At 34.2% G+C, this 250,380-nt stretch overlaps 1 protein-coding gene across 1 annotated transcript; it reads left to right on the plus strand.

The window, feature by feature from the left end:
* Window positions 1–47,273: 47,273 nt before the first annotated feature.
* On the plus strand, window positions 47,274–234,072 carry LOC128996328 (uncharacterized). The gene is made up of 25 exons (XM_054421586.1): window positions 47,274–47,323; window positions 112,037–112,154; window positions 112,393–112,660; window positions 115,843–116,076; window positions 119,197–119,298; window positions 120,057–120,139; window positions 120,538–120,633; window positions 120,775–120,878; window positions 135,984–136,048; window positions 138,165–138,324; window positions 143,654–143,793; window positions 144,414–144,618; window positions 155,349–155,516; window positions 158,026–158,304; window positions 158,870–159,118; window positions 159,333–159,508; window positions 160,049–160,189; window positions 161,816–163,793; window positions 167,139–167,348; window positions 167,774–167,921; window positions 204,600–204,825; window positions 205,236–205,365; window positions 206,248–206,368; window positions 217,192–217,389; window positions 232,106–234,072. Exons 2-25 carry the CDS (start codon window positions 112,112–112,114, stop codon window positions 232,468–232,470), a joined length of 5,889 nt encoding a protein of 1,962 aa, XP_054277561.1. The 5' UTR covers window positions 47,274–47,323; window positions 112,037–112,111; the 3' UTR covers window positions 232,471–234,072.
* The last annotated feature ends 16,308 nt before the right edge of the window (window positions 234,073–250,380 follow it).

The following is a 250,380-nucleotide window of genomic DNA, read 5'->3' on the forward strand; positions in this document are numbered from 1 at the left end:
CAAGAAATGTTAGTTGATGAGGTCCAATATATTGTTCCGCATGATAACCTGCTCAGGTATGATTTCATTACATATCCACACACTCTGAAATCATATATCTCAGCTATTATTGCCCCTGGATTGTTCTGTGGAATCAGCTTTCATCAGTTGCAATGGTCTAAAAGCAAGCCAAAAACACGAACCATTAATTACTGTAATATACAATAGTAATTTTTTCGGAAACTTTAGGTGTGCGTTATGAGGTTTTATTATTTTAAAATCTGTGTCTTGTTTCTTATGTTCTACAGATGGTATGGGAAAATATAGAGTAGGTGTTTGTATTCCTTGAATTATGGCAAGACCTTAAATTATTTTAGCACAGAAATATCTAAGCTAAGTTAAGTGTGGGCTCTTATAAAATTTACTTATCTAAAGGTGAAGACCAAATATGTTAAAAGGTAGTGGCGTTTATGTTTTTGAAATTAAGGTCAAGTTCTCAAATATCCTAGCAAAGTAAATCGTATTCTTGTTTTTAGTAGCTTAACTCATGCATTGGCTATCTGTAAATAATTAGGTTCAGAACATTTAAGGGGTGAGTATTCTGAAGGAAAATAGTCGTTTGTCCCTGTTTACTGAATGATAAATCCTAAATGGCCATTTTTATATATCCCATTATTGTTTAGTATGCTGGCATGTATTTCCAAAGAATTGTGACACTGCGCGTTCGTTTCACAAGAAATGGCAGTCTAATGGCGAACTCATGTCTCTGTTCACCCTAGTGTCACCTCATGTTTAATATTATACATGCCACTCACTCCTTCATTTATGTTACAACAATGGATTCCTAAAGATATAAATCGGTATGCACTATGCAGTGCGTTTATAAAAGACAACCAACAAATTATGAAATAATCATTATGATTGAAATTGTTATTTTTGTAAATAATATTGCTTTGTTATTTAATTGTTAATAATACTGTTTTAAAATAAACAGAAATGGGCTGGAGTAACTGTTTGAAGCATATTCATAAGATTTTTAACTATATTTTAATAATAAAAGAAGTAATCATTATTAAAAATTGAATGCTATAAAACAATGCATTACCGATCGTGCGTATATCTTCATAATACTTGATTCTAGGTAGGAAAATAATTCCAAAACTAAAATCACTGTAATTTACTAACGAATATTCAAGACTTTTTGTAACAACAAAATTTACCATCACCTTCCGTGAATATCAAGTAACGAAAATGATGGTTATATTAGGCCATCATATTTCATTTAGTTTACAATTTATTTTCTTTTTCAGTTCATTTGAAGGTTTATAATTCAATCCCAACACGATGGTCTTTTTTCTTTGAACTAGATCCTGCAAACTGTCTAATGCTAGCTTTTCATACCTTGTTACAAAATGAAATTTATTGTATAAGATACCTATATAGACTAAACGTGTGATGTTAAGATAATATTATAATATTATCTTAATATTATACTTATATTAAGTATAATTATATACTTAAGTATACTTATATTATATAATTGGCTATATCCAATTTAACCTTTACTGTTATGCATAGTAAGCTACACAACATTGCCATTAACAGTTACACGAGTACTTAGGTTTGCTGCTACAGGAAGACTAATAAAGTGTGTTTAAGTAGAATATTAATAGCTTAGTGAAAAATAAATAAATTTAACAAGTTTGATTAAAGTATATCCATAAACAAACAAACTACAACAGTTTGTAATATTCTCCATTAACATAACATAGGAATTTCAAATCAATATTTTTTTTATTTCTTCGTAATCAATAAGCGTAAAAAAACCTTTAACATAGGCTTGGTACTAAATTATTCGTTTTTAAGCTCTTCAACAACAAGAGACACTAGAGAGAAACTTGGAAATTGCGTGTTTTGAGGGTCAAAAATGAAAACCCCAATTTTTACCTCATAAAACCCCCAACAAAACCCTGTTCCCTTTGTCCGATCATTCTACATCATGAACTCATTCAAATTATTCCCGCATTACACCTTCAAGCCAAATCGGACAAAAATTACTTGAGTTATCGTGCGTTATCACTGACAGATAATAACATATTTAAGAAATTGTTGATGGAATTTATCAGGGCGGGATCAAATCAAATCAATCTTTATTTTCACAAGGAATGATTCAGAATTTCAATATATAAATACATAAATTATCACGGGCTTCTGCCTGTGCGTGATAAGAGTTCACACTGGCTGCGTAGTGGTTATCTTGATAGTAGTATCTCAAAAATACCCACGCCGCAGCAAACTTAGAGACTAAGCGAATTTCCATTTGCCTGATTTGACTTTCAATTAAATCAATTTAAATAAAATGAGGTTTAACGAGTACCTTCGTAGGTTTGCTGCTGCAGGGAGGCTTATGAAGTGTGTATTTTTTAGTAAAATATTAGTAGCTCAGTATAAAATAAATATATTTGACAAATTTGTTCAAAATATATCCATATCAAGCAAACAACAACCTTTTTCAATATTCTTCTTAAGAATAACATGGGCATATTGAATTTACACGTTTTGGAATTTTCTCCGTAACCAATGATTGTACAAAACACTTCGATTTACAATATTATTGGGTTTTTAAAGCTCTTTAAAATGGTCTAGAGGGAAATTGAGAAATTTAGTTTTTGAGGGTCCAAAATTAGAAAACCCAATTTTTACCCCATAAAACCCCTGTAACCCCTGTCCAATCATACTGGTTCGCGAACACATTCAAATTTATCCCGCCTTACACTTTCAATCCATATTTCATAAAAATCTGAGAAAAATCGCTCAAGTTATCGCGTTCACGGACACATATATAAATGTATATTATATATATAGAGATTCATATATAAATCAATACATAAATAACATTTTGAACGGATAGTGTTTTTGGCCTCTGGCGACATCAAAATTAAAAAGTAAATCGGTCCCGAGCCTAGGTCTTACCGTACCACCTATAGTAATAGTAATAGACCTTACTAATATAATGCTTGCTTATAATAGCACGTACTTAATACAGTAAAAACATAAACACATTCAAACTTCTTAGTCCATTATAAAGTCAATGCATCTTTTAGGCAGGGTAGGTGGGATTTGGGATTTGGGCAGTTATGAGGTAGATTCAGTTTCTTTTGTCACCCAATCTGTAAATGTTAATATTTTGTTGAGACAAAATAGTATGTTTCGTACCTAGGACCAAAAATGAGGTTTTGCCGGCTCGAGATAGTTCTTAAGTTCGAGACGAAGTCGAGACAGCTGGCGAAATGACAAAAGACGATGACAGCTGGCATGGCCAGCAAAACGTAACTTTCAGCCTTTAATTAACGTATGTAAAACAGCTAATAACATCATAGTGTGGTGAAAAGTTATTTACTCAGTCCTGTACAGCTGTATCATATGTGTAATACTGATTATTGCAATGTTTGTTTTATAAAGTTGTTGTGTAAACTAACTACTAGTATATTAAAATGGTTCTTCTAACAGCAGTTTATATTTCTGTTATTCTTCTCTTCTATAAAATCAGTTATTAGAACATGTTAGCATAGTGATACGATTAAGAGACATTTTGCAATACAAGAAAAGTAACATTATTTGATAAGGCGAATTCATACGGGGAATGGGGAAAACATGTAGGCCTACTTTAAAAATTAATTCATTTCATAACAACATGAAAATCGTGGGTAGGCCTACAGTAGTTTAATTATCGAGGGTTTTTGAATTTGCACAATGAACTTAATTGAGTTTACAGTAAGATCAGGCAGTAAAAGCGGAGTGTTATATGGGTTTTAAAGTTTGTAAAAGTAAAAAAGTTAATTATTCGAGTTATAAAAATTAAAATTTTGTTCAAAATAAAATTATCACCAGGGTCAAGAGGTTGGTTTTGTTCATTATTATTTTTTTATATCCAGGGTATTTTTCTAATACATATACTATTTACCGGTACTACGGCATTAAAGATAATTTCACGATAGATTCTTATCGATATTACTTTATTTAGTAGACTAAACATCTCATGTAGACAAACAAATAATAAGTACATAAATAAATCATATCACGGACACTACTGTATATATTCCAGGAAATGGAGAATGTCAATCTATTAAATTATTTTTAACCGTTATAAAGCAGTGGTCGATTTACGCACCACGAGGCATTCGTATAATAGGGGCACCTACAACATTGTTCGCATTGGAGACAAAAGTAAAGGCATAAATAAATTGATTTAATGTAAAGAAGCTGCAAACCACCATAACGTATATATTCAGTATTTTAACGTATGTTTTCACTGGCTTCATATATCTGTAGTCTGACATACATAGATTGCCAACCATCGTCGTGTCAGCTCAAATGCAACCAGTCATGGTGATCGACTTCTTTTGTGTCACAAATCTCCAGCCATAAGACTGCGAGGCGTCATGAGAATGGCGTCTTTTTTTCTTAAATCCATTCTGTCATTATTGACATGAGTTTCAAAACGAAACAAAGAAATAATTATGAGACAGTTAGGGAAATTAGGCTATCAAAGTAAGTCAAAGTCGCTATCAAAGTCATGTAAGGCATGTATTACAATAATTGTAGAAATTAGCTTATGACAATTTTATTTTTAACCCTGACATTGGTTATTTGATTTAATGTACAAGTGCTTAAATTGCCAATAAGTTTTAATGTTGTTTTAAAGTTTATCTTAGTCTGGTATTTAAACTCAGCCTTTTTATTCAAAGTCGGTTGTTCTTTGAACGAAAGATGTCGTACTCTCAACCATCAGATCCCACAATATATTTTGCCATTAGAATGTATAGTTTATTTTTCTGTTAATATGTGGACCGGCTTATGGTGGACACAGTTTACAGAATTTCCTGGATGTGCAACTGGAAAAAAAGTGTAAGCCTAATAAAGTAAGTTAAAGCAACGACGAAGTAGAAATAGTCATACGAGTGGAATAGTTATTTGTGCAACTAGTGAGCAAAGTGAGCAATTGACTCACTCGAGAGAAATACTTACTCACGAGCCGTAGGCGAGTGAGGAATGGTTTCTCAAGTGAGGCAATTGCACTTTGCACTCGAGTTGCACATTATATTTTTCCTACAGTCACCATAAAACAAATAAATTGGTAAAGAAACGTAATATATTTTTACGCAGAAGTGAACTTTTAATATGATATTGAATGTGAAGTGACAAATACAACAGTACAACAGCTGACCAGCTGATTTACAGCCAGTGCTGCCAACGTATTTCGCGCGCATAAGACCTTGTCTGCATGTTACGCGCTCACTATTTCGTGCCTTCACGTTGCAAATCTGGAGTGAGACAATGTTAACATTGTCTCACTGATGGCACTTGAGAATTGGCCACTTTGCTTTCTCAAATCAGTGAGAGAACATATACATTTTCAGGCAACTGTAGGAAAAATACTTTACTTAAAATAATTTACCTATAACATCTTTTTTTTATAATACTACCTAACTATCCACTACTCATAGCATCTAAGAGAGGTTTTTTTTGTTTATAACCTTGCCACTGATTGTGGTATAACTCATTGTCCGAATCACTCACTATTTGTATAATCAATTTACTTGACCTTAACAGTTGATAAGTTGACGTTCAAAGCATTACAGTTTTCCTTTTTTTCTCAATTATTGATCCTAATTGGTGTAAACTTGTACACAAAACAAGTAACAAAACAATGCTGTTAAGTAGGTAAACAATAATTTAAAGTGAATCATTTCAATTCTAAGAGCTGAATTTAAAAAAGGTAGTTTAAAAATCGTTCCAGGTTAAAAATATTACTAACATCACTTGAAAATTGCTGCATCTTATATACGCTCTATTTCATTCAGCTAACAGTGTTTTGATTTATCAAATTAAAACTATGATTATTTATTTTATGAGAAACCGTATCAATTATAGGTTGATGTGATCAACATGTGTGCAATTTACAGATTAATACAGTAAGAAAAGCCCACTAGGACGAATAAAAAACTATAAATAAGTGGTGGGGGGGGGGGGGGTTAAGTGGGGTGTTTAGCACTAGGAAAGTTTATCTACAAATTAGGAAACACAATTCAATCTCCTAAGATTTTTATACAGTTATACAGTTAAACATTAATTCTGGTACTGTAATGGATCATCTGATATATCTTAATATATTGTCAAAAGTGTTAATTCCCACTATCATAGAAGCAATATTACTTGCTACTTTGATATATTTGACTCACTCCACCTCGTACTGGGGAGTCACACAGGTCGTGTTTGGAAAAGTTTCTCTGTTTTTGACAGTTCTCAAGTCAATTTAGCCAAGTTTACTAACAGGGTTATTGCTGTCTCTTTGTTTAGGTAGAATCCAGGGAAAATTAAACGGTTTGTTACGATTAATTTTGTAGCTAAAAAATATGTAGTATAAACAAGATGGAGTAATTTTTTTTACAGCCGAGAAACGGAAGTTATTTGTCCTGACTAATTTAGATTTTTTTTAAGCTTTAACACTATTTGTTTGTGTGATATGGTCTTAAAGATGTTCTTGGTATGGACAGTTATACAAGTTTTAATGGGAATTTTATTGCGAGTTGAAGTGAACTAATACTTATTTTATAACGCATTAATGTATCTGATTACTGTTTTAATTGCGATTTGTTAATTGCGAATAAATAAATTTGCATCATAATAACTGTTTTCATAAATAGTACAGGTAAAAACAAAAACACTCCATATAAACAACAAAATTTGTACATTCATGCAATTTCACCCGTGAGTTACTAATAATATGAGAAATAAAGATCCGATGAGTCCCCAAAATTTTGGGTGTCCTAAGGCCCTTTTCGGGGCCCTTTTTGGTCCGAAGGGCCCTTGTTCGTGAATAATTTTGTTTTTACGTTTAAGGTCGAGTGAGGTGTGGTTTTCGATGGCTTTAGTTATTTTAAATCGATTGGGACTAGTTTTAAGTGTATTAAACCACTCTATACAGGGTTTTTCGAAATGTTATTACCTTTTACGATATTTAAACATTTATTCATAAAGTAATAAAATTAGTTACCTCCATGCTCTATATAAAAGGGGATTATTGAAAATAGCTGTAATTCTTTACTATATAAGAGGGAAGGATCACAAGGAGTAAGAGAAAAAATTAAATACCCCCGTCACAGCAAACCTGCAGACTAAGCGAATTTGCCCGATTTTCAATTAACTAAAATAGCATTGAGTTTAATGAATACTTAGGTTTGCTGCTACAAGGAGGCTAATAAAGTGTGTTTATAGTAAAATATTAATAGCCTAGTGTAAAACAAATAAATTTGACAAGTTTTATCAAGACATATCTATAAACAAACAAACAAAATCATTTTCCACTATTCTCCTTAAGAATAACATGGAATTTTCAATTTACAATTTTTGAATTTTATTTGTAACTAATACACTTACAAAACGCGTTAATATACTAAATTATTTGTTTTCTTTAAGCTCTTGAAATGCTCTAGAGAAAAATTGGGAAACTTTGTGTTTTGAGGGTCAAAGATTACAAATTTATACCACATAAAACCCTGTTCCAAGGACCGATTTTTCCGGTTTCGTTAAAATTGAACCAAAATTACTCGAGTTATCATGTTTACGGACACGTATATAACATGGATATATTATATTATATATATATATATATATGTTTATAAACCCTTTATGTAATATTTTGAGTTATCTCGCAACCTTGTAAACAGCAGTCCTCTAAGGGTGCTTTAGGCTTCTGGGGGCATCGAAATGAAAACGTAAATCGGTTTCGGGTCTATGTTTTACCATAAGACCTTCGGTAATAGCTTATTTCCTATATGGGAAGTTCGCTAAAAGGGGATAGATTAAGTTTTACACTATAACATACATAATAACATAGGTTACTACGCAAAAATTTCAACTTTTAAGGTGATGTGAATAATCTTTTAATGTGTTTTTCATGCAAATCTATTAAGACTAATTTAAAATTGTTATGTATTTTTCTTAGGTAGTTATTTAAGTTTTTTTTTTTTTTTTTTTACATTTATTAAAAATTAAAACAATTGTATTTGTATAAAACCTTACATTACATATTAAAATGAAGTACTAAAGCTATTTTTCTACAATTTCCGTAGTATCTCTTTTTACAATTTCATCATCACAATAATTATTCTCAGACGACTCATTAACAATTTTATTATTCTTAGCAACTTGTCCATCTTTACTGATTTTGTCCAAGTTGGTGCTCAAGCAGGATTCCCCTTTATAAACCTTGCATATTGCAGAACAGGCAACACCAATCTTAAAGCACAAACAATGTGATTTGGTACAAAAACACCTTTCATACATAATGACGTTTGCAGCTTGTATCTTAATTTCCTCACAATTATTTTCAATCAATACAAGTACGGTTGTCTTTCGTGGTTATGACGACCAGGACAGCACTAAGACATCAGAGCAGCATTGTCGGTACAAGCATTTTTGTCCTGAACAATGGGAACGAGGTTTATAGGGTAAAAATTGGGTTTTCTCATTTACTTCACCCTCAAAACACAAAGTTCCCCAATTTTTCTCTAGAACATTTTAAATAGCTTAAAAACAAATAATTTAGTATATTAACGTGTTTTTGTATGGTTATTAGTTACGGATAAAATACTAAATTTGTAAATTTAAAATTCCCATGTTATTCTTATGTAGAATAGTGTAAAATGATTTTGTTTCCTTGATCAAGCTTACTTGTCAAATTTATTTCTTTTATACTAGGCTATTAATATTTTAATATAGACACACTTTAATAGCCTCCTTGTAGCAGCAAACCTAGGTAATCATTAAACGCAATGCTATTTTAGATTTAATTGAAAATCAAGTAAGTAAAACCGAATTTCGCTTAGTCTGCAGGATTGCTGTGACGGGGGTATTTAATATTTTCTCTTACTCCTTGTGATCCTTTCACCTTACGTAGTAAAAAATTACAATTATTTTCAATAATCCCCTTTTATGTAGAGCATGGAGGTAACTAATTTTATTACTCTATGAATAAATGTTTAAATATCGTAAAAAGTAATAACATTTCTAAACACCCTGTATGGAGTGGTTTAATACACTTAAAACTAGTCCCAATCGATTTAAAATAACTAAAACCATCGAAAACCACACCTCACTCGACCTTAAACGTAAAAACAAAATTATTCAGGAACAAGGGCCCTTCGGACCAAAAAGGGCCCCGAAAAGGGCCTTAGGACACCCAAAATTTTGGGGACTCATCGGATCTTCATTTCTCATATTATTAGTAACTCACAGGTGAAATTTCATGAATGTACAAATTTTGTTGTTTATAAAACCCTATTTTACCTGTACTAAAAGACGTACTTCCTATTTGGCAGAAAGTAATTAAAAAATAGCTGCCATTTTGAAACAGTTAAAACGTTTTTATTCATATTTTAAAAGAATATAGTGGCAAGAAAGATATTTTTGTAGAATTTCAATGCTGTTGTTCAGAAACCGTAAAGGGGATATGGATTATTTTGTGAAAAACACATACGTCCAGTAATACGCTAAACGAAACGAGATAGGACCTGACAATATAATTTTTTTTTTAATTTTAGATCAAGTTTTTTCTTATTTTGAGCCAAGTAATCACTACGTAAATACTATCCGGTGTCATTATGACGTAAGATCACTGTTAGTAGCTAATACAACCAGTCGTTTCATTGCTGGTTACCCAATTAGTGCAACTATTTATGTACACAGTAGAACCGATTTTCTTAAATAAGCTCTGATAATGTACGACATGTAAAGAATTCTATTATGAAACATTACAGCAGTAGTTTATTTTACCCACTAGTTTTGTATGTTATTTCAGGTCAAGATGTTTAATGGCTAACATAATGCAAAATATCACAAATTATTCATTAAATGAAAAACATAAACATAACTGTAAACAATCCTACTTTGACAGTTCTCATTGCGAATCACAGTTTTTTGTTGCTGCTAAGTTCAAATTAGCTTTTTTCATAAATGCAAAAAATATATACTGCTGCACCCTGTTGGTAATTCTTATAACTTTTTAATGCTTTTAAATAAAATCATAGAACCAATTTTTTTAGTTGAAACAGCTGACTAAATTCTTTAATTCCCTTTAAATATGAATACTCATAAGGTTAACATGGGGAATTACAGAGCCACTGGGGCGGAGCCCGAAAGGATTTTTGAGATAAGAATATGCCTATATGTTAATCGGGAACGTTAGCTAACATTATGCAAAATTTCTGCCAAATCCGACCAGTAGTTAATGCGTGATTGAACTTCAAACAAACAAACACACAAACTTTCACATTTATAATATTAGTAAGATATATCTATATCTATACTAATATATAAAAATGAGATGGTGTGTGTTTGTGTGTGTGTGTCTGTCTCAGCGGACACATAACAAAATAGAAGCGCTACTCGGTGCGCAGGAGCGTGGCAGTCTTACTAGCCGGCGAAACGGACAAAGATGGCGGCACTAGCCTACCTGTCGGGAAAATAAATATGTGCACTCGAGTTTGAGCCTAAATATCTAGGAGATGAATAATCCAATTTTGTTGAAACAAAAATTAAATATAAGCTGGTTTAAATACATTTTACGTGGTAGCAATAAAAAAAATCCGTTTACCAGAAAAAATTATATTGTTGAAAGATCCTAAAAGTACCAGTTTTTAAGAAACTCTGCACTAACACTGAAGTTTAAAATTTAATTGTAAACAAACCACTGAGCCAATCGGCCTGCCAGTTGCGGGAGAAATTTTTGTTTACAAATATATATCTGTTTAAAAAAACACCTTTGTTCGCATTATTAATCTGTCATATTGGTGTTATTTCTTGTGTCACGACAAACACGATGATATTTTGAACGAAATTTTTAGCGTCTAATTATGTAAGCATACGTTTTAAAAATAAACATCAGCATAAAAACTATTGTGAGTAAAAATTTTTAAATGCATGGAACTGTTAACAATAAATCTACCAATAAGCCATACAAATTTCAGAAAGATTGGCTCAGTGGTTTGTTTACAATTAAGTTTTAAACTTCAGTGTTAGTGCAGAGTTTCTTAAAAACCGGTACTTTTAGGATCTTTCAACAATATAACTTTTTCTGGTAAACGGTTTTTTTATTGCTATCACGTAAAATGTATTTAAACCAGCTTATATTTAATTTTTGTTTCAACAAAATTGGATAATTAATCTCAAGAGATATTTAGGCTCAAACTCAAGCACATATTTATTTCCCCGACAGTAGTCCCGGCGTGTGCAGCGCGCTAGTCGTCTGCTATGCTTGATGAGAATAGTGTAGATATAAAGTTAATGATATTAGTGTAAAGGAAAACAATGTAATTAAGGACTTGACGAACAAAGTACTTGGACAATGTGTAGGAGTAAATTTGTTTTCAAATAGTACATATTTCTCAGGATATGAAACAATATGGATAAAAATCATTTTTGTTTAGTACCTAATTAAAATTATTGCTAAAAAATATTTCAATGTTAGAGTTCGCTACTACTGTAAAATAAGTAACGAAAGTTTTCAGAAAAATAAAATCAGGTGACATCTCAATAAAACTGTAATTTTTCTGGGACAATAAATTGAGTGTAATTTTACAAATATATTTGGGAAGTTTAATTCAACTTACAGAATTATCTTTAGTTTATCTTGGATGATATTGAAAGCTAATTAGTCCTTAAAAAGTTGTGCTAATCGGTTGAAAATTCTTCATAGACAATATATTTGAAAATGTCTTTAATATATACAATATTACAGTACAACAGTACTGTATAAATAAAACATTAAAACACTGCACGCTAAAGTCAGACGACGGCCCGGCGGCAAGATTTTTAGTGGTTAACATTTTGAACACACCCGGAAAAATAGATTTTTTCTTAAAATAGGTCTTTGCGTTATTCGTCATTGCTCCGAATTTAAATCCAATACCGTTATCAAATAAAAATTGGTTTTTGAAAAACAAAATAGTGGCTGTTTTGAATTTGGAATATTTTTAATTGATATTTTAGTTTGCCTGCGGTCTAGAAAAAAAAAATTAAACGACCGGTTGAGAGTTTGGAGAAACTCTGTTATATGGTGCAACAACCATTCAAAATTTAGACAGTATATTAATTTTACAAAAGAGAGCCATACGTATCATGTTAAACTTAGGAGATAACCAATCGGCAAAACAGTATTTTGCTAAATTAAATATCTTTACAGTGTATGGATTATATATTTATAAAACTATAATTAATCTAAAAAGTGAAATGAATACACATAGACTTCCAAAATTGGGAATGACACATAATTATAATACTCGGCATCGGAACTACCCAGCCATCCAGAGGCATAGTTTAGAGTTTTATAATAAAAAACCCACTGCTGCAGGTACTAGGTTTTTTATGCTCTGCCTAAAGATTTAATGGAAATTAATAATATTAAGACATTTAAAAAGAAATTGAAAATATTTATATTAAGCAAATGTTACTACTCATTTAGTGAGCATTTTGATAATATTTTATAGAATTAATTGTATTTATTGACGCCATTCTGCATTTATATTTGTAAAATGTAAATCTTGAATAAAGTGTATCTGAATCTGAATCTGAATTTATTAATAGTTACATTGTTGACTCACGAAAAAGTAAATAAATATGAAAGATGGTAAGAGCGGTGATCGATTCCGATTAGGCAGTCCAATTATCATAACAACTTATAGTAGAATGACGTCATTCGTTGAGTCAAAGGTTAAATTGTAAATATACATTATATTACAAGTGGTATTAGTCGTTATTTTATTTGCCTTCATTAAATGTTTAATTTATCTACTCGTTTAATGCTTATCAAGAAGTTACTTAATTCACGTAATAGTTAACACTTATCAAACTACCTAGTACGATATGTTAGTTGCGCTGATACTCATACAACTGAATGCATGCTGGTAATGCATTTTGATGTATGATGAAATACTGCAACTGTGGTTTAGTTTTTAAAAAGTAATTAAATGTTGACTTAAAGGTTTAGTCATTTAAAAACTTGTCTATGCAGGGTTTTATTGGTTTTAATACCAGAAAGCACAAGGACGATTTTGCTGTTTTAGCGAATTTCCCATATAGGGAATAAGCTATTATCGTAGTACTCATGGTAAGACCTGGACCCGGGACCGATTTCCTTTTTCATTTTGAGGTCCCTAGAGGCCAAAAACATCATCCGTTCAAATTCATATACAGGGTGAGTTTTAAATGAATCCCCCCCTACTTTTTCTACATTTCGATAAAAACTCCGGACCACGTCAGATCATTGTAGAGTAGTAAGTACTTCATTTTGACTAGGTACAAACTTTTGGCCGCAATCTTGGATCCGCCATATTGGATACAAAGTTTTTTTCTTCAAATGTAGAGGTAGGGTTGTGACCCATCATTTCAAACGCTGATATTTTTTACGCTGAATACGATGCTACAATCCGTTTTTTTAAAAACCTTGATCCATTCTAAAGTGATTAGAACTTTGTATAACTTTATTTTTAGCCTATTTAAACATTGTGGATTTACAAACTAAGACCGTAATCGCAAAATTGTGCTAGATAAAGAGATGTAGACATCACCAGTCATTGTCAACCTATTTTAACTTGGTTATGACGGGTGTATTTTATCGGCTGTCATCTTGAATCCGCCATTTTGAAATGAGATAGATCATTTATAATATGAAGGTGGTGTTGTGACCCATCATTTTGAATTATTTTTTCTGCTGAACTAACGCCGCAATCAGTTTATTGTTATCAAGCTTTCTTGATGAACTATTACAATTATTTTACTTAAAATGTCAATATTTCAAAAACAAAAATACATACCTCTTAACCAAATGGAAATAGGTTGACAATGACTGGTGGTGTATTATACTTATCTTTATCTAGCACTATTTTGCGATTATGGTCTTAGTTTGTACCAGAATAAAATTCATTATAGTCTTCGTGCGAAGACGCATAGGTTCTAATTATCGCAAAAACTCACAAAATGTTGCACTACACTACTCGTAAAGATTGCCAATTTTTAAAATAGGATTACTTCTTTTGTTTCTTTGCAATTCACCAATATTCCTGGATTAAATCAGGTCCTGTACGAAGTAAGGCCGAATACGAAATATACTTATGAAGTGTTTATAGCTTCGTTTTTAGCCTATTTTTAAAATAGTTATTTTTTAAGATAGTGTCCTATTATTTCATTTCAAGTATTACGATCAAAACTTCGGTTTTTTAGCTATGAAGGTTTGCTTGATGGTGGAAACGCTTCATCACTGCAATTTATCTCTCGAGAAGAGATAGAAATATAGACATTCCATCATACTGACATCCTTTACGCTGAAATTCAATTTGTAGCATCTGTTTCACTTTATTTCTCTTCCACTTATTATAGTCATAATTTACTCTCATCGGCACGTTATATAAACCAGCATTTGGCCTCGATGGTATTGATATAAACAAATCATCTATAACATCAGAGAATTTCTTTATAATTTGATCCTCCGATCAAAATAAGTTATTCATTTGAATTTCAATTGATGATAATGGACTTGAAGACTTATATCTGTCTGATGAGTAATAAAGATATACAGGCTTCTTATTGTAACCATGTGGTCTTTTTAATTCGTAAATATTGAATTTTTACATTCAATCAATCAATATGTGAGTGTCTTCTGACCTCACAAAAAAAAAAAAATAATAAAAATAAAAATACTTGCATGGTTGCACGATTCCACGGCCAAAGACTTGTCTGAGAACTTATCACGACTTCAGAATCAAAGAAAAAACACCGTTGGGAACAAAATGTACAAACAAAATTGTCCTCAGCTTTTCTGAAAATTAAAACTTATCCCTGGATAAGAAGGCTGATAAGAAGAGGGAAAGCCAGTAACGACGTAAATATCAAATATCCGCCGAGTGGAGGGCAGATCAGTCTCGAAGACATCGGAGGAAAAATGAAAAACAGAGAGGAAAAAGAATCTTGAACTCAAAAAGATCAATCAGTCATGGAGGAAGCTGAAGAGGAACAGCATCCAAGAAGCTTTCGGGTGCGTTGAATTGAGTAGGGACAGTGACTTAGTAGGAATGTCTTGCCGGTCAAGATCCCGTTATTACTCTCAAAATCTCAAGTTCACCTATAATCATTTCAAACCAACTAGAAGCCCGACTGCAAGAAGATAACCCGAAGAGGACATCCCAACTACAATATGATTGACCGCTCCGAAATCAACCCTGCGTCGACGCGTGAACATCCCCGAAGATACGTCCGGACAAAGAGGAACAACCCTGATAGATCTTCGTGTCGTAGGCCAAACCGCAGTTGTCTCTGTAAGTTTGCATATTTTGTACTTAATTTACACAACTATTTTATGGAAAAGAATCCTCTTTAAAGGTATTCAATTACTCAAATAATAAATATATTACAAACCAATGAAATAGTAAACAGTCAAATATTATTGAATTAAAAAAGAAAGGAACTAAATCCTAATAAGTAATAACGAAAGACAAATATGAGATAAAATAAAGTCGAATGAAAGAAGTTCATCAAAATAAATATGATTTGTATGGTACTTACGCAAAAACAAATTTTTCTGAATTTGATATATGTTTATAAAATAATAAATGAAGAGATAGATATTATTAAACACTAGCATACCTGTTGCTCAAAATCGAGCAAGTGTCACATACTGTTAGTAGTTATTTTAAAACTTATAATAGTGTTAATTATTTTTGATGAGTTTAAAATACTCAACTAAAAAGCTTATAAAACTAATGGAAATCCTCACGCTGTTAATAATAGGTCGTTGTATTGAAAATTTCTTGTAAATCTTCTACCATTTTTCTGAAGATTAAACTATTTTTCAGTGTTTTCCACACACATTTTTTTTTTATTTGTGTGGGTATGTTTCCTGACTCACCCGTAACCGCATAAAGTTGTCTATGTGTATATTTGCCATTGATGATGTACCTGGTTGGTACCACCATTGTGGCCGGTATAACTACAAATTTCAGTAATTTTTTTTTTTAATAGCGAAAAAAAGTTCACTTTATTTAAAGTACTAGTTAATATCCTACATTATTGGTCTGTTACAATTGTATTGGTTCCAATTGAAATTCTGTTGGTTGGTTGCTATAATAACGTCAATTTGTATGTGTTGTTAGCCTAGTGGTTAGCATCTCGGACTTCGGTGCGGGAGGGGCAGGTTCAATTCCCGGCACATCCACAAAACTTAAATGGGTTTGGACCGCTTTCCCTTAAAAAAAGTTTTTGAAATTACCTCATTACAAAAATGCCACTGGCGTAGATACGAGCAAAAAAAATTTACATTCAGCTGAGAAAATGCAGAGTTAATAGGCCTGATGTTGTTCAGTTTTTTTGTTTTTGTTTTCCTTAATTGTAAATAATTGGATTCTTCGTAATGAAAGCTTTAATCAAGGTATCTTTTTTTGTCCCATCATTCCCCTAAATTAACATGCCTTTTAGAAACGCCGATTTGCTTGACGCATCAATATTATTTAGACTTAGAGGGCTTTCCTCTGCAATGATCACAAAGTAAGTCCAAGTTTCCTACTAAAAATAGTAGTACTTTAGCAAAGATTCTCGTTCACCGTTTGTATGAATCAATGTTGTGATATTTATTGTATTGGAAATTATGATATCATGTTATTTAAAAAAACATTATCTCAATTTTTCTACTAGGTGGTGTTCTATGACCTTTATATGATTCCATAATTTGCAAATCCGATCTTTCATTGATTGCTAAATAAATACAGTACTGTATCAATTATTTTTTTTATTTGGTGAAATATCCCTCCCAGACCCAAAACGTTTTCTGCTATTAAAATATGTTATTTGAGTTCTTTAAGTTGCTTGATGGCAAAATAAAAAAAAATAATTTTTTTTTTTTACATTTGCCATAGAACGACGACAAAAATGGACACCGGGGGTTAATGCCTTCGAAAATAAATATATGTTTTTCTTTATAAGCCTACCATCTTATGGAGCTATTTGTGGTTAAAAACAAATAAAAAAAAACTTCTTATCAGTCCATATTTTAAATATATTATACCCCACAATGGACAATAGACCTATTACCTACTGCAGAGTGCAGATACCCCTCATTTAGACATATCAATACCTTATTCAGACACAACACTACTTCCTATGAAACAGTATTAATAAACGTAACGAGCACACTTTCTATAATATTGAGACTTAAAAAAATACATAAGTAATTTGATTTTCATGGCACTAGTGCCGATAATAACTCTTAAGTTGAAGACATAAGCTTAGAACTTGATTCGTCCAAATCCCATCGAAATTAATTGTAATTAACTGCGAGTCCATCCTACTCTTGGGAATCAAGTGTTTGGTTAGTACTGTTTTTATTCCTAACAACGGGTTAAAATGTTTTTATTTGTTTTTTTATTTGTTTTTTCACTCTGGTTATAAGTAGTTACACACCACTTTTCATTGTATACTTGTATTTACCTTACCTTACCTTCGTGGCCACTGAGACCTTGAGAGTTTTTGGCCTTGTCAAATTAATGTCAGCCCACATTTTCTTCAGCAACCTGCCTCTATTAATGTAAACCACAGTCAGGAAATCTTTTATTATGCCTACGTAGTCTTTCCCCCTCATCCTGGGCTTCCAAGTGGTCGTCTACCTTGCGGTACTCAGTGGATTACAATTTTAACGATTAAAGTATCTTTACACTACCCTACACCGATACTACTCTCGATTTTTTAGTTGCCATCGACACTACCTCGGTGTTTATATTTTTTTTCTTAGCTCTCTATTTTGTATCCTCTGATCTTCGTTATCAAGTAACTGATCAATATACATTTCTCGGCACTGTATTTTCAAACAAAATGAGTTGTTTTGGATTCACTGGCTTATACTCACCGATCTGAACTATTCAGTAGTACTCAAATGATTATGGTATGGTAAAAAATTAATTTTAATTTCTACTGAAAAATGTTTGACTCAAAAGTTATTCTTGAGTTCAATATTGCTCAATTTATAGGTGTAAGATTTAATTTTAAAAACCTTTTAGTACACCGACAGACAACACGTAAACCACTTATAATCCAACGATAGTTTGCCGAAACAAAACTAATTCCGAGCTTCAGATTAAACCTTTATTATACTTATTATACACAAGTTAGGTTAACAACTAAACATGATTACAAACAACATTTTAGGATATAGTTCAAAATGGCATAGTTCCTGAAAACAAAAATCCTTTAAGGTTGTAAAAACTAGAAAACAAGCTGTTAGATAAACTAAATTACATAGCACTGAAACAAACTAAAAATGTTAGCGTTGGCTGCTAGAATCTTTCATAGTAAAAATGAATTTTTTTACAGACAACGGTAATTGCAATCATAGCTTCGATAACCCCTTCCTCTCAAAATCATCCTTCTTTCATCAGAAGAATTATGGATATAAGTGTCGCGTTTTATTTGGAATCTTTAAACAAAGACTCCGCATGATTTACTATACAGTATACATAACATTTTAATGTTAGACAATTTAACATGACGTATAACTTTGATCGTGGTTAATCAATATACATGAAAGCGCATCTTGTGTTTTACCCAGATTCCTTACGGTGTTTGTTTTGTTTTATATTTTTCAAAAGTTTTATTTTAGTTGAGTATTTCCTTGAAAAGATATCTCTTACCCAAAGGTTTATTTAATTTGTTGCTTGTTTATTTGTATGTTTATATACGTCTTCGCCATGTTTAATGTTTTTGTAAGGGAAAGACCCAACCCCTTTCTTAAGGAATAAGATACACCAACTGTAATGTTAATTAATCAACAATATGTCAAATGATTTTTAGCCGTGTAGCTAAGCTTGTGAATGTGTATTACGTACAAATATCATATAATCCCGGTAGCAATTGATATGTTTTATATGTTTTTATCAGCAAAACAATGGCAAATGTATACTATTTTGAAGTAGTGAATCTCGAATTACTGTATTTCACGTAAAAAGTACACGTTTTCTTACAGTTGAATAGATAAGAAAGTGCATTAGCCTATACCGTTCCTTTACAAAGTCATCCCTGTGCTTGCCCAAAGGCATGATACATCAACTGCCTTGCCAATAAATCAACGGCGTTTATCTTCCTACGGCTCTTTTATACACAATAGCCGCAAGTCAATATTCATTGAAGCATTCTTTGCATAGTTCTTACGTTACGTTTTTACAGCATTTTTAAATCTATGAAGATGTTAAACTGGACACCAGCCTCGACCGCACACAAAACTGGAAACGCACTACCCATGTGCCGGGCGGGTGTCCAGACCACATGTTTACCAAAGGTACAAATAAAAGTGTGGATTTGGCGTGGAAGAAAAAAACATATTAAAGTCCAAAAACAATCATGTGAGAGATATCACAAATGCTTACAATTCAAGTTCCATTAAACAGCTTAAAAGTAGAAAAAACTTGACAGATAATTTAAAAATACTGATCAAATAAATTTCAGTAGTTATACGTTGGGTATACTGAAAAATGAAATATAAAATAATTTAATGGTTTCCACCCGGAGGCCTCTGGCAAAAGGCAGGCTACAAATGAAATAAACTTCTGGCTTAAAACAAACTAACAATAAATAGAACATATAAAAGGTAACAAGGGCTGGAAATAAATTCTGAAATTGTTAACAGTTTATGCGCAGTCACTCATCACAATTTAACATTAAATTGTGTATGTGGGATAATATTTGGAACCCAATTTAGAACTGATAACACATCTAGTCAATTTGTCAATAATGTCAGGCCGTTTCCCTGATTGTTGGAAAGAAGCTTTGGTATTTCCCTTGCCCAAAGCAAAGCAGCCTGTACACATTTCTCATTTCAGGCCCATATCAAATCTTTCAGCACTATCAAAACTGGTTGAAAAGTGGTGGCTAGCCAACTTAAGCCTTTTATTGAAAATATATTGCATGATAACCAGTCAGGCTTTAGGAGAGGCTTCAGCACTACATCGGCTTTGCTGAACGTTATAGATCAGCTGTACATAGCTAAAGATAATAAGCTCAATAGTGCCATGGGAACATTAGACTTTGCCCAAGCTTTTGACTCTGTTGACTTCGAGCTACTAAGAGCCAAATTAAAGTATTTGACCAAACAGTTTGACCAAACAGCCCAAAATTGGTTTCAATCTTACCTTGAAAACCGAATGCAGGTAACCAAGGTGGATGAAGTTACCTCTAAAACCCTTCGAAAGACATGTGGAGTGCCTCAAGTAAGTGTGCTTGGTCCTCTTTTGTTTATCCTGTATACTGCTGACATGAATGAAAAATTGTCTCACTGTTCACTCTTTTCTTATGCCAATGATTCACAGCTACTCTTCTCATTCAAATTTTCAGAGGGTTTGCAGGCAGAACAGGCAATAAATGCTGATTTGACAAATATTTATCAGTGGTCAAAAAATAATTGTCTTAGGTTAAATACTGAGAAGTGTTCAGTAATACATTTCAGCAATTGCTTGAGAAACACTCTTTTAAGCCACCGAAATAATGTAAATATACTGTTGGAAAATGATTTATTGAAGGTTACTGAGGCTGTTAAAGTTCTTGGGCTTACGATTGATACAGAATAAACATTTTCAAAGCAAGTAAAAACAATCGTACAACGGGGTTTCTCTTTACTCAGAGTGTTAAATAGATTTAGGCACGTATTAGCTGAGAATGTAAAATTACAAATGGTTAGATCTCTGGTAATGCCAATAATAAATTATGCTTTTCCTGCCTTTGGGTTTTCTTTGTCAGCAGAAAATTTTAATATCTTGGATCGCTTGCAAAATAATGCTCTAAGATTTGTGCTCTAAGATATGATATAAAAAATTTGATCACATATCACATATCCGAAAGAAAAGTGAAATGTTACCAGTGCAGGTTGTTTGCGTTCTTGAAACTGTTGCCATAGTACATAAAGTGGTCAAAAACAACAGACCCTCCTACCTCAAAGATAAACTAACCACTCGAAAAGAAGTACGAGATAGGTGCACAAGACAGGATAGCTTACTGCATTTGCCTCGTGTAAACTTTGAATGTAGTAAGAAGGGGTTTTGTTTTTTCGGCCCTCAGGAATACAATTCCTTACCTGAAAGAATAAAAAAAAATTTGTTATAAGGCTTTCAGACAAGAAACGAAAAACTCTATTTGTAAATATAGGTTAGTTGTATTAGTTTTAATTAAATTGTGTGTTCTCTTTTATTATTGTATTGAAGACTGTGTACTTGACTTGAGTTATTTTGAAAAACAGTGTATTTTTGTACTGAAAACCGCTTCAAATAAAAGACGTTTCTATTCTATTCTATTCTATTCACAAGTGGTAGGTAGGTGGTAGGTGTTCCTGTCATTGGCGTAGGTTTGTGACGCAGTCTGGTATTGCCGGTTCGTCGGCGGTTCATCCTGGGGCAGCCGAGGTCAGCCGCAGGTCGAGTCACAGGAACGACTTGTCCAGAAGCAGGATAAGGCTTCGACCCTGTAACCACAGTAGTCCTAAAGTTTGTCCAACTGATAACCTTTTTTTGTGGGTTATCGCCCACAAAAGTTCTGGTAGGAGTTGATTTAAAAGTTTTTTCTTTGAAAAAAGTGATTAGTTTTTTTAAAGACATCTTTGTTAAGTTTAATTTGCTTTTTTATCAGTTCCAAAGTTCTTTGTTCCTATAAAACAGGGCCCGTGAGAAAAAAACCAGTTTCAGGTCAACGACTGGTGCGCAGGTGATGATGGAGGAGGTCGACGCGTACAAAACTTTACGCCAAGGTTTTGAGGGACACTAAAACATTCCACTTGGCTACCTAGTAAAATCAGCCTTTAAATATCACAATAGCTTGTTTTAGCCATTTGCTGAACTCAGTACACACTCAAGCCCTATTCCTCACTAAGTCTGTGTTGGCCTAGGCCTAACTTCCAAAACCTTTACAAAACAACTTCTCATAGTCACATTTACTGACAGAAATGGTTCAAATTTGGAAAGCCCTTAACAAAGTACTTTATTTGTGAAGCTTTTTGGCACTTGCACAGCTTCGAAATAGGCTACTGACAAATTAAATTACAAATGTTATTACCAGTAAACCAGTTTGAAAGGTTGTCAAGGGCAAAATTTGATAGCCTCCTCATGATTAAAAAGTCTGATGAGTTAAAAATGTGTTCAGAAAGCAGAAACAAACATGAAAAATGCAGGGACATGCCTGTAAAAACGGTCGGATTTCTAAACTCTGCCAAAAGTTTACAGCCTCTCAAAAGGGACGGGCAAAAGGGACACAAACTAACTAAATTAGACAAATAACAACCTGCCAGGCTTTGTAAACATTTAATCAAGGGACTTGCCCAAAATTGCCTTCTGCAACCAGCTTAACCAACACTTAACCTAAACTCATAAAACTCTGTGACCTGGTGCAGGGCAAAGATAAACACATGAAACATCACTTGTAGCAACAATCTTGCTAATAAGCAAGCTTAGGCTACTCAAAAATTAATAAAATGAGCTTGTCTGCTTCCATCCATGGACATCAAAAGCCTGACACCACACAGCCGACAAAATAACAAACGAACTGACAACTTACATACTATTTAAAAACATGGTACTATTTAAAAAGATGGTGATGTGAGAGTGGCGAGCATCGACCCGGCTCAATGTAGTATACGCAAAATTGTGTACACGCCTTAGGCTAATGAAATCTCTTTCCAGTTGTTAACAATTTTCTGAACGTTAAGTTTAAAGAATACCTTACGATGGAAGATGTTCTTAAATCTCAAATTGCAATTCCAAAATCCAATTCGTTTCACGTCAAATTGACAAAATAGTGCCCATGGCTTGAGGAGATAGTTCTTTTTATGATATCAATTCTGATTCAATTATATTATTAATGGGATACAGTTGGCCTACAATTTGTGGTCATTAGTTAAGGCATTTTACGTTTTAGAATTTAGAATTATGTGGATAGGATAGGTATTATATTGTATATTTTAGTATCATAAAAGTTAGTCATTCTCCATGTGTATCCGTCTTTTCAATGATCTTCCCAATGCAATCAAGGGCGAAAATGATTTAATAAAATTTAAGCATGGTTTGTAGATTGAAACATTCTGATAGATTGATAAATTTATTGATAGAATAAGTAGTATGGATTGATTGCAGTGTATTGCATGTTTGCATATAATGTCAAAATTACTGTTTTTTATACAGCACATTAGCTTCGAATAATTTCGTTTCGTTTACTCATGACCGTGTTGATACTAAACTCTTCGATAGAACATGGGTGGTGGCTTAATGTTTTATATAGATACTTTAATACTTTTCGATGAAATGGTGACCATACAAATAAACCAAGGTGGTATTTTAAGCCAAGTATGAATGGAGATGAGTGTAGGATGAGTGGCGCGATCTTGTAGTCTTGTTAGTGACTAAGGCCGACATTTTCTTACAATTAGAGAAGTAGCCAATGCATACTTGTACAAATACAATGTAACGGAATTCACAGAACCAGTACAAACCGTCGTTAGTAACTCAAAGGCTCTTCTCTGGCCGTCTTCCAACTAACTGGGTACCAGACATTTACACAATTTCCATTTGCACACAAACATAGTATTAAAGAATCGTGCCTATTAATCCTATAAACTATTAACTCATTAAACCATTAACCTATTAACATATTAACCCATTAACCACTAACCCATTAGCCAATAAGCTCCTAAAGCCTATTAAGGCCTGCGTTAAATTTCTAAAGGTTTAAATTCACGTAGGAAAAAGTCCTGTGGTCTGATTTGTACCATTTCAGATTTTTACATTTCCATGTTTGGTTCCTATGACTATTCTAAATTTGGTGCAGATCGCTTCAGCCGTTCAGTGGGAGTATTTGTAAAAACAGAAGCAGGAGTGTGTCGAAATGGTGGCATACTATATGAAATGAAGTACTAAAGAGGATTTAAATCGGTAATTTACTCGTATTAGAACAGAAACCGGTATGGATCATAAACATGAACAAATGACGGAACTGGCCCGATGTTAGTGTTACTAATACACATTGTTACTATCGTTAAATAGTGTTTACCTTTGGGCCAGTAACATCATTTGTTTATGATTATGATCCATACCAGGTCTGTTCTAGTATTCCTGGGTAATTTAAAATACACAGGCCACGAACTATTGATACGTAAACAACCTAAAGATTAGAAACCAAGATGGCGGACATCTAGCATCACCTGCAAAGAGCTCCCATATCTAAAGTGTAGTTTAGTGGTAAAAAACAACAAAATTACTAATTAAACAACACATATTCAAACAACAACTCATCAAGATTTTAAGACAATCAAGATTTTAAGTGACCCTCAAGAAAATCTCATGAAAAGCCAATATGACTAACTGAACATGACTGTAAGTTATTAATACAAGTTTAATACCAAAAATAACATTTACCTCAAAAATTCATAGAGCAGATGGTTATCTTGTAAACATTGCATAGTTTAAAAGTTTCAATTTTACATATAAGTGCCCAAATTCTTTTAATTAAACTCTGCAAGTATATCAAACTGACAACCAAGCAGTGACGTCACAGCCAACTCACAGCTTTACACATTCATCACTTCCAACACGACACCTGCTGCCTGGGAGTGTTTGAACTGAGAGTTGCTGACTGGACGCTCAGCAAACTGACCACAGACACTGCCACTTCTAACAGTGTCTACAACCTACTACCAACCAGTAATATAGTGCAACACTGTATTCTTCATTACCCTACACAAACTTTGACAACAGAAATTTATTTATTTATTTATTTAAATAGTTCTAATCCTGACATAAAGAACCAGCCAAACTTTTCAAAACTAATATAATTTTTAACCTGAACCTCAAGATTCCTGACATAAAGAACCAGCCAAACCTTTCAAAACTGATACAATTTTTAACCCGAACCTCAAGATTCATGACATAAAGAACCAGCCAAACTTTTCAAAACTGATATAATTTTTAACCTGAACCTCAAGATTTCTGACCTAAAGAACCAGCCAAACTTTTCAAAACTGTTATAATTTTTAACCTAAACCTCAAGATTCCTGACATAAAGAACCATTCCAACTTTTCAAAACTGATACAATTTTACACCTGAACTTGAAGACCCCTGACATAAAGAACCAGCCAAACTTTTCAAAACTGATATAATTTTTAACCTGAACCTCAAGACTCCCGACATAAAGAACCAGCCAAATTTTTCAAAACTGATATAATTTTACACCTGAACTTCAAGACCCCTGACATAAAGAACCAGCCAAACTTTTCAAAACTGATATAATTTTACACCTGAACTATGTCGAAGAACAAAACAAAAGTTTCAAAATATCCCTGTGGTGAATGCAACATCGGTGTAAAATACTCCAGTATAAAATGTACTGGTCCCTGCAACTCCTGGTTTCATGGTGGGTGTGTCAATATCACAGAAAAACAATTAAAAAACCTTTCTAAAGAAGATATTTTCCTATGGAGGTGTAACAATTGTAGTGATCTTTCCCTCACCTCTGGAAAGCCAGCGTTACAACTAAAAGAAGACCAAACTCCCACACCCCCAAATCAAATATCCTCTGAAAGTCAGGGTAACAAAATGGGCGAAGTAGAAAATAAAATTCTAGAACCAGAAAACTCAGAAGATCCCGATTTAGAAACTTCTCTAACACTTGCAGCAGAAGTTGGAAACGCACTTCTAGCACAAAATAGCAAACTAAGAGAAGAAGTACTCAACCTGACTCAACAAAACTCGAGTCTGGCCCAGAAACTAACAAACATACAAACCATCGACATCATGAACTACCACGCTCAAATTGAACAACTAGAAGATGAGAAAAATTCTATTCTAATTAGAAACAACAACCTAACCGAAACAATAACTGAACTAGAACACCAATTGGAAAAGGGAGTAAGCCTAAGAAACACTCTCACAAAAACATTTGAAGATTATGACAAAGACAGGGAAGAAACTTTTAATAGCTTCATCACAAAAATAAAGGACATGGAGAATGAAATTAAATGCCTTAGGCAAAAAAATACCTGCAGCAGAATAAACACCGGAGAAGAATCTACAAAATCATTCAGAGAGACAAGCGCACAGACAACCACTACAGAGGTGAAGGACCTCACAGTCACTAAATTAATTCATGTTTCAATCAATTATCAAAATTATAATGTCATGAAATTTTGATAATTGATTGAAACTCACAAACAAATCCACAGTTTCAGACAAAAAAAAGGCAAAAGCATCAAACACAGAAACACTAATTCTACTTGAACTAAAGGCCCTAAAAGAACAACAGAATAATATGGAGTCAAAAATGAAGAAATTAGAAGATAAAATAACAGTAGAAGATTCCCAGCACCTAATAACTGAGAAAAAGGAGACTCCTTGCAAGCCAATTAACACACCAAGACGAGTTTCATATAATAAAAACAAATTAGCAACTACTAAGAAAACCCATTTCAGTGTTTCCTTGCAAATAGCAAAAAGCAAGTTGAGGAAAGAAGCACCAGAACACCAAAGTCAACCACAACAAACACAAAATCAAAATATTAAAGAACCCAAGGCCATCAAAATCCCAAAAGGAGTTTGCTCTACTTTCAAGGGCACTATATCTCCACCAAACAAATCAACTAAACCAAAGAACACAGGGAAACCCCCGATCACCGCCAAGCTTCTTAAGCCGGGAGAGACCATTGAAGACTTCTTTTGGAAAAATATAGACCTATATAAAAAGAATATTCTGTCACACACCAAGCAACTAAACATGACCGAGATGGACTGCCTCTCTTCTCAAGGAGAACAGAAACATGAGCAGCTGCAGGAACCCAATTCAAGTCAACAACCCAATCACTCTACAGTGTCCCATACTATAACCCTTTTTTTAGAAACAAACAGCCTGAAAAAAGCAAAAGAAAAATCTGCAAATCTCCAAATAATTCTTGTGTAGCAATAATGCACCAAAATATTAGAGGACTTGCTACAAAGACGAACAGACTACACCATATTCTCAATGACACAAAACCAAGCATTCTAGTCTTGACTGAACACGGACTGAAAAAAACAGAGCTAGAAGCTACAAAAATTCCCGGCTACTCTTTAATTACCCACTTTAGTATAGAATAACATAAACTTGGAGGTGTTGCAATATATTCCAAGGAATCCCTTGCTGATACAGTATCAGCTATTAAACATATCAAACACATGCCAGGAGTTAATTTTCGAAGCAGCAATGATTCGCATGCAGACAACAAAGAAAAAGTATATCTACATTCTGGAAATCTATAGACCACCAATCGAAAATGCAAGAATTGCCCTTGACCTCCTATCAGACACGCTGGAACTACAAGAAGTACACAAGAAAAACCTCATACTCATCGGTGACATAAATATCGACAGGCTCACCCATGATTCCAAAAACACCATGCTGGAAGAAGAGTTAACCACACAAAACATCTGGAGATTTCCTCTAGAGGCCACCAGAATAACCCATGACACAGCCACTTCAATAGACTGTATATGCTCAAACATACCATATGCGTATATTACTGGACAAGTTGTGCATACTGGTCTATCTGGTCGCAACTGTGCCTGCTGAAAACACACCAAGAAGACACTTCCCAAAGATTTGTAATGAAAAGAAGCCTAAACAACACAAACCTAAACAATCTAAAGGCTCACCTCCATCTACAAAATTGGGAACATGTTTACTCTTCACCGAACCTTGAAACCTCCTACAACAAATATTCATAATATTCTTCAAACGGCACTGGATTATACATGCCCATTAAAGAAAACTAAAATGAGTACAAACAAAAAACATATGAAGTACTACGATCCTGAAGCAAAATACCTTAAAGATAACTTTTTGAAAGCTCTGCAAAAGTTTGAGTTAACGAACAGAAATGAAGACGAATTAGAAATGATTAATAGAAAAAGGATATACGACATGAAACTAAGAAACCTAAAAATGTCCTCAACAGCTAGCTTCATAGAACAAGCTGACAACAAACCAAAAGCACTATGGCAAATTATAAACAAGGAAAGGAAAGGAAAATGTGAAGAGAAAACCCTTACAGAATTAGAAATAAATGGCAAACTCACAAACGACACAAAAGAAATGGCCGAACACTTCAACACATTCTTCTCAAACATAGCAGAAAATACCCTTGACCAAAACAGAGCAATCGTTATAGACCCTGAAACAGTGCTGAATGGAGAGGAACCAGTCTGCCCAATACACCTTACCCTAACATCCTATAAAGAAGTTAAAACTATAATAAACTCCCTAAAAGCCAAGACATCAAGTGGAATAGATGAGTTTTCCTCTAAGATGATAAATCACTGCTCTCAAGAACTCATCTCTCCTCTGGTTTATCTTACAAATAAATCATTTAAAGAAGGCAAATTCCCATCCACCATAAAAGTCAGTAAAATATACCCCAAACATAAAAAAGGACCAACTGAAAATGCTCAAAACTACAGACCCATCTCTCTCATCTCCAGTTTCTCTAAAATCATAAAAAAAATTGCTCTGGCTAGATTAATGGCACATCTTAATCATAACAAACTCTTAACTGACAGACAACATGGCTTTCGGAAGAATAAATCTACATCCTCAGCTATAACAGCACTAATTGAGTACGTCATAGACCAGATAGAAAACGAACAATACATTTCCGCCATCTTCCTTGATTACAGTAAGGCTTTTGACTGCCTGGGCCACGACCTGATATGCAAGAAACTAGAAAGACTCGGTATAAGAAACTCTGCGCTAGAATGGTTCAAAAGCTACCTAACGGGACGTTCACAAGTCGTGGAACTGAAAAACTCATCAAATGAAGTCACAGAAAGTTTCAAATCTTCAAAAAGCAAGCTGACGAGAGGAGTTCCACAAGGCTCTGTATTAGGCCCGATTCTATTCATCTTATTGACTAATGACTTCCCCAAACAAATTGAGAGTGAAAATGCTGTTGCAATCATGTATGCAGATGACACAACCATTTTGATCAAGGACAACACAGCCCAAAACCTTTACCTTAATTCAAAATCGATCCTAAATAAAGCTATCCTCTACTCAAAGAACAATGACTTAGCAATAAACCCCACAAAAACTACAACTCTGAATTTCAGTAAGAAAAAAGACATAGTCCCTCAATTAGAGGATGTAACAATAGAAAACCACACAAAATTTCTCGGTGTTATCCTTGAGAACAAACTAACATGGAAAGAGCACATCAACCATTTAAGCAAAAAATCAGTACTGGAATATATGTTGTCAGAAGAATAAACTACATAGGCGGACTCTCCGTGGCCAAAACAGCTTACTTCGCACTGGTAGAGTCGCATCTTAGATATGGCTTGACAGTGTGGGGAGGAACTTCAACAAAAAATATGAATCGAATTCTTGTCCTTCAAAAGAAAGCCATAAGAGCCCTCGCCAACCTTGTCCCACCACAGACTTGCAGACTAGCATTCGCAAACCTAGGAATCCTCACAGTGGTGTCTCTCTACATACTTGAATCTATAAAGTATGTGAATGAAATAAACCCCCCAAAGAAACCGAGACCTGCACCACTACAACACCCGTCATGGCTCCAAATTTGCACTACCAGTTCACCGAACAACTCTTTGGGAGAAAAAACCTTCCTACACCGGCTGCAAGCTGAGGAACCATCTACCTGACTACCTGAGAGACCTGACTGGCAACAAGCTACACCAGGAGTTGAAGAAGTGGCTAATCGCAAGACCCTTCTACTCAATAAAGGAATTTTATGAAAATTAACATGTACAATTTACTATTGTATTGACACTATTGTAATTCTTGACGAATTAACAATAAAGAATATTGTATTGTATTGTATTGTATTTTATTGTAAAGCGTAAATATTTCATGATGGTTTGCTCAAAAAATGTTTCACTCAATGTGTTAAAATTTTCATAGCATAAACTAACATTTTGGAACTCAGACAGAAAACACAAAACTTATACAGTAAGCCATCTATAAAAATTGAATATGACTATAAGTAATAAGGTTCAAGACCAACGATAACTAAGTTGTAAATATAGATGCGTTGGTACGTAAAAATGATTCTCTTTACCATTGGTTCTAAGGAAAAGTACTAGTACCAAAAACCAACGTTTACAGTTAGTTAAGAACTATATTACTTCCAACTAATAAAATGTGTTAATCAAGTCACGATGTTTTTAATCTCCCTTCGTTTTTTATTTCCTCACAGAATGTTATCGGAAATGTATGTTTAGATTAAAAATATTCTAATCTAACTATGTCCAAGTGTTAGTTTTAGTATATTACGAGCTATTGCATAGGTACGCGAGGTTTGCTGCTACAGAGAGGGGTATAAAGTATTTATATATATATATACTAGCAGAGTACCCGTCCTTCGTACGGGGTTGGAATATAAGTATAAAATGCTTATTGCAGTTATACTTAAGCTTTGCGATTGCAATGGGTGGAGGACACAGTTTGATAAAATTTGCTTTTTTAAATTTACAGTATTCTATAGTATTACACATCTACCATAGCCATAATGTTCTACCATTTCACCAAACAATAGAGAAAAATAAATTATCAATTCGCAAAATATCACAAATTATTCATGAAATGAAAAACATAAACATAACTGTAAACAATCCTACTTTGACAGTTCTCATTGCGAATCACAGTTTTTTGTTGCTGCTTAGTTCAAATTAGCTGTTTTCATAAATGCAAAAAAAAATATAGTGCTGCACCCTGTTGGTAAATCTTATAACTTTTTAATGCTTTTCCATATCATAGAACCAACTTTTTTAGTTGAAACAGCTGACTAAATTCTTTAATTCCCTTTAAATATGAATACTTATAAGGTTAACATGGGGAATTACAGAGCCACTGGGGCGGAGCCCGAAAGGATTTTTGAGATAAGAATATGCCTATATGTTAATCGGGAATGTAAGCTATCATCATGCCAAATTTCAGCCCAATCCGTCCAGTGGTTTATGCGTGATTGAACTTCAAACAAACAAACAAACAAACAAACACACAAACTTTCACATTTATAATATTAGTAAGATATACCATAGCTTAGTTAACAATAAGTAAATTTGCCAAGTTTTATCAAAATACATATATAATTATACAAGCAAACTAGAAAAGTGTATGTATTCTCCTTAAAAATAACACTGAAATTTTTAATTTACAAGTTTTTTTAACTATTAAAAAACGTACAAAAACACCTAAATGTACTAAATTTTTAGTATTTTTAATATCTTAAAAAGATTTTAGAGAGAAATTGGGAAATTTTGTGTTTCAAGGGTCAAAAATGAGAAACCCTAATTTTCTCATAAAATCCCCTCATAAAATCCCGTTCCTATGGTCCGATCACGCTGGTTCGCAAACAAAATTTGATTTAATCAAATAAACGTAGATTTACACCTTTGTGCCAATTTTCATCAAAATCAAATCATTTTCGCTCGAGATATCGTGCTAACGATGAGTAGCCTATATACGCACATATACTGTATACATATGCATGTTTGGATGGTGCTTTCGGCCTTTGGGGACATCAAAAAGGAAAAGTAAATCGGTCCCGGGTCCAGGTCTTACTATAAGACCTAGGGTAATAGCTTATATATAGGAAATTTGCTAATATTGCAGTTATTTTGTTAGTAAAAATAAAAGAAGATGATTATAAGATAAACAAAATATCTATATATTAATTACGTAAGCCGATTCTTTGCGTCAAAATTGTGGACAACTGGGAAGTCGTAGAACGACGGGAGAGGGCTCAAATTAAAGGTCTCGATCCCGTGACGGCGGGTAAAATAGCGAAATTCCCAAAATTTTAACACAAAATTAGATATAACGTAAAATTGTCTCCATCAGAATAGCATTAGAAGCCATTTGCTGCTGATTTCTGCTTACTTCAATACAACTGGTCATGATTTATCACCAAGCCGGTACGCAATAATCCCCTAGTTATGTCAGTATTAAATCCGTCCTGGTAATACAGTATCAAGATTTGCGATTTCTTCTGAAAAAGACAAGAATATAATAAATTAATTTAAACTTGACTCGAGTGGCCTTGATCAGTAAGATTGTAAAGCATGTTTCGGCTACAGAATTAGTTTATATTGATATCAATATGTTATTCTTTTAAACCAGAGCCCTAAAATTATTACATTTTCCACTATCTTTAATAGTTTATAATTTTGATCAATTTGTCTTATAAACAACATTTTATGATTTTAAAAATACATTTTTTAAATAGTGCGTAAAATGTTGATCAGACTAAAAATCGCCAATCCATGCATTATGGTTCATTAAAGTCATAAAAATATAAAACGTCTAGGTCTAATCCAATATGAATTTACGGGTTCCGTAGTGATTATATTATATAATTTATTGTCCTATAACCAATAACAAACTTAAAATACCATACTACAAAAAAAGTTTAATTTCAGTTACTTCCTTTATATTAAAAGTGTGTTAAGATCTAGGGTGTTAGTAAACAATTAAGAACAACTGGTCTAGTGGTAGATCGCGGGGCTTAGCGTAGCTGAGGTCTTGGGTTCAAATCCCACCGATCACCAATGTATTTTATTCATGTAATACCACAACCTGTTGAACTAGCCGAAGTAATGCGTAAGACAGTTCCGGGCTAGAACATAGCTTCCTAGGATGTGAGAAAAACTCGAATAACTATGTTAAAAAAAAACACAGCTGTGTTTTATATTTGTATTTGTCAGACTGCATGTTCAGCGTGTTTTAGCACTCTGTAGTCCTCCTATGTCTAGATTTGCTTTTTATTCCTTGATTTGTTGCAATTCTTTAAACAATCTACATATTCAGTGACCTCAATTAGTACCATGATTAATTAATTGTAGACTTAGTTAGTCATAGCATATGTTTAAATAGTTTAATTGAATTGAAGAATAGTTTAAATTGGGAAAGAAAATATCAACACGATTACCTAAAATACTTTTGGAACATAAACGTTCCAAAGAAACTTTAGTAGAATAAACCAATTATTAAGGAACAAAATATCTCATTGGTGACCTAAATGATCTGAAATTAGTATTGCTATCGTATCTTCCAAGTAATATATGGATGGTTTGGTTACCAAGCGGGTATCAGATCAGTTCTATGTGGTTTGTTTTTTATTAGTTACAATTTTAAGAAATCCATAGTTTTCGGTTTTACCAAACATTAATTATTCCACATTGATTATATCTTTAGTAGGAGCTGTTAAATCATTTAGTTAGATTATATAGTAAATTAATATCGATTGATTTTCTTTTACAAATTTGATGGTGTAACAAATAGTTATAAATGTTTCTATTATATTTAATTTCAATAAATTAATGTTATAGAATAACAATAACGTATATGTATATTGTATTATATAGTTTAGTACAATGTTGCACTTGATGATTTATAACGGTTTATCCTGAATTGTAAAAAATCGGTGTGAAGCGTTGATTATTTTATTATTTTCAATAAATAATCGTAATTGAATTAAATTAATACAAACAATGCAACAATTTGCGAGTAGCGTTGGTTAGGAACCTACATAATTAGGTATGTAACAACTGCAAGAAGCAACTCCTATTGTAAAGAGGTTTATTCAAAATCAAAGCCAGACTATAAATAAATATTACAGATAAACATTTATAATTATTTTACTTTATAATGATTATTTATAATTATTTTATAACACCTTAGAAATGAACAATAAAAATTAAAACTATAGCAAACTAATACAAAGGAACTCCGGGCGGACGCTCTTTGACGTCTTTGATTAAAACTTTACGGCCAAAATAATACCAGTAGAGAGCGAAAGTGAGGAACTGCGTTCCTACTTGCAGCCTACTTAGCCTCAGAAACATGCAGTTTTGTTATATTTTAAATGTCTCATACCTACTGCATAGCATTTAATGATGACAATTCTCAAAATAATATACGAACGGAGTTCAGTTTAAAACCTGGCTTTAAATTCAAATTAACCATTATTGGAAAACAATACAAGCTGATGATATCTTGGTTTATTATTCTGACTACTAAATTATAAAATTTCAAAACAGAATTAATTATTGATGTTCAATAGAAAATGAAGTAATAGGGATCAGTAGGAGTGACTACCGCATCTACCAGATGTTGCCAAATGTGGAATGTGGTATCATACAAAGCTGTTCAGTCAATTTGGAATAAACTCATAAACTCAGAAAAGGTAGAAGGATGAATAATTCTACTTCTTAATTGGTTCTATTGAAATCGTTACTGGAATTTTCTGTTGGGACTGCATGAAATATTTCTATAAACTACTATGTGGCTGTGTAACAAAGAGATTAAAATATATAAAGCCATTTTAGGCGTCCTTTATAAAGTAAACCAAACAAATGAATTTTTCCTGTGTGAGTAAGAGCAAATAATGTGTGTTTATTCACACCAATAATATGATTGTTTGTGATTCATAATGAATACAAAACGTAGATTTGCTTAGCTTGCAACGCTAATTTACGAAAAATGGCCCGATTTAAAAGCAGATTTGACTGTAAAACTATTTTTCTGAGCATAAGTTACTCAAAGATCATTGATCACCTCCTATTTTGGATACTATTCAAGCAAGGACTACAATCAGAAGAATTCTATACTGGGGACTCAGTGACAACGTTTGAAAAATATTCCGTCAGTGCTAGAAATGTCATCCCCTATTATTTATTTTGACATTAGGTTGGGATTATGACCACTATACGGGTGTCCCGGAACTCTCTACCAATATTTTAGGGCATTGCTCCTGGGTAAGAAACATACCTAAATATAATATTTAAATTGTACGGAAGACCTTAGTTACTCACACATCCACCATTTTGTTTTTTTCAGTTATTAATTTTTTCTAAAGAATGGTTAAACATACGAAATGGAAACTTAGCACAGGCATTTATGTCAACTAGATAAAGCTAAAACAAATTATGACGATTTTTAAATTCATAAATCAAAATAGCGGCTATTTGAAATTTTTGTAAAATCAACGGTTTTTGAGATATTTAAGAAACAAAATAAAAAAAAAACGATTTTTCAAATTCATGAAACAAAATGGCGGCTATTTACAATTTTTGTAAACTCGACGGTTTTTGAGTTATTTAAGAAACAAAATTTTAAATACCCGCCATTTTGTTTTATGAGTTTGAAAAATCGTCATCGTTTTTTGGTAGCTTTGACTGGTTCTCATAAATGTTAGTGTAAGGTTTCCATTTCGTATGTTTAACCATTATTTGGAAAAAAATTAATAACTGAAAAGAACAAAATCGCGGCTGTGTGAGTACTAAGGACTTCCAGACAATTTAAATTTGATATTTAGGTATGTTTCTTACCTAGGAGCAATGCCCTAAAATATTGGTAGAGAGTTCCGGGACACCCTGTATATATAAAAATATATAAAAAAATATCGGTTTTTCTTTCTGAGTTTGTTCGGCTCGACCGATTTTCCTCATTCTGGTCTTAAATTAAAGGTATGCACGAACAGATTTGCCATCAAGCATAGGCATTCATTTATCCGATATATATTTTGAGTTATGCACAAAAGTAGCTTCCCCCTGTACATTTCTTATGGGAGTTAAATTTGTTTTTTCAAGTTCGTTTGGCTCTTCAACCCCACATATTTTCATTATTTGGTCTTAAATTAAAAGTAAGCTTGCAAAGATTCGTCATCAATCATCATAATTCGTTTTTGTACTTGACCAAAACACATAAATTAGATTTGTTTTATTCTCACTTCAATCAAAGATGAAACTTGTTTCGCTAGTTCTATTTACATTATCCTATATATTTTGTTCTAAGAACTTCCCGTGAAACACCAGCTTTCATTTGAGAAATTGATTATTTAAGATCGAACGTAGCTGATGCTTTCTGCTATATTTTACTAATGAGCAAAACTAATTTTGACTAATTTTAGAACTTTTCTTCAATCGAAGAGACGTGACGTTTTATTTATTTTTTAATATGTTGTGGTCATAAAAATATTCCTAGAAATAAAAGCTTCCATTTGGGACATTGATAATTTAATCGGTTAAGTTCAGTAACTCAGAAGTTTGATTCAAGGATATTAGAGTTACATGTTTATAGCTTAAAATATGGCCTCTGTTTTTGAAGAAGAAAATATAGTAGTCCTAATCGACAAATGAGTTTATCAATTAGTTGGTACGAACCAAAGTGTCAATTATAACAGTCAATTATAACAGGACTTCTATATTTTCTTCTTCAAAAACATAGGCCATATTTTAAGCTATGAACATATACCTCTGATGTCCTTGAATCAAACTTATATTTTTGCTTTGGGGGAAAAAACAAGTATCTTTTAAAACGCGACATGCTTTTTATACCACGATTATAAATTCGAATTCACGGATTTTCATGATTTTTGTGATGAAAGAAAGATAATGTTGAAAACTAGCGAATGGTGTCGAAGCCATAATTTTTCTTTGAGGTTTCAGGTAAAAAAAAAAAAAATACTACGTATAAGGATGGGAAGAATTTATCCTAACATTATTCTAATGAAACTTTAGATCATGCTATTAAAATTACTGTAAAGTAAAAGTGGTAATATCTTAAAGCTATTTTTTTCTTTACTCTTTTTTCTCCAAACCTAAATACAGTACACGCAAATGCTCAAAATTTTACATTGAACACGGCGCATTAGGTTGAAAAATAAAATATTCACAGCTTGTACGTTAGTACCAAAAATAATTATTTAACCCTAGCTATCCCTGAACAGTTATTACAGCAATATTGCACTGTGGTTAAGTGGAAAAAACAACACTAAATGAGAAATAATTCTTTATCGACAACTTTTTCTTTAAAATTGAGGAAATATTTTTTCCTCGTATACCTGGTCACGATTATTGGTATTTTCTTGTAAGATGGCATTTATTGGAAAACTTTCACTTTATAGCCTCCCACTCAACCACATTTCACCAGGTATGTTGTATCCACACATGCTTGTCCCATCCAACTCATCAGAGGCTTTTACATCAAACTACAATATAGAAACTTAATTCTTATGTTCACATTTTATTCATATGTATTTTAATTTATGTTTTATTGAAAAGCATACTCCTATATATAGTATGAACCCCATTAACTAACCCTGGTCAAATCTAGCGGTTCAATAAAAGGATTATATTTCCATTATACAGTATACAGGGTGGTAAAAAAGTCCCAGGACAGTTAAATATTTTAAAAAATAATGTAGATAGAGCCACAATACTTGGTACAAAGTTACAGGGCATAAAACTCTATTTTGTCACATATTCAGTGATCCAATAACTCTTCAGGGGGACGGCCCACAAGGAGTCGGAAGAAAATCTTAAATGGAAGCATAGGTCAATATGCACATCAAATTTAAGGTCTTTTTTAGTAAAATACAATGCCGCGAACCGCACTTCAAAAGGTTGATCCTGCGCAAAATGGCAGATGTTCAAAGATTTCTTGAATCCGCCATTTTGAATCTTTGAACGACTGCCATTTTTTACTCAGGCATTTTTTTAGCTTGAATTTACGGCATCGTAATCTACAAGTGAAGACCTTTAATTTGATATGCATATCGACCTATTTTTATGTTAACAATTTTCTTCCGATTCCTAGGGCTGTTGTGCCCCCTGAGGAGAAAGCGTATAATAGCAATGTAAATTAAATGAATCTTTGAACAACTGTCATTTTGCGCAGGATCAACCTTTTGAAGTGTGGTTTGCGGCATTGTATTCTACTAAAAAAGACCTTTAATTTGATGTGCATTTGGTGTTTAATTTGATTTGACCTATGCTTCCATTTAAGACTTTCTTCCGACTCCTTGTGGACCGTCCCCCTGAAGAGTTATTGGATCACTGAATATGTGTTAAAATAGAGTTTTATGCCCTGAAACTTTGTACTAAGTATTTTAGCTCTATCTGCATTATTTTTTAAAATATTTAACTGTCCTGGGACTTTTTTACCACTCTGTATAATATTATATCGCCAAAACCATTAATTTGAATAAGTTAAAAGCTAAATATTATTTAATAACTAACATGGAACTAGTGCTATTACCTTGAATGACGCTAACGTTCATATACGAATTTCAAATCAGGAATTATCTTTACTGAAGATTTCCCTTCTAAACAATATGAATGAGTAGCAACGAAAATGTGTAGTTAATTGTAAATATGGTCGATAAATAAATACATGAAAAATATGAAAACATGTTTTCCTAGCTAACAAATGTTTTGCAAGAGCATAATTGATGTCAAATCGAAATTACCAATAGAACACAAACAAAAACGTTCAATGAGTTCGTTCCGTTTTAACTAATGACAAAACAGTTATATGCATCGATTTGGCGGAGTTCTTTGTAACGATGATTTGTGATCTGTGTACGATTCTGCCTTATTTTATGGACTAAATCGTGTACGATACCTATGTAGCTTTTAGATTTAACCGAATTGAAATTTAATTAATTCTGAAATAAATCAACTTATCGAGGACTTTCCCATCCGTGTCCAACATAAACAGAGATGTATGTAAGAGGATTACAGGTCTGGGTCTTCCTTTCCCTTTTCCAAAAGCCCAAGCCTAGCTGTTTTCCAGCAAGAGGAAAACCCCCCTCGGGTAGGCAGGTATTGTACGTTTCAAAAGAATAAGGAGATTTATTGATAAAACCATCTTGAGGGCCTCACCTGGGACCCTACCATGATATAACATTTGCATCCTACTCCTTAAGACCAAACAGCAGGCACGTCGTCTACCCTTTCTAACTCCCTCAGTAGGTGCAGCGTGAGCCTGGCAAAGGGACTTCACTATCTTGTCCATAGAAGTTTCGTCCATGACGGAAGGTGTGAAGAGCGGGGTTAGATTTTTGGGTTACAAGATTGGAACTAAAGCCCGAAGGATCAGTTTCGACATCGTCCCTTAACTTCTCACAGAAACTATGTGTTTCGTAAAACTTTAGCTCGGGTCTAAACGAATCATTTTAGGCCCTAGTGATGAAATATACCATGATTATACATGCAAAGCAAACCTCCACTATCTTACACCTACCGTCTCGAGATCAGTTTTTAGGTTCGAGACGAAGTCGAGAACTTTAAATGATAGAGAGACGCAAAACCATTTTTCCCCGTGGTAAGAACGTTATTTTTCACCACACTATACCCTATGGACCACTATTAAACGCAATCATAATTCACACTAACTGACAACACAACTACAACTTTAAGGTTATGAGAAATCAGCAAAAAACACGACAAATAGTTGCCTAAGCAGCCGTGACATTAAAACAAGTGTATTGTAATGCATGTGGATACTGCTTGTGTATTTAATATACACTAATTTTTCAATAAGAAAATACCTGGTTTCCGGCCCTAGGGATGTAAAAAACCTTCTCGGCCCCCAATTGACTATCACGGTTGGCATGGACACTGGGCAGAAATACGTAGCTTTCGGCCTCCAATAAACGTTTGCAAAACTCCTAAAAACATCGTATTGCGGTGAAAATACTGTTTTGTCGTATGTAAACATATAGGTTGTATTATTTGATCATGCTATTTTATTTTTTCCTTTATTTCTTTCCTAGCTGTCAAATTTATAGTAAAAATGTACATAATATGTAACCACAGGCGCACGAGGTGAAAAAGTATTGAGTCAAGTTTTCCGTACCGTATAAAATATACGGTATAATATACTGGTATATAAATTATACCGTATAAACTGATAAGCTGGACGGAAAATGTCCATGGATGAGAATTCGGTAGACTGTAAGTTAACACGATTTTTAAATTTGTCTTTAGTTACCTAAGTCTGTACAAGAATGATACAAATTATTCATTATTAAGTATTAAAAGTAATTTAAAAGTATTTAGTACATTATAAAGGCTATTCTACTGAAATGGAACCACATGCATCCCCTACGTCGTTAACAAAATGATGTATGTACAAAAAGTAAGTACCTAAAAAAACATGTGAAAGTGTTTCTTGTAATAGCTATTTTATATATGTTTTACAACAACTCATTTTTGTTGTAAATTTGTACGCATTATAATATAACAGGCATTAGTATTATCCTAAAGATATATTTTTTCTCTTACAAATTAGAACCGACTACCACTTTGATTGATTATTTTATTTACTTATAATAGTTTTTATGAGGAAGTACCTGGTCAGTTAATTTGCCATTGATAGGACATCTTTGGTTTAGTTAAACATTATAATAGGTTTACCTAAAAAAGAGGAAAGGGTTTTTATTGAATTTTATAAATGAAGAACAAATCAGCTAGAGGTCCAACACAAAAACGTCTGAACAATTCAATGGTTTGTTTTGCTTTAGCTAATGACAGTTCAGTTGCATGTGTTGATGACATGCATGGGAACATTACACTGAAATTTATCTGTAAACAATGGATCATAAACTAGTGTGACTTACAAAATAATTAATGAAATATGAGACTGATTTCGTTGTATGATATGTTAACTTAAAAAAGTTATTCATATAAAAGGGGGTTTCAACACAAGGTTTTAAAACATTAAAATTACTAAATAGAGTGAATTTTACATAAACACTACTTCAGTGCAATTTATAAATGCAATTTCTTTTGTATACGTACATAACATATCCTATAACATTTTCTTGTCCCAGTCACATCATTTTGGTACAAAATAATGTATCTTCTTAGATAAACCCAGGCTATTATTAAAACTAGACTAGTCATATCTGTTGTTTAAAGAATTTAGTTAGTTGCGTAATTTTCGCAAGATATGCCACGGTTGACTGATTTTACAACAGGCTTGTTTTGTCTTTATTATAGTTAACATACATTAGAGCTTCATTTTGTGTACGGGTAAAACCATTTTAAAATTTGCAAATATTAAATATTTGTATTGTTGTTAGCTATACTAAACGAACAAGTCAAATTGTAATTTAAAAAGGCGTATTCAAATATAAACCTTTCAACAGATATGCATGAGAAATATATAACATACATTTACTGTATCTCTCTATTTAAGTTTCTCATTTTCATATACGATTAACTAATACCATTAACTATATACCATTTGGGATCAATGGTTAACATCTAAATTTTTTTCATGAGTCAAGCATAGTTGTAGCAATTCCTAATTTAATATTTTTTTGTTGTACTTTGACGTCGGAAATAAAATAAAAATATATTAATGGATAGTACTATAAAAATAAAATATTAATTGCAAATTAAAAACATTTATTTTGAATCTTGAAACAGTTGAGGAAGGTGCCTTATAATTTAAGCATGTGTTTGGGAAGCAATGAAATACCGCACCATTTTACCACGTAGCCAGAGTAATGAGTATACATGCAAGAGTATGAACATCTGTCTTACACCTCTCCATGTCGGTGTTATTGATGACGGTGTTGTTATACAAATCAGAACTTTGCATTCTATCTGTTTGATTTGTAATAACTAAATGAAAACTACCTATTTGAAATAATTTGACTAAGACGATAATAATAATAATGATAATACTGTAAATGAATAATTTCAATAATAATATATCGTTAGAGCGCGGGGTTTCGGTGTCTGAGGTCCCGGGTTAAAAACCTGCCAAATCACCAATTGATTTTATCTAAGTGATAATGCCGCAATCCCTAGGTCTAGCCTGAAGTAATTGGAAAAACAATCCCAGGCTCGTGCCTAACGTCCCAAGGAATAAACAATTTTGGGCTCGTGCCTAACGTCCCAGGAAACAAACAATCCCGGGTTCGTGCCTAGCGTCCCAGGAAAAACAATCCCGGGTTCGTGCCTAGCGTTCCAGGAAAAAAACAATCCCGGGTTCGTGCCTAGCGTTCCAGGAAAAAAACAATCCCGGGTTCGTGCCTAGCGTCCCAAGAAAAACAATCCCGGGTTCGTGCCTAGCGTTCCAGGAAAAAAACAATCCCGGGCTCGTGCCTAACGTCCCAGGAAACAAACAATCCCGGGCTCGTGCCTAACGTCCCAGGAAAAAACAATCCCGGGCTCGTGCCTAACGACCCAGGAAACAAACAATCCCGGGCTCGTGCCTAACGTCCCAGGAAACAAACAATCCCGGGCTCGTGCCTAGCGTTCCAGGGAAAAAATCAAACCCATGCTCGTGCCTAGCGTCATAGGAAAAAACAATCCCGGGCTCGTGCCTAACGTCACAGGAAAAACAATCCTGGGCTCGTGTCTAGCGTCCTAGGAAAAAACAATCCCGGGTTCGTGCCTATCGTCCTAGGAAAAAGAACACGTTTATCCGTAATGAAGAAACATGCGTGCCGTTTAATACATAAGATTAAAATAATAGCATTAAAAGTGTGCTAATTCTAATATCTAGACGGCATTCGAATAACATGTCACTATTCAGAATATATTTTGATGAATACTGGGGATACAATTGCAAGATAGTACAAATTTATTCATCTTCACTCTCGAATATGCTTAGTGCTGACTGTATCTTTCATCTAATTAAAGGTACTGCAGTCGGAGATTAGTTAATTACGTAACGAAAGGCGGGCAAACTGATATAACCTACGCTGTAACATTTACGAGTCCCCCATGGGCACTGCTACCACCTGCTAATACACTGTAATTTGTGTAATTAACTTAGTAGCTTTGATCTTGTTTGTTAAAATCCACGCCAATCATAAGTTGTGCTGATAATCTTTGGTTAAATTTATGAACATTTGAAGTTAATTTCAATGTTGTTGAATAAACTAATATTCTTTAAGGGCATTTCATAAAATTATAATATTATATCTGTGTGGTTGCAGTTACGTACTGGATTGAAAAAATGTCATTATTCCTGCCACACTAAGGTAAATTGGATAGTTAAGAGTATTGAAAAATAACTTAATCATTTATCAGCATGTTTAATCATTAATTATTATAAAATAGAAAATTATAAAACTCATAATAAAAATACAATCCATATTGTTTAGTTCAGACCGTTCAGACTAAAGCTCAGTGTAAGGTAGTGTTAAGGGTGTTAGAATAACGAATTACTAATAATTATATATAAAGATGTGTCATATTATATAAACAGATAAAACAATTAGTGCGGTAATTAATTCACTACCAACTAATCAATTATATCAAACAGATAGTATAAAACTGTATTATTCCGTTTCATGCATTATTAAATGTAACATTCTTTCATCAGAGCTCTGTTTCAACAAAATGAGTGATCCGTTTAGGTTTCTTCATCGAGTATTCGATTTTTTACTGCACTTAGTATTATTATTTCAATTGATAATATAGAACGATCGACTATATATATATACCTTCCTTATACCTTACATCATTTTCACAGTAAATATTGTTACAATGAGATGAGTGCTAACATTTTCCACTTCCTAAGTCCAACTGAAACACATCCACAAGATTTCTTACCTTTTCCCAAAATTCAATTAAAGTCTGGTCGTTATTCACTTAACTACGTCTTTAATCTTCTCAAGACAGTTATACAGCCACCGATCTTTCCACTTAAATTAACTAGTTTACACAGTTCACAAGATTTCTCAACTATTACAATGTTTCGGTAAATCGTAGTCCTTTATCAGTTTAATATTTTTGTATTACTAATACTCTGAATAATATTAAACATTTTCAAATCGTATAAAGTCCACACGAGGTTATTTAATGTATAACTGTTAAATGTGAAATTTCGGAAAATATAACGTTATAGTTCTTTATTAAAAGAGTAAAAGATTAAATCAACCGTTATAGTAGTTTACGCAACGATTGCGTAAAGATAGTCAACGAGACGAGTAGAAAACTAACTCGTTACGCGAGTTGTGTACACTACTTTACCTACGACAGTGTTTTAATTACTGAAATTCACTACTCATAACTTCTAAGAGAGGTTATGTTTTCGTTTATAACCTCCCATTGTCACTGACAGTGATGCAACGAAACATTGTACCAAACAATAATTGCTCCACTCAACAATTAAATTGGCCTGAACAGCTGATTAGTTGAAGTTCGAATCATTACAATTTTACTTCTTCTCTCTCAATCCTTGAACTTCATTGGTCCGTTATCCGTTTCGTTATGAGAAAAACTATGCTGTTATGAAAGTAAGCAATGCTGTTATGAAAAACTGTTTCATTCTAAGAACTGTACTGAAACAGCTACTTTAAAAAACGGTCGTAGGTAAAATTGTTAACAGTTTATTTAAATTATGCCTTTAACGATACAATAGTATTCATAAAGGCATACTATTGTATTAATTCTTCTGATTGAAAATAGATTTAATGCCAGTAAACAGAGCACATGTATGTTTGCTTTGGTAATTACGATTACCTCAATATTAAAACGTAACATTAATAAACTGACGTATTATATCTGCCTAAATTTATTTAGCATGTTTTCAAATACAGCTAATATAGTCGCTTTTTCCCTTGGCATTGTTTATAAGACATTCTACTAGATTTAATAGTAATGTTCGTAGTACTGAAAGTCACCAATCGCTATTTACAACAAGGGAATAAATAGTATTCGCCGCACATGCAGCCATAACATTGACCGAGTAACACATTTCTCTATCAATAGCCTGCACCAATGTAACTTTACTTAATTACATATTTCTTGGTATCTAAGTGAAGTCACCCACTAGCTAGCTGACTTGTGCCTAGTCTAGTCACTGTTGGTGATAAGAGGCACCTGGGGATGAGTGGGACTGACAGTCGTGGCTAAATATAACCCTTTCTCTCAACATGCACAGTTCGTTGGTTCATTGTTGAGTGGAACAGCTGACTAACCGCGTGAGTAAGTTTTGTGGATTAGGGAATTGAACATTTTGTGTTTTGTTATGTTTATGGAAAACATTACACTCCTACTATGTTTAATAAATAGATTTTATGTACTAGAGCTTGACAATTATATATAATGGGTTTACGATGATTATGCATAAGCAGAGGGTATAATTTAATACTTAGAAATGTCAATATCGTCGGTTTGATAATGGACCCGGCTGTTCTTAATCATTAGGATTTTATTGATTGATCCCAGCTACGCAAAAGCTAGGTGTACTGAGCCACAAGTTAACAAAATGGATCAACGATAAAGTAAAAACAACGGTTAGTTATAGCCTATGATCAAACAACTGTAGTATTCCTTTCCCCTTACAAACAATTTAAAATACACGTTTACTGTACAATTTTGCAACATGATACGTATCGACACTAAGAAATGCCTTGTACGGAAACCCCTAAACGTTGTGTCCGTTACTTATTGTATGTTTACTGGCAATAATTATAAATTAGATAACTTTTAGTTTTTGGTGAATCTACACAGTACCTTAGCAGAATGTTTTTGGACTATCAAGTTTATTTTACTTGTCACCATATTTTCCTTATTTATTTTACTTAGTTCATATTTTACCATATTTATTGGATTTGAACAGCACAGTCAGAGAGATATAATGCATTCTACCAGAATCGGTGCAACAGTTTGGTTCAATAAGCTCACTGGACTAAACTCTGCCTTTGAAGAGCGAATCATTGTTGTCGTGGAGCCAATGAGACTAAAACACTGCTGCATCTAGTATTAGCTAACTTGCCGCATTGACATACAACCGATCTTACATGATTTAAACTTAAATGTCTTGGTCATCAGTGGTCACGGTGTAGTACCACCGGGACAGCTTCCCTGCGCTGGTTTGTGTACCTTACCTATTTTTAAATAATAGTAAATTATGTTTTGGGTATCTTATCAGATGTACTTACTCGGTTAATAATAGTTCTTAAACTTACATGATTGCAGAGCACTTCAAGGGAGGTTTTAGTTTTTACCTATCGATAATAGAATTGTTCTCAGTTTTTAAATATGCTGTCTTAATTTAAATATAATGATAATTTGAATTATTTTCTTCTTATTAATAGAGAAGGAATAATTCATATAATATGTGATTATTAATTATGAAAATGTCAACACAGATCTTAATATTTAGTTTTGTAAGAGAAGCTTTCCCATAGACAGGCAATAAATTTAATGTAAAATTAACAATGTATACGTTATGAATGTTAATGAAACGTTTATGCGTATTTGTAATTCTAAAATTATTGTTAATGATTTGTATAAGATAACAACCAACTTTAACGATCGTGGAATTATTATTACGTAATGTGTGTACAGGGATTAGTTTTATTTGTCAGGAAACAAAAATCTTCAAATTCAGCTTCAAAGTATAATATACAACAAGAACTTTTACTTATCTCTTATATAAATGGGAATGTTGCCACGTTTTAAACAATTTAAATGAATAGAAAGTGATTCGTAACCCATTTGATAAATACACAATTAACTTAAAATATTCTAACATTATCGTCTGAAGTATTATTTTAACCTACAATGGGTGATAAACCATTTCATTTAGCTTATCGTAAAATCACAACGGCAAAAAAGAAATACACTTACATACGTTTTTAAAATCCTAGCTATGTTTTTTTGGTACTTACGTATTATACGGAGGCCACATATTTTACAGCGCGCTGCAGTGGTTATGTTAGGTTGGGTTATCATAAATATATTTTTTTTATCAAATTAAACTATCTTAACCTAACCTAACCAACCAAACTTGCTGATGGTGAAAAAATCGCATGAAGGTTTACTAATCGAATTGAATCTGTAGGTTAGGTGGCCTCCGTTTAATACGTAAGTACCGTTTTTTTTATGAGGCACATGAAACAATTCCTAATAATTTTAACATCCACAACAATCCTGGTTAGTTGCATGTCTTATTTCTTTTCAAAGGTTTATACATGTAATTTAGTTATTCAAAACGTTTGGTAAAAGTAGGTTTTGTAATGATAAAAATAGACCATTTTTACAATCCTAACTGCAGTGCTCTCCAAATAATACTTTTTGAGCAGACAATAATCAAGAATCACTAGGTTGCAATATAGTTACAATGCCGGCAAAGACGATTTTATTTATTCAGACCATCAATAAAAATCACATAACATCAAAGTTACAAGGGTTTATTGTTTATTACTCCCTAAAACCGTAAAAGTTAAGTAGTTTATTTTATTTTTCTTACCCTAATTCAGTAGAGTTAGGGCTATTGTATTCTAGTACAGTAGTGACGTGGATAATATTACCTGAATTTAAATACAAACAAACATTATTCCGTATTTTAACCTAGTCAGGGACATACATGAGCTGATGTATGATTGAATGTTAACTTTTTTTCATAGTATTGTTGTGTTTCAGGAATAAAGTCACACGTGAGAGATCTATCAGATGCCAAACTGATAGATTGGTGAGTGATTTGACATATTGCCCAATCATTCTTTGCCTAAAACTGATGTTGAATCATTTTAACTGCATATTTATTTTATTAATAATTCATCATTTTACTTTGTAAGTTGATTCTAGTAAACTTCAATAGAGTAAGAACAAATTTCACTTAAAAAAAAAACTTTCAGGGTGTATACAAAATCCCTAAAAAGATGTTGAGTATTAGTTATTTAGGTATAAACAATAAAACTATTATATAAGCATATAGGTAAAAATACCTGGTCTTCTGTCTAATTTTAGATTTTTTTTATATCGATACACTTTAAGCCCCTTAAGACTTTCATTTTGTACATAAGTTGTGACGGGACCAATTAATTGTTGTACAAATTAGATTTCTGAATTCTACCAATTTAAAGTGACGACAGTTTTAAACTTGTAATCTTAAATATCTATAAAGAAATGGAAGATTTTATGTCCCTGGAAGAAATGAAAGAAATTGTATATTAAACCTATTTTGATATCATCAATAAAAGGCTATTTTTTTCTGTATGTACTTTCATTTTTATCTTTTGAATCCATCAAATATCTTTACAACTTGTATTTTATTTACAGGTAATCAAACTTGAAAGACTGTAGTTAAAATAACTCTAACCTAAAAATATTACAAAAGGGCTAAATTCTACACAACCAGGTTTTGACCATTATTTGTCAATAAACTGTTCAAATTAGCGTTATAATATTTACAAAATTAACGACTCGAGTATTATCTCAACCAAAAAATTGAGTGATTCCAGAAGATTCGCTGATGACGCCTACTGCAGCGTAAAATGTTAAAAATATTCCTTCAAGGCCCTTCTTAACCTGCAAATTTGGTTGGAGTCAAATCAACTTTGGTAACCTCGTACTAAAACATACAACAGTAAAACCCGTTGCATGATTTTATACAACAAATTATAACGAGATGAAATAACCAAAAAAATGTAAAGAATTGAAATTTTGAATTTAGGACCAAATACAATGGAAGCTTATTTTTCTTTTCACGAAACTTGTCTAGTACATAACACCATTGCTAAAGATAACCTTTTTCTACAGTTTTCATTGAAAGTGGCATTTTGCAAGGGTAAGTTGTTAAAACAGCTGATTTATCAACATGTTACTTAGCTCACGTTCTATAGAAACTAGAGGACGTCCAGTGGTCGAAATCTTGACCAAAATTAAATATGTAATGAACGGATTTCTCTTAAATAAAACATGTGATTGAAATTTCTCCCATTTCTTTTGATTTTTGTTCATAATACATTGCTATTTTGTCACCAGCAAATTGGTAACCAATGAGGCTCATGTAAATTTTTAAAATTTAAAATTAGTTTTTTTGTGCCTACTTTTGAGCCTATTTTGATTTATAAAGGGATTCTGCACATCTACAGGAATATATCTTTCTAAAAGTATGCGTAGATTTTCCCTGCGATTCGAACGAGATGAGAAAAAATAGGTGTTGAAGAAACTTGCTTGTCTATTAATATGTCGATATGTTTGTTCAATTTCTATCCAAAGTAAGAAACGGTGGTCAGCAAATTTAAAACTAGTTTTCCGTACTGCGAATTCCAACTGAAACACCAAATTTACACAGTCTATCGTAATTTAATAATAATAAACAGCAAATATGCATTATTTACATTGAACTGATTCTTACGTGGAACCTTTTCTAAATAAAATAAACATATGTTTTGGTTTAGTAACGAACAAATTATTAGTTCATAAAGATAATTAACAGTATATAGTCAGTGACATTATAAACTGACCATTTGAAACTATTATAATATAGTAGTATCACAGAAAATTAATTTTAGAAAGAAATCTATTTTCTACAATTTTAGGGCGTATTTGATAATAAGTGACGTTTTCTATAGGAAATAAGTGACAGTCACTAATGTTAATAGTCAATAGTCAATGTTAATATAAAACCTTGTCATAAAAGATGAGTGAGACAGGCTATCTACCGATCTCCTTAGTCCCCTCCAAATATATATGGCTTGCCATAAGCAGACAATGTGCAGGTATTTGTAGCCCGTTCCTTTCAAAGCCACCAGCAATAATCAAAAAGGGGCGTTGAAATGATGAATATAGGGTGGCGTTACAAAGAATGCACCGGTATGATGAAGGAGCATGATGAGTTATATTCTTGTGACGCGTCAAGTGTTGTTCTGACGTTTTGTTCTTAAGAAAATAAGGTGATAACTATAAAATATTAACAAGAATAAGTTGGGAGATCTAAGGCGGGGTTATGGTTGCGTATCGAGACCCGTAAAACTATCCGATGGTTTCCTAACCACTTGATCAGCAACCACAATGATTTTTTTGCAAACTTCTTGTATTTTTACATTTACGTACGCGTGAACGATTGTCAGGGACAATCAACTGATATGACTTTGGATCTCCTTAGTCCTATGTTAAAGAAACATCGCAGTTGATAAAACATAGGAGGGCGAGTTACAAGGAACCATAACGTAGCGTTATAATCTATGATGAACAGTATAGAAACCATATCGATTGATTGTTCAACAGATTGGCTACCACTTAACCTGGGCAATACTAACATTATCAGCTTTACAGCGATGTTTTGCTCAGTTGCGGAGTTTCTAGACAATTTCTTCCATAAATGTCAAACACTTTGTGATGGAAGTCCCAGATGAACGGGAAGCTGGTGAGACACGTGTCACAGCTAAATTTATAACGCTCCGTTGTTGCACATCTCTAATGCTGTAAGACTCGCACGAACCACAACACAACATCTAGTCTGTTTTGTCTTATTGCTTTAGAATCGAAAAGAATCAAGAATATAAATAACTAGATCATTTAGATCTAGATTTTGAAGGTATTGCAAATTTATTTGTTTTCTTATTCTAGCCTAATTGTACTGTAACATTGTTAACCAAATTTTACTTTAACCCTACATTGTAACGATTTTGTAATTTTGTTTAAAAGTTAAAATGTAAAAAAAAATTTAGGGGTCAATATAATCTAAATAAATATTTGAAATGTCAGTTACAGTTGTAGGGTTTAATCATGCTTGTTGTTTAAAATCAGATTGTTTGAGACAGGAAAATTCACATAATGTAATGATGGACAAAAGCTGGTCTGTGATTGGTTACTTTCAAACAATCAGAGAAGATATTCTTGTTATGTATAAATATAACGGTTCCCTGCTCTAGGCCTCAGTTGGTGGAAAGAATTTGTTAAAGTAACGTGTGATTTATTGTAAGGTTTTAATTCTTAGAAATGTGTTCCCAGGATGATCTGTTATGTACCTAAAAATTAATATTATAGCTTTAGTTCATTAATTTCAAAATCATAAATTGAAATATGGTAGGTTTTAAAGTAAAAAATTAATAAAACATGCTTGTTTAAACAATCAATGATTCGATTGTCTCATTTCTTTTTTTTAGGGTTCAAGTTTCATGGGAGAAAAGTAACAAATATTGAAATGAACTTTTATTTTAAACTAAGAAAGGAATTGTTGACCGTTATAAAGAAAGTATGTACGAAGAAAATAATAAAATTTAGTTTGTGTTTCAAAAGTTACTTTTAATAAGACCCAGTAGCCAATAGTTTAATAAAGCTTTTTCTAAATCAAAATGTGCCTCAATAATTATAAAAGTTTAAAATTGACTCTAAATGAGGTTACAACATCTAATGAAACATTCTATATTTAACCTTAATGTATACGTATAAAATATATAGAGGCATAATGGTTGAAACATTAAACCCTTTGTATGTAAATGTATAATCATAATAATGATTTACAGTTTTATTACAAGTATATAATAAAGTAAAATGTGTTAGTGGTGTTAATGAAAAAATAATTAATGCAGACCTGCACAATTTATAGGTAAAACGTAGGCTATCCGTTTGAATATGTTTAAGTAGTAGGATGATGTGTATAAGGACTTTAACATCTATATACTTGAATTACCTTGAAGCATTACATTTTATCATGGTATGCAGAATACCGTAAGATTGTGATTATTTAGGTCACTACGGTATGTAAAAGTTGTATGCTGATTTAAGGCGAGTTGGAATCTTACAGTTAGTTAAAATTGTGATCATTGTATCTACATTCGGTTGGTGCACCGTTAATTTAATGCTGGATTAACATAGGTTGAATTGCCATCATTTTAATGTTTTTATATAGCTAGCTACTTTCCTATTTATTCATCAGTGTATAAAATCATTCAACATACAGTAGCACTAGTTCTTAAAACACCAGTATTGGAGTATGAAATAGCACTGTGGCTTTACAAACATGGTAACCGCACTCTCATGTAATATAAATTAGTTTTACGTCAGTTATCACGGCCATGGTGCAATATGTTTCCAAAGCTGTCCAGCCACAAACATTGTTGTCGGTAACACTAATATAATTTGTATTTTAAATCCTGCATTATAACAAATCAATAGTAGAATAATATTTGCAAAATTACATATAATTTACAGCCTCTTCGAATGTGACTTAGCCGGAAACTCAATAGCTCCATTTCTTGGAATAACTTTACGTACATTCTTCATCACTGTTATTTAAAACTCCAGGTAGATTTTTTGCGGATGTTTACTCATATTGTTTTAAATGTTATAATTTATATAATAAGGAAATAGAACGAAATTGTATTGCAAAATAAGATTAGCTAGGTGACGGTGAAGTAGGTAGATTAGTTCGTCAGTTCAGTCACAGAAAACGTACTAGTACGTTTTCTGTGGTTCAGTTTAGTTATATTGGTCCTTCGATTTTTAAAATCTTTGATGATTCGCCAACACCAACTGTTAAAAGCAACTAATTGTACAAGTTCATAAAAATATTCGATTCTAATAGTTTAATATATTGTCTTTTTTTCCATTGGAGTTTTTCAGTGATGATTCTTTCATGTTGTCAATCAATAGCATGCCAATAAATGAGTTGTAAATGTTACCATCCGAAATATGTGGAAGTATCTGCTATTAGGCAATCCATAAAATTATGGATGTAATGTGTGATGTAATACACGCCATACTAAACATAAACTTAAATAACAGTTCCTTAACTGTCCCATAGTTTCTATCTACTTGATTCCGACTAATTGGGTTTGTTTTCAAAATTACTTCCATTTTCCCTGATACACAGTCAAACTCTTTTATGCGCCAAAATTAACCAAGGTCTCTCTGACTTGCGAAGCTGTGCACATTAGCCGGTTGTGAAGATCCTGCTCATTGGAGATGAGTATACCCAACAGAAAATGAGCTGGCAGGCCAACTATATAAATAATATCTAATTGTAAATTAATTATATTTAAATAATTACATTAGTTTTATGATTACACAGGTTTGCTGTTACAGGGAGGCTAATTAAGCGTGCTTTTAGTATGGGCCTAATAAATGCCTACCTTAGTATAAAATTTATAAATTTACCGAGTTTGATCAAAATATATCAATAAACAAGCAAACTACAACAGTTTACAATATCCTTCATAAGAATAACGTGGAAATTTTAAATTTACAACTTTTTTGATTTTTTGTAACCAATAAGCGCACAAAAAATGTAGCATACCAAACTATTTTCTTTTTAAGCTCTTATAAGTTATCCGGAGAGAAATTGGGAAATCTTATGATGGCCAAAGATGAGAAAACCCAGTTTTTACCTCGTAAAACCCCGTTCCCATGGTCCGATCATGCTGGGTCACGAACTTATTCAAGTTTATCCCAATATCTAGGAACCACAGCATTGCCACCAATACAAGTTGAGTATTTAGTTTTGAGCTAATCTTGCATATTGCTTGAATGTAGCATAGAACTTACCATGTAAAATATATAAAGTTTTCTCAAAAAAGAAAAACCAATAGTAATTTAAAATGTTATCACATAACATACGTTCATATAGTTGTTAATCCTAACAATGCCTTGATTATCTTATGAATAATTTCACAAGGATTCTAATTACGGTAAAACCCATTCAAACTTTAATTTTAATTCGCCTTTTGTCATACTATTAATTACTTGTGATGTTATTTTATAGGGAATTCAATTTTAGTCATTCTGTGTTTAAATAAAATACTCGTAAATTGAAGAATTAAATAAACGGAATCAGCAATCTGAGACAATACTTTCTCCCATTAGCTTGTCAACAACCTTAATCATGGACAAGCGATGAGAGTAACTATGATAGGTGAAATCACAAAAGTTGCAGTAAGTTTTGAACAGCAGTTTTTACTGGAATGGGACGTTGCACTATTTTGTTTAGAATTATAAGGACCATAATAGCCAAACTTTTATCAGAACCAAGTTTTTTTGTCAAAAAATCTATTTTTTTCGTTTTTTCATTGGTTTTTATGGGAAAATAACATAAGCTACAATAACTTTTGAATCGTAATTTTTACAGTAACGGGAGCTCAGCCATTTTGTTCAGAATGTAAAGGGATAAATTTCTATCAAAACCGATCAGGCCTTTTCCGGGAAAACTAGATTTTTTCGTAATTTTATGGGTTTTTATAGGAAGATCGCCATTAAAATCCAAATTACAAAAAAATTGAAAAAACACCCGGAGCAACAACCCGGTTCATGTAACAATTTTAGCATGTATTAATACGGAAGCACCGATTATAATAAAACATTGTATTTTATGGTTCTAATGATTGGTGTAAGCAAATTGTAAATATATACAAATATATATATAACAAATATATATACAAATTGGTATAAGCCCCGTTGTAATTTTCTCTATTAAATATCATAGTTAATCTTACTCCCACTGCTTACTCCGCTTAAATGATATGGGATTTGACAAGGTAATAGGTGAAAGTAATAATGGTAATAATGTGTCAAATTCCTGATATAATTTATTTCCCTTATATTTATTTGTTTGATACATACAGTATATTATTTAACCCAAAATTTGTTCCACCATGTATATTCCAAGAAAAATTTTAATTAGGAGCTCAATGCCTTCCAAATTTAAGAAATACGCTAGGGTCCTGTGATAATTATTCAATCATCAGTAGATGGGGACGCCCATGCCACCTTGGTGCGTATTTTAACCCAAATATGAATGAAGAATGAGTGTATAACGGAGTGAGATGGTCTGTGTGGCTTTGTTACGGACTGAGATCAACTGATTAATTATCCAGGCTAAACATTTTTCCTTTTATTTCAATACAAATAAATATAATTGTGTTATTTTAATGTGGTAGTGTTTTCATTTCACACAAATGTTTGTGCCAAGGAGTACTCTTAAATGGTTCCCATTGGACAATCTACATTCATTACAATAACACCCGAAATATATTTGACTTAATTTATTAAACGCAACCAGTGAACGTTGATGTGCTATGTTTATGGATAGAATATTTGGTCTATGCGTCCGTTTGTGTCAGAAAACTTTCTTCAAGGTGAAGCAGTTATTTAAATTACAGCTTCTTTTGCTTGCCCGCCTGTTAAGTTTTCTTTAATTAATGTTTGTAAATATGAATTCAATTTTAAAATGCTTATAAACTGTTTTTATGATTGTGTGTGTAATATTTAAATAGTGTTGAGAAAGATATCAAGCTTACAAACTTCTGAATTCATAAAATAAAATCTTTAAATAGCCACCACAAAACTACAATAAATCGTATTCATGTTTTTGACTATACTTTACTGAAACCTTTGTATTTGAAAGCGACTAATGTCAGAGCAGAGCGTTGAATCATATGAGGCTAAAAGAGATGCTACATCTAAAAACATGCCTTTGTGAACGAAACGTTTTAATTTTATTTTCCTCAATTGTATGAGTTTCTCAAAAATGGAAACTTTTCAGAAATTTATGAGTATTAAAAATGAAAATATTTAATCACTATAGGATCCTCTACAAGTGGTTTCTAGTAAAAGAACAAACATAAAACACGAAACTCTGAAGAACTCTTAGAAGTTCTACTTTTATCACTTTAACTTTGGTCTGGTCCTGAAGTTCTAATTTATTTGCTTCTTAAAGAATAAAATATAGCCGTAAATAACTTCTTAAAATACATAGCCGTACTTACATATTTGATTTCTTTTAGCAACCCTAAAGTAAGATGTTGTGTTAATCAAGTATACAAGAATGTAGTTAGTTATGTAACTTAAAAAAAAACATGATACTAACATTATTATAGGTTTACTGGCATTAATGTGAAAAAATTGCAGTTTGTCATTCATAATGGTATGCTTCAGTTTTGAAAATGTATGTTAAAATTGATAATAATTATTTGTCAAGCTATTAAATTCAGAATTTAGTATAAGACTAATAATGTTGCTATTAAAGGTTCAAGAATATTGTTTTAAACTTACAAATCTAAGCAATATTATACGCATTTTTTATTCTAGCTGCTGTACCCGTGATTGGCAACCGGAAGAGGACGCGAAAGAGAATAATTTGTTCTTTACACCTGTTGAATAAAATAGTTAAACCTCCTACATTTAACCTCATTAAAGCATCTCCAGAGTGTTTATAATATTACAATATAGATAGATAGACACTATTTACAATATTTGAGAGGTAGAATAAAATTGTTTATAGTGAAAATATTGTGTAAATTGGAGAAGGTGTCGTATATGTTTAATGTTATAAAGAAACTGTGAAGATGCCTTAATGAGGTAAAATGCACATTAGTTATTAGGACAAAAACATCAAGAACAAAACGCAACAACCAAATACAAATACCCCCACCGCAGCAAACCTGCAGACTAAGCGAATTGTCTGATTACATTTTTACTAAAATATTTCCTTAAATGAGACATATTTATTCCCAATTTAAATAACATTAGATTTAACGAGTGCTTAGTTTTGCTGCTACGGGGAATGTAAAAAGTGTTTTTGGACCATACGTCAATAGTATAGGATGAAATAAATAAATTTGCCAAATTTTAGCGAATTTCCCATATAGGGAATAAGCTATTACCGTAGTCATGGTAAGACCTGGACTCGGGACTGATTTTACTTTTCATTTTGAGGTCCCTAGAGGATAAAAACAACATCCGTTAAAATTCATATATATTTATTTAGCCGGTATTTCCTCTATTCTAGGGGCTCTATATCTTATATATATCTATTATATATATATATCTATTATATATATATCTAATATATATCTATTATTTATATATCTAACATGTTTATAGATATATATTGATAAAATTTGGCAAATTTATTAATTTCATCTTATAATATTGACGTATGGTCAAAAAACACTTTTTACCTTCCCCGTAGCAGCAAACCTAAGCACTCGTCAAATCGAATCTATATAAATAATGTTATGTTATTTAAATAGGGAATAAATATGTTTTATTTATGGAAATATTTTAGTAAAAATGTAATCAGACAAGTTGAAATTCGCTTAGTCTGCAGGTTTGCTGCGGCAAGGGTATTTTATCAATATATACCCATAGACAAGTAAACTTAATAATAACATGGGAATTTTATATTACACTATTTTTTGAATTTTCTCCGTAACCGTTAGGCATGTAACAGCGCTTTAATATACTAAATGATTTATTTTTTAAGCTCTACAAAACGGTTTAAAACGATACTGGAAATTTGTTTTGTTTTTATGGTCAAAAATGGGAAAACCCCATGTTTACACGATAAAGCCCCCCGTAAACCCCCGTTCCCATGGTCCGATTATGCTGGTTCGCGAACTCGTTCGAATAAACGTAGGTTTACACGTTTGTACTAAATTTCATCAAAATCGGATTATTTTTGCTCGTGTTATCGCGCTAACTGATACACACACACATATATATATACAGGGTGACAAAAAAGTCTGGAAACGGCTTAATATCTTTTTAACTGAATCTGTTAAAAAGTTCAAACCTTTCACATCAACTTATATGTATGAAAACTAGTTTGTCCAAGCAGTGCCATTTTTTTACTTTCATCAGGGTCATATACCTACCTCCTCATATAGCTCCTCATATATCTACCTCCTCACATACCTCCTCATATACCTACCCATGAGGAGTAGGTACATAATCTTTAATGTAAGCATAGGTTGATATGCAAATCATTTTCAAGGGTTAGTCAAGTCGAGTTCATTGTCGGAAACCGCGTCTCAAAAGGTTCATCCGTTACAAAATGGGGACTGTCCAAATTTCTTGTGGAAAATACATGCGCAGGCCTTAGTATTGGTAAATACTCATAGTCAACATTAGCTTGAGAGCTGAAATTGTATTTTAAAGTCAACAAGCTCATAGACTAATATTATTGAATCTGCAAAACAAATTTAACCGGGCTTCAGCTTTCCTGGCTAATGTTGACTATGAGTATTCAAATAAATCGCTGGTATTTATTTGATAAACAAAAGGCAACTATATGCAGCTAATTTTATGAAATCCTCTTTGTTTTAATTTGATATTAGTAGTGTAGCAAAACTCAAAAATTAAATTTATCAAAATGTAATACAGGTCATGTGAAGTGCACACTATGCGAAGATAAAATGAAAGTATTTAACATACATCTGGGGACTCAATCGTAGCCCATAGACGAAACACGGTTCGAACAGAATTTAGATTTTTCAATAGAGGATACAACGGGTGGACTTAAATGCAAATATATTAATAGTTGCAATAGCGAAAGCCAATGATAGAAGAGCAGCCTATTTCTTTGGGTATGGGTATGTTGCTAGACCAGTGGTTAGCGTCTCGGACTTACGCGCGGTAGGGACGGGTTCAATTCCCGGCACATCCACAAACCTTTAATGGGTTTGGACCACTAAACCATAAAAGCCTTGAGTTGACTTAATTATAAAAATTCCACTGGCGGCGTAGACACAAACAATAAAAAAATAAGTAGTAGCCACCTTTGAATAAAAATACTGTGGTTGTAATAAAAACTATCATTACTAATTCCGTATACTGATGAGGAATCTAATAATTGTATACAAATTATTTATATTGAATTTCTTAAAAATGTGCATGTATCTAATTTCGGAAAACAGAATGGTCTGTATTTTAAAGCCTAATTCAAACATTTGTTAGGCACTAAAATCTTTTACAAAATATCAAGATAGTTCAAAAGATGTACACTTTTGTGTAAATCATATATATTCTTATTAAAAAATATATCAATAAGACTAGGCCTATTGTCATAACCTTAACACTCTGGAAACTTGGATGCAAAGCCTAGGTTAATACAGAAACAGTTATGGAATATTACTTAATTCCATGATCATTGAATAATCTAGAGTGAATGAACCAATCTTACACATCCTGTCATGGAGTCTAATCAATATTTACTTTTGAAAACCGTGTCAGTTCACACCATGGGGCTAAGCCCTGAAAGTTATCGCGAAATTGATAGTGTATAAACCTACTAAATGAAATTCTACATTTATGTAACAAGTTTAGTAGCCCAGCAGTTTCCATCAGTTTCCGAGTTTGTCACTGCCAAATATATGTACAAACAAATATACAAACAGTACAGTGTGATTTTTTAAACTCATGCTAAATAAACCATAATGAAATTGGATTTTGTATACATTTCAGACCCAAAATTTTTGAAACAATTAATTGTTATCTTAAAAACAATTGTAATGTCTGAAAAAAATATGTCAAAGTGGTATAGTAACAAGGCTAATTCATTGGCAAATTATACCTCAATTGTACAATATAAAGTCAGATGAACTGGCTGTACCTGGGTCACTCTGTTGCTGTCTGTATCAGTATATGACCGTTTGTCGTCATACACATGCATTGAGGTTTAGCGCGACGTACTATGCCTGATGTTGTGTGACGTCATCAGTACAGAGGTCAGATGAACTGGATGTATATGTGTCACTCTGTTGCTGTCTGTATCAGTATATGACCGTTTGTCGTCATACACATGCATTGAGGTTTAGCGCGACGTACTATGCCTGATGTTGTGTGACGTCATCAGTACAGAGGTCAGATGAACTGGATGTATATGTGTCACTCTGTTGCTGTCTGTATCAGTATATGACCGTTTTTCGTCATACACATGCATTGAGGTTTAGCGCGACGTACTATGCCTGATGTTGTGTGACGTCATCAGTACAGAGGTCAGATGAACTGGCTGTATCTGTATATGACCGTGTGTTGTCATACACATGCATTGAGGTTTAGCGCGACGTACTATGCCTACCGTTGTGTTTCGTCATCAGTACAGAGGTCAGGTGTACTGGCTGTATCTGTATATGACCGTGTGTTGTCATACACATGCATTGAGGTTTAGCGCGACGTACTATGCCTACCGTTGTGTTTCGTCATCAGTACAGAGGTCAGGTGTACTGGCTGTATCTGTATATGACCGTGTGTTGTCATACACATGCATTGAGGTTTAGCGCGACGTACTATGCCTACCGTTGTGTTTCGTCATCAGTACAGAGGTCAGGTGTACTGGCTGTATCTGTATATGACCGTGTGTTGTCATACACATGCATTGAGGTTTAGCGCGACGTACTATGCCTACCGTTGTGTGTCGTCATCAGAACAGAGGTCAGGTGAACTGGCTGTATCTGTATATGACCGTGTGTTGTCATACACATGCATTGAGGTTTAGCGCGACGTACTATGCCTACCGTTGTGTGTCGTCATCAGTACAGAGGTCAGGTGAACTGGCTGTATCTGTATATGACCGTGTGTTGTCATACACATGCATTGAGGTTTAGCGCGACGTACTATGCCTACCGTTGTGTTTCGTCATCAGTACAGAGGTCAGGTGTACTGGCTGTATCTGTATATGACCGTGTGTTGTCATACACATGCATTGAGGTTTAGCGCGACGTACTATGCCTACCGTTGTGTTTCGTCATCAGTACAGAGGTCAGGTGTACTGGCTGTATCTGTATATGACCGTGTGTTGTCATACACATGCATTGAGGTTTAGCGCGACGTACTATGCCTACCGTTGTGTGTCGTCATCAGTACAGAGGTCAGGTGAACTGGCTGTATCTGTGTCAGTCTGCGTCGCGCCGTCTATGTCGCCACCCGCGTCATAACCTATTGTGTTTATGTTGTCTTTCTATGTGAGTTCAGCTTACAAAGTGTGTTGTTTTCACTGCTTTGCTATATGGTTATCTTATTAAACGATTACACAACTACATAACCTATTTTTTCATTGTATTTTTATGTGACATTTCAATACATATATTTCTGAATATTTTAACTTTAAGACTCATACAATACAGGATAATATACTAGTGTATCATCACCAGCTCTTGTTGTAATTATATTCAGGTAAGACAATAAATATATTATGTATATTTACCTTAACACTGTGACTAAATTTGACAACGCCAACTATCAATTACTCAGATAAACTATTCGTGTGACCTAATCGTCTAATATGAGCTATTTAGACCATAGCCAAACTGTCAACAGATTCCGTCAAATATGATCTCACGTTTTTGTGTTTTTCGTACTGGTCATTCCACAATACAGAATTTTAGTATGTTTCTGTATGAAGATATTAGCGTTAATATTAAATTAATTTACTATAACACATATAAACATCTAAATGTCTCTGAGATACTATTTTTTATAAACATGAGTAAATGTTATTTTTATCACATTTAGAACGTGTTCTTGCTTCTGCTAGATACTGTTTGACGTTAGATTCCATTGCTGTTTTATTTTGTGTAATAGTATCGGTATTAGTAATACCTTAGTAATATGTACTTATTCGTCCAAATATTAATGAATAGACAAATATAAGTATTCAGTGTTCTCGTAAAATCAGTAAGACTTAAAATGCCTATTTAATCTAAACACTGTGAGATTTTACAAACTGCAATTTGTTGGATAGAAAACAAATAATTCTTACTGGTCTTTCCACAATACAGAATTTTAGTATGTTTCTGTATGAAGATATAAGCGTTAGTATTAAATTAATTTTACTATAATAATAAATGTTAACTATGTGCTACTTCCCAACTCAATTAAACTCACTTCTGTACATTAATTTATTGTATTACGCATTAAAAATGTATATCACCAATTCGTTGGATCCTTTTCCGATTTTCCGTAAAAGTTTGCTTGTATAGTTTTGATTCGACGTGCCGGATTTTCCACGAAGAGGTTGATATTAGAGTTAGTTTAACCACAAGCTTGAACTCTATAGCTACAAGAAATACCAACGTAAAAATCCCCAGTCTTCAGTAACCCTGCAAAGTAAACGAATTCCCATTTACCTGACTGGATTTTCACTAACATATTCCCCTAAAATGGACAGAATTGTCTTCTATTTAAATAAAATTACTTTTAAAGAGTTGTAGGTTTTCTGTTACAGGAATGGTAATAAAAGGAAATTTAATTAAAATGCCAGTAGCTTATGGAATAAGCAAATTTGCCAAATTTGATCAACAAATGTCCCAAAAAGGTAAACTATCATAATTTATTTACCCGGCATCAAAATGTCGTTGAGAGTTTTAAATTTTCAGTTTTTCACAAAAACTTGAGTGTACATTATATGTTGTAGGTGTACATTATTAGTTTTTTAAGCTCTACTTAATAATTAAGAAAAATTGCAAAATCTATTTTACTGCCAGTCGAGTAGGCCTACCTTTCGTATCGGACACACTCACGCAGTCACGCGCGCCATTTATTAGAATGGATTGTGTTTTTGGTCTTTGGGGACGTTAAAACTGAAACTAAATTATATCAGGTCTAGATCTTACCATGATATTAATTAGATCGTGGAGACATCACCCAACTTCGTAGAGACGTAATAATACGCCACTCGCAATGCTGCAAATTTGATGATGGTTGGAACAAACGTCATCCCGAGAAAGTCTTAAATTACATTGTCTTGAAGATCGAAAATATATTTTCCCTGGATATTTCCCTAATTTTAAGACCCGTTCATCCCTACACATATGACAATTAGTTTACTTTAAAACATTACTCCATGAACGTAACACATCCTAACTATGTGCTGATGATGCTAACCAGTATGACGCTCCAAGAGCTTGATAAACAAGTCCATTAATAGTCAGGTTCGACATATTATCCGTTTAAAATATTATATAATATCTCGGATTATTTTTGTAACACTTCTTAAACTAACTGTATGGATTGTTTATTTTTGAAATTGTATAGAATGACCTGATTTATATCCGCTCCTTTAGCCATATTTTTTACTTCATCGCTTTATCAAAAATACGTTGCGTCGATCGTAGGTACACTTTGCATGGATCTAGATGTGAATTTCCTTTAGTCGTAAACCGGGTTGAATAAAACTGTATAGTTAGTCTGCATATTTGCTGATAACATGATTTTATCTTTTTCCAAAACTAGTCTGGCTGTAACTAATAAGCTAAAACACAATTGTTTCACCTGCAAGAATCAACGTAGCCTTACTCGATTACACAATTATCCATCCGCAGGTACAACACACGTCCAGACAGGAGCTGATCAAGTTGACCTCGTTGCTATGCGAGATGCCCTCTGCTTTAAATTGGTGTTTAATGTCTTTTAGCAGTTCTGTTGTGGAACAACGTAGTTGTTATGAGCTTAGAAGAATAACAGTATTTGTTTGATGGAATTGTTTCATTGTAAGTTGGCTGAGTCTGTTTTTACAGATTTTACTATCATCATTATCTTTTGTATAAACGTTTTTAATTAGGACCGAAGGATGTAGATGTTAAAATCATAATGTCAGACGTTTAATGAGAACAAGCGATACGTTCAATTCTTAGTCAACAAATGTTTTCTTGATGACCTTGAAATTCATAGCTAAAAGATATGGTTAATAATCCATCGTAGTAACACGCTATCTACATTAAGTAATTTTGAAACCAATATTCATATTATTAAAAGCTGTGATAGGTTAAGTAGTAGAGTTAACTTGCTTTATGAATATTAAAGTATACATGTGGAATCAATAAATAGTACGTCAATAAATGTGAGGGTTACTCAATTACTGTCGTAGACCTACGATAATATGGATAATGATGATTGCATTTTGTAAAATATAATGTATAGCCTTACTATATTCTGTATTTGACTCTATTGTCCACAAAAATCTGTGAAATCAATTTTAGTTACTAACAGTCTGGTCATTAAGGTTTTATAAATATTTTGTAGGGTGAGTAGATTTAGCCTACAGATGGTATAAAATACACTCACACTTTCTTACTATTGTACAATACGGAAATTTGAAGCCTAAGATAACAATTTAATAAGTATGTCTACCTCATTAATATGAGTATATAAGTGTAAAAGGTGTTAGTGTTAACATAACACATAGTTATTTATGATTTTGTTTATTGTTCATTAAAAAGCGTTTGTTGCGGGAATACAAAACAAACTATTGATGACAGTGTAATTTTAATTTTAAATTAGTCCATTGTGAATCCCCAATGCTTTGTAGATTTCATTTTAATTTATCTATAGGTTTTGTTACGTTTGTCAGAACAGTTAATAAGTATATACATAATACATATTTTACAAACCTAGAACAATGCATAATCATGAAACCCCGCCGCAGCAAACCTGCAGACTTGACGAATTTCCACTTGCCTGTTCGGATTTCCGTATATTAATTCCTACGATAGGAACAAAAAGCCCAAAAAGACTTATTTTACTTATTTTTCACGGTTGTTTTATTTATTTACTAGCTACATGAGTTTCCTTTATATTGCTTTTACAATCGAAATAAACTATACCGAGCCATGGCTCGACCCCCCTGTGCTAACCATTAAACGTACAATTCGTGTCTGCGGCAACATGCAGAATTCTTTATTTTTTCAGATTTACAAAATGGTTTGTAAAGAAACTATGATAATTTATACTTTGAGAGTCAAAATAAATCTTTGCCCCATACAACCCGTTCCCACAGTTCAATCATGTTTGTTCAAGTACTCGTCCGAAAAAAATAGCTTCACACGTTTGTACCGAATTATATTAAAAGATGGATCATGTTTACGAATTTGAACGGGTGGTTTTTGGCCTCTGGGGACACCAACACGAAAAATTAAAGTGGTGTCGGGTCTAGGTATTACCATGAAACCTACGATACTAGCGTATTCCTCTTATGGGATTTTCAATATAAACAAGCAGCAGGGATCCCAAGGGGCAGTAGAGGGGGGGGGGGGTGTTAAAGGGTTTCGCAATTGAATTAGTAGCTCAAGGGGAAAAACATTGAATTTCAAATTATATGAATGTTAGTAATGGAAGCTACAATTATAATTTACCTAAATTGTGTTCCAACAAATGAGAAAGTTGAGACAGCCTGTACTAGTTTTGACAAGTGGTAATTGTTTGCCACGTGCGATTTCTGCATTGCTGGTCTAGCAACAACGGTGCAAACTGTATTGGGAAACCGACTCTCCAATGGCCGCATTGTCATAGAGAAGCCAACCATTGACTGGCCGCTCTCTGTCCCTCTGTTTCTCTTTAAACGTAAACCACTCAAAATATTTTAAGGTTACTATACTGTTTTTACAGTGAATAATACTAGTAATATTTTATCCGAATAATACAACGCGAATAAACAATGCTAGGAGATAACTTGTAATTCACAAACTGATACTTTAACTAGACTCTTAGCCGTTAGAATATTTAAAACTCATTATTTAAAGTTAAATGATCAGTAGTACTAGTTAACAGATTTATTTTTCATGTTCTTCTATTATGTACAAACTACTTCTGTCTAATGAGTACAATAAAAATATGTTTTGACCCAAAAAAAATTAGCACAACCGGGGAATTTGGTACAGATGTTGGGTGTACCTTCCTTTGGAACATACTAAAAGTCCCCTAAAATTGAAGCTGTGCTATGGCTGCCATGTTGGAAAATGGCGGCATATTTCTGTATTTTTCGCTATGGTGACTTTATTATTAGAGATACAGGAAAAAGCTAAGAATATAAAATGTAGGCCATCTAAAGATACACATTTTTTGTATTTACCATCTTTCTCTAAACCCAACGGTTTTTGAGTTATTTGCTATTAAGTATATTTAGTTTTTTCTATTTATAAAAAATAAGTGAAACACATGGTAATTGAATTTACCCATATTAGTTTTAGACGGCTTAAATAATCGTGAATACAATTCAACCATCCATTGTATCATAGTAGTAAATGTTAAACTGATCTGGTATTATTTCTTCGGATTGCAAACATAATTTTGTTTTGTGTAGGATGTATTGTTTTTTTTTTTTTTTTTTTTTTTTTGTAACCTCGACGTCTAGTGCCATCCACTAAGTTTAAGAATGTAATATAGAGTTTTACGCCATTGAGCTTCGTAACGTGAAGAGTGTTCTAAAAAGTATATATACTGTCTGTTCTATATGTTGTATTCTATGAGATGTTATAAATGAGTTGCTGTGAATGTTAAAGATATGAGATTTTATTTAGGTGCCGCTGGAGACTAATAAGCCATTTATAATATACATTTTTAGGTCCAATATTGACAAATTTAACTGAAAATCATTGGACTACAACATTTTTCAAATTTTGTTTTTAAATCTTTAGCAACAACGTTAAGACGCAAGTATAGTAAATATTGAAAATTTATAGCAAGCTTTTAAGTCATTTACCAGGGTTATAATGACAGTTAGTTAATCTCCTTTACTTCCATCATAGTCGATTAACTTGTTCGGTTGCTTTGAAGACATCAGTTTTAAGGAATACCTTACCTTGGAATTTGATCTCGTTTTATTATACTTAGACTTTAGAACTAATCGAAACAAAGGTATTAAGACTTCATGTAACATCAGGCAAAATATTTCTATTTCACCTCTATATTCAATAAATATTGAAATGTGTAATTCACATATTTTTTTCATTTTTGGTAATGTAAAATAAAACGCAACTATACTTATTCAGGTTCCATAAAAAATCGGGAGCAGAGTTTTATTTTTAAACACTTGGAGATAATGCAACAAAGGTTTATAAAGGTACCTACTACCTATGTCTAACAATACATTTGTTAAACAAAATATATGTTTATGTACTGGGTTTCCCCCATTGGAAATAAAATTAAATTACACGTTACCCATAGTTCTGTCATACAACCAGACGTAGTACAATGCTCGAGTATATAAGGGTAAACATTAATTAATTACAAGGATGTACAGATTAATAAACAGCTAGGTCTAAGCAATATGTCGGCCTTAGTCAGTAGCAAGACTAGAAATCGCGCCACTCATCCTACACTGATCTCCATTCATACTCGGCTTAAAGTACCTACATTAGTATGGTCACTATATCAGAATAGAGTATAAAGTATAGAGTATAAAGGGGCTTTCATGTTGATTTATATATTTATAGTGGATTAAAATGTTGATCGATATGATTTAATACACTTACCGAAATGTTTGCAACATTATGTTATGTTATTTGTACAAATTACTAAACATATTGTCGCCAGTACCAAATACTGAAATTAAAGGCAAATATTTACAACCCTGTGTCGTGTCTTTCATTGTTTTGACGGAGCTCATTAATATAAATCTGCACTAAGATGTACAATTTGACGACACGTATTGTATTAATTGTATTGTTTTGATATTGATGATTGAAACAAATTGGCTAATATACCTTCTAAAAATCATGTCTATTACGTCTTTAAAAAATGTTTAACTCTACTATTTTGACTTTTTTCACTACGGAGCGTTTAGTAAAAGGTTTTACCATTATGCAGCGATCAGCGACTAAGTGACATATGTGAAAAGTGAACAATACGCATCTGTCGAGCGTGTTCAGTAATCGCTACACGTCAATGTCATGTTCAACCGAGCATATCACTCTCGACGTGAGAATATATGTGGCACATTGAATCCGCATAGAATCCACGACATCGTTCTGTATCTTACACGTACAGTGTATTATATATCCTGAAATTATTTCTACAACATGACTATGTAGGTTTTTTTGGCTCTCGTTGATCAAGATTCAGTGATTGTTTTGGAAATCATTGTATTTTTAGCGAGTTTTCCATATAGGGAATAAACTATTACCGAAGTACTCATGGCAAGTCCTGGACCCTGGAACGATTTACTTCTTCGTTTTGAGGTCCCTAGAGGCCAAAAACACCATCCGTTCAAATTCATAAATATATATATTCCGTTAGCACGATAACTCGAGCAAAAATGATCCGATTTTGATATAAAAAATTTTAAACGTGAAAACCTACATTCATTCGAACGAGTTCGCGAACCAGCATGATCGGATTATGGGAACGGGGGTTTATTGGGGTTTTATGGGGTAAAAGTTGTATTTTTTTCAATTTTAGACCCGAAAACATAACATTTAACAATTTCTTTCCGAACCGTATTGTAGAGCTTTAAAATAAAATTGATTTAGTATATTTAACCGTTACTATGCGCCTAATGGCTATGAAGATTATTAAAAGAAAATTTTAAATTTAAAATCCCCATCTTATTCTAATGGAGAGTAAGCAAACTGTGTGCTTATTTACGAACATATTTTGATTAAATTTGGAATATGCATTTCTTTCTTACTTAACTATTATTATTTAACAAAACAACAAACACATTTAACCTCCCTTTGGCAGCAAACCTAAGTACTCATTAAACTAATTATATTTAAATAGGGAAAATGTGATATTTTTAAAGAGACATTCTAGTGTAAATCCAATCAGGAAAATAGTAATTCGCCTAGTCTGCGGCGAGGGTATTATTTGTGTTAGTTAGTGAATACTTATTGAGTTTGTTCTTGTTGAATTTCCCTATTATTTGGCTATAGTCAGTATTTTCTGTTATCGTAAGATCTTCAGTCGGGGTCAGGTCAGAGCCGGTATAGTCTGTGATAACCAGGACAGTCTATCCCGAGCCGATAAAGATCGAAGTAGCTTGTGAATTAGACTAGGTCTTGGAAAGCAATTGTTTCTCAAATCTCTAACGAGTATATAAAATTTAAAGTATAAATGTGGCTAAGGTACTTTAGGAAACTTACAGTACATTTCATCCAACGGTCTCCACACCTTCTTAAGCTTACGTATATTCATGTTAACATGCGTTTTGTTGCGTATTAATATTATTTGATTTTTAATTGTTGTATACTAAGATAAGAGCTTAGTATCATACCGCTATGTCACTATTTTCTTGTATTTTACTATCATATTTATATTATGTTAGGTAAGTATTATATCATTTTCGAGCGGAGCGAGCGAAGCTCTTATACGTCGACTCTTATACATTTCGTAATACGCAAACTCCTCCTAGACGGCTGAAGCAATCGTTTTCAAATTTTGCATGGTGATAAAGACCATATCGGTGAGTGCCAACATCTATATGGCGTCAAACAAATCTCTTAGGAATCCGCCCCACGGGCCCTCAAAGTTTCAATGTAATCCTTATGGAAGCAGTATTTGACACATAAAGGCATGAGATCAGCTGGTGACTTTTGAATGACGTAGATCAAGAAATAGCTGATAGCATTATTCCACAGATATTAGAACAGAAACGGTATGGTTCATAAATAATATAATCCAATGACGACACTAGCCTGAATCGTATACTAATAGTCTTGACGTCTTGTTTGGACGTTTATTGACAGTTCCATTTTAAATAATAAAAACAAACATGTTTGCTTTGAGTCCATTCAAGTAAATTAACAGCTGAAGTTGTGTTTGAAGGCTTGTTCTAGACTTACTTAGGAAAACCTTATGTAATATTTTTAGTAACACCTATATTTGCGATGAATTGGTTTCTGAATTAGTATACGATTTTTTAAAAAAATTGGGGTTTCTTTTACGAGTTTGTTTGGCTCTTCTACTCGACCGATTTTCATTATTGAGGTCTAAAATTTAAGGGATGCGCGCACAGTTTTCACATTAAACATTGGCGCATATACATATATACATACATATATATATATATATACATATAAAATAAGATAAGATATATATACATATATATATATATATATCTACAGTCCCACGCGGCTTATACCTAAACGAAATTCGCTCTCCATATATTTCTTATGGGAGTTCAATTTGGTTTATCTTTTCCGGGTTCGTTTGCCTCTTCTACCCAACAGATTTTCATGATTGAGGTCTAAAATTGAAGGCATGCACGCACAGAGTTCTCATCAAGCATCGGCATATATTTATCTACAGTTCCACTCGGCTTATACGTAAACGAAATTTGCTCCCCATGTTATTTTTATGGGAGTTAAATTTTGTTTTTCTATTCCGAGTTCGTTTTATATAAGGTACTAAGTCCAATATAAACTTAATTATAAATCAAGCTAAAACTATAAACATTAAAATCTACTCAATATTTCAATATTTTTTAGAATTATTCATATATTGCATTGTGTGAAGTTTGGAATTTTATGGTGGTTGTACACATCCACCATAACCATAATGTTCTACCACTTCACATAAACAATAGAAAAAAAATTATCAACAATTCGCAAAATATCACAAATTATTCATGAAATTAAAAACATTAACATAACTGTAAACAATCCTACTATGACAGTTCTCATTGCGTATCCCAGTTTTTTGTTGTTGATTAGTTCAAATTATCTGTTTTCATAAATGCAAAAAAAATATACTGCTGCGTCCTGTTGGTAAATCTTATAACTTTTTAATGCTTTTCCATATCATAGAACCAACTTTTTAGTTGAAACAGCTGACTAAATTCTTTAATTCCCTTTAAATATGAATACTCATAAGGTTAACATGGGGAACTACAGAGCCACTGGGGCGGAGCCCGAAATGATTTTTGAGATAAGAATATGCCTTTATGTTAATCGGGAATATGAGCTATCATCATGCCAAATTTCAGCCCAATCCGTAGTTAATGCGTGACTGAACCTCAAAAAAACAAACACACAAGCTTTCACATTTATAATATTAGTAAGATTTTCCTTCCACCATGGTGTATTATACTTATTTCAACGCTGCGGAGCAGCATGGTCCCTCTAGTTAGTATAATACACTATGAATCTTGTGGGGTTTTTATGAACAGAACCACGTTTTTAATGCGAACAAAGTTGATGTGTTTACATGGTAATACATACAGCTTTGAAAATAATAGTGTCTTATTTGATATTTTTTATGTGATTGGCTTACTTCAGAAAAACTGAATTTTTAATTTTAGCTATTATAAAAAAATTATGAATTAGTTTAAATGAATAAAAATCATACAAGTTAACAAAATTTACATATCATCCATACGCTGGTTTCCTTAAATAATTGTGGATTACATATGGTGTGTTTGAATTCGACTACGTAGCAAATAGCTCGATCTTGTCAAGATCAAAAAGGACCACTAAGAAGCAAAACAATTTTAGCCTAAAGTCGACGGCTTAATCTTCGTCTTCGACCACCTTGATCATACAAATTATTAACGTGAAACACATGGGTTATGGTTTAAACGCTTGAATCAATGCAAATGTGAATGTTAATCTAACTTCTGTAACGATGATATATTTTATGGTTTCACTTATATACTCACCATCACACAAAGCTCTCTTATGCAGTTAGTAGTAGCCAAAATGGTAGAATCCGAAACTGTAAAGGGTTTATGCTAAAACTGTACCACCCTTTTTTAGAATAAGTAGAAGTCTAACCCTGAGGGTTCAAAATTTAAATGTAAACTAATGAACCTGTGCGGCTCAATGCCCCGCAAAATTACATATGAATTTAGAAAACAAATTCATCGTGTTATATCAAGGTTAAAAATTAAATACAGTAATAATAAATCCTTAGAAGATAAGCAGTCCAGCCATTTCAGCAGTTCTAGTTGTATGTGTATTTTATTTAGTAAATTAATAGGTGTTCCAGTATGTTATAGAGCTGTTATTTTTAAAGATTTTTAAAATCCCATTTAACAAAACTTTTTATCTTATCAAACCAATAGGCCTGTGTAGCGTATTTTGAGGGTCATAAAAATGCTGCTTGAAGAAAACACTTTTAAAAATAAACACCAAAAAACAATATTTTAACCACAACAGCACTTCCATGAATACTACGATTTTAGTCTTGAAGCTACCTTCAGGAAGATTACCCTCGTCAAAATTTCCCATAATGAATATGTGTAGCCTATTAAAAGATGTAGCCTTACTTAAAACAACATATAATATAGTTGTTTATGACTGAAATTGGTCTGGGTAAGAACAGTGCTGATCTTTCATTAAAGTGCTTAAGTTACTTGGCTTGGTTCTTTCATAACTGCAAACTCAAAATTCTCCCACAAGTAAAAAAGAATCAAGTTATTGGTTGTGTAACCTATTTTTGTGTAACAGCATTATTCACATGAAGTAGATGATTTGTTTGGTTTGTCGATCAGCTGTATGTTTTAAATGAATTAATAAGGTCAAAGGTTTGTGATTTTAAATACATAAATTATTTTAGTAAAGTTTTCTAAATCGTGGTAACTTAATCTCAACTAAATTTAATAAAATAAAGTAGTAAGATCCATTATGAGTAAACTTTAAGGTATACACTCCTTGATTGAAATGTAGTATACATTAACAGTCATAATACACAGCAATTATTATGTAGTAGACTTTGACTATGTTCAAGTAACAAACATATGTTTCTGTAAATAAAAATTATCTCCTGTGTTATCCTTATATAGAAATACGAAACTCTAAAGGGCGCCAGGGCCTCACCCTCTAATTATTTCCCTAAAAAAAAGGTTTCCTGCACAACTTCACGTTACGCTCTTTCCAATGATACCAAAAACATGTCAATCGGTTCAGTAATTTCGGAGGAGTAATTGTCACAAACAACCTGCTTGCGTATTAAATAAGCAAATAGAATAGATAGATAAATGCAGGTCTCCGAAAATGCCTAATATTACATCCCTGTGTTTTTTACCCCCCTTTATTACAAAACAACGTGTACCTAATCTACACCAATATGTATCTTCGCACAATAATGTTCTCTTCACTTAAAATTGATGGTAAAAATTATTATGAAGCTCAATGGTGAAGGTTAATAACAATTAATAACAGTATGTATGGAACCCTGATGACTTCGCTCAATTTTGTGGATGCCTCTGCGAACGCCACCTAGTTTATTAGTTTCTTGATGTAGGTCTGTAGTAAACAGTCTCACAAAAATATAATTAACAGTTCATCTCAACCATATTGATAACTAAAACTAACTAAAAAAACGTATTCCCAATAGCAATAAAACTCTGATGTGTAATAGCAAGGATAACATTGTGATTTATTAAGTCTTATTTAATTGATCCTAGAATTGTATTGCCTTGGTTAAACCAAATACGTGCAAGCGTATGGTTGTAAGCATTGTTTCTAATATTGTAATTGTTTAACTTATTATATAAATTATTCAAGATGGGGACGCAACTCTGTGCGTATTTTAACCCAAATATGAGTGAATGATGAGTGTAGGACGAGTGGCGCGATCTTGTACAGTAGTCTAGTTAGTGACTATGAGGCCGACATTATTTCTTAAGCTGGGGTTTCCTAGGCACGGATGCGGAGAGCTGAGAAGAGATTAATGGTGTTTCGCTCCGCTTCTAGGAACAGTAACATTAAATTACGGTACCTAAGACAAGTGGAGTCCGCTCTCCGCGTTCCTCTCTCCGCTCTCCACTTCCGCGCCTAGGAAAACCCGGCTTTAGACACAGATGTAAATTATAACGACACAGCTAATGGCAGCTAAGAGACCTACGGTTCATAGTGGAATCCGAACCACATTCTTGCCTTGGTATTAACGAATTGGTCTAATTATCAGGATAATACTTAGGAAAGACGTAGTACTCACTAATACGGACGTTAATCCAAACCAGGGAGTATCGCATCCACACTGCATCGCTATAAATATCCATAATTCTTGACCTTGAAGTAGTAGGATTTCAGGACGACGCCACCGACCCAGTCTACAAGAATGTTTGTTTATTATTAGCGAATTTCCCTATAGGGAAGCAGATATTACTGTAGGTGGCATGGTAAGACTAAGGCCCGGGACCGATTTACTTTTTCATTTTGATGTCCCCAGAGGCCAAAAACACCATTCGTTCAAATTTTTATATATGTACATATATATGTGTGTGTCCGTGAACACGATAACTTGAGTAACTTTTGTCCGATTTTGATGAAATTTGGTTTGAAGGTGCAAGGTGGGATAAACTTGAATGAGTTCGCGAACCAGCATGATCGGACCATGGGAACGGGGTTTTATGGGGGGTTTAATGGGGTAAAAATTGGTTTTTCTAATTGTTGACCCTTAAAACATAACATTTCCCAATTTCTCTCTAGACCTTCTTAAAGAGCTTAAAAAAACAAATAATTCAGTATATCTAAGTGTTTTTGTACGAGTATTGGTTACGGAGAAAACTTAAAAAATTGTAAAATTTTAAAATTCTCATGTTATTCTTATGGGGAATATTGTAAAATGTTGTAGTTTGCTTGTTTATGGATATATTTTGATCAAACTTGGAAAATTTATTGATTTTATACTAAACTATAATTATTTTACTTAAAACACTTTATTAGTTTCCTTGTAGCAGCAAACCTAGGTACACGTTAAACCTAATGTTATATAAAGAGATTAATGCAGGCAAATGGAAATTCGCTTAGACGGCAGGTTTGCTGCGGCGGGGGTATTTAAACACTTTCCCATTTTCGTTAATCTCATATTTGTATACTGTGCGGACAAGCTTAATATCTATAAGGCAGAAAATTAAGGTAACTTCAACTGTATAAGAGGACTTTTGAGGGGGCTTCAAAATCTCTGCTCGAGACAGAAATTCTACGCTCTTTGAAAAGTTACGTTGTTAATTCTAGATAGAAGTTTTAAAACCCCCACTTCTTTACTGTTTTACTTGAAGTTTTAGACTTTTCCACATTCGTGAAAATACAATTTAATTTAGGAAGATGTGAAATTTAAATATAACTGATTCATACAGTCCCGTTAATAATAGTGACAAGATTACTAGTATTGTGCTGGATGTTGGATTTGATATTGATTACAAGTATTGGGCTGGATATTGGATTTTATACTGATTACTAGTATTGGGCTGGATATTGGATTTTATATTGATTACTAGTATTGGGCTGGATATTGGATTTTGTACTGATTACTGGTATTGGGCTGGATATTGGATTTTATATTGATTACTAGTATTGGGCTGGATATTGGATTTTGTACTGATTACTGGTATTGGGCTGGATATTGGATTTTATATTGATTACTAGTATTGGGCTGGATATTGGATTTTGTACTGATTACTGGTATTGGGCTGGATATTGGATTTTATATTGATTACAAGTATTGGGCTGGATATTGGATTTTATACTGATTACTAGTATTGGGCTGGATATTGGATTTGATATTGATTACAAGTATTGGGCTGGATATTGGATGATATACTAATTAGTAATTAGTATTTGGTATTGGGGTCGATTTTGGAAGTTATTTTAGGTAACCAAGAGAACGCCGATTTTGAATCTGTTTTACGACTATGAGTCCTAAACTCGATTATTCATATGAATAATCCTTTCCGAGCTCTGCAAGGTGGGGTGGTTTTAATATTTACCAAAGAACTAGATTTGTCTTTGTAGGGGCAGAATTGATGTACAGCATCTGTAAATTATTTGATATTGTTTATACAATTTAAAAGGTGTTATTTGGCTACATATATTATATACAGGTTGTCCACAAAGTCTTGGTCTGATAAGGAAATCCCATAGTATGAAAACGAGTGATATTATGATAAAGATTTATTTACAGATATAACCGGCAACTTCTTAAGATTTTATAACCATGAACAAACGTAACACAACTCTACGTGTGCGCCTCCAGTGGCCTGCAGATATTCTAGACGTCTTTTTAGTTTGTTCCAGGTTTTAGTCAGCATATCCTGGGTTACACACGCCACAGAATTTCTGAATCTCTCCAGAAGTGTGTGTAAATTAGGAACCAGAGAAGAATAGGCAGTATCGAGTGTCCTAGACAAATCCCCACAAAAAGAAATCCATGAGCGTTACATTGGGGAAACGAGGTGGCCATTTACGGGGAAGTGAAGTTTTTAAAAATTCTTCACACATTAAGCCCAATGTGGTGGAACACCCTCTTGCTGGAAAATATCAAAAGTTGCAGTTCTTATAATTGAGAGACTACATACAACTCCAACATAGCCAAGTAAACTAACCCATTCAAATTTTCTACAGCAAAGAAAAATTGTTCAATCATTTCATCATGCATTACACTGCACCAAAGATTTAGTTTTGGACTGTCCCTTTCATTTTCAATCACGATCCTGGGATTTTGATTACCCCAAGTTCTACAATTAATGTGCCTGTTAAACTTCCCACTGAAATTTAAGGGCGTCAAACTGCTACAGGGGATTGGGTTTCGTGAAATAATAAAAAACACTGAGATTTATCTTGTAAACTCACTATTTCTGATTTGTTATTGTATTGAATCATAACCGTATTGTTGTCAATCATCTGTGTTTAGGTGTTACCAATTTCATTGAATAAAACTTTATGAAATTCCCTTCAAAACAAGACATACAAGTTCAGTGTTGCTCTAATTGTTTTCGTACAGTAAAGCTATTAAATCAGACCAAATAAGACTTTATGGACAAGCGGAATATTAAATATAGTTTGAAGCTGCTTTATACGCTTTACAGTCACTAGCTGTTGCAGAGGACTGTATTACTTTTGCGACATTGACTGTTGAGGAAAATCGACAAACAATGAAACTCCGTACTGGTCTCGAATTGTCGCTAACAAGGCTCATTAGGAATGATTATATTGCAGGTGCCATTGTGCCTGGCAGTGTCATAGTTAGTTATCGGAATCAGCAATGATTATATTGCAGGTGCCATTGTGACTGGCAGTGTCATAGTTAATTATCGGAATCAGCAATGATTATATTGCAGGTGCCATTGTGACTGGCAGTGTCATAGTTAGTTATCGGAATCAGCAATGATTATATTGCAGGTGCCATTGTGACTGTCAGTGTCATAGTTAGTTATCGGAATCAGCAATGATTATATTGCAGGTGCCATTGTGACTGGCAGTGTCATAGTAATTTATCGGAATCAGCAATGATTATATTGCAGGTGCCATTGTGACTGACAGTGTCATAGTTAGTTATCGGAATCAGCAATGATTATATTGCAGGTGTCATTATGACTGGCAGTGTCATAGTAATTTATCGGAATCAGCAATGATTATATTGCAGGTGCCATTGTGACTAGCAGTGTCATAGTAAGTTATAGGAATCAGCAATGATTATATTGCAGGTGCCATTGTGACTGGCAGTGTCATAGTAATTTATTGGAATCAGCAATGATTATATTGCAGGTGCCATTGTGACAAGCAGTGTCATAGTAAGCTTTTGGAATCAGCAATGATTATATTGCAGGTGCCATTGTGCCTGGCAGTGTCATAGATAGTTATCGGAATCAGCAATGATTATATTGCAGGTGCCATTGTGACTGGCAGTGTCATAGTAATTTATCGGAATCAGCAATGATTATATTGCAGGTGCCATTGTGACTGACAGTGTCATAGTTAGTTATCGGAATCAGCAATGATTATATTGCAGGTGTCATTGTGACTGGCAGTGTCATAGTAATTTATCGGAATCAGCAATGATTATATTGCAGGTGCCATTGTGACTAGCAGTGTCATAGTAAGTTATAGGAATCAGCAATGATTATATTGCAGGTGCCATTGTGACTGGCAGTGTCATAGTAATTTATTGGAATCAGCAATGATTATATTGCAGGTGCCATTGTGACAAGCAGTGTCATAGTAAGCTTTTGGAATCAGCAATGATTATATTGCAGGTGCCATTGTGACTGGCAGTGTCATAGATAGTTATCGGAATCAGCAATGATTATATTGCAGGTGCCATTGTGACTGGCAGTGTCATAGTAATTTATTGGAATCAGCAATGATTATATTGCAGGTGCCATTGTGACTAGCAGTGTCATAGTAAGTTTTTGGAATCAGCAATGATTATATTGCAGGTGTCATTGTGACTGGCAGTGTCATAATAATTTATCGGAATCAGCAATGATTATATTGCAGGTGCCATTGTGACTAGCAGTGTCATAGTAAGTTATCGGAATCAGCAATGATTATATTGCAGGTGCCATTGTGATTGGCAGTGTCATCGTAATTTATCGGAATCAGTAATGATTATATTGCAGGTGCCATTGTGACTGTCAGTGTCATAGTAAGTTATCGGAATCAGCAATGATTATATTGCAGGTGCCATTGTGACTGGCAGTGTCATAGATAGTTATCGGAATCAGCAATGATTATATTGCAGGTGCCATTGTGACTGGCAGTGTCATAGTAAGTTATCGGAATCAAAACACGAGTTTTTTCCAATCGAACCTTTAATATCTTTATTCCAAACCTAAAACATTTGTTTTAATCAAGAGACGGTAGGTTGGTAATTTTTATGTTACATTCTGGATGTTAAGCAAAGTAAAGGAATTACTTGAAAAAAAGTTATCTATCATCCTTTAATATTTATGCGCACAAGAAAACTAAAAACATTGAAGCAAAGAGATAATGTAATTGTGTAGGTTAGGTCCTACGTTCTAACGGGCTCTGTAAACAAAATGCCAAAGTAAAATATAGTTGTAAAACTATTACTGATCTAAGCTCATCGGTAGGCTACAATAGTCATATAGGTGGCTGATGACTAGGCAGCTATGTGACCTTCAGTCGTGCTACGGGTCAATGGACGACCAGCTGGAAACTACTCATTATTATGTTCTCACTTTAAACACATACTGTACGAGCTGCTATACCCGTGCTTCATATCGGGGGGAATACGCGATAAAGAATAATACTGTTCTTTATATCTGTTGTATAAAATAGTTACACATCTATTATTTACTTTTCCAGGACAGTGATCCTATACTCTAATACGAGCTAATGCCTGTTAGTCTGTCTATATGTCTGTCTGTAAGTCCGTCTGGAATATACATCTAGCAATCCAACAGAAAGATTTTGACTATTTTTTTTATAAGAACGTGATTGACGACAGCCACTTCCCCAAGAAAATTCTTATTTTCCTGTATAGCGATAAAACTCGTTTGAAAATTAAAAAATGTAACATTGGCATTACGCGTTGCCAAGTAACTATGTTAGTTAAACAAAATAACAAGGAAAAAGTAAACAAAAGACTTGTCACATGTGTTTATAGCAAGAATTTCACAGTATACTTGCAAATTACAAAATATAGATTTACAAAGGGAAATACATTAGTTGTGAGTGTAACTATTTAGCAAAGATTACACTGAAAATAACTAGAGATGACTGAAGATATACGGGAATATCGTCTAAGCTGGATAACAAATATATTTTCCTACAGTTACCTAACAATGTACATGTTCTCTCACTGATTTGAGAAAGCAAAGTGGCCAATTCGCTCATCAGTGAGACAATATTAACATTGTCTCACTCTAATTACTTTGTCTCACTCCAGATTTTCAACGTGAAGGCACGAAATAGTGAGCGCGTAACATGCAGGCAACGCCGTATGCGCGCGAAATACGTTGGCAGCACTGGCTGTAAATCAGCTGGTCAGCTGTTGTACTGTTGTATTTGTCACTTCACATTAAATGTTATATTAAAAGTTCACTTCTGTGTAAAAATAGGTTATGTTTCTTCACCAATTTATTTGTTTTATGGTAACTGTAGGAAAAGTATAATGTGCAACTCGAGTTCAAAGTACAATTGCCTCACTCGAGTGAGTCAATTGCTCACTTTTCTCACTAGTTGCTCAAATAACTATTACATTTTGGGGTATTTATTTCAAGACTGTTATATCGTTTGCGGGAAGGTCCGGCAATAACATGAATAACTTATCAGTTGTGACTTTGATACATGGAGACGCAGATAGCGTCCTGAGTAAACGTCCCACGTGACAAGTCTACATTATCAGGTGAAAACATTCTACCTACATTCTCAACAAACATTTCACGATTTTCCCATGGGTTCCTTAAATTAACCTCAAACCAACGCATAACCATGGCCAACCCCCACTGCCATTGATTATATTTGTGTGATATGTTTTCTAAGTTTAATGGTCTACGCTCCGATTTGATGTCAAGTTTCTCAGTTGATTCTTATGTTATTGACAAGAACATGGCAGAATGAAGTTTTATAGAACTAACATGATAAGTTCTAATACTTTTCATTTCTTTTAATGGAATTAAACCAAAGTTTTTCTATGGATTAATTAACTCATAATAGACTACTCGACCGCCTACTATGACTTGTTTACAGCTCTGCGACAGCTGGTTAATACAGCGCTTACATGATGTAGGCACAATAAACCTGAGTCACAATAGGAAGGTTTCCCTGTTAGATACGGTTAACCGACAAGTGAAGAGCTAAATCTAGGACATTGTTGTAATAATAATTGTCGTTGCAACTAAAATAATTTTGTGCTGTGCGTGTTCTGTAATGAATCATCAACTATAAATACGTAGGTCAACCATATTGAATGGAGTTGCTGTAGGTCACGAGTGTGATAGCTTAGCTACTATTGGAATATATGTTCTTAACAATTCACATTTTACAATTCTAGTAAAAGACCTGACGGCTGACACAAAACGTATTTTTTGTACTTATATTTTTAATCGACTAAGTTTGCCGGCCGAAAAATCCAAAATACCCTTAACTTGTTATCAGTTGTTGACACAGAAGGAACTACTGTATAGCTAACAAAAACAAATCAAGTAGTTTCTAGATATAACTTATAATTTACATTTGTTGAATCGAAACGAGATAACATCTAAGCCCACAAAAGGCACATTTAAATAGATACCCAATAAAACATATAAAAATAAATATTTAGGGGTCGATTTGCTACACACAAAAATCCAACAAATTCTGTGTCATGAAATTTTGATATTTGATTGAAACATTAATTAATTTAGTGACTAAAATAGATTGAAGAAAACTAGTTAAAGAATTGGAACAAGTGGACTGTATTTTGTTGTGTTTACATGAAAGGAATCACTTACTGTTTTTCTTAATTCTTCTTGAAATGGAATACAATATAATATTATAATGAATTTTCTTGAATTTGACACTTTCTTCCTACATCTTCTCAGTTCATTCTCATTTTGTCTTCATTTGTTTATCTTCATTCACACAGTCACATGTTTTGTTTTTAAATTTTAATTGTTGGACATCTAGTAGTTAAACTGCTTGCATTTATAGTGTTGCCAATTTTAATAATGAAATATTATTTTTAGATACAATGTGAATATAATTTGATAAAATATGATAATTAGTAAATATTGAAATGAATTGTAATTTAAACTAATAATAATAAATTGTAAACCTAAACATTGGTTAGTGAATTTTGATTGAGTTAATAATTTAAATATGAATGAAATAAAGAAAACTGATAAATACTTAACATCTCGGCCCCCTTGAACTATTTAGTTCAACAATACATGGTAACAAATTAAACTCAAAAACAGAACTAAAATCAATGTAACTATTCAGTTACAAAAACTGAGAATTAAAAAAAAATCAATAAATAAATGTTAAATAAAACTAAAGAAAAAAGATAAAGGGTTTTGAAGCTTACTTAACTTAATCTACTGGAAGAGGGGAAAGCTTCACTATAGGGCGAGTTATAAGTCCTGATCTTGTGTTAACTTCAGCAACTCTGACTATATAGTCTTTGCCTGGGAAGACTTTGGTGATGTGGCAGGAATAAATGAGAATCTGTTGATCTTGAGGAACAGAGGACTATATGTCCAGAAGATTCATAATCTTGCATGAATTCATTGTAGCTTTGTAGTGCAGTAGAAATAGTGTTTGAGGTGGAACTAATTGCAACATAAATTATTCCAGTTAGAAATGGTAGGTAATACACTTATAAAAAACATACTAAAAATATACATTTGTACTGCTACGCAAAATACGGTTTTTTGGCCACCATTTAAAAAAGTGTAAAATTTTAAATTATTGTTAAAAAATCTGGCTTGGTATCAAATTATAGAACATTCCATGCTGGAAAAGAATATAATGGTTGAATTTAAAATATACTGTTAACAGTGATGCACTATGGGCGAAAAAAGGTGCGTTTAAAAACGTGGCATTTGAGAAGTTTTTTTTATTTATATGTTATTTTATACTTTCAAAATTTGTTTTTTTTTCATTTTTGACCCTTAAAACGTAACATTTCCCAATTTCTCTCTAGACCTTTTTAAAGAGCTTAAAAAAATAGTTAAGTATATCAAAGGGTTTTTGTACGATTATTGGTAACGGGGAAAATTCAAAAAATTGGAAATTTAAAATCCCCATGTTATTCTTATGGAGAATATGGTAAAAAGTTGTAGTTTCCTTGTTTATGGATATATTTTGAAAAAACTTTGCAGATTTATCTATTTTATACTAAACAATTAATATTTTACTAAAAACACATTTAATTAGTTTCCTTGTAGCGGCAAACCTTGGTACTCGTTTCGTTAAAACTAATGTTATTTATTTAATAGACTAGCAACAGAGCCCATTGTGGTTAAATACAACGGTATCTAGTAAAATAATGGTTATGAAATCCATACACCACTTTGCTCACTAATATTTGGTACAGATTAAGCTCATGACATTAGAATCACACACTTAACATAAGAAACACATTTAAAACACAAATGCAAATTGTTAACGACAATATTTTTAATCAAAGAAAATTCAATTAAATAACAATATAAAAATAAGCTGTTAAATTATTAACTCATTTTTCGTATGATTAGATTATGCATACTGGTAAATCAATTATTGTCATCTCTAAAAATAATTGGTTTTTCTTTTCCGAGTCGGGTTAGCTCTTCTACCAGACCGATTTTCATAATTTTGGCCTTAAGCCGGGTTTACACTATGTAGCTAAACCTGCTACATAGCAGATTTGTGTAACATCTAGCAATGTTAAATAACATTTGCTAGAAGTAGAAAAAGTAACTTTACAAAAGTGCTATATAACACTGCTATATGTAGCATATCCTGCTATATATAGTTAAAATTGTGCTATCCATCGGGAGTCGGTAAATATCAAAAGAAATACGTGCTACATCTAACATTGCCATATGTAGCAATGATAGGCCTATACATATATTTTTCGTCTAGCATCTGCTATATGTAGCATTTAGTGCACACAGTTCACAGTTGTAGCCTCCTGGGTGCGAACGGTTTTGCTCAGCGATCTTTGTTTACAATAGAAGGACTGGAAACGGAAAGTGACAGTGCCTAGGATCGGGATTATATTATAAACTTAATTGAACTGTTCCGTGGACAACCGGCGTTGTGATCATACGTAAAACGTTTTTAAAGTTACCGTCGCCTTATTTAGCGTTTTAATTATGGATTGTCAGCGTATTAGTCATCATTAATGTCCCGTAATAAATCTGCTACACTGTACTTATTTCTCGAAGCAAGAAGCGGTCAAACCTAAAACTTGCTAAAATCTTCGCTCCCGTCTGTCTCTCTCTCTCTCTCTCTGACTTCCAAGATCACCACGATAGCTGCCACGAACAATGTCTCTTCAGCGCACATTTCGATACGGAATGCGAATGAGGTTGTGCTACATATAACATATATCACGAGCATTAGAATCACTAAAATTGTTTGTAAATTTTTCATAAAGCAAAAGTTATAAAGCAATGTTATATAGCAAAAGTTATATAGCAGGTTTTGCTACATAGTATAAATCCGGCTTTAAACTTAAGCTATGGACGCACCATAGATTTGCTATTAAGCATCAGCACTCATTTTGACGCATATTTTGAGTTATGCACAAACTGCCTCCCTGTACATTACTTACGGGAGTTAAATTTGTTTTTTTTCGAGTTCGTTTGGCTCTTCTACCGGACCGATTTTCATAATTTTGGTCTCAAAGCTATGCAAGCACATATTTGTTATCATTCATCTATCAAATATATTACCCTACGAAAACAATTAAACTGGATTTTTTCAATTTTTACTTCAATTAAAAATGTATTCCAGCAGTTACATTATCCTATATGTTTTTATCTAAAAATCTTCAGTGAAATACCAGATTCCATTGGAATTATTGATTATTGAAATCGGGCGTACCTACAGCACACTGCTAAACCATAAACGACCCAAATTGTTTAAAAATGGAGTTATCTATCATCGATTTATAGTTAAAAAGATCTTGCTTGCAACCTCAACAGTACCTAGGCTAATTGTCGACGTTGGCGGGTTTCACCTAGCAAATCTTAAATAATCAAACTAAAATTATTTGAAAATCTACACACATTGCTTTCCAATGACCCATTAGTTAATAAAATCGGTCCAGTAGAACTCTAGATTTAGTTGTACAACAATTTTTAAAACTGAATTACTAGATTTAATTGAAAATCAATTAAGACAAATGGAAATTGGTTTAGTCTGCAGGTTTGCTGTGGCGGGGGTATTTTGTACTACGATCGTATTTCTAAATAGTGCTTATAACCACTATTATAACATTTTTCAGCATTAAATTTCCTATAATTTGATACCCAACAAGTTATTTTTACGAATATTAAAATTTTGACACTTTTTTCAAGATGGCGGCCAAAAAACGTATTTTGCGCCACAATACGGATGTATATTTTTAGTATGTTGATTAGAAGCATACTACCTACCATTCACAGCAAAAATCATTTCTGTTGCAATTAGTTCCACCTTAAGCTATATTTTCGATTATTTCTACTGTACTATTGCTTGAGTTTGACACTTCGGTTGAGACGATTTTCCAAAGATCTAAAAATACTATAAGCTGACTTGGACGAATCTCCTAGAACTGTAGATTTCTTCTTCAATGGTAGTCGAACTTGATATTTCCCATCGGGAAGACGAGAGTGTGTTTTTATAAAGTGATCATTGCACTTTACATCATCAGGAGAAAGCTTTGAAGCTGTTGGTACTACTTCTGATACCCAGAAATTTTGCACAGCACTATGTAAATCAAAATCTGAAATTGTGAGGAGATTCACTGTTGTGTTGGTACTAGTGCGCGTATTGTCAAACTGGACAGGAGCATGGCCTAATAAAACATAACCAAAGATGGTGTTAAGAGCAGTAGGCATATTATGCCCCAAGTGTGTGTGCTCACCACAGAGGGTATAAGCGAATAGGTCTGCACCAAGTAGCATATCTACAGGAGCAGGTACATCGAAAGGCGGATCAGCGAGGATTAGATTGTGCATTCGTTTCTTTACGTCTTTTGAAATATGACATCTGGGCATGTTGCTGGTTATTTTGTCTAGTATAATTACTGGATGGTGTTTAGCAATGAGTTGACCACTTAGAGAACTTATATTTAACTGACCTAAAGCTTTTGATTGAACAAAGGTTGAAGAAATGCCAATGATATTTCTTTTTTCTGAGGACTTGCAGGTAAGACCCAAATTATGTGCACAGTTTTCAGTAATAAATGTTTGCTGTGCAGCACTGTCCAATATAGCTCTCACAACTATTGTTTTACCATTTGCACTTAATTTTACCAAAGCAGTACCTAGAAGTACAACATTATCATTGTCTTGTGCTAAACCAACAAGAGCTGATGTTGATTCATTTGAAGATTTTTCAACTGTAGTCCTTCCAATATTTGTTGGCTCTTTAGATTGATGTTGAAACTGGTTTATGAATGAAGATTTTCTTTTATCCACATGATAAGGATAAGATTTAGGATTTGTTGTGTTAGGATTGTCTTGCTTTGATGATTCTAGATGTAATAAAGTGTGATGGCGACGCTTACATATTCTACAAGATCCAGATGAAGCACAGTTTCTGACTGTATGATTGTTACTCAAACAGTTGTTACATAGTGATTTGTTTTTAACAGCTGTCAATCGTTTGTCAGGAGTAAGTTTAACAAATTCATCACACTTGTAAATAGTATGACCACTTTTATTACAATGTACACAAGTCTGCTGATCCATATTTGTGGAAAAAAGAACAGTTTTAGTCTGTGAAGTTGTCAACTGTGAGTTATGGGATTGATTTGACTTAGGATTGAATTTTGAGTAACAGTGCATTCCTTTTCAATAAAACCGAGAAGTTCTTTAATTGTAGGTGGTGTTTGTAAGTCTGTTCGGCTATGCTCAAATTTCTTCCTAAAGTCATAATCAAATTTACGTAGAAGATTAATCGTTAATATAAGACTTTCAGCACAGATGTCATGATTTAAGGCACAAAGGGCATTAGCATTTTCTTGAAACGTTGACACAAAGGTTCGGAGTTGCTTAACAGAACAACCGTGCATTGAGGGAAGATCTAAAATGTTGTTGACATGTAGGGTAATTAGCAACCTTGAATTATTGTAACGTTGATGGAGTTGCTCCCAAGCAATGTGATAGTTGGCTGTGGTAACTGGTAACCCCTTGATTAGATTTAGAGGTTCACCACTGAGACATGACAATAAATAGGTGAATTTTTCTACATCGGTAATGTTTAAGTTCTTATGTATGGAATTTTCAAATAAGTTACAAAAGGAAATCCATTTTTCGGGTTGACCAGAAAAGGTACCAAGACCAATTCGAGGGAGACGAAGACCAGAAGTGGCTATTTCAGAAGTAGTGTTACTTGTTTGGGATTGTTCTAAATTGGGTTTATTGACCGGAGCAAGTACAGTACATACACTGTGAATTCTCAAAAATAAATCATTGATTTCATCTTGCAATTGGATGACTTGATCATCATCGATGTCTTCAGATATGGGGTCTGAATTAAAAAGTCTAGTTATGGTAGATTCAAACTCGGTATTTTTCCTAGTGGCGGTTTCTTTAATAGCCCTAATTTTTTCAATTTGAACTTCGGTTAATTCTTCGGAACCAATTACTTGAAGCGCATTAACTTGAGATTCCAGCTGAGTTAAACGAGCTTTTGTGAGTTTGGCTTGTTTGGTAAATGTAGAATACCTGATTGAAGACATAGTGTACGTTGAGAATAAAGAATATCTTTGTGTAGTTGTTTGTAAAAACTCAAGTAGCCTAGCCTAACTTACTTTAAAATGAAAACAAGTAGACCTATACTGACATGAATTAAAGTTAGTTATTCTTCAGTGGAATAGGATAACAATGAGAAGGTAGGCCTATCAGTTTAAGTAACATAAACATGAACAAAGGTAGCCTAATAGAAAAAAAACAAGGAAAGAATACTTTGAAGTAATGAATTACAAACAGAATGAACACAATAGCCTAAACTACCTATAATGAGGTCAAAAAATTGTTAACAATAAAATAAATCCAAGCAGTTAGTATAGCCTACCAATAGAATCAATTAAACTAGACCTAAACTTAATATTGTAATAATGACAAGTATTTAATTTAGCCTAGCCTATTTGTCTATTTAAAGAGGATGCAAGCAGTTTATTTTTGTTTGTACAATATTGGTTCAGTTGAGAATATGTGCATACTGGCACTATTTAGTTGAAAATGTGCATTACTGGCACTGTTTAGTTGAACATGTGCATACTGGCACTGTTAATGTCAATGTTTGTTTTCACAATGGAAATTACACAGTTCATAAGATAGGCTATTGACTTCAATTAGTTCATGCAGCATGCAACAGGGGCACATTCACAAATTGGGATGTAGGCTATTGAATTGCAAACATTTAAAATGTTGAAAATTAGACTATAGGTCTTTTTAAAGATATTGCTTGAATGTTCTTAGAAACACTTTTAAACACAAGTTAAATCCATGGACCAGAAACAAGATCTGGCTGTTGAAGGACCAATTTTTAATGTCATGAAATTTTGATAATTGATTGAAACATTAATTAATTTAGTGACTAAAATAGATTGAAAAAAATAGTTAAAGAATTGGAACAAGTGGACTGTATTTTGTTGTGTTTACATGAAAGGAATCACTTACTGTTTTTCTTAATTCTTCTTGAAATGGAATACAATATAATATTATAATGAATTTTCTTGAATTTGACACTTTCTTCCTACATCTTCTCAGTTCATTCTCATTTTGTCTTCATTTGTTTATCTTCATTCACACAGTCACATGTTTTGTTTTTAAATTTTAATTGTTGGACATCTAGTAGTTAAACTGCTTGCATTTACAGTGTTGCCAATTTTAATAATGAAATATTATTTTTAGATACAATGTGAATATAATTTGATAACATATGATAATTAGTAAATATTGAAATGAATTGTAATTTAAACTAATAATAATAAATTGTAAACCTAAACATTGGTTAGTGAATTTTGATTGAGTTAATAATTTAAATTTGAATGAAATAAAGAAAACTGATAAATACCTAACATCCTGTTAATAATAAAGACTAGTGTACCTGTTGCACGAGTTCGAGCAATTGCGAAGCATTACATGCGACTCAAAGATTGTGGAAATACTCACGATCTACACAACAGTTAGATATAATCAAAATCTTTTGTAAATATATTATCTTTTTTCAAAAAGCTGGTCTTGTTTTTTAGTGTTTTAGTGTAAAAAAACATTATTTCTATTTATTTTACTTGGTCGTGTTCTATGACTTTTTCTATGTTTCCATTGTTTGCAAATCGGTTATTTCAATGATTGCTTAAGAAATGTAGCACAGTGTTAATTCAGTTTTATTTTAGCCTATATCAAATTGTCCAGGATTTCTCGCTCTTTTCCATTGTAATAATTACACCAACCTATGTTTCGTCTACAGATGCAATATGCCAAAGAATATCACCTACGTACAATCTCCAAGAAGTGGTAAAAAAAGGCAGAAACCAACCCATACAATAGATACCTATAAGTTAACTCCAGAAGAAATAATTTTAAAGTTACTGTGATATAAGGATTTTCCACTGATTTGGTAATAGAACACCAAATACAATTACTTTAAATACGAATCACATCCATTTTTATCCATTTTTGGTTTAAGTTGGGTTATATATTGCAAAACATGACACGATGCAGAAGAAAATCAATTTTAAAATCAGAAAAATCCATTGCAAATACTGTACTTCATTTTGACAAATTCAATAAATCACAATTTAAATATTAACAGCTGTTGCATTAAAGAGTAGTGTAGAATAATGCATATGGTCGTAATGTAAACAAATCTGAAGAGACAACTTTAAAGGCTTCTGGGGCAGAGCCCCAAGGGAATTTATCTCTTTCCTTTTGGTGGCTCATCTACAGACCAAGACCTTTCTTTAGAAACCCCTACCAAATTTCTACGCCTGAGCCGTTCTCTCAAATTAGCTGTGACAAAAATCCCATTTTCCTCCATAAGAATAACATGGGATGGGAATTTAAACGCCACGGGGGCAGAGCCCCAAGGGAATTCACCATGTTTCTCTTTTCATGGCTAATCTACAGACCAAGACCTTTCTTTAGACACCTCTACCGAGTTTCTACGCCCAGCCGTTCTCTCAAAATAGCTGTGACAAAGAAAAACTGTTTCAAATTAATATACAGGGTGAGTTTTAATTGTCCCCCTCCCCAACTTTTTTCTACATTTTTTCAAATATCAATCCCAGACCACTTCCAAACATTGTTGGGTAGTAAGTACTTCATTTTGACAAGGTGTTCATTTCCGGCCGCCATCTTGGATCCGCCATATTGGATGCAAAATTTTTTTTTCAAATGTAAAGGTGAGGTTGTGTGTGACCCATTATTTCGAACTACATTTTTACCCTAATTACAATGCCGCAAACCGTTTTTAAAAATCTTGATTCATTCTAAAGTTACGAGGGCTTTTTAAAACTTTATTTTTAGCCCATTTTAACATTGTGCATTTACAAACTAAGACCATAATCCCAAAATAGTGCTAGATAATGATAAGTATACACTACCAGTAATTGTCCACCTATTTTCACTTGGTTATGACTGATGTATTTTTTCGGCCGCCATCTTGGATCCGCCATTTTGAAATGTGATAAATTATTTTAAATATGAAGGGGGTGTTGTGACCCATCATTTCGAACTACTTTTTTAAGTTGAACTTAATTCCATAATCCGTTTTTCATTTTCATTTTTTGATTTTGAAATATTGACATTTTTAACAAAAAAATTTCAATATTTCATAAATAAAACTTGATAACAAAAAATGGATTGCGGCATTGAGTTTAGCTTAAAAAAGTAGTTCAAAATGATGGGTCACAACACCCCGTTCATATTTAAAATAATTTATCACATTTCAAAATGGCGGATCCAAGATGGCGGCCGAAAAAAATACATCAGTCATAATCAAGTGAAAATAGGTGGACAATTACTGGTAGTGTATACTTATCATTATCTAGCACTATTTTGGGATTATGGTCTTAGTTTGTAAATGCACAATGTTAAAATGGGCTAAAAATAATGTTTTAAAAAGCCCTCGTAACTTTAGAATGAACCAAGATTTTTGAAAATGGTTTGCGGCATTGTAATCAGGGTAAAAATGTAGTTCGAAATAATGGGTCACAACCCCACCTTTACATTTGAAAAAAAAAATTTGCATCCAATATGGCGGATCCAAGATGGCGGCCGGAAATGATTACCTTGTCAAAATGAAGTACTTACTACCCAACAATGTGTGGAAGTGGTCTGGGATTGATATTTGAAAAAATGTAGAAAAAAGTTGGGGGGGGGAACAATTAAAACTCACCCTGTATAGATATATAGATTCCTATAAAATTTACAGTTTATTTAATACATACAACAGCTGTAATATTTTTTTTTTATTAATACCTTAGAGTCAGCTCCAGTTTCCGATATTAATAGTAATACCAAGCCAATGCTTAAAGTATGGCGATGCAGATACCAATGTGAGCTGTTGCTGTGCTGACACGGGTCAACACCTCCCCTCACCCCCCCCCCCACCATCACCTCTTCATGCAAACGTGCGTCAGCGGCGAGCGCTCAGCTGCGTCAGCAAGTTACTTTCAATTAAAACTTGCCTAAGTTCTGCACATGTTGATCCACTTTGAGCATGAAGTAGTAGGTCGCTACTGTGCTAGATGAGGTAGGTCAGAATCAACTACATCATAAATTCATCCATTGATGATTTTAAATTAAGCTCAATTAAACATCGATATGAAATATCATTCTTTGATGAACATGTCAGAAACATTGTCACATTCTCGTTGTTTTATTTAAAAGCCCCTTTTAGTAATCGACTTAAAATATGTTCTGGCTTTGTCTGGTGGTTATTGTGACCTGATCTTGGAAGGAAATCTATACATAATCAACAAAAAATTTTCCGATGAGCATTTCGTATTTGAAGTGTAAAGAAGTTAGGTAATGATGATTTAGAATAATATAAGGTTTTTGTAATACTATATCACTCAAATTCTATGACTCCTAATTATTACCAGTATTATGATTAAACATAAAACAACACATATCAGAATTCATACAACTGAGCAATCGTATGATCGTTTGAATGTTTTTGAATATTATGAAGTTAAATAAAAACTAAATGCTTGGATCAGACTATAATCGTATGTTAGAGCCGTTGTAATTTAAACTGTAAAACTGTATGTATAATCGTATAGATACAGCCTGGTAAACAGGAATGTAGTAGAATAAGTGTTAAAAATTTACTGATATTAGCGGAAATATTTCAGGTAATAGCTTGATCTCAAAATAGTTGCTGCAAATTTAAGAACATTGAGAATCGGAACTCCACTAGTGGGTTTCAATTTCTAACGTTGCCCTCTTCAATGCTTTTACCTCCATGTAATTCCGGAAGATTCAATTGGTTTAAAACACATACGTGCATGATAAAGTATTTACTGTTTACAAGCTCTCATTTTAAGTTTAAATACCCCCGCCGCAGCAAACCTGCCGACTAAGCGAATTTCCATTTCTTTGAATTGATTTTTAATCAAATCTATTTAAATAACATTATGTTTAACGAGTACCTAGGTTCGCTGCTTCAGTGAGGATAATAAAATGTGGTTTTTAGTAAAATATTATTAGCTTAGAATAAAATAAATATATTTGCCAAGTTTGATCAAAATATATCCATAAACAAGCAAACTACAAGATTTTACAATATTTTCTCATAAGAATAACATAGGAATTTTAAATTTACAATTTGTTGAATTTTCTCCGTTAGAAAGAACCGTACAAAAACTCTTTGGTATACTAAATTATTTGTTTTTTAAGTTCTTTAAAAACTTCCAGAGAAAATTTTGTATTTTGAGGGTCAAAAATGAGAAAACGCATTTTTAACCACATAAAACCCCGTTCCCATGGTAAGATCATGCTGGTTCGTGAAATCATTCAATTTTATCCAGACTTACACCTTTAAACCAAATTTCAGCAAAATCGGAAAACAAATTACTCGAGTTATCGCGTCCACGGACGTATCTATATTAAGGATATACACACATAACAATTTTTACGAATGGTGTTTTTGACCTCTGGGGACATAAAAATGAAAAAGTAAATCGGTCCCGGGCCTAGGTCTTATCGTGCCACCTACGGTAATAGCTATTTCCATTATAGGAAAATTCGCTATCAGAAAATTATACATGCCAATCTTGTTGACATGAAAGTAAAGCTAAAGGTATAAAGTCTGAATATCAATCCATTGTGTGTGTCTTTAGGTTATTTTCCCTCCAATTATTCAATAACTGGACCATATGTTGTAATTTTAGTAATACAACGTCAACCGACTAACATAATTATAATTATTAGTGATACATTCAACCCAACCACGGTTTAACATATTAATGGTTAACTTCGGTGATCCATTTCATTTATTTTTTCTAGCTACCTACTTAAAATAATGTATATTAACAACAAGTAAGATGAATATTGAGCCCGTCTGTAGCTCCTGTATTGCAATTTGAGATAATGAATGAAAGTTTTTGAACCATATAGGTACCTAACCAGATAAGTGACCTTATCTTACGGTGTCAAAAGCTTAATATCGTGTAAATCTAAAAAAGCAAGGAACTGCTACAAAATAACAATTATGGAATCGCAGACGGTACCTTGTTGGCCACCGCAGTGATAAAAATAAAATGTAATAGTCTTCTGAGAACTCATCAATTATTGATGGAAAAGGTTGCTACAAAATATATAAAACATACAATTGTTGATTCAATTTAAGTCCAATGTTGACCTTTACCATAATTATTACTTTTATGAGTTTTAATGTAATACACAATAAAAATCCAGCTGCAGCAAATCTGCAGACTAAGCGGATTTTAATTTGTCTGAAACATTTTTAAAACAAAACGTTTTTAAACGCACTAAAAAGTATAAAATAATTTATAAATTTGTGGAGTGTATAAATACTTGTAAGATTTAAAACGAAAAACGTGGGGTGCATGCAATAGATAATTTACAATTACCTTCACCTTTGAACTAATGTATATTATTATCAATCTTTTTTCCATATATTAGTTTCTCCATATATCAGATTTTCTCCATATATTAGTTTAGTCGAAAAACGACGCTTCAATGTACAAAAGTGATTGTTTCTTTGAGCTCCACACGATAGCCGTAATTGAAATAAGAGATATCCATGTTTTATGGATATTTGAATATACCTGAAAAATTGTGTGAGACAGATTTTATTGACAAACCAAGCGTTTAGAGCGTTGGAAGAACTTTGTTGGAATCATGTGGGAGAACTTCACAATCATGAAAACCCACAATCATGTGGGAATAATGATTATGTTAGTTGAAATAAGACAAGTTTTTTTTACACATAGAAAATGCGTTAAACATTTCCTGTGTACACATTGATATAAAATACATATATTGAAAATTTTTCACGAATAGTTTAATTGACATCAGGAAACATCAAAATTAAAAAGTAAATAGGTCCTAACATGCCATAGTTACTTCCCTACATGAAATTTCACCAAACCTAAAACCTTGAAATAAATATTGCGAAGAGCTATCACTATCTTCCATTTACAATCAACTTGCTAAGATAAAGGGAATTTTATAAAAATGTTCAGACAAATAAGGAGGAACATAAGACAGAAGTATCATTCAACCTACTATTAGCAGATGTTTCTTTTGTCTGGATTGTTTCCACCCGGACTGGCAGAAAGAATGCATCATATCACTACATGCCCGGATTCTTTGAAGTCCGTTCATTGTAAAAATATCTGAACAAATAAAATGCAAAGTTCTATTGAAATACCTTTTCAAAAAGAATTGTCATTTAAAGTACATTAGATTAAATAATTATCATGAACGTCTTCTTTTTATACTTCCAAACATATCCTACTATTACATTTTGTCTAAAGACATATCTATAATCTATGATTTACATATATATATATATATAAAACACAGTACGGGTTTTCTTAAATGATTTTACGATTGAACCGTCATTTAAAGCTTATTATCAAGCAAAGTGGCGAAAAGAAAAGAAAATATTTATTTGTGTGACCAGTGTGCAAAGTGGCACTTTGTGCTCGTGTTATACAAAAATAAATAAATAATTTATTGTCTTGAACAATATACATTGTATCGACAGTACACTTGATTAATTATTAACTTGAGTTTAGTACTGAATTAAATTCTTAATCATTTTGTTTTCAAATTTTGATGTATTTTTTATTGAAGTCCTCAATAGAATTGATCGGATCTTCAGTAAGAAATTTTGTTAATTTTGTTTGTATTCTTTTAATTTTAAGTTTTGAATATTAGTTGGTACTTTGTTAAATAATTACCTTCCATTTTAATAAAGATATTTTCATGAAACTTTGTTTTGTGGAAAGTAGGAAAAAATATTTGTAATTTTCTCAAATCAAAATTAAAATCTTCTCACATAATTCATCATTTTTCCAGAATTTCTCAAAATTGTTCTTAAAAATTAGTAACGTTTCGTAAACATACATTGAGTAAAAAGCCATAAACTGGTAATTTTTTAATAATTGTTTACAGGATTGGCGTGGATTTGATTTAATAATAATTCTTAGTGCAGCCTTTTGTAATTTAAATATTTTATGTTATTCATTGAGACCCTTGGTTGGAATATATAATTGATAAAATAGAAAAATTACCTTATCCAACCACAGTTGCTGGTATAACAACTAGTTTCGTTCCTTAGAACATCGTCAGGTCATTGTATGCAACCACATCATCAATGTATTAATACATTGTGGCATTTCAAAAGGTTCTTTAAAACACTATCAGAATCACAATAGTAAAAACTAGTCATGTGGATCAAATTATTAAAATTTAATAAAAAGATATAAAACTGGTTAAAACTGTAAAAGCTGGCCAGCACTGTCTTATCACTGTCACTGACTAAATAAAACTGACTGAATCATGAGGTGTCTTCATCTTCATCTCTCCAGTGCCACCTGTATTTCAGTTAGTTTTGTTCTTCTTATTTGATACTTCTTTGATTTGTAGCTTTGTCAATATATGTATCAAATATAATATTTGACTGGAAGGAAGTCTGATAATTTAAAATGTTGAATGGGTCGAGTTTTATAGCTTTGTAGATGGTGAATTCTTCTTTAACATCAAGCTTAAAACTTCTTGGTAATACTTCAACTATGTCCATGTTCTTATCAATAGATGTGTAGTTGTGTGATTCTGATATTAAATGTTCGGCATAACTGGATAGCTGATGTTGTGATCTTTTAGGTATATGTTCTTTAAATCTTTGTTTGAAAGATCTTTTAGTTTGGCCGATGTAGTACTTTTGACAGTCCTTACAGTTAATTCTATAAATGCCTGATTTTTCATAGTTGTTTGTGGCAACAGGTTTGGCGTGGATAAACTTTTGGAGTGTATTGTTTACGGAATGTGCGACAGTCGAATAGAAGTTTGAAGAATACATCAGACCTCATCAACAAACTCAAGGACATGAACATCAGAGACACTCAAATAATGGTATTTTTCGACATACAAAATTTGTACACCAACATACCAATAGACGAGACCATAACAATCATTCATAACAATTTGAAACAACAAAATAAATTAAACATAAAAGAGATGGATGAAATCACGGATCTTCTGCACGTACTCGCCCTGGCACACGTATCGTACACTAACATGGACAGATAAGAGTTGGTTTTCTATGAGGATTGTTTCTCGTACTTAAAAATTCATTCTTAAATTTTACTGCAATTATTTCAGTTAGGGCCTACAATTATATATATATATATATATATATATATATATATATATATATATATTTGTGTGTGTGTGTGTGTGTGTGTGTGTGTGTGTGTGTGTGTGTATATGTAGTCTAATTTCCGCTTTGTGTGTATATTAAGAAGATGAACAAAATCTTATTAGATTTATTATGGTAACATATTATTTTACCTTCTTACTCAACACGGTTTTAATCTACCTATATTTATCAAAAATTAGAAAGTACTGTATGATATGATTGATTCCAAATATTTTTCAATTCAAGATCATTTGAATTATCTACTTATTTGCAAATAAAGTTATTTTACCAAGCAAACTAAACTATATAAATAACTCTAAATGATGTGTAGAAAGAGTTTATATGCGATTACAAACGTGAAGGTCTTTTGGGAATTGCCGGATTTCCTCCTCCTCTATTAAAGTTCTTTCCAAGTTGATTCAAGTGTGATTCCTGACAACTAATTTATCCTTCTTGTATGCTTTCTCAACCTTTGACATTCATGACCTCATTACGGTACTTACATTGTTGTCTTGTATATTCGTATATCGTTTGATTTTTAAAGTATTAGAATATTGTACAAGAGTCGTAAAACGTTATTCTGTTCTGGTCTTTAATGTCTTTCAAGTATTTATATTGGATAATGTATCTATAACAAATCACTGATTAAGAAGTAAAAATGAATGAAACAATGGCTAAGAGAATCATTATACAAATACATTTTGAACAGTAGGTGATTCCGTATGATGTGAGCAGTTTATTTCATTATTGGCTCGATGTGTATTCTATAAACAATGTTGTCTCAAGGCACACACAGCGAGGTAGGCAAGTAATGTAACCTGATGGGTTTAAGCCCGTCCCTATAGACAGTCTGGTTACAGAGACATTGCCTTACCGTGTCATTAGTCTTGTCAAGGGTTGTCCTAACACCTCTTGTGCCGTTAATGGACGATAATTATATTGCCTCAGTCTCAAACATCCGACCGATTCGTCATAGCCATTACAGTTGTTTAAAACACACCAACAGATTACTATCTATTCAAGAGTAAAAGTTTTAATGTAAATTCTCTAATTATTTAAAGATCACACATAATTTAACACTACACTTTGAGGTTCTGCTTCGTGTTATGGTGATATAAAATAACTATGATAGCGGGCCTCAAGCGTTATAATACATCAGGAGCCTCTGAGTTACTTACGTTTATCGCAATTTGTGTTTAGTCTTTGGTTTCACTTACCAATATTACACAGTAGAACGTGACCGGACAAAAATTTATTTTACGCCACACTACATTATTTTGACGAACTTCCCACGCAAGGATTTAGTCCAGAAAACAGCTGTTTGCCGCCAGCTTATTCAAATGGGGTTTCATTGCGTACTACTGTTCTGCAATGAGTTTTACCGGACACCAATCAGCTGATTATACTGTATTTATATGGCAGTGAGTGGTTATAAACATAAAACATAACCTCTCTTGGAGGTTATGACTAGTGATTTTTAGTCCTTTAGTTGGTGGAAATATATAAGGATTTGTACGGATTAAGTAGTATGGCGTAAACTATCGTACGTAACTCGTCCAAAATGTGTGTACCGGACTCGTATGGTAATCCCGTACTCGACTTCGTCTCGCACGGGAACGACCACACTCGTCCGGTAAACACTTATTTTCAGGACTAGTAACGTAATATACTATTACGCCACACTACATTATTTTGACGAACTTCCCACGCAAGGATTTAGTCCAGAAAAGAGCTGTTTGCCGCCAGCTTATTCAAATGGGGTTTCATTGCGTACTACTGTACTGCAATGAGTTTTACCGGACACCAATCAGCTGATTATACTGTATTTAGATGGCAGTGAGTGGTTATAAACAAAAACATATTATGACTAGTGATTTTTAGACCTTAAGTTGGTGGAAATATATAAGGATTTGTACGGATTTAGTAGTATGGCGTAAACTATCGTACGTAACTCGTCCAAAATGTGTGTACCGGACTCGTATGGTAATCCCGTACTCGACTTCGTCTCGCACGGGAACGACCACACTCGTCCGGTAAATACTTATTTTCAGGACTAGTAACGTAACATACTATTACAGCTTTTGCAGCTTTTTTTTCTCTAGTCACTAGTGAATACAGGCCGATTACGGGGTAGGTTACTTGTCTCTAGTCACTAGTGAATACAGGCCGAATACGAGGTAGGTTACTTGCCTCTAGTCACTAGGGAATACAGGCCGACTACGGGGTAGTTTACTTGCCTCTAGTCACTAGTGAATACAGGCCGATTACGGGGTAGGTTACTTGCCTCTAGTCACTAGTGAATACAGGCCGATTACGGGGTAGTTTACTTGCCTCTAGTCACTAGTGAATACAGGCCGATTACGGGGTAGGTAACTTGTCTCTAGTCACTAGTAAATACAGGCTGACTACGGGGTAGGTTACTTGTCTCTAGACACTAGTGAATACAGGCTGACTACGGGGTAGGTTACTTGCCTCTAGTCACTAGTGAATACAGGCCGATTACGGGGTAGGTAACTTGTCTCTAGTCACTAGTGAATACAGGCTGACTACGGGGTAGGTTACTTGCCTCTAGTCACTAGTGAATACAGGCCGACTACGGGGTAGGTTACTTGCCCCTAGTCACTAGTGAATACAGGCCGATTACGGGGTAGGTAACTTGCCTTTAGTCACTAGTGAATACAGGCCGATTACGGGGTAGGTTACTTGCCTCTAGTCACTAGTCAATACAGGCCGATTACGGGGTAGGTTACTTGCCTCTAGTCACTAGGGAATACAGGCAGACTACGGGGTAGGTTACTTGTCTCTAGTCACTAGTGAATACAGGCCGATTACGGGGTAGGTTACTTGTCTCTAGTCACTAGTGAATACAGGCCGATTACGGGGTAGGTTACTTGTCTCTAGTCACTAGTGAATACAGGCCGAATACGAGGTAGGTTACTTGCCTCTAGTCACTAGGGAATACAGGCCGATTACGGGGTAGATTACTTGCCTCTAGTCACTAGTGAATACAGGCCGATTACAGGGTAGGTTACTTGCCTCTAGTCACTAGTGTATACAGGCCGATTACGGGGTAGGTTACTTGCCTCTAGTCACTAGGGAATAAAGGCCGATTACGGGGTAGGTTACTTGCCTCTAGTCACTAGGGAATACAGGCCGATTACGGGGTAGATTACTTGCCTCTAGTCACTAGGGAATACAGGCCGATTACGGGGTAGGTTACTTGCCTCTAGTCACTAGTGAATACAGGCCGATTACGGGGTAGATTACTTGCCTCTAGTCACTAGTGAATACAGACCGATTACGGGGTAGGTTACTTGCCTCTAGTCACTAGTGAATACAGGCCGATTACGGGGTAGGTTATCTCCTCTAGTCACTAGTGAATACAGGCCGACTACGGGGTAGGTAACTTGCCTCTAGTCACTACCCAGATAGCAATTTTTTCCTGATTCAGTATTAAATCAAGGTTAAACTTTCAAAGATGCAAGCCTGAATTAATCTTAAAATATCAAGCCATCAAGCCTAATTCAGGGCTAATTCAAGGGTCCTACTGAACACTTGTGAAACCTGAATCAACCCTGAAAATTTTAGGTTGATTCAAGGTAAACGTTTCTGGCAGTAATGCATAATCAAGGCTGAATTGAGGTTGAATTAAGGTATAAGTATGTTTAAATTAAGGTAAAATCATGGTCAATTCAGGACTCATAACCTGAAAATTTAAGGTTAATTCAAGGTAAAGATTTTTGGCTGAAATCAAAATATATTGTTGAATTCGGGTTAAATAAAAGCATAATCATGATCAACTCAGTACATACAGTAACAAGTGATTGACTGACAAGGAATTTTACTTGACTTACGGCATTCTTACGGTCTTAAAGTAGTCCAATATTTTAATGTCCTAGTGGATAGCCTAGCTGTTTTGTCTTTGTGAACTCAAGAACTTTAATGATGCCTACTAAGCGCGGGGACAGCTATCTATTAGGACATCAAAATATTGGTTGCTTTATGGCAGTAAGTTAAGCCTTAAAATATTAAACGCAAGGTACATTACCTTAAGCTTTAATCTACGCAGAAAAATTTGGGTGGATACATAATTTGACCTTATAATCTATATTATAATACAGTTACCACTCACTCACTCATTGATCACTATTCCTCAAAAACTACCATGCATATGTACTCAGAACTTGGTGGCATGGAGGTTTCACTTAACCTCCATAATAGGTTTCACTTAATATGTACAAGAAGTAGCTTTGAGAGATTCCATCAGGGCTCTGGCTCACTGGCTTTAAAATTACAATGTTAACATATTTTTCTTTTGACAGAACTTTCGTTTAATTGTATTAGCTACCAAACCGCTGGTAGGAAAATTCTAAGCAAAACCAATGCAAAACAACTGTTTGTAGCAAAGAAATTTTTTCAATTCTGTTGTGAAGCCCAAGGGGAGGGGCAGCTAGAAACCTATAAATGATGCTATAACACTTTATTTAAATGTTGTATAGGATAACTGAGTTAGGTTAAAAATAATAAGCCTATTCTGCCAAGCTTGTGAGTGAAGGGTGAGAGCATTTAATTTTTAATAAGGCCTCATCAAATTACACCAGACCCTGCTTTAGAAAAGACATCTCAGTGATCAACAAAAAGTTCAAAACAGTTCTTCAAACATAGCCAAAATATCGCTATTTGTGGGGGTATAAATAAAATGTAGCAAGTGACATTGGTTATAGTAAATTTATTTTATGAAAATATAAAGTATAAAACAAACTTGAAAATTAGAACATGATTTAAATTAAGTGACATTTTACTTATACATTATTTACTGTCGCATAACCTCAGCCTGATGTTCCTATTCTGTGCACCAATAACTCCTCTTTTCCTGCAACAAAAAAAAATCATAAAGTATCGACTAAGGGAGTATGTTTTATCTAATTTTTTTTAAATTTTTTCTGTACATGTAATCTGCTTGAGTTAAAAATTTCAGCATGGTTTTCCAGTTCACTAAGTAATTTTTTACTTGAATTGTTTTGACTGTGATTAAAGCTGAAACTGTGAGCAAACATTTATTAATATAGTTATTTGTGTGACAAAACGGCACGGAGACGGCTGGACACTAAATCAAGTAAATAGGGGGCCCGGGATCGCTGAGCCCAGGGGCCCATGATGGCTCTCTCCGGCCCTGATTATCATTGACATTATCAATAGTCTAAAAAATTGGGGAGCGAGCAGGTCTAGTGGTTAGAGCGCGGTCATTCCAGTTCCTGGGGTCCAGGGTTCAAATCCCGCCAAATCACCAATGGATTTTAACTAAGTGATAATGCCGTAACCCCTAGGTCTAGCCTGAAGTAATGTGAAAAACAATCCCGGGCTCCAGCCTAGCGTACGGGGACAAAAAGTCTAAAAAATTGTTGAAACACACAGCTAAATGTAGGTACATGTCAGCTACAGAGCTGCAAATTGTGTCATTCTGTTCACAAATGATACCAGCAAGTGGCGAGGAGCCTTGCTGCAGCGTACTTAAGCGAATTATGGATTTATACGCAGAAACTGGCTCTTACTTGAAAAACCACCCTTGTATGTTCCTTATACTAATAAACCAAATTAACAAACCCGAGACTTGTTATTAGAATTCTAAAACCCGTTCTTGCAACAGTTTAAACGAGTAGGTAGTTTTATCGAATTGGCCAGGGTAGAGTACTCGTCTGTCCTACAGTTATTCTAAAAGTTAGGCAAAATTTGCAATAATATTTTAACAAAGGCGAGGATGATATTGCTCTCCTCCTGGGCGTCTGCAGGATCTTTTGAGCGCTTCTAGAGCTCTGAACCTTAGATTAAATTAAAATAATTAATCAGTCAAAACCGTGAATCCTTCTCAGCACCCCGGGGAAGAAATTTGAGCGTGGCTGGTACTAGGGGTAGGCTGCTCAGTAAATACAATCTTATTCGCCCCTCATAATTTACGTCACATGCTTTTTACACTTTGGATCTTAGAAAAAATGTAAGTTAATGGGATATTTTAAGTAGGCTACCTATTGAGTTTTTCCATGCACGAAAACACTAAGAATGCTCTAGTTTTTAACCTTGGTGAACCCGTCATCGGCCACTGATGCCATGTCTTGTCATCACGGCCTGTGTCGAACTACAGGGAGTGTCGAACTATCGAGGTTCTACTGTAACAACAAAAGTAAACCTTATGAAATAAACAGTTCTATAACTAATATGCTCTACAAACCTTTTAGGTACTGGCCCTAAATTTGGCTTGTCACAGCCATGCACGGATGCAGTTTTTTTTTACTTTCAATTCAGTGGCTTCAGCCAACAGTCTCTTGGCTACAACTGAAACAGTTTAAGTGAAACGCCTCATAATAGATAACAATAACAAAAGAATTTGTTATGCAAATCTATATAAAGCTCAAATACCACTGACTCATTCATTCACTCACTCATCACGAAATCTCAGAAACCATAAGACCTAGGAACCTGAATCTTGGCAGGCATCATCCTTTTGGGTAGTAGACGATCACTAAGAAAGGATTTTACCCTCCGACCTCTGGGCTCCGCCCCAGTGGCTCTGGAGTTTCCCATGTTAACCTTATGAGAAATGGAATTAATGAATCTTAACAGCTGTTTCAATTAAACAAGTTGGTTCTGTTCTATGATGTTTAATAGCATTAAAGTTACAAGGATTACCAACAGGGTGCAGCACTATTATTTCTTTTACATTTATGACAACAGCTAATTTGCAACCAAAAGGTGAGTGAGCGTAGCGAACGAACTTCAACCTGGAGGCGAGTTAGCGTAGCGAACGAGCTAACCTGAAGGCAAGTGAGCGCAGCGAACGAGCTCTAACCTAAAGGTGAGTGAGCGTAGCGAACGAGCTCCAATCTAAAGGTGAGTGAGCGTAGCGAACAAACTTCAACCAGGACGTGATTGAGCCATGCGAACGAGATCATCTTGAAAATTAAGAAGTTAAACGGGGCAAAGCCCGCGGGTTACAGCTAGTATTGGAAGAAAAATACAAAACAATCAGCTTTTAGAGAGAATATGCCATGTATTTGTATTTAACAAACTAGCTTTGACAATCTCACTTCTGTAGTAAAGTACAGAATAGACATAATTGGTCAGTGTGTGTTTTCAGGGGTGTACAGTGGGATTTACCAAATGAATCAAGTACAAAAAATTTAGTTTAGACTCGTTCAATGGTCTTGCCTCTCTGTTCAACCTGAAATTCTGGCTAAATTAAGCAAGATGGAAAAAGAAGTAAACCATAAGTCTGGCATTAATTTTTTTTTAAACAACTTTCTTCCAAGTGAATTTTTGTTTGACCAACAAACGAAAGTTTTAGTAAGTTTAACCTACTAACTTTCTTACTCTAAGGTTTTAATAATATTAAGTTATGATTTAGGCTATTAATATTTTTTGTTTTAAATTACAAATCATCAATAAAATTTAAAAACTATAGGCCTACAAATGGTAAGGTTTATTTAAAGCAGAAAATTTCAGAATTTTTCCAAAATTGTTAATACCGGTACCGTAAGTTAAATTGCAGCACACAGACCAAGTTATTCATAATAATGTCTAAATTACAGTTCTAAATTCTGCAAATTTCGATGCAAAGCAAGATGGCAACTCATCTTGTAACGTTTGTTCAAACGGCAAGCCACTTGTTTTAAATCTGTGTTCGCTGAAGCTAATTAGTTAATTTGAAAAATAACACAGCAGCCTAGGTAACCTTGTTACAATAACTTTACAACTTACAGCATGGGCAATATACATCTTTAGTACCGGTAACTTAAATAGGCACAAGTTACCAGGATATGATTTAAAGTTAACAGCTACATAAAACCAAAATGGCAGGTCTCCAGTCAAGTGACATTTTGTAGAAGGTTGTTTTAAATTAGTTCACTACGGTAGCCTACCTTTACTTAGTTTAATCAATGGGTATGGCGTACAAAACTTAAAATCTTTGAGAGATGCTAATCTTAACCCATCTAAACGTTTGCCGAAAAACCCTAGCATCAGGACATAGGACTAGGATAAGCCCTTAGACCTAGGCTACAGTACCAAGTCTATAACTTAAGACATAGGCCTAAGCTAAATTAAAATATTTTTCTATAGGCCTAGGTCTATTTATCCAATCCATCGAAAATAATTTCTTCATTCTTAAATGAAACTTCATAACTTCGGCCTATGATAACTTAAGACAATCTACGCTGATAAAAAACTGCATCATTAAGTTACATATTGGCTTGTGTGTTCATAATATTGTAGCCCACCGGATTTGGCAAAAATAAGTAACTAGGTCTTGAACAATTCCAGATACAATATTCCAACGGATCACAATACTTTCTAGGCCAACTATAAAACAATTCACCAGTCATGAGGCCTAGGGCAAGCACAGGCCTAGAATTATTCTGGATCCTAGTCCAAATTTGGCAGTTTATTGTTGTAAGATAATTTTCAGAGCATTTGTAACTTGAGGTTCTAATGTCAGTATGATTAGCATTCTAACACACATATCTTATCATAAGAATGGAAAAAATATTATGAATACAATGAAAAGATTAGCTGACTCACCTTTATGTTTCGTTGGCTCACAAGCACTTTTGTTGCAGTTAGTCTTCTAAAATCGAACACTATGGAATTAACTATGAACAAAGAAATTGAAAATTGACAAAAACTAACTTCAATATGAATACTTTATGTCTAAAAACTCTGATATAGTAATAACGCGAGAAACAAACGTCGCACTCGCAAAAAGACAAACTGACAAGACACACAAAGACAAAGACAAAGAGGTTAGGATTGTTTAGGGGTGGATCCCGATCCAGTGGTGGATCCTGGCGTCTGGCTGGCGTCACTTGGTCGAACTGCATCATGGGAATTCGCGCTGTTGTTTTGTTGACTCTGTTTCAGGGCGGAATCTATGAACTCAAAAAGGGCAGTATTTTGTTGTCCTTGAATCCAGCCACAATGTTCCTAATATTTGCAACCTTGAATTGTGAATGCAAATTGTAGGGAAAAGTTTACCTTGAATCAAGGGTCCTTGCTATCTGGGTAGTGAATACAGGCTGATTACAAGGTAGGTAACTTGCCTTTAGTCACTACTGAATACAGGCCGATTACGGGGTAGGTTACTTGCCTCTAGTCACTAGTCAATACAGGCCGATTACGGGGTAGGTTACTTGCCTCTAGTCACTAGTCAATACAGGCCGATTACGGGGTAGGTTACTTGCCTCTAGTCACTAGGGAAAGAGGCAGACTACGGGGTAGGTTACTTGTCTCTAGTCACTAGTGAATACAGGCCGATTACGGGGTAGGTTACTTGCCTCTAGTCACTAGTGAATACAGGCCGATTAAGGGGTAGGTTACTTGTCTCTAGTCACTAGTGAACACAGGCCGATTACGGGGTAGGTTACTTGTCTCTAGTCACTAGTGAATACAGGCCGAATACGAGGTAGGTTACTTGCTTCTAGTCACTAGGGAATACAGGCCGATTACGGGGTAGGTAACTTGCCTCTAGTCACTAGTGAATACAGGCCGATTACGGGGTAGGTTACTTGCCTCTAGTCACTAGTGAATACAGGCCGATTACGGGGTAGGTTACTTGTCTCTAGTCACTAGTGAATACAGGCCGATTACGGGGTAGGTTACTTGCCTCTAGTCACTAGTGAATACAGGCCGATTACGGGGTAGGTTACTTGCCTCTAGTCACTAGTGAATACAGGCCGATTACGGGGTAGATTACTTGCCTCTAGTCACTAGTGAATACAGGCCGATTACGGGGTAGGTTACTTGCCTCTAGTCACTAGTGAATACAGGCCGATTACGGGGTAGGTTACTTGTCTCTAGTCACTAGTGAATACAGGCCGATTACGGGGTAGGTTACTTGCCTCTAGTCACTAGTGAATACAGGCCGATTACGGGGTAGGTTACTTGCCTCTAGTCACCAGTGAATACAGGCCGATTACGGGGTAGGTTACTTGCCTCTAGTCACTAGTGTATTATTTTCAAGTCACGGGAGGCAGGTAGCTTTGCTTTCAACTGGCTTCTTGTAAACGCGGCTTTAAAGGTTGCCGAATACCTACGTATACAGCAACTATTTAACTGCAGTTCGAAGTATGATCTGTTAATGGTGAAAGTGAGTAATCCTGGCTAAGTGAGGAACTTTCTTACTGTTTGCAAACAGACTGTTATTTTTTATACACAACCTGTACATTTTCAACAATAATATAATGCACTAAATCTACCCCTAAATAATAAGACAGTGTATAACATTTAGGTTGCAGTACCATCTTAAAGTCATTTGTTACACCTACATCGTTATCTACACTAAATATGAGTTAAAAGCTCAAAATTATCGGTAAGAAGATAAGACTTATTATGAAGTCAATTTTTACGCTATTTTTTTATAAATATATAAATATAGTAGTCGTAAATTTTGTGGCTGATAAATTAAAGAAATAAAATTATCTACATTTAACCGTTCAATTTTTGGATTTGTTAAATACCCTTAATTAGATCGGTACATTTATAGCTCACGTAATGTTTTTGTTTTTGAAGGAATCATAGTCCAGTCGAATCTAAAAACTATTTTGTGTACATATTCTAAAATATTAAGCTTTTACTTTACTAAGAACACATTTACAATTTCCATCGCAGTTTTAATGGAGATGCCCACAGCACTTTTTAATCGATTGCTTCCAATTAAAAGTTGGGAGGATTTGGTTGTGTGGATTCGCAATCATTAAGTAGCAAGCCGTTCCTTCACGCTTTGATATGTTACTATTCTCGTTACAGAAGTTCATCCTAAATGTTACTTTATTGCATAACGTTTGTATGTCCAATGGTGGTAATTCCGGATTGACGCAATAGTGTAAGATAGTAGAAGATCTGTTGAGTTCAGTAATGCCCTTAGGTGTAGCCATATAACATATTATTAATATGATTTAGAGGTGGCTTATCAATTTGTACACCACAGTCATTTGTGTAACTAGTGAACGAAGTGGCAATTTGCTGCACACGAGAGAAATGTTTACGTGCGAGTCGTAGGCGAGTGTGTAAGTTTCTCGAGTGCAGGAAAAGCCGTTTGCACTCTCGTTACACATTATATTTTTCCTACAGTTACCGGTACTATAAATCGTATAAATAATTAGTCCTTAAAGCACTGTACAGCACGTTTTTAGGTTAGGTTAAATCCAAGCCTTGAACAAATTGGAAATGCTGCACCAGCTGGTCGTAGTTGTAGTATCTGTGTTGTCAACTTATTTTCAAGCGTACATGGATTACGTGCATTATAAAAGCTCGCTGTTTGTGTTAATTGGTTGGGATACTGGTGTGCGCCAAAGTAAGGCTTTCTGTACTATAATCTGTACAAGGAAGTCCACTAAGTCGGGTAACAACGAAAGGTGTAGGAAAGGGTATTTACGAAATAAAGAAGCATATATTTGGATAGCTAAAAATGAATTGCCTGTCAATTTAATGAAGCATGCCAAAAGACGTATCAGAAGACAGGCTTATTTTTTACTATAAATAATTTATAAAATTAATTTAACGACAATTTAAATAAACTTTATTGAATCCAGACTCCACCTGTTAAGTTTAAGTATTAAACATAGACACAGCTGGTTTCTTTGTTAGACGAGAGCCTTCTGGCTGCAAGGTTCCATTTCAAATCAGGCTAAACACCAATGACTTATGACCCAGCTTTAGAACCAATAATTTTGGCAAAAACTAACCTCATTAAATACATCTTGTAGCTAAAACATTCTTTTTACACGCACATTCACTTAAACATTATTTCATGTCTCATGCAAAAAAAACACTAAAATCATGCCAGTTTCACGTTTGAAGAAAATACATGGATAGTTATGCAAGATTAGTTTACTAAAACAGAACTCAACTTAGCCTATTTATTAGGGGAAGAAATGGTGTATAACTTAACTCTTCAAGTAAAAATTCCTCTGGTGTCAACAACAAGAAAAAATAAGAAAAAATCAATCCATTGGTATGTTCACCAATGTTATTACTTTTAACAATATTTAATAATTCGACAAATGTTTAAGCGTCACTAACCTATAAATGTTGAGAATCAACAGCAGAATGCTAAGCATGTTATCAGCCAGATTGTGCGTGAGTATTGATCGCCGATACTGCTGCTAATAACAACGTAGATAACATACCAGAGGGATTTGTCAGATACTCCAGTCCAAACAGAGGCTTATGAAACACGTGGTCAAAGCAAAATAACATATAGAACCAAACCTATAACTCATGTACATACCTTCCTCATTAAAATGTTATTTTATATTTTGTCATGTTGCATATGCCAAATAAAAAATACTAATTTGGCATAGTTTGGTTCTCAAGTCAAGGGTTCTAGCTAATGGTAATAACTAAACACTAATAACAAGGCTGTCTTATGGAATTTTTAATTAAGTATTTATTTTGATTCTGGAATATTTTTAACTACATAATGATAAAATTTGCAGTTGAGTTCTTTCAACGTTACAAATTATTACTTTGTTTGAATTATTAAAGGTATTTCCACTGAAGAATATTTCATTTGAAAATATTCAGTATTTGATATGTATAAAATACGAATACAGTTCGGTCATAGATGGTTATTAGTTTATCCACAACGATAAAAGATTGTTGTGGTCGACGCAATGTGTCACTAGATTACTTAAAACGTAGCTTTCATAAAAAATCTGAATGTATATTTACTGTAATATAAAATAAATATAAGCTTTATTGGGAACGGTGTAACGTCAGACTAGTATAGAACAAATCGCTTAAACACCAGAGTACAATGGTTAACACATCGAAACTTTTAAGTGGTCCTTTTATGGTTAACGTCGAACAAAAATTTCCTCTCGGATAGTATTAAGAGAAGCTTTTGAAATTACTATAAGGACAAGGGTGAATCTTAGTCCTAACTGTATTGAATTAAAACTACTATAATATAATTTATTTGCATTAAATCATTATATCTTATTGCTCCTCCATTGACAATGGCCAGCATACTCAGAATTTACATACAAATATTGATGCCAGTTAGACATAATAAATGTGTTTTTCAGATGATAACAACGTTCGCCATTACGCCGTGTGTTTATACTTTCGTAATCAATTTTTCAGAAAATTTTTCTACAGTAAACTATTACTGTAGGTGGCACGGGCAGCTAAGAGCCGGGACCAATTTACTTTTTCCATTTTGATGTCCCCAGAGGTTAAATTATATTCATCATTTAAACACATATTCGTTTAAATGTTTATGTATATACTATGGTTGCTTTGAGAACAGTAAAAGCCAGTTGAGCGGAGCGATCATGTTTCATTATTTTTCATGAAATTAGAAATTAAAACAACGCCTGTTTCTGAAATAGACATATTTAATAGTTTAAATCATCAATTCATCACAGATATAAGTACTATATTTTCTTACGGTTTGTGCATCTTATATATTAAACACATTTCGTATGTTTAACATTCAGTCTCAAAGCATTGTCAGGAATTGTTGTTCATTGGTGGAATTGATTTCTTATTTTTATCTTCTTATTGCTCTGAGTTAAATTTAAAAATCTTTTTTTTTGTTGTGTGATAATTTTAACTTATCACGGACTTGTAATTTTCTAAGCAACCCTGAACATAACTTTGTACATAATTAGTTTTCCCAATACAATATGAAATCATGCATAAAAATGTGAAACGAACTTTAATAAAAAAAGAGCTTCTTTAGATAAGTACGTTATTTCAGCCAAAGTCCTTATCAAAAAATATTATCCTAAATAATGAATATTATTTATTTAAAATTCTTAAAAAAGGTATTCTAGACATTTTTTCATAGAGTTAGCCGTTTTTGAGTTAATTACGTTATACAAATTCAAACGGCCGCCATTTTTAAATTTACAATCGGATTATCTTAATTATTTTTTATATAGTAGGTCTTGTGTATGTTTACATGTTTAGCGAATTTCATAATCATCTAATGAAAAATTTCACAGATGAAAATATTTTTGTATAAAAAACGAAATGGCGGATATCTGGGTTAATATGAATTTTCGGACATACCTTCACATAAACTTTTTTCTTCCTTTTAGTATGAGGATTTCCCAAAGTCCTGAAACGTTTTTTTATGGACACCCTGTATATATCCCGGACAAACAAACTTCATCTTTATCCTTTGATTATTTTCTAAAACCAGCCATAGAGGTAACTTCACGTCATACAACTGTTATTGATAAACGCTACAATAACTGTCAAATGCTAAGAAATCTACAAACAAAATAGAATAAACCTTCAACATTTCTTTTAAAAAAGAAGCAGTTTTCCATTTAATCTTAAATTGTTGATAATATAGTCAGTGTGGTTATTCCATGTCATGTTGCATAATAATAAATCTCATCAGCACAATAACCTTTACATTTGAAGAAATGTAAACAAAGTAGAATAATTTAGTTAACAACGTGAACAACGCGAGTAAAATAGTTGATTTAGACGTTCTAAAACTTGACAAAAAAGTCTCAATCATAGACAACGTTTCCCTGGCTTTAATATAGTTTTCGCTACACTACTGTGAAATGACCTGTTTTCGTTAGATGTTTATCACCTGCAAAAATTCATCACTATGCATAATTGTTTACTACGGAAAAATCATGTTTACTATGCGAAAGTAATGTTTTCTATCTTTTTGGATTTTGCCGACGTAAACAAAGATTTGTTATTGTTTTTTCAACTGTTTCAATTTTCAAAAACCAAAACTGTACAACCAAAGTAAATATTTAAATTTAAGGCATATCCAAAAATATTATTAGTTTTATAATGTTCCTCTGTAACAAAGAAATATATTAAGCCTAATTTAAGTAGAAACAAAATTTCTTTTGAGCATAGCGAACATACATGTACTAGACCTTTTAAAGTGCTCGATAAATCTCACACATTGTCTTAAATATGCAATGACTCACTATCTACCCTTGTTATGAAATATACTAATACAGTACATTACACAGTTTACTGGCAAATAAGTTATCTAATAAACGTCAATATTGCGTAATGATATATCACGATCACCTGTATTGAAGAAAACATAAATAAGCTGTGTATGGATTCTAATGCTTGTACGTTGTATCTAATTTTATGTTGTTATTTTTCCCGCCGTCACGGGATCAAGACTTTTAATTTGAGCCCTCTCTTGCCGTTATACGACTCCCCAGACGCCTACACTTATCTCTCTATCTAATCTTACTTGTTAGTTAAAGCAGCTTATATAAATAATTTGTAGCTCCTAATTCCATGCGATCAATTTTATATTATACTAGTGGTCGTCCAGTGGACGAAAACTCGACCAGAAACATGTAATGCACACGTATTGACTATTGTATACTGAAGTAGACATCCCATTTATATGGACCAGTTGTCACCATTTTTTAATCATATGGTTGTGTTAGCCAGTTACCGAATGCGTGTCTTAAATTCCATTGTCTGCATTATTTTTTGTTGCTGATAACGTTGATGGGTCATAACAGTTGCTATAGCTCGTAATAACTCATTCCATAAGTTTGACTTGGTAAAAAACATCGTGAATTCGACAGAAATTAGTCATTTAGATCAGCGCAATCTGTTGGTGGCTTACATCAACTACGACGAATATAATTCAAAAAACCGGTGACAACTTTAACATGGGGATGGAATGTAAAGGTACAGACTTCTCTATTTTCACCCCACGCTGTAAATAAAACATGTGATTGTAATTTCTTCCATTTGTTTTGATTATCTGTTTATATTTTGTTGTTATTTCGTTGCCAACATGGCAACCCATAAAGCCCGTGTTAATTTTTTTTTATTTCAAATCAATTTTTTGTACTTGTATTTGAGCCTATTTTAATTTTTAAAGGGATTCTGCACTTCTTCAGGAAAATATCTTTCTAACGGTAAGCGTAGATTTTCCCTACGATGCACACGAGCTGAGAAAAAAGGTTTTAAAGAAACATGCATGCCTATTAATATATAGATTTCTCATGTTAATAAAATAATTTAGACGTCCTCAGCACACTAAATTCAGAAGGTTATTGGATGATGATATAAGAAAGTTGGCATTGAAGTCGATCCAAGAGACCTTCGCTCCTCTCATTAGTTAAATAAATGTACAGGGTGTCTTGCAACCATAAGAACAAACTTTGTCACGTCATTCAGCATGTAGAAAAAACAAAACAAAAAAATATAACATGAGTCCTATTTCATTCCGTTTTCAATCTCACTGTCTGTATGTGTTTTTTACTCTGACATTTATATCTCCTTGAAGGTTTGAGCTACAGCTTCGAAACACTGCAATAATGTTTTTTTTTTATTAGTCACTCTTTTTGTACAAAATATTTTTGTAACACGTTTTAAACCGTTAGAAAATGGCGGCTATTTTAAATTTTGACGCCAAATTCCATAAACACCGTTAATTTTACAAATTAATTGCAAAATATTTTAATTTTAGCACGATTTATTATGCATATTTCAACGGTATCTTATAACCTTATTTCTGAATGTTTAAAAGTGAGAGAGATTTCTCGTGATTGTTTCATCAATTCAAATGCAAGTAACCTAAGATCCGGTGCAATCAAAGCTGCATGTTTGGACGTGAGAGAGAGGTTTGATGATTATTTGGAGTTGGACAATTTTTTAATTAGGTATTGTATTTATGTTTCCAGGTAAACTAAGATATTACTTGCAATGAGAGCTGCACGTGTAGCTATGAGGGTGCGTGAGCGAGTCGTCTCGTGACCATGTCCACAATATTTTTTCTCATGGCGTGGATAATGACTCAAGGTATGTTTTGATGTGTAATTATACTACTTATAAAATATGTTAATTTGCGTTATAGTATACAATTTTTCTGGGTGTAATTTAAAAAGTAACAAGGAACCAACCGGGAAACAGTTGAAGTCCAACTACGCCTTTTGATAGAAGTAGCATAACCTCTAAACGATACACAGAGTCAATATTTGTGACTATAATAGCAGTCTGAAGCCAAGATACAGATCGTTGACACGTCCCTTGTCTCCAGGTACTCAGAAAGGCGAAGGTGTGGAGGAATGTGGCGGGGTGTTGACGGCGGAGCGCGGAGTGATTCAGACTCCAAACTTCCCTCACAAGTTCTACGTGCCTCTGCACTGCCGCTGGGTAATAGACGCTTCACAACACGCTACCACCGAGGACTACTCTATAGTTGTGTACTTCACTCAACTGTTCGTATCCTCTGGGCTGACCTTCACCGAGTTTGACTATTACGAAGCTGACTCTACCTTCCAGCTCGGCGGCAGACTAATTCACAAGTAAGTTGTAGCCTAAATTAGGTTAATTAGTTAATTGGTTTGTCATAAGCCACGAGAAACTAATCTTGAACTATAAATACCCCAGTGACAGCAAACATTCAGAAAAAGCGAATTCCCATTTTCGTAATTAGATTTTCATTCAAATATTCCCATAATAAATTATTCCCTATTTAAATGACGTTACATTTCAATAAATTAAGGATTGTTGGAATTTTCTCTCCCCATGAAACCCTAATCCCGTTGCCCTATGAAGCTTGGTTGCTAACTAATTATAATAAATGTAAGTTTTTCCCTTTGTCCAGAATTTAAAAAATATGGAAAATAGAGTAATGGGGTTGATATAAATTTGAAGGTATGTCTTTTTGGCCTCTGGGCACATCAAAACGAGAAAACAAATCGGTCCCGGTCCATAAGACCTCGGGAATAGCTTTTCCCCTGTATGGAATATTCGCTAGAAGAGGGTTTATTTACGATTTATGATCCAACAATAGTGGTTTAAATACTTGATATGTGCCAATTGTGTAAGAACTACGTCAAAAAACGTAGCTGTTTCGGGTTTTATACCATAAAAATCACTTCAAACTTAATCATTAAGAAGAGATTTGAGATTTGACGTAAAGATTTGTTCTCACCAAACATATGATGACGACTATGAAAGCCTCAACATGGTCTATCAAACAACAAGGCTTGTGTTTATACTATTTAAGAATTATTACGTATGTGAGCTTTGTTTTACGTAGGCCCTAGCTAATTGAAAGTTTAAAAATGCCATCAGAACCTGTATATATATATATCAATATTTGTAATGTTTGCTGTAAATAATAGACCATAGTACCATTTTTTAAATTATGTTTTATGACTTTTAAATGTCTTAAAATAATTTACATTATACTACACAAAAACAGGTACTTTTCCATTCTTATTGAAAAGCTGGAAAGGTGCCCTTTCCCTGCATACACACGGAAAAGTAACGTACTGTACTTTTACCGGGCACTTAGTAATTTGATGAAATAAACAGCTAACTGCAACGGCCTATTTTTTTTTCTGTTATGCTCTAAATAAATTGTGTTTTGAGTTTAAAATGTACTAAATTTTCTGTGTAGCATAATGTAAAGTATCTTACGTTATTCGCCCGGTAAGCTTTACAGTACTCGCTCGAAAATCCCGCAATCGGCTACAAGTCACGTGGAAACAGTCGTGCTCGCACGGGTAAAACACCACTTTACCGAGCTAGGAACGTAATATAATATTTAAAAATGGGTACCATGGTTTATTTGTACTTTTAATATTAACTAGAGCTCGCTCCGTGGTCAAAAGCTCGTCCAAAAGTATCTATTGTGCAAACTTCTCTATTTTCACCTCACGCTGTAAATGAAACATGTGATTAGAATATTTCTTCCATTTGTTTTGATTTTCTGTTTATATTTTTTAGTTATTTCGTCACCAACATGGCAACCCATAAGGGCCATGTATTTTTTTAAATTTTATATTCATTTGTTGTCCTTATTTTTTGCCTAATTTAATTAGTTTATAAAAGGATTCTGCAGATCTACAAGCAAATATCTTTCGAACAGTATGCGTAGATTTTCTCTGCGATGAACAAACGCTGAGAAAAAAGTTTTCAATAAACATGTTTGTCTATTAATAGGCTATATAGAGTTAGTCCCATGTCATATCTCCATTGGAAAAGTCGATATTCCATCTTTGACCCAATTTACATAAATATTCTTAAAATACAAATACAACCTGCACATATAGGTCCGATAACCTTTCTTTTAGTACAACCCACGTGTAAATCGGTCCAGTAGTATGGTCAGACTGGATGTTGTATATTAAAAATTTGGCCCTATGTTAAATCGCCATAATTAAAATTGAATTCCAATTTTTGACCCAATTAACATAAATATTTTCAAAATACAATAATAATAATAACAATTTTATACAATAATAACAATTTTTTATGGTTAAACTTACTTCTTCAGGCCCACCTCATAATTGAACACATTTCAAAGTTTTAACATACTCACCTAATGCCAATAAAATGTTCTGTTTTTCCATTCAGAAATTGTACATGAAACATAGGCCCTATCGATGAATTAACAAATGTAATTATTTCATGATTAAGTATTTACCAGTTAACTAAAGTAATTTAGTGATCAATTTAAATACTATAATACAGTAGGGCAATAAATAAAATAAAGAGGGAATGTTTATTTGTTTTTGTTAAACTCGTTAAGCTTTTCCCAATTCTATGTAGGGAATGGTCACCGAAAATACAAATCTGCTCTTTAATTCTGTGTAAAATCGTAACATTTGAATACCACGCATTGTTACAGAGGCATGGCGCCGCAGTTTGCCACTGGTAGCCGCGGTATTTAAAACCTTCTGTTATATACTTTAATTAATCCCTTACAGTGTGTAAATATTTAGATTTGGTAAAATAACACAATAAAATTAAAACTGAATAATATAAAAATAATATAACCTAAACTTCGGTTATTTGTACTTTTTACTGGATGAGAGCAATCATACATTAAACGAATGCAATAAAATACATTTTCCTACAGTCACCCGAAAAGTGGGCTTCTTTGCACAGATTAAAGTACAGAAAGTCTTGCTTTGGCGCTCAGTTTTTTACTTTGGCGCACACCAGTATTCCAACCAAACTACAAAAAACAGCGTGCTATTATTATGCACGTAATAAGTGTACGCTTGCAAATGGGTTGGCAACACTTAAAGATACTACGACTAACGATCAGCTGGTGCAGAGTTTCCAATTTCGTTTAATGTTTGGATTTAATCTAACCTAAAAACGTGTTGTACAGTGTCTGAAAGAATAATAGTTTATATGCGTTATAAACTGTAGGAAAAATATAATGTGTAACGCGAGTGCAAACTGCCTTTGCTGCACACGAGAGAAATTTTACGCACGAGCCATCCAAACATGTTAAAAAATTTCAAAATTTATACCCCAATATATACATTTAAATTATGTAAAATGTGTGCAAAATCTGTTACAATGGTGATATATTTAGATTGACAGGCCCAATCAGAGATTGTGAGCTCAGCTGCGGGAAGCTATGCCTAGTTTACGGTTGACCTTTGTCAAATGAATCTTTACGACCACTTCACAAGGGCGAATCATCTACAGATCCCGTAAAGTAGTGATTTGGTTGTTTCAGAGTGACAGAACAGAATGTGACCAGTGTAAAGTGGCTGTTGACTCACAGACATTATCTAGTGATAGACTTCACCATGGACCGTCTAGAAGGTAACCACCTACGGGTCCTGGATGGCCTGTTGGATGTGTTCGGATTCAACTTCACCTACGAGTCTGGTGGACCAGTCAGCAACAACAGCTGTAGTGTGGTCGGCTGTTCTCTGTCTGGCCACTGCTACGCATCTCGTCAATTTGGGTAGGTAAATAGTTGACTGCTATAAATAGCCATCACCGATTATGCAGTGTGGTTTACTCTTTTAGAATAGGCAAAATCCAACCAAGAGAAAATTTGACATACTTTTTTTACGCCACATTACAATGTTTTAACGAATTTCCCACGCAAGGATTTAGTCCTGAAAACAGCTTTGCCGCCAGCTTAATCAAAGTAAAATGGGGATTCGTTAGTTACTACTTTACTGTTGTGAGTTTTTACCGGACACCAACCAGCTGATTATATTATATTTGGCAACGAGTGGCTATAAACAAAAACATAACCTCTAGTTATGAGTAGTGATTGTTAGTCTTTTAGTCAATGGGAATACAAAAGGATTTGTACAGATTTTTATTGTTAAATTAGCTTAGAGTAGTATAGCGTAAAATATCGTACGTCACTAGTCCTAAATGTGTTTACCAGACTCGTATGGTTATCCTGCACTCGACTTCATCTCGCACGGGAACAACCACACTCGTCCGCTAAACACCTATTTTCAGGACTAGTAACGCAATATACTATTGTTTTGACACACGTCTAGGTCTAGCGCACCTCTACACTTTCCTGCACGTGCACGCGTCACGAGTGAATAGTCCTATTACAAAATATGTTATACCGTCGGCCATTGTGTTATGTTGCGTACTGCTTGTTTATGTGTTTGGTTATACACTCTTGAACGCCTCATCAAGCAAGATAAGTCCCTATTCGACGTTCTGATGATGGCTTACTAGCCGAAATGCGCATACTACTTTGAGGACTAAACAACTTGGACGTTAAGGTGACAACAGGTAATTTAACATTGTTATTAGGAAATTTAAATTAAAAGTGACAGACATTAGCTGAACCACTTATATACAGTGGTAAAATGTATGTAATGTATTTATGTAATATTTATGGTGATATTTATGTAATGTAGCATGCATGTGTTAGGTGGACAGATTTTCGTGTACCAACAAGATAGCTGAAAAAATTATACTACACAAGAGAGGCCAAAACCAAAGCATCTTGTTTCTGACATATTCTTTTGCATATTATCTTTTCAATATGCAGCCTGTTTCATAATGCTCTACCAATATTTCTGGGAAATACTTTTCAGGTAAAGGCAATTGTGAACATACAAAAACACACTGTCTCCAGTTACTTTCAAGCCCAACATTTTGTTTTCGTTTCCTCCACATCATATCTATTTTCATTTGTAAAATATTGAAGTTTTTCAGTAGCCTAATAAAATTTCCACTGTTTTTAATTTTAAAGTAACTTATTGAATACTTTTACAGAAGTAATGGCATACACTTAGAGAATGATAATTTTGTATTTTAATATAACAAAACGTTTAGGATATAAAAATTGTATGTCGAAAAACATGGGTTTTAGTTTATTCACAAAGCCCTTGCTTTTTTTAATTACAAAAATCCGGTTTAAACTTAACTGTTAAAACTGAGTTAGATTATAAGATATGTTGATTGCTGTGGTAGGATTTAAACAGTTTTATGGTTGTATATAGTTCTAAAACTTATAAATATGGATTAACTTTATGTTTCGTTTTTAAATACAAGCCATTTATTAAAAAAATCTCAGTTTTATTATTATAATAAAACGGTACATATTATAATGTGATAAAATGTAGTCAGTGAAGATTATTCCAGTCGGAGTCCTAATTGTGACCTATCATTTAACTAGAGGCTTGGGAGTTAGCAATCAGGGAGAGTTATTGAGCGTGCCTTCATGGATAATTAGTAACATTCTGTGTCAACTTCATCCGATCCGATTATAGGCAAGCTCTACAGTTATAACGAACGGCTGTTTGGTACCTTGCTTTACCTGATTATCTCTACGAATAATTAATTCAATGAAAATATACAAGGTTGTGTTAACTGTGGAATAATTTATTATTTAGAATATCGTAAAAAATATAAAACGGGCTATGAAATTAATTTATGTGATTTCATCTTACTTGAAATAGTTTATAAGGGTTTTAGCGAATTTCCCTATAGTAGCTAGGGTAAGTAGCTATTACCGTAGGTCTCATGGTAAGACCTAGATCCGGGACCGATTTACTTTAAATTTTTATGACCCCAGAGGCCAAAAATACCATTCGAAAAAACATTTATATACGTATAGTTTATAGTTTAATATACTTGTGCGTCCAGACGATAACTTAAGTAATTTTTGTCCGATTTTAACAAAATTTGGTTTGAAGGTGTAAGGCGGGATAAACTTGAATGGGTTCGCATGATCGGACTATGGGAGGTTTAACGGGGAATGTAAAGGGTAAAAATGGGGTTTTCTAAATTTTTACCCTTAAAACTTATCATTTTTCTCCAGACCTTTTTAAAGAGCCTAAAACACAAATAATTTTGTATATCAAAGAGTTTTTGTACGGTGATTGGTTAAGGAGAGAAAAAAAAATTTAATTAAAAATTCCTATGTTATTCTTATGGAGAATATTGTAAAATGTTGTAGTTGGCTTGTTTATGGGTATATTTTGGTCAAACTTTTCTGATTTATTTATTTCATACTAAGCTATTAATATTTAACACTCTTATTACTTTGCCTGTAGCAGCCAACCTAGGTAGGCCCTACTCGTTAAACATAAATGGTTATTTAATAGATTAATTGAAAGTCAATCCAGGCAAATGGCATTCGCTTAGTCCGCAGGTTTGCTGCAGCGGGGGTATTATTATTAGTGCTTGAATTAAAAAATGTCGATATTATCATCTTTTTAGTAACTGGAAAGTCTTCCACGATTCGTAACTATTTATTTTCATTGATTCGCATTAATGTGATTAGTGAGATAACATTCCCTCTAACAAACTACAAGCCATTGAGGTTACATTATTGTAATATTGGAATTAGTTCTGTTTGATTGTTGTAAGTTGACTGAGTGTAATAACGGATGCCTAACTACCACGTTTACTGCATAATTCGTCGTAGTTTTGGTAATAATAATTAACCATTACTAATGCGGGTTCAGGGACCCAATATTGCTGTAGAAAAACTGGGTAGGATACTAAAGTAGCCTGTGTAGTAAAATAAGTTCTTTATACATGTTTATGCTGGGTGTAACTTACAGTTATCTATTTACATGGTCAACTGTTGCCTTAGCGAGTATTGGTGCGACTGCTACCCCGGGTTTTCTGGAGAAGACTGCGGCCACGGGCCACTGTGCGAAGAAGACAACGTCTGTCTCAACAGTGCCGTATGCAGGTAAGAGTGTTAACGTTTTACTAAAGAATAAATAAGACATATTTGCACAATGTGTTACAGTAGTTGGGTGGATGATCAAACATAAGCAAAAAGCAAACTATCATTAAACGTATAGTATCATTGCCAATATTAGAAAAAATGTGTTCAACTAATTGTTATCAGTGTTAAATATTTATTTATTATTTAATAGCTCTATTTTTTATTAATAATAATCCATGCAAATATATCTGATGGATATTTTGCTTAACTTTGCCTGTAAAAGCATTAGTATTATGATTATTATCGTAATCATCAATGTGTGTATTTATTTATTACATAGTATCATAGATTAAACATTAGGTAAGTAGGTCTACTCTTTAATCTATGATATCATTTTACTGTATTAAATGAAATTTAATTTAGGTCTGTATGTTTTGATTGCGTATCTAATCATCTTCGATCATATGTTTGGTAACATTCAGTGATTGAAAAGTCCCGGAACGGTATAATATATTTTATCCTTTTAGAGATGAAGGAATGAAAATTGGTAAATCAATTATAGCCATAATGTCTACTCTTCTAAGCTGATATAACTTTTTTGTCCTTCTAGAGGGGCAGCCCATAAGGAGTCAGACGAAACTGTTTAACTACGTTATTTAAAAAGGATTATATCATTTTCTAAAAATTACTAATCCCGTGGAAATTGGTGCTTATATAATTTAAATAACCATCAAAGTACAATAATATGATACAATACTCAGTAGAGTATGCATGTTCAGACAGGTAGGCGCTGCGGCGGTGGTCTGTATCTGTCCAGACGGGTTTACTGGCTCAAAGTGTGAAACTCTGCTTCAGCATAACGGTAAGTAGGCCTATCTATATAAAACTCAAGTAGTGAATGAAATTTTAAAGAACAAATATAGAATGGTTGAATTATTACGCTAAAATTCGTCAGTACATTTTTTTAGATTATCAAGAAAGAAAATTACCAATAATAGTTATGTGGTAATTTTTACAAAGCAAACTTATAAGGAACCAACCTATTCTAGCTTCAAATATCCGTGACGTAAGGGGCAAATTTGCAAGTGTATTTCCTTTGTTTACATCCCTAAAATAGTGCACGATTCCCAGTTATAAATGAACTAGGCCCTATATGAATAATTTTTGGCTTTGTTCCAAATAAACTGTATTAATTACCAACCGTAGTGTAGGATGTGAGCACATGCAAGACTTAAATAATGTTAACTTGTCTCTTGGCAGGCTGTGCCACTGAGGAGGATTGCACAACACATTGTCCCGAGGATGGTCTAGCAGAGCCCTGCACTTGCTGGCCCAACACCTCACCTGTTAACAAAGGTTTGTCTTATACTAGCTAGGTCTCAGGATTATGTTCAGTTAAAGAATCATTATGCAGCATAATTAAAACCTGAAATCATCTTTTCACTATCCATGTACAGTATAACATATTGTATGATATTTTGTCTGCTATGTTGACAGAGAGGGCAAGGTACGAGGGCACAGTCCGCCTTACCAATGTCACCGCGGTCCGCTCGTGTCTAGAGAGTGCTAGCTGCTCGCTCAAGACATTGCTAACCAAACAGGTGTGTAATAAATAATCGTACACGTGCTACTATTATCAACAACAACTGGGAGAAAATATAATCTAGAGCACATTCAGTGAGTGTTTTATTCGGAAACTTGTGTTTTAAATCAAACTTGGCTATAGCTCGTCCACAGAGGTGGGATGACAACTCTAGTGTTCAAAGTTAATTATACAGGGTGAATGAAAAGTCAAAAACCCCATCTAATATTTTTCTAAGTAAATGCAGCATACAGAGATATCCTTTTGGTGGTCATGCAATCTTAGCAGGAAGTTTCGTTTTATGATTTAGACAATTTTTAATCTCCCTAGAAAAATTCCCTTTTTTGTGGTAACTCAACATTTGAAATATAAACCCCCTTCAAGTGACACCTCATTTTAAAGTGTTTGCAAAACTCTGAAGAATGGTGAAAACCAGAGCGCGCTATCTCTTCTCTATCCAAAATGGTAGCCAGTATTTATATTATTAAAAGAATTTGTTGGATTTTTGTGTGCAAAAATCTACCCCTAAATATTTATTTTTATAGAGTGGTTTTGCATGCGACGAGATGATACTCTACAGCTGGTTAAAACCACCTTAGAACCAGCCTCTGGTGACATTCTGGAAATTGTTTCGTACTCATGTAAAGGAAGGTGTTCAACCCAGCAGTGTACACATTGAATACTGCTCCTCAGGCATGCACACTGCTGGGTGGAACAGCTTCCTTTACATGAGTACAAAACAATTTTCAGAATGGCATCAGGGGCTGGTTCTAAGGTGGTCTCCAACGTTCTGCTATATGAAAAGTTTACAAAGGCATTTCATGTATGAACAACAATCAAGAATTGGAAGCGTCAAGTGCAAGAATTGTAATGGATCCCAAATGGTTCACTTTGATGAACTTGAGAGTTGGTAAGATTGTCAACGCAGACAATGATGTTAACCTTTGCGTAGCCCCTACTAAGTTTGTATATACAGACTGTCCCAAAAGTCCCGGACCGGTTTAATATTTTCTAAACGACAACAGATAAATCAACAAGATTTGGTACATCAACATCACACCTAAAAATCTACTTTTTTATGGAAATATAAATTTTCTGTCACATCATGGGGACGTCCCGCAAGGAGTCAGAAGGAAATCTTAAATAGAAGCATAGGTTGACATGTACATCAGATTAAAGGTCTTTACTAGCAGAATATAATGCTGCAAATTTAAACTCAAACGGACAACCAAGTCAAGAGTAACAGTGGTTCAAAGATTCATTTAATTTGCATTTGGGGGCAGAGCCCTAGGAGTCAGAACATTTTTGTTAGCGTAAGCATAGGTCGATATGCACATCAAATTAAAGGTCTTCACTAGTAGATTACAATGCCGTAAATTCAAGCTCAAAAGAACGCCTGAGTAAAAAATGGCAGTCGTTCAAAGATTCAAAACGGCAGGTTCAAGAAATCTTTGAACGGCCGCCATTTTGTAACGGGTGATCCTTTCGAGGCGCGGTTTCCGGCATTGAACTCTGCTAGTTAAGCCCTTTAAACTGATGTGCATATTGACCTATGGTCCTATTTAAGATTTCCTTCTGACTCCTCGTGGGACGTCCCCATGATATGACAGAAAACTGATAGTTCCTTAAAAAAGTAGATTTTTTAGTGTGGTGTTAATGTGCAAAATTTTATTGATTTATCTGTTGTCGTTTAGGAAATATTAAACCGGTCCGGGACTTTTGGGACAGTCTGTATGTTTTGTATGGTTTGTACATATGTTTTATACTGTTTTAATATCCTTCAGCAAGTCAAAGGCAAAATGAGTTACAATGAGGATTTTTATTATGATGATGAAAATTGATTTTTTTGTAAAAATAAACTCATTCAATTAATACTTGATGTTAAGTTAATTGGTTTAATTTTTATGTTTCAATATTTAAAAATTCGTTTTGTGCACAATCTTTTATTCTATTTCTGATAGCACTCTAAACCTGTTAATAATGTAGTTATATCGACAAAATAGTGGTTGTACTCAATTTTACATGTAGAAAACCATGAAAACGAGACCCAACAAGTCATATGTAAAAAATCATAAATTATTTAAAATTCTCCCTACCCCTCCTGAACAAAAATCAATAAAAACCTGTACCAATGTGCTAAATCCCTTATGGAGGTGGTTCTATTGACCTAAATATGGTTCCTATCGATTCACCGTGTATACAAACCTTGAAAACGACTTCCTAAATGACTTCAAATAGTGTATCATGAGTTATGTCAAAGTCCCCCCTCCCCACCCCTCAAAAATCATGTTCCCCATCGGGACTCTTAGGGACTCATTGGATTTTGACTTCTATTGGTAAAACGAGGTTAATATCAAAGATTCATCTCTGAACTAATTTTTCATTATTATTTAGTATTTTTCCTGTACTATATTGGGTTACATTACATTAATATGGCTTGATGATAAATCAGGATCAGCTGTATTGAAGTAAATGATATAAGCAGTAAAGGGCTTCTAATGCTTTTCTTATGGAGGACATTTTACGTTATATCTCGTTTTCTGGTAACTTTATGGGAATTCTGCTATTTTTCCCGAGTCCCTGGGGTCAAGACATTTAATTTAAGACCTCCTCTCCCAATTTTCTGCGACTTACCAGACGTCCAAAATTTTCTGGTAAAAGTTTTTTCTTACAGAATTATATATAAGGATATTAATAAAATAAATTATTGCATTAGTGTGTGAAGCAAATAGAACCCAAATAAATATTTATTTTATTGGCATATTGGGTACCAATCAAAGCCCTTGTCCTCTAGATGTGCCTTTTGCGGGTTTGGGTAATATCCCGTAAAAGCCCTTCGTCCTATAGGGTTTTACAACTTCATAGTTTGTACTGAATTCTGTTGTCAATCATCTGAACTTTTTCATGTTTACATTTGTTTACATCAAAACAGATGTTTGATTTATGTTTTAGGAAATCAAGACAAACTAGTGCACCTGTTGCTCGAATTCGAACAATTGCAAAGTATTGCAGGCGTTATTTCAAAACGAATAACAGTCATAATTTCCTATGACTTAAAAGAGCCCACTCAAAGATAATATTAAATTGGTGTAAATACCTGCTTTTGTGGTAATCCTATTGTTGCTAGTGACGCAACTATAGGATAATGTAAGATGGTCAAAGATAATGTAATCAATCACTCCACTCCAGTTATCGTAACTGAAAACCAACTCACTCTGTGTATCATGTGTTTATGAACAGCCGTAATTAATACAAATTATTTGTCTGCAAGTAAACAAAATCTTATCATCATAAGAAATACATTGGGATTTTGATGGCCTGTGGAGGACATTTATGACAGGAATTGGTAAAAGGGGGCGTCTACACAAAAAATACTTAATTTAGACACATCGTTTTTAAAAATCCGTCCATTATTAACGGAGGAGTAGTGTTTCGTAGAAAACGCCTTCACGTATTATGTAATAAGTATATTGTAATGTTATTTGTTTAAAATGTAAAGAATAAAATAAATTCGAGTTTTTATAGTATGTTTTGTTAGTGTTTTTATTTTTCAGTGATACCTCGAAGAGATCGCGCACACAATTAAAATAATAGGGATCGCAATGCAAATACATAATAGGGATATGATGAGAAATAATCGTTTTCACCCTTGTCAACTCAAATATATCACGGATTTTGAAGTCACGAAGTGACGCAGTTTGCTAGTTACTGTTACATAGATTTTTCTTATCTTCTACATGTGTAGACATCAATACATTTGACAGGCTACCATTTTGGATAAAGAAGAGATAGCGAACTCTGGTTTTCACCCTCCTTTAGGTGTTTGTAAACACTTCAAAATGAGGTATCGTTTGAAGGGGGTTTAATTCCTGGCGTGTTCACTTATGTTTTTTCCTTTAAATATTTGTGTACATATTCTATCAATACTTTGTTGGAATAAAGATATAATTCATTCATTCATTCAATTTGTTTTTAATTGTTGCCCCTAAAATCCCCATTTTTGGGGAAAACTCAACATTTTTAAAATCATAAAATTAAACTTCCATCTCAATTCGCATGACCACCAAAAGGATACCTGTATATATACTTAAAGATTATTAGATTGGGATCTTGACTTTTTATTTACCCTGTATTCAATACTACTTTTTTAATGCTTGTAACTGTTTGTTTCAGGTCGGCCATTTTTTTTTATCATCTTTATTTGATAGTTCTACTAGTTAAGCTTAAGGAGCTGCGTTTAGCATCCCGGTATCACGGTCAGTTTTTAATACACCAGGAAATTCTTGGATTAGCGTCTTTTAATCCCGCTATTAACGGAGTTTCAAAAACTATTTTTTTATTTGTTTGTTGATTTGAGTATCTTTACTAGCAGAAAGTAAAACAAAGTTGCTGTTCCGTGTGTTTCTTTTGCAAGTTTAAAGATTCTAGAGTAGTGAGGGTTTGCTGTTACAAGCATGAAAGGGTCTACATACTATGACATATCTACCATGCTATGTATGTCATACTTTGTACTCCCCTCTAGGGCCAGTAGCCGCATTGGTTTTCTGGCCCCCGCTATATTTAGCATGAGATGTTTTGCATCTCTCTCTCCTATCCACTCTCAGCCGGCCGGTTGTTTTATTTTCAAGTATGACATGTTTACTATACTGACTATGACATATCTAGCATGCTATGTATGACATGTTTACTATGGTAACTATGACATGTTTACTATAGCACATATGACATACCTACCATAGAGTCACATGACTTTTAGTACATATGTCATCCCTAACATGCTATGTATGACATGTCTACCATAGTAACTATAACATCACTTGACTAGCCTCCACAACTGAATACATCAGTAGCAGTCATTCGGTTGTAATCATTTCGATTAATCAATCGTAATTGATTCGATTAATCGATAATAGTTTATATTTTGTTACATGATTAGGTTATGCATTAAAAGTTATGTTTTCTGAAAAAGGTAATCCTAACTATCGACTTTTTAAACACGATAGTAAATTATTGATTGTTACCCAAGTTTTTGTTTTCCTTTAAACAATCCTTATTCCTTTCGTGATGAGCAACACAAGAGCACTTATTGCTACTGAGCTTCACAAACAGGGGCGTGTAAATTATCCAAGAAGGTATGTCGAGCTTAAAGGCGTTACTGATTTATATCAAGCAGATTTGGTGGAAATGATTCCTTATTCAAAAGTGAATAAAGGATTTAAATATATAATGACTGTGATTAATTGTTTCACTAAATTTGCAATTGCAGTTCCGTTGAAATCAAAAACTGCAGATGATATTGTGAAAAATCTCGAACCCATATTGAAATCTTTTCCAATGAAACATTTCCAAACAGACCAGGGGAAAGAATGGTTTAACTATAAGGTGAAAGCTCTGTTCAATAAATTCAATATCAATCATTATTATACATTTTCAATTAAAAAAGCTTCTATCGTGGAAAGATTTAACCGCACGTTGAAAAATAAAATGTGGAGGTTATTTAGTTTACATGGTAACTACAAATGGTTGGATCTGCTTCCATCGCTTACTAACAATTATAACAACACAGTACATAGGACAACCGGGCTAAGACCTGTTGATGTTAATAAATCAAATGAAAAACAAGTTTTATTGAAAATTGTTAATGATCGCAAAAAATATAAAACTAAAGAGAAATACCAAGTAGGCGATCGTGTAAGAATCAGCAGGTTTCCCAAGGAGTTTACTAAAGGCTATCTACCTAGGTGGAGTAATGAAATATTCACAGTGTACAGAGTGCAGCCAACAAATCCGCTGACTTATTTATTGCAAGACACAAATGGTGAAGTGTTGAAAGGTGGTTTTTACCAACAAGAGTTGAACAAAACAAAAGTCAATGACACCTATTTAATAGAGAGGGTAATTAAAAAAAGTGGAAATAAGTTATTGGTCCGTTGGCTGGGTTTTGATGAATCACGCGACAGTTGGATCGAAAAAAATCAGTTGGTATGAAATTCACTAAACAAAGTTCTAAATTAACAATTGTGAATTTAGACAAATTGTTTGGTAATTCAAAGAAGGTCCAAAAGAAACACAGCGATTTATTGCCGGAGTCAATTCGATCTCTTATTTGCGGTCCATCCGGCTGTGGTAAAACAAATTTGCTATTGAACCTACTGTTTTCTCCAAATGGTTTATATTTTGAAAACATTTATATATTTTCTAAATCTCTATACCAAGATAAGTACAAATTTCTCAGCTGTGTTCTAGAGAATGTAGTGGAAATAGGCTACTTTCCTCTTTCTGACAGCGATCAAATTCCATTTCCAAACGATATAAAGACAAATTCTGTTGTGATTTTCGATGATGTTGTCTGTGAATCACAAAGTAATATAAAAAACCTACTTTTCAATAAGACGTCACAAGCCTTTAAATGTATTTTACATATGTCAAACGTATAGTTTTATTCCTAAACAACTTGTTAGAGACAATGCGAATTTCTTAATTGTTTTCAAACAAGATGATCGAAATTTGTTTCACATATATAAAGACCATGTCGCATCTGACATGGGTTTTGAGAAATCATGTGCAAAAAAGTATGGGAACAGGGAAAAAGCAACTTTATTGTGATTGATAAGGAAAGAGATGTGAATAGAGGCCGGTATCGACTAGGTTTCGACGTTTTCATATCTTTGTAGATGGTGGGGGAAGTTCTCGGTTATTAAACGTATTAATTATTTCTGTGAGCTCATTTGCTTGTCGCGTACCACGTGTTAAACATGGACAGCGTGAAAGGTGATTGGCTTGACAATGGAAGTAAGGAGGATATCATTAAACAAATCAGTAGACTTCGGAAAAACATTAAGAAAAAACATAGAGCATTAAAACGAGGCATAGTAGAAAGTGAAGAATTATTAGAAAACACTTTCAAGCCCATAACAGATCCGTTTAAGAAATTAGTTGAAGAAACAGGTATAGCCAATGATGAGTTTATTGAAAATATTGAAAATAAACACAAGAGGAAAATAACGGATAGTCCAATTATTGGAGAATTGTCTACTCCAATTAAACGTAAGATACTCAACCCATTTCAAGGTGTTAAAAGGAAGAAGAAAGTAAATTTACGTCAGCAGCTTAACTACAACAATAATTCCGATAGCGATGACGGTTTGAATATTGAAAATCAAAACAATTCGAGGTTGAGTGTTCCAATAGAGGTGGAAAATGTGGAAATGGCGGAATCTCAAGCCGACGAGGCGCAAACTCCTGATATCGAGATTTTTGAGTCGCAGCCGACTGGTGAAGAACTATTGAGAACTCCTGAAGGAAGAGATCTGTCAAAGCTCTACATTGATCGTCATTTTACCGGAAAATTGGCAAAGGAATATTTCTAAAAATTGATAAGCGGTCTCAAAAGTGTTGATCACAATTATGGAGTGATAGTGCAAGGGAATGACTGGAAAATAGGAGATAAGCAATTGGAAGTCGATCATGATGATTTAATAGTCGGTAATAAACGATACGTTGGAACTAGAGGTCTTTACGAATTAATTTTTATGAACAACCCCAATGAATATATTTACAGTGAAGAGGATCTTGATAACTATGCAAAAATCGTTTTCGACACTAACGTGTATCGAGTAAATTTCTCACCAACGGGTAAGATCAGATCAAATAGAGGTCGTAAGTATAAGAATATCTTATCTCAAATATTGTCCAAAGGACCACCGCAAGACGCCATGGATACTTATACAGATCAAGCGTTAATAATTAATAATCCAACCGGAAGCGGTATTTTGCTCACAGATGCCAAGCCGAATATTGTCTACTATGACGACCCCAACTAAATTGTGAACAGACTTAGAGTGCTTATGGGATCGAAAGAGGCTGGTCACACAGGGCATGAAAATGAAATCAACGCAATTTTGGAAGAGTTATTACCAAGAAATGGAATCTCAATTGTTGTAAATAAAATAAAATAAAATTGTACATATTCGTTATTTCATTCCTTAATCCCATCAAGTAAACATGCCTATTGATAAATTTGTACGCTCCCAGTTAATAGTGGGCGGTGTCAAAGCAAAGTTACTCCAAGGACCAACAGGGATTGGATTTAAATTAACTGACGACAAACAGAATTTTGATTTAGAAAATAAAAAACTGTGTAATGTCGCGGATCCATCTGATTCGCAAGATGTTGTGACCTTAGTTTATTTTGAAGAACGAATAAATAAACTTAAACTTGATTTAAAAGAAAAGATAAACTCTCTAAGAGCGGTAACTAAGCTATTAGAAGCTGTTGATGTGGAAAAGAATTATATAAGTTTTAAGGGTAAGAAGAGGCTAGTAAGCGTGAATCCGAGTATAAATACTCAAGATGTTATTATCAGAAAGGAATTAGACGCCGCTGTATCAGCGCTGAACACAAAGCTTAGTAACAGTTTGTCGAGTCTTCAGACAGAGTTAAACTCTTCGAGAGAACAGACAAACGCCGCTCTCAAGTTGATAACAGAAAGTTTATTGAGTGTGACAAATAGATTGACCGAGCAACAAATTAAATAAATGGCACGGTACCAAAACAGCTCACTTTCTCGACAGAGAGGCTCGGGATTAATTGGAACACTAGCAAACGCAGCGGGCACTGTCATTAACAAGTCTATCGATTTATTACCATTTGAACTACACGTGCCGACTGGTATTAATTCTTTTTATTCTTACTGCGGACCTGGAACGAATTTGAAGAAAAGATTGGCCCGTGGTGATCCGGGGATCAATAAATTAGACTCTTATTGTAAAGAACACGATAGAGCATACGCAAAGAGCAAAGATACTAAAAGTAGAGCGATTGCAGATTTTATTTTAGAGAAGTATTTTATTTTATTATTGTAAATAAAATAAAATAAAATTGTACATATTCGTTATTTCATTCCTTAATCCCATCAAGTAAACATGCCTATTGATAAATTTGGAGGCTCCCAGTTAATAGTGGGCGGTGTCAAAGCAAAGTTACTCCAAGGACCAACAGGGATTGGATTTAAATTAACTGACGACAAACAGAATTTTGATTTAGAAAATAAAAAACTGTGTAATGTCGCGGATCCATCTGATTCGCAAGATGTTGTGACCTTAGTTTATTTTGAAGAACGAATAAATAAACTTAAACTTGATTTAAAAGAAAAGATAAACTCTCTAAGAGCGGTAACTAAGCTATTAGAAGCTGTTGATGTGGAAAAGAATTATATAAGTTTTAAGGGTAAGAAGAGGCTAGTAAGCGTGAATCCGAGTATAAATACTCAAGATGTTATTATCAGAAAGGAATTAGACGCCGCTGTATCAGCGCTGAACACAAAGCTTAGTAACAGTTTGTCGAGTCTTCAGACAGAGTTAAACTCTTCGAGAGAACAGACAAACGCCGCTCTCAAGTTGATAACAGAAAGTTTATTGAGTGTGACAAATAGATTGACCGAGCAACAAATTAAATAAATGGCACGGTACCAAAACAGCTCACTTTCTCGACAGAGAGGCTCGGGATTAATTGGAACACTAGCAAACGCAGCGGGCACTGTCATTAACAAGTCTATCGATTTATTACCATTTGAACTACACGTGCCGACTGGTATTAATTCTTTTTATTCTTACTGCGGACCTGGAACGAATTTGAAGAAAAGATTGGCCCGTGGTGATCCGGGGATCAATAAATTAGACTCTTATTGTAAAGAACACGATAGAGCATACGCAAAGAGCAAAGATACTAAAAGTAGAGCGATTGCAGATTTTATTTTAGAGAAGTATTTTATTTTATTATTGTAAATAAAATAAAATAAAATTGTACATATTCGTTATTTCATTCCTTAATCCCATCAAGTAAACATGCCTATTGATAAATTTGGAGGCTCCCAGTTAATAGTGGGCGGTGTCAAAGCAAAGTTACTCCAAGGACCAACAGGGATTGGATTTAAATTAACTGACGACAAACAGAATTTTGATTTAGAAAATAAAAAAACTGTGTAATGTCGCGGATCCATCTGATTCGCAAGATGTTGTGACCTTAGTTTATATTGAAGAACGAATAAATAAACTTAAACTTGATTTAAAAGAAAAGATAAACTCTCTAAGAGCGGTAACTAAGCTATTAGAAGCTGTTGATGTGGAAAAGAATTATATAAGTTTTAAGGGTAAGAAGAGGCTAGTAAGCGTGAGTCCGAGTATAAATACTCAAGATGTTATTATCAGAAAGGAATTAGACGCCGCTGTATCAGCGCTGAACACAAAGCTTAGTAACAGTTTGTCGAGTCTTCAGAGAGAGTTAAACTCTTCGAGAGAACAGACAAACGCCGCTCTCAAGTTGATAACAGAAAGTTTATTGAGTGTGACAAATAGATTGACCGAGCAACAAATTAAATAAATGGCACGGTACCAAAACAGCTCACTTTCTCGACAGAGAGGCTCGGGATTAATTGGAACACTAGCAAACGCAGCGGGCACTGTCATTAACAAGTCTATCGATTTATTACCATTTGAACTACACGTGCCGACTGGTATTAATTCTTTTTATTCTTACTGCGGACCTGGAACGAATTTGAAGAAAAGATTGGCCCGTGGTGATCCGGGGATCAATAAATTAGACTCTTATTGTAAAGAACACGATATAGCATACGCAAAGAGCAAAGATACTAAAAGTAGAGCGATTGCAGATAGGATTTTAGCCGACAAAGCTTGGGAAAGAGTTAAAGCGAGTGATTCTAGCATTGGCGAAAAATCAACAGCATTCGCTATTGCCAATATTATGAAGGCGAAATCAAAGTTGGGTGGAGGAGTCCGCGTGTGTAAGAAAAAGCAATCGATGCAACAAGTAAGTAAAAAACCTAAGTCTCAAAACAAGAAAGGAAAGGGATTGTATTTGAGACCATACAATAAGGGATCTGGATTGTACTTAAGACCATACAATCAGGGATCTGGATTGTACTTAAGACCGTATAAACAAGGGTCAGGGCATAAAAAAAAACAATGTACTCGTCAAAAATAATATATAATTTACCGCATAGACCTTTGACAGCTGATGAGATTTTAAAAACAGTAAGACAATTGAAAATTACAAATTTCAGAGGAGTATTCATGAGAGATTTGTTACCGAATTTTATAAACGATTTTGAGACCGGTATTGTAAATTTGGACAGTATATTAGATGAGGGAACTCATTGGGTGTGTTATTCAAAAGTCAAGTCTCTAATCGAATACTTCGATAGTTTTGGCAATCTTAGACCACCAAACGAACTGATACATTATTTCAATACATCACCGTATCAAGTCATCGTGAAATATAATTATTTCCCCAAACAAAAAGGTAATAGTATAAATTGTGGACATTTGTGTTTGGATTTTCTTAACACTCGAAAATGATATGCCTTACAGGTGACAAATCTGAATTGAAGTGTACACTGTTTCCTCCTTTAGACTTGAGACATTCATCAGAGTGGGAAATGGGTTTATTGGATTTGATGACTTACAACTCGATACCGAACATTGAGGAAGGTGTGAACAGTGATATTTATTTTGGTAACGATATTAAATTAACAATACCAACAGGATCGTACGAAATCGAAGATATTAACAATTATATAGTAAAGGAATTGAAAACTAAAAGTCCTAACACTGATTTCAAGTTAACAGCAAATAATAACACATTGAAGAGTGAACTAAAATGTTCAGAAGAAATAGACTTTATGCGTGAAAACACTATTAGGGATCTTCTAGGGTTCAAGAATGAGAAATTGGCTGCGAATAAATTCCATGTATCACCGAATCAGGCGACCATTAACAAAGTTGATATCATACGAGTAACTTGTAACATAGTAAAAGGGTCCTACCGAGACGGTGTTGAAGGTCACGTTTTGCACGAATTTTATCCAGACGTTGGTCCAGGGTTTAAGATCATTGAGAAACCAACAACTGTTCATTACCTTCCAATAACTAAACAAAATATATTAGACGAATTTTATATACGATTGGAAGACCAAAACGGAGAATTAATAAATTTCAGAAGAGAACGAATAAACATAAGAATATATTTAAGAGGTAAATAATGGGTATTGTATTTTATCGCGAAAATTTTAAACCTACTAATAAAAGATTGCCATTAAAAGAAAGCAGCATTAGTCAGAGACGAGTGGTCAAACCGTTAACATTGAGGAATAGGATATTTTTAAGCTCCCTACCAGTTTTTAATAAAAATTCGTGACAATGAGTAGTATCTTAGACGTGAAAAGGGAAGTCAATTTTGACGAATCTATTACCGATTACGAGTGGCATTCTCATAATCCTTACAATTCAAATTCCTATTTTAATGGAGATGAAATTAGGATAATTAGGATAAATTAGGATAAATTAGGATTGTTCATCAGACAGACGTGTACACATTACCTTGCAAGAGTTTTCTCTTCATCGAGGGTAAAATAGTAAAATCAAATAACAGCGAAGACACAACAACGGAATTGGTTAATAACGCAGCAGCATTTTTATTCGAAGAAATAAGATACGAACTATGTGGTAGTGAAATTGATCGTGTAAAGAATCTAGGTATAACTTCAACTATAAAAAACATACTTACGTCTCGTCCTCAAGACGCCAACTGGATGAGGAACGCAGGTTGGAACATCACAAGTCTTGATAACCAAGAGGACAAATCAAAGTTTTCATTTTGTGTTCCACTTAAATTATTATTAGGTTTTGCAGAAGACTACACAAAGATTCTTTTAAACGTGAAACAAGAACTTGTCTTACTGCGTTCGTCGACAGACAAAAACGTAATATTCCAAGCTTCTACCGCCATTCATGATTGTAAAATTATAATTGAAAAACTAATTTGGAAGATGCCATATATCAGAGTTGAAGATTAATTGAGATTGTCTCTATTAAAAATGACCGATTCGGATAATCATTTACAAGTTCCTTTCAGAAGGTGGAAATTGCATGAATATCCATCACTCCCGACAACAAAATTTCAAACTTGGACTGTAAAAACTTCTAGCATGATAGAAAAGCCGAGATATGTTATTGTAGCGTTTCAAACAGGACGAAAAGATCAAAGTGCAAAAAATGCTTCGCATTTTGATTTATGTGCTTTAGACAATGTTAAATTGTATTTAAATAGTAAATACTATCCCTACGATAATCTAAATGGAAATCAAGCCTTGTTGTATGATTTTTATTCAAGATTCCAATCATCTTACTACGTTGGTAGCGATGACCAACCCTGTCTGGATAAAAAGAAATTCATTGAAAAATCGCCGATGTTTGTAATTAATTGTTCAAAACAGGTTGATACCTTCAAGACTGGTACACTGGACGTCAGACTCGAGTTGCAAACCTCCACAGCCTTTCCAGAAAACACCACAGCTTATTGTTTAATAATTTATGATGCATTGATTCAGTATTCACCCCTTTCGGGGATTGTAAAGAAAATCATGTAAAAAACGGTGAATAAATTAAGTCTGTTTTTTTTTAAATAACGAGTATATTTATTCCTGAATAACATAATATCATACTACACTACATACACAATTAAGAGAATATACATAATAAAGAGAACATCACTTTCATCAGATTTTAGTTAATTTAATAAATCAACACAAATACATGACACGGTAAAATGACATGTTATAATATAACGTGCTAGCTATGAAATATGTAGCACATAGGAATACTATAGTAGACGCTAAAATAAAACACTTAATTTGACACAAGGCCGCTTAATTTAACACGTCGGCGAAGTAATTGTTATTATTGCTATGAACACTATATTACTACATTACATTTAAATCACTACCTTGTAAAATTAATCGTAATATTTATTATTTGTAATCGATTTCTTATCGATTACAATTGAAAATCAAACGACTAACCCGCTGAGGGTACAAACCTGTTCATCTCGTGGTGTACACCGTCGGTACGTACACAATATTACTACGTTACATTATAAATTACTACTATATTAATTTGTTTTTAAATTAGACGTAATTAAACACGTCGGTGTGGGTATTTGTTCTTATCGATACACACACACACAATATTACCATGTGACATTTTAAATTACTACTTGTAAAATTAATCATGTTACAATATTTGTTTTCGACCACGATTGAAAATAAACAAACAGTGCGTTGTGAGTGCATGCGAGAGGTGCCAAACACTGCATGCTAAATATAGCGGGGGCCAGAAAACCAATGCGGCTACTGGCCCTAGAGGGGAGTACAAAGTATGACATACATAGCATGGTAGATATGTCATAGTATGTAGACCCTTTCATGCTTGTAACAGCAAACCCTCACTACTTTCTAGATTTACTTATCAACATTAAATACTCTGTAGGATAAGAAAGACGGGTGATGAAAGTTCCGTGTAGTCATATTTCCTTACTTAGAAAGACAACAAGACTGTGTAGTGTGTAGTCCTAGATTTGCAAGTCCAGTTTTAAATATTAGAGGGCTTAACAAAGGGACTTGACGCTCATTTAAAATGGCAAAAAAGTTAAATCATAAAATAGTTATCCTGGGATCGGCTTTGACAATCTCAAAATCTCAGGATTAGATTAAAGCCCTAGGATTTGAGACCCCTGTTCTAAAACACTATTCGCCACAACACTATCTAACATAACTAAGCCCAATCTAGTTTTAATTATTGGTCACATTGGAATAATTGGTTTTAGCGAATTTGCATTTACGAATGTAGTGTTCATAGCAAGTCAAGGTTTAGGGTTTTAAAATAAATCAAATAAAATAAAAACAAACATATTTATAGTCCATTTATGTGTCTAAATGCATGGTCACCGTCTGCAAAATTCCGTCAATTTTGATTCAATTACAGTATCAGAGTGTTTACGACCAATTTGAATTATTTCACAAGACCACCTAATCCGAGCAGTGAAAGGAAAAGACAATTAGCATTATTCACCTAAGCTATGTAATCTTTCATAAACTACTTGTCAAGATCAAACTTTGTATAGTCTATTATGCGGTAGTTTGGGCAATAATTAACAAATTGTAATTGAAAATTATGAATACCCTAACCAAATGACAAGAAACTGATTTTATGTAACTAATATTGAACACAGTGCAAGGTAGTTTATTGACTGTTATATTGTATATTTCAGATTACCAAATATCTGAGAAGTAGCAATCTGTCAGTAATGGAAGATCTCAGGGTGATTGACGTGGGGTAAACCAACTTTTAATCATTCCTCTATAAATAATTGTACTTAGGATAATATTTACATCTACAATGTATAGAGTTATGTTGTAATTGATAATTCATATATAAGACCTATTTATATGTTTAAAACAGTGGTTAATGTAAATCAAGTAAGGCATCAAATAAATACGAAGTGGTTCAACTAATGTTAGGTTCTGTATGGAAAACTATTTTCCAGGATTTGCTGTAGTGACGCATACTGCGGCGGGGGTTATTATTAAATGGATCAGGTTGTATTAAGCACAAGGCTCAAATATTAATACAGCCTGTGAAGTAAATACCTTGATTGAGATCGGTTTCCCCTCAAAGCTATAAGGCAGTGTCTCATATCGTATTTACTGACAACCAATCAGTTTGATTGCGTTCATCGTGATAATTCTATAAAAGATGATTTATTAGAAGTAAATAAAAAAATTAATCGTTATTTTTTAAGGATACTTGTGAACTAGAAATATTTTTTTGAATTTCTGTAAAACAGTTTTTGACACAGTACAACCAGTACTGACCGTATCGAAAATAAAAATGAATCTTTTTAGCTTCAACACTCAGAACCAATCAGACTTTTTTAGGTCATCATATAGATAAGAAGTTTTTATCAACTAAATTTATATCTTAAATTGGTACATTTCAAAATGATAGGTCAACAGGCTGATCTTTTCACATTGAGCTGAGATACATTTGGTGCTTGATTTGTTAGTTTGGCGACTCATGCTATTAACGTACGTAATAATCATCTAATTATACCTCAGAGATATCTATCTATATAAATAAATTAATTTGGTGGATTTTTTATTCAGCAAGTTAACCCCTAAATATTTTTTTATAGGCATATTGAGTATCAGTTTAAAGCTCATATCGTCTAGATGTGCCTTTTGCTGGCTTGGATGATATGCCGTGAAAGCCCTTTATTAACGAATTGGTCTAGTTATCGGAAGAGTACTGCGAATAGTCGTAGTAGTCACTAGTGCGGACGTTAATCCACACCAGGGAGTATCGCATCCACAGTGCATGCCTATAAATATCCACAATTCGTAACCTCCTAGTAGCTGGATTACAGGACGACGCCACCGTTCCAGTCATCATTAAATATTTCAATGATTTGTTTTACATTTAAGCTGTAAAGGGACTTATGTCCCTACAAGCCACTAGTATAATTTAAATTGTGGAAGTGAATTTCTCATCATGTAAATTCTGAACCGCATTTTCATGCGTTTGTCTATATTAATAAGTACCTATTTTTTGGATTTTTTATTCAGGAAATCAATCCCTAAATATTTATTTGTATGGGCATATTGTGTATCAATTTAAAACTATTATCCTCTAGATGTGCTTTTTACGGGTTTGGTTGAAAGCCCTTCGTCCTATAGACTTTTACAATTTCAGAGTTTGTGCTGAATTATGCTGTCAATCATCTGTACTTTTTCATTTGTTTACACCAAAACATATGGCCTTGATACAATTTTGTTTACATCCATACGAAATGGTGTTACCGCCACAGTTGGTGATGTTTTATTTAATTTGAGAAAAATATTGTAATGTTCTTTGGATACAATGTAAAGAAGAGAATGACTTACATTAGATTTAGTGTTCTTATAGTATTTTGTGTTCCATAGTATGTTTTATTGATGTTTTAGTGAATTCAAGTAAAATATTGGACTGTTATTTGTTTAAAATGTAAAGAAGAAAATTGCATAAGTTAGGTTTAGTGTTTTCATTGTATGTTGCATTAGTATTATTTGGAAAAGCTTATTACAAAGGTATGTTAAGTGGTTGCTTTAAAAATTACAAGTCAATGATAGGTCTGTGATTATTACGTAAAGAATTTATAATTTTCAACTTAGCTCAAGGCAATATAAAACTGTAAATTTATTCAAATATATCACTGATTTTGAAGTCAAAAAGGTGGCTGCTTGTTTATCAAAATAAAGTTTAGGGTGGTTACTGGCAAGTTGTTAAATCATCAATTTTAATTGTTTTACTGTTTTGTTGTTTTAATGCTCGTATGTGATCGACCGCTTTTAATAGACACCATTTTCATACCTGAGCTACTTTGTCATTAATTTGAACCTTTATTAATCTCTAGATTCAGTGGAGAGGTTCGTTTCCACTTCTGGGGAGGCAAGCGCGACGGGTCCAGAGTGAGAGAGTCGCTCAATAGACTGGTCCAGCGAGGGAGGCTGGGTAACGTCACTCTAGTACCTACACATCTAGCAATCACTCAGGAGCCTACCCTGCATCTACTGGTGAGTCTTGTGGTACCAGCCTAGTAAGTGTCTTACCATTCTGCGCCTACTGGTGAGTCTTGTGGTACCAGCCTAGTAAGTGTCTTACCATTCTGCGCCTACTGGTGAGTCTTGTGGTACCAGCCTAGTAAGTGTCTTACCACTCTGCATCTACTGGTGAGTCTTGTGGTACCAGCCTAGTAAGTGTCTTACCATTCTGCGCCTACTGGTGAGTCTTGTGGTACCAGCCTAGTAAGTGTCTTACCATTCTGCGCCTACTGGTGAGTCTTGTGGTACCAGCCTAGTAAGTGTCTTACCACTCTGCATCTACTGGTGAGTCTTGTGGTACCAGCCTAGTAAGTGTCTTAACACTCTGCACCTACTGGTGACTCTTGTGGTACCAGCCTAGTAAGTGTCTTATCACTCTGCATCTACTGGTGAGTCTTGTGGTACCAGCCTAGTAAGTGTCTTAACACTCTGCACCTACTGGTGACTCTTGTGGTACCAGCCTAGTAAGTGTCTTACCACTCTGCATCTACTGGTGAGTCTTGTGGTACCAGCCTAGTAAGTGTCTTACCATTCTGCGCCTACTGGTGAGTCTTGTGGTACCAGCCTAGTAAGTGTCTTACCATTCTGCGCCTACTGGTGAGTCTTGTGGTACCAGCCTAGTAAGTGTCTTACCACTCTGCATCTACTGGTGAGTCTTGTGGTACCAGCCTAGTAAGTGTCTTAACACTCTGCATCTACTGGTGAGTCTTGTGGTACCAGCCTAGTAAGTGTCTTAACACTCTGCACCTACTGGTGACTCTTGTGGTACCAGCCTAGTAAGTGTCTTATCACTCTGCATCTACTGGTGAGTCTTGTGGTACCAGCCTAGTAAGTGTCTTAACACTCTGCACCTACTGGTGACTCTTGTGGTACCAGCCTAGTAAGTGTCTTACCACTCTGCATCTACTGGTGAGTCTTGTGGTACCAGCCTAGTAAGTGTCTTACCATTCTGCGCCTACTGGTGAGTCTTGTGGTACCAGCCTAGTAAGTGTCTTACCATTCTGCGCCTACTGGTGAGTCTTGTGGTACCAGCCTAGTAAGTGTCTTACCACTCTGCATCTACTGGTGAGTCTTGTGGTACCAGCCTAGTAAGTGTCTTAACACTCTGCATCTACTGGTGAGTCTTGTGGTACCAGCCTAGTAAGTGTCTTAACACTCTGCACCTACTGGTGACTCTTGTGGTACCAGCCTAGTAAGTGTCTTATCACTCTGCATCTACTGGTGAGTCTTGTGGTACCAGCCTTGTAAGTGTCTTACCACTCTGCTTCCTATCAACGTTTATAGAGTTATTTCAGTTACTTTAACGAAAATGTTTGTATTATAATTAGTAAAGCACGGGTCACACTAGGCTGATCGCCAGCCGCTGGTGATCAGTGGCTGGCACCAGCACCACCAAGCAGCGGCTTTTGCACGGGTCACACTAGGCTGCTTGTCAGCCGCTGGTGATTAGTGTCCGTGGGACCTCGTAACGAGTTCTAAACCGATTAAGAGCTTAAAAAAAAATTTAGTATGTTGAAGTGTTTTTGTAAAGTTATTGGTTACGGAGAAAAAAAACTTAAATTCCTATATCTTTTCATGGGTCTATTAGAGCAAAACTTTCTTTCAAACAATCCTTTAACTCCTCTTCTTTGGTTAAGATATATAGATGATATCTTTATTGTTTGGCACACCGAATGAATTCACTAAACAAATTTCTACAAGATTTAAACCAATTTTCTTGCTTGAAATTTACTTGAAATTATTCAGACAAAATTGTTTCTATCTTAGAAGTTGATGTCTTCATTGACAATCAAAAACTTAAAACAAAAATTCATTTAATAGAAACTAACAAAATGCAGTACTTACATTATCAAAGTTGTCACCCTATTTATATGAAAAAATCAATTGCAAAAAGCTTATCAATTCGTGCTAAAACACTCTGCAGAAAAAGATCTTATTTAAAAAAATATATATCTAAATTGAATTCTGCTTTCATTGAAAGAGGCCATCCTCAAAAACTAATATCCAATCAGATAAAAAAAACCCAAAAAACTAAACCAAGATAATGGTTTTTCAAGTGATCCAAAATTTATTCCTCAATACTATCCTGGGCTACAAAAGATTAATAGTGTAATGAAAGTAGCATTCAATATTTCGAAATCTTCCCCCAGTACTGAACATTTATTTTCCAGACCACCACGTGTTATTTTTAAAAGGCTACAAGATTTAAAAAAAAATTTGGTGAGACCCAAAACTCAAAGTTCTCTGCCTTCAAACAATTATAAACACGGCTGTGAACCATGTCACAAGCCCCGATGTGGTATTTGCAAAATTATGAGTAATACAACTGAATTTGATAGTAAAGTTACAAACAAGGTTTATCCTATTGTTGGTAGATCAACTTGTGAATCTCACAATGTGATTTATCAACTATCGTGTAAACATTGTTCAAAAGAATACATTGCAGACTTCAAACTCTTAAAGAGTTCGAATGACAGGCCATCGTTTTGATGTGGTACATGAAGAATCTATAATCATGCCGCTCACCACAACCAAAATTTTGAAGGCTGCTATACCCTTAAAGCCCTTCACAAAATAAACCCACATCAAAACCCTAAATGCGACCAACTGGTTTTAAGAAATTCTGAATTGGCTCACCAGTTGGTACTGAAAACAAATTTCTCCTCTGGTTTAAATTTAAGATAGGAAAAGTGATTCAACTCAGCTGAATTTTAATTTTCTTTTAGGCTGATTTTATTATTTTCTTTGATCTGTACTCAATCATATGTTCTCGAAGTTCAACTATTTGTAAACAGTTAATATTTATTTGTTTTGTTCATTTTTACATTTTTCATTACTTTCTCTTTGCTTGAAAACGTTTGTATTAAACGAAAATTTGCAATGTTTCATATTTCATTTATCATTAACTCTATCAAGATCTCCTAAAGAATATTATATATATTACTTATATATTACTAACTTACTTACTTTTATTACTTATATATTATATATTACTAAGTAAATCAAAATACCACAGTACCCTAAAAACATTTTATTTTATATTACTTACATGTTTCGGACATTAATGCCATGATCACAGTATAGTACATAACCTATTAGTTTCTTTTATTTACAAACATTATTAGATATTTCTTGTTAAAGAACAGGTGATAATTTTTATGTTAAGGGAAGGAGGTGTTTTCTTTAAGGTTTATAATTTCATTGAATATTACGTTTTGATTTTGAATTTGTGTCAAGTTTAGTAAATTGTCTTTGTCATTGATATGATGAGTATAAATATAAACGTCTTCTTTTGCATTCATTTTTTCACCTTTATTTTCAACATCCAGAATGTATATATTTTTATTCATTTTTGAGTATGTATGGTCGGTCTGAAGTATATGTTCGGCGTATGAGGATTGTTGTGTTGTCATGTTGTTTGATCTTATTGCCTGTATATGTTCTTTGTACCTGTACTATATTGGTCAAACAGGTCGAACATTCGAAGTCAGGTACAAAGAACATATACAGGCAATAAGATCAAACAACATGACAACACAAAAATCCTCATACGCCGAACATATAATTCAGACCGACCATACATACTCAGAAATGAATAAAAATATGCACATTCTGGATGGTGAAAATAAAAGGTGAAAAAATGAATGCAAAAGAAGACTTTTATATTTATACTCATCATATTAATGACAGAGACAATTTACTAAACTTGACACAAATTCAAAATCAAAACGTAATATTCAATGAAATTATAAATCTTAAAGAAAACACCTCCTTCCCTTAACATAAAAATTATCCCCTGTTCTTTAACAAGAAATATCGAATAATGTTTGTAAATAAAAGAAACTAATAGGTTATGTACTATACTGTGATCATGGCATTAATGTCCGAAACATGTAAGTAATATAAAATAAAATGTTTTTAGGGTACTGTGGTATTTTGATTTACTTAGTAACATTTAAAGTAGCCCTCATTGATGTATACAATAACAATATATATATATATATATATATATTTGTTTTTGGCTTATGGGGACATTAAAACGAAAAATTAAATCGGTCCCGGGTTCAGATCTTACTATGAGACCTATGGTAATAGCTTGTTCGCTATATGGGAAATTCGCTAAAAATTAGATAGGGGCTTTTGTGTAAAACCAGGTTGAAAATTACCTTTGGTCGCCACTGGTACGCTTCTATAGGTGGTCAGACTTCGCTGGTGGCTGGCACCAGCGAGTGCGAGTGATCACGTGACCTCTAGTCGCCGCTGCCTCGCTACCAAAAGTTGAACTTGTCCGACTTCACCAGCCGCTGACAAATACTCGCCGGCTGGCGGCACCAGCTGCGTATTTTGTGTTCACATTAAAGCTAGGGTTTCCAAGATCACGCCAGCGTGATCTGTCCGGCGTCATGTCCGTTGGCGCAAATTTTTGTCCGGCAGATGTCCGATCAAGCTCGGCGTGAAAGTGGTTTGCAAGAAAGCGGACATTCGCAGTTTTTTTTCACATTTTTACAAGAATCCTCACAGAGTCCTACACTTGTCCGCTCGGCGTGCACGCCAGAAATGACTTGGGTCATTTCCAGCGTGCCACGCTCTGGACTCACGCCGGACAGATGGCGGGAAAACTCATGTCCGGCGTGATCGCATGCGCTTGGAAACCGCACTCATATAAAAGCACGGCGTCAATTTAAACTTGATTACGTAATCACGCTTGTCCACTCGCGCTGTCCGCCCGGCGTGATCTTGGAAACCCTAGCTTAAGCTGACAGTAGCGGCTTCTTTTCATTCGCCGCTGATGCCAGTTTAGTGTGACCCGTGCTTAAGGAACGAGTTTTCACGACGATTTGTGCTATGCAATGTTTAAAATAAAAATAGCACAAAGTCAGTAATACTTGAAAATCCATAAAAGAAAAACTATACAGTCTATATGCGAAAAACTAACATTTCCTTAGGAACAAAATGGAAGGATAGAGTACGCAATGGAGCCGACTGCAAAAGAGAACCAGTGTATATTATAAAAGTCCAAAAATGTTTGAAATTCTTAGGAGATTTTTATATTTTAGAAATTAGACACAATACAACAAAACATCACGATACTTAATACTTTAATACTTTTTTAATACTTTCTTATTAAATGGCAACCATACAAAGTAGGTATTTTAAGCCAATTATGAATGGAGATGAGTGTAGGATGAACATTGCAATAATAAGTATATTACAATGAATAATAAATAATAATAAAATAATGTTTATTTACAACAATTTAGTTGCTATAGTATAATGAATTTAACTAGCCGTTTTTTGCCAGAGTGTGAAGTTGAACCTGCCGAAGCCTGTGGTACGACTTGGGGAGAAGTTCATACTTACCTGCGTCGCTCAGGGATCCTCGCATTTGACGTTCCGTTGGTTCAAAGATGATGTTTTAATCAATACGACACGAGCGAGGAGGTAAGTCCTTAAATTTCTTAAGCTTTTTATTTCCTTGCTTGGTTTTGTTCACATTGCTCACATTTTAATTAGTTTTGTTAAAACAACCGTCTGTTTTTAAGTAATAATAAGATTTATTTTGTAAAGTAAGTAATAAAAATGAATTTCATTATAATTTCAAATTTTGGTATAACATTTTCTTTGTTGTTCAAACTTGCATGCTTTCTAAAATCAAGATAACTGTAAATTAAAATTCTTGCTATTTCAAATATTTCTTAAATTCCATTTTGTGTGCCATAACCAAATCTAAGGAAACGGGTAATTGGGATTATGATCTTTTACGTTCTGCGTTGCGTGTTTGCGTTATGTTGTTCGTTACGTACTGTTTATGTTCTGTTGTTTTTGTTATAATTGTTAAGGCCAGCATCGGTTTCACAAGTAACAGTTCTATCCCTATAAATTCTCAACACAAGCATGATAAAATACGTAGAATCTGTTTCATAACAATCCAGAAAAAATCATTTATCCCCGCCTTGTAGTATGTACATCCTTATTGCTTGAAAGTCCAAATCCAACATAATGTTTGTAGCTATTGTTTCGAGGTTGAAAGCATTTCAATTATCTATGAATTGTGTCCATAGAAGCATATGGAGCCGGCTTTTGCCACTAGACTCTATGGAGCAATATACTGCGCTGCTGGGAGTGGAGCAGGCGGATCCCTTAGATGGAGGCCGCTTTACTTGCCAAGTAACGGACTGGGGCTACCAACAATGCAAGAGTGTCGTGCTAGAGGTGCTGCGCCCCCCTCAGATCAGGCTGGACCCTATCACCCTCACTGTTGAGAAGGTTGGCAAACTCATCATTTAGTATTTCTAGTTCAGTAATTTTAGTTTCCACACCAGTGCCATTTTGCTGTTGACAACTTTATAATCACTTTCAGTTAAGTGTTCGTCTCAGCCCCTCAACTTTCGTAGATATGCTAGGCATCAAACTCGTTCCTCTCAATCTTAAATCCGACAACTTAATTATTTGGTTAGACCGTGATAATTTCAACAAACTACCACTACCAATTTGTATATAGAAGTAAAAACCACCGTTAAATTATTTCATCACTTACAAAAGAACTCGTACCCCGGAACTAAGCTTTTAGGGTAGGATACATTTAAGAGTTTATGAATGGGCTTGTAAAATTACTTCAAACTTAATTTTTCTTCTAACCCATAATGTTTATATCTACGAAAATATTTCTTATGTTCAATATTAAAGCTTTTGATTTAAATTGACGATGATAAAAATATATCCACATAATATATGATCACTTTTTAACTCTAACAATATATAAGGCTATATTAAAATTTGACTATTTTTTCGGACTAAGCAAAATTATATTCGTCAGATAGGGTTTTTAACTAAACTTAGAATTAACAGATATATTCTCTATTTAACTAACACAAAGGAACCCAAACTTAAATTGCGAATTTTCAGAGGATTCGATTCTGAGGCAAAACTAATAATGTTATATCTTTTTAATTGTTTAAGATTATATTCACTTATTACACTTAAGACAGTTATTACCCTGCCGATGGCTACCATCAAGGGGAAACACTAACACTGCCAGTCCCAATAGTGTAATCCAAGGTGTAAGCAAGAGTTGTCTGATACTTCCCCGTAGTGCAGGGTGGAAAACGCCTCTTAGGTTGGCTTGGAACTTATGAAGTAGGCGAAAGGCAGGAAACTCGAGCCCGGTCTTCCAAGGGCTTGTGGGGTTGGGCGTTGGTCCAACAACTCGCCCCGAAAAACATACCAGTTACGAAACGTTGCTACCAAGCCTCGGAAAAGGAACATCCCAAAACGAAAACGAATCGGATAAGCACTAAGGACTTGAGAATATGGTAATGGAATAATAGATGGTTAAGGGAAGAAGGTTAAGTTGGATAGGGCATGTGCTATGAAGAGAGAAAGGAACAAGACTGTATGAAGTTTGGAGAGCCACACCTGGAGGTAAACGTCCATTGGGAAGGCCGAAATTGGGATGGACTGACCAAGTATTGAACGACATCAGGACGATGGGTGCAATTTTCAACTTGGCAGAAGACAGAGAACGACGGAAGAGGCTGGTACACGAGGCGAAGAATCGACTGAGATTTGTGGATCCACGGCAGTAATTAAGACAGTTATGAGGCGAAAAAAATTAATAATTTACTATAAATGGAATATTTAGCTTTTAGATCTACAACAAGAAGAGTGATTTACCTACCTAAATCAGGATAAAGTCAAGTAAAAAGAAAAAATAATAATTTATTTTTGTAAAAAAATACAACCGACTTCAAATGCTATAAAAAGAATGAAATAATTTCAATAAAGTAAACTTTTGTATTAGTCAAACTCACGTATTTTAAGTAGGCGTGGCTCTATGATGATTTTTGATACAATATTTAAAGAGGATGTCCACATTGCAGGTGACTATCTATAACTAAAGGTGATTATAATATTATAGTGGTATTAACGAGCGATTAACGAGTATCTTTAAAAAGATTATAATGTATTTACATATTTCTAACTTGGAAAAGTAACGTGTTAATTTTAAACTAGCTTCTTTTCCCTATCATAATATCAAAATAAATTATTTTCCTATTCATATAGACATTTGTGTGTGTTAATTTCACTATGCAATCATTCTGAAGTAAACATAAAATACAAGAAAATACTTAATTTTTTTATATATAAACAAAACAGTTCAGTTTTATTTAATCATATTTTTGCAGTTAGAGCCGCACCGACTTGAAATACGTGAGCTTGACTAATACAAAAGTTTACTTTATTGAAATTATTTCATTCTTTTTAGAGCATTTTTGAAGTCGGTTGTATTTTTTTACAAAAATAAATTATTTAATGATTTTTAGTGACTGTATAATTTGTTATATATTAATTACTTGAAGTTTTTTGATAAGCAAAACTGTTTGAAACAATTAAAAGTGCCACAGAAATTGCAAATCAGCTTCCCATTTCCGAAGCAGGCATAATATTATTGACAGTGAAGAATATTAATAAAAATTCCACATCTTTACATCTTAAAATGCATGTTTAGAAATTAAAATATTTACCACTTTTAAGACGATTGACGATTATGCAATCTCACACCTCTTGTGTCGTTTAAGGAATAATTGCATCTAATTTATAATTGGACCTCTTTTACGAATGCTTTGGTTTTCACAATACACCTTAAATTATTGTCAATATCATACAGCTATTCACTATGTTTTTATAAGTCAGAACATTCAATACTCAAAACAGAATCATACACAAATCAGTTCAAACGTTGAAATACCTTTTTTATAGTAACCGAAACAAAATGCATTTTTTTAAATGTTACTCATTTAGGCTCCATGGCAAGAAATAGTTTATTAATCAATATGAAGCAACTGTTTCATGAATAAACAGTCTGTAGCTTCATTTAAATGGTTTTAACTAACAGCTGTAGGAATGTCATTATTATTTATTGCCTTCTCTGCAAAAATATAAACAAAATAAATGTTGAATATTTGAAGTTTTCAGCATTTTTCACCAAACAAATATTTTTCTTAAACATAATGTTATATATGGTACCAAATAGAAAATCTCCTGGTTATTTTGGTGGTGGAACCACGCTGACCGGTAAAAGAATCACAGAGAAATTGGTGAACATACATAGAAAAAAAAACATCGCCACAGACAAATTGAGAACCTCCTCCTTTTGTTGGTAGTGGGGAAGTCGGTTAAAAACAAGTACTCTATTTAAAATACGTTCCTATAAACCTTTGTGTCTCTTCTTTACAATCTGACTGTGGTTAATCATTCAACTGAAAGAATGTCTGCTCACAGTTACATTCACACTCAAACATGTAAAAAATGTCAGCATCAATGAATCTATGAAAGCAAATTTAAAAAAGTCTAAAACACCACGGGGTGAAGCCCTAGTGGAAATTAATTTTTTAATACTACTAGTCACTCTGATTAATCAAGCCTTACAATGACCCATCAATCGTAAAAATCGGTTGAGTAGTAAAAAAGGACTGTAACAGGGAAAACGCTTATCGTATTAAGTATATAAAATATGCTTTAAAGAGTACTAGAGATATACTTTATAGATATACTTTAAAGAGCTGTTATAGGGAAGGGCTAAAGCTTTATTTATTGTTTTTAATGTTGATGGTAAAGTATTAAATAAAAAGGTTGCCAAATTGTATCAAAATATATTCATAAAGAAGTAAGTACATCATTTTACTGTTTCTCCGTAAGAATAGTTTTTTTTTCTCAGTAACATTTTTTTGTATAGCCTTCAAATATAATATTATAATATAACTAGCTGTACCCGCGGGCTTTGCCCCGTTTAACTTCATAAGTGAGCTCGTTCGCATGGCTCAATCACGTCCTGGTTGAACCCGCGGGCTTTGTCCCAATATATATAATATAATAAATATTACTTCAATGAAATAATATTTGCTTTTATGGCTACACGATGGTCATAATTAAAGTTGGATATTTTATTTTTTAAGGGTAACAGTTTGAATAAAACCAGTTAAGAAATTCAACACCTACAACACCCTTCGCATGGTTATCTGGCTGCTTCGTGAACTCATTCAAGTTTATCCAGCTCTACACATTTATGACAAACTTCATCAATATAGAAGCAAACACAAAATTGCTCGAGTCATCGTTTTCACGAACACATAGATTTGACAAATTAATCCCTTATGTGAGAAATTTGGCAATAATAAATCAAATTCTCATGATAAAAAAGTCCTTTAAATTAATAATCCCACGTTAAATAAAACATTATTTTCATTGAATATGAGCTGACGTGAGCCTATAAAGATGCACTTGTTCCTTGATAATATCCAGGCCTAAGTCGTTAAGGCACCTCTTCTTTACTCAATGCTCTCCTTTTTGTAATTAGAAGCTGTAATTAGAAATAACAGTATGTTCCGATAGTATTTTATGAGTTAAAATTATTATAAATATGACAAATAATATTATTTATAGATGTATTCTTGTAATGGATCTTGGAGTCTAATATAACTTAACTAAATGTATTGATTTATTTCTCATTTTGAGTGGATTTTGTTTTGGTAACATTTCAATGGATTTGTTTGTTTATGAACCATACCACTTTCGGTTCAAATATTCGTTACTGCACCTAATTTAACACTACTTTCACGCTATACGGTTTTCGCCGTATGGATAAAACCCATACTAGTATTTTTTGTTAGTAGTGTAAGGAATGTCATGAGAGTTTCCACACTACACGGTTACGGTGACGGGATAAAACCGTGCAGCCTTGCAGCCGTTCACTGCCACTGAACCGGACGATTGTCGCGCCGAGGCCGGGCCTCAGTGGTGCATGTAGAGAAATGATGAGCTGAATGCAAGCGTTAATTCTGCATGGTTTATAATCGAACAGGAGCCCACCAGCCAGTGCAAATAGACCAGTTGTTGCAGCTTGTTATCGTTTAATAGTTACTAGAGTTCGTCCAGTGGTCGAAAATTATACCAAAAATTATGTAATGTACACTGTACAGACATCTCCATTTTTACCCTACGCTGTAAATAAAACACGTGATTGGAATTTCTTCCATAGTGTTTTGATTTTATGTTTATATTTCGTTGTTATTTCGTCACCAGCATGAAAAGCCATAAGGATCATGATCTATTTTGTTTTTATTTTAAATTCTTTTTAATTTTAAATGTGCTTTTTTATAGCCTATTTTAATTTATAGAGGGGTTCTGTACATCTACAGAAAAATATCTGTTCAACAGCATGCGTAAATTTTCTCTGTAATGTACACGAGCTGAGAACAAATGTTTTAAATGAACATGCTTGCCTATTAATATATAGATTAGTGTGACTAGTGGGTGAAGTGGCACTTTGCTGCACACGAGAAGTTTCTTGAGTGCAGCAAAGGCAGTTTGCACTCGCATTGCACATTATATTTTACCGACAGTTACTATCAAGTCTGTGAGTCAACAGCCATTTCACACTGGTCACATTCTGTTCTGTCACTCTGAAACAACCAAATCACTACTTTACGGGATCTGTAGATGATTCGCCCTTGTGAAGTGGTCGTAAAGATTCATTTGACAAAGGTCAACCGTAAACTAGGCATAGCTTCCCGCAGCTGAGCTCACAATCTCTGATTGGGCCTGTTAATCTAAATATATCACCATTGAAACAGATTTTGCATTCATTTGACATACTTTAAATGTATATATTGGGGTATAAATTTGGAAATTTTTTAATATGTTTGGAATAGTTATTTGTCTAACTAGTGGACAACAAGTTTTACCAACTTTTTTCAAGCTTTCACGTATTACGTGCCTAATAAAGCACGCTGTTTTGTGTTTTTTGGTTGGAATACTGGTGTGCGGCAAATGTAAAAAGTGTGCGGCAAGAGTAAGAAGATGCAGCAATCAGCAACTTTCTGTGCTATAATCAGTGCAAGGAAGGCCACTTTGTCAAGTGACTGTAGAAGAAATATTTTTTTTTCCTTTTTTTAACAAGTGTTTATTTACAATCTATTCTATACAAGAACAATAAGTGAATTTCATGACAATTTAAAATGAGTTAATTATACTCCATCAAGTGCACTAACATACAAAAAGCGTATAAAAAATTGAACTAGAAACGATTTGGAAGGTTCATTGGATTATTTTTTTTTAAACCTATACGTAGCCTTGCTGTTATCGATGAGGTTAACTGCCAGAAAAATGGGATGGTTTTCAAATTTTCTTTGATATTCTTCACTTAGTTTTTTTTTTATTTCTTCTCTAATAAAAGGTAATTTTGTATATTGATGAATAATTTTATTTGTGACAAACCATGGTGTTGTAAACTTTTCTTAGTGATTTGAATTGAAATCATTAAATTCTATGTTTGAGTTTGAAGTGGTTCCCCAGAGCTAGATACCATAAGTCCACATAGGTTTCAATACAATTTTGTATAAAAGTTATTTGTTTTCAACAGATAATTTTGATTTTTAACCAATAAGCCAATCTAGTTTGTTTGATAACAAAAATGAAGTTCGTTCCAAATGAGTTAATGACACTACAATGTCATGTAAGCCGTCTGTCGAGACGTATACCAAGTTACTTATCTTCGTTGGATTGTGGAAGCATGACATTATTCAATGTTACTGGGGGCAAGTTCTTGTTGACATAGTAAATGTAACTTGAATGGATTTTCTTTCATTTACTTTAATTTTCCGATTTTGTAGCCGCTGTGACAAATCGACTAATACAGCCTGAAGGTTTGATAATGTCAGAAAAGGATCCTGATTTGATGATAAAAAGCAGTGTCGTCTGAAAATGTTGCGACTGTAATACCCTGAGGTTAAAATCTGACCTGTCAATTGGACACTGTTTATGTTTATTGTGATTTTGTAAACGCATTTATCTCGCCACAAGATCAGAGACCGTGTAATGTGAAAGAAACATAGCCACGACGTAAAATCGTACTATTTTGTACCGGGCGGTGAAACCGTATAGTGCGAGTCAGGCTGATTTACTTGGAAAAAAATTAATTTGATCGTGTATGGAAACCTAATTTTAATAAACGTAACAAATTATCATTTAACATTTAGTTTTATTTTAAGGATTTTAGAGGCTCTACTTTTGAGTTTACACAAAATAGATTATTTTAAAGTCAAAATAATCTACTACATTATTGGAACGCTGACCAAACCCTCAAACGTTTGTTCAGATGCCAGACATTGAACTCCTATAATCTCACCAAGTCCTGAAACACACCTCACAGAACTCAATCATCATCCACAGTTTTTATCTTCATAAACCAAAAGTACATTATTAAAATAACAAATTAAAGTTGCAATCCTTTATGTAGTCACAAAGACAAAGAACACGAACCATTGTTGAGACCACGGTGATACATGGCCAGGTTACCTAGTTATTCACATTATCGATACACACAGTTTTTATAACCTTAACTGACTACGATGACAAACAGTTAGTAGCTTGTAATTGAAATTGGATCTTGTTTGTCTCCGAGTTCAGTCCAATTACATATTGTTTACATTGCGATTGTGACATAAAACAGAGTTCACGAGCACGTTCTTATTGGCAATTAATTAGCCATCAGATTGTACTCATAACTGTTTGTTGATATTTGCGTGGTTGTTATGATTATATGTTTTAGCAAATTTCCCTATAGGGAAGTAGCTATTACCGTAGGTGGCACGGTAAGACCTAGACCCGGGACCGATTTACTTTTTCATTTTGATGTCCCCAGAGGCCAAAAACACCATTTGTTCAAATTTTTATATATGTATATATATATATATATATATATATATATATATATATATATATATATATATATATATATATATATTGACTTTATTATTTTCTTGCATTTTTAGGGCTACTAATATAATAAAATTAAAACATATATAACAAAGTACCCTTTTAGTAATTATTTTATTTTTCATGACGACATGTTTCGGAACTAAGTCCATTGTCAAGTCATTTTTACCATAACCTCATTCTTTAAACTAACAAAATTAAAAATATAATCATATGTAAAAATAATAAAATATGTTAACTAAATCTTAATACATTTTGGTATTAATTTTTTCATTATACTATATGAATGTTTTTCTTTCTTTCCTTAGTTTTTCAATTTTATCAATTACACAATGATTCCAAAATTAAACCAACCTATCTACGATAAAATTGAAAAACTAAGGAAAGATAGAAAAACATTCATATAGTATAATGAAAAAAATTAATACCAAAATGTATTAAGATTTAGTTAACATATTTTATTATTTTTACACATGATTTTTTTTTTAATTTTGTTAGTTTAAAGAATGAGGTTATGGTAAAAATTACTTGACAATGGACTTAGTTCCGAAACATGTCGTCATGAAAAATAAAATAATTACTAAAAGGGTACTTTGTTATATATGTTTTAATTTTAATATATAGACATATATACAGGGTGACAAAAAAGTCTGGAAACGGTTTAATATCTTTTTAACTAAATCCGTTAGAAAATTCAACCCTTTCACATCAACTTACATGTATAAAAACTACTTTTTCCAAGAATTGTCATTTTTTACCTGTTCCAGGGGACGACCCATGAGGAGTAGGTACATAATCTTTAATGTAAGCATAGGTTGATATGCACATCATTTTAAAGGTCTGGTCAAGTGGAGTTCATTGCCGGAAACCGCGTCAAAAAAGGTTCATCTGTTACAAAATGGCGGCTGTCCAAAGTTCTTGTTGAATATACCTGCACAGGCCTTACTATTGGTAAATACTCGTATTAAACATTAGCTTGAAAGCTTAAACTGTATTTTAAAGTCAACTAGCTCGTAGACTAATATTATTCAATCTTCAAAACAAATTAAAACGAATTTCACATTTCCCGGCTAATGTTGAATATGAGTAATTTACCAATTCTAAGGCCTCTGCAGGTATTCCGCAAGAACTTTGGACTGCCGCCATTTTGTAACGGATCAACCTTTTTTGACGCGGTTTCCGGCAATGAACTCCACTTGACCAGACCTTTAAAATGATGTGCATATCAACCTATGCTTACATTAAAGATTATGTACCTACTCCTCATGGGCCGTCCCCTGGTGAAGGTCAAAAAATGGTAATGCTTGCAAAAAGTAGTTTTCTTACATATAAGTTTCTGTGAAAAGTTTGAATTTTCTAACGAATTTAGTTTAAAAGATATCAAGCCGTTTCCAGACTTTTTTGTCACCCTGTATCTTATCTTACTAATATTATAAATGTGAAAGTTTGTGTGTTTGTTTGTTTGTTTGTTTGTTTGTTTGAAGTTCAATCACGCATAAACCACTGGACGGATTGGGCTGAAATTTGGCTTGATGATAGCTTACATTCCCGATTAACATATAGGCATATTCTTATCTCAAAAATCCTTTCGGGCTCCGCCCCAGTGGCTCTGTAATTCCCCATGTTAACCTTATAAGTATTCATATTTAAAGGGAATTAAAGAATTTAGTCAGCTGTTTCAACTAAAAAAGTTGGTTCTATGATATGGAAAAGCATTAAAAAGTTATAAGATTTACCAACAGGGTGCAGCACTATATTTTTTTTTGCATTTATGAAAACAGCTAATTTGAACTAAGCAGCAACAAAAAACTGTGATTCGCAATGAGAACTGTCAAAGTAGGATTGTTTACAGTTATGTTTATGTTTTTCATTTCATGAATAATTTGTGATATTTTGCGAATTGATAATTTATTTTTCTCTATTGTTTGGTGAAATGGTAGAACATTATGGCTATGGTAGATGTGTAATACTATAGAATACTGTAAATTTAAAAAAGCAAATTTTATCAAACTGTGTCCTCCACCCATTGCAATCGCAAAGCTTAAGTATAACTGCAATAAGCATTTTATACTTATATTCCAACCCCGTACGAAGGACGGGTACTCTGCTAGTATATATATATATATATACGCCCGTGAACGCGATGCGATAACTTGAGTAATTTTTGTCCGATTTTGATGAAATTTGGTTTGAAGGTGTAAAGCGGAATAAACTTGAATGAGTTCGCGAACCAGCACGATCAGACCATGGGAACGGGGCTTTACGGGGGGTTTTATGGGGTAAAAATTGGTTTTTCTCAATTTTGACCCTCAAAACACAAAATTTCCCGATTTCTCTTTAGACCAATTTAAAGAGCTTAAAAAAACAAATAATTTAGTATATAAAAGTATTTTTGTGTGATTATTAGTAACGGAGAAAATTTAAAAAAATTTTAAATTTAAAATTCCCATGTTGTTCTTATAGAGAATATTGTCAAATGTTGTGGTTTGTTTGTTTATGGATATATTTTGATCAAACTTGGCAAATTTATTTATTTTGTACTAAGCTATCAATATTTTACTCAAAAACACACTTTATTAGTTTCCTTGTAGCAGCAAACCTAGGTACTCGTTAAACCTAATGTTATCAAAATATATTTAACTGAAAATCAATTCAGACAAATGGAAATTCGCTTAGTCGGCAGGTTTGCTGCGGCGGGGGTATTTAACTTATGTAGAAAAAATACAAATACTTAAATATTTAATATTTAATAAGCTTTATGGTTGTCTTTCTGTGCCTAAATATTTTTTATCTTAATGTACAAGCGAACATTTAATTAAACATATTAAGTGTAATGCATATCATGTTCAGATACGTGAAATTTGTCTCTCAAATCAGTATTAATAGCCAAACTGATGATAAGGAAAAGATTATAAAACTGACAATAAGACTTGATATTTAAAAATTGCTTCAACCAGTTTTAACGATATGTTATACCTTGGTCTTCAATAAATTGTTGTGCTTGTGTCAATCAATGTGTAAACGTGTTATTAAGCTCATGTTAGGGCGTGGCTTGGTGTTGTCTTAGGCTCGAAGTCAACATTTAAATAGCTGAATTAAAATAAGCTCAAATTTTTTTCATTGGCCGATTTTGGATTTATTTTTACGAAATTGCACATTATTTAATGGAAATCATTTGGAAACCCAGTATTATAATGTGATACATTAGCCGAGTGTTACAGGGGGATCAGCTGACAGTGAAGTGTACCTCTCCCAACGAGCTGCAGCATGAGGACCGCTTCGGCTACAGTTGGACCAAGAACAACGCACTGTTCAAAATGACGCCTGACCTGGAGTTCTGGGAGGATTTGTACCCTGGAGGCAGCATTCTCAGGATATATAATGTTCAGGTAGGATTGTAAAACCACATTATACCCGTCGATTAACATTCGGATTTATATCATCCAAAACTTGCACTTACTAAAACTAAAAGTTCATTATAATCATTTTAGAAGGAGTCTGGCTTTTAATCATGTATACACTATCAAAAACATAAATCATCGTATATAAAAACATAATTTTTTAACAATTTTACCTATTTGTTAAACTTGTTTTTCCACTTTCTGTCAAATAAATCTTAGTTTGTCCAATTGCGTCCAGTTGAAACAGTACAATAGCGATGAGCAATTCAATTACAAAATCCAAAGCTTTTATGAAATAATTAAGTTATCAGTTGTATGTGAAATAACTTTCTCGTTAAATGAAAATTGAATTCTGATTTGTTTATTATTTATCTAACACTCTCTTTGAGACCGGGCCTTATGCAAACTACGAAATCAATTAACTCATTAACGGCTGAACATATTTAATCCAAACTTTCCGGGGTTATTTTGACAAACAGTGTTCATGTTATTAAACAAACAAATTTCAATTTGATAATTTATGTACAATTTGAAGCCAACATATTGTTTTTAGCATTAGCCTTATGAGTTGCCATGATGGTTATGAGATAACAACGGGGATGTAAACAAAGAATCATAGCATGCTTGTTAGGTTGTTGGTAAACTAATATACATCTAAAAGGAAAACCCACTCAGAATACAGAGAAAGTATTACACGGCATTTGGAAACGCCCGCCACCACTGTATTTAAGAGGTACACTATTTTACAGATTTGATCTGCGGCAATCCTAAAATGCTATGGGAAGGGATGGAAACAGGTCCACGAAGTAGGAAGTGCTGAAGGAATTAGTAAAGGCGAGCAGTGCGGAGTGTGGGAACCGTTTGTGACAGTTAGATTAATGTATCTGCAATACTTAAATGCTATGAAAAGGGAGGGAAACAGGTCCACGATGTAGGTTGTGGTGAAGAAAGTATAGTAAAGTCTGGCAGGGCAGAGTGTGGTATGTTTTATGGATATTTTGTTTTAATAAATGTATAATCCTATATTAGCAATTTTTGCTATTTTATTTATCATTAAATGTTTTTTAAACTAGTATATTTTCAAATTCAAATTTTATTTAGAATAAAAGATTATTTGTTAACTAATTTGTTCACTCCACTCAATTGGCGGACCTGAGACCTCACACCTAGCATTGGATAAGATTACAGAACCGTTTTTTTATTGCATTACTGATTTATATATATTTAAAATATATTACGTTTCATGCATTTAGTACTGTATCTTTTAATATTGTTCGCTTTACTGTTGAACGAAATACCTCGTAACCGTTTTAATAAACGTATTCGTGCACATTGCTTTTGTATACAGATACAAGTCAATCAAATAAGCTGATAAAGGGACACTAATAAACCACCTTGCATTACTCAAAGAATACTTTATAGCTTAGAAGATAAAGCCAACCCCATGAAAACTAAGATTTTGGATTCCGCGTAAAGATCATAATTTTGAGTCCATGCACAATGGACTATTGCTGCAGCAGGGAAAAACGCTAGTTTGAGCTCTCCAGTTAAAGCATCAATAAACTATGTTAATATGCGTAAAATACGGCATACTAGGTACAAACCATCTTAGGGCCATTTCCAAAACCAAAACCAATACACATTTCCTAAAGAGACCATACAGTGAGCAGACACAAAAACTCCTTTTCTATCCCTAGAATATTCTACCATCAAATTATGAATACTTGCGTGTGGCTGAATAGTGGTAGTGAGCGCTGTTGAATGTATCAAGGTATTGATTCCTGTTCTATGCATTATCACTCCACCTGAATTCAAACTTAAACAGACTCTACTGTAAAGTAATTACGAAGATTTTAGCCATCCTAAGTTCCCAATTCACTACTGTTGTCTGCACCTTAGGATGAACTTCATTGGTTGAAAGCTTCGGATTAAGCTTTGATCATAGAGATATGATTCACATTGTACTTCAGTTTACATATTGTTAAATTTAGTTAGTTTGGTACAGGTACTTTGCAGATATTTGGGAGATTATTAAGGACATTTGTCACCACAATAAAAAATACATGTTCTCGACGTGATGTCATGGTGTTGGGTTAATAAATATATTTAATTCAATATTTAAGTCAGCTGCTCTGAACTATATGCAGTTTTAACTGATTCCTTGATATCCGTGTGTAGGACGAGCCTATAACACGTTCTCGCAGTGAGCTGACATCCTGAAAACTATCTACCTGGCCCACCGTCGTGGTTTTGGTCCACAGGACTAAATCTTCTCAATCCTTTACTAATTACTGTGGTTTTCATCTCCTCGGCTTAGGGCCATAAAAATTCGTTTGCTTTCAGGGTGCAGGCCTAAATATAGTATTCTTTAAAAATAAGCTTTACTTTCTATAGTGGTATATTTATAAAACTACTCAAGACGAATGATTTACATTCCCGCTGTACGTTGTAGTATGTGCACAATAATACGGATTTGACTATAATATGTGTTTTACAGAAGTCAGCCGTGTATAGTTGCCACGTCCACGGTGCGGCGAAGTCCGTGTCACGGAGTGTGCGGCTGGAGCTTCTGAACCGCTCGGTGGTGCCGTGGTGCGCAGCCAGTGATGGGTGGCGCTGGGCTGGTCCAGGAGTCACTGCGAGGGAGGAGTGTCCCCCGCAGTACCAAGGTATCGCTACTCGTCTCTGTCTGCTGGTCGACAAGGACCAAGCGGCCTGGCAGACGCCGGACTTCTCAGACTGTGTTGGCGATAAAGTTTCGTCCATCGCAGATAACGTAAGTGGAGTTTTGGTACAAAATTAGTAATTAACGAACAATAAGCATAAGGAACATTTAAATCGTACTTTACATGCTGCAAAAATGTAAAATTTTCAGTTCAGACTATTAAAGTAAAAATATTATCTTAGAGCTGGATAAATTTGATCTATTTTGCGAACCAACAATAACGAAATTAGAAACGGGGTGTTATACGATTTTTAAATTTATTTGTCAAAAATCGTGTCTTTCCAAATTTGACCCTTAAAACATGGAATTACCTAATTTTTATTATAACCATCGTGTAGAGCTTCAAGAAAACAACCAATTTTGTATATTGAAGCATTTTTGTACGATTAGGTACTAAGAAGTACGTACAATAAGATTACAAAGAATGTTTTCAAAAAGTATACTGTACAGTATATTAAAAACTGTTATTATTCCTATATAGACTATTCACTTAGACTACATACTTTCTGCGGCAAGGGGTATTTGGTGATTGTTTATAAAAAGTAAATTCAGTTAATAATCATGCAATTCTTCGAAGGTATAAGATATATTCACTGACAAATACTCTAATGTCAAGTTCCACCGCGTGACGCTGGGTTACGGCAACACCACCGCTACTGACACACTGTTAGCACTGCTCAAAGTGCTGCAGGACCGTGGCACCACCTACCCTGGCGAGGGAGAGCCCGTAGTTGCCCTGCTGAAACGTCTCGTCGACTACCTCAACGCCACCGCTACCCTTGATGACGTCACCAACGCCACAGACCACTTATACGGAGTGGTCAACTCTCTACTGCTTCAGAGAAACTCTATCATACACCATCAGGTAGCAACATACAGCAGTAATTGGATACGTGAATACAGTTAGTAAGTAATTATTTATAGACTGTATTGAGGTAGGCCTAATCGTAATAATATTTCATTACAATAATATATACAATTTTAAGAATATTGCAGATGAAATGTTAGTTGTATCAAATTCGTCCACCAAGAAAACTCATAAGCCTTAAAAAAGACATTAACTCGTGTATTCTAACCAGAAGGTTGAGGAGCTGCAGAGGGTGGTGACCCAGTGGGCTCGACTGTGGGGCACCTTGGGCGGCTCAGCCAACCTCCATCTCGCCCTCGACACTCTAGCAGTAGACATGTTCAGATACGAGGGTGGGAGTGGTCTCAGACGAGGGCTCACACTCACACTGCCTAGGAGCTCTCTCAGGTCAGTAGCCACCACAAACCATCACTTAATTATCAATGTATTAAATCAAAATAAAATTTAGTTATTTACATTCATAATTCACAATATATTTAAGATACCTCAAATAAGCAGGTTTAAGGCAATCTACAAAAATCATAAAAATCCAAATGACCATACTAATAATTACCCAAGTAGGTCAGTAAACATATAAAAGAACAGTCCCTAAAAGAACCTCAGGCAAAGGGTTTGAAGTCAGAGGAGAGGTCCGTATATAACTTTGGGCAAAAGTACGCCACGTTTTTCCTCCAAAAATCATGCTTCACTTTGGGAAAACTCCAGGATGGGTCTTGCGCCGAGAGACCCTCTCTCAAAAGCGGAGCATGCCAAAGAGATACTGTGCCTTTTGAGTTAGGAGAGAATTTATGAACCGTGCAGCTCGTCATGATCCGGCAAACTATATCACTCGTTTGCACAAAAACCATTGTTCCGTACTTGATAGACACAATTTAAATTTTATGGCTAAGCATATTACTAATTCTATGTTACTTATTCTTCCAACAGCTATCCGGCGTGGTATGCAAGTCAAATTTCTCTACACGTTGAGGCTAACAAAAAGAATCAAAACAGTACCTCGAGCGTTTCTGTCATCACCTACAACAAACTCTCAGAGTTTTTGCCTCAGCGGTACTCTCAAGTTCTAGAGTAAGTGTTTTCTGTAACTACAATTTGTTTTTGTTATATGAAGTACGTAACTAAACAAATGTGTGGTTAAGTTAAGCTACTGTAGTATTATCTTATCTTACTAATATTATAAATCTGAAAGTTTGTGAGTTTGTGTGTGTGTGTGTGTGTGTGTGTGTGTGTTGCTCAATCACGCATAAACTACTGGACGGATTTGGCTGAAATTTGGCATGATGATAGCTCACATTCCCGATTAACATTAAAGCATATTCTTATCCCAAAAACCCTTTCGGGCTCCGCCCCAGTGGCTCTGTAGTTCCCTATGTTAATTTTATGATTTTTCATATTTAAAAGGAATTAATGAATCTTAACAGCTGTTTCAATTAAACAAGTTGGTTCTGTTCTATGTTGTTCAATAGCATAAAAGTTACAAGGATTACCAACAGGGTGCAGCACTATTATTATTTTTTTTTTATGACAACAGCTAATTTCCAACCAAATGGTGAGTGATCGTAGCGAACGAGCTAACCTGAAGGCAAGTGAGCGCAGCGAACGAGCTCTAACCTAAAGGTGAGTGAGCGTAGCGAACGAACTTCAACCAGGACGTGAATGAGCCATGCGAATACTTATGAAGTTAAACGGGGCAAAGCCCGCGGGTACAGCTAGTTCACAATAATTATGGAACATTGTTAATTTATTTATTGTTGTAAATATTTACTTTCTTTTGGGGAAGCAACATAATCCATTTTTAATTCCCTTTTTTGCTAAAGGAAAATGACAGAAATATCGAATTCGTTTTAAAATTTGTTTAAATGGTATTTTTATATTAACCTGAAGTTCAAGCTTAAAAAAAAGGTTTACGCACTATCTTTAGCTTTTAACTGAGTTTACAGACCGTAATATCGAGCAGTGGTTTTTATTCACATAAACAGATAGCTTATAGTGCGTCAAGCAGTTTAATTTGATTTTTCAATAAGAAATTAAAGATACATGTTTGCAGTAAATAGTATTTTTCTTAGGTTTAATGGCAATGAGGAAACAAGCACGCTGAAAACAATAATACTATGTAGAAGAAAAAAATACTTACAATAACTTAGTGAGAACAATGGAATATTGTGTTTGACAAAAGTAAATAGGGATACTTTAAAAAAATATATTAAACGATTTCAGTGGTTTAGTAGCTACCATCTTGGAGGTTTAGATGTACGCATCGAGAAAAGAGTGACTGATGTTTTAGGAAAACCTTATAAAAAAAACCCATAAGAGGATAATTGACTAATACCGCTATGAGTCTGGAGGCCGATGATTAATTGTTAACAGTGTTTGTGTTGGCAGCAACGGTAGCGAGGTGCAGTACGAGGTAGCCTCCTCTCTAGTGACTGTAGTAGTGCAAGGTGCAGTAAGGGTCGTACCAGATGTCATGTTGACATGGTTCCAGTGGTCTGGTCTGACGCTCCTATGTGTGTTTGTTAACAGTGTTTGTGTTGGCAGCAACGGTAGCGAGGTGCAGTACGAGGTAGCCTCCTCTCTAGTGACTGTAGTAGTGCAAGGTGCAGTAAGGGTCGTACCAGAGGTCATGTTGACATGGTTCCAGTGGCCTGGTCTGACACTCCTATGTGTGTTTGTTAACAGTGTTTGTGTTGGCAGGAACGGTAGCGAGGTGCAGTACGAGGTAGCCTCCTCTCTAGTGACTGTAGTAGTGCAAGGTGCAGTAAGGGTCGTACCAGATGTCATGTTGACATGGTTCCAGTGGCCTGGTCTGACGCTCCTATGTGTGTTTGTTAACAGTGTTTGTGTTGGCAGGAACGGTAGCGAGGTGCAGTACGAGGTAGCCTCCTCTCTAGTGACTATAGTAGTGCAAGGTGCATTAAGGGTCGTACCAAAGGTCATGTTGACATGGTTCCAGTGGCCTGGTCTGACGCTCCTATGTGTGTTTGTTAACAGTGTTTGTGTTGGCAGGAACGGTAGCGAGGTGCAGTACGAGGTAGCCTCCTCTCTAGTGACTGTAGTAGTGCAAGGTGCATTAAGGGTCGTACCAGATGTCATGTTGACATGGTTCCAGTGGTCTGGTCTGACGCTCCTATATGTGTTTGTTAACAGTGTTTGTGTTGGCAGGAACGGTAGTGAGGTGCAGTACGAGGTAGCCTCCTCTCTAGTGACTGTAGTAGTGCAAGGTGCAGTAAGGGTCGTACCAGATGTCATGTTGACATGGTTCCAGTGGCCTGGTCTGACGCTCCTATGTGTGTTTGTTAACAGTGTTTGTGTTGGCAGGAACGGTAGTGAGGTGCAGTACGAGGTAGCCTCCTCTCTAGTGACTGTAGTAGTGCAAGGTGCAGTAAGGGTCGTACCAGATGTCATGTTGACATGGTTCCAGTGGCCTGGTCTGACGCTCCTATGTGTGTTTGTTAACAGTGTTTGTGTTGGCAGGAACGGTAGTGAGGTGCAGTACGAGGTAGCCTCCTCTCTAGTGACTGTAGTAGTGCAAGGTGCAGTAAGGGTCGTACCAGATGTCATGTTGACATGGTTCCAGTGGCCTGGTCTGACGCTCCTATGTGTGTTTGTTAACAGTGTTTGTGTTGGCAGGAACGGTAGCGAGGTGCAGTACGAGGTAGCCTCCTCTCTAGTGACTATAGTAGTGCAAGGTGCAGTAAGGTTCGTACCAGATGTCATGTTGACATGGTTCCAGTGGCCTGGTCTAACGCTCCTATGTGTGTTTGTTAACAGTGTTTGTGTTGGCAGGAACGGTAGCGAGGTGCAGTACGAGGTAGCCTCCTCTCTAGTGACTGTAGTAGTGCAAGGTGCAGTAAGGGTCGTACCAGATGTCATGTTGACATGGTTCCAGTGGCCTGGTCTGACGCTCCTATGTGTGTTTGTTAACAGTGTTTGTGTTGGCAGCAACGGTAGCGAGGTGCAGTACGAGGTAGCCTCCTCTCTAGTGACTGTAGTAGTGCAAGGTGAATTAAGGGTCGTACCAGAGGTCATGTTGACATGGTTCCAGTGCCCTGGTCTGACGCTCCTATGTGTGTTTGTTAACAGTGGTTGTGTTGGCAGCAACGGTAGCGAGGTGCAGTACGAGGTAGCCTCCTCTCTAGTGACTATAGTAGTGCAAGGTGCATTAAGGGTCGTACCAGAGGTCATGTTGACATGGTTCCAGTGGCCTGGTCTGACACTCCTATGTGTGTTTGTTAACAGGGTTTGTGTTGGCAGGAACGGTAGCGAGGTGCAGTACGAGGTAGCCTCCTCTCTAGTGACTATAGTAGTGCAAGGTGCATTAAGGGTCGTACCAGAGGTCATGTTGACATGGTTCCAGTGGCCTGGTCTGACGCTCCTATGTGTGTTTGTTAACAGTGTTTGTGTTGGCAGGAACGGTAGCGAGGTGCAGTACGAGGTAGCCTCCTCTCTAGTGACTATAGTAGTGCAAGGTGCATTAAGGGTCGTACCAGAGGTCATGTTACCGAGGTCTCATCGTCCAGGCTGGCAGTTCCGATGTGGTGTCACCAACTCGCCCAGCACAACATGGAACCTTACTGTCTGTTCGGCGTACACCCAGACACCCAACCTTACCCTCTGCACCTGTCCAACTATTGGCACGTACGCCGGCTTGATGGTCAAGGTTGTCTATATGGTCAGTGATAATTTATCATTTTTACATATAAGTCATTATTAATTTTTCACATTATAATTAAATAATTTCATTCAGTATTTAACTGACTAGATACACAGACAACTAGTATTATTCTCTTTCCTAGTCATATAATCTAATACGAGCAATGTTTGCTTGTATGTATGCTTGCTTGCTTGCTTGCAGAAAGATCTCGAAAACGGCTCCGACGATATTCTTCAAATCTTGTAAATAGTTTAATTTTGGCCTAAAAACGAGTTTCATGCAGTTCTATTAGAACTGCCAACAAAAATCTAATTACGTAGAAAAACGAAACTAAAAGTCACATTTTTTAACATTAGCTTATGGGTTGCTAAGTAACCATGTTGGTTGAATTAAATAACAAATAAAAGGTAAACAAGAGACTTGAAGTTGTAGCATGTGTTCATAATAAGCCAACTACCCACAGGTATTTACTCAGGGGAGGTATAGAAGAGGCTACGATGACAGCTGTGGGCTTCTTATTAGCTGAGGGAACGCCATTACCGTAACAATACGGTCTGAAGCCATCGGCCTCGGTGGATTAGTGGTTAGCGTGCCGGGCTGATATGCTGAAGGTCCCGGGTTCGAATCCCGTTAGTAGCAGTAACTTTTTGTCCAAGAGTTTTTCTTTATCAGCAAGTTTGGTTGTTTTGGTTCGGTTATGACAGTTTAATTTTATTATTAAGTCATTATAAAATTTTAATTGAGCAATTTCTAGTTTTATTTAATAAACAGAATTATTTTTTCTATTACTAAACTTTTGTTATATGTTATTTCATTATCAGCAAGTTTGGTTAGTTCGGTTAGGTTATGATGGTTTAATTTTATAATAAAAAAATAATAAAATTGAATTTGAGGCATTTATAATTTTATTTTATGAACAGAACTATTTTTGCGATTAGTAAATTAAACCTTCATTGCCAAAGTGCTCTCTACTACAGCGCTGTTCACGGAGGAATTTTGAACTAATGCCTCAATCGTACCTCCCCTAAGTCAGACCCCTACCCACAGTATACTAGCAAATTACAAATACAGTACAAAAGGGAAAGCATCACTTGTTACTATTGAGCAAAGATTATAGGCCTACTGTAGATTACTTGATACATTGTAGTAAAGTCTAGCCGTGCGGAGTGTGGGATCTGTGGTTTATGATGATTAGATAAGGTATCTGCAATCGGAAGGAAACAGGTCCGCGACGTAGGAAGTGGTGAAGGAAAAAGGTCCACGACGTAGAAAGTGGTGAAGGAAAAAGGTCCACGACGTAGGAAGTGGTGAAGGAAGTAGTAAAGGCGATCTGTCCGGAGTGTGGAATCTGTTTATGGCGATTATATAAAGGTATCTGCAATCCTAAAATGCCGTAGGAAGGGAGGGAAACAGGTCCGCGACGTAGGAAGTGGTGAAGGAAGTAGTAAAGGCGAGCAGTCCGGAGTGTGGAAACTGTTTATAACGATTATATTAAGATATCTGCAATCTTAAAATACAATGGGAAGGGAGGGAAACAGGTCCACGACATAGGAAATGGTGAAGGAAGTAGTAAAGGCGAGCAGTCCGGATTGTGGGAACTGTTTATGACGATTAGATTAAGATATCTGCAATCCTAAAATGCCATAGGAAGGGAGGCAAACAGGTCCGTGACGTAAGAAGTGCTGAGGGAAGTAGTAAAGGTGAGCAGTCCGGAGTGTGGGAACTGTTTATGACGATTAGATTAAGGTATATACAATCCTGAAATGCTATGGGAAGGGAGGGAAACAGGTCCACGACGTAGGAAGTGGTGAAGGAAGTAGTAAAGGTGAGTAGTCCGGAGTTTGGGAACTGTTTATGACGATTAAATTAAGGTTTCTACAATCCTAAAATGCTATGGGAAGGGAGGGTAACAGGTCCACGACGTAGGAAGTGGCGAAGGAAGTAGTAAAGGCGAGCAGTCTGGAGTGTGGGAACTGTTTATGACAATTGGATTAAGATATCTGCTATCTTAAAATACAATGGGAAGGGAGGGAAACAGGTCCACGACGTAGGAAGTGGTGAAGGAAGTAGTAAAGGCGAGCAGTCCGGATTATGGGAACTGTTTATGACGATAATATTAAGGTATTTGCAATCCTAAAATGCTATAGAAAGGGATGGAAACATGTCCACGACATAGGAAATTGTGAAAGAAGTGGTAAATTCTAGCAGTGCGCAGTGTGGGAAATGTTTTTTGGCAATTAGATTAATGTATCTAGAATACCAAAATGCTGTGGAAAGAGATAAAATCAGGTCCACGACGTAGAAAGTGGAGTAGGAATTAGTAAATTTTAGCATAGCTGAGTGTGGGAACCGTCTGTGGCAGTTAGATTAATGTATCTTCAATCCTAAAATGCTATGAGAAGGGATGGAAACAGGCCCACGACGTAGGAAGTGAAGGAAGTAGTAAAGGCTGGCATCGCGGAGTGAGGGAACCAATTGTGGCAGTTAGATTAATGTATCTGTAATATATAAATGCTATGAGAAGGGAAGGTTCATTACGTAGGAAATTGTGAAGGAAGTAGTAAGGCTAGCAGTGCAGAGTGTGGGAACTGTCTGTGGCAATTACATTCATATACCTGTAATCCTAAAATGTTATGGGGAGTTTGTGGAGTTTGGGAATGGATTAATGTATCTGCAATACTAAGACTGCTTTCAGAGTAAACTAATGATTTACCCCGATCAAAGCTCGGTCCCCAGGTACTATATAGCCTACATGACCTAGATGCTGGATTAATAATTTACAGCATAAGTGCATTCATTAAACCACATTAAAGTACAGTGACTACTTTTCAGCATACTTTATCAACATGTGGTGAAGAATAATTATAAAAAAAAAACTAGTTTTAATTCTAAGAGCTCAGTAAGAAATATATTACAAAATTTGTCTATGGAAAATGTAGTAGAAAAGGGATTTAACATAATGCCATCAACGGAGCTTATATTAGATTTTTAGATTTTAAAGGACGTAATTTAAAAGAGTGGATTTCTAGGATATCATAGAGCGGGGCTGAAGTAAGTAAATTATCACGATTATTGGGAGATAAAAGAATACTTTGGTTCCTTCTAACCTGTGCTATCTTTGGCGAGCCGGTATAAAAATACATAAATATTTAATGTAGTTTTATTATAATGAAAACTTTATGTTTTGGAAAGTATTTGATTAATTAAATATTATTATACGATAGAGAATACTATGGTTTAGCCTCATACTAAATGACTATCACAAATATAATGTATGAACAACTGCAACATCATAAAATAATAATTTTACAAATGAATCGACTGAACCTGTATTCATCCTACTTTATTTTATGTGCATTTCAGAGTGAGTCCAAACAAAAGCGGTCTATGGCACGGATAGTGTTAGTGGGTTGTGTGTGCTGCCTAGCTCAGTCACTTGTGGCTCTATCGCTACTAGCACTCAGGTGGTATCGCCATACTACATGTCTGTTATTCCTCAAGCTACAATGCTGTGCGACCACCGCTACCGCCATGATTGCCTTCCTGTACGCCACCAGTAGTACACCACCACATGTATGTAGATTGTATTTCCATTCTTTAACTATATTTTGCTTTGTTATGTATCGTGTCAATTAGGATAGGCACGTGGGAGGTATGATAGCATTACCCACGAATACAGAGAGTTACACCACTAGATACAAACCCCTAGCGTAATCCAACGTCAATTAATTGAGATGACTACAAAATAGCGAAAGCGATAGCGGTGGGGAAAAGGTCCTCCTTTAGCTCATTTTCATCTCGTTTGCGATTTGATACGACCTGAAAAGTAATAATATTTCATGTACGTTGTTTGCCTTGAAACTCTTAGCTGATTCGATTAAGTTTTTCCTAAAATGTTATTTTAAGTCCTCTCTATAACAATCGTTCCTCGATAACCGTAATTCCATACACATAGTATAACCTAATTTTTAAACGTTAATATGAACTGTTGTGTTTAGGAGTCGTACCCTGCGATATCCACAGTTCTTCAGGCTGCTGTCATGGTCAGTCTGTCGTCACACCTCAGTAAGGTTCTGCTTGTCTACACGGAGGTATACCTACCCTCCGTTAAACACATAAGGCACACGATCATCTGCATTATAACAGGTATTTTGGGTTTCCATTAATTGAAACATTTTTGTGATGATATTTTGATTAGAATGAAAGCTTACTAATTTAACATATTAACATCTAAACTCTGCGTGAAAACACATTTCTCGAATGTTTTACTAATTTTTTTTTTTCACAAGCTAGCAAAATATCACATAAAAAAGGTTTTGACATTCACTTTGCTGAAATCTGACGTTAACTCAGGCGTAAACTACGGCGAGGAACAAACAAATTAAGCTGAGACATCAAGTTACCACCATCGATCTTATGGCTTGAGGAGGAACAATAAAACAGTGTACTCGAGCTGATCCCTCTAACAAACTTAACATCTCTGGTTAAAATGCAAGATATTAAAAAGTCAAGAAGTTTTAAAATGTATTATATTTTATATACTTCTTACTCCTAATGTAGACCAAATTCATACCGTTTGATTTCAACTAATTCGCAAAAGATTTAGCTTACATATATTGGTTTTTAATTTAGTTTTTTTTTTACTAAAAGTCCAGTAACGGAATTCTGATGAAAATTTGAACATGAATTATTAGCAGTTTTGCAGGGATGATTAACAATAGTTTTTTTTTCATTTGAATTGCTTGTTAGTTGGCAACAAATCTTAGAGATGTGTATACATTTTTTAAGACAAAATTGAATTGGCAGATGTCATGGTAAAGAAGCGTACTAGAAAAATTACTGTCTGTACAGTTTTTTTTTTTATGTACTGAAGCATAAACAACTTTTATTAGGATATCTCAACTTTTGTCTGTAGAGTGATTTTGTGTTTTAATCTGACTGCCTGCCACTCTATTTAAGAAATTCCCTATGATATAGCTATGTTTTAGGTGATTTTTGCGATAACGTAAAACACGTGATAGTTTTCCATATGTTCGGCTTCATCATTTATCAACGTGTATATTGCCAGCACTTCGTTTAAGTAGATGATATTTCATCACTAGGGCATAAAGTTACCCGAGTTGGAGTTTTATGATTGAGCCGAAGTCGAGTTCTGAAAGTAAGTCAAATACCCCCACCGCAGTAAACCTGTTGTCTAAGCGAATTTCCATTTGCCTGAAATGATTTTTTATTAATATATTTAAATAACATTAGGTTTAACTAGTACCTTGGCTTGCTGCCACAAGGAAACTAATGAAGTGTGTTTTCAAGTAAAATAATTATAGCTTAGTATAAAATATACAAAAATGTTAAGTTTGAACAAAATATATCTATAAACAAGCAAACTACAACAGTTTACAATGTTGTCTATAAGAATAACATGGGAATTTTATATTTACAAATTTTTGAGATTTTTCTTTAACCAATAATAACACTTTGATATATTGAATTATTTGTTTTTTTAAGCTCTCTAAAGAGAAATTGGGAAACTTTGTGTTTTGTGGGTCAAAAATGAGAAAAACAAATTTTGACCTCAATAAAACCCCGTTCCTATAGTCCGATCATGCTGATTCGAATTCAATTTTAATTGACTTACACATTCAAACCAAATTTCATCAAAATCAGACAAAGATTACTCATGTTATCGTGTTCACGGACACACACACACACACACACACCTACACACACACACTCACACCCACACACACACACACACACACACACACACACACACACATATAAATAAATATATATATATTTAATTAATTAATCCATATATATGCATACAATTTTGAACTAATTGTGTTTTTGGCCTCTGGGGACATCAAAATGAAAAAGTAAATTTGTTACGGGCCTAGAACTTACCATCTACGGTAATAGCTACTTCCCTATAGGGAAATTCTCTAAAAACACTATTTGCCCGCGTGATGAACGATGTTTCTCGTCATATTGCACCATTATTCAAGCTAACTAAGTTGGAAAGCAGTAAAAAGTTGTATGTAAAAATTACCTCTCCATATGACTTTTAACTTGTTCTCAATATTGCTGATGAAAACCGTCAGCTGTTTAGTAGGTGACTCAATCATTTCGACTATTAAGATTGTGTCAGTGTACATTATACCATCGATATGTTGAACTGTTAACAAGAATGGAACAATCTATATATTTAATACACAGTTGTAACACTGTTTTCTCAGTAATTACTGGACCGATCTACAAGTTCTATGTGTCAAATTAAAGGGGATAATGCATAGATTTGCCGAACTTCATTAGAATTCACGGTTTTTCTAAGGGTTAAGACCTACAGCCCTTCAAAGGTTGAGTCAATACAATTCTTATTGAAGAGTATAATCTTTGACTATTAATTACAATACCCTAGCGCAATCTGTGACTGGCTCACACAACTACTTTCTTTTTTAGTAAAAAATTGGCGACAGCTGATCCATATAGATGGGATGTCTAATGGTATAATACACAGTTTATAAATTATTCGTCAGCTGTTTAATGTTTGCCAGACATTTGTTATTATTTTATAACCTCATATTCAGTATGTAATAATTATAATCTAGGAATTCCTGTTAAAAAAAATACGATTTGGAACAAAGAAAAGTGTATTTGTTAACTTTTTATACCACAATGTATTATTTATAAATGTCTTTGAACATTATTTGTAGCCTATGTTTTGGTGCAAATTTTGTATTTTCGAATAAAGTGTTAGTTTTCTGAAGAAAAGTGGTAATTGAGTTTAAATTTGAGCATGGAATGTGAAAGAATACCCATACGACGGAAACTTCCGCTTGCAAGTTGTAGCCAAAAGAAAATTGTTAATGAGTGGGAAAAATACAAACATTTTACTTTAGGGATGAATCTTACTCAAGGTCAGTGTTTGATGTTCTTGAGATGGCGAGTACTATGGATATGTGGAACTACAATTTATCAGTGAACTATACCCTATAACTATTTTTTCAAGTACACAGGGAAGATGCTTGAGAAACTGTGCCTTACGATTTTGGTTATGGCGAAGAAGTGTGTGACTTGATATTTAATGCCAATGTTGACTCATTACATCGTTATAAAACTTTATCATAACTCCCAGGGTGTGAAATAGTACAAAAAGAAAAAAGAAAAGGTGAAAAGTCATTAACCGTGCGTAAAGAGACAACCATTACGAACAAAACACGTGGAAAGCCATCGAATAAAAAAAGTAAAAAGCAGTGATGGTGTTAAATGGGTTCTGGAAGTTCTTACAAAAAACCATTGACTTTTTGAATTGGGGTCGTTAAATTGGATTTTTCACTACTGAAAATCTATGAATTTATTGGCAGAACAGACTAACAGGGACACAAATATATTCTCCTTATATTGTCACAAGAGGGAGGTAAAATTAGCTCCTTATCAACATTCTGAGATCAACAAAAATCTTATCAACGGGGCTACATCAAATATGAATATAGTATCAAAAGAAACAAAAAAAACTTCCAAAAAAACTATTTGATTAATAAAAGATTATATGCCTACAACTCTGCATTTGCGGTTATCTATAAGTATAAAAGAGGATGTTTGTATATATATATATATTAGTTTGGCAGTGATAAACTCAGACACCGCTGAACCGATTGCCACGAAACTTGGTACATACGTGTAGAATTTCATGGATTAGGTTTATACACCATCAATATCGTGATCCGTCCAATCGGCTCCGCCCCAGTGGCTATGGAGTTTCCCATTTTAACCTTATGAGAAATGGAATTAATGAATCTTAACAGCTGTTTCAATTACACAAGTTGGTTCTGTTCTATGATGATCAATAGCATTAAGGCTAAACATCCCAGGTTTAGTTCCAAATTCTGCCACCACGTCGCAGCACCAAAATGGAGTCATTTTGTGTTGGTGTTTATTGGTTTAATTTTCATCCGATTTTCATTTTGAAAACTGATTTGTAAACGGGATAAGATAACAATTCACGCCATTGAAGATAAATTTGAATTAAGTTGCTGGTTAAAAAAAATTATAGTAAAATAATTGTGTTACAAAATGAAAAATGAAAATTGCAGGTAGTCATTTTAAAGACAATAATTTTTAATTAATTTTACTTTTTAAATTTTTAAAATCGCTTGGCTAGTTTAGTCGGTATCGTTGTTTAAACATTTACAGTAATTATAACAAACGCAAGAGAGACATGAAGCAGGAAGGACAGGGCCGCTGTGACTCATTCCAAGGTCACACTCACATTTGCTACCCCTCCCCCCACAACAAGGCTGGGGTGTTGCTTGTACACCGGTGGATAACGGTTTCCTGCGCTTCCATACACGAAATACAGAATTGAATTAGGGGTTTTGCTACGCTTTAACCAAAGTAAATTGCAAACAAAATAATTATTTAAAAAATTTGATAGTGTAATCAAATTTTTAATTTTATGATAATCGTATTTAGGCCTAATCAAACTGTAAAATTGGTGTAAATACGTTGGCAAATATATAAATCTATATAAATAAAATTACAGTTTTGTCTGTACATTGCTTAGAATCATGCAGTTGTTGGTTATTTTTACGTTTCATAGCCTAAGAAAGCCGAAACGAGTCTTATCTCAATTTCTGTCTGTCTGTCTATTCTGCCATTCCGTATGTGACGCCAAAATGTCATTTTACGCGGCCTACTCCTAGAAAACTAGAGTTCCGATCAAGGTTCTAATAATTTTTTCGTATTTACTGGATTGGTGAGAGTGTCTTTGGCTATAAAAACATGACCTCGCTTCTTTGAAAACAAAGTAACGAACCATCAAAAACCCAATTTGGTTAGAATTTTGTCAAATTTTCTCCCAATGTTTACTACTGTATTACATTTTATGAAATAACGATCAGCTGTTTGGATTAGTTCTCACTTCTAGCTGTCACTGATATGTTTTAAAGTTGCTTACAAATAATACTATTAATGGAAAATAACTATGATTTTCGAAAACTAAACAATGTAAAACCAAGGGAGATTAATAACTTCTGAACTGCACAACATCAAGTGAAGGTTTTTTTGAGAAAACCATATAGTGAGTTTTTAAAGCTTTACGTTGTTAACGATACATGTTACATAATTTGTGGCCTGTGTATTTATTTATTTTTATATTTTCCAACGGATTAACACCTATAATACACTTTAATTAGAAGGACAGTTTGAATTGGCCGTAAGTACTATAGTTCTTTTCGTAAATGTAAACGTTGGTTTTTGGTACTGCTACTTTTCCTTAGAACCGTTGGTAGTAGTAAGAAACATTTTTACGTACAAACACATCACTATTTACAACTATAGTTATCGTTAATGCTGCACCTTATTTCTTATTAAATTAAATTAATGTCTTACTGTATAATGTTTGCGTTTTCTGTCTGGACTCCATAATGTTAGTTTATGCTATGAAAATGAAAAACCATTAGTGAAAGATTTTTTTTAGTAAACCATCATGAATTTTTAAAGCTTGGCGTTGTTAACGTATAAATGTTTTGTGGACTGTGCATTTAATTACTTATTTATATATTTGCCAACGGATTTAGACAAATTTTAGAGTTTGATTAGGCCTAAAAACGATTATGATAACATTTGATGACACTATCAACAAATTTAAAATAATTAATTTGTTGTAATTTGCTTTGGTCAAAGAGTAGCAAATCCCCTAATTCAATTATGTATTTTTGTTTGTATGTCTGTTGGTAACGAATTATTGTCCTTATTTCTCAGTGTTGCGTGGAAAAGACAAGAGTACCTTTGAACATTTCAACCCGAATAAAGTGCGCAATAGTGAGGTTGAGGGTTGAGGTAGTATTTTAACTACTTTTAACCTGTTTGAAAAGTAACTTTAAATTGTAGGCCTACCTTTAGGGCTATGCCTCATAGATCTATAAAGCAATTCCTTGTATCATTATGGACTAACACGATCGGGTGACATTTAATTGCGAAGCATTCGTTTTGGCTTTGAAACTGTCAGATATTGTATTTGCGAAGGTTTGAAACCTGTTCAAACCTGCTGCAGGCTGGTATTCCTATATAGTAATAGTTTTGCTAGCGTATCTGGAAAAATGCACGCTAAATAAGCAAACCAACTCCTGTTCTGAATATAAGGTTTCAACTTACTACAAGATTCTCGTAGGCCCTACGTAGAACGGGCAAACAGCTAGTAAGTTTGCTATTTAGCTAACACAGCTCGCTATTTTAGTCATCGGAATGAGCATTCTCAGTTAAAGAAATAACATTTATGATTACTGTAAAATTAATTGCCTGACACAAGTATTCAAATTTTATATATTACTGATTAAATAATCCGAAAATTAAAACTAACCCTTAAACCTGCAATTTATTAATAACTTCTTAAAAATAGTGATATGTCAATGTAACACAAACATCACCACTGTCTTTCGTGGTCGTGTGACAAAATTCTGATATTTTTCAGAGGTAAAGGAAACATTATAATCCTCTTCCGCGGTCACGAAAACGTCATCGTCGTCTCCCGTGTTCACGGAAACGTCATCGTCTTCTTCCGCGGTCACGGAAACCATCTTCATGCGCAATAGTAAGTGGCAAATTGTAAATTCCCGGTAAAATACGAAATTTACGCATAATTCCCGGTTTTCCCGGTCGGTGGACACCCTAAAGACAGGCAAACGGACAGACAAACAGACAGACAGAAATTGAGATAAGACTCGTTTTGGATTTCTTAGGCTATGAAACGTAAAAATAACCAAAAACTCCATGATTCTAAGCAATGTACAGATAAAACTGTAATTTTATTTAAATAGATGTCTCTTTCCGACTTACAGAAAATACTTGTTTTTAAATCATAAACTAGTATCTGTCGAAATCAGTAGTCCAGTCTAGTAAGTGTGTCCGGTCAGAGTATGAATGCGAGGTGTGTGTGAGATGACGAAGCTACAGTCGCGTTGTAGGGCCGGGCAGAGGGGCAGAGCGGCTGGCACTGGAGCTGCGCTACGCGGGGGGGGGGGGGACCGGAGCGCGAGAGAAATTGTAATGATAATTTCTTTAAAAAACTATTCCGATTCGACCATTTGGCCGAATTAATATCTGAAAACGGCAAAATTCTTTTAAGATTTCTCTTTACAACATGACTACCTGCGATTTAAAAAAATAGTTACAGCAATAAAAATTAGTTATAAAACTTTTTTGTAAATAATTTTTAAAAAACATTAGCAAAATAGCGTGAATGTCTTATTCATATCATTTACAAAACAGTTTACAAAACAAAAATCTGATAATAAATACGGAAATTATAAGTGGTACAAATTTGCCGCAGAGGTGCTGCTATCTATCGGGCCAGAAACACAACTTTTTCAGGGATGTTTAGCCTTAAAGTTACAAGGATTACCAACAGGGTGCAGCACTATTATTTCTTTTACATATTTATGACAACAGCGAATTCGCAACCAAAAGGTGAGTGAGCATAGCGAACGAACTTCAACCTGGAGGCGAGTTAGCGTAGCGAACGAGCTAACCTGAAGGCAAGTGAGCGCAGCGAACGAGCTCCAACCTAAAGGTGAGTGAGCGTAGCGAACGAGCTCTAACCTAAAGGTGAGTGAGCGTAGCGAACGAACTTCAACCAGGACGTGATTGAGCCATGCGAACGAGATCATCTTGAAAATTAAGAAGTTAAACGGGGCAAAGCCCGCGGGTTATAGCTAGTACCCTTTAAAATTGAACCAAAGTATGCTATGAACCAACTTTATGTATACGACGTAAACACAGCTGTTACTCACAGAATGGGTCTAAGATCCGGGAAATGCGACCGACTGCTGATGCGTGATTTAAGAGATTATTTTTATTCCACACAACGAATGTAACGAACAAAAAAAAACATCGAATGTGGGAATATACATGAACAAATTATCTCCATAGCATAAGTAGCTTATTAGGTTATCAGCATTGCGCAGTTCGTACTCTATTTATTTGTCAAACGAAACTGGAATTAAAATAAAACATTCATTTGGTTTAAACTAATATATCGGTTAGATTAACATAAATAGTTTATACAGACCAACTAGCAGGTCTATGCCATGTAAAAAATCAAGCAGTTGCTAAATAAAACACAAAGATAAACGGTATTTGTTAATTATTATGTCTTTTATTGCTGACAATATTCCCGTGTCGGAGCACGGGCGGTTAACTAGTAAGATAAAACCGATAAAAACTAGCGATACATATTTTCGATACATACGATTGCTTACAACCGAAGTTTACAGCTGTGTTAAAAACAACTGATTGTTACTCCCTTTGGAATAAAAGATTGGATTAGGTTTAGACCCACAACGCAAATAGCTGTATTTGTTGCAATATCACAAAAAATAGAATAGTGATATTTTTTCAAAGATAAAACTTCTAGTAACGAATTTGTGACAAGTGTACGTCGTAGACAGTAGCCAATTTTTGTATTATTACATTATTATTACATTATTATTATATTAATATATTTGCTGCATTGTATTTCTAATGACTATAGTCTCTTAACATACACCTAAGTTACTTTATATAGCCATTTCATGAAGTCATCAACGGATAGGAATTCTAGAGCTTATATTTTAGCTTTCGTTTATTAAAGTGTATGTATATTGTATATCTTTGCATGTATATTTATATGATTTATACCTAATATGCCATTAAAAAAAAACTTCTTTCTACTTTGAATTTAGAGGTATTCTACGTTTGAGTTTATATATTTAGTTTTATGTTGCTATCTAAAATCAAGAAAGAGAAATTGAATATTATATTGGTTAAGTCACAACTATCATGGAAATATAACACTTAAAAAAATAATAGGTTTGTGTTAGAAAAGTAAACCACGGCACACTTAACTAATAAAACAAGTAAAAAAGTTACCGGTAACACTACATTTAACGAGCTTGGAACGCTTTCCCTTAAAAACACATGACTTTACTTCATTACAAAAAGGCCACTAGTGTAGACACAAGAAAAAAACAAGGACCTCGGTCCAATTTTAAATAAAAAATTACGGCCATTTTATTTGGATGCATTAACTTAGGTAATTACAAAAGAATAACTGATTTTATGACAAATTTACAAGGCAACTTTTATTTGCCGCTTAACAATTCCTAGCAAATGGCACCAGGTAGAAAATAAAAACAAATAATAAATGACTTCAATATCTTAATTTAAGTTGTAAATAAGGTAAATTTTGGCTAAGCTAGTCATGGTGCACCTCTGTTAACCTTATTTTAGAACCAAAACATATATAAAATATACTGTATATTGCGTGAACATGAGAACTCGAGTAATTTTGGTTCGATTTATTGAAATTTGGAATTTTTCAAATATATTACCCTTAAAACATGAAAATATGCAGTTTTCATCGTGGCCATTAGAACCATAGAACTTAAAAAATAAATAACTTTGCATTCGTACAATTATTGTGGGAATAAAGGTCACGGCGAAAAAAGTCCAATTGGACAAATGGAAATTTGCTTAGTCTACGTCTACAGGTATCAGTGGGGGTATCTATATTAATTACGTAAGCCGATTCTTTGCGTCAAAATTGCGGGCGACTGGGAAGTCGTAGAACGACGGAAAGGGGCTCAAATTAAAGGTCTCTATCCCGTGACGGCGGGAAAAATAGTAGATAGAATTAGAAGCCATTTACTGCTGGTTTTATGTTTACTTCAATACAGCTGCTGATTTATCATCAAGCCAGTAAGCAATATTACATTTTTGGATTACTCATTTGCCAGTCAATTCTGCAATGTACTGTACTATATAAAACCAGGGGAGGGTTTTTCTTCTAATTTGAAGGATATTGTTGTGTTGAAGGAATGAAGGAAGTAATAAACTATTCAAGATTAAACGGAAAACTTCTGCTTTGTTTTTATTTCAAAACATGTTAAAGATGTATTCTACATTTTTTTTATATTAACTAACATTTTTAATTTGAGATGTATTGTAGTGTTTAATCAATATTTTGTATGAAATGGAATAACCTCAACGGTCACTCTTAGAAAACAACCTGGAAATAAAGATGAAATAGGTTCGTTTAGGCAATATATTTGTTCATTAAGTTGTTCCTAAAAGTAAGTTCATTCAAAAAGTTCCAATGGGCGGAAAACAATATGTTATAGATAGATCCGGAGCTCAGCAAACGGCCCTTAGATGAGATTTTAACCAGGTTGCTCCAAGCAAAAAAGGTTCAAATAATAGCCTAGCATGCGCGGTAGTAAAGGGAGCGTCCATATATAACGCCAAAACCTAGAGGTCGATTCCGTTTCTTAAAATCAAGCTTAAAACCTGCGCTAAAACATGCTTTAACCAAAATCATACATGTCGAAGATGCTAATGAAAAAAGTAATTTCGTGATTGGTTTCGATAACTGGGTAATGGAACCCTAACCAGTCGCAAAATAGTTAGGAATCAGCGTTGATGTTGATTAGGCCCTATTTTGATAGAATATGTTAAGTCAATCGCTCCTTTATGAGGAATACCACCACACAATCTTACACTAGGTTAATGTTAGTTTTTTATGTTCATCAGAAACCAATTTAGCGTTAGGTTTGGTCAATGGGGTGCCTTTACTTTACACTAATTTTGTTAAACTTTTACAAAAGGAGCATAAACTTAGAAATAAAAACTGGGTCGGGTGCTAATTTTGCTGTTTTGACCAAGAATTAAGCTTATCTCAACACCTTTATTTGCCTTTCATATTTGACGAAGACAATTGCCAATATTTCAATCAGGGAAGCCTTTTTATCATCATTAACCAAAAGACCAAAGCTACCTTAATAAGCAAATATTTATTCACAAACATGTTTTCTGTCTTTAGCAGAGTTACACCTCTGAAGTAATTCTAATTATTTATTGAAAATAACATCAACAAAAGCAAACTAAGACAAACAACAAACTATTTTTCACACAAAAGATATGTTGTACTGGGATAACCATCCTTACGCATGAATAATTTGATTCTGAGTTTGTTTAAATGTTACAATAATTTGTTTTACGTTTGTGCTTTTTAGGGACTTATGTCCCTACAAGCCACTAGTTTATATTAAAACGCGATTTCTGAACTGATAAGCATCTGATTTAAATAAATTATAACATGAGCAATAATATTAAACTAGGGATCCATAGCAGCAATTGCTGCCTCATTTGTTATTTGGCCTTAACCATATCTTTGCTGTGCAACATTCCTAATACAGTACTCTCCTTTGTAGTCGTGGTCTTCCCCTAACACATTTCAACACTACATTACTATTTTAACCTAAAAATAAAACCATAACACTAAAACCAATCAACAAACGAACACGCAATGGCACATCAGCTGGTATATTAAATATAACATATAGAAATAGTGTAGCAGTACTCCCATTAGAAAATGGCTGGATCTTTGACGGCCTGTGGGGCAGATAAGGGGTAATTTGTGACAATTCTGATGTTTTTCCAACCGCCCTTGGACAGTAAGCTTCAAAATGAATCGTCAACAGCCATGCTATCTTTTTCCTAGCTCGAGATATTTCTTGGGAACCGATTCGCTCACGGAATAAAATATCTACTAGTGGCTTGTAGTTACACAATTCCCTTAAAAGCTCTAATGTTAAACAAATTATTGTAATATTTAAACAAACTCAGAATAAAAATATCCATGTGTAAGAATTGATACAGTTCTACAATAATACTTAGTCCTACTGTACTTAGTAATTACTTTATACATGTAGTAAATGTATTAGTATTCTGGCCCATTTATCGTTTTTAATATTATACTAGTGGAACCCCGCCGAAATCGACGGTTAATCTTGAGGTTTTATGTAAATTCAGCTAACTGCGTTGGATAGAGGGAAGTCATTAAAATCTTAGTTATATGACGGGAGGATAAGCAATAATAAGTATGACGATTGTGTTCCCAAAAAAACGTGAATGATGAATTCGTTTAACACAATATTTCTTACCCTTCTTTTTATCGGCTTTAGGTTGCCCAAAAGGTTTTTTAGGAGTCTTATAATTGTTTGTTCATGAGTTTGTTTCATACCAAAGCCACTTTCACTATATGGGAGAATGAGTTCATAATTAGTCTATCATGTTACGGAAAGAGTCAATATTTATTACTAACCACTAATTCCATCTGCTTTAGGAAAATCATTCAGATTGTATCCGGATTTATAAGTATACCTTCATCTCTTTTTTTTTTTATAAAAATATCTGATTCTCCAGAAAGCAGTAACATTCTTACTTCGATCTCAGCAATTTTAAATACTTCTCTTGCCACATCGACCCATGTATTTAATCATCCTGTTCTTACTTGATAATTCATTAACTTATGGGGTAGTTTTGCCTTGGCCATATAGATCACATAATGCTGTGCATGTATTTCGTGGATTGGAATGAACCATACACAAATCTTGAACATTTGTGGAACCAAATCCATAACCTAGTCCAGCATTGGTAACAAATTATGCTAATGCGATGAGATGTGATGACACTGTTGTGTTTCCGAATGTTTTGTATGTAGTGAGGTTTAGATGCGTTGTTCAACCTACATGTGTACATCAAAGTAAAAACTGTGTAAACATTTTTTTAAATACCTGAATTGACATTAGTTCACCTATTTTACCAAAACCATAGACTCGGTAGTTAGTCTATTCCAAAACTTGAACACAGCTCTCATCCTCAACATACTCATCTATGACACAATTTTCAACCCGATTATCAAAAACTGTTATACCAATAAATGAATCTCAGGTGTTCTTTCTTGAGTTTAAAAATAAATGGTGATTGAAAGTAGGAAAAAAAGGCAAGTGCCAACCTTACAATATGTATAAGCTAACCCGATAAGGAGTAGTTATATGTTCCTTTGAAATTGATAAGTCACACTTATTTCAAACGTATCATAAATTCATCATTTTGTTGAAACTATAAAAAACTTGCCATGCAGTGGAGAATCCATTTAAAATCATAAATAATAATGTAAACATTTAATTTTGACAGTTTCAGTAGACCTTTGAATACAATTTTAATATTAACAGCTGGTTCATTAAAAGTGGTGTAAAATTATCCATATGGTCGAAATGTAAACAAAATTGCAGAATGAACTTTAAAGGCCTCTGGGGCAGAGTCCCAAGGAAATTTACATCGTTTCTCTTTTGAGGGCTCACCTACAGACCAATACCTTTCTTTAGACACCCCTACCAAGTTTCTACGCCCAGCCGTTCTCTCAAATTAGCTGTGACAAAAACCTCGTTTTCCTCCATAAGAATAACATGGGACGGGAATTTAAAAGCCACTGGGGCAGAGTGCCGAGGGAATTCTCCATGTTTCTCTTTTGATGGCTCATCTACAGATCAGGACCTTTCTTTAGACACCTCTACCGAGTTTCTATGCCCAGCCGTTCTCTCAAAATAGCTGTCACAAAGAAAAACAGTTTCAAATTAATATATAGATAGCTCTACTCCTTTTGTAAGGGCGCAACTAAATTAGTGTAAAGGCTGACCAAACTAAACACTAGTTTCGTTTCTGATCGACATAAAATAGAAACTACTCTTTGAGTAAGCTTATGTGGTGGTATTCTTCATAAAAATAAATGTGATTGATTTTACACACTCCATCAAAATAGGCCTGTTGTTTAGTTTAGTTCAGTGGGTTCATAGTTTAGAACATATTAAAGTATTTCTTTGCTAATCCGTCCTCATTTTTGAAGTACTTAATGGTATAACATTTTTCATTCAATGGATGTATTTTTTGTTTAAAAACATCTTAACGTTTTTATATTTATTTAGCCTAAAATTCAAAAAGCTATTCATGGACTGATTACTAACTCTTATGCCACTGGTTAGGGTTAAATTATCATTTTAACGAAACCAATCACGAAAAAACGTTTCATCAGCATTGATATAGGTAAATATTTTTGGTTAGTGAAACGTAAAGAAACGGAAACTACCTCTAGGTTTTACTGTTATGGATGCTCCCTTTACTATCTATATTATGCATGCTAGGCTATGTTACTTGGAAATTTTTTCCTTGGAGCAACAGGCAATAGGTACCTGGTTGAAATCTCCTCCAAACAATGTTATTTTTCCGCCCATTGGAATTTGCCATAGTAATTAATTAAAGAAAAATATGTATTGCCTGTATGAACCTATTCATATTTATTCCCAGGTTATTCTCTAGAGTAGCTGTTGAGGTTTATTCCACGTCATACAAAATATAGATTAAACACTACAATTACGTGTCAAATTAAATGTTAAGGAATTCACAACAAAAGTTTTGAATAAATCTACATATGTTTTTAAATAAAAACCAAACAGAAGTTGTATATCTAATCTTGCATCGTTGATTATTCAGTCAATGGGGCTATTTCATGTTAAACATCCCTTCAACACAACAATGACCTTCAAATGTGAAGAAATGTAATCAAAGTAAAATAACTTGTAAACTTCGTGAACATATGTTTTAAAATAAAACCAATGCTGAAGTGTTTCAATTAAGAATAGGCCTAATATACAAATTATTTTACTTTTTATAAAATCTTCTGTTAAAATGGTGAAAATTAATTTTTTCAGCCATTCTAAGTCCAATTCCTTTGATTTTAGCCATCTCACATTATTCTACTACTTATCATGCGCTTGGCTAATTTACATGAAAATACACAGATTTGCAAATTGCACAGTAAAATTGATTAAACATTCTAAGACATAACGAAAGAGTCTCAATTATAGGTAAAGTTGTCTCTAGTTTTATATAGTAAACGGTATCTTGTAGAATTTACTGGCAAATAAGTAATCTAAATGTTAATATTGCGGTATGGCTTAATGATAAATCACGACCCGCTGTATTGAAGTAAACAAAAATCAGCCGAAAATGGCTTCTAATGCTATTCTTATGGAGAACATTTTATGTTATGTTGTTTTATTAATAGTAAAAGGTTATATATAATTTTGTGTTAACACTAGTGGCTTGTAGGGACATAAGTCCCTAAAAAGCTCAATAATATAAAACTAATTATTCTAATATTCAAACAAACTAAGAAATAGATTATCTATGTGTCAGAATTGATATCCCTGTATGCCATATCTTTTGTGTAAAAACAGTTTGTTGTTTTTCTTTGTTGGTGTTATTTTCAATAAATCATTCGAATCACTACATAGGTAACTCTTCTAAAGGCAGCAAACATATAATTGTTTGTGAATAAATACTAGTTTATTAGGGTAGCTTTGGTCTTGTGGTTATTGAGGATAAAAAGACTTCCCTGATTGGAATTTTGGAAATTGTCTTCGTCAAATATGAAAAGGCAAATAAAGGTGTGTTGAGGTAAGCTTAGTTCTTGGGCAAACCCGCTAAATTATCATCCCAACCTATTTATTACTTCTATGTTTAAACTCCTTTTGTTAAGGTTAACAACATTAGTTTAAAGTAAAGGCATACCCAAACTTAACCAAACTTAAATCAACTTAACTTAACTTGACCAAACTTAACCCTAGATTTTTTCTGATTAATATAAAAAAAAAACTACAATTAGTGTAAGTTTATGTGGTGGTATTCCGCTTAAAGGGGCGATTGACGTTACATATTCTATCAAATTAGGCCTAATCATCGGCTGATTCTTAACTCTTTTGCGAGCGACGGACAGTACCTGTTTAAAATCTACAAACAATATTGTTTTTCCTCCCATTGGAACTTGTCATAGTACGTACTTAATTAACAAATATATATTTCATGTACGAACCTATTCCATCTTTATTCCCAGGTTATTTTCTTTTGAATTTCAATTTCAATTTCAATTCAAATTCGAAATCAAAAGAGTAGTCATTGAGGTTATTCCACTTCATACAAAATATTGATTAAACACTACAATAAATCTCAAATCTAAAATAAAGAAAGTGTAGAATAAATATAGAACGTATGTTTTGAAATAAAATCAAAGCAGAAGCTTTCCATGAATCTTGATTCGTTAATTGTTTAGTCAATGTGGTTATTTAATGTTAAACGTTAAAAATACACCAATTTGAAAAGTTTCACAGTAAAATAATGTATTTCCACATTCTATAACGTAACTAAAAAGTCTTTATTATTATAGGGTAACGTTATCCATAGTTTTATATAGTACATTGCAGAATTGACTGGTAAATAAGTAATCCAAATGTTAACATTGCGTACTGGCTTGATGATAAATCACTATCAGCTGTATTGAAGTAAATAATATCAGCAGTAAAGGGCTTCTAATGCTTTTCTTATGGAGGACATTTTATGTTATATCTCGTTTTATGGTAACTTTATGGGGATTCTGCTATTTTTCCCGAGTCCCTGGGGTCAAGAAATTTAATTTAAAACCTCCTCTCCCAATTTTCTGCGACTTACCAGTCGTCAAAAATTTTCTGGTAAAAATTTTGTCTTTCGGAATTATATATAGGGATATTATTAAAATAAATTATTACATTTTTGTGTGAAGCAAATCGAACCCAAATAAATATTTATTTTTATTGGCATATTTTTACCAATTTAAAGCTCTTATCCTCTAGATGTGCCTTTTGCGGGTTTGGATCCCATGAAAGCCCTTCGTCCTATAGGCTTTTAAAATTTCATAGTTTGTGCTGAATTCTGTTGTCAATCACCTGAACGTTTTCAAGTTTACATTTTTTATATTAAAACAGATGGCCAAAATACAAAGCTGTTTACATCCATACGAAAATGGGGTTATCTGTTAGTAGTTGGTGATGTTTCAGTGAATTTTAGTAAAATGTTGCAATTTTATTTGTATAAAATGTTAAGAAACAATTTTCCTACGTTAGATGTTGTGCTGTGATAGGATTTTATACTTTCATGGTATGTTTATAGATTTTTTAGGGAATTCAAGTAAAATATTGCAATGTTATTTGTTTAAAATGTAAAGAAGAAAATGACTTACGTTGTGTTTTCATATTATGTTTCATTAATATTTGTAACTTTTCTACGATACCTCGTAGAGAACTGCACGCAATGAAAATAAGAGAGATATGATGAGAAATAATCGTTTTCAACCTTATCAACTATATATATAATATATGACGGGTTTTGAAGTCACGAAGTGACGCAGGCTGCTAGTATAGATTAAATACTTAACAGACAAGTCACGATCAACTTTTTAATATTACCGACGAACACTTGTACATAACCGGAATATAGCATTAACATAATATGATTTTGACAATTAAATCCAAGCAATGTTACAATAATGTTTTTTTCGTGCCAGCAACGTCATTTGTTTATGTTTTGGACCCATGCCGGTTCTGTTCAGGTATTCATGATATTGCTTAAATTTAACCAGTACGTTATTTAAACACGTACAACGTATACATTTAGTGTGATATTACAACCATTCTTAATGAATTGTTGATGTGAGTTTTGCGTATGTAGTAAACTTGTCCACTTGATGCACTTTCATTCACCTAATACAAATTATCAAAACGGGGTTTCCTTAATTTTTTTTGTTATTTTATCTTGCAAGATTGCATATTCCCCAAAAGGAAGAATCACAAAAGTTGGCTAAACCGATGTTATTTCGCAAATATTGCTAACTAATTTTTTTTAAGTAACTTAATCTACATTTCTCTTGGCTAAACGAGTCATCAAAACATTTTTGTTTAGGTTTTAGGGGGGTGAGGTTCATAACTCCAAGTTTTCATAACTCCAAGTACTTTTAAATACAACATTTCATAACTCCAAGTAAAATTATGTCCAAGTAAATTTAAACCAAAATATCATAAGACCAAGTTTCATAACTCCAAGCGTTCATAACTCCAAGATTCATAAGTCCAAGTTAAAATAAAACCAAGTAAATTAAAATACAAAATTTCATAACTCCAAACGTACAGTTTTTTCCCTTAGGGGTAGCGGGGGTAGGGGGTAGTTCAAAATTTTCAAATAGCAGCTATAGTCGAGTTTGGTATCATTTTGTAGGTCTTAAAGAAACATAACAATTAACATAAAGAAAATAGAAATCGGACCCTTAATAACAAAATGGCAGCTAAAAATGATTTAGACAATGGTTATTTAAAGAAATTTTGAACTACCCCCTACCCCCGCTACCCCTAAGGGCAAAAATTTCAAAACTGACCATAATTATTGTAACCCTTCATTCCCAAAAAAGTTGCCGCAAACCGATTTCAAATATCTCAAATAGTTAAAAAGTTAAAGAGGGTGCAAGTTAATTTTTTTGCCACCCTCATGGTTATTTGGATTTGAAACGTTTTATGGCGCCAATTCGTTATTAGTCAGCCGATTTTGGTTTTCTTCATGTCAATGTTCATGTTTTGTCAAGATCTGTAAAATGATACCCAACTCGACTATACTTGTCATTTGAAAATTTTGAGCTACCCCCTACCCCCGCTACCCCTAAGGGCAAAATTTCGAAAATATACCATAATTATTGTAGCCCCTCATATCTAAGAAGGTTGCCGCAAACAGATTTCAAATATCTCAAATGGTTGAAAAGTTAAGTGGGGGTGCAAGTTACTTTTCAGCCACCCTGTATGGATCTACGTATCACGTTTCGTTTAGCATACAGGCAGGAAATGTCACTCATTACGAAAATATTTATTAATTCTTTTAAAAATGACTCTAGAGAAGAGTTAGAAAATTAAAAGGTGTAGAACAATACAGCTAACAAAAGTGGTCCTGTAACATTTGGTCATAACTTGAACCCATATGACATTATGGATCCTTTCATGTTCTGGAATTGATGGAGAGTTGCGTGGAGGGGCGAGCAGGGGCGTGTGGGATTTTTTAGTATCCATACTGGCAACCTGCCTGCCGCTTACTTCGAATTGTCAATGTTACCAACATGACGTGGCTTCCGTGCCCCGTCTTCTGAACTGCCCGTTTAAAAAATGTAAATTTAAGTAAGAAAGGCCTATAAATATTAATATAAATATAAATATAATACAATAAAAAAAATATTAATATAAATATAAATATAATATAATAAAAAAAATATTAATATAAATATAAATATAAATTAAAATATAAATATTGCATATAAATGCAATCAAATTAAATGTAAACGGTTTTATGGTTTACCAAATAAAAATATAGGCATACTGCACATCAAACTTGAGCTTAGAATGTGCATATTTGCTGAATATTATAGGTATGGACTAATTTCTCAGGTCCCCATAGGCCGATTTCAATGGGCTACGTCTGTTATGCTTTCGCAGTTTGAATAATTTAATTCTGTTTATTTAATGAAAGAGCTGGGCAATGCAATTAATTGGCGTTTGTTTTATTCACTTGAAAAAATATGTTTTTGATGCTAGGAAATATGTTCATCTGGGGGATTATGTTCGGACAAAAAAATGTTGTACAAGTTTTGTAAGAGTATTGCTCACAGTTTTATTTGTAATGTATATAGTAATAACATATAAATAGGCATGACTCAAATTGAAGAAATGTCATAAAACATCTTATTGAATGAAACAGAAGCATTGATATCGAGGACCTTATTTGTGTTATTGCTACACTAAGGTATGTTGTCATAGTCTTTCGAACTGAAACATACGGTATCGGTTATTGGCAGTCCTGGGGGTAACGATGTTTCTTGCAACACAAAAATCATGAAAATATGTCAAATGGTTATTGATTAGCATCGTGAAATAAATCACTCTGTGAAGTTTTAATGTATAGTGTACATGTTGCTCGAAATCGAGCAATTGCAAAGAAGTCAAGTAGTTATTCAAAAACAAATAACTTATTTGAAAACGAATGAAAGTCATAATTTCCGACGAGTTTAAGACTCAACTCATAGACTACGTACCTAACAGTTCCATATAATAAACATTTCTTGTAAATATTTGATCATTTTTCAACATCTTATATGGTTTTTAGTGTATTCTACAATTTTATTCCACTTGTAGCCACATTATGTTAGTCAAAGAATCGTTTAAAAAGTACATTACCGTATAGGACACAGAAAAAGGGAAGAACAATAAGATTAATATCATTGAGCATAATTTACTACAAAATGAAAACAACCAATAATTATGGTCGCCGGAATAAGGCTGAAACACCTTTGACTTTAAATAATCTAAATATCCATTACATTTTAACCAAATATAAGCCTACCATTGAGTTAGTCAGTAGTGGCGAACTAGCAATATGACATCACTTTAGGCACGTTTTCCCCATAAGAATAACATGGTGAGCTTTTTTTGACCACTTTTTTAAAAATCCAGCTCTCGACCAATACAAGCCTATATAAATGATCAATACCATTGTATAACTTCATTACTATTTCAAATCCACATGCATTCACATGTATATTCTCAAAATCGATCGAGGTTTGTACGCGAACTCGTGCGTGCTCCCGGCTCATGGCGCTCTCCCCAATACATGCTACCCATATAAAATAATGTTAAATTTTTTTCTTACTTTTTGATTTTTTTATGTTGTAATATTGTTTATAATCAAAAGTTGACACCCACTACGTTTGCCAGAATTGCAACCGTTTTGCCGTATCTCAAGCCGTTTTCGAGATATAAGCGTTTTTAGATAGTTTTATAGACTTAGACGATTTTTCATGGTAAATTTTATTTGTACCCATATAAAATAATGTTAAATTTTTTTCTTACTTTTTGATTTTTTTATGTTGTAATATTGTTTATTATCAAAAGTTGACACCCACTACGTTTGCCAGAATTTCAACCGTTTTGCCGTATCTCAAGCCGTTTTCGAGATATAAGCGTTTTTAGATAGTTTTACGTACTTAGACGATTTTTCATGGTAAATTTTATTTGTACCCATATAAAATAATGTTAAATTTTTTTCTTACTTTTTGATTTTTTTATGTTGTAATATTGTTTATTATCAAAAGTTGACACCCACTACGTTTGCCAGAATTTCAACCGTTTTGCCGTATCTCAAGCCGTTTTCGAGATATAAGCGTTTTTAGATAGTTTTATGGACTTAGACGATTTTTCATGGTAAATTTTATTTGTACCCATATAAAATAATGTTAAATTTTTTTCTTACTTTTTGATTTTTTTATGTTGTAATATTGTTTATAATCAAAAGTTGACACCCACTACGTTTGCCAGAATTTCAACCGTTTTGCCGTATCTCAAGCCGTTTTCGAGATATAAGCGTTTTTAGATAGTTTTATGGACTTAGACGATTTGTCATGGTAAATTTTATTTGTACCCATATAAAATAATGTTAAATTTTTTTCTTACTTTTTGATTTTTTTATGTTGTAATATTGTTTATAATCAAAAGTTGACACCCACTACGTTTGCCAGAATTTCAACCGTTTTGCCGTATCTCAAGCCGTTTTCGAGATATAAGCGTTTTTAGATAGTTTTACGTACTTAGACGATTTTTCATGGTAAATTTTATTTGTACCCATATAAAATAATGTTAAATTTTTTTTTTACTTTTTGATTTTTTTATGTTGTAATATTGTTTATAATCAAAAGTTGACACCCACTACGTTTGCCAGAATTTCAACCGTTTTGCCGTATCTCAAGCCGTTTTCGAGATATAAGCGTTTTTAGATAGTTTTATAGACTTAGACGATTTTTCATGGTAAATTTTATTTGTACCCATATAAAATAATGTTAAATTTTTTTCTTACTTTTTGATTTTTTTATGTTGTAATATTGTTTATTATCAAAAGTTGACACCCACTACGTTTGCCAGAATTTCAACCGTTTTGCCGTATCTCAAGCCGTTTTCGAGATATAAGCGTTTTTAGATAGTTTTACGGACTTAGACGATTTTTCATGGTAAATTTTATTTGTACCCATATAAAATAATGTTAAATTTTTTTCCTACTTTTTGATTTTTTTATGTTGTAATATTGTTTATAATCAAAAGTTGACACCCACTACGTTTGCCAGAATTTCAACCATTTTGCCGTATCTCAAGCCGTTTTCGAGATATAAGCGTTTTTAGATAGTTTTACGGGCACTGTCACAAGGGCCAAGTGAAGCGGTCACGAAACTGGGGAATCCTCAGGTGGTGACGTCACCGGGGACGAGCCTATATATAGAAGTGGCATCCGGGTGATATTTCATTCTCGAGCGTGATGCCGACCTGTCAACACTGCTCCGCCTCGCTGTCCAAGAAGAGCAATTTGGTCCGCCACTACAAGCTAGTACATCAAATGAAGGTGAAACTGTGCAAGGTATGTGATTTAATCTGTGATGATAATGTGGTTCTAAAATCGCATATATTACAAAGTCATAAGAATTGTAATTTTTGTAAGAAAAATGTGGTTGGTCATTTTAAAAGACATGTCAATTCTTGCAATAGTTGTCCATATACAATGATTGAATTTGTTGGTGAATCAATTAGAACTGAACTTAAAAATACTCTTCATTCTTGTCCTCTTCCGATAAAATGGACTTTAGTAAGGAGAATTAAATTTATAAAATATTCAATGGATCAAAATGGGCAATTAGTTAATGAAAAAGAATGTATTGCAGATTTTAGAAGCCTTACCACCTTAACTATTGAGAAAAGAGATTTAAAGCCTCAAATTGAAAATGCACTTTTAAAGATTGATGCATCCATGCACAAATATCAAGCCCAAGGCAGTGGATGGATTTATGACCATACTAAATATTGGCAGCTGCATGTTTACAAGTATAAGCCCCTAACTCCAAAGTCATATATCCCTACACCAGAAAGTATTAAATTGACAAAAGCAGTTTTAAATATAAAAAATGCTGATAATAAATGTTTCCTTTGGTCAATTTTAGCAGCTTTATATCCAAGGAACTCTAATGAAAATGCTAATAGAGTCTCCAATTATGCACCCTACATAGGTCAGTTGAATATGACAAACATAAAGTATCCTGTGAAATTAGCTGATATAGATAAATTTGAAAGACAAAATAATATAAGTGTTAATGTATTTGGAGTTGAAGACCAGAAATTTATATATCCATTAAGAACAACCAAACTAAACAGTAATACTCATATAGATTTATTATTATTACAAGAAGGTCGTAAATCACATTACTGTTTAATTCGTGATTTTAATAAGTTAATGCTGCGGTCTACAAAATATGACCATAAGAAACATTTTTGTAAGTTGTGTTTGCAACATTTTTATACTAATGATATATTAGAACGTCACATAATGTATTGTAAAAACTTTGATGCCCAACGAGTGGAAATGTCTAAACAAGATACATTACAATTTAAAAACTATAAATATCAACTTAAAGCCCCATTTGTGATTTATGCAGATTTTGAATGCTTTATAAACTCTAACAAGCATACTCCATCTGGATTTGCATTTGTTGTCGTGAGAGATTCTAAGATTATTTCTGAAGAGTTATATAGTGGTGCAAACGTTATGGATGTGTTTTTCAAAAGGTTGTTTGAGACTTATGACTTCATTAAACGTCAAATGTCAATATACATTCCCCTAGTAATGACTCCTGAGCAAGAGGTATCTTTCAAAAACTCAACACATTGTCATATTTGTGAAAAGCCCCTATATTTTGATAGGGTGAGAGATCATTGCCATTCCTCTGGGCAATACCGTGGAGCTGCCCACAATGATTGTAATTTAAACTATAAAGTAACAAAGAAAATACCAGTATTCTTCCATAACTTGAAAAATTACGATGGGCATTTAATAATGCAACACTTGGGGAAGTTTAATCGTAAATTAAATTGCATAGCTAAAGATATGGAAAAATATATATCATTCTCTGTAGATGATTTAGTATTTTTAGATTCATACAACTTTCTGTCCCTTCCATTATATAAATTGGCTTCCAATTTAAACACATTTAGATTCATACAAAATCCACTACTACAACGTAAAGGTGTATTTCCCTATGAATATATGACGGGACCAGATAAGTTTGCAGAGTCTCTACCCCCAATTGAGACATTTTATAGTACTCTAACTAAAGAACATATCTCTCCCAATGAATATGAACATGCTAAAAATGTATGGACACATTTTAATATAAATAATTTACAAGAATATCATGATTTATATCTTAAAACAGATGTATTGCTACTGGCTGATGTCTTTGAGACTTTTAGAGACCTGTGCTTAAAAGATTACAAACTTGACCCCGTACATATGTATTCACTTCCTGGACTTACACGGGAGGCCTGTCTTAGAATGACTGGTATAAAATTACAATTATTTCAAGATATTGACATGCATTTGTTCATAGAAAGTGCGATTAGAGGAGGAGTCAGTATGATTTCTACACGTTACGCTAAAGCAAATAATAGATATATGGGTGAACACTATGATCCCAATCAAGAGAGTGTCTATTTAATATATTTAGACTGTAACTCACTATACTCTACAGCAATGTGCGAGCCACTGCCTGTGGATGGATTCCGTTGGACTAATGAGATAGACTACAAATACAATCAAAATGATGAGTTTGGATACATTTTAGAAGTTGATTTAAAATATGATAAAAGCTTACATGATTTACATAATGACTATCCATTAGCACCTGAGAAAATGAATGGCAAATTAATACCAAATTTAAATGACAAAACTAAATATATTTTACATTATAAAGCATTACAAAAATATGAGGAATTGGGTTTGATTGTTACAAAATACCATAGAATTTTAAAATTTAGACAGTCTAAATGGCTTGCGCCCTATATTAATTTTAATATTGAAAAACGCAAATGTGCTAAAACTGATTTCGAAAAAGACTTTTACAAATTGTTAAATAATAGTCTCTTTGGTCGAACAATTATGAATCAACGAAAGTTTCGTGATATATATCTCAAGGATGAGTCACTATTAACAAAATATGTCACTAATCCAAGGTTTGACTGTAGCAAAAAGTTTGATAACAATTTACATGCTATACATTTAAATAAATTAGTTGTAAAGTTTAATAAACCAATATATTTGGGAATGACCATTTTGGATATTAGTAAAGTAATAATGTATGATTTCCATTATAATTATATGTCAAAATTTAAGAACAAAAGATTTCTTATGACAGATACAGATTCTTTAATGTATTCTATAGTTACAGAGGACTTTTATAAGGAAATAGAATGTGACTTGCACTATTTTGATACCTCTGGATATAGTAAAGACCATTTATTATACTCTGATAAAAATAAAAAAGTCACAGGCAAGTTTAAAGACGAATTAGATGGTCATATTATGTATGAATATTGTGGTTTAAGACCAAAGTTATATTCTTATATTCCTCTAAAATGGTTATACGAAGAAGACAAGCAAGTTTTAGAGGTGAAGAAAGCTAAAGGAGCTGATGGTGCTACAGTTAAACATCTCCTCAGACATCAACATTATTTGAACTGTCTTGCAACTGGGCAAGATTACTATGAGAATGTGACAAGAATTAAATCTACAAATCATCATCTTCAAACTTTGACCATGAATAAGAAAGTACTATCCTTTGACGATGACAAGAGGTTCATTCTGGAAGATGGCATCAATACCCTTGCGCTTGGTCATTATAAAATTGATCAAACATAAATTGTATGTGTAGATATATAATAAATACAAATGTTAAAAAACTCCAGTCTTTCATTTATTTACCCTTACCATCCTCTTGATAGAATTGGTCAAACATAAATCTATATTTGCCATTATTCTTTGACCTTTCCTTGTCTATCACGAAAAAGCCATATTTAGTTTTATCCCAACATTGATGACAGAGATTTTTAAATTGGTCAAATGAAAAGTCATTACCAACATGATTGTGATATACATGTTTTAAATTTAAATCATCTTGTTTGAATAATATTACAAAATTTACATTATCACGTAAATGTTTGTGTACTTTGCTGTAAGATTGACACAAGTAAAAACAGTTAATATTTTTATGTCGACCCATTGAGAAAAATTGTGTAATATTTGGACTATTTATGTCATCAAATACAACAACTGACTGTGATTTTACATCATTTGGTGTGATTTCACAGTCAGTAAACGTGTGTAATTTCACTTCATCACACAAACTAAATATTTCAATTATTTTTTTATATTTTTCTTGTTCTAAAGATTTAGATATTAAATATAAGTTTGTAAATTTTAATCCTTCCTTTCTTACAATTAAGTTATAAATTACAACCGTCTTCCCACTTCCACTTGGACCGCAAATAACACATCGAATATTGGTGGGAAATAGACCCATTTTCTTTGGTATATTTTCCTTAGTATGTACTATTTTAAATTTGTGTTTTTGTTGAATAAAAGACATTTTTTATATAATAAAAATGGTAAAAAATGTTAATAAGAAAACATGTAAAAAGGGCAAAGGTTTATTCCTAAAGCCTTACAGGGGTCGAGGGTTATTGAATACTCTTATAAATAACCTTCCATTCCCACTTCACATACCATCATATCGGTACTGTGGACCTGGAACGAATATACGTGAGAATATAGCTAAAAATGTACCTCCAAAAAATAAACTAGACTCTTATTGTAAAGAGCATGACATATTCTACATGAATAATCCAGATACCGCTGCTCGGAACAAAGCAGACATGAGATTAGCAGACTTAGCTTGGACTAGAGTAACGGCCAAGGACGCAAGTCTTGCCGAAAGAGCTGCTGCTTATGCCGTGACAAATTTGATGAAGGCAAAAGCAAAGATGGGAATGGGATTAAAATTTAATAAAAAAGATGGACAACTACCAGCTGTTAGAGGCCGCAAAAGACGTGCCTCACTTCAGGGGGGTGTACCTAAAAAACGAGCTAAAAAATCTAACACCAAGAGTAAAAGAGTGCGGAATAGTTAATTTAGACAGTTCATCTGGCACACATTGGACAGCTTATCGTAAAAATAAAGATATTGTAATTTATTTTGACCCATTTGGAATCCAACTTCCAAAAGAAGTAATTAAATATTTTGAGGGATATAAAATCTACTATACAACCGATCAAATACAAGATTTAAATAGTTCTATTTGTGGAATTTTATGTTTATCATTCATAAAAAAATATTTCTTTATAAAAATGGATTCATTTACTATAACATTTTCGGGTACAGAGCCAGAGCTAAAGTCAGTATTCTTTCCTCCCATAGAATTAAATGATGATTATGTAATTGGATTGGTAGATTTTCAAAGTTATAATTCCATATTTAATGTTAAAAAACCCCTAAATACTTTAACATATTACAAAGTAGAGAAAATTACATTACCAAAAGGAGAGATCTCAGTTGATGATTTAAACCAGTTATTAAATGGAAAACTTAAAGTTATAGTAGATAAAAATGGAGAAGCATTAATTAATACTAAATCCAAACTTTTATTCAAAGGGCTTATTCCAAAATTAAATCAACTTAAAGGCAACAAATTAACCATTAGAGAAGGTGATGATGTTTTCTATTATGACCACAATGCTCCAGTTACAATAGAAATTTCTGAAGGAACATATGAGGTGGTTGAGCTTGCAAAGGAAATTCAAAAGCAAATCCCAGACTTTTTCCTTACAGCTAATAATAAAACTATGAAAGCGACATTACTTTCTAGCCACGTGTTTGATTTTACAAAACCATGTTTAGGGTCTATTTTATTAGGATTTAAAGGTGTTTCTACTCCTGGTGTTCAGTTTGAATCTACAAATAAAATAAACATTAATAATGTAAATGTGATTAGAGTAAAATGTAATATTGCAAACGGGTCCTATTTAAATGGAAACAAATCACACACCATACATAGCTTTTATCCAGAAGCTCCTCCTGGCTACAAAATTATTGAAGTTCCAAGAAATATTATATATTTTCCTGTAAATAAGAGAAGTTTAGATGTTGTCAGTATTACATTTGCCGATCAACATGACAAGGCAATTGACTTTAACGGAGAAGAAACTACAATTACTTGTCATATAAAAAAGATATGAGAATTTATAAAAATTTATCTATAAGTGTACAAAATGCTAGGTTCCTAAAATCAATAGGACTAAAGTTAAAATTGTATATTAATAAAAATGGAAGATTTTCTAGACGTTACAGGGAAATCCCAATTCGACGATAGTGTGGTTAAAATTACAAATCACTCCTATGTTCCCCACAACACTTTAGCAATAAATAATTCTGATGAAATTCGAATATGTATTAATAATCAAGATTTGCTAACTCTCCCATGTAGGAGTTATCTGTATATTAAGGGAGAAATTGAAAATCATGATAAAGGTCATTTTATAAATAATGCATTTGCATTCTTATTTGATGAAATTAGATACGAAGTTGCAGGTAAAGAAATAGACATTGTAAGAAACCCAGGAATTTCTAGTCTTATGAAAATATTGAGCTCTTACAATAAAACAACTAAATTGACAAATGTAGCATTTGATTCTGACACGAATTTAAAAGGGTTCCATAAAGGTGGCAAGTTTAGTACATGTTTGCCATTAGAGCTGTTAATGGGTGTATTCGAGGATTTTAATAAGGTATTAGTAAATGTCAAACTAGAATTGGTGTTGAAAAGATCCAAAAATGATTTGAATTGTATATTAACAACCGCTAGTGCTCCAGCCAGTGGCACTGCTGATTTGATTCCTAAAATTACACTTAACTCAATTCAATGGGTGATGCCACATGTGATACCATCAGATGGAGAGAAGTTACAATTACAAAAGATGTTATTGCAAAATAAAAATTTGCAAATTGCATTTAGAAGCTTAGAGCTGCATGAACTTCCATCATATCCCAATACCACAAGACATACATGGTCAGTAAAGACATCTTCAAGTTTGGAGGAGCCTAGATATATTATATTTGGTTTCCAAACAGCTAGGGATAATAGTGCACGAAAAAGAACTGATGAATTTGATCACTGTAAATTAAAAAATCTCAAAGTATTTTTAAACTCTGAATATTATCCTTATAGTGATTTAAATCTCGACTTTGAAAATGGAGATGTCTCTAAAGCTTATGAGATGTTTATGAGGTTTAGAGAGACTTACTATAATACTATCCCAGATCCTATGATTAGTAGGGCTGAGTTTATGAAGAAATATCCACTAATTGTAATAGACTGTTCTAGACAGAACGAAACCGTGAAGGAAGGAATTGTTGATATTAAATTAGAGATTGAAACTGCAGAAAATGTGCCAGCAAATACATCTGCATATTGTTTGATAATACATGATAAAGTGTTTGAGTACAATCCTTTGTCAAATGAGATAAATAAAATGTAAATAAAAGATGAAAAACATTCAACAAGAATTGGTTGACTCTGCAAATCAAATACGAGAGAAATATAGAGCTTTAAAACGTGGCAAGTTTCTAGAGGCTGAAGAGAGGTTCCAAACATTCCAACCTTTAATAGAGCCATTACAAGAATTAAAGAAAATCACATCTATTGGCAAAACAGAGAGTCCTCGAATGGAGATACTCCCAATGACTCCATCTAGAATATCAATGATACCAAGATTACAACCATTACAACCATTACAGCAATCCACTCCACAGAAATTAGATTTTGGTCTTTTAGCATCAGACTATTTAGGAAATTACCTCAGTAAAAGTAGTATGACAGACACTACATATGGTATTAGACGAGAAGCAAATAAATTTTTTATTGGAAATAAGGAAGTTGATATTGCCAATGATGATGTTACAGTTGCAAATAAAACCTACAAGGGGACAAAAGGTTTGTGGCAGTTGTTAACTTTAAAAGAACCTGAGGATTATACTCAGGCTGATTTGCAAAATTATAAAGAGATTTTGGAAGCTACAAATGGACATTTAAAGAGTTACAAAGATGGTGCACCAATTTCAAGTAATAGACATACTAAATATCTTAATATAATTAAACCTCTTTTTAAATCTGTTGGTGAAGGTTTGAGACAAGTGACTGGTAATAAAATAGACTATATTTATTGGGATGATCCTAATGAGCTTGTAGATAGGTTAAGACTTCTTTGGCTAAGTCGCCAAGCCGGTAACTCAGGAGTGGATAATGAAATAGATTCCATTATTGAGGAATTGAGAGAAAGTGGTATTATTTATTAAATAAAAATATGTTTATAGATAAATTTTATCGTTTATATAATCCATATAATAAGCCTGCAGAACCCAGGGCTAGTAGTGAACCTACTTTGAATTTACAAGACGATAGTTGGAATTGTTTAAACTGTAAAATTGGTAATGTTAAAGATGGAGAGTTTGTAGATGATGTATCAACTTTGGGTCAGACATTAACTAGAAAAGGTGATGTATTTTTACAAGGTAAAACTAAATATGAGTTTTTAGAATCTAAGAATAAAAATTGGAATGCTAAAAAACAGAAAATTACTAATGTGGAAAAGGGTGAAAGTTTAGATGATGTGCCCACTTTACAACAGACTTTAATACGAAAAGAAGATGGTAAATTTGTACAAGACAATAATAATTTTGAATTTTTAGAATCAGAAAATGGTGTTTGGAATGCTAAGAAACGGAAAATTACTAATGTGGAAAAGGGTGAAAGTTTAGATGATGTGCCCACTTTACAACAGACTTTAATACGAAAAGAAAATGGTAAATTTGTACAAGACGATAATAATTATGAATTTTTAGAATCAGAGAATGGTGTTTGGAATGCTAAGAAACAGAAACTTAGCAATTTGATAGAAGGTACAGATAGTAAGGATGCTGTGAATGTTTCACAAGTTCCAAAAATGGAAGCAGGCTATTGGGATTTTAATAATAAAAGGTTAGTACGTGTTAAACCTGCCGTTGATGACACTGATTGTGTTACAAAAGAACAGACTATAACTTTTGATAAAAAAGAAAAATGTTGGGATGCCAAAAAACAATATATAAGAAATCTGCCAATGGGGGAATATTTAGATGATATTTGTTTAATGTCACAAGCTATGTATTATGATGGATCAAAATTTGTATATGGAGGAAGAAAATTTAATTTGATGGAATACAATCCTGATTTATTAGTTGCCGACCCTACATCTTTGAGTGGATTTAAGTATATAGATAATAGACCATATATACCAGAAAACTATGTATTTAAAAGAATGGAAGATAATCTATTGATTGGGGCTAATGGTAATATATTTACAGTACAAGGAAAGAGTGATGTTATAAAAAATGAATGAAATTGCATACGAACTTCATAAGCCTGCAAGAAAGAATTTCATTAGAAGGTCTTTTAAAGTATTAGGTATAAACGAAACTGTACAAATAGATTTAATTGATATGCAAAACTATGCTAGAGAGAATTCTGGCAATAAATATATTTTAACTTTAATAGATACATTTTCTAAAAAAGCTTATGCTGCTCCACTAAAGAATAAGACAGGGCTGGTGGTTACAGAAGCCATTAAAACCATTCTACCAAAGGGGGTTAAAAACATTCAATCTGACAATGGAAAAGAATTTTTTAATCAATATTTTAGCAAACTAATGAAACAATTAAATATTAATCACTATCACACGTTTTCTACAACTAAGGCTGCAATTGTGGAGAGGTTTCAGAGAACTTTAAAAAATTGGTTATATAGGGAATTTAGTGCTCAGGGGAGTTATAAATGGTTGGATTTACTTCCAAAGTTAATTCGAAAATATAATAATAAGGTGCATAGATCTATAGGAATGAAGCCTAACCAAGTGAATATTAAGAACAGTAAATATGTGCATGAGAGGTTGACTTCTAAAGTAGTGCAAGTTAAAAAGCCAAGATATAAGGTAGGTGATAGTGTGAGGATTTCTAAGTATAAACATGTTTTTAGTAAAGGATATACCCCGAATTGGACAGGGGAGCTATTTACAATAGCAGAAGTAAAGAATACAAAGCCTGTGACTTATATCTTGAAAGATGAAAATGGTAATATAATCAGGGGAGGCTTCTATACAGAGGAATTGTTAAAGACCAAATATAAAGACATGTATTTGATAGAAAAGGTTATTAGGAGAAAAGGTGATTTATTATATGTCAAATGGCTTGGGTTCCCAAGTAGCCAGAATTCATGGATTTCCACTAAGGATGTCCAAGGGAGCGCGCCATGAGCCGGGAGCACGCACGAGTTCGCGTACAAACCTCGCACTGTCAAGTTGATGATTTTGAGAATATACATGTGAATGCATGTGGATTTGAAATAGTAATGAAGTTATACAGGGTGTTCATTTGAAAACTTTCCATATCTGTTGTGTGCAAAGGTAAGGCTTTTAACACTTGTTTGTTCTCATTTACCCCTAATTTGGACATGCCAAATCCAATAAAATTATTTTCAATTTTGAAAAATGCCCCAAAAGGGCCCAATTTGGGGGGTAGGGGTGCTTTTTGAGAAATTTTCAAATGTAAACATGGGTTGTGTGATACATCAATTTAAAGGTCTAATCACCCCGATCATTTTGGTGCAAAAAAAGTTTAATTATCTTTAACTGTATTTACAGGGTGGGTCAAAACGTATTAAAAAAGGACTTTGAAGTTAAGTACCGTATTACCCTAACTACTGAACGGAACAGCGCCAAATTTCTTTCCAAACTTATTCTTGAGCTACTCTTTAAGATAACTTGTAGTAAGGGTATTTTCCAAGTTATTTTCTAATTTTTAAAAAATCCCAAATTTTAAGAATAAAAGAAAGCTGAAAGCTCAAAATTCTTAAATAGCAAGGTATAACAAATTTCATACCACGTGAAAGGTCCTTTTTTAACAAACATTTTACGTATTTAAGTTTTCTTTCTATCTCTTACCGTTTAAAAATTGCAGTAGAAAAACATAATTTTCTATGGTAAAATTGTAACTAGTTTTCTAATAAAACAGCCAAAATTCGTCAATAGACACATTAAATGGTGCAATAACTGAAGGAAACAATTCATAATTATTTTTAGGCGGATAGGCAAATACGTTTTACTTTGTGAAAAACAAGTTTTATAGCTGATGAGAAAAACCCAAGCGTGGGCCGCTTTCTGTAGTACCATTGACTAGTCAATGGTAGTATTAATTTCAAAAGTACCATTTCCTGTCGTACCTAATCAAATATGGTGTAAACTTAAAAAAATAGACTTTATTTTACTTATTGGTCATAACAAAAGTGTTCCAGGATAACTGCAAAGTGTAACAATAGATATCCAGGTAAGACCTTGAGTCATATGGCTGTAAATGATTTAGTTAGGAAGTTTTCTGAAACTGGCTCAGTTACCAATGAGAAAAGAACAGGATGAGGGGTCCAAGATGAATTCTGACACACGTAAAAGTAGTCGATCAATTTGTTATGAATCCTACTACATCGTTGAACAAAGTGCAATGTGTTTTATTAGAAAACTAGTTACAATTTTACCATAGAAAATTATGTTTTCCTACTGTAATTTTTAAACGGTAAGAGATAGAAAGAAAACTTAAATACGTAAAATGTTTGTTAAAAAAGGACCTTTCACGTGGTATGAAATTTGTTATACCTTGCTATTTAAGAATTTTGAGTTTTCAGCTTTCTTTTATTCTTAAAATTTGGGATTTTTTTAAAATTAGAAAATAACTTGGAAAATACCCTTACTACAAGTTATCTTAAAGGGTAGCTCAAGAATAAGCTTGGAAAGAAATTTGGCGCTGTTCCGTTCAGTAGTTAGGGTAATACGGTACTTAACTTCTAAGTCCTTTTTTAAAACGTTTTGACCCACCCTGTAAATACGGTTAAAGATAATTAAACTTTTTTTGCACCAAAATGATTGGGGTGATTAGACCTTTAAATTGATGTATCACACAACCCATGTTTACATTTGAAAATTTCTCAAAAAGCACCCCTACCCCCCGAATTGGGCCCTTTTGGGGCATTTTTCAAAATTGAAAATAATTTTATTGGATTTGGCATGTCCAAATTAGGGGGAAATGAGAACAAACAAATGTTAAAAGCCTTACCTTTGCACACAACAGATATGGAAAGTTTTCAAATGAACACCCTGTACAATGGTATTGATCATTTATATAGGCTTGTATTGGTCGAGAGCTGGATTTTTAAAAAAGTGGTCAAAAAAAGCTCACCATGTTATTCTTATGGGGAAAACGTGCCTAAAGTGATGTCATATTGCTAGTTCGCCACTACTTTAGTCAAAGAATCGTTTAAAAAGTACATTACCGTATAGGACACAGAAAAAGGGAAGAACAATAAGATTAATATCATTGAGCATAATTTACTACAAAATGAAAACAACCAATAATTATGGTCGCCGGAATAAGGCTGAAACACCTTTGACTTTAAATAATCTAAATATCCATTACATTTTAACCAAATATAAGCCTACCATTGAGTTATATTTCCATTTAACTTGCAATTCCAAGTAGGCTTTCCATTTCAGTGAACTAGACTTAAAATTAAATAATGCAGACTTAGGCAGAATAGGTACTGCAAGAATTAGGACTTCCATTAATATGAACCGAAGATGCCACTGAGTTTAGATGCTGCAAGTAGACATTCCATTGACGTGAACCAGACGTAACCATTGACTTAATATACTGCGAATCGGCACTCCGTTTATGGGAATCAAATTAACCATTTCTTTGGATCCTGCAAGTAGACAATTTATTTATGTGAACGATATGTACCATTGAGTTTGTATACTTCAAGTAAACAATTCGTTTAAGTGAACCCGACGTATCATTGACTTTGGATGCTGCAAATAGGCATCTTATTTATGTGAACCAAATGGACCATTGACATTGGATACTGCAAGTAAATTTCTCATTTTTGTGAAGCTGGTGTACTATTGATTTAGGATACTGCTACTGCAAATAGACATTTAATTTATGAGAACCAGATGAAACATATATACTTTGAAGTAGACAATACATTTAATTGAACCAGACTTGTAATTGACTTTGAATAACGAAATTAGACATTTCATTCATTTGAAACAAAATATATACTAATGAGATTGGATACTGCAAGTATGCATTTCATTTACGAGAAACATATGTAACATTGACTTTAGAAAATTATTTGATTATTATGTCTGCTATCTGCTCAATATTGCAAGCAGACAACTGCATTGTACACCTAGTGTAAATTACCTGAAATGTAAAGTTAAAACTGCGAACGTTTCTCATCCAAAGTCCCCGTGCGATCTCTAGTGTTCACTTGGTAATACATGGGTATTTCAAAGTATAGGGTGTTTTCAACTCCCCACGTGAGTGTTAACGTTTCGTAAAAAGTACAAGTTCCTGTATAAGGTAATGTTTTTTCTTTTTGCGAAAGACTCTAAAAGTAATGAAAGGACATTTTTTATTTACATTTGTTTCGATAACAAACAAGTGTTTTTGACATATAAATAAATTTGTTTGCACAAAACTTGTGTGTATTACGATCCCCCCCCCCTAAAAACAGTTTTTTAGTAGTACATTTTAGGAAAAAATAATACTTTTACCATTCACAGACATAATATAATCTTTTAAAAATTATATATTTTCCGGATAGTACATATGCTAGTTATTCAATATCAAACAGTTCAATGACAAAATACATATTTTTTAATACAACAAATGGTTTATATGCAAAAGTTGACCAAATACACACACAAATTGCAGTTGGTAAAAGAAATATATTATTTACATTGTATAACTTAAAATAAATAACTCTTTCATATTGGAAACAGTATACAGTAAAACAAACTTAAATAACAACAAAAAATGTTATTTACCAAAATTATTAGTGTTAATACAATTATAACAAATATGTAATAACGAGGTGTCAAAAACACCCCACGCGAGTACATACGTTAGTAAAACCCGCGCGAGTAGTTAAAGGTTAAAGTCCCTTTAGCATAGAAGTAAGAAGTATAGCAATTAATTAATCTGTAAGTATATAACAAAATTACATAATCGTTTGACAGGCGACGGTAGGTATATAGATACTGTACAATGATGCGGCAACGGCTGCTGACAGTATTACAGCGGAGCGGACAGCGCAGGAACTTGTGGCGCTGACTGTACTACACATTCCACTTGGAGATATGAGACTCCACTCAACTTTTGGAGTTATGAGACTCTGGTTTAATTTTTACTTGGACTTATGAAACTTTGGAGTTATGATCACTTGGACTTATGAAACTTTGGAGTTATGATCACTTGCGCTTATATTTTTCTTGGAGTAATGAAATTATCCCTTTTCGGGTACTTGTAGCTGTGAAACTTTGGATTAAATTTAATTTGGAGTTATGATCTCTTGGACTTATGAAACTTTGGAGTTATGATCACTTGAAGTTGTGAAACCTTGGAGTTATGAGATGATCCCTTTTAAAGGGCATAAGATATTTACGGTTTAAAAATGTCAACCAACAAATAACGTTCCTGCACTAAAACTGGCGTTATAATTCTCTATAATTAGAAGTCTAGCATCTCCAGGTTTAATTAAAAGTCAAGAGAGGTAAGAACAAAAGCCAATCCGACCCCGTCTGACAACAAGAACTAAACATTTCTTTTGTTCTTCGTTCAATGGGGAAATTACCTTATTATCGCATAATCCAAGACTCCAAATATTTGAGTAATAAAGAATTTTGTATCAAATGAGCCAGAGGGATGGATATTTTGCGTTCATAATTTGGCAATTCGCTCCATTAAATCGTCTTTATATTGTTTTTTTTTCCATTAGCTTAATTAAAGAGCTTTTATTAAAGCAAAATAACTTATATCTTGTGGTTCATATTAACAAAGATAATTTAATTAAGATATAACTGTAGTGTAAGGGGACAAGAATGAAAAATAATCTTTTATTGGTCGATAGCGACCTATGATATTGTAGGCCTACACAATGTTTGTAATCATATTACAGCTAAATAAAATATAAGAGCTCTAATTTGTATTATGGAGTCAACGCATATATTTAATTCCTCCTCCTTTTCTCTATGTTGTGTTTAAGGAGTGCCGTTGCTGGTCGTCCTGTGTAACCACATCGCCCAAACCACCACAGATTCCCCACTACACTCATGGTGGCTCACTCACGGCTCCATGGTGTACTACACGTGTTCTACTTACATCGTGTTTCTATTATCCTCCTTCGTGTTTCTGTTCTACCTTGTGACCAAGAGACTGAGGAGTCTTACAGTTGGCAAGAGCTCTGATACAAATAAAGCAATACTAAGGAGGTAAATACATTAGGTGTCAAAGAATCTCTTTGTAGTTTCATTGTTAGTTAAAGTGTATATTTTTAAGTTTGAAAAATCTTAAATTCTTCCATTAGTGTGATTTCTATTTTTTGTAATATGAATTAAATGAAATATAATAATGAGCTTGACCGATCACTTGCGTTTTTTACTTTCTAAAATTCTAAACATTTCTCTAACCATTAATCGTGCCTGTTAAGTGCTTAACTCTTTATTTTTTGTAATAATGTTGGTTATTCTACAACTCTTATCCTGGCCTTAAAGTGAATACATAATACAACCAAACTAGTGTAGCTTTAAAAGTATAAAATAACATTTATGAGTGATATTTATATTTTGGCCCTTTGGTTGTCTGGTCACTCTAGTTACTAACTCCTTCCTATTGGTTGCAGACAGGGTTTGTTGAACCGCGCCGCTGTAGTACTGAGTGCAACGGTTGTCATGACTGCCTCCAGTTTCATCTACGTCAACGAACCCTCCACGAGAGCTCAATACCTGTTCAGCTTTACTAGTGCCTTATTGGTAAGATTTTCATAACCAGCCCTCGCCTTAAAAGAGTAGGATATATCTTATAATGTTACGATAGAATAATTTTAATTGGCTTGTTCGGTTAAGTGATCCGTGTTAGAACTTCACTGCTACAGTTTTGGGCAACTAGTTGTAGTGTATACAATAATGTACCATTATGTTGCCATTTTTACGATATTTAGATTTGTGTTATATTGAGTTGGCAATATGTTTTGCATTTGTGTCCTGACTGCGATCAGGCGACTGTGACGTCATATCATATGATTTCAATAAAGCTCCCGAATTGGCTACAACCCATCACGCCACTTTTCCCTCCACGTTTAACCGCCAATCCAAAAGTTTCCTTACTCTCCAGTCCTCAAGATTCCAGCAAACCGTAAACATGTAGTCGGCCGGGTTTTATTTAATTCCCCAAATGGTGTTTTTATTTCAATCAATGCACCCCAAACGTTCCACTAGTGTCCATTTTAAAGTGTATCTCTAGTCAAGATGAAGCAATAAAACACATTTCAGCTTACATTCAGTGAATTGCACTATGGCTATTGCACTATGGAATTTTAGGAATGAATTTGATTTTATTCTCTTAATACAAAGTCGTCCCAATAAGGGAGTATGTTTTATCTATAGACGTACTACGCCAACCAAGTCGTAACCGGGCTGCGTATCTAAGTTGAAACTAACTAAGGATAAGTGTTAAATTAACTGTGTAAACTTAGTGACTGACTGAGATCAGCTGGTCTGACAGCCTGAACGTGTTATTATAAGCCTAATGATGAAGGAAAGCTAAGTCTACTTTTCACTAATAACGCTACTTACCTTTCATTGTACAATGTACTTTATCACATTACTGTACTTGTATACACGCTTATGTTGCAGGGGTTTACCATCCTCATGTGCTACGTGTTGCACTGCGAATCCCCGTTACATCTCAACTTGCTCAGAGTTCTTCAACTTGATAATTCCTTCAGTTCCGAGTCTGACAGCAGCCCCCTCAATAGTGAGTTAACACTTTCTGATGATATTATTTTACCCAACCATTCAAAAAAATGTCTATTCTCACCTCTCAAATCACTATTTCACAGTAAACTATATTAGCAAAGAATGTATTTATAACATTAATTAGTTTAATTACTTGTAGTATTTATCTTTTTCACTAAAGATTGAATTAAAATAAGTAGTTATTTCTTGTAATTCAATAGAACAGAGGTATCTAACCTACGGCACGCGAACAGACTCTATACAGCTCCCGCTAAGGCCTAACTGAGAAATAATGATTTCTATATGGTGGTATACTCCGATGATCGTCAAAGTCGCGGAAACACTCGCGAGCGTATCTTGCGAAACTGTGATCGTCTCTTGCAATCGCAGCAACACTTGTAAGTATATTTGCGGTCTCAGTGATATTGTGATCGGCAGTCACGATCGCTGCAGCATTCGTGAGCATATCTTGCGGCCTCGGCAGAACCATGATTGTCTTCCACGATCACTACTACACTGTAAACATCTCTTGCAGTATCAGTAATACTGCGATAATCTCCAGTGATTGTGATTTACTTATCATGTCAAAAGAGAATAAATTGAATGCCGACAATGAATTAATTCATATTGGCTATTGTTTATCATTTTAATCCCTGATCCATACCAGAATTCAAGTTCCTACAATTCTCAGTGCCTAGGTTGGCTGGGCACCCTGTTTAAATTTTTGTGTAGTACACCTAACATCAGAGAACTGGCTTTATAAGCATGTGCCAAATAATCAAGCTATCTAAATACCGATCTTCCACATTAGATGAGCCTTCGAAATCAATCCTAAAGATCAGGACGACAAATTTATTTACCCTTATTGCCCTTAAAGTGGCAAATGCAAAATTGCCTCTTACATTAAACAACTGGGGGGAACAGGGCGTAAATTAAAGGTCTCGATCCCTTGAGGGCGGGATAAATAGTGAAATTCCCAAAATTGTAACAGAAAATTAGATTTAACGTAAAATGCTCTTCATAAGAAGGGTATTAGAAGCCATTTACTGTTAGTTTTTAACTTCAATACAGCTGATTGTGATTTATCGCTAAGCCAGTACGCAATATTAACATTTGGATTCACTTAACAGCATTATTTACTTATTTAACAGCATTGTTCTTTTTTTACTTTGCAACATGGGTAACGGATAATGAGGTTCAAGGATTGAGAGAAAAGAAGCAAAATTCAGGCCAATTAATTTGTTAATGAGTTGTGCAATTAGTGTTTGGTACAATGATTTGTTGCATGACTGTCAGTAGCAACGAGAGGTTATAAACGAAAGCATAAACTCTCTTAGAAGTTATGAGTAGTGATTGTTAGTAATAAAAAAACTACCGTAGGTAAGGTGGTGTAGGCCTACGCAATTCGCGTAAATAGAGTTAACGAAGCTCTTCCTGTGACGTTAATACTGGTGTCCCAGAAAGGAATGCACTTTTATTTTGGGGAAAGCCGAATGTCCAAGAGAGATAAGATAAGGAGCTTATCGGGGCCTTGCAGCTATGCCCGTGGAAAATAATTTGCCATAAATCACTTAACCGGTGAGCAGCGTGCTTTCTGTGTACGCGAATATTACCAAATGCTTTCTTATGTGACAATTTAACGATACTTCTGCGCTTGCCTCCATGGTCTCAACCAAATGCCATCAGTGAACATAATCAAATGCTGGGTGCACACATTTCAAACTACAGGATCAACTATGAACCCTCATCCTATCGGTTGGCATAGAGAAGTGCATTATGAACTAAATATCGAGCGTATTAAAAAATTGGGCTGTATTTCTTTGAGGATAACCAAGGGAACACTGTGACAGTTAATTCCCAGCGCTACGTAACAATGATTAATGACCATTTACAGCCGTTCTTGCAGACGTTACCTCGGGCTAACAGGCAAAGATATTGGTTTAAACAGGACGGAGCTACGTGTCATACAGCAGAAGACTCCATGACTCCAATAAGGCCGCTGTTTCGTGGGAAAGTCATTCCAAGATTTGGTGATACAAACTTTCATTCGAGAATCCCAGACCTAACTCCACTAGACATTTTTGGGGGTATCTAAAAAGTTGGATGTACAAAAACGCTCCTGCTACCCAACGTCATCTGGACAAAATATTCGTGAGGAAACTGAAGCTATCCCACCAGAACTCTGCCATCGAGTCTTCGCAGATGTAAGGTTTCGTTTGGCGGAGTGCCGGCGCCGGAGGGGTCTACATCTGGATGATGTATTCTTTCACAAGTAATTTTCTTAAGAAATTACTTAGAATTAACGTATTTAATTAATGTTTGTATTCTTGCAGAAAAAATGCTGTAAATAATACCATTTTTCTGTTTTCTTCGTTTTTAAAGTGCATTCCTTTCTTGGACACCTAGTACTATTTTTATGTGAACGTTGTGTAAACTACTACATCCTACACTTTTTTTGTAAATTTACTATTATTTTTTATTTCGGATTTATTGTAGTGTTTTATCAATATTTTGTATGATGTAGAATAACCTCATCGGCCACTCTTAGAAAATAACCTGGGAATAAATAATAATATTTATTATTATTAATATTATTATTATTACACTCTATGGCAGTACCAAGCTTAGACTGGTTAAATTTGGACTCCTTATTAATTAACTAATTTTTAATTAATTTATTCAAATATAAATGTTTTAATACATCAAGAAATGCATTAAGATCCTATTGGAACAAGATAAGTAAATAGATTTGTCTTAAAAAGTGAAATAATAAATATTCAAGCAACACCTTCAGTTCCATGTGAGTTTTAGGTTAGGTTTGGAGCTAAAATTATAGGACTGAATATAATAAATACATACAAAGTAAATTATTTCCTCAGTAAATAGACTAACATAATAAATAAAAGCTCTTAAATATAAATATCTTAATAAATAGCAATCATGGCTTGTCCTGGGTGTGATAAAGACTTACCTACTGATGGGGACTATGTGACATGTGGTAGATGTAAAGAAGATATGCACTATACCTGTTCAGGTGTCTCTAAAAACACTTGGAAAGGTAAGAGTATCCAAAGGAAAGCAGAATGGGAATGCTCTACATGTAGAAATAATGGAACTAGAGGGCGCTTGTTAAGCTGTGATAAAGATGAACCGACAGATCCAACTTTTTTGGCGTTAAAAAAACTCCTTGAGAAAATGTTTAATAAGCAGGAGAAAGTAATTCTAGAGAAGATTGACGACATAAAGAATTCAATAAAGGGCTTAGAGGAAAAAATTAGCGATGTCACCGAAGATGTCAACAGCCTGAAGAAAGAAACGTTAGAGCTACGTGAAGACCTAGAAAAAGTAAAGCTAACTTTGGAATGTGAACAACAATATGGAAGATCCAAGAACTTTATCATCACTAGCATTCCTCCCACTAAGGAAGAAGATGTCAGTGGAAAAGTCGTACAACTGCTGAGGGCTCTCGACATTGACATCAAAAAAGAGGAATTCACGGCTCACCGACTACCTTCAAAGGACCAGACACCACCTATCTTTGTGCAGTGTAGTACAAGAGCAAAAAGAGACAGCATAGTACATAAGGCTAGGAAAGAAAAACCACAGTTGTCATTGATAACTTCGGAATATCCAGACAGAGCTATCTACTTTAACGACCATCTAACACCGTACTTCTCAAACCTAATGAAGGAAGCAAACGTTTTGAAAAAGAGTAAGGGGTACGAATATCTGTGGATGAATGGAAACAAAATAATGGCAAAAAAACATAAAGATGCAAAAGCAATTCAAATTATTAAAAAGGCAGACCTTAACAAAATTGTATAGGCCTAGTCAAATAGGATCTTAAGTCACATAACATAATAAAGGCTAACTATCAATTTTTTTTTTATTTCTCTCTATTTCTAAATTCAATCAATCGATTAAAAATTTTTCAGATTGAAGAAAATGAGTATGTCAACAACGAGAACTTTTTGTCATTTGCAGGTTGGGACCAAAATGTGAATTTTTTTACTCACAAAGTAAATGAAAGGGAAATGTTAATTTTATGTATTAATATAAGAAGTATAAGGAAAAATTGGGATTTGTTGTTGTTAGAATGTAAAAATGTTTTAAAATATACAGATGTGCTAGTTTTAAGTTAAGTAAATGTAACGGCTGAAGAAGGTAGTATGTATGGAATCCCAGGGTACAAAACTGTGATGAAATGTAGACCGTCAGGAAATGGGGGAGGTATTATGATCTTTTATAAGAAAACAATTAAAGTAGAGGTATTAGATGTGAATTTTAACTCTGCAGAGGTATTAATCATTAAAACTTTCCTATTGAATAAAAGTATAACTATTGCTGCCTTCTACAGACCACCGAGCCTAAATGTTAATGATTTCAATTGTGAACTTGAAAATTTCTTATCATCAGAGAAATTGAAAAATGAGGCAAATTTAGTACACTACCACTAGATTTAAGATCAATAGCAAGTAAGAACGAAGTTAAAGTTAAACTAAAGAATTATTTTATAGAAAATCCATAGCCACTACCCAGCACATTGATTATTACAGTAGCCTAGTTAGTTAGTATACTTACATTAGTTAGTCACAATGAACAAAAAATGTTAGTATCACATAAGAGAACACGACAACATAAACTGGGGGGACTATAGGCTAATATTATAGGACTTGGTATTTATTTATTTTAATTTTATCAACATTTTCATGTATAATGTAGTCATTAACCAAGCATGAGTTGAGGAATGAAGATTTGAGCTACATAACCTCACTTTTTACTTCCATCTATTTTGATCTGGACTGGACTGGAATGGATTATTGGTATTGCTTTTTTTCCCAAAGTGAGGAGACAGGATAGGGGAAATATTGTTAGTTTTTATTCATAAAGTCTTTTGGTATTGTAAAATGCTAATCACTCGTTGTTTTATGAGTATTTTATGAGTATGAGTATTATTGTGTTTGATTGTCTCATGTATATGTAAACTTACACATGATATGGAATGGTGAAACTGGGTGACAGAGGCATTGACGGCCCCGAGTTTTAACACGGGGCTACCAGCCCGGCCCAGGATTAACTACTTCCATAATACTATTATGATGCACACACACACGCATATATAATAAACATACAAACTCATATTAAAATATAATAATAAAAAAAAACATAAAAAGAAAAAAAAGGAAAAAAATGTTTTTGTTCAAATTATGGTTGTTTATTAAATATTATTTAATTCGAAAATAAAATAAATGGATTTATACGATGTACCTGTAAAAGATAGTATAATAAGGCAATAGATATAAGTTTTCCTCTCAAATAGCTTGCAGCTAGAGAGGTATACAAGGCGCTGCAGTGTACAACAAATTTTCGCATGCGAGAAATAAACAAATTGAAATTGAAAAATAAACAAATTGAAATTGAAATTGAAATTATTATTAATATTATTATTATTATTATTATTATTATTATTATTATTATTATTATTATTATTATTATTATTATTATTATTATTATTATTATTATTATTATTATTATTATTATTATTATTATTATTATTATTATTATTATTATTATTATTATTATTATTATTATTATTATTATTATTATTATTATTATTATTATTATTATTATTATTATTAATGGATTTATACGATGTACCTGTAAAAGATAGTATAATAAGGCAATAGATATAAGTTTTCCTCTCAAATAGCTTGCAGCTAGAGAGGTATACAAGGCGCTGCAGTGTACAACAAATTTTCGCATGCGAGAAATAAACAAATTGAATTGAATTATTGAGCGGAGCGAGCGAAGCGAGCGTAGCTCTTTGGGATCAACTTCAATGCAACAAATAAAGCAACATCACTCAATAACGGCAGTACACATTTCTGCTAAACTTAACAAGATTACTTAGACTAATAGTGAGATGGTTAATAAACAAACAAATTCAATTAGATAATGCTAATGCAATTTAAAACGAACTTAAAATTTAAAAATTTTAACATTAGGCTTATGGGACTAAAGTAGCCATATGACAGCTTTTTGTTTACAAGAAAAATGTAAACAAGATTTGTGTTGCCAGCTGATTAGAAACAGCCAATGTTAGAAATCAGGATTTAATAAGCGATATATCGAACCGCATCGAAATCGATATTTAATCCGATAATACATCACAGGTTATATTATGTTGAATTACATCGACGTTGCAGTAAGTTAATTTACACACACTTTTAATAAAAAGTGATTTAAAGATTTAAAACACTTACTAATAAAACGCAGATTGAACACTGATCTAATTTAGGCATGCGGGGAAGGTAGGTTGGGGTTTATGAGTATTCGTGACTACATTAAGTGTTTTGAAGTAAGGTTAGATCAGGGAGGTAAAGTGTAGGTTATAGGTAGGTGATCGAGTTGTTTATTTGTGTTGCACCATATAATTTTTATCTTTTGGAATAGTTGGTTAAACGGGGGAACGATTTCAAAAATGTTTGCATATGGTCTTAACAAACCATCTACTATAATCAATAATTCTAGCTAATTACTACATAAAAACCAAATGAAAAGAACATTTGGATTTGGACCTTTGACCAAAGCAAAACTAACATATAATTTATGAAATGTGAAAAGTTGTATATCATTAAATACTATTCTGTAATATTAATAATTGTTCGGCAAATCCTCATTTTAATGGCTCGGCTGAAAATGGAATCTGCGTTTTGTGAAACAGTAATTTGGTAACAATTCAGTAATTTAAAATGTTGACAACAGTAGCCTATCCTATATAAATACTGTTATTTGATTGCCAAGCCACGGACTATACATACGTCCAGTTACAACCGTAATAAGTAAATAATTAATTACCTGTAGGCCTACTTATAGAAGTACACTTTTAACCATGGTATGGATAATCGTCTAGGCCTGTCCAGAAGTAGGCTACTAATTTCTAATTATATTATCTACATTTTATTTTTAAGGCATGACATCCCTTCTTGAAATACATGATTGATAATTCAGTTCATTTTAGTCTTTACATTTATTCTAGATGTTTTACATTTGAGTCTTACAATAAAATAGCCCTACATTTTTCGTAGGCCTATGTTTGATCTTTGACTATCAATACAACTAGACATTCCATCCCCATGTTAAATTTGTAACCAGCTTCTTCATCAAAATCTTTTGTATCCAATAGCCAATGGTATTATTAAGGACAGTATTAAAATGCCGTCTCTAAATCGTCCTAAATAATGGTAGAAACCTAAATTCCAGTTACATTACAATCACATCCTCCATCAAGAATACTTGGTATTAACAATCATAAATTATTTCTAGCAAAGTAAGCTGAGTTTAACCGATTGCAGGGGTTGAAATGAAGACCAATGTTTATGTTGCACAGTTGAATTTAAATATAAAATTTCCTCTCCAGTTGTAATACTTTAATACTCGTTTTTTTAATAGTTACTGTTTTTTTATACTTTAATATAGCCTACTTTAACCGATTGTAAGGGTGAAAGATGAAGTCCAATGTTTTTGTTGTAGGCTACAGTTGAATTTGAATGTTAAATTTCCTTTCTCTTTTTTATACTTTAATGCCCTTTTTGGATATTAATTCCAGATTCCAACTACTGTAATATTTTCCTGGTCAAAACTACCATAATGCACTTTTGGAAGAGGTATCTGAATAACAAGATGTAGTAAAAACAAATCTGAATTATTATAATTTTAATCAATAAAACCAGCATTAGTACATCTATTGACTTTTTTACATTTAGTTACTTATACAAATATCAAATCACGTTTGTTCCGCTCAACTGGCTTTCACCTGTCTGAAAGCAACCCTAGTTATTATTATTATTATTATTATTATTATTATTATTATTATTATTATTATTGTTGTTGTTATTATTAAATCCACAAATCCTTTTGAGCACGTACAATGCCTGTCTGGCCGAGGGGAAGTTTCCCTTCTGCTGGAAAACAGCTAGGCTTGTGCTCGTGGGGAAGGGGAAAGGAAACCCAGACCTATCCTCCTCTTACAGACCTCTCTGTATGTTGGACACTGTTGGGAAAGTCTTGGAAAAGTTGATCCGTTCCCGACTGAATTCAGCCATGGTTGCTGCATGAAATCTATCCCCTCGTCAGTACGGCTTCAGGAAGGGACGGTCAACGGTTGACGCTATTGAGGAGGTAAAGCGAGCCGTAATGAGAGCTGAGGAGTTTAACAACTATTCTCGACGAGTTGTGCTGCTTGTAACACTTGATGTGCGAAACGCATTTAATTCCGTGAGGTGGTGCGATATGCTGGACGCACTGGAGAACACTTTCCACGTCCCGGCATACCTCATGTGCATGATAGAGGACTACCTCCGGTACCGCCTCATCATTTACGACACTACAGAAGGCTCCAGGACGATGGATGTAACTTCTGGTGCTGCTCAAGGATCCATACTGGGCCCGGACCTCTGGAACGTCGCCTACGACAGCCTCTTGAGATCCGAGATGCCTGAGGAAACTGTCCTAGTTGGGTATGCAGATGACGTTGCGGCTTTAATAGCTGCACGTAGCATTGAGCTTGCCCAGCTGAAACTAAATCGAATCATGCGCACCATTAACGCATGGATGGCAGAACATGGTCTCTCGCTCGCTCTGAGCAAAACTGAGATTGTGATTCTGACTAAAACGAGGATTGACACCATCGTGCCTTTGATGGTGGGGAACGTTGAAGTCCAAACCACTCGTGCCGCAAAGTATCTTGGGGTCATGGTGGACAGCAAGCTCAGCTGGCGAGACCAGATCACCCGTACGAAGGACAAGGCCGCTAAAATGGTTTCTTCCCTTAGTCGGTTAATGGCCAATGTCGGAGGTCCGCGGTCCAGCCGCAGAAGGCTGTTGATGTCTGCGGTCCAGTCCGTGCTCCTGTACGGTGCGGAGGTCTGGGCAGACGCTCTCAATAAGGAGATATATAGGATGCGGCTCGACCGAGTGCAGCGTCAGGCAGCACTAAGGGTAGCATCTGCCTATCGAACAGTGTCCGAACCCGCCGTCCTGGTGGTTGCTGGAGTCATCCCCGTCAAACTTTTGGCGGCGGAGAGGAAAGCAATTTATCAGCGCCGTGGGGAGGACCAGGCAAGAATTGAGGAACGCACCCGGATCTTCCAGCTGTGGCAGGAGAGCTGGGATCAGGAAAAAAGGGGGCTCTGTACCAGGCGACTGATACAACAGGTCCAACCTTGGGTTAATCGGCGGTGCGGAGAGGTGAACTTCTACCTCACCCAATTTCTGACGGGTCACGGCTTTTTCCGGTCGTACTTGTTCAGGATGGGCAAAGCCGTGTCACCCGATTGCATATACTGCCCAGGCATTCCCGATGACGTGGAACACACTTTTTTCCACTGCCAGCATTGGGAAAGGCCCCGCCTAGAGGCTCAACAGTCGTAGGACTGCTGTCGGTGGACACGGTCATACCAATGACGATGGAGGGTGAGGACAATTGGACCTGTGTGTCACTTTACATCCAGGGTGTTCTCCGCGCCAAGAAGCTTGACCTCGACCGGGATGCGGTGTAGGTCAATGGGCTTAGGTCACATGTTGGCCTGACTTGAAGTAATGTGACAAACAATTCCAGGTCTGTGTCCAACAGAGTAGAGGGGGTTTTTAGTGAGTAGTCTGTGATCTCAGGAGTCTCACACTACAGGCTGGCTACCTGTGTGCGTAAAAGCATTTTCCCTCCTCACCCTAAAAAAAAATTGTTATTAATAATATTATTATTATTATTATTATTATTATTATTATTATAAAAAGTCTTTATTCAGCAAGCGCTTTTTAGATATGTACAATTATTCTACTTTTCAAAACAACTCTTTACATTAACCTACTTATACTATACAAGTATAAACTATCTATAAAAATAATCTAACATATAAAAACTATCTATAAAAACAATATATTGCAACAATATTAAAAATAATCTGAAAATAAACAATGTATGAAAATCCTTAATGTTTAATGTTTGTAAAAACAGACTCAAATTTCACCCAAATACTCTTTTAATCTTTTTTTAATACATTTGGAGTGTTGGTCCCCTTTACCTGATTAGGGAGAGCACTATACAAGGCCGGACCGAAGAATGAGAAGGGGCGCCTTCCCACCTCATGCCTGACTCTGCGAAAGTGTAACAACTCGTGCTGCGGTCAGAGATATCTCGGCGAGACAGAAGTCTAAATTATTCGTGTGATAGCATGAGTAGCCTAGCCAACATTGACAACAGCTTTGAACACAAAGCACGTTTCAATAGCCATTGGGAAAAATAGATGTTTTGACCATGCTTACTTTTTGTATCAATTCTTACTATGGAAAGTGTTCCACGAACGAGTTTGTACTATTGATTCACAATAGTTTACTAGTAACTATACAACCCTCTGATTGAAACTAAACATGCTTTGTAATGCATCGACCTTAAATGCTAAGTTAAATTCCAACCTCTTTTGGAGTAGTTTCAAAATCCCTTTCAATCGGATTTATATCTAGAACATGTAAAAGGCCCCATGTTAAAACCGTTTCAGGAGTAATCCCGGCTGCTTAGTCCATAATATGTTTCGTGGCTGGTTTGAATATCGTGCTTTATTCGCTCATAAAACTAAATGTTGGTAAAAATAAAAACTACTTATTTATCTTTATTTTACAACTATCATAAAAACAAAGATTTTAAATAATTAACATTATGTGTAGGTATTGTGTGGCCATATGAGTATTTACCATAATGACGTAAATTTTGACACAAATAGCTGCAGTGAAGAGGAATCTTACCATAAAAACACAGCCCTTCGCTTATCAATGTTTCCTTTTCAGTTTTCACGAAGCAAGAGGCAGAACGGGAGTGTGAGGGCGCGCCTCTCACAGTATTGGATGCAGCACCTCTTAGGAACGGTAAAGTGGAGCCTGTCAGAGAGGCCCCTCCGATACTGAAGACCAAGACAGACGACCACACACACTGTCGCACTCCTACCAGACCCAAGGCAGTCACCTTCCACAACGACCTGGTGACGGGTAAGCTACTCTTACACTTGGTCTATTCAACGTTCACTGTGCAGTACACAGAGGTGCCTGTAGAGAGTTTTTGCTTTATCAACAGCACTGGAAACATAATGATTATTGTCATACGGGTGCGTCGACTATCCAACTCTCCGACCGCATAAGCCGCTAAAGTAATTTTACTGATTGTATTATTGTGGATTGATATTTTTACTTATTGATTTAGATTGTCACTTTAATACAGTAATAATTACTGTAGCGAAAACGCGTGAGAAAAAAGTGAGGTATCACAAGCCCTAATTGTTCAGGAGGGCTAACGTCACAAACTGAAACGTATAATGTACAGCTTATTCATGACCAGTACTGCATGGTAAACGTGGGATGGAAGATGTAGCTTATGTCTTTAGGGGCTTTAGCTGTTAGTTTATTTGCAAAATTTACGGCTTTTCGTGTTTAGATATCTTTTAAATTACTATAAAAAAGCCTGATGTGTAATTGTATACAACCTCAATGTACTGTGATGTGGTAGACAGTCACGGTCTCGTGTTTTGTCTAGATGTGTTCTTAAGTTAAACATGTTGTACTTTACAGCCAATATACCTACGATAGTCATACACGGGAGCTTAAATCTCTAAACTTCAGCTCATTAAAAAGCTGTGCACATTTTAATTGAGCAGAACGAATGAAGCGAGCGAAGATCTTATACCCACTCCTGCTTTTGATTCACAGATACTAAACGGCTTAAGCGATCCGCGCGAAATTCACACGAAGCACAGTCATAGTAACTAACTATAGAAAGTAGAGATGGGCCGATACCAAAAATTGTCGATACCGATACCGATACCACCAAAGTACTCTCGATACCTATCGATACCGATACTTTCGATACCTATCTTTTTTGCACAGTTTCTTCCACTAATAATATTATAAACTGTTATACGATAAAAAAAACACAATATGTATGTGTATCAAACTTATATTTTGGTGTTAAAGGTTTATTATTAACTAGCTGTGTGCCCGTTCTACGCACAGGGATCTTATCGTAGCCAGTTGAAACCTTCTTATATTAAAAACAGCAGTTGATTTGAATATTTTCAGATATGCTGGCAAAACAATTATAGATAAACCTTCGCAAATACAGTATCTGACAGTTTCAAGCACAAGGCAAAACAAATGCTTCGCAATTAAATGTCACCCGGATCATGTTGGTCCATATGTTAAATCCAATGATTAAACTAAAAAAATGCTTTATAGATCTATGAGGCATAGCCCTAAGGTAGGCCTGAAAGTTACTTTCCACAATGGTTAAAAGTATATAAGGTACTACATTAACCTCACAATTTAACACTTTATTCGGGTTGACATTTTTCATTATCAAGATGCGCTTGTCCTTTCCGTGAAATACTGAGAAATAAAGGACATTAATGCGTTACCAACAGACATACACACACAAATCCAGAACTTAATTAGGGAATTTGCTACGCTTTAAGCATAACAAAGTACATACCTATAAAATTAGTATTTGAAATCTTTGTTAATGTCATCAAATTTTATCATAACAATTTATATTTGCTTGGACCGAAGATGACCCGTAATGCTGTCAAAATGACGGCTTACTTTATGAAATGAAGTAGGCCTACTATAGACAGTTTAGATTGGTAATTTATAATAAAAATTACCAAAATAGGCCACGAACTATTGATGCATAAACAACGTAAAGCGTTTAAACAATTCATGATGGTTTACTGAGTTTTACTAAAATGCGTTAGCCTATCGTTTTCTTAGCATAAACTAACATTTTGGAATCCAGATAGAAAAAGCAAAACTTATACAGTTAAATTGAATACGCCTCACCAACGATAGCTAATTTGTAAATTACAATGATGTTGTAGTACGTTCTAAGGTAAATCAGTACCAAAAACCAACGTTTACAGTTAAGAACTGTAGTACATCCGACCAACTGTATGCGTTAATCAAGTCCCGAGGATATTAATCTCTTGGTTTTGGATTTTCTCGTAAAAGGTTATTGGCAGTCAAAGTTATTTACCATTAATTGCTTCTTTTATAAACAACTTTTAATGTAAACTTATCGGTGTCAGTTTGAAAAAAAAAAAACCTTATACAAACAACTGTTTTGTTATTTAACAGATTACGTATTCTCTAAACAATGATTGGTATAGGCTATCCATTAACATTAGAAGGGAATGTGATAAAAATCACACAAATTTGGGTTTTTGGACGTTTGTAATTTTATTTCTTAAGTAGGTAGGCCGTGTATCTTAGGAAAAAGTACCGGCATCAAGGATCGTCGTCAAAATTGGCTAGGCGTAAGCACCCAAGAGATGGACTATTTGCCTATTGGCTGTATGGTCCAGCGATTGCATCACACGGTGAGTAGGAACTATTGACTATATATATAGTCAATTGTAGGAAAAGAAAGAGACACATTGGAAAATCGAGTTTAGCATCATCCGTAAACCTCTGTTACAATCACCTACTGCAGTTGTGATTTTTTACTTTACACTTTACACAACCGCCATTGAAGCGCCGTCACTGAGTGGAAATCTTGTTTCTAAGCTATTGGCGACGATCGTTATTAAATTTAAGTTTCCCACCCGTATACAACACTGATTCAAGGTCTTCTTTCTTGTTATCAAAACTCAAGAACAATTTCATACACTAAAGAATTTCTGGTTCCTGACCTGGATGATACCTAGTTATTAATTTCATTTACGGTTACACTATTACACTATATTATTGAACTTACGATTAATTTAATCCGTTATGTAAGAAAAACGTTTTTAATCTCACTTCGCTGAGATTCGCTTTCAAAATGTGATCGAAAATGGTTGCGGTATTTGTAAACAACATTTGTAAACATATCAGTGACAGCTAGAAAAAATAATCTTGATCCGAACAGCTGTTCGTTATTTCATAGATGATTATGTGATAAAAATTGGACGAAAACTTTAAAAAATCGCACAAAACTGCATTTTTGAACGTCCGTAATTTTATTTACAAAGTAGTGAGACCATATTTTAATGGCTAAAGACACTCTCACCAATCCAGTAAATACATTAAAACGACTTGGATCTTGATAGGTACTCTCGTTTTCCTGGAGAAGATTGCGTAAAATGCCATCTTGAGTGTTGCAGACAGACAGACAGACAGAAATTTAGATGAGACTTGTTTCGGCTTCCTTAATGTATAAAACGTAAAAATAACCTAAAAATTTATGATTCTGAGCAATGTACAGACAAAACTCTAATTTGATTTATATAGATTGCAAAAAACAATTGAAAAAATATGGAACTAAGTGTTTATTTTAAAATAGGCCTACTGTAAATGTTTGAATTTGACTAAAGCATGAGATTTAATAAAGTTTCCTCTAATTTATAAATAGGCTTATATAAGTATTTATCTGTCATTTTGTCAGTTTTTGTATTTATTTGAAAGTGCATCAATTGTCTTAGTTAACTCATTAAGCTATAAATTAAAAAAAATATATGTACATCTTGGCCTACAAATACTCTTGTAAGTTTTAACTTCCTATATAATGGCAGTTTCTCACTAGTTGTACAGTTATATACAGTTATAAACAGTTATATATCTTCAAACTATGAAAAAGTCACCAAGTCTAGCTGAAAACACATTCATAAATGAGGATATTTCTGAAATACAGAATAACTAATCAAATAACCTTTTTATTTTAAACACTTTTATTTCTCAACTTTTCTTCCTTGAAAATGTCCAAATTTTTTTTACTTATTTTTAATAAAGATTATCACTTATAATTTTTTAAAAGAAATCTACGTGTGAGCTATGAAGAGCAGACAAGAGACATACGTCACTGCCACAAAAACTATTCTCTTCTCTACTGTGAATGAATAAACTGAGTGTTTATTTAGTGTGAAGCCCCGCCCACCGTCTAACGGGACAAGGGCTAGGAAAAGAGAAAGTTTGCTGTTTGCTCTAAAGCCTGGTTCACATCTCACATGCCCTCCCTTACCCTCGGCGTCAGTCACTTGCAGATTTCCATTACACAAACGTTTCTGAGTGTTAATTATTTTAAAACATTGTAAATGTTTGAATTTGACTATGATGAGATCTAATAAAGTTTCCTCCAATTTATAAATAGGCTTAGGCCTAATAATCTAAGTTATTTGACAGTTTTTGTATTTATTTTTAAAAGCAATTGCAGTTATACTTTTAAAACAACTACATACATCTTGGCCTATAAATACTTTTTGTAAGGAGAGTTTTTTCTCTATAGTGAGTAAAAACGATCGTGGTCAAGGAATGACTGTGTTAAAACAGCACACTGTCAATTTTTACAAAAGTATTTTGACTGAAACCTAGTATTTTTAAAGAGATTGTAGAATAAGTCGACGTATGTGGAGAAAAGTATGGCAATAGATAAGTTTTACTTTTAGCCTACAATAAAGATTATGTTTTGGGACTAGAATCTCCAAAAGAGTGCTTTTATAAAACATGTCATAGTTTTATTTAGTAACAAAAGTGTTTGACTATGTTCCCGATGATACCAAGAGTAGTATAGGACACGTTCGGCAGAGTGGATTCACTGTGAACCGGCCTGCCTGGCCCTTATGCACGACGTCACTACAACTTCCGTGTAGGGGTGTCAAAATGGATCGGAACAATCGATGTTTTGAACCTGTCTGTAACTAACCTATTTTAGTTTTTTTTAATACTTTAATACTCATTATGCATAAACGAACACGTACTACATATCGGATCTCGAATCACGATAAAATATCGATACCCATCCCGCCCACAATAAGCAGTAAGCACATAAAACGATGTCTAAGCAATCGTCATTTGCTCCATTGAAACACGAAAGTCGATTGGCTGACATGGTAGTGCATTGTCGCTTCCTGGCCAATGAGAACTGTTGTTACATACTTTTATTGTCAACATTCACCATTCGTTATAACATTACAAAATCTACATGGACTAGGGCTTATGATATTTTTCAATAAATGCATTGTGTCATAGTAGCACTTAAAACTTCACTAAACTTTTTAATCAGGTAGATAGTACAGATAAATATGGACCTACTTTCTGGTGCAATATAAAGCAAGCCTAACCATACGACGATGACGATGTTAAAGTTTAATGGTTGAATATAATTTTTCTATTGATGCGTATAATGCAGGGAGGAAACTGAACATTTGGGCTAAAAACAACGTGTTTAGGCTATTTATTTTGTACTCAAAATAAAAATAATACATCTAAATGTCTGACTTATTGATACAGACATTGTTTAGTATAATTAATTTCGTGTTGGCAGGACATTCGCGCGCCGGTTGTCTCATGAGTTGAGTCTGACATCTTGTGCAATGAGCTGAAAGCTAAACAATGTTACCGGCACCGTCGCTGTTTTGAGCTAGATAGTTTCTAAGTTGGCTATGAAAATTGTTAACCGTGATTACAAAACTAATACTGTAGCTATAAAGTTAATAAATGTTGAAATAAAATATTTATCCCTGTCGGGTGTCGGTGTCATCGGAATCGACTTTTGACAATCGACTCTTGGTACCGAACCGATACCAATGTCCAAGTGGTAACCAATGGTCAATGGATGGTGGTATCAATGACGTTAATCGACACATCCCTTTTTAGAATCGAACTGAAATTTCAATGCATCGCACTCGCTGCACGCACACCACTACCATGCCACTACCTATCACTATCACCCAGTGTCAGCTGTCGCTGTCAGTGAAATGGATGACGCAAGCGATGTCTAGGTTGCCGATTATTATTAGGCCTAGTATGACAACATTGAAAGGGGTTAAGGGATTAAATAAAACGCAAACATTTTCCTTTCTTATTATTTACTTGTCAAATATCAACGATATCGGCTTAACCTCTACTACTCGACTCGAGTTGCGAGTATATTTAACTAAGTAGGCAAACAGCTAGGATTCGTAACGGCAACGGCAATTTACCCGCTCGGCGCTCTGACTGAACTGACTTAAATCCGCACCGATTCGTAGGTAGCATTCAGTGGTTCAGTGTCAGTATCGGTATCGAACCCAAAACAGGCAAGTATCGAGTATCGACGATACCTCGATACGGCTGGTATCGAGAGTATTTTGGTATCGAGTATCGGTATCGGCCCACCTCTAATAGAAAGGTATTGATCTAAAATGGTACAAATCGGACTACAAGGCTTTTTTCCTACGCGAATTTATACTTTTAGAAATTTAACATGGGTCATAGGGTTGATTGGTCACCATGAGAGCATTTGTGAGATAACAATGAAATGTAAACAATGGCGTCGTTATTATGTTTATCAACTAATCATCTAAAGTACCACATTAAAAACTTATACCAAAAGGGAAGAAGAATCGAATTGATTCCGGTGGGTAAAATTTACTAGAATAGAAAAGAATAGACTTTACTTCCAAAAATGCTACAGATAATTACAGTTTTGAAATTACAACATTTAAAATGTACAACTAACACAAAGAGTATAATCAACATAATAACACAATCATCCTGGAAATATAGGACCTCTGAAGGAAAGCCTGTACAGAGGTTCCATAATTTAAAATTAACATAATAATAAATCCAATACTTTTCCAAAGACAATACTAAATATGTTTAACGTAAATGAAAGGTCTACTTGCAGCATTCAAAGTCAATGGTATATTTGGTTCAAGTCAACGTATTGTTACAAGTCAGGAGCCCCGCGCAACAATAGCCAGGCGCCATCTCAAAAGGGTTGTTTGTTTACACGGGTTTCTCCGAACACACCACTGATAGACAATAGACCCATGTCAGTTGAGTTGAGTTGAGCCTTCCGAGAATCGTCGCAGCAAGCGCCCGTCGGTGTTAGTGACCAGTGCTAGTGCTAGTGGCAGTGACAGTGTAGTGACGGTGTAGAGACAGTGTTGTAACAGAAGTAGTGATAAATCCTGTAGAGGCTAGCTGTAAGTAGAACCATTGTAAATTAGATTAGGCTTTGGCTAGGTTTAGATAGGGTTAGTTAGGTGTTAGGTAATTCTAATATTTGTAAATAAAGAGTAAATAGTGTAAATAAATAGTTAATATAAAATCGCCAAGTTTTTATTGTAAAGAACCCGTTAAGCCCGCAACAATTGGTGTCAGAAAGCGGCATTATTTTGGCGATTTTAATTGTAAAATATTGAGTTTAATTTTGGTTGTATTAGATATTAGTGATTTTTGTCGTAAATTTGTTTACTAAGGAAAAAAATAATTTATTATTTTAATTGTTTTGCATAAAAATGGCTTTCAAAGGTGTGAAACTTGACGAGTTAAAAGTAGCTGATCTTAGGAGAGAATTAGAAGAACGAGATCTTGATACTAGTGGAACTAAATCAGCCCTTCAGGCACGCCTTAAACAAGCTTTAATTGATGCAGGTGAAGACCCAGATAACGTTTTATTTGAAATATCTGATATGAATAAAATGCTTAAGAACTTAGAGTCAAAAATGTCAAATCTAGAATCTAATATTGAGTCGAAAATGTCAGAAAATAGTAAAACATTGGAGTCAAAAATTTCAGAAACTAGTAAAACGTTAGAAAACCTAGAAGCTAATATTGAGTCTAAAATTTCAGAAAATAGCAAAACATTAGAGTCAAAAATGTCAGAAAATAACAAAAACTTAGAAGCTAGCATTGAGGCAAAAATGTCAAATGTAGAATCAAAAATGCTGAACAAATTAGATGAATATTCGAACAAAGTTGATAGTTTAGAAAGTAGAATGAATGAAATGGATGAGAAAATTAACTGTATAGAAAAAAATCTAGAGGATAGGTTAGTTGATAAGCTTAGGCAGGAGATGGCTGCGTCAGGAAGCTTCACACCTACGTCATCGGCTAGCACTGGCGAACTTCAGCATGAAAACGCCCTACAAACCGTCTCCAAGCCAGCGCCCACCATTGCTGCCGTTGCCCCTCAGAACATCGTTCCTCACTTCGATGGAAAAACCCCCTGGGAGGACTACATGCTTCTCTTCGAGACAGCGGCTATGGTCCATGGGTGGACAGAGGAAACAAAGGCTTCGACGCTGTGTCTTGCACTACGGGGCGATGCGTTAGCAGTTCTGCATGCTATGCCAATGGCGGAGCGGAAGAACTTCGCAGAATTAGTAAGAAGATTGGACATGCGCTTTGGACATCGACATATGGACCAGCTCTACCGATCACAGCTGCGGAACCGGATCCAGAAGCCCAGCGAGTCACTCCAGGAGTTTGAAGCCGACATTGCTCGCCTGGTGAGAAACGCCTATCCATCGGTCACGGATGATGTCTACGAGAGTTTGGCGGTGGATAAATTCCTAGATGGCCTACGTGAACCTGAGACTCAACAGGCAGTGAAGCTCGCCAGACCAAAGACCCTGAGTGACGCACTGACACAGGCACTGGAGTTCGAGGCTGTGCGACAGTCGGTGAGGGGCCAGGCTCGAGTCCGCGTGGCAGACGTAGAACCTACAACTCCACTGGACATCGAGGAGCTAGTAAAGAGAGTGCTGGAGGCACTAAAAACTCGTCGCCGGCAGATACGCTGTTGGAGCTGCGGACAGATGGGACATCCCCGAAGTAAATGTCCTTCGACCACATCAGAACCGAAGCAGGAAAACTAAGGAGGGTTGATGGAAAGGGGCAACCGTCAGCCCGCGATTGGAAAGCCCCGAGGAAAAGTGTTAAAGTTGCTTCACTGGGAAGTCAGTCGAGCAGTTTCTACGTCGACGGAAAGGTGAACGGGCGTCTCCAAAGCTGTCTTCTGGACACCGGGGCGACTATGACCATCCTGAATCCAAACACTGTGTCGACGGAAGATATTTCACCAACATCATGGTCTCTACGTACAGCTACAGGTCAGCTGGCTCAGGTCTATGGGCAGACGGTTGCTACCTTCCACATCGGCGGCTGCGTGTTTCAACACTGCGCACTTGTTGCCGACATAGACGAGGACGTGATTTTGGGAACCGATATAATGGTGAAGTTCGGACTGAAGTTGGACATGTCAAGAGGATTAGTGACTTTCGGAGATGAAGATGTCATACTTCGGCGTGGAAAGGATATCTCTGCACGTGTCCTTCTACTGGAAGACACAACGCTACCAGCACGCAGCCAAGTCATCGTTCGAACTACTGTCGAAGGAGATTGGACTAGTGGGCAAAGTGTTCTTCTGGAGCCAGGAAGTGACAGTGAATTCCAGCTCGGACGTGGTGTTTTTGTCGCCAGATCCTTATTTAACTTAGGTCATGAAAATCCGGTGCAACTGATGAACTTGAATGGTTTTCCTGTTACAATAAAAAGAGGAGTAACGATCGGAACGTGCGTGGCTGCTAATTCGGTGGTACGTCAATTAAAATCATGTCCGCCATCTCCAAATGGATTGCCGAAGGAGCTGGAAGATTTCGTGGAGAGCACCTGTCAGGAGCTGACGCATCAACAAAGTGCGAAAATAAGGGAATTCATTACCAGATGGCAAGATGTCTTCGAGTACGGAAGCGGACCTAGAGGAAGAACAAACATAGTACAGCACAAGATAGACACTGGAGATACAAAACCCATACGCCAGGCTCCTAGACGACTTCCGCTAGCAAAACGTGACGAAGCTGAGAAAATCATAAAAGAGATGGAAGCGGATGGTGTCATCGAGCCTTCTAGCAGCCCTTGGGTGTCACCTGTGGTACTAGTGAAAAAGAAAGACGGCTCAACAAGATTTTGCGTAGACTACCGCCTTCTCAACAATGTCACCAAGAAAGACAGCTACCCTCTACCCAGGATTGATGACACACTCGACACTCTGGGAGGATGTCAAATATTCTCAACTTTGGATCTGAGAAGTGGCTACTGGCAGGTCGGGCTCGCTCCTGAGGACAAGGAGAAGACGGCGTTCTCTATTGGGACAGGACTTTGGCAATTCACTGTGCTGCCTTTTGGACTTTGCAACGCCCCTGCTACTTTTGAAAGGCTCATGGAGAACGTCCTCAGGGGATTGTCATGGGAGACATGCTTGGTTTACTTGGACGACATTATCGTCTTAGGCAAATCCTTCGAAGACCACCTGAAGAACCTAGAGAATGTCTTCATGCGACTGCGGATGGCTAATCTGAAGTTGAACCCCAAGAAGTGCAACTTGTTCCGCAAACAGGTCAATTACCTCGGCCATGTTGTATCGGACAAAGGAGTGTCTGTGGATCCGGAGAAGATCAGAGCTATCACCGGTTGGCCAGTACCTCAGGATAAGCACCAGGTTAGAAGCTTCCTCGGGCTGTGTGCTTACTACAGGAAATTTGTTAAGGGATTTGCTAATATTGCAAAACCACTAACCAAGTTGACCGAAGACAAGAGGACCTTTGTTTGGGATAACGACTGCAAGGAAGCTTTCGAAGAGCTGAAGACTAAATTATGCAGCGCACCCATATTGAGCTACCCACGATCCGACGGAAAGTTCATATTAGACACGGACGCCAGCAATACGGCCATTGGAGGAGTTCTTTCTCAGCTCCAGGATGGAGAAGAACATGTGATCGGATACTTCAGTAAGGTCCTGTCAGCACCTGAGCGTAATTACTGTGTCACCAGGAGGGAGCTTCTCGCAGTGGTTAAGTCCATAGAACATTTTCATAAATATCTGTACGGAAGAAGGTTTCTCTTGAGAACGGACCATGCCGCACTGATGTGGTTGCTAAGATTTAAGTCTCCAGAAGGACAGGTTGCAAGATGGTTAGAAAGGTTACAAGAATATGACTTCGAATCAATCCATCGTGCGGGACTGAGCCACAGGAACGCAGATGCACTATCTAGAAGACCGTGCGGGGACAACTGCATGCACTGCACACGCAAGGAAGACAAAAGTGCATCAGTTCATCGTGTGACCGCCGTTGACGACGACTGGGACAGCAAGAAACTGTCAGAGGACCAGAAGGAAGACACAGACCTAAGACACGTCATGCAGTGGAAGATAAACGATAAAGGAAGACCGTCGTGGCAGGATATTGCTCCATTGTCTAAGAACGTCAAGACCTACTGAGCGCAGTGGAACTCGACTTTAATGGAAGAAGGAGTTTTGAAGCGAGTCGTCGAATCGGAGGAAGGAGGGCACCGAAAACTCCAACTATTAATCCCAAGGAAGAGGGTTCCTGAAGTGCTAAGGGAAGTGCACGATGGAATTTCTGGAGGCCATCTAGGGGTGCATCGTACACTGGTGAAAGTAAGGGAGCGCTTCTACTGGGCTAATCAGAAAGACGACGTCATAGACTGGTGCAGAAGGTGTGCGACCTGCGCAGCATCAAATGGCCCTGTCAACAAACGAAAAGCCCCTATGAGGAAATACAACGTAGGTGCCCCGTTTGAGCGCATCGCCATTGACGTAGCAGGACCGTTCCCCATGTCCGATTCTGGAAATAGATTTATTTTGGTTGCAATGGATTACTTCAGCAAATGGGTAGAGGCCTATGCATTGCCTAACCAGGAAGCGGTAACAGTTGCAGATATATTAATCAAGGAAATGGTGAGCAGATTTGGCGTCCCGCTCGAACTTCATTCTGACCAAGGAAGAAATTTTGAGTCAGCGGTATTCTCTAGAATGTGTGAAGTTCTTGGTATCCGGAAGACTCGAACAACACCTCTTCATCCACAGTCAGATGGCATGGTAGAGCGCATGAACAGGACGATGGGGAGATACCTGTCAAAAGTTGTCTCCGATCATCAGCGGGACTGGGACCAATACCTGCACCTGTTCCTACTTGCATATAGGAGTTCGGTCAACGAAACCACCGGCCAGACTCCAGCCAACGTAGTTTTCGGCCGAGAGCTCCGTCTTCCATGCGACCTGCAGTATGGTTTGAAGCCAGACGAATGTGTGGTTGGCGAGGATTACGTATCCAATCTGCGGAAGAGGATGGACGAGATACACGAGAAAGTCCGCCGCAACATATCTGGAGCAAGCGACAGGATGAAGGAGAGGTACGACGTGAAAGCCGAGAAAGGAGGGTTCACACCTGGAGACCTTGTGTGGCTACACAACCCCCGAAGGCGTCGTGGATATTCGCCAAAACTCCAGAACTCGTGGGAAGGACCTTATGAAGTTATTTCCCGTCTAAATGACGTCATCTACCGGATTAAGAAGCAACCAAATGGCAAACCCAAAATAGTCCATTTCAACAGGCTTGCACCCTACAAAGGAGATCACGGCCAACAAGATGAACAACAAGCTCGCAACATCTCAACCGAACCAAGAGACGTCGTGCCCGAGGAACGTGGAAAGGCGGAATTGAAACTGTTATATAAGGACCTCTTCACCTTGCCAGTGGATTATGCCTTGGCCCACTGCGTAGCAGAAGACCTGAGAGCGTCGCGAGGTATAGCCACAGTCTTCAGGAAAAAGTTTGGAGGGACTGAAGATCTTGAGCGTCAGAGACCCGCCATTGGCACCACCCTTCACCTGAAGCGCAATGGACAGCATTTGTTCTACCTCGTTACGAAGGAAGCGTCAAGCCAGAAGCCCTCCTACGAATCGTTGAAGAAAAGCCTGCAAGACCTGCGAGACAAACTTCTTCAGTTTGGAATCAAAAAGCTTGCTATTCCAAGGCTGGGATGTGGTTACGACGGACTGGAATGGAAGACTGTAAGAAATATGGTGCAGGAACTTTTCGAGGACACTGGCATCGACATTGTGGTCTGCGTATTCAACCCGTGGGGGACCGGAAACATTTGTCCAGAAGATCTCAACCTTCGAGAGAAATCTGTTCTGGGACAGAACAGTCTTAAGGAGGGGGTAGTGTTACAAGTCAGGAGCCCCGCGCAACAATAGCCAGGCGCCGTCTCAAAAGGGTTGTTTGTTTACACGGGTTTCTCCGAACACACCACTGATAGACAATAGACCCATGTCATCGGACTACCTCAATAGGGGCCCTAGAACCTTCTACACTTCTACGGCGTAAACACCTTTGTCTAGGCTACCAGGGGTCTCCAGAATGTTCCACGGCAAACTTATATAAGGGACCGTCTTCCGGCACACGGCAGTTGAGTTGAGTTGAGCCTTCCGAGAATCGTCGCAGCAAGCGCCCGTCGGTGTTAGTGACCAGTGCTAGTGCTAGTGGCAGTGACAGTGTAGTGACGGTGTAGAGACAGTGTAGTGACACTAGTGACAGTGTAGTGACAGTGTTGTAACAGAAGTAGTGATAAATCCTGTAGAGGCTAGCTGTAAGTAGAACCATTGTAAATTAGATTAGGCTTTGGCTAGGTTTAGATAGGGTTAGTTAGGTGTTAGGTAATTCTAATATTTGTAAATAAAGAGTAAATAGTGTAAATAAATAGTTAATATAAAATCGCCAAGTTTTTATTGTAAAGAACCCGTTAAGCCCGCAACAGTATTGTATATTTGATTTATCAAAATCAATGTTAAATCTTGTTTACATAAATAAAATGTCTACTTGCAGTATCCAAAGTCAATGGTATATATGGTTCACTCAAATAGGATGGCTATTCGCAGAATCCAAAGTCGTGTACATCTGGTTCACGTAAATGTAATGTCTACTTGCATTACCCAATGTCAATGGTACATCTAGTTCACGTCTACTTTTAGTATCTCAAGTCAATGCTGTATCTAGTTCACGTCAATGCAATGACTATACTTGGAGTCTCCAAAGTCAATTGTGCGTCTGGTTCGCATAAATGGAATGTCCAGTATGTACATGATCTAAAATAGATAACAAAATGAATAACCAAGTAGGCTTATGCATAGTTGACAAGATACTGCAAATGAGCATTCAGTCCATGTGAAACAAATATACCATAGATTTTAGATGATGTACATGCTGGACATTCCATTAATGCGAACCAGACGCATAATTTACTTTGGGGACTCCAAGTAGTCATTGCATTGACTTGAGATACTAAAAGTAGACGTGAACCGGATGTACCATTGACATTGGGTAGCAAGTAGACATTACATTTACGTGGACCAGATGTACACGACTTTGGATTCTGCGAATAGCCATCCTATTTGAGTGAACCATATATACCATTGACTTTGGATACTGCAAGTAGACATTTTATTTATGTAAACAAGATTTAACATTGATTTTGATAAAGCAATTATACATTCCGTTGACTTGAACCAAATATACCATTGACTTTGAATACTGCAAGCAGACCTTTCATTTACGTTAAACATATTTAGTATTGTCTTTTTAAAAGTATTGGATTAATTTGCTTGCTTCCCTCAATGTTTTAAGCAGAAAACTGCATTGTACAACTAGTTATTTTATGGTTTTTTATTGCATGTAGGTGTATGTAAATATTAGAATATGACTTTATTGTATTTAATTAATTGTGAACAGAATATTTAATCATTAAACCTTTGTGAAACTAATTCAAGCTTGTCAGTTTTAGTTATAAGCCGCTTGCATTACAATCGTACCTTACGCAGCATGTTATTGATCGTTAATTTCGAAAAATCGTCGGATGCTAATGACTACATAGTTCAATTATGAATTCACATTCATAATGATGGGGTTTCAACAAAGCGTTTCACTTTGTCGCTTTGTCGAATCGCCGTTCCAACCACCGGTTTGCCTTTGTAACTAATTGCCTTTCATGTCAACAGTTGATACCAGCGCTTGCTGTGTAGTTTATATTTTAAACTGAGTAGGCCCTACCTATTGAACCAGTCGCTTATTCTAGATACTGAGAACCGCATCATAGGCTGGTTGTTGTGTTGTAGGTTGTGACCGAGGGGTGGTGGAGCCAGTCAACATGGAGCTGTACCCGGCCAGTCCCCGCAAGTTCCCCGGAGGAGTCTGTGTCATCACCAGTGTAGTCGTGGACACTCCCAGTGTGGTAGTCTGTAGCGTGGATGTAGAGCCGTGTACCGTGCTGAGTCAGTCTATCGTCCACACTGCAGTACAAGAACCTCCGACGCCCCCGGAGCCAGACGACGACGACGGTGACGTCATGGATAGGATATGCCACGACCTGGACTACTTGCTGGGAGGTCTTCCACAGGAGATAAAGGCGGAAATCCCCAGACCAGACGAGCCTGTGGATGCCTCGGAGGCAGGAGGGATGATACAACAAACTAGTTTATAGAAGTCGTGTGTCGTCACAAACATTATAATAACTGTGTTGTAAGGTATCTCAATTATAGAATAATTTAAATCCGATTAATGATATTAACGAGAATCCTTTATTTTTGTAACCTTAACAGTACCTTTTCACATAGAATATGTTTAATATTAATAAGTCAATATGTTAACATCCATATACCCCAAAGAATGTTCTCAACCACTGCCAATTTAGAAATTGTATTTAGTTGTCATTATGTTTACAAGATCAGGTAATTTTAAAAAATCTAATATTTTTTGTTATTCGATCTATGTCTTTAAAGAAAAGTATCGTCAATGGAAACGTATGTAGGCTAAATATTTGTCTTATTGCTGTAATTATTCAGACGGAGTGAACAGGATAGGTTGTAAAATATCATATATTTCCAGTTAGTAGTAAAAATATTTCTGTAAACGGGGCCTAAACATTTGTTAGTGTGGTAATTGATGTGTACGTTATGTAAGTGTAGAATATATTAACTGGATGGACGATTATGACTTGTTAGATTAAAGATTGTTACAATTTTGTATAATTAAGTGTTTTTGTACCTTGGAATACTTTAACACTATAGTTGTCTAGAATATAAGTAAAATATTTTTTTAATTCGCCGTCTGTACATCAAATTTTATTTCTTTACATTGAAAATATAAATCAAAACTGAAGAAATACAATTACTATCGTTTTAGAGAGTAATACTAGTTTGTATAGTTAATTTATTTGTTATTTATGCACAGAAAACTGTGAAGTAAGTTTACTTAGTTAGATATGTTCTGTTACGATATGTATATATTCTTTGTATTCTTAGGTTACATATTCAACGAGTAAATAACACGGTTAGATTTATATAAAAGGTGATGATTTTGTTAAAACTCAATCAAGCTTGTTCAGACATGTAAACAAAAGTTTTGTAAATAGCATTGATAGTTGAAAAAAACATTTCAAAAGAAATGTAATCATTTTTCCCTTTTTTTTTGACAAAATGTCTTATTTTAGGGTCACTACACCTTCAAAATCTTCATTAGTATAAAATCATAGTAGTATCTACAACAGTTCATTATTTGAACCAAAAAGTGAAGAATAGTATAATTATAAAACCATTTTTGTGCAAATATTTACTCTATACTCAACCAATAAAAACCCATTGGTAACGGTGGTGATGAGCTGGTCAGATATGTACTGAACATCTTCATGTTAAAGCTGAGGTGGCTTACTAAATACCGTACAACATCCGTATTATGCAGGAAAAAAGATTATGTAACTTGTATACATTTGTATTGCCATGGATAGTCACACAGGGGTTTGCAAAGAGTTTACTGGTGACGTCAACTATTATGCAGGCTCATTTCTAAACAAAAATGGAATCTTGATTTGATTTCATGAGACTTGGGCTAAGCATTACCTACTTTTGACCTGCAGACATAAGTTTAGTTAACAATCACTTACTAATAAAGTAAAATTGCATATATTTTAAAACATGTTTTTATGAGTAAGGTGTAGAATAATATAATTTACTCGCAATATATTATTTCTCAAATAAAATCATTTATTTCATTGTCATTTGATGCAAATCTTGTTGTTAACTATTTAATACACAGGGTAAATAAATACACTATTATTATAATATGAGTTATTCTTTTGACCCCAAACGGACCTTTACATCGATTATATAACATAACGATAATTTTGGTAATTTATAGGGATTTGTAACGATGTTTGATAACAATAGGAATGTTATACACACTCGTGCTATCTACAACGAGTAAATAAACATAACTTACATATACTCAAGCAAGGGTATATTTTAGGGCAAGACTAGAAAGTGGGTCATCCATCTATCTATACAGGGTTAGTAAAAAGTGTGGAGACCCCCTGTTATTTTTTTAACGGCCCATACTAGAAAAACTAAACTCGGCACACCATTATTGCATGTCATGAAATACTCTTTGGGCATAACCACCACTTGGCGTTCATCCCCAAAATGGGGGATTTTGGGGGAAACTCAAAAATTTTGAATAATAAGCCCCATTGAGTGACCCCTCATTTTGAAGGTCATAATAAAAGAAAACTAACAACGCAAACTATAGGTCTCTATCTTAACATAGTAAAATATGGCAGCCAATTGAATTTAAGATTGCAAGTTACTTCCGATTTCTAAATATTTCAATCAGCTTCTATGTTTTACTGGATTGAGATAGAAATCTCTAGTTTGCGTTGTTAGTTTTCTTTTACCAGGACCTTCAAAATGAGAGGTCACTCGATGGGGCTTATGATTTAAAACTTTTGAGTTTCCCCCAAAATATCCCATTTTGGGTTTGGTAGGCAAGTGGATATTAGGCGTAAAAAAGTACTTCATAACATGCCAAATAGGTGTGCCGAGTTTAGTTTTCCTAGTGTGAGCCGCTACAAAATTTACAGGGAGTTTCCAGACTTGGAAAGCTGCAAGTTAAATTCAACTTCTGAGAATTTCAATTGGCAGCCATTTTTTACTGGATTGAGATAAAGACCTTTAGTTTGCGTTGTTGGTTTTCTTTTACCTGGTCCTTCAAAAGGAGGGGTCACTCGATGGGTCTTTGTGTTTGAATTTTTGGAGTTTCCTCCAAAATCCCCCATTTTGGGGATGTACACCAAGGCGCGCGTACAGATTGGCCAATGGTTCGAGGGTCTTTTCTAATATACAGATTGACCAAAGGTCCTAATGAGCAGGGGCAAAAAATGGGGGAGGAGCTTACAGCAGTGATGTGTGTGGGGGAGGAGCTAATCTATTCAAGTAAACTGTTTGTTAACGTTTTCTAATCTTACCAGATACAGAGGTGGTCTCTTTAATGCTATTGAATATCGTAGAACCAACTTGTGTAGTTGAAACAGCTGACAACATTTTTTAATTCATTTTAAATATAAATACTCATAAGGTTAACATTGGAAACTATGGAACCATTGGGGCAGAGCCCGAAATGATTTTTGGGATAAGAATATGTCTAGATATGTTAATCGGTAATGTGAGCTATCTTCATACCAAATTTCAACCCGATCCGACCAGTAGTTAATGCGTGATTGGATATCAAACAAACGAACAAACTCACAAAATTTCACAATATTAGTACTACGATATATTGTAGTTTTTAAGGGTAAAAATATGATGACTCATCATATTTCCATTATTTTCATTGCGTGCGCGATCTCTTCAAGGAAACTTCAGAGAGATTAATAATACTAATGAGACATACTATAAACCATTTTCTTCTTTACATTTTATACTAAACTAGCTGTTGTACCCGTGCTTTGCATTGGGAAGAGGACACAAAATAGAAACATTTTAATCTTTACATCTGTTGCATATAATAGTTACACATCCGCAAACGCTTTTAGAAACAAAATTCAACTTTTATGGCCATAATAGAAAAGTTAAAGTTATAACTTTTAAATCTGGTAAGTAGTGGATAGCACCATTTTGGTTTTGATTAATTTTAAATCTTGTGTAGGCTGATATGAGAAAACCTGACAAAATCTTCGAATACAACTTTGACATACATGATGATACTTCATCTCCCTTTTAAATATCTTTTCATTTACTATTGACATTTTAAATATCAATTTTGAAGTTGCAAAAATACTAATTATTAAATTTAAATTAACACTTTTTTTTAAATTTCACTCTTTTTTATATTAAATCACAAATCCTTCCATCTTCAGTTTCTTCACTCACAATAAATCATTAGCAAAACTAGGCTAAGTCAGCTGTTATAAACTTTAGAAATATTGCTGTGCCTTATCAATACAATCTTTTGAAATATTAAAGAAACTATATCTATAGGTACTATAAAAAATTGCAAACAAATAATTCAGCATTAAAGACAGCAGACAAAACTAATATCAAAGCCTCAAGGACTAAAAAATATAATAGCAAATACAGTATATATTTCATTGCATCTCTGATTCTACTCTATAAAAAATATCAACAAACAACTTAATATACAGTACAAACCAGTTCTTTTAATCAGTTCCATCGTCCATTGCCTTTACATTTTCACACTTACCATTAAGTAAACATAGTAACAGATATTTCATTGATTTTAGAAACAACAGAACACTCTGTAATGCTTAGTTTTATGATATTTTCCTTGGTTTAATTTAATCAGTGGTGTGGCAAAACACAAATAATAAATGTATCAAATAAAGTAAATGTGAACTGAAAGCTATGTTAAGATAAAAAAAGAGTATTTTGTATTGCCATTTGATAATTAAATATAGTTACACATGTACAACAGATTTTAGAAAACAAAAATCAACGACAATTTAGTTATTGATGATATTCTTTAGTTTAATATAAGCATAGGTTTAGCAAAACACAATAACTTAATTTACCTAAATATACATATAAAAAACAATGTGATGTGCAAGTTATGTTAAGTTAATCTAACACAAGTTAAGCAGTTTGAATTTATTTAAAGTAGCCTCCAAAATCACACAAAACATCTATACATTGTAATTTTCATACTGTTTCCATGAAAACATATCAATAACATTATTTTCATAACTTAGACGCTTTAATAAATCCAAAGCAGAGCCGGAGTTAATACAGCAACTGTTATAGAATCTTTTTTTCTATAATCATTGACATAGTTTTAGAATAAATAATCCATTATAAAAGGTTAGATTAAAATAAACCCACCTCATAGTTATGGAAACTATTATATTTAAGTTCTTTGTATCAGCTCTCTGAAATTGTGAAATATGCAGTTTAGCAGTTCTTGTTTACATTTAAATGTCAAAGCAAATGTAAACAAACATTGTTAGTGTTCTCATTGCAGCTATGGAGACCAATCAATATTTACTTTTAAAATGTTCACCTCAGAACTTTTTAAAGCCAAAGGGGCAAAAGCCTACGGTCAGTTTTTAAATGTGAATAGTCCAATAATGGTCCTTGTTGTGGTAACTATAATTTTGTAAAATTTAAGCCCAGTTGGTTCAGTAGTTTTTGCACCTATTACTAACACACATACAGACAGACACCATTAGATTTTTATATAATACTGTAGTATAGATAATACAACATTTTCTTGAATTAACTTAAACATCACCGACTTACAGATAACCCAATTTTCGTATGGATGTAAGCAAAATTGTACTATGGACATATGTTTTGATGTAAGCAAAATTTCATTGTAAACTTGAACAAGTTCAGACGATTGACAACAGAATTCAGCACAAACTATGCAATTTTAAAAGCTAATATGACGAGGTTATATGCTTTCACGGAATATCATCCAAACGGAATAATACCTCCAATTTGGAGTTATTATTTTCTTTTAGCGGCACCTGAAAATGTAGCTGACTGAATATTAATAACGAATTATTATTTATTTCAGGATTTTAAGGCAAAATGTTAAGATTTATTTGAAGTTTAGAATTTTAATTTTTGGTTTACGTAAATGTTGAATAAGTGAGTAGATTTTTATACTCTGTGGTAGAACATTTTATTCAGGTTATTTCACTTCCAATGGAATTTCTTTTTCTTTTTTTAACTTTTGTTAAAATACTACTCCTATAATGAATATTGCTAGATTGGTTTTGTAAACTTAAAAATGAACATCGTGTGCAAAATACTAAGACAGATATTCAAGGTAATTTTCAAACAATGGGTACACACATACAAACGAGAATGCTAATGCTTTGAATCTTGAAAGAACACTTCAGGACTTTTAAATGGTAACATTATCCTTATTGCTATAACTAGGTCAAACAAACTAACAATTTCGTAACCAACTCGACCTCCAAAAAAAATTTACTTTGTGTACTTGAAAAGAAATTGATAGTGAGTTAATAAGCAATTAGTTAGATTTTATAGCCTATTATTTGTATTAGAATGCACTGTTTTGTTTAAGCTACAGTTGAATGTAAAAACCTTATTTGTTTACCTAACAGTTTACATAAAACTTAGTGTTTTAAAAAGTAAAATTCGTCTCTTGAGCTTGGCCACCTCTGTGACTGGTAAGATTAGAAAAAGTTATCAAACACTTGACTTGAATAGAAAAGCTCCTCCTCCACGGGACATCAATGCTGTAAGCTCCGCCCCCATTTTTTGCCCCTGCTCATTAGGACGTTTGGTCAATCTGTATGTTAGAAACGACCCTTAAACCATTGGCCAATCTGTATGTGGCCACACCAAGTGACGGTTATGCCCAAAAAGTACTTCATAACATGTCATAAAGGTGTGCTGAGTTTAGTTTTTCTAGTATGCGCCATTAAAATAAAAAACAGAGGGTCTCCATCCTTTTTACTAACCCTGTATATCTATCTGTATCTCTAGGCCTATCTATCTATCTAAATAAAATTAGAGTTTTTTCTGTACATTGCTCAGAATTATATATTTTTAGGTTATTTTTGCGTATTATACATTAAAGAAGCAGAAACGAGTCTTACCTCTATATCTGTCTGTCTGTCTTTCTGTCTGTCTTTAACACTCAAGATAGCATTTTACGCTATCTTCTCCAGGAAAACGAGAGTACCTATCTTGATCTAAGTCATTTTAATGTATTCACTGGATTGGCGAGAGTGTCTTTAGCCATAAAAAAATGGCCTAACTACTTTGTAAATAAAATTACGGACGTTCAAAAATGCACTTTTGCGCGATTTTTGTCAAGCTTTCGTCCAATTTTCATCACATAATCATCTATGAAATAACGAACAGCTGTTCGGATCAAGATTATTTTTTCTAGCTGTCACTGATATGTTTACAAATGTTGTTTACAAATACCGCAACCATTTTCGATGGAATGGGCACACGGGAGGGACTAAGGCTAAAGGTGTAGTGACGTCATATCTCTAGTGGCTAATGTCTTCTCTTGAGGCGACACGATTACCGTAACGAAATGATGTGTTTTCAGCGGCGTTCGTGGCATAGTTGGTAGCGTTACGGAATGGTGTTCAGGAGGTCCCGGGTTCGAATCCCGCTGGCAGCATAAACTTTTTGTCAACACATTTTTCATATCAGCAAGTTTGGTTGGTTAGGTTAGGTTATGGCAGTTTAATTTTATAATACCAAATTTTAAAATTAATTTTATAATTTATTAACAATTATAAGTAATTATTAATTAGATTTTTATTTTATATTGTTTTTATATTATCAGCAAGTCTGGTTGGTTAGGTTATGTTATGACAGTTTAATTTTAAAAATTAAAAATTTATTTTATCATTTTAAAACAATATTTTATAATTAAAAAGTTAATTTTATAACTAAAAATAAAAATAAACTAATTTAAATTTTTTCAACTTAGCAGTTCTAGCGGCGAACGCTGACACTACAAGATATGTTAGCCTTAGTCCCTCCCGTGTGTCCCACCGATTTTCGATCATGTTTTGAAAGCAAATCCCAACCAAGTGAGATTAAAAACGTCTTTCTTACATAACGGATTTAATTAATTGCAAGTGCAATAATATAGTATAATAGTGTAACCGTAAATGAAATTAAATAACTAGGCATCATCCAGGTCAGGAACCAGAGATTCTTTGTGTATAAAATTGTTCTTGAGTTTTAACCAGAAAGAAGACGTTGAATCAGTGTTGTATACGGCTGGGAAACTCAAATTTAATAATAATTGTCGCCAATAGCTTAGAAACAAAGTTTCCACTAATTTACGGCGCTTTAATGGTGGTTGTGTAAAGTGTAAAGTAAAAGATCCCAACTGCAGTGGGTGTTTGTAACAGAGGTTTACGGATGATGCTAAACTCGCTTTTCCAATGTGTCATTTTCTGTTCCTACCATTGACTATATATATAGTCAATAGTTCCTCCTCACCGTGTGATGCAATCGCTGGACCATACAGCCAATAGGCCCATAGCCCATCTTTCGGGTACGTACGCCTACCCAATTATTCATAACAACCTTTTCGACGACGATCCTTGATAGGCCTACCGGTACTTTTTTTCCTTAGAACCGTTGGTAGCAGCAAGAATTAGTTTTACGTACCATCACATCACTGTAATTTACAAATTAGTTTTCGTTGGTGTAGCACCTTATTTATTACAGGCGTATTCAATTTAATTGATGTCTTAACTGTATAAGTTTTGCTTTTTCTGTTTGGATTCCAAAATGTTATTTTATGCTAAGAAAACGATAACGCATTTTAGTAAAACATTTATTCAGCAAACCATCATGAATTGTTTAAAGTAACTTTTGTAACTTTTGTTTAAAGTAACCATTGTGGAAAGTAACTTTTAATTAAAGGCCTACCTCACAATTAATTAAAGGGCTATGCCTCATAGATCTATAACGCATTTTTTAGTTTAATGATTGGATTTAACATATGGACCAACACGATCCGGGTGACATTTAATTGCGAAGCATTTGTTTTGGCTTGAAACTGTCAGATAATGTATTTGCGAAGGTTTATATTGCCAGCATATCTGAAAATATGCAAAGCAACTGCTGTTCTTAATATAAGAAGGTTTTAACTGACTACGATAAGATCTCCGTGCGTAGAACGGGCACACAGCTTGTCTATCTATCTATCTATTCTGTCTCTACTATTATTGAGAAGAGGTGGTGTCTGTGTGTGTGTGTGTTTGTATAAGCTAATCTCAAAAACTACTGAACCTACTGGGCTCAAATTGCACCCAAATGAAGCTACAGCACTGAGTTTACACATAGAACTATTCCCGCTTCGATATTGACAAAGGACTCTGCTCTGGGCTTTCACAAATCGGAGGTGAGATATTTAAAAGTAAAAATTGATTGATGGTATCCATGGTAACAAAGTTTAACCTACAAAGTTTAAAAATGTAAACAAGCAGAACCAACTGTCAAATTAATTTTGATTTCACAATTCCACACAGCTGGTTCAAACATTTATTTAAATATTGCACGAATATTAGAACAGAGAGGGTAAGGATCATATTTAAAATAACGACGGTACTAGCCTGAATGTAAACATTATTTAACATTACTATGGAGCTGTCAAACTATAAGTTAATGTCATTTCATTATAATAGGAATTCTTTCAGTTACATCATTCGTTTATGTTTATGATCATACTGAGCCTGTTCTAATATTTGTGATAAGCTTTAATAATATGTTACAGTGAATATTTCATTGTAAAAAGAAATATTCATGAATATATAATAGGAAATAATTAAGATTCTACAATCACAATCATTGCCGTATCTACCTAGGCCCTTATCTTGAGTTGTATGAGAATTATGTTTTAGATTTATTTTTGTGTAAACAGTAATTTAATATCCCTGTTGCAGCAAACCTATAGACTAGCGAATTTCCATTTGCCTGATTGTCATTTCCTTAAAATATGTTAGAAAACTACACTATTGACAGGCTTGGAACTATTGTGATAGCTTTTCATTTACAGTCCAAACCATTAAACAGGTTCTTTCATTATACCTTAAAATATATCATTGGTTTTGTATCCTAGCCTAAATAAGTATTCATGGTATGAGTTATCAAAAAAGTACTAGACCTATTACTATTATCAAGTTAAGTAGGCTAATACAGTTCAATTTCGTTTCTAAAATAAATGGTAGGGAGTGAAACCATTTGGCATTTTCAAAGAACCAGCATTAACTCTTTTGCATACTGACCCCGTTGCAAGGCACGGGTATAGCTGCTAGTGAATACGAATAGTAGCGCTGGTTGCAGTAGCGCCACAGAGCATGGAATAAAAATTTATACTATGCTCTGTGAGTAGCGCCAGCCAAATTTTTATGCGACCAACACTACTAATTGGGACCGACGGGATTGATTATTTTAACATCTTATATAACATCTTATAGCACAGCTGCAGTCTATTTTCAATTAAATCTAATTCAATAACATTAGGTTTAACGATTATCTAGGTTATGCTGCTACAGGGAAGGTTACGAAGTGTGATTTTAGGAAAATACTATTAGCTTAGTATAGAGTAAATAAATTTGCCAAGTTTGATCAAAAATATATCCAAAAGGAATTAAAGTACTTTGTCAGCTTTCAACTGCACAAGTTAGTTCTATGATATTAAATAGCATTAACAGGTTTTAAGGTTTACTTACAGGGTGCAGCACTATTATTTTTTTGCAATTATGACAACAGCTAATTTGAACCAACTAGCAACAAAAAGCTGTGGTACGCAATGAGATCTTTACTTTTTTCTATGGTTCAGGGGCAGTGGTTGAACAAAAGAACTAAACTTTCTTAAACCATGTTGTCGCCTATAACTGCAATAAGCATTTTATACTTGTATGCCAACCCCGTACGAAGGACGGGTACTCTGTTAGTTACAACATATTTGAGACCATGTTTGAAGTGCGAGATTTATCGGCCACTTTAAAAATGGTCGAGAATATGTAATGACCACTTCCACTCGAGTTTTGAACGTTACTTTTCGGTATACTACAAAAACTAATTATTTTCTTAATTGAAACAGACATTGGATATTTCTTTATTATTAGTAGCATTACAAAACCCAAAACACATAGAATTTTTTATGCTAAACTTCAATTTAAAGTTAAAATTTACATTGATGGGATTGTTTTGGTTGTTGAAAATTGAAACACTGGACAAAACAATAACAAACCTTAGTATGTTTACGTCGTCAAAATCTAAAAAAGATAGTAAACATTACTTTCGCATGGTAAACATTCTTTTTACGTAGTAAACAGTGTAATGATAAATTTTCGCAGGTGATAGACATGTAACAAAAAAAGTAATTTCACAGTAGTGTAGCGAAAATTATTTAATTAACTTTTGTGATTTTTCCCTATATCTGCATTAGGTCAGAGTTACAACTTCTATAGTTCTTATAGATACTGAACAGACTCAACATCAACTCTCTTTCCTTAACCAAGTCTGCAGAATACCATTGAACTTTTTTGCAGGATTTTTGATATTTTTATTTTTCTTACATTCCAAAGGGGAACAAGTGTGCCAAAGTGTTACACATTGCTTTTTAAATTCATCAACTAAAGTTTCAACATTGATTCTACCTGCAATATAATTGTCAAAAATGTCCCGCTGATATTTGCTCAATTGCTCTTTAAAATAATTAATATTTTCCTCAGATAGTTTCCGGAAGAATACTTTACTGACAGGATTGATATTCTTAGCAGTTTTATCACTAATTATGTTGTTGTTTGACTTTATATTGACAATTTGAGAACTATCAATGGAAAAATTACCTTCAATGAAGCACACATTGTACATGTCATTTGAGAAATTGACCAAAATATTATCGGTGCAAGAATTCATGTGTGTTGGTTTATTTTTGCATGTTAAATTTAAAGACCTCAGAAGGTTAAGAAAAACTTTTGTCAGTTGGGTTTCCCAATTTGATATTAAAATCTTATGCGTTGCCATGCTGGTGACAAAATAACAACGAAATATAAACAGATAATCAAAACAAATGAAAGAAACTCCAATCACATGTTTTATTTACAGTGTGGGGTGAAACATTAACACAAGTGAGTACATTACATATTTTTGGTCGAGTTTCGACCACTGGACATTACTCGTACATTTTTAAAATATTTACAAAAACCGAACAGGCCTGTTCTATTCTATGTGTTTTGGGTTTTGTAATGCTACTAATAATAAAGAAATATCCAATGTCTGTTTCAATTAAGAAAATAATTAGTTTTTGTAGTATACCGAAAAGTAACGTTCAAAACTCGAGTGGAAGTGGTCATTACATATTCTCGACCATTTTTAAAGTGGCCGATAAATCTCGCACTTCAAACATGGTCTCAAATATGTTGTAACTAACAGAGTACCCGTCCTTCGTACGGGGTTGGCATACAAGTATAAAATGCTTATTGCAGTTATAGGCGAGAACATGGTTTAAGAAAGTTTGGTTCTTTTGTTCAACCACTGCCCCTGAACCATAGAAAAAAGTAAAGATCTCATTGTGTACCACAGCTTTTTGTTGCTAGTTGGTTCAAATTAGCTGTTGTCATAATTGCAAAAAAATAATAGTGCTGCACCCTGTAAGTAAACCTTAAAACCTGTTAATGCTATTTAATATCATAGAACTAACTTGTGCAGTTGAAAGCTGACAAAGTACTTTAATTCCTTTTGGATATATTTTTGATCAAACTTGGCAAATTTATTTACTCTATACTAAGCTAATAGTATTTTCCTAAAATCACACTTCGTAACCTTCCCTGTAGCAGCATAACCTAGATAATCGTTAAACCTAATGTTATTGAATTAGATTTAATTGAAAATAGACTGCAGCTGTGCTATAAGATGTTATATAAGATGTTAAAATAATCAATCCCGTCGGTCCCAATTAGTAGTGTTGGTCGCATAAAAATTTGGCTGGCGCTACTCACAGAGCATAGTATAAATTTTTATTCCATGCTCTGTGGTGCTACTGCAACCAGCGCTACTATTCGTATTCACTAGCAGCTATACCCGTGCCTTGCAACGGGGTCAGTATGCAAAAGAGTTAATGCTGGTTCTTTGAAAATGCCAAATGGTTTCACTCCCTACCATTTATTTTAGAAACGAAATTGAACTGTATTAGCCTACTTAACTTGATAATAGTAATAGGTCTAGTACTTTTTTGATAACTCATACCATGAATACTTATTTAGGCTAGGATACAAAACCAATGATATATTTTAAGGTATAATGAAAGAACCTGTTTAATGGTTTGGACTGTAAATGAAAAGCTATCACAATAGTTCCAAGCCTGTCAATAGTGTAGTTTTCTAACATATTTTAAGGAAATGACAATCAGGCAAATGGAAATTCGCTAGTCTATAGGTTTGCTGCAACAGGGATATTAAATTACTGTTTACACAAAAATAAATCTAAAACATAATTCTCATACAACTCAAGATAAGGGCCTAGGTTGATACGGCAATGATTGTGATTGTAGAATCTTAATTATTTCCTATTATATATTCATGAATATTTCTTTTTACAATGAAATATTCACTGTAACATATTATTAAAGCTTATCACAAATATTAGAACAGGCTCAGTATGATCATAAACATAAACAAATGATGTAACTGAAAGAATTCCTATTATAATGAAATGACATTAACTTATAGTTTGACAGCTCCATAGTAATGTTAAATAATGTTTACATTCAGGCTAGTGCCGTCGTTATTTTAAATATGATCCTTACCCTCTCTGTTCTAATATTCGTGCAATATTTAAATAAATGTTTGAACCAGCTGTGTGGAATTGTGAAATCAAAATTAATTTGACAGTTGGTTCTGCTTGTTTACATTTATAAACTTTGTAGGTTAAACTTTGTTACCATGGATACCATCAATCAATTTTTACTTTTAAATATCTCACCTCCGATTTGTGAAAGCCCACGGGGCAGAGTCCTTTGTCAATATCGAAGCGGGAATAGTTCTATGTGTAAACTCAGTGCTGTAGCTTCATTTGGGTGCAATTTGAGCCCAGTAGGTTCAGTAGTTTTTGAGATTAGCTTATACAAACACACACACACACAGACACCACCTCTTCTTAATAATAGTAGAGACAGAATAGATAGATAGATAGACAAGCTGTGTGCCCGTTCTACGCACGGAGATCTTATCGTAGTCAGTTAAAACCTTCTTATATTAAGAACAGCAGTTGCTTTGCATATTTTCAGATATGCTGGCAATATAAACCTTCGCAAATACATTATCTGACAGTTTCAAGCCAAAACAAATGCTTCGCAATTAAATGTCACCCGGATCGTGTTGGTCCATATGTTAAATCCAATCATTAAACTAAAAAATGCGTTATAGATCTATGAGGCATAGCCCTTTAATTAATTGTGAGGTAGGCCTTTAATTAAAAGTTACTTTCCACAACGGTTACTTTAAACAAAAGTTACAAAAGTTACTTTAAACAATTCATGATGGTTTGCTGAATAAATGTTTTACTAAAATGCGTTATCGTTTTCTTAGCATAAAATAACGTGTTTTCACGATACATATCCTCGACGTATCCGTCAATAACATTAGTTTGGCACCAAAGGTCTACACAGAGCAAAAATGTTGAATTTACATTTATTTTCTGTCAAAACAGTTAGATATCTAGCTAAGTCTTTGCAATGACTATCTTATACTATTAAAATCTTTCTCCTTTCCGCATTTAGGACTAGGTTAACTTACTAAGGCGATATTCGTATTATTAGCTTGGGTGTTAGATATGTTCGTGACAGTCATATCATGCATGGAAGGCACAATTTGATTAGGTTGTGGTTGTGGTCGAGGTGTAGAACATTCAATCACAGGTTTGGAGTTCGCAGTTTGGGTTTTATTATTACTATCACTTCTACCTCTTATGCTCCCCTTCTCACTTTCCTTCGCTCACCAGAGTTAGGCCTAGGCCTACACAAACTAGATTCTACTAACGGTTCATACGAGCACTTCCTATACTTGTTCGCCTTACTATAGCATACTTATTACTAAGAGGTAATGGAGGGAAGTCCGAAATATTAACTGGTGATTGACTACTTAGGTTAACGCTTCTATACCTTACATTAATAACAGCAACAGTTGTAACAGACTCTTACTCCTTCTTAAGTTTGATTATTTTCTTCTTCTTTCATTAGAAAAATTTAACTGAGGTTAACATTTTGTTTCCTAGCATCATCATACAAGGCCTTGTATTCACGAATTTCATCTTGCAACAAAGTTATGGTTGAGGTTAACGATTTAAGTTCTTGATTTGACAATTTTTTTTCATTCTTTAAACTACATTTATCACAGTACCAGTTTTCCTTCTCCTCAACTAGCCTATCATGCTCTTCTATGCTTATACCTACGCACTCAATGTGATACCATAGGTCAGAAAAAAATTGTAGGCCTACAGAAAAAAAACAGAATCGAATGTCTTGTGAATGATTCAGTATTTTCGTACCTAAACACGATTAATTAGTGAGATTTAAGGACCGGAACTGTAAAAATAAAGTAAAAACATAAATCTGGTCGCAAATATAGTAGGATTCTGGGATTTTTTATATTTTACATCATATTAAGGGTAGATCCCTCAAACTCAAAAACTTTCTGCACGGTGAAGATCGGATTAATTAATTATATTTAGAAATATGCTATACTATCATATATTCTGTGATGGAGTGTTCTACTCAAATAAAGCAATTTAATTAGAGCAGATCAGATTACCATACCACCGCATCGCCAAACCACTGAGCCCAAAATTACTTTGTGATCTTTGTCCTCTTTTTTAAAATATATACTGATGAAACATTTGTCCACTTTAGATTAGGTAAATAGTAGTTTTATGTTGTTTAACTAAAATCAATATGTTGAATAAGTAAAGAAAAATTGCTATTTTTGTCATAGTTAATAGTTAGTACTTCATAACATTAAAACTGAAGTTGCGAATATCCGTCAGAATAACTTTATTTCATTGTTACTGCTAAATAGTGCTATCTTTTCTGAATGCGGACCCCTGTCGAAAAAAGTATTTTATTTCCAATAACTTTCTATTGAGCTAACAATAATTTTGTGTTATCTTATCAACTCATTTAGCGTAGACAAAGTAATTTCATGATATTTATTTGCTTTATTACCACGACGCATTAAGTATTAAATAATTGAGAGTTAAATACGTTATATTTTAAATCGGTAAATGGGAAAGTAGTTAATTGTGGACGATATTTGTTATTATAAGATGATAAAATCTAACGATTATACTTATTTATTAAACATTTCTTTTACAAATTAAAGCCAAAAAATAAAGAAAAAGACATAACAAGTTTGAAATGGCATAAAATGCGGGACAAACTATGACCACTAACTATAACTAACTATAACCAGCGTAAAACAATAGTTTTTTCAGTGTACATGTATTTAAATTAAATTTTATGAATTTATAAATTAACCAAATTATTAGTATAAATGTTGGCATTTATTGGTGAAACTCACTTTTATATTTCTACCTCTGTTCATAAATTGATAGAAGGATGATTAACATATTTAATCACATAATTATTAATTTTCTTAATTATTATTTTTCTCGTCATTCATTTAGTTGCTTCTTATCTTTAGATTTCTGAGGTTATTCTTTTTAAACTCCCATATTATAATAAACAAAGGGGACCCATACACAAGTTGCACATTTTTATATAATTCAAAAATGAATTCCAATGTAAAAGTAGTAATAATACAACCCCCTTTTACATTTTAAAGATCTAGATCTACACATTAAGACTGTATATTGATTTTACTGTAATTAAACATTAGCTGTTGGAGTAAAATTCACATTTATACCGTTATAAAGTTGTCAGCAAACCTTAGATCTTTAAAAGTGAACGAAAAAATTATTTAAACCCAAACGGGGAGAAGAATTATTAACACTTAGAACTATAAAAACTGAACTGCAATACCTAAATAATTATTCATATCTTGTGAATATCCATTGTCATAACATATTATTCAAGGTTATAGTTTAAAGTAACACCATACGATACATGAATATAGTATTCCGGGGGGAGTTTTCTGGAGACGTAAATATTACAGTAACAGAAAGCCCAACTGAAAATACCCCAACAACAGCAAACCTGCAGCCTAAGCTGATTAGAATTTGTCTGATTTATATGTTGACTTATATTATTTCCATAAACAAGCGATATGTTTTCTCCTATTTTAAGAAAATTTATTCAACAAGAACTCAGGCTTGCTGCTAAAGGGAAGGAAAATGTGTTTTTCATGTTACAGGATACAATTGCCAAAATTGATCAAAATATATCCATAAACAAAACAATTACAACAGTTTACTTTTTATTCTTAAGAATGACATGGGAGTTTTACGTGTAAGTTTTTTTAGCAAATTTCTAATGTAGGGAATAAACTATTTTAGTTTTCTTTGTAATCTTCAATCGTAAAAAAATATTTCTTTAAGCTCTATACGATGGCTAAATTGAAAATTTTGTATTTTATATGTTGTAAGGGTAAAGATTTGGGGAAAACATTTTTTTTTACTTTAAATCCCATTACACCCTGTTATATCACCTGCTTGCCCGTGAACTCAAGCTAATTCAGCTCTACACGATCGTGCCGAATTTTATGAAAACCTTTCCACAATTACTAGCACACACACACAAACAAAACCGTTTGAACTTGGCATCTGAGGACATCAAAATTTACAAGTAAATCGGTAGTAGGTCTCTCCGTACCACCTACAACCTCCGTACCGCATCCTTGCCTATAGAGAGATTCGCTAAAAGTGAGTGGTTTCTATAAATTGCCTCATATGTTGGCTCTTATTTATCTTTTCGAAATGTTATCAGTATCCGTTGGTTTATATATATATTTGAGAGGTAATGTACAGAAATGGTAGATGTTATACGGTAGCCTATATCAGTCGTCAGTATGTCCATCAGTCTGTCCGGTATAGTGCCCATCAAGCCACATTAAGGATTCCTCTCCTCTGATCCACATGTTGGTCCTCATACCCCGGATCTATTTGATTATTCCTATCCTTAAATGTACCCAATATCTGATACAGTCAGATGTATGTTGAGAGTGACTTGTCCAGCATGTTAATACTTCCTGCGTTGAAAATGTGCGTTGAAAGACAACTTCGGAGACAGTTTTTAAATGTTGTAACTTAAATCTTCTAAAATAGTTGTAAAAATAGAACTAGTAATCGGAAAAGTATTTTATATTATAATTAAGTTAGGTTAATTTGTAAAGCTCAAAAGTTATGATCACTGTATGAAAGACAATATACAATACATTTTAGTGCAAATTATCTAATTTGAACTAAAACAAATTCTCTAAAAAAATTCTCCTTATCTAAGGAGAATTTTTTTACCTCTCTGTGATAGGGGCTTTTGTAAAGAATTAAAAAAAAAATCAGTGGTGGTAATCGCTAAGGAGTATTATTGTCTACTTAGACACTCGTACCAGTAAACATAATTGTGTGTTTTTATG

This window comes from Macrosteles quadrilineatus, unplaced genomic scaffold, assembly GCF_028750875.1.
Source record: "Macrosteles quadrilineatus isolate MER2022 unplaced genomic scaffold, UCM_ALF_1.0 Scaffold_1__1_contigs__length_201487025, whole genome shotgun sequence".
NCBI classification, from domain to species: Eukaryota; Metazoa; Arthropoda; class Insecta; order Hemiptera; family Cicadellidae; genus Macrosteles; species Macrosteles quadrilineatus.

Bases quoted from the DNA above. Each gene is read 5' to 3' on its own strand.
- LOC128996328 (XM_054421586.1), top strand. From the start codon at position 112,112: ATGTCCACAATATTTTTTCTCATGGCGTGGATAATGACTCAAG. The intron at 143,794-144,413 runs GTAAGTCCTTAA...TTGTGTCCATAG, and splicing joins AATACGACACGAGCGAGGAG to AAGCATATGGAGCCGGCTTT. The intron at 144,619-155,348 runs GTTGGCAAACTC...CGAGTGTTACAG, and splicing joins TCACCCTCACTGTTGAGAAG to GGGGATCAGCTGACAGTGAA.